Here is a 284,344-nt window from a genome sequence, read left to right as displayed (position 1 = left end):
CTAACTCCTTCTTGAAAGCATCCAGAGAATTGGCCTCCACCGTCTTCCAAGGCAGTGCATTCCACACCTCCACAACTCTCTGGGAGAAGAAGCTCTTCCTCAACTCTGTTTTAAATAACTGACCTCTTATTCTCAATCCATGCCCTCTGGTACTGGACTCTCCCAACATCTGGAACATATTACCTGCCTCAATCCTATCAAATCCTTTAATTATCTTAAACGTTTCAATCAGATCCCCTCTCAATCTCCTCAATTCCAGCGTGTACAAGCCCAATCTCTCCAATCTCTCTACGTAAGACAGCCCTGCCATCCCAGGAATCAACCTAGTGAATCTACGCTGCACTTCCTCAATTGCCAGAATGTCCTTCCTCAAACCTGGAGACCAAAACTGTACACAATATTCCAGGTGTGGTCTCACCAGGGCCCTGTACAAATGCAAAAGGACATCCTTGCTCTTGTACTCAATTCCCCTTGTAACAAGGGCCAACATTCCATTTGCCCTCTTCACTGCCTGTTGCACTTGCTCATTCACCTTCATTGACTGGTGAACTAGGACTCCTAGGTCTCTTTTCATTTCTCCCTTACCTAACTCTACACCGTTCAGACAATACTCTGCCCTCTTGTTCCTGCTTCCAAAGTGGATAACTTCACATTTATTCACATTGAATGACATCTGCCAAGTATCTGCCCACTCACCCAGCCTATCCAAGTCTCCCTGTATTCTCCTAACGTCCTCTTCGCATGTCACACTGCCACCCAGTTTAGTATCGTCAGCAATCTTGCTGATATAGTTTTCAATGCCCTCATCTAAATCGTTGACATAAATCGTAAAGAGCTGTGGTCCCAATACAGAGCCCTGTGGTACCCCACTAGTCACCTCCAGCCAGTCCGAGAAACACCCATTCACTGCTACCCTTTGCTTTCTATCTGCCAACCAGTTTTCTATCCATGTTGAAACCCTGCCCCCAATGCCATGAGCTCTGATTTTACTCACCAATCTCCTATGTGGCACCTTATCGAATGCCTTCTGAAAATCTAGGTACACAACATCCACTGGCTTACCCTCGTCTAACATCCTTGTTACACCCTCAAAAAACTCCAACAGATTAGTCAAGCATGATTTGCCCTTGGTAAATCCATGCTGGCTCAGCCTAATCCTATTTCTGCCATCTAGATGTGCCACTATTTCGTCCTTAATAATGGACTCAAGCATCTTCCCCACGACTGACGTTAGGCTAACAGGGCGATAGTTCTCCGTTTTCTCCTTCCCTCCCTTCTTGAAAAGTGGGATAACATTAGCCACTCTCCAATCTTCAGGAACTGATCCTGAATCTAAGGAACATTGGAAAATGATTACCAATACATCTGCAATTTCCTGAGCCACCTCTTTTAGAACCCTCGGATGCAGACCATCTGGACCCGGGGATTTATTAGCCTTCAGTCCTACCAGTCTACTCATCACAGTTTCTTTCCTAATGTCAATCTGTCTCAATTCCTCTGATATCTTATGACCCTGGCCCATCCATACACCTGGGAGATTGCTTGTGTCCTCCCTGGTGAAGACAGATCTAAAGTACGCATTAAATTCTGTTGCCATTTCCCTCTTTCCCATAACAATTTCTCCCAATTCATTCTTCAAAGGGCCAACATTGTTCTTAACTATCTTCTTTCTCTTCACATAGCTAAAAAAGCTTTTGCTATCCCCTTTTATATTCCTGGCTAGACTGAGCTCATACCTGATTTTTCTCTCCGTATTGCTTTTTTAGTTAAGATCTGCTGTTCCTTAAAACTTTCCCAATCATCTGTATTCCCACTCATCTTAGCCCTGTCATACTTCTTTTTCTTTAATGCTATACAATCTCTGACTTCCTTTGTCAACCACTGTGACCCCTTCCCCCTCTTTGAATCCTTCCTTCTCATTGGAATGAACTGCTTTTGCATCTTTTGTATCATCCCCAAGAATATCTGCCACTGCTGATCCACTGTCTTTCCTGCCAGGGCATCCGCCCATTTAACTTTGGCCAGCTCTTCCCTCATGGCTCCGTAGTCTCCTTTATTTAATTGCAACACTGACACCTCTGATCTGCCCCTATCCCTCTCAAATTGTAGATAAAAACTTATCATGTTATAATCACTACTTCCTAATGGCTCCTTTACTTCAAGATCACCTATCAATTCCTGTTCATTACACATCACCAAGTCCAAAATAGCCTCGTTCCTGGTTGGCTCAAGCACAAGCTGTTCCAAAAATACATCCCTTAGACACTCCACAAACTCCCTATCCTGGGGTCCAGCACCTACCTGATTCTCCCAGTTCACCTGCATGTTGAAATCTCCCATAACGACTGCATTACCTTTAGCACATGCCAATGTTAACTCCCTAATCAACTTGTACCCAATATCCACGCTACTGTTTGGGGGCCTATACACAACACCCATTAGGGTCTTTTTACCCTTACTGTTCCTCAGCTCAATCCACACAGACTCTACTTCCCCTGTTCCCAAGTCACCTCTTGCTAAGGACTGAATCTCATTCCTCACCAACAGGGCCACCCCACCCCCTCTTCCCATATTTCTGTCTCTACGATAGCACGTATACCCTGGTACACTCAATTCCCAGGCCTGATCCCCTTGCAGCCATGTCTCCATTATCCCAACAATATCGTAGTTCCCCATTTTCATCTGAGCTTCAAGCTCATCTGTCTTATTTCTGACACTACGTGCATTCAAGTATAGAATTCTGAGCCCATTCCTCCTCTCTTTGCTTAAAACACTGTCTACTGTACCCAACCCAGCTCCTTGAACTTCCATCAGGCTAATTGCACCCTGAATTTTGATGACCTTCTCAAGATCACCCAAACCTTCTACACATTTAATCCCATGCTCCTTCTGACCAACCCTCTGGATCTGGATCCCTGCCCCCTGCACATCTAGTTTAAACTCCCCCGAGCAGCACTAGCAAACACTCCTGCAAGAATGCTAGTACCCCTCCAGTTCAGATGTAGACCGTCCCTTCGAAACAGATCCCAATGTCCCTGGAACAAGACCAATTATCCAAAAACCTGAACCCTTCCTTCCTGCACCATGCTCTCAGCCTCGTATTGATGTGCATAATCATTCTATTCTTCACCTCACTCGCACGTGGCACAGATAGCAATCCCGAGATTGTCACCCTGGAGGTCCTGCCTTTCAGCTTCACTCCTAACTCCCTGAACTCTCTAAGCAGGACCCCCTCACTCACCTTACCTACATCGTTGGTCCCTACATGGACCACTACATCTGGGTTCATGCCCTCGTTCTCAAGAATAGCCTGCACCCGATCTGAGATGTCCCGGACCCTGGCACCAGGGAGGCAACATACCATCCGAGACTCCCGATCTGCCCCACAAAATCTCCTATCTCCCCCCCTGACTATAGAATCCCCTAAAACTATCGCTCTCTTCTCTTCCCTCCTCCCCTTTCTAGTTGAGAGTTCAACCTCTGTGCCAGAGGTTTTTTCACTGTAGATCTAAAACAGCCTTTTCCCTCATGAGAGCGGCCAATGTGCTACACCTGCACCCTCACCTTCATTCAGGGCTCCTTCCAGGTGAGGCAACACTTCACCTGTGAATCTGCTGGGGTCATCTATTATGTCCAGTGCTTCCAATGTGACCTCGTCAACGTTGGTGAAACCGGTTGTAGGTCTGGGGACCGCTTTGTCGAACACCTCCGCTTCATCTGCCAAAAGCAAAACTTTCCCATGGCCAAACATTTTAATTCAGATTCCCATTCCTGTTCCAACAGTTTGGTCCATGGCCTCTTATGCCATGATGAGGCCACCCTTGTAGAGCAGCAACACCTTGTATTCCATCTGGATAGCCTCCAAACTGATGGCATGGAAATCTATTTCTACTTCCGGTAAAAAAAAACTCATTCCCTCCTCCCTTCTTCTATTCCCTACTCTGACCCCTTACCTCTTGTCATCTGCCTATCAATTCCACCTGGGTCCCTTCCTCCTTTCCTTCCTCCTGTGGTCCATTCTCTTCTCCTATCAGATTCTTTCTTCTCCAGCCATTTACCTTTCCCACCCACCTGGCTTCACCGATCATCCTCTAGCTGTCCTCCTTCCCATCTCTCCACCTTTTTATTCTGTCATCATCCCCCCTTCCTTTCCAGTCCTGAAGATGGGTCTTGGCCTGAAATGTCAACAGCTTTTTCATTTCCATAGTTGCTGTCTGACCTGCTGAGTTCCTCCAGCATTTTGTGTGTTGCTTTAGATTTCCAGCATCTGCAGAACTTCTCATGTTTATGGTTTGTCCCTCATTAGTTTCTCAACATACTGATCTAGAACATCATCTCTCAGAGTCCACAAATTCATCCTCCATACTATTACCCCTAATTTGATTTACCAGTCTACATGTAGATATGTGAACTTCTTGAGCTCTAAAAATATTAGTACAAAATAGCAAAAAGTGAATTACCCATGTCCTCCAAACTGCAGCAGCAAAGATGGGAGAACACCATACACAAAATGCTGGAGAAATTCAACAGATCAGACAGCATCTAAGGAAATGAATAAACAGTTGACAATTCAAGCTGAGATCGTTCTTCAGGATTGAGATGGAAGAGGGAAGATGCCAGAATAAAAAGTGTGAAACCAGTTTGATGGAAAAGGTCAAGGGCTAGAGAAGAAGGAACCTGATCAGAGACGAGAGTGGACCATAGGAGAAAGGGAAGGGGGGGTGATCCAGGGGGAAGTCATTGGCAGGCAAGAAGAGGTAAAAGGTCAGAATGGGGAATAGAAGAGAAGGGGGAAAATATTTTTACTGAAGGAGAAATCAATATTCATGCCATCAGGTTAGAGGCTACCTGGATGGAATACAAGGTATTGCTCCTCCACCCTGAGGGCGGCCTCATGGCTCACCTTGGCACAAGAGGTGGCCGTGGACAGACATGTTGGAATGGGAATGATATTTGGAATTAAAATGTTTGGTGACTGGAAAGATCTGTTCTTGGTGAATTGAGCTGAGGTGCTTAACAAAGCAGTCCCCTAATTTACATGGTCTCACAATTGTAGAGGCCACATCGGGAGCATCAGACACAACAGATAATCTCAGCAGACCTGCAGCTGAACTGTCGCCTCACCTGGAAGGACTGTTTGGCGAGGGGGTTAGTGAATGGACAGGCGTAGCACTTAGGCCACTTGCAGGGATAAGTGCTGGGAGGGACGAATTGACAAAGGAATCATTGAGGGATTTATTTCAGTTATAAAGTTCAAAGTAAAATGTATTATCAGAGTACATACATGTCAGCACATACAACCCCGAGATTCTTTTTCTGCGGGCATACTTAGCAAATCTATAGGACAGTAACTGTAAACATCAGGAACTGTTAACTGTAAACAAGGTGAGATGCAAATATAAATAACAATAAATAATAAGCATGAAATAACAATATAACAGCGTTCTTAAGTGAGTGTAGCTATCCCCTTTTGTTCAAGGACCTGATGGTTGAGGTAACTGTTCTTGAACTTAGTGGTGCGAGGTGACATTCAGCAGTGCAGTGTATGTGAATAACTGAATGATGACGCATTTGTGTTTATAAAAAGAAATCCTGGACAATCATGGAACTGAAACAAAATTACGATCTTTAAAGGTTGTGTCATCTAGTGCAAGTTTTGTGAACCATCTCCAATATTTAACCAAGCAGCTAATTGTTTCAGTAAACAAAAACCAATTGCCAAGTCCATTTTCTGGCAGATTGCACAATAGTTTCACATCAACATTCAAGCATATTTGAATAAAGAGTCAGCAAATGGCAAAATCAACCTTCAAGGAGGATTTAGGCCTGCATGCATCACTACACCTTACACATATAATTCTACAATCAAAGAATAAAGACTTCTTGTAGCTTCTATAATCACTATACAAATGTACCACATCAGTCCATGTCTTTGATTTCTTTTAGAGCAACCTATTGACTAGGATTTTACTTTCTAAATATTTTATTTTAAAGCTAGTAAAACTAAAAGCTCACCACACTGAACGTCAATAAAGTTGAACACTGAAATGTTAACTATACAGAAAAAAGGTCAACATAGACCAAAAGAAAAACATGAGATTCCTATTGTAGGATTCCTTGCAGGTTGAATGGGTAGTGCAAGGAAGGCAAATATGATGCTAGCAGTCATTTTGAGGGGACGAGCTAGGCTCTATAAGGCATTGGTTGGGTTGCACTTGGAATATGGCGAGTAGTTTTGGGCCCTGTTTCTAAGAAAGAATGCACTAGCATTGGAGAAGTTACAGAGGAGTTGCTCGAGAATTATTCCGGAAATGAAAGGGTTAATATCCAAGGAGTGTTTTATGGCTCTGGGGCCTGTAATCAGAGGAGTTTAGCAGAATGAGGAGCGATCTCATTGAAGGTTCTACATAGAGTGGACATAGAGTGGCTGTTTCCTACAGTGGGGGAGTCTAGGACCAGAGGACACAGCCTCAGAAGACAAGGACAAAAGAGATGAGGAGGAATTTCTTTAACCAGAGGGTGCGAATCTGTGGAATTCATCGACATGGACAACTGTGGAAGGCAAATAATTTAAAGCAGAGGTAAATAGAAACAGAAAATAGGTGCAGGAGTAGGCCATTCAGCCCTTCGAGCCTGCAACGCCATTCAGTATGATCATGGCTAATCATCCAACTCAGAACCCTGTACCTGCTTTCTCTCCATACCCCCGATCCCTTTAGCCACAAGCACCATATCTAACTTCCTCTTAAATATAGCCAATGAACCAGCCTCAACTGTTTCCTGTGGCAGAGAATTCCACAGATTCACCACTCTCTGTCTGAAGAAGTTTTTCCTCATCTCGGTCCTAAAAGGCTTCCCCTTTATCCTTAAACTGTGACCCCTCGTTCTGGTCTTCCCCAACATCAGAAACAATCTTCCTGCATCGAGCCTTCCAATCCCTTTCAATAAGATCCCCCTCAATCTTCTAAATTCCAGTGAGTATAAGCCTAGCTGATCCAGTCTTTCTTCATATGAAAGTCCTGCCATCCCAGGAATCAATCTGGTGAATCTTCTCTGTACTCCCTCTATGGCAAGAATGTCTTTCCTCAGATTAGGGGACCAAAACTGCACACAATATTCTAGGTGCTGTCTCACCAAGGCCTTGTACAACTGCAGTAGAACCTCCCTGCTCCTGTACTCAAATCCTTTTGCTATGAATGTCAACATACCATTTGCCTTTTTCACCGCCTGCTGTACCTACATGCCCACCTTCAATGACTGGTGTACAATGACACCCAGGTCTCGTTGCATCTCCCCTTTTCCTAATCAGCCACCATTCAGATAATAATCTGTTTTCCTGTTCTTGCAACCAAAGTGGATAACCTCACATTTATCCATATTAAATTGCATCTGCCATGAATTTGCCCACTCACTCAGGATGCAAGTCACCCTGCATCCTCTTAGCATCCTCCTCACAGCTAACACCGCCGCCCAGCTTTGTGTCATCAGCAAACTTGGAGATGCTGCATTTAATTCCCTCGTCTAAATAATTAATATATATTGTAAACAACTGGAGTCCCAGCACTGAGCCTTGCGGTACCCCACTAGTCACTGCCTGCCATTCTGAAAAGGTCCTGTTTACTCCCACTCTTTGCTTCCTGTCAGCCAACCAGTTCTCTATCCACATCAATACCATACCCCCAATACCATGTGCTTTAAGTTTTCACACTAATCTCCTGTGTGGGACCTTGTCAAAAGCCTTTTGAAAATCTAAATATACCACATCCACTGGCTCTCCCCTATCCACTCTACTAGTTACATCTTCAAAACATTCTATAAGATTCATCAGATATGATTTTCCTTTCACAAATCCATGCTGACTTTGCCCGATGATTTCACCTCTTTCCAAATGTGCTGTTATCACATCTTTGATAACCGACTCTAGCATTTTCCCCACCACCGATGTCAGACTAACCGGTCTATAATTCCCCGGTTTCTCTCTCCCTCCTTTTTTAAAAAGTGGGGTTACATTAGCCACCCTCCAATCCTCAGGAACTAATCCAGAATCTAAGGAGTTTTGAAAAATTGTCACTAATGCATCCACTATTTCTTGGGATGCAGACCTTCTGGCCCTGGGGATTTATCTGCCTTTAATCCCTTCAATTTACCTAACACCACTTCCCTACTAACATGCATTTCCCTCAGTTCCTCCATCTCACTAGACCCTCGGTCCCTTACTAATTCCGGAAGATTATTTATGTCCTCCTTAGTGAAGGCAAAACCAAAGTAGTTATTCAATTGGTCTGCCATGTCTTTGTTCCCTATGATCAATTCACCTGTTTCTGACTGTAAAGGACCTACATTTGTCTTGACCAATCTTTGTCTTTTCACATATCTATAAAAGCTTTTACAGTCAGTTTTTATGTTCCCTGTCAGCTTTCTCTCAATCTTTTTTCCCTTTCCTAATTAAGCCCTTTGTTCTCCTCTGCTGGTCTCTGAATTTCTCCCAGTCCTCAGGTGTGCCGCTTTTTTTTTTGCTAATTTATATGTTTCTTCTTTGGACTTGATACTATCCCTAATTTCCCTCGTCAGCCATGGGTGCACTACCTTCCCTGGTTTATTCTTTTGCCAAACTGGGATGAACAATTGTTGTAGTTCATCCATGCGATCTTTAAATGCTTGCCATTGCATATCCACCGTCAACTCTTTAAGTATCATTTGCTAGTCTATCTTAGCTAATTCACGTCTCATACCTTCAAAGTTACCCTTCTTTAAGTTCAGAACCTTTGTTTCTGAATTAACTATGTCACTCTCCGTCTTAATGAAGAATTCCACCATATTATGGTCACTCTTACCCAAGGGGCCTTGCACGACAAGATTGCTAACTAGCCCTTCCTCATTGCTCAATACCCAATCTTGAAATGGCCTGCTCTCTAGTTGGTTTCTCGACATGTTGGTTCAGAAATAGGTTCCGGATTAATACAGGTGTCAAAGGTTATGGAGAGAAGGCAAGAGAATGGGGTTGAGGGAGAACAATAAATTAGTCATGATGGAATGGCAGAGCAGACTCAATGGGAGAAATGGCTTATTTCTGCAATATCTTATGGTGGTGGTATTTTGGGAACACTCCAAAAAGTTATAAACAAAAAGACAGCCTCTCAATTTGGAGCTAGACCACACTGTTAATGGTTCATGTCAAGATTAGAAATTCCTATTACGAACATTGACAACTACCAACAACTTTGCATAAAAGAACTGAATTAAATTTTGCAAATACTAGCACCATAGTCAATTCAACACTACAAAAGCAGGCAAGACTGCTGTTATTTCACATCATCTAGTGTAGGCTCACTCTAAATCTCATGATTAGAATCACAACTAATTGCTGGATTGTACCCCATTTATTTTCAATGCAATCTATTAAAACTACTCAGGACGAGGCCATGACTTAATTATAAGTGCAAAAATGTTGCTTTTTTAATAAATTTCATATATAGATTTTTTTTCTATATTTAACTTAATTGAAAACAATAAAAAGTACACAGCTCAGTAACTCATTTAATGACACATGTCAGTGATAATAAACGTGATTCTGATTAATGTTCAATTCAGGAAATCACTTCATTCAACCTGGCATTTAATTCTCTCTCTCTGAGCAGGTGCTGCCTGATTTGCTAAGAACTTCCAATAATATTCAACTGTTGGCACACAAAATTGTTACTGATTTCTAGTACCAATAGTATGCTGTTGTTAACTGCACTAATTTGGAGAAGTTGGAAACATTTTCACTCAATTAAAATAACACCAAGGTACAAGTTTATAACAATTTAAAAAAAAAACAGCATGTCTATATGTGGTTGGAGGAAGAGGGCAGAGGTTACCATAAAAGAAAATAAATTCCAGGCATGTTGAAAAGATAAGGCTTTCCTATAATTTCACTCCCACATTTGATCCCCAGAGGAGACAGCTGACCAAATTGGAGAGCAGTGAAAACACACAGTCCCTTTTCTGCCAGTTACAAATTAGGTTAGTCATAGTTTTATACATTGCAACAGGCCATTCAGCCCACCACATCTTTACCAATCATCAAGCTAACTTTTTATTAATTGAATAATACTCCATACCCTGTGCATTCTCAGAAGATACAATGGCATTTTTAAACTAATAAGCTTTGTGTATGACACGAACATAATAGGCAGGCACCCTTCTCACATTTTCCCCTCATTCCTGTTTGTAAACCAGTCACAACACGGTCTGTCCCTTCGCCCAAATGCATACAGGGCTGACTGAGATTTGTGAAGGACTGGGATGGTGTCACTCCAGTCAATGGGAAAACAACCTCCGTTTTAATATAAAGAAGCTTTCCTTTCCTGTGACTCTGTAGGAGGAAGTATCTTTTCGAGTTGTCGCTGAGCCATTAAACCAGCTATAGTACTGAACTGACCTTTTTCAAACTGACGACCGGGAGCGAGCAGCACGCGTGCACGCGAACTGGCGCGACCGTAAATAGCGCGCGGCCCGGATGACATCACCCTCGACGCAGCTTGTTTATATTAGAGAACAAAAGTTGGTACCTGGTTCAAATTTAATCATCGAAATTAAGACAAAGTTGTAGAAGCTTCGACAAAGAACCTAATGCGTACTACTGAGCATCGTTTTAGACTCCTTTAAAATACCATTGAGAGTTTAAGAGGCGGCCGTTGTTTTTACAACTAAGAACTGTAGGAGTGGAGATTTAATTTCAGTTATAAAGGGACAATTAAGTTTATCCTGTTTTCTTATGTACCTTTATGAATTTTGCTCATTTTAGTTGATCCAGTTACAAAATTAGAAAACTATATTTGTTATTGTTAGTCTAGTTGAAAAAGAGGCTCACTTGAGATAAATTCACACCTGCTCCGAGTTAGAAGGGGGGAAAAAATGGTATCTTTTTCCAAGGGTCAAAATATCTAATACTAGAGAGTATATATTTATGGTGAGAAAGGGAAAAATTCAAAGGAAATGTATTGAGCAAGCTATTTTTAGGGCATTGGTACCTGTAGCATGCTTCCAGGGGTGGTTGAGGGGGCACTCACTAGAGAGCTGTTTTGAGAGGTTCTGACGCAGGAAGTGAGTGGAGGAATATGGACACTGCAGGAAGAAGGAATTAGTTTAATTAGGTATTATCAGTTAATTAGTTTGATGCAGTATTATGGGCTGAAGTGACCCTGTTCCTGTGCTAAGGTACCTGGCTAATCTGAAACTTTTAAGGTATTAAGTAGTGTGTTTATCTTTTCAACACACTACTTAATACCTTGGATTATCAGAGATGTAGCTCAAATTTAAAATTAACAATGACCATTTTTGGATGAGTGTCAAATCTCCACCACTTTCTGCCTCTCATCTCACTCCACCTCATTCACCTCCTTGAACATTTATTCTCTCTTGTCGAGTAGTTGCACTCTGGGCCAGCTACATCTTATGTTCTCAAACAAGAGGTACATGTTTGCTACCTCTCCCTTCCATTCTCTTTAAATGTTGGAGAAAAATATTCAAATCCTCCTGGAGCTTATCATAACTTGCTAACCTTAACCCGTACATCTTTGGAACGTGGAAGGAAGGCCACACAGTCACAGAGAACATACAAACTCATTACAGACAGCAGCAGGAATTGAATCCTGATCATACATCTAGGGCTATAATAATGTTATGCTGACTGCTACATTGCCGTGTTTCAGCATTTTTCACAGATGCAATGAAAGAATGGTACAGATATCCATATTTTTGAAGGAAAAGCAGAAAAGGTAGATTTGGTGAAGCAACAACAATATGCTGTGCAAAATGTGCACAGTGATGTTATTTAAATGAAATGTCAGCAAGTGATTGAAAGCTACTATATCCAAGCTCAGAACCAGCATCGGTACTATCCGTAACATTACTCTCCGGGCCATAAGGTGCAGCATACTCAAGGTGAGGTTGACTGCATGGGCATGGCTTCTTCCAGCAACAGCAACTAGTGAACATTGAATACAACCTTTTACAAGAAGGAAGAAAACATGTTGATTGTATTCTTATCAAATGTTTAGTCAATGTGCCTGTAATTATGAAATAGTTTACATCTTTCTCACAATACATGATGTGTTTTATGTCAGGGATGCAATGGCAAGATACTAAGGCACTGGATCAAAACCTTGCTGAAGAGCTTTATGTTATATTTTAATAATGGGGAGATGCAGTAAAAGGGCAAGTGTTACTTCTGATCAGTAGGCCATGAAAGAATAAAGAAACCATGGTCATTGTCCTCTCCTGGTCCAATACCCCCAGTACTGAAGCCTTTGTTACACCAAGTCAGCTGTGTGAGGCAGAATATTTTGTTCATTTACAGGACTAAGTATGCCGAGAAGGCAGGTGTATGGGGTTGAGTGGGATCCGGGATTGGCCATGATGGAGCAGACTCGGGCTGAATGGCCTAATTCTGCTCCTATGTCTTATGGTCTTATGATGCCATTCTTAAAACAGAGCTCTGTCAAGAAAAAAGTTTCCCAGATTGATAAAGTAATGGATATACTCAAAACATCCTTGAAAAGAAATCTTTACTTTATTGTTGCCAAACAATTGATACTAGAGCATATAATCATCACAGCGATATTTGGTTCTACGCTTCACGCTCCCTGGAGTACAAAGCAGTAGTAAATATAATAAAAATTTAAATTATAAATCATAATAAAAAATAGAAAAGGTAGTGCAAAAAAAAAACCTAGAGACATGTCTGGATATTTGGAAGGTACGGCCCAGATCAGGGTTGGGATCCGTTCAGCAGTCTTATCACAGTTGGAAAGAAGCTCTTCCCAAATCTGGCCGTACGAATCTTCATGCTCCTGAAACTTGTCCCAGAACGAAGAGAGACAAAAAGTGTGTTGGCTGGGTGGGTCGTGTCCTTGATTATCCTGGCAGCACTGCTCCGACAGCGTGCGGTGTAAAGTGAGTCCAAGGATGGAAGATTGGTTTATGAGATGTGCTGGGCTGTGTTCACGATCTTCTACAGCTTCTTCTGGTCTTGGACAAGACAACTTTCATACCAGGTTGTGATGCACCCTAGAAGAATGCATCCTACGGTGCATCTATAAAAATTAGTGAGGGATTTAGGGGACAGGCCAAATTTCTTCAGCTTTCTCAGGAATTAAAGGCACTGGTGGGCCTTCTTGGCAGTAGACTCTGCTTGGTTAGACTAAGTCAGGTCATTTGTGATATTGACCCTAAGGAACTTAAAGCATTTGACCTGTTCCACCTGCACACCACCGATGTAGATGGGGTCGTGCAAAGGTCATACTCCTTCTGAAGTCAACAACCAATTCCTTCGTTTTGCTGACTGATCTGCACTGATTCTGGGAACTTCTGGCACAATACCAGTCAAAATGCAGAAGAGGCACTCAGTTTGAGAGGCTTGAGTCCATGCATCTTAACTCAGTTCTGTGTTAGCAGCAGGAGGAAACAATTTCACAATCTACGACCACTACAAAGATCTTACCTAACCTCTTCCTGTTAGACATTTCTTGCTCCATCGTGTGAGATCCTCATTTTGGTATCATTAGTCACCTCAGAAGCCACAAAACTAGAGTGGTAGGAAGTCATTCTTGATCTTGGGTGTCTTGGTTGAGAAAAAAGATGTTTGCAAAGTGAAATAATTGGTGAATGGCCCATGTAACTGAAGATTTGGATCAGATTTATATCACTAATCTATATGAAGTAAAGTTTGTTGTATTGTGGCACCAGTATGGCATTACTAACAGAAAATAAATTGTGCAGAAAAATGAATAACATGGTAATATTCATGGACCATTCATAAATCTGACAGCAGAAGGGAAGAAGCTGTTGAATGTGAATCTTAAGGCTCTGGTATCCCCTCTCTGAGATCTTGGAGGGACATATTTGGATAAACAGAGATGTTTTTATGGGGAACAAGATACAGGTTGACTACCATGAAAGAGAGAGGCTGTTGTGCTATTTTTCCCCAAAGAATAAGTTTTCATCTCTCACTTCAGTATTCCTCTAGTCAATGCCTGAATATTCTTTATTCTACCGCATCATCAGCTGTGGTCAAGACACATCAAATATGATCCATATTTGAAGCCTGATCAAGGCAAAATAAGGATTTGTCTTTACTTATCGAAATGCTGGCACTCATATTTAAATCCACATGTGCCTTTAATTTTTGAATGGTTAGCCAGAGATTCCTGTTGTTTTATTGGGCTGGTTTCCTGCGGAGAAGATGAGCAGAATTAATCAATTTCATTATGAAGGAGACAGATCAAAGGTTTAGAGACTGGCACTGTGCCAGCTAAAACCTTGACTGCAAATCCTCAGTTATCCTAAAATACCTTTATTCAGATGAAAAAATTATAATTAGTAGCTAATCTGGGTATTGTTTTGCTTGCATATACAGTATGATAAATATGTAAAAGGTCTAATGATAGTTTTAAAGTTGATTCCCTTGGGAAATTATAACTCTCATTTATTGTGGTTTACATAATTTAATACAGAAGTAGAAATGATCTATTAGAATGAAGCAGACCACTAAAATTATTTCCACATATTTGTTTTCTGGCCCTATTTAGCTCCTCACTTTCTGAGAATAAACATCCTCACCATATTAAAGTTGTCATTTATTCACAGTCTCTAAGCCTGTTTATGTGTTTCTATATTTTGGTCCAATTCACCCATATTATAGTCTTTTGGTTCCTTAAGGTTACTGAAAATGGGGTGGTAGAGGGGACAAGCTCCCATTACCTATAAAATGCTCCCAATGGCGTGTGTCTCAAATAGACTCTGACGACCAAGTCCAGCTCCTGGCCTTCACATATGGCTTAGCTACTAAGCCCAGTGGAACTGTTTCTACTGACAGGAGAAGGGGCAAAGGAAGGTTACTGGTGCCTTAAAAACCAGTCGCTTCAGCCAGATGGGGCTCATCAGGCATGCTTGGCAGCTCATTTAAGAGATGGAAAACTCTGATCTTAAATCTCTGTTACCTTGTGGCTATACCCACTCATGGGGAAGGCTTCAGGAGTAAACCCCAAGGAAAAATCCAGAGCTGGAGACCCTGAGGCAGTCCTATGTTGAGAACAATACTGGCTGGCTTTGAATCCTGTGACGCCACATGGTGCCGAACTTTATCAGTCTCTGCCCTTCCTTTGGATTCGTCAGCTGTGTGGAGAAGGGGGAGACTACTACATAGGCAACAGTTTGCTCTCCATATTGTACTGCCCTGGCTTGCATGTCATGTAGATAACCAGGATGCAATATCCATGGTCAACCCTAGCAAATGGAGGGCCTCAAGATTGACTATTCATCTCCAATTAGCAGATTATTTTTAGTGCCCTGGATACAGAAATATCCCATAAGGATACAGCCAATAGGAGAACTAAGTCTGCAGCCAGGGATTGGCATCACTGGTCTGTTTGAATCAAGTTGTGTGCCCGAGAATTTGAGTCAGATTTGGAAATGACATTAAACTGGGTTACAGGGAGGTAATTTAGATTTACAGCAGAAAAACTGCTGTTTCTGATATTGCACTAAAAATTCCTTATTGTAAGAATGACACGCTTGATTGAAATATTGCATCAAAATTTTGCAAGTATTTTTGGCTTGTGCAAATAAAAGTATAGAGAAATGTAGACCCCTGATTGAAAATCAAAAAAGGTCTGTGGCTGGGTGTAAGAAAGGAGTTAGATGTGATTTCTCCTTAGTATATACTAAACTAAAATGGAATTCTGTAAAACAAAATGGTGTTAGCCTGGAAGCCGGATTGTTTTGAGAAAGTTAAAAGTCTACAGCCTTGAGAGTAGATAATGATGAATATATGTTTGTCTAAGGATCATTGTGCAGGTGCAGGTACCGAATGATGCCTTATCATGAGGAAGTACTGACTGACGTAAGATTTATGTTAGAGTTTTGAAGGGATTGTGAAGGGTATAAAAAGGAGTACTTTCTTTGTGCTGGGGGGAAACTTTTCTTAGGTTGGGTCATGCCTAGTGTTAGTGCTAAGGGCAGGAGACAAGGAGAGAGGGAGAGTGAAGTTTGTTGGATCTGTGGTTTCCTGCGGCATTCTGCAGATCAGCTCATTTAGTGGATGATAAGTATTAGTTTGTTTTCTGTACTAGTACCTCATTAATCATTTGTTTTTCTTTCTGTGTTTTATATAACTCTAATTAAGTGATTGCTTCTGGTTTAACACGTGTACGGTGATTCCTTCTTTGGCAAACACATCTGCGAATGCACCTTGCTGAATTAGAAAAGAACACAGAATGAATTTTTTAAATAGTTTCATTACCCTGGGAGAAATGTGTAAAAGAGGGATTGAAAGAAACATGGGTATCATTACACTGGAGAGGGTGCAAAAGAGATTCACCGGAGGGCTGGGTGACAAGGAGAGGCTGGATCAACTGGAACTTTTGTCCCAGAAAAGACCCAAGGGTGAGGTTTATTAAAGTCTTTAGTTTCTGCTTTCTGCAGGGATCGCTTCCTATGCGACTCCCTTGTCCATTCATCCCTCCCCAGTGATCTCCCTCCTGGCACTTATCCTTGCAAGTGGAGCAACTGCTACACCTGCCCCTACACCTCCTCCCTCACTACCATTCAGGGCTCCAAACAGTCCTTCCAGGTGAGGCAACACTTCACCTGTGTGTCTACGGGGTGGGGGGGGGGGTCACATACTTTGTCCGGTGCCCCTGGTGTGGCCTCCTGTATATCGGTGAGACCCGACGTAGATTGAGAGATCGCTCAGTTGAGCACCTATTTCCCGTCCACCAGAAAGAGTGGGATCGTCCAGTGGCCAGCCATTTTAATTCCACTTCCCATTCCCATTCTGATATGTCTATCCATGGCCTCCTCTACTGTTGAGATGAGGCCACACTCAGCTTAGAGGAACAACACCTTATGTTTATGCCATTGGTCTGGGTAGCCTCCAAACTGATGGCATGAACATCGATTTCTTGAACTTCTGGTAATGCTGCTTCCACCTCCCCCACCACCATTCACCGTCCCCTTTTCTCAATCTCACCATAGCTACATCACCTCCCTCTGGTGCTCTTCCCCCCCTTTCTTCCACGGCCTTCTGTCCTCTCCTGTTAGATTTCCCCCTCTCTAGCCCTGTAATTCTTTCACCAATTGATTTCCCAGCTCTTTACTGCATCCCTCCCTCTCCCAGTTTCACATATCACCTTGTGCTTTTCTCTCCCCAACCCCCACCTTTTAACTTTACTCCTCATCTTTTTTTCTCCAGTCCTGCCGAAGGGTCTCGGCCCGAAACTCGACTGTGCTCTTTCCATAGATGCTGCCTGGCCTGCTGAGTTCCTCCAGCATTTTGTGTGTGTTGTTATTAGGGAGCATAGTAAGATTAATATCTAAAATCTTCCCTTGGGTAGGGTAGTCTAAAACCAGAAGGTTTAAAATAAAAGGGGAGAGATTTAAAAAGAACTTGAGGGACAACTTTTTTACTAGGGTGGTGAATATATGGAACAAGCTGCCAGAGGAAGTGGTAGAGATGAGTACAGTCATGACACTTAAAAAGCATTTGAACAGTTACATAGATAGGAAAGATTTCGAGGGATATGGCCCAAACAGTGATAAATGGGACTAGCTCAGTTAGTTTGTTCAGCACAGATGGGTTTCGCTACAGGGCCCATTTTCCATTCAGTGTAGCTCCATGACTAAATGATTTTTTTATGTCTGCTATGTATTCAGAGTAAGCTTGCCAAATAAATTGAATCTAAATCCCCAATCTGAAACTCTGCAATACTCTGGTAAGATCATATGGTATAAATGCCTTGAAAGAACCTGTTATTATTATTTTCAGTAATTCTGTCAAAAACCGCAAAATAGAGTTAATATTATGAACTCTGTATATTTGGAGCAAAGTGTGCACTGAGAAAAGGTGGAAAGGTAAAAGGTACAGAATAAAGTAGATGAACTTAAAACATAGAAACATAGAAAACCTACAGCACAATACAGGCCCTTTGGCCCACAAAGTTGTGCCAAACATGTCCCTACTATAGAAATTACTAGGCTTACCTACAGCCCTCTATTTTTCTAAGCTCCATGGACCTGTCTACAAGTCTCTTAAAAGACCCTTTCGTATTTGCCTCCACCATCATTGCTGGCAGCCCATTCCATGCACTCACCACTCTCTGAGTAAAAAACCTACTCCTGACATCTCCTCTGTACCTACTCCCCAGCACCTTAAACCTGTCTCCTCTTGAGGCAACCATTTCAGCCGCGGGAAAAAGCCTTTGTCTATCCACACGATCAATGCCTCTCATCATCTTATACAGCTCTGTCAAGTCACCTCTCATCCTCCTTCGCTCCAGGGAGAAAAGGCCGAGTTTACTCAACCTATTCTCATGAGGCATGCTCCCCAATTCAGGCAACATCCTTGTAAATCTGCTCTGCACCCTTTCTATGGCTTCCACATCCTTCCTGTAGTGAGGCGATCAGAACTGAGCACAGTACTCCAAGAGGGGTCTGACCAGGGTCCTATATAGCTGCAACATTACCTCTCGACTCCTAAATTCAATTCCACGATTGATGAAGGCCAATACACCATATGCCGCCTTAACCACAGTCAACCTGCACAGCTGCTTTGAGTGTCCTATGGACTCAGACCCCAAGATCCCTCCGATCCTCCACACTGCCAACTTATGGAATAAGGTAGATTAACTTGTAGCACAGTTACAGATTGGCATGTATGATGTTGTGGGCATCACTGAATCAAGGCTGAGAAAAGATTATATATACCTGGGAGCTTAACGTCCAAGGATACACATTATATTGAAAGGACAGGCAGGTAGGCAGAGGGGATGGCATGGCTCTGTTGGTAAAAAATGAAATCAAATCATTAGAAAGAGGTGACATAGGGTTGGAAGGTGTTGAAGCGTTTTGGGTAGAGCTAAGAAACTGCAAGGGTAAAAAGACCCTGATGGGATTTGAATACAGACCCTCAAACAGTAATAAGGATGTGGTCTACAAATTTCAATGGTAGATAGAAAATGCGTGTCAGAAGGGCAATGGTAATGGGGGATTTCAATATGCAGGTAAATTGGGAAAATCAGGTTGGTGCTGGATCCCGAGAGAGGTGATTTCTAGAAGGCGTAGAGACAGCTTTTTAGTGGTTGAGCCCTCTGAAGGACCAGCTATTCTGCATTGGGTGTTGTTCAATGAACTGCAATTGATCAGAGAGCTTAAGGTAAAAGAATCCTTAGGGGAAAGTGATAACAATATGATAGAATTCACCCTGAAATCTGAGGAGAAGCTAATATCAGATGTATCAGTATTACAATGGGAATTACAGAGGTGTGAGAGAGGAGATGGCCAGAATGGATTGGAAAAGAACACTGGCAGGGATGATGGCAGAGCAGCAATGGCTGGAATTTCTGGAAGCAATTTGGAAGGAACAGGATATATAAATCCCAAAGAGGAAGAAGTATTCAAAAGGGAAGATGCTATAACCATCGCTAACAAGAGCAGTCAAAGTGTACATAAAAGTGAAAGAGAAGGCATATAATAGAACAAAATTTAGTGGAAAATTAGAGGATTGGGAAGCTTTTAAAAACCAACAGAAGACATCTAAAAAACTCATTAAGAAAGTAAGAAAGACAGAGGAGCAGAATTAGATTATTCAGCCATTGAGTTTGCTCTGCCATTCCAAATTGCCTGATCCTGGATCTCACTCAACCCCATATACGTGTCTTCTAGCCATATCCTTTAATGCTCTGACTGATCAGGAAACAATCAAATTCTGGCTTAAATATACACACGGACTTGGCCTCCACCATAGTCTGTGGCAGAGCATTCTACAGATTTACTACTCTCTGGCTAAAAATTCCACCTTACCTCTGTTCTAAAGGGTCACCACTCAATTTTGAGACTGTGCCTTCTAGTTCTGGATACCCCCACCATAGGAAACATCCTCCCCACATCCACCCTACCTAGTCCTTTCAACATTCAGTAGATTTCAATGAGATCCCCCGCATTCCTCTAAATTCCAGTGAGTACAGGCCCAAAGCTGCCAAATGCTCCTCATATGTTAATCCCTTCATTCCCGGAATCATAAAGCTATTGGACCACTGGAAAGTGACGCTGGAGAGGTAGTAATGGGGGACAATGAAATGGCTGATGAAGTGAATAAGTATTTTGCATCAGTCTTCACTGTGGAAGACACTAGCAGTATACTGGAAGTTTGAGAGTCAGGGGTCAGAAGTGTGTGAAGGTGCCATAACTAGACAGAAGGTTCTTGGGAAACTGAAATGCCTGCAGGTAGATGTCACCTGGTGTACACCCCAAGGTTCTGAAAGAGCCAGCAGAAGAGACCCTGAAGGCATTAGTAATGATCTTTCAAGAATCAGTAGATTCTGGTTCCAGTAGACTGGAAAATGCAAATGTCATTCCACTCTTCAAGAAGGGAGAGAGGCAGAAGGGAGAAAATTATAGGCCAATTATTCTGACATTAATCTGACATTTATCTGTGGACTTCTTTGCCATAGGCAGCTGTGGAGGCAGGATTCAAGAACATTTGGAGAGGCATAATATGATTAGGAATAGTCAGCATGGCTTTGTGAAAGGCCATGTGCCTTATGAGCCTGATTGAATTTTTTGAGGATGTGACTAAACACATTGATGAAGGTAGAGTAGTAGATGTAGTGTATATAGATTTCAGCAAGGCATTTGATAAGGTACCCCATGCAAGGCTTATTAAGAAAGGAAGGAGGCATGAGATCCAAGGGGACATTGCTTTGTGGATCCAGAACTGGCTTGCCCACAGAAGGCAAAGAGTGGTTGTAGGCGGGTCATATTCTGCATGGAGGTTAGTTCTGGGACCCCTACTAATTCCCTAGATTAATATTAATCTAGATTAATATTTGTAAGATCGAAGATCTGAGGATTATGGAGAATCAGAACCACTGGCATATATTGTGGAAATTATTGTTTTGAAGCTGCAGTACTGTACAATTTGTAAAATATACTATAAACTACAATAAGAAACATAATTAAAAAAGTTAAGTAGAGCAAAAAGAGAGCACAGAGAGTGAGATAGTGTTTATGGGTTCATTGTTCCTTCTGAAATCTGATGGCAGAGGGGAAGAAGCTGTTCCTAAAATATTGAGGCTCCTGTACCTGCTCTCTGATGCTAGTTATGGGAAGCGGGCATGAACTAGATGGTGAGGGTTCTTATTGATGGATGCCGCCTTTTTTGAGGCATCAGTAAAGGTGAGGTGCTGAGGCCTGTATAGGTCAGCCACAATCAAACTGAAGGATGTGACAGGCTTGAGGATGGGTGGTCTTCTCCTGCTCCGGTGAGGAACTGCAGGTGAATTGCTACTTCCCCTGCAAAGGCAGTTCGGGTACTGGAATGATGGAAAGAGAAGAGGGTTAAAGTACAAGTCCTACAGCTGAAGGAGGACATCTAAATTGGACAGTGCTACTTGTGGCCCTTCTAGAGCCCTTAGAAGTATATAGTGTGTGGTTAGATACCGTGATGTCAACATAGCTTGGGGTGTCGGAGTTCGGAGTTCAGTTCTGGCGTCCTCTATAAGAAAACTTGTACATTCTTCCCTTGTGCATATGGGTTTCCTCCAGGTGCACCAGCTTCCTCCCACCATTCAAAAATGTACTAGTTACTAGGTTAATTGATCACTGTAAACTGTCCTATGATTAGGCCAAAGCAACATCCAGGGCCTGTTCAATGCTATCGCTTTAGGTAAACTAAATAAATAAATACCTTGATGTTGGTCATGGTAAGAGGAGGTGTCTGAGAGCCTTTATGTGATCAAGATGAGTTCACTGAACTTTCGTTGCACCGCCACACTTGCATATTGGTTTGATGATGATATTGGCAGAAAATGACCACAATGTCATGCCGGGCAGCAAATCATTAAGATGAAAACAGAGGAGGAGGATGCTGAGACCCTTGAGGAAGACTAATTACTGTATTTGGGAGTGTATGATCAGTAGGGATAGTGACAATGCTGTAGGAGTGGAATTGGAGATGGGATGGGGCAGTAAGGAAAGGTGAGAAAAGATGGAGGTCAGAGAAAAGTGAAAGAGAAAAAAGATCTGAAGGATATCTGTTGAAGTTTGAGATACTCGATTTCTGAAAAGAGGGAAAAAAAGTCTGCTGTAAGTTCTGCTTGTAACCGATTATTCAGGACTCATTGATTTCCTACATTGTCAAGATTAATTATGGAGTATATTTTTGTTAAAATGTCAAAATTGTTGATGTATCATAACTGATGTGCCCTATTATTTATAGATAATGGTTAATGTTTCGCTCATAACCAGAAATGTTTTTATAGCTACTTAAGACATGCAAAGGTCAGCATAATCTTGCAGTAAGATATATCACTCAGATCAACAAAAAAACTATATTGAAGGAAGTTTACTTGGAGCTCCTGAAGTTTGAACGATAATGCAGAAGCATAAATCTGAGCTTTGTGTGCTCTTTTCAAGTCTGAAGTTTGCTAGATGCCTTATTTGTGAAGGGTTTCACACTGAGGCCAGCAGCTAAAATGGCCCCTAGTTGAATGCCACCAGGAAATAAAGAAGTAAGTGCTTAACTGGTGGTTGTGCAGTGTATTCTGTGGCCACTTTATTATCTACCTCCTGTACCTAATAAAGTGGCCACTGAGTGTATGTTTGTGGTCTTCTGCTACTGCAGTCCATCCACTTCAAGGTATGATGTGGTGTTTGTTTAGAGGTGCTCTTCTGCACAGCCCTGTTGTAATGTGGGGTTATTTGAGTTACTGTCACCTTCCTGTCAGCTTGAACCAGTCTGGTTATTTTCCTCTGACCTCCCTCATTAACAAGCTGTTTTCTCCCACAGGACTGCTGCTCACGGGATGTTTTTTGTTTTTCGCACCATGATCTATAAACTCTGGAGATTGTTGTGCATCCCAGGAGATCAGCAGTTTCTGAGATACTCTATCCACTCTGTCTGGCAGTAACAATCCACAGCCAAAGGCACTTCTGTCACATTTCTTCCCAATTCTGATGTTTGGACTGAACTCCTTGACCTTGTCTGCATGCTTTTATGCATTGAGTTGCTGCCACGTGATTGGCTGATTAAATGTTTGCATTAACAAGGTGGTGTACAGGGTACTGTTTGAATGATGTTGAATAAATGCCAATGGTTGTAAACTCTAAGATTTATATCTCTGATTTAATTCATTGGTGGGATACTGATATTAATGGCAATAGTGGTATTTATTATCCTTTCCTAATAGTTTTAGAACTTGGAAGGCAGTAAGGTGTCAACCACAATGATAGGTTGTTGCTAAATGTCACACAGACTGGATAAAGAAGGCAGACTTCCTTTTCTGTAAAGGGATACTGAACTAAATAGTTTTTTTATGATGATCTGGTAGTTCAATGTTTACCAACATAGGGTTCGTGCAGTTCTGGCTGCCCCATTAATGGAAGTACTACATTTGTCAACGGAGAGCGGAGAGCGAATTTGTAAATCTGGTGGGAGCACAGGTTGTTGGGAATGGTGAGAGTGGAGCATCACAGGAGAGGTGTGGGACAGGTAGCAGAGAAGGAGTGCAGGGGCAGGGGTGGTGTGGGTACAGACACACCCAGTTCTGAGACAGGCAAGCTCATTTGATTCCGAACAGTTGGTATATTGATCATTACAGAATGTCTCTCTGGTGCTTCCCGCTCCCTCCCCTCTCCCCTCTCCCTTCCCCTTTTCCCAACCATGATTCCCCTCTCCCTGCTCCCTTCCCACTCTCAGTCCACAATACAGACCCATATCAGAGAAAAGGCTTATCATCACTCATATGTCATGAAATTTGGTTGTCTTTGATTGCAACAGCAGTACAGTGCAATACATAAAATTACCACAGTACTGTACAAAGGTCTTAGGCGCCCTAGCCTGAGATATTTGCAGAGTGCGGTATATTTAGTTCATTGAGTTGCATAATCACAGCAGACATCGTCTGCTGAAATGTCAGCTCCTGTGCCATGCTCTTCCAATTTCTGAGGCTTCCAACAGTGATAAATAAATTAAATAAAGCATGTGAATATCCTGTTTCATAAACGTTGGTGGTAGGCGATTTTTTTTCTATATAATGAGTTGAACAGTTGTTTTACTAGCAGTGTATTTATTGCAACTTTGCATTTATTGTAATTTTGCATCTTAGTGCTCAGTCTTTACATTGACAGCTCTTATCAGCAGTAAACTTCTTCCTGCACTGCAGTCAGGTTCTTGGCACTGCACTCCTGGGAGTGATCTGTCCCATATTCTCCTGAGCACATGCCCGGAAGGTCTCCAGTTCCCTTGTGAGTACAAGACATTGTCCTTTCTTTCTACCGCTGTGGTCTAGCCCTTCCAGTGCAACCTTTGAAATTCTATAAAGCACATTTTCTCCCTTGATCAGCCACTATTTGATCTTTCACGGCACAACGTTTAAATTGTTCTCCACACTACCAACAATCACAATGCATTACACTTGAAAAGATGCAAGATAATTATGTGCAGTTCACGCTAATTTTAAATCGTGTTAAGGGTTCCTGACTTTGGGTCCACCCTGTTACTTGATGCCAGTTAACAGTGCATGAAGCACGCATGATTAATGAAAATGAGCATGCGGCATGATTCTATGGAAGTACAAATTCAAGTTCAAAGTCAGTTTACTGTCATTCAGCTTTACACATGTATACCACCAATCAAAATAACATTCCTCCGGACTAAGATGCAAGCACAACACACAATGTAATATTACCACAAATAAATTAAGAAACACAATAAAAGACACAAGTTAAAAAGTAAACAGTATAGTGCTATTGGTGCTTCAAATGCGATGAGATCTGGATGGTGGTGGGAAGTTCAGTAGTCTTATGGCTTTATGAAGTAAGCTTTTTACTTATCATCATCTCTATTATAATTTTTGTGGGTATTCAATTTAATTTATCAATTTGTTGAAAATTTGTGGAAAAATTGAAAAGAATAATATTTTCTTGATTTGGATGAATATTACTGGAGCTGAGATAAATTCTATAAGTATCCTAATATCCAGAGATGCACAACTATTTGTATGGATTTTCTGAGATCAGAAGTGAGGTTTGTTTTGTTAAGAGAGATCATGTTTTAGATGATCTATAGCAATGACAAATATTCATTGTGCCAATGTCTTGGAGACTGCAAAAAGTATCTGAGAGGGAAAGATGATAATGCTGACTAACTCACTAAAGCAGTCAAAGATCCCTTCCACCCTGGACATTCTCTCCTTCTTGGGTAAACGATACAAAACCCTGAAAACATTTATCACCAGGTTCAAGGACAACTTCTATCCTGTTGTATCAAACCTGTTTTCCCAGTACAATTAGACTCTCGACCTCACAGCATATATTATTGTGAGCTTGCACCTTACTGTCTACCTGTGCTGTATTGTCTCTGTACTGTAACACTATTCTGCATTCTTATTGTTTTACCATGTACTACTGCATGTACCTTTGTAATGAATTTTCCACTGTAACAATTTACCAATTCCACTTTACATACTCTGAAGGATATCTATGTCTGAATTGTTATGAAATTACTGCAGAGCCCATTGATTTGCTATCTCTCCCCAAATTAACAATTTACCAATTCCACTTTACATACTCTGAAGGATATCTATGTCTGAATTGTTATGAAATTACTGCAGAGCCCATTGATTTGCTATCTCTCCCCAAATAATCACATATTTATGGTAGAACATAAAACATTACAGGCCTTTTGGCCCATGATACTGTGCCAACCTTTTAACCTACTCTAAAATCAATCTAACCTTCCCTGCTATGTAGCCAGCCCTCCATTTTTCTATCATCCATGTGCCTATTTAAGTTTCTTAAATGCCCCTAATGTTTCTGCCCCTACCACCAGCCCTGGCAGTGTGTTCCATACACCTACCACTCTGTTAAAAACCTATCTCTGATATCCCTCTATACTTTCCTTCTGTCGCCTTAAAATTATGTCCCTTTGTACTAGCCATTTCCACCTTGTGAAGAAGTCTCTGGCTGTCTGTTTGATCTATGCCTCCTATCATCTTGCACTCCTCTATCAAGTCACTTCATACCCCTCCTTAGCTTCAAAGAAAAGCATCCCAGCTCACTCAACCTGTCCTCATAAGACATGCTCTCTAATCCAAGCAGCATCCTGGTAAGTCTCCTCTGCATCCTCTCTAAAACTTTCACATCCTTCCTGTAGAGAGATGACCAGTACTGAGCAAAATATTTCAAATGTAGTCTAAACCAGTGTTTTATAGAGCTGCAACATTACCTCATGGATTTTTGAACTCAATCCCACGACCCATGAAGACCAATACATCATACACCTTCTTAACAACCCCATCAGTTTGCGTGGAAACTTTGAGGGATCTGTGGGCATAGACCTCAGATCCCCCTGTTCCTCCACACTGTTAAAAATTCAACCTTCTGAAGCAGGGGTTCCCAACCTTGCTTATGTCAGGGACCAGTACCATTAAGCAAAGGGTCCATGGACTCCAGGTTGGGAAACCCTGAACAAAAGTGAATCACTTCACACTTTTCTGGGTTTAACTCCATCTGCTACCATTTGATGTTAAAATCCTACTAACTTCATTAACATAAAAGACAAAATTTAGTTGTTTAAACTGAAATTTCTAAGGCTTTCAGCTCACATTTAGCCCAGAAACTTCTGGTATAATGTTGCAAGACTGCAAAAATGTTGTCAAGAAAGCTATTTTTAGGCATCAGTATCTGTTACATGTGAATAGTTAATCTGCAAATAGTTTATCGATGAGGAAATGAGGTGAAAGGGTTAAAGAATTCTCGTAGGCCTCTGATTAATATTCCTTATGAGATCTATAGTTTACCAACGCAGTGGTTGCTACAGCTGCATCCGTCTTCCATTTTCAAAAAGCAAAACATTGCACACACTGGGAATCTGCAATAAACACTTTAAATGTTGTAAAATGGTCAACTGATCAGGCAGCATTTGTAGAGAGAGAAAAGCAGTTAACCTATCAGCTGAATTGCCTTTTGTCTGAACTGTATAAACTTGTTTTGGTGACTTAAACAAGCAGCCTTTGAAGCAGAACTGAGAGCAACAAAAATAATTGTAGGGTCACAAAGAAAATATCAGTAAATCTTAATAAGTTTGGTATGTTCTGCCTCAAAATCAAGTTTTCATGGGAGCTTTTAGATCTGCCTGATACTTAAGAGGATGGAGAATGTAGGCTTAAAATAACACTTGTAGATAAAAGAATGTAGCAAAACAAGAAGTCTCAATTTCATATTATGAAGGCAGATTTGGGACTGTTGCTAAAAATGATTTACTTATGCACAATCTGATGAACAGCTGCAACAGTGATCAAAAGGATTTCTGAGACTGGAACATAATGAAGTAAACACAATATGATTATATTAGAGTTCACAGCATAGAAATGTGTAGCCCCCAGCCTGATGGCATGAATATCAATTTCTCCCTCCGGTTAAAAAAAAATTTCCCTCCCTCCTCCCGTCTTCCTCTATTCCCTAATTCTGGCCTCTTACCTCTTCTCTCATGCCTATTACTCCCCCCTGGGTCCCCTCCTCTTTCCTTTTCTCCTATGGTCCTCTCTTCTTTCCTATCAGATTCTTTCCTCTCCATTCCTTTACCATTCTGACCCACTTGGCTTCACCTATCTTCTTCCAGCTAGCCTCCTTCCCTTCCTCCCCACCTTTTAATTTTGGCACCTTTCCCCTTCCTTTCCAGTCCTGATGAAGTGTCTTTGGCCCGAAATGTCAACTGCTTATTCATTTCCGTAGATGCTGCCTGACCTTCTGAATTCCTCCAGCATTTTAGGTGCATTGCATGGAAATAGTCCCTTTGGCCTATTACGTCCATGCTGGTCATTGAGTTACTTATCTACACCAATTTGATTCACTATCATTTGGCCTTCCATGTCATGGCATTTGAACCGCAAACCTAAATTCTTCTTAAATGTTATGAGATCACCTGCTTCCATCAATCCCTCAGGAAATATATTTCAGTTTGCAGTCAGCTTGCTTGAGTACCTTTTAAGTCTCCTAACACTCAATAAAAAAAAGTTTTCTCTTTGATATAGACATCTCTGCTGAGGAGAAAAAAGTTTCTCATTATTTCTCCTATCTGTACCTTTCAAAACCCTGAATGGGCAGAGAGGAATAACTCTGCAATCTAAAACTAGATTTGGTTGTTAAAAAATAGAAGTAACTGAATTGTGTAAATAGTAAGATATAGGGAAATAGTTCAGATCTTTTCCGTATTTTTACCTGAACAGTTAAATATTGGGAAGAGTGAATCCATTGTCATTGAACTTTGTGATAATCCCATTCATCTCCAAAGTTTTTATTTCAGTCCATCCAAAAAACTGCGTCTTATTTTTGGTACCGAGGCATAGGAAATACATATTGGCCTTACATTCATCTGAAATTTATCAGATCTTAAAGAGTTAAATTAAGAAGGCAAGTTGAAAACTCTTGCTTTGTTTTCCCTTGTGCTTTAACGGTTGAGGGGGTGATGTAATTGAGGTATTTAAAATAATAAAGATTAAATAAGTATTTCCTCTGTTGGGGGAAATTCAGAACAAAAGATTATAATTTTAAAATTAGACCTAAGCCATTTAGGAATGAAATCAGGATGCACTCATTGCACAAATAATAGTATACTGTATACCTGGAGCTTTCAAACTGAAGCCTGTTGGCAAAGGATTCTTGACATCTTCAAAACTAAGACTGGTAATTGAATAAGACTATTAAAAGATGTGGGAAAGCAGCAGATAAATTGATTTGAGCCACAGATTGGTCATAATCTACTTGAATCTCTGAATTTGGTTAGAGAGGCTGTGTGATGCCCTCCTGCTTTCATTTTCCCATGCCTCATAGAGTCATAGACCATAGGACCATAAAACCAAAAGACACATGAACAGAATTAGTCTCTTCGGCTGATTTATTGTCCCTCTCAACCTGATTCTCTTGCCTCCTCCCCATAACCTTTGACACCCTGACTAATCAAGAACCTACCCGATAAATTCTGGATGAATATAAGGCCCATATATAATTCCTATGCCTCGGTGCCAAAAATAAGATACAGTATTTTGGGTGGACTGAAATAAGTCAGAAACCTCGGCCTTATATCCAAGGGCTTGGCCTCATCTGCGGCATCGAATCCCACAGATTCACTGCCCTCTTCCTGCAGAAACTCCTCCTCATCTCTGTTCTAAATGCATGTACTCTATTCTGAGGCTGTGCCCTCTGGTTCTAAATTCCCCTATGTCCTCTTCACATCCACTCTATGTAGGCCTTTCAAAATTCGATAGGTTTCGTAGAGCTGAACAGCATAGAAACAGACCCCCTGGTACACTACATCTAAGCTAGCCATCATGGCTACCGATGCTAATCCCACCTGTCTGAATTAATTCACATCCCTCTTAATACTCAACAGTGTGCAGCTTCATCATTGAAGTTTGATTCCAAGGCAGGGAGAGTCATAAAGTAAGCACAATGTGCATTATTCTCTCGTCACAAGTATTGGAAGTAAGAGTAGGACAATCAGCCTCTCAAGTAGCCTTCCCCCAATTTAGCACTTCAACTTGATAATCTTTTCCCATAAATATCTTGAAACTAATAAATTACGGCTACTGGTTTTAAAGTGTTCCCTGACTGACATAACAATGACTAAACTGTCCAGCTCTGTTCCCTAAGAGGAGGTCATTTAACCCCTTTTATAATAAGGGCATCAACATATTTCTTCCTGGGCATACTATGCAAATTCTGCCCCCTCTGATCTAAGGCAACCCTGACATTAGGGAATTTAAAAGCACCTATGTTCAACCCTATTATTCCTACAACTAATGGTGATTTCTCTATCCATGCCGCCACCTCTAATTCCTGCGGATTATTATAACGCCATGGGTGGCGAGGTGACGGAGATGTCTCTACCGATGGAGGTGTAAGGCACCCCTTCCCTCTGCTAGCCAGCAGGTCACCCTTGGGCAAGATGTAGTACCTACTTAGTCGCCCGATCAGGATCACGTGAAACCATGGGAATAGGTTGTATGAGCAGGTACTGCATATCACGTCCTAGTTATGGGACCACTGATGCCAGGCAGACAGCCTCTGAAGCAAGCAAGTTTAATTGTATAGTATTTTTCAAACACAAGGCAGTTCAAAGTGCTTTATATACAACAGGATATAAAGATCAAACTTCAAATTTCAGACAATATATAAGAACAAAACCACTCAAAAGATAGACATGATCAATTGAAGGTACAGTGCAGGAGATTCTAATTAAAAACTGTAGCAAAAGAAGTTTTAAGCCACTACTTAAAGGAGCTTAAAGTTGGGGCAGTCTTCATATTCTCTGGGAGTTTATTCCAAATATGTGGAGCATAGTAACGAAAAGCTGTTTCACCCTGTTTAGTTTTGACCCTGGGGACTTTAAGCAGACCCACCCCAGACAACCTGAGAGCTCAGAAAGGTTCAAAATGTAGCAAGAAATCAGAGATATGGTTTGGCCCCAGACCATACAGTCCTTTATAAACCAGGAGTAATATTTTAAAGTCTGTCCTCTGATGGACAGGAAACAGCATAAGGATCTGAGGACTGGAGTGATATGTGTTACTTTCTTGTTGTTAGTGAGGACTCTAGTAACAGTGTTCTGAATGAGCCTCAGCCAAATGAGGGATTTTTCACAGAGACCTGTGTGAAGAATATTGATAATGTCTGAGGTCAAACTTCTTGTAAAGACGCTAGCAAGAAGAAGGCAATGGGAAATGACTTCTGCAGAAAAAATTGCCAAGAACAATCATGGTTATGGAAAGACCATCCCGACGAAGGGTCTCAGCCCGAAACGTCGACAGCGCTTCTCCCTATAGATGCTGCCTGGCCTGCTGCGTTCCACCAGCATTTTGTGTGTGTTGCTTGAATTTCCAGCATCTGCAGATTTCCTCGTGCTTGGAAAGACCATGATCGCCCATGTCATGGTACATAACGAACAAACACGTATAATCCCACCAATGTGATCACCTATTCTTATTTCTAAGCTCTACCCAATGGCCTTACTGGACATTCCTCCAAGATATCTTCTCTAAGTGCAGCCAAGATGTTGTCCCTGATGTGGAGGTGCCAGTGCACACCATCAGAAAAAGCTGCAGAGGGTTGTAAATTCAACCAGCTCCATCACAGGCACAACCCTTCCCACCTTTGAGGACATATTCAACAGATGATGCCTCATGAAGCTGCATCCATCCCTAATAACCCTCGCCATCCAAGACATGCCTTCTTCTCATTACCACCCATTATGGAGGAGGTACAGGAGCCTGAAGACAAACACTCAATGCTTTAGGTACAGATTCTTCCCCTCCACCATCGTATTTCTGAATGGTCACTGAACCCATGAATACTACCTCACTATTTTTGCTCCCTTTGTGTGTGACATGGTTATTTTAAAAATTTCTTATTGTAACTTAGAGTAATTTTCTATGTTTTGCACTGTGCTGCTGCTGTAAAACAACAAATTTCATGACAAGCATCAGAGATAATAATCCTGATTCTAATTCTGATACTGATTCTAATCAACAGTGCAACACCCCTCTGTTACATCCGCCTCCATCACAGTGGAAGCATAGAAACCCGGGAACATTGAGCTTCCAGTCCCGTCTATCCTCAATTACAGTATGTTTCCATAGTAACTACAACATCAGAACCCCACGCTGCCAATCCTTGCCTTTGGTTCCTGGTAGTTAACCCTATCAGACTGTCCACATTCCCTCTCCTACTCATATCTGCCTCCATCACTGAACTTGCTTATTTTATTTTCCTCAACTCTCTCCTCTGTTATACAATTAATCCGGACCCCATTCCGCTGCCAGACTAGTTTAAACACTGCTGAATAATGCTAACGTATCTTCCCGCAAAGATGCTATTTCCCCTCAATTCAGGGACAACCCATTCCTCTAGTACAGGTCACCTCTGCCCTGAAAAAGATATTGTTTTTGGTTTATTATTGTCACATGTACCAAGACAGAAAGAACATACTGAACACAAGAGATTCTGCAGATGCTGGGAATCTGGAGCAACACATACAAAATTCTAGAAGAACTCAGCAAATCAGGCAGCATCTATGGAGGAGAATGAGCAGGCAACGTTATGGGCTGAGATCCTTCATCTGGACTGGAAAGTAAAGGGACAGAAGCTAGAATATGAAGCGAGGGGAGGGGGAAGTTTACAAGCTGACAGCTGATAGATGAAACCAGGTGAGGGGGAAGATGGGTGGGTGGGGGAGGGAGATGGACCATGAAACAAAGGGAAGAAGAAACAGCAGAGGGACGTGAGGGAACTAGAATGAGAACAGCAAAAGAGAAGTTGGGGGGGGGGGAGAAATTAACAGAATTTAGAGAAATTGATGTTCTTGCTGTCAGGTTGGCAACTACCCAGACGGAACGTGAGTGTGGTTTCATAGTGGAAGTAGAGGAAGCCATAATTTTTATCTTTCGTACTGTTTATACAGATGATATCATTGCACGGAGCATTGAGCTAGAATAAGGTAAGACTAGAAAAAGATAAAAGCTAGAATAAGTTAAGGTAGATCCAGGTCAAAAATTGAAGAAGCCTTCCCACCTGCACCAGCTCTTTAGCCACTCACACCTTTGCTCCATCTTCCTGTTCCTGCCCTTGCAAGCACATAGAGCAGGGCATAATCCTGTATTGACAATCCTGCTTTCTATGACCCTACCTCAGCCTGCAACCACAGCCACTTGTTTAGTAACACACTGGGTCTCATAAACTGCCATGAGTTTTGTGGTTTCCCTCATTCAAAAATAGGCACTCCCAAATACCTTGGTCCAATTTTAGTAACAAATAACGGATTAAATTAATGATAAACTTGCATTATTTTGGAGTAACTGCTGCGCTTGTAAATAATAACTACTGCATCACAGAGACGGTTAATTTGTACTTCTGTAGCGTGGAAGTACAGATCGACATCTGAGCATTTCTCAGCCCATCAGCTGTCACTGCTAAATTCAGCTGTTCAAAATCTGTTCTGATGGCTTGCCTTTCGTCACTTTGCAAAGTTCATCTTGATGTAAACGTTTGCTGACACACTCTATCCCCTGGACTCTCTATGTGAGATTCTAACCTTTTTGTTTAAAGAATTGTATGCCCTCCCTTTCTCCACCGTTATCACTAAACCTACCAGTGATGAGCTCGTCTGATGGTGAAGCGTCGCTGCCATTCATGCTATTGGGTTTCGCTTTGTAGGAAGTAATGTCCTGCAAACCCTGCCAGAGTTGCTATGCATCCGATGTCAACGCTATCTTCACTTGGAATTGTTTCCTTGCTCTTGAAGCAGCCTTTCACAAGTCATACCTGGTTTTCTTGTACAGACTTGGGTCACTAGACATAAATGCCACAGATCTAGACCTCAGCAGACGACAAACCTCCTGGTTCATCCACGGCTTTTGGTTTGGAATGTACAACAAGTTTTCGTAGGTATACATTCATCCACGCAGGTTTTAATTAAGTCTTTAATAACTGTGGCATTCTCATCTGGATTCAAAGATGTTAATGTTGGTTCCAAAGTTCCTGTTAGTTGGCCAGTGTTAGGATTAAGGACATCTCCTCAGGTTAGGAAAGGAAACATGTTTGAGAGGGGAATAATCCGGCTATCCCCTCCATGTGGGAAATACGATCGAAGATTGGACTGAGGAGGTGATTCAGCTGAAGCTTATGAGGAGCTAGGGTCCCAGTTTAAACCAAAACATAGAAATATTTATCACTGTAATACTCCTGAATCCTGATTGCAAGAATGTGGCAAGTGTGTATGTGACTGATTGATCGTGCAATGAATCGACTGGACCCCCTACATGTGAACAACGCTCTTTTTTTTTTTGTTCAGGCTTTCCAGTGTTCATGTTTTCGTCTTGACAGACCTGATTGGTTAATCCCACAAGACCAGAGGAGCAGAATTAGGCAGTTCAGCCCATCAAGTATGCACCAGCATTGAATCATGGTTGATTTACTATCTCTCTCAATCCCATTTTCTTGTTTCCCTTCTCAACCCTATTCCCTTGCCTTTTCCCCATAACCTTTGAAGTCCTTACTAATGAAGAACCTATAAGTCTCTGCTTTAAATATACTCAATGACCTGGCCTCCACAACTATCTATGGCAATGAATTCCACAGATTCACCACCCTCTGGCTAAAGAAGCACCTCCTAATCTCTGTTCTAAAGGGTTGTACTTCTATTCTAGACTCTGCCACTATAGGAAACATTCTCTCCATGTTCACTATATCTAGGCCTTTCAATATTGGATAGATTTTCATGATATTCTCCCCCTCCCATCCCCTTTCTTCTAAATTCCAGAGGCCCAGAGCCATCAAATGCTCCTCATAAAACCCTCTCATTCCCAGAATCCTTCTTGTGAACCTCCTCTGAACCCTCTCCAAACCCAGTACATCCTTTCTTAGACAAGGGGCCCAAAACTATCATCAAGGCTCCAAGCGAGGTCTGATCAATACCTTACAAAACGTAAGTATTGCAGCCTTGCTTTTATATTCTCTTGAAATGAATGCTAATATTGTATTTGCCCTTCGTATCACCATCTCAACTTGGAAGTTAACCATTAGGGAATCCTGCAGGAGGACTCCCAAGTCTCTTTGCACCTCTGATTTCTGAACTTTTACCCGTTTAGAAAATATACCCATATTCCTTCTATCAAAGTGCATGACCATACGCTTCCCGACACTATATTCCATCTGCCACTTTTTTAAATCCATTTTCCCAACCTGTCTAAGGACTTCTATAGACTCCCTGCTCTCTCAACACCATCTGCACCTCTACCTATCTTCGTACTGCTACAAAGCCATCAATTCCATCATCCAAATCATTGGCAAATAACGTGATAAGATGCCATCCCAACACCAACTCCTGCAGAACACCACTAGTCAATGGCTGCTAACTAGAAAAGGCCCCTTTTATTTCCTCTCTTTGCCTCCTGCCAGACAGCCAATCTTCTATCCATGCTAGTACCTTTCCTGGAATACCATGGGCTTTTCTCTTGTTTGGCAACCTCATGTGCAGCACCTTGTCAAAGGTCTTCTGAAAATTTAAATAAACAGCATCCACTGACTTTTATTTGTCCATCCAGTCTGCTATTTCCTCAAAGAATTCCAAAAGATTTGTCAGGCAAGAATTCCCCTTAAGGGAATCATGCTGGCTTTGGCCTATTTTGTCATATGCCCAAAACCTCATCCTTGATAATGGACACCAACATCTTCCCAACTGGCCTACAATTTCCTTTTCTTTTCCTCCTTCCCTTCTTCAAGAGAGAAGTGATGTCTGCAATTTTCCAGAAACATTCCGGAATGCAGTGATTCCTGAAAGGTCAATACTACTTCCTTCACAATCTCTTCAGCTACCTCTTTCAGAACCCTGGGGTGTACACCATCTGGTCCAGGTAACTTCTCTACATTCAGACATTTCAGCTTCTCCTTAGTAATAGCAACTATGCTCATTTCTGCCCCTTGATATTCTTGAATATCTGGCATGCTGCTGGTGTCAGACATAAAATACTTCTTAAGTTCTTCCAAACAACACACACAAAATGCTGGAGGAACTCAACAGGCTAGGCAGAATCTAGGAAAAGAGTAAACAATCGACATTTCAGGCTGAAACATTTCACCAGGACTGTCAAAGGGCTTCAGCCCAAAATGTCGACTGTACTCTTTTCTTAGATGCTGCCTGGCCTGCTGAGTTCCTCCACCATTTTGTGTGTGTTGCTCGGATTTCCAGCATCTGCAGATTTTCTCTTAAGTTCTTCCGCCATTTCTTTGTGTCTCATTACTACCTCTCTTGTGTCATTTTCCAGCAGTCCAATATCTAGACTTGATTCTCTTTTACTCTTTATATATTTGAAAAAAAAACTTTTGGTATCCTCTTTTATATTACTGGCTATCTTATCTGCATATTTTATCTTTTCTCCCCTTGTGGCTTTTCTCGTTGCCTTCTGTTGTTTTTAAAAGCTTGCCAATCTTCTGACTTCCCATTGAGGCTCTCCATTGGTCGAGGTTGACTATAGATGTCAGATCCCAGCTGTCCACATGAAATGCAAGCCAGTACAATATGGAGAGAAAGCTGTTGCCATGTAGCAAGCTCCCCCTCTCCATTCAGCTGATGAATCCAAAAGATCAGCAGAGACCAAAACAGTTCAGCATAAGCGGTGTCGCAAGAGAAGCCAGTCAGTGTGGAACTCAACATAGCACTGCCTTAGGGACTCCAACTCCAAGTATTTCCTCAGGGTTTACTCCCAAAGATCTTCCCTATGAGTGGGTATAGCTGCAGGGCAGTGGGGGTTCGAGATCAGAGTTTTCCTTCTCCTAGACGAGCTGCCAACCGCAGCTGATGAGCCCCATCTGCCCAAAAGCGACTGGTTTTGAGGTGCCTGTAACCTGCCTTTGCCCCTTCTGATATCAGTAGAAATGATTCCACGGGCTTAGTAGCTAAGCCATACATGAAGGCCAGGAGCTGGACATGGTTGTCAGAGGCTATTTGAGATGCACGCCATTGAGAATATTTAATAGGTAGTTGTATCTAACTTCCCACTAACCTTTGCTATATTATATGCCCTCTCTTTTGCTTTTATGCTGTCTCTGACCTCCCTTGTCAGTCACGATTGCCTCATCCTCTCATTAGAATACTTCTTGTTCTTTGGGATCTATCTATCCTGTGCCTTTCCAATTGCTCCCAGAAACTCCAGCCACTGCTGTTCTGCCATCATCCCTGCTAGTGTCCCTTTCCAATGAACTTTGGTCAGCTCCCCTCTCATGCTTCCATAATTGCTTTCTTCCACTGTAATACAAGTACATCTGATTTTATCTTCACCCTCTCAAACTGCAGAATGAAGTCCATGATATTATGATCATTGTCTCCAAAGACCTCAACCTTAAGCTTCCTAATCAAATTTGGATCATCACACATCATCCAATCCAGAATTGCCTTTTCCCTAGTGAACTCAAAGACAAGCTGCTCTAAAAAGCCATCTCATAGGCATTCTACAAATTCCTTCTCTTGGGATCCAGCACCAACCTGATTTTCCCTGTCTACCTGCATTTTGAAATCCACCATGATTATTGTAGTCTTTTTTACATGCACTTTCTACTTCCCATTGAAATTTATATCTCACATCTGGGTACTGTCCGGACGCCTGTATATAACTTTACCCACAAGGATTCTACATCTTCCAATCCTATGTCACCTCTTTCAAGGATCTGGGGTTTCATTTACCAGCAATGCTCCTGCATTATAAGTTCCCAGCATGTACTTTGGGTAACATGACTCAAGTTACATAAGTATGTTTAATTCTATTACTCCATTATCTATTATTATTACTCCATTATCATGCTTGCTCTGTGCATATGTAATAACTATCTGAGCCACTTACATTTTTGCTTATGATCATTTAGATTAGTCAATTACATAGCTGTCTGGAAGATTAGTCTGGGATAAATGGATTTTGAATCATGCCACTAGTACTGGGAAAAGAGGGAAATATTCCACTGAGACAAACTTCACTTAAATTCAAGTAGGACTAATGCCCTAGCAAATTGAATAACAAAGGCTGGCAATAAGGTTTGAGATGGAGGGCTTGGTTCTGGTGGGGGAGATTTGGAAAGCTGAATGAGAAAGGACATGGGTAATGAAAAGTGAAATATGTGATGAAAAAACAGATCATACAAACATAACAGTACACCTCCAGTTAGAGTCAGAGCCTGGAAAAGTGTTGTTACACAAGACCGAAGATTCGATCTAAATGCATGCTACATTCGGAATAGGACAGACAAATTAATGGTACAAGTAGGAATACAGTCTAATTATGGGCATGATAAAACAATCATTTTAAAAAAGTGGTTGCAAAGTCACCAAGGAATTAAATATTCCCAGATGCTTAAATTTGAGAAGAAATTAGAAAAGCATAAGTGGCATCAGTTTGGATAGAGCTAAGACTGAGTAAGATCTGGAGACATTGGTAAACGTTGTTTACGGGTCTCCTAAAACAGCATGGTAAAGCAGAGCAAGGTGTCAAACATAAACACAAGGAATTCTGCAGATGCTGGATATCCTGAACAACACATACAAAATACTGGAGGGACTCAGCTGGTCAAGCAGCATCTATGGAATGGAGTGAAGAATTGACAGTTTGAGCCAAAGTTCTTCATCAGGACTGGAGAGGAAGGGGGAAGGAGCTGGAATAAGAAGGTGGGGAGGGGAAGGAGTACAAGCTGGAAGGTGATGGGTGAAGCCAGGTGAGTGGGATGGTAGGTGGGTGTGAGTTGGGGGATGAAGTGAGAAGCGGGGAGGTGATAGACGGAAAAGGTAAAAGTCAGGAAATTAAAGGAGGATATAACAAAGGATGTACATCATGAGGTGTTCGGGGTGTCCAGGAGCGGTTGCACCTCTGGTGGCGGTTTCCCGTGCTCCGCCCAGGGTAGCACATCCTCCTCTGGTCCCCACCTGCTACCCAGCTCTCACCTGTGGCTCCAAGTAGCTGTTTGCATGAGATAGTGGCCATTCACCCCCGGTACATTGCTTCGATAGGTGGGCTAAACCAGGTGAGATAGCAATATGCCTACCCCAACATGTGGAGCCAGTTCTGGCGGACCGCATGGATGAGATCAACTACAAGACCAAATGGCCAGGAGGGGGGTGTTGCAACGCTCCGCGGATTGAAAAGGGCCTGGCAAGGTGTAGAAGGTGTCATGGCTATCGACTGCCGCCAAGGAAATCTCCAGTCGTGACAATTTTCCGTACAATTGGACCAAGGTATATGAGGCCAAGAGAGTGGAAATGCCCCAATGCAATGGCTTTTTCACTATAAAACTTCTCCCGCATTGTTGCAAACGATGTACAACCAACTCCACCAACACACGTTATGGAAGAATAATCTACATCTAAATTGGTAAATTAAGTAGAAGTAAGCGTGTGGAGAAAGAATTCATGGAATGCATACATGATGTTTCTTGCAGGTACAGTATGTTAGCGATTCTGGTGGGGGAGTGTAGGACCAGAGGCCAGACCCTCAGAATAGAGGAATGTCTGTTTAGAATGGAGATGAGGAGGAATTTCTTTAGCCACAGAGTGGTAAATCTGTGGAATTCGTTGCCACAAGTGGCTGTGAAGGCCAAGTCATTGAGTGTACTTAAGGCAGAGGTTGATAGATTCTTATTTAGTCAGAGCGTGAAAGGTTACGGGGAGAAGGCAGGACAATGGGGTTGAGAAGGAACTGGATTAGCCATGATGAAGTAGAGGAGCAGACTCAAGGAGCTGATTGACCTAATTCTGCTCCTATGTCTAATGGTCGTATGAATACAATTAATACAATTAATAATCAGAGAATCATAGAGTACAGTAATAGACCATTTGGCCCTTCTCATCCATATTATCCTATTGCTTAGCACTTCGTCCTGAGCCGTCTATGCTTAAGCAATTTAAGAGCTCTCAGGGACAATTGTTAAATTCTATCAACAACTAAGCTTCAACCACTCAGTCAAGCAGTATTTACCCCCCTCTGGTTGAAGAAGGCCCCCCACATTTCCCTTACCCTAATTCTCTAGTTTTATCTACCTTTGATATGGGGAAGGTTACCTAGTCGACACTCTCTACACAACTCACAATTTTATATATGTCAATCATGTCCCCTTATCATCTCATGCAAAATTCCAGTTATGAGGAGACACTGGAGAACAGGCCAAGCTTCTCCAGTCTCATCACAAACAAGACAAAATCTGCAGATGCTGGAAATCCAGGCAACACACACAAAACGCTGGAGGAATTCGGCAGGCCAGGTAGCATCTGAAAAAGTGTACAGTCAACATTTCAGGGCAAGGCCCAACAGCAGGACTGAAGAAAAAAGGTGAGGAGTAGAGTTAAAAGGTGGGGCGGCAGGGGGCTGGAGAAGGGAGAAACACAAGGTGAAACCAAGAGGGGAAGGGGTGAAGTAAAGAGCTGGGAAGTTGTTTGGTGAAAGAGATACAGGGCTGGAGAAGGGAAAATCTGATAGGAAGGGACAGAAGGCCGTGGAAGAAATAAAGAAATGGGGGGAGGAACACCAGACGGAGGCGATGGGCTGGCAAGGAGATAAGGTGAGAGAGGGAAAGGGGGATGGGGAATGGTGAAGTGGAGGGACATTACCAGGAGCTTGAGAAATCGATGTTCCTGCCATTAGGTTGGATGCTACCCAGATCAATGGCATGAACAAAATTTGTTGTTCCTCCAACCTGAGTGTGGCCTCATTGCAACAATAGGGGAGACTGTGGATAGACATATCTCCAGTCTCATGTATTGTAACTGCACTACTCCATCCCAGGCACCCTCCTGATGAATTTCCTCTCCTCTCCAACGCTATTATATCATTCCTATATTTTAATGCGCGGAATTGCATACAGCACTCCAAATAAGGTATTACCAAGGTTTCATGAAGTTCAGGCATAACGTCTCTTCTCAGTATTCAATACCATGAAGCCATAAGACCATAAGATATAGAAGCAGAATTATGCCTTTTCAGTCTCTCCAGTCTGCTCCACCATTCCATCATGGCTGATTCATTATCCCTTTCAATCCCATTGTCCTGCCTACTTTCTGTAACCTTTGACACCCTGGCTTTCAATATACACAATGACTTGGCTCCATAGCCATCTGTGGCAATGAATTCCATGGATTTACCACCCTCTGGCTAAAGAAATTTGCCCTTATCTGTGTTCAAAAAGAACGTCACTTTATTCTGAGGCCGTAACCTTGACTCCCCCACTTTCTCTCTATCTAGGCCCTTCAAAATATAATAGATTTCAATGATGATGAAACTTACTCTGACTTCTTGAAAATAAGTCAATAAATTAGCATGCAGGTACAGCTTACAATTAGAAAAGCAAACAATGTTAGAAGAGCATTTGTTAAAATGTTATAAGCATTGGTATGACCACAGTTTAAACACTGTGCACAAATATGGTCTCTCTACATAGTAAAGTGATTCTTAGAACAAAGAGAACGAACAATCACAAGGTTCCCAATTTGGGGGCATTTCATGACATTTCGGACTGAGACTGATGAAGGGTCTTTGGCCTGAAACATCACACAAAACTATTAGTTCTAGACTGGGTCATTTGAGGTCCAGGTACAGGAAAAAGATTACCAATGCACGAGGAAAGGCACATGGATCTTTATTCTCTAGTGCAGTGGTCCCCAACCACCGGGCCACAAAGTATGTGCTACGGGGCCACGAGGAAACGATATGAGTGAGCTGCACCTTTACTCATTCCCTGTCACGCCCACTGTTGAACTTGAATGCACATGAGGTCATTACCCACGCAAGGTCATCGGTCACCTAAACGCAGTGATACCCTAGCACCAGGGATCACTGGTTGGCCTCGGGTAACCGGCTGCCTTGCCCCGCCAGCGGGAAGTGCCGATGCTACCGGCCTGGAGCACGGACAGATGGATGCCACCTCTAAGCCTGTTTACCACACTGAATGTTTGTGGGGAACCCAGTGCTAAAATATTCGCAGATGACCTAATTCAGGCTCAGGGTGTTGTAAGTAGCAGAGCAGCTACCTTGCTGCAATCTACTGAAAGTCATCCTTTGAGCTAAACTTTTGTTGGCCAATAGATCCTACCTACCCACAAGGGGAGCGGGCACGCACCCTGTTGCACTCCTCGCTCAGTCGGCCGCTCTCTCCAGACTGCAACCACCCTGGCCCCAGAATGGGGACCTCCAGCCCTTACCTTGTCCTCTCACTGGTGTGTGGCAATGATCTTATACGTTCATACGAGGAAAATATGCGCTGTGTATTTAATATCAGAACATTACTTAAAATGTTATGATGCTATTGACTTATAAGTGAGTTATAATTGACTTATCACTATATTCATGCAAGGAAAATATGCGCTGTGTGCTTAATATTAAATTTGTTAGATAAACCCTTTTAGAAATGAAATTGAGTGTATTAACCATTTATAAGTGACTTATAGTTGACTTATCACCTATATTCCGGTCGTGATTAACACCCCCACACCCCTCCCCCTGTTGGCCGGTCCGCAAGAATACTGTCAATATTAAATCGGTCCACAGTGCCAAAAAGGTCGGTGACCCCTGCTCTAGTGCACAGTGTGACTTCATACAGGTTTATAAAATCATTAGGGGTATGGATAAAGTGGGCAGTCATAATCTTTTCACCAGTGCTGGGGAATACAAAACTAGAAAGTACAAACACAACATAAAATGGAAGAAGAAAAAATCCCGAGAGGTGACTTTACACAGTATGTTGTGTGAACCTACAATGAGCTGACAAAGGAAGTGGTTGAGGAGGGGACAAATGCAACATTTAAGAGGCATTTGGATAGGTACATGGAGTCCAGGGACTTGGATGGGCCAAACATAGGGAACGGATATTGGCTGACTGTGGTCAGCAAAGACTAGCTGGGCCGAAGGGCTTGTTTCTGGACTGTATTACTCTGACTCATTGACTCTACAGGACATGATGTTGTGATAGTATTCAGTTTGCTGACCATGAAGTTTTAAACACAAAGAAAGACCTTACGTCTTATCAGATATAAATAACCATGAGTACACTCATTAAAGGGAAATTATAATGTAACTACCCAATTTTCAAAGACTAGTTTATTCCCTGTTTATTCTCAATGGCAAGCTGCCAATACCCACAATTTGAGTGTTGGGTCCCCCATCCCTACCAAGGAGAAGATTGTTACTGCCAGCTAACAAAGTAGTTTAAACACAGTTAATGTATTTACAGTGATACATGTGTAAATCCAAACGATGTTCTTAAAAACATTTAAAACTCACTCCAAATTATAAACCATTTCTAAACACAAAGGATTTCCAAAACTTAAAACACATGCCAATAATGTGGACAAGCAAATTGTCCACTGCAGAAAACGGAACTAAAGTAATGGATTTTAGTCACCCCATCTTCCTATAATTCTTCTTCATGTTCTTCACTCCTCACAAGCCTAAACTGCTCTCTCTCTGTATATCTACCTTTTTTCTACCACGTGGGTGACTTCACTCGTATATTTCCTCACATACCCTTTTAATACAAATTATCTAAAAGCATTTTGGAGACATAGATCTCAGCTTAATGTTCACAGTTCACAATTAATGTTACAAGCTAACCTCCTTGTGAGGTTCTGAGGCAGAAGATGGTGCTCGGAGAGGCTGTGTTGGAGGGGATGGTCAGAGGCTCGGAGGTTCAACAGACTCGGAGTCCACTGCGGTCGGGCCACTTTCACTGTGTGCTGTGTCTGCGAGGCTGAGTCCAGTGGTGCCGTGGAAGTCCATAGCGGGGGGTATTCCCTTCTACTGCCTGCGTGGGATGACGAGTCTATAGGGACCCTGAGGACTTGTGGAAACTGTGTGGTGGTTTCTTTCGAACTTATAGTCTTTTAACATCTTTGGACTATTTTTACTGTGCCCATAGTCTGTTTTTTTATCAATTATGGTATTGTTTGCTCTGTTGTAACTATATGTTAACTATAACCACAGGTAACTGTGGGTTTGTGTGGGTCTTGTAGCGTTAGTTTTTGGTTTGTTGGGTGATAGAATTGGTCTCCTGATTTGGTGTGTCTGGGTACTCTTGTTTTGTCTGGTGGGTTTTGGAGCTCCTTTCGCGGGAACACGCTAAGATGATAGCGTGATATTAATATGCAGCAGCCTCTCCGGACTCTGGATTGAGGATTGCCAAACGTTATGTGGATTTTCTGGTGTAGTCTGTTTCGTCGTGTGCTTTTGTGATATCATTCTGGAGGAACGTTGTCTCATTTTTTAACTGCATTGCAGTTGTGGTTTCTAAATGACAATAAACTGAAATTCAATTCAATTCAATTCAATTCAATTCCTTGAGTACATAAACTTTCAAACTCTAAACACATCAATTATTTGATATGCTAAATGATTTTATCCATCTGGTTCTACATGCCTCCTTGGACTAAGCAACCCAGAGTCAGCTTGTCTGTTTGTAACAAGCGAAATTAAAGACCCATTACCTTATACAGCAGCTCAAGTAGCAATAAACCAGGTGTGGTGAGCTGAATCTTACTTCTCACAGACAGGGTGTCTACTATCTGAGGAGCTCATTTGCAAAGCTGTTTTATAGACAGTATTTGTTCTAACTTCAAGCTGATTACTTTTTGCCACTTACATTTTAAGAACTGAAGACTGACCTCCATTTATGACCTGAAGTCAAACAACTGTTAGTTGGAAGTTCACTTAAAATTATTCGTGATCTTGTAAGTGGTAGCTGCTGTGTTTAGAAAGCAAGAATAGCAAACAACCAAGAGGCCTACTGGCCTGGAGTAACTATCCATCACAGTGCTAAATAACGTGCTGTTCAAATGAATGTGTCCTCAATCCTGGTCCACTGTTTTGAACCAAGATGTTGACCATTCCCTTCCTCCCATGGATGTTGTTCGACTTGCCAGATATCTCTGATTCCTTGCAGTTAACTGCATTGAAAAAATGGAAAATGAACAGTGGATATGTTAAGACAATAATCAGATTCACTGATGGCTCACTGGATGTCATTTATATGGATGTTGAAACAAATAAAACAAAAAATGGAGAGAAAAGAGTTGAAATTAATTCTGATATTCATAGGAACAAATGTTTATACATGCATCAGAGTTTAATTTACTAATATTAGAGGAGTTTGTTCAATTAGAATTGTCTGTGGTTGACCCACCACAGGACAAGCAGATTTCCCTTCATATGCGGCTAACCATTGTGAGATGAGCAACTGCTGCATTCTTGTTCTTGCAGAAACATGGCTGCTCAACAACATCAATGCACCATCAATCTTCAGGCTATGCCACTCAGGGACTTAAGCTAATTTTTTTTGAGTGATTGTATGTGCTCCTGTAACGATATGCACTGTGAGCTGTGTGTGACTGCATGCACTGTGTTTTGCACCTTGGCTCTGGAGGGACATGTTTAGTTCTATACATGTCTATGGTTGAACAACAATTAAACTTGAACTTGATGTGGGGGTGTCCATAAATTGGCTGGTCATCACCAAGTTTGGCCGATACTCCCATAATTTTTAAGAATTAACCAGAAAAGCTGTGGAATTGCTAAGGCATAGAAAGCTACGGAGCAAGTGCTAGTCAATTGGATGTCTATAGATAGGTACAGTATCTGATTTTTCACATAGACATACTGGTCCTAAGAGCCTGCTTCCATGCTGTATGAGTTTCTGAAAGTGAAGAATGAGAAAGGTCCAGCTGAAGTACTGGAATATCAGCGCCTGAGTAAACAGTCAGTTACTGACTTTGTGATCAGTAATGCCTGAAAGAAAGGGTAAAGCGCTTGGATGTTGTAGAACTGGTTACATTTTGCTGGACGAGGTAAGTAGATTTTGCCATTCTGATTTCATCTCGTTGGATGAATGCTGGTCTGGAGACCGTATAATTAACTACACGGACGCATTTTATGGTCGCTCTGTATCTGTGTCCAGCAAACCTCTGTGCGTGCTCATTCTGACTAACCTCGCTGATGGTAAAGTTGTTGAATACACCAACTTCTGTAAAAAAATCGCATCTGTTACCAACTGAAACATTGATAAGCAGCTGGTGGGCTGAGAAACAGCTGACTGCAAAAAAACACAGAAGTCGAGAAAGGATCTCATATTGTAAGAATGATCACTTTCTGCGCCAGTTGGGGGGGGGGTGACTATAAAACAAAATTTGGCTGTATTTCTTAAAATAGTTGGCGTCATTTTTCCTATGTGCGTCAATGGACGGTAACCATCCCACAAGGGACTAACGTTGCATTGCATTTATGTTCCAGCAGATGGCAGATAAGCACCAGTGATTATGACCCTATACCTACCAGCACTAGTCCAATATCTCAGCTGCCTAGAGCAATATTGTTAGATTGCCCTGATTTGTCCAAACCACAAAATGACATCAATTGTGGGATGTGTTTTTCATCTAGCTTTTGTATAAAGAGCTGCTTACACTAAAACATAAATATAGGCTTAACAGCTGCAACCAGAACTCAAATTTCGCAACTGTTGGCAGGTAATGGATACCATAGAAATAAGTGGCAGCGATAAACTAGATTGTTCGGGAATTAATTCTATTTTTTAATGATGACGTACAGTTGTAATATTTGTTTTTTTTAGTCATGTAGGATTTTCAGTATTTTATGATTTGATATGTACCTGTATGCTGAGGTAACACTAATATTGTTAAGTGTTCCGTAATATTATTCAAGGTAAACTGTGTGGTGCTAAATGGATTGACAATTGTGGTAGTAATAATAATACTCAGAATTTTAGAGATCTTCTTTTAATTAGTAATTAGTAAATCACTCGGCTAACATTTTAAGGAAATTCTACAACGTAACGTGCACAGATTGAGAGTTATTATTCTCCAACACTTCAGAGAGTGGATTTGATGTGTTATCTGGGCTGATACGTTTTGCAGTGTGGTTTGGTCGCCCTTTCTACATTGTTTGTGTTAATTTACGAATCCTATCCGAAAATTCTTGCGATCCAAAACAGAGGCTTTTGTCAATGTGAACTTATTTCGCGGAGAAAGCTTGTTATTCAGCGTGAATCGTTTCCGAAGACTTCTAGGGTCCTGTGTCGTTTTGGCTTTTAAAATAAATATTTCCTTCAAGGGTGTTGTAGATATTTGTTTAATAACGCGTGATAGTTATTCAAGAATGCAGAAGTATTTGGCGCCAATCACTCAAAGCCAGGATTAAAAAGAGTTCAATCGCTGGCAGTTAGTGTTCATTTTAAATACTACCCAATAATTAACTGCACAAATAGGCAACAAACTTGAGATCATATTCCAGAAAGCAATGCGGGGCTTGAAGTATTTTGAATATTTTGGTGCACTTGGGGACCGCTGTCGCAACAACGAATTGCACGGATCAGCTAAATGTTCATCTCGTCAGGAGCGTGATACACAGCACGTGACTTCTGGATCCTTGCCTGGAATCGGAGTGATTGAACTGCGCTTTCCACTCAGGCTAGATCTCCAGCTCGCTTTCTTTTCTCTGCTTATGATAATATTTTCTCTGGTCACGCATACCTTATCAACTTGCACCTCCACTCAACGGAGCATGCGTTATATTTTTTTCACTGTATTATACACATCCCGTTCCTCTTTCTTTAACGGAAGGGGCCTCTTCCAATTTCAATAAACTGAGAGTTATGAGGTAATACTGAGTGCTACCTTTGAGCAGATATTGTTAAGCCCCGACCTGCACCTTCCCAATGTTTACACAATTCCAGAATATTCGGTCACGAATACAGCGTGGAAAACGGATGCCTCGACCCAATTGGTCCGTGCCGATCAAGATGCCCAGGCGAACAGTTGCCAGCGTTTGGACATAATTTCTAATCCTTTTACAGTATAGAACTTCTGTGTACAGCCTTGCATGCAATTACACTCTGTAGGTAATTAACTAGGCCTCATTTGCTCATTTGCCTCATTTTTAGTAAATACTTAGAACAGCGGGAACTTAGAAAAATGATAATAACCTGCACAGCCAATTGATAGAAAGGCGACCAATCTGTTACAGCAAGTCACAGTACATTGTTGGCTTAGTGGGGGAGGCGAGTAATGGGGCAATAGGGGCGGTTTTGAACTGCATTCCACTTTTTTAAACTATGAAAAAGTGGAATTTGTGTTCAGTTTTGACGGTGTAACCTTTCCCAATGAAGCCTTTACTTCCATTTATTTTAACTCAGGGCCCGTGATTCAGATTTAAATCAGAATTGTAAATAAATGTCGGCTGTTTACTCCTCACCATAGACATTGTCTGTGCTTCTGAGTCCCTCCAGCATTTTATGTGTGTGTTGCTCTGGATTTTCAGCATTTGCGGTATCTCTATTCCTTATTTGCTTTAAATAAAGATTTGTTTAAGTACCAACCCCGACGAGAAATGCCCAGATAGTGCACAAATACTCAGTCAGCAGGTAATTTCCACTATCACTTGATCAGGAGCGCGGAGAGTTTAAAAAGAGACGCAAAGGTACTTTGTAACAGTGCCGATCTCTCTCGGAACCCCCAGCGACAGAAGAAGCAGAGAACATAGAAGACGCGGGGTGGAGGCGGGACTAAACGCCAGATGAACATGAGATATAGTGTGCAGAAATCTGCAGAAAGAAAGATTTCTATTTATAAGCACCATGCATTATCCCAAGAGACTTTCATATATAAAGCATTGCAGTGTGGAAATGCAACAGTCCGTTTACGCTAAGAAAGCGCATGCAAGCTGCAAAGGGACGGTGCAGTGATTAGTCTGTTTTATAAATATTTTTCGAGGTGGAGGTGTAACTATTGGCCAGGATATTAAAGATAAATCACTTCCTTTTTGGAATGATAGCACGACATCAGGGGTTCCCAACCTTCTTTATGCCACGGACCCCTACCACTAACCGAGGGCCCGTGGACCCCAGCACGCCATGTTTTGAGTCCCACCTGAGAGGACCGGTGGTGATCCCTTTTGAAGTTGATTCCAACTGGTGATAGTGCAGTGCTTTGTCAGCACGACAGCATCAACACGTCGCGTCTTCTGATCTGAACACCGATAGCCGTTTTCTCCAAGTATTCAGAGTAAAAATCCTGAGCAACATGTCCTTCCAAGAGGCAATCTTTTTAAAAGAGATCAGCCCCCTTAACTAAAGACGATACTGACATAGATAGTTATTGTACAAGCCATTGGCAATCGTTGTAAAGGCGTCACTAAGTTTCAGTTGTCCGGATGTAGTCTCAAAAAGGGGTCAGCAATCTAGTATAGAAACACAGAAACATAGAAAACCTACAGTACAATACAGGTCAGTCGGCCCACAATGCTGCACCAAACATGTACTCACTTTAGAAATTACCTAGGGTTACCCATGCCCTTTATTTTTCTAAACTCCATGCACCTATCCAAGAGTCTCTTAAAAGACCCTGTTCTATCCGCCTTCACCACCGTCGCCGGCAGCCCATTCCACGCGCTCACCACTCTATGTGTAAAACAATTAAATCGATTACCCAGAATAGCATTTCCTCTATCTGGTCAGGTTATCAATATGGATTCAGAAGCAACATGCTTCATCTTAACAACCTTATTTTCAAAAGACATTCGTTGACGCGCTATAGAAATCTCTAAGACGTTATATACACGTATCTCCAAAATGCAATCAAACTGATGGATGCAAAAAAAACCAATTAGTTTATAGCACCATTCGAGAAAGTCAAGATAGTAGCATTGAAGAAACCTAAACGCAGAGTGGATTACAGGTGCTTGTTTTTGTTAAAAAAAAACTGAAAGGATGGGAAAGAAAAAAGAATTATTGTAAACACGAGAAAGTCTGCAGATGCTGGAAACCCAAGACAATGCACCCAAAATACTGAAGGAACTCAGTAGGTCAGGCAGCCTGTATGGCAATGAATAGTTTCCGTCCTGACGAAGGGTCTCGGTCCGAAACGTCGACTGCCTATTTACTTCCAAAGATGCTGCCTGACCTGCTGAGTTCCTTCAGCATTTTGTAAAGGGTATTGTGCTAGTTAGCCCAGCAGTCTTGATAAAGAAGCGCCAAATGTGAAGATGACTCCAAATGGATGTAGGGGTAAAATGAGAGCCGAGAGGTTTTAAATAAAGCAAATGTACTGAACAATGGGACTTAAAATATATTACTGACCAACAAGATTTCTCGTTCATTGCAGTAATTGACGTTCTCTAAAAAATGACGGCTCAATTTTCCCAACAGGGAATTTATTTGAAGTGCCTCAAACAGATGAAAATCTTCTATCAAAATTTAGCTAGCCTCATCTTAAAATGAGACAATTAGCGGTAAATTATTTCGCTGAATCTGACTCGTTTTGCTCCCAACCTGCAAAGATCTCGTCCCGATCTCTTTTGTGGTTAAAAAGTGTTAACGTACTTTAAACTATTTCCAAGTGCTCCTTCTTTCAGACCCAATAATAGCACGGTGTTGGTGCAACTTACTCGCTTACTTATCATTTCACTCCTTTTCGGAAATATCAAATTTGCAGGAGGGAAACCCCCTAGAGAACTGTCAAAAATATCAGTTTGTGAGCCGCATACGTCCGAATTTATTACCCCTGCTACAGAATGGGGCAACCTGTTCCATGGCAGAATAAGCGGTGGAATTTTCACTTGCCACACTTGTTTCAAAACATTGCTCCACCCTATCCTCGGGATAACTTTTCTCCCCTTCCTTACCTGCAAAAAGCCTACACCCTTCCCTGAAATTTGGGGCAAAATACTGAATTTCAAAGCTTTTAATTCCCGCTAAACGTGATCCTGTGTGACACCACAGCCCCGCGGCTCGTTTCCAACCCCTTGTCGATCTGCGCGCTCTCCCCGCCTCCGTGTGCAGGTCCACCCAATCAGACGTGTACCTGTGGGTGACGTAACGACATGAGGGGGGGGTGCGGGCGGAGCCGCGGGGCCGAGGCGCACGCGAATGGGGAGCATGCGCCCTGGCGGTTTTCGTGCCAGTCGCTGTCAGAACGAGACGAGTCAATTGGCGCGGCGTGAGGACGGCGGCGGCCGGGGAGCAACGAGCAGCCGGCGGTGTGTGTGTGTGTCCTCAGGAAAGCTGACGGTCGGAAGCTGCTCTCACCGACAGCGCTCTCCGATCCAGAGCCTTTTGCAAACTCAAGTGTGAGGTTTCAAACTCGGGCCTCCGTCAGTGTTTTTACGTTGCCCCGTTTTGACAGCTCGAGCAACTTGCGGGGATGTGATCCTTTTAACAGCTGAGGAGCAGACTTGATCCAAACCTGCCCACCGATCCTCCGGAGGAATAACCCCAAACCTCTCCTCTTCCCCCTTGCTCCTCGTTCCTGTTTCACGAACCGTGTGAAGTTTATTTTTTGGTGAGTTCCTTCCTTCACGTGGCTCGTTTGATAGCATCTGAAAGTCAACCGAATGAAAGCATATTTGTTATTTGCATGCATATGCTGCAGTATTTGTGAGTTAAGAGTTGCACGGTGTTGTAGATGTGCAAAATAATAACTTGCAGCTTGCATCTAGGCCTACATGTATGTGAATCTTACTAATGAATTTGTTTACCAGTAGGCAATTTCTGCAGTATCAGTACCAGTTAGAGGTGACTTTCAGCTTTAACGATTTTTTTGGATCAGTCGCAAAAGGGAAAGGGGATTGGAGGTGGGAAGAATCCTGTCTTTTAGCCAACATTCCAAAGTAAAATCTGTTGCCATATGGAAAAGTAATTTTTTTTTACCTTTGAACAGTTGATAGGATAAGCAGGTTCAATTGATTATTTTTTTGAGAAATGTTAATATTGCATATCTCCTGAAAAAGAAACTCATGTTATAAATCAGCCTGGGGATCCCGACATTAATGGGTGAATCCTTTGAATTCGTATAAATCTGAATTGATGGCACCAACTCCTGCGATCCCATGCTCAAGCTGCGGTGTTCGTTTTGAGCTTTATCGATGTTAGATGGCTCTTAGAATTAAACTCATCAATTAGAGTTGGTATTAATTTGTATTGATTGACAGGGATGTTATACTGGGAGGAAAGATCGATTTCTGTTTACTTAAATTGTAGCTTGAGTCTCCAAATTTCAAAGTTCAAAGTAAATTTAGTATCACAGTACATATATGTAATAATTTTCTTGCGGGCGTACTCAATAATTCCAATAACCATAATAAAATGAATGAAAGACTGCATTAATAGGGTGGAAAACCAGTGTGCAAAAGACAACAAACTGTGAAAATACAAAAGAAACAATAAAATAAATAATAATAATATAAATAAGCAATAATATTGAGAACATGAGATAAGGAGTCCTTGAAAATGACTCTTCACTTATTGTTCAAATAGCCCTAAGTATTATCTCATCCAGGCCAGATAGACAGCAATGATTGCAGAAAGCGTACCTTGGGCCATAAGTAGATACAGACTTCCAATTATTTTGTTTTCTTTATCTCTTTGACGTCAAAAAATATGTGAAGGTTGAAGCTGCAGTGTACTGCAGAGTCTAAAAGAAATTACTGTTTTTATTCAATATCTCAAGATGCCCCAAAGCTCTTCCAGGCCACTTATGTGGGAGAACAGCAAGGAAGGCAGTTTGAATGTTTCGTGTACTTCAAAAAAAGAGATAATGCCCATTTAATGTTTTAAATATATCTAGTTGAGGGAAAGATATTGGCAAGAGCATGGAAATAAAGTTTGCTCCCTATATTAAACAAAGAATTTAATATACATGTTTCTAAATTGGGTGGGATTGCTGTACTGTAAATGAAAAACTTTAGGAAAATAGTTTCCTATCTTGTAGATACAGGAATTTGCTTGGTGATATTTATAATCTTTGAAATATTTTTTAAAAAGTAATGTGCTGTGATTTTTTTAAAAATAAAAAAAAAATGTCAGCATTCAGAAGATATTAAGAAAGCATGCTTGGACAAGTTGTAAGCACAAGAAATTCAGCAGATGTTGGAAATTTGGAGTAACACACACAGTGCTGGAGGAACTCAGCAGGTGAGGCAGCATCTACGGAGAGCAATAAAGAGCTTGCGTATCGGCCGAGACCCTTCAAGTCCTGATGAAGGATCTCAGCTCGAAACATAGACAAGTTGTAATTGTACAAAGAGTTGACGTCAAAACACAGAGAAATCAGAATACAGTACTCTAATCCATGTGGTTTTGAGTTGTGACAAAGTGCTGATTTGATGCCATTTCCCTTTATTTCTATTATTCATTTTATGGTTTCTTGTAAGGCAGATTTTTTAAATCTAACCTACTTTATGTCCAAAGACCATTAAATTATTGTATCAGAGACACTGCTGTGAAGAGCAAGATTGTAAGAGTCCATTGAAAAATGTTAGGTTTAATTGGATCCAAATGTGTAACAAAATTTTAGAATCAGGTTTAATATCACTGGCATATGTCATGAAATTTGTTAACTTTGTGCCAGCAGTACACTGTACACACGATAATAGAGAGAAAACACTGAATTACAGTAAATATATATATTTTTTAAATAGTTAAGTCAAATAAGTAGTGCAAAAAATAGAGATTTTAAAAAAAGGAGTGCGATCATGCTCATGGGTTCAATGCCCATTCAGAAATCGGTTGGCAGAGGGGAAGAAACTGTTTCTGAATTGTTGAGTGTGTGCCTTCACACTTCTGTACCTCTTCCCTGATGGTGGCAATGAGAACAAGGCATGACCTGGGTGGTGGGGGTCCATAATGGTGGGTGCCGCTTGTTTGAGGCACCGCTCCTTGAAGGTATCCTAGATACTACGGAGGCTAATGCCTATGATGGAGCTGACTAATTTTACAACTCTCTGCAGTTTACTTCAATCCTGTACAGTAGCCCCCCTCCCCCCCGCCATACCAGACAGTGATGTAGCCAGTTAAAATGCTCTCTGTGGTACATCTGTAGAAATGTGTGATTTTTGGTGACATACCAAATCTCCTCAAACTCCTAATGAAATATAGCTGCTGTCTTGAAAGGAGAGTGGTAAAGTAAAGGTTTACACTTCACAGTATGTGCAGCTCTAGGGAACAAAACTACCTCTTATAATGGATCAAAATGGCTATGGATATTTGTTATGCTAATGCTTTGCAGTATTGAAAGTAACACTTCAAATGCCAAAGGCATATTGGAACTGCTTCATGTGGTAAAACAAATCAAATTGGTTATGGATTGCAGTTATACTGCATCCACTTGGACTGATAACTTTGAATTGTGAGGTGCAGCTAGAGGAACAATCATTGCCCTTCTTCACAACAGTGTGGATTAGTACTGAGGTCAGTGACAAAAAAATACACTTGGTTTGATGGAAAAACTGCCCAGGGAATTCAGTTATTTCTTATTGCAAGCTGGGAAAGTTTCACTGGGAGCCAGCTATTCTATTGTGCACCTAAACTTGCTTTGCATCAGTGTAGAATTGTATTGTGTAATAAATGACCTGCAAATCTTGTTAGATCTTTCAATCAACCTCAATTTACAGTGCTGTAGAAAACCGTACTGTGGATGTATTTTAAAAGAAGACAAGGCGAGTTCGGACTTTAGGTAATGAATATGTGAAAATAAGGAATGTGTCAGTATTGTATATCTTATGTTTGCCAATTTTCAGCCAGCTGTTCACTGGAATGTACATTGGATACCACTTGCTTGGCTCTGTGTGATGAGGTTCATAAAAGGGTGCAATTTCAACAGAAGCATTCAGCAAAGTTTTTTGGTTTACTATATTGATAAAATCATGATGCAGATTTAAATTACACACTCTAGCTCTGGCATGTCATGCCATTGTTGCTAACTTTTCCTGCTAGTCTTCCCATATCAACAACATCTCTTAAATTTGTCTTAAATACAAAGGCCCCGTGTAATACTATGGGTGCCATCTGCTGGTAAGTTTTTTTTTGAAAATGTTAACTAAAGCTGTAATATGCATGAACTATTGTGAGAATTTGCGGTTACCACAACAGCAAGTTGTATTCAACCTAAAAAGTTCCCTTTGAATTCACTCTTGTTGTCCAGTTTAAATTGTAACTTTAAATATTTTTTGTGGTAAATGCACAATTTATTTTTCAAGTTGATTGAACAATGAATAGCTTTAAACTTTAATAAATTCACATACAGAAAGTGAGTACAAAAAGGTATTCAGAAAATTTTGTTCAGTGAATCTCTTCTATTTTAAGAGATTGCTATTCACAGATTTAATCGTGATGTGATAGGACAACAGGGGTCCTGACCCATGTTTGTTCTTTTGGACATATGTTTTAGATTAGATCTGTGGCAGCTGTGGATTCATGTCAGATTTGGAGAAAATAACATTTTACACAGTTTTTGTTTATTTCTCATCTGTTTTTTTTTTAATTTTAAAAAACTTCCAATTCCTGTAACTAACAATTTATCAAGTTCAAGCTGCACACAGGAAGAAGATTTTTGAAATTGGTCTTGAGTAGTAAACAGTTTTAGTTGACAGTGTGATTGAAAGGTATGTAACAGTTCAAATGTTACATGGTGTTTGCTCTTTGATCCAAATGTTAACCTGACCCATTAGCTGGTGTAGATGAATTGATCACTCAAAAATATAACTTTGTGGTTACCAGATGTCACCACGTACCAAAGACTGTTTCGAAAGCAAGTGAAGAGGCTGACAAATATTACACAGAGTTTCATTACTGAATATAACTCAGGAGCATATTTCCCATTTTATCTATATACAACCAAATGGCAGTTGAGGATCATGTTTGTTATCACTGACTTATTTTTTGAAATTGTTTTGCTGTAGCTGGTAGTAGAAAGATTTATAATTATACATTACAATGTAAATAGTGCAAAAAGAATGGAATGACAAGGTAGTTTTCATGGGTTCATGGCCTGTTTAGAAACCTGATAGCGGGGGGGGGGGGAAGAAGATACAGTATTCCTAAATTATTGTGTGAGTATTCAGGCTCCTCTACCCCCCTCCCCCAGATGATTGTAATGAGAAGAGGGCCAGTTGTGGCTGGACAGGGTCCTTAGTCACAGATGCTGCTTCTTGAGGTACTACCTGTTGAAGGTGTTCTCAGTGGTGGGGAAGGTCATAGGGTTGTGCTCATTATGGAGCTGGTAGTGCTTACAACCCTTTGCATCTTTTTTTGATTCTGTGCATTGGAACTTCCATGTCAGTGAGAATGCTGTCCACTGTACATCTATAAGAATTGGTAAGGGTCTTTGGTTATTTACTGAATCTCCTCAAATATCTAATGAAGTGAGCTGCTAGCGTGCTTTCTTCATGATTGTATCAGTCTGTCGGACCCAGGATATGTCCTCTAAAATGTGATGCCCAAGAACTTCAAGCTGCTCAGCTTTTTACACAATTGACCCCCTCAGTGAGGATTGGCATGTGTTCTTCTGATTTTTATTCCCCTTTCTGAACTCCTTGACAGTTCCTTGGACTTGCTTACACCATTCAACCAATCAAACTGTTCACCTCTGTATATGTCTTCTTGTTGTCATCTGAGATTTTGGCAACAACAGCGGAATTTATAAATGGTGTTTGAGATATGTTCTGAGTGTAGATGCCCATCCTTGTTTATATTGGGGTTTATTGAAACAATGCCAGAGGCCCCAGATGTAGTGAGATGGAGAGTTGAAGTGACAGGTCTAACCCTTCATCCATTTGGGAGCACCGAATGCATTAAGCTAAATTAGAAGTGCAAATGGGTTGCTGCTTCACCTAGAAGGAATGTTTGGGCCCTTGGAGATGTGAAAGAATGCCAACACCATACATGTCTCCTGTTTCATAGAGTCATAGGATATTACAGCACAGAAATAGGCCCTTCAGCCCATCTAGTCTGTGCTGAAGCATTAATCTGCCCAGTCCCATTGACCTGTACCTGGACCATATTGACTTTCAGCTTTATGAAGGAGCTATTTTCTTTGACTCATTGATTCATTCTTCCATCTCCATGAGCACTTGCTTTCCTTCCAACAGTACCTTCCAGTGCCAGTGGCTGTAGGTACAACACCTGTCCTCTTGTCCCTTTACTTCCTGACATCTTTTGAGTGGGGTCATGGTCACAAAATGTGGTGTAAAGGAGAATATTTCTGCCTGTTGAAAGTTTATTTGTGTTTCAATACTTCTGCTAATTCAACAAAATCAGAGAACTTATTAGTGTGTTTGTGGTCTGTTGTTGGTTGCGGATGGGATTATGCTCCCATTTCAGCGCTCTTTAGTCATAATTGTGTGCTGTCGTTCAGCGTGAGGCCACAGGATTGTTAGCCTGAATCTATTGAGGGATCACATTACCTTCCCTGCTTCGTAATTCACGAAGTAATATGTTGTTTTCTTAAAGAAATTAAGCTAATCTTGCATTGGAAGATTGCTGTCAGTTCATGCAAAACCTGAAATTTCGACTGTAGCTTTTTGAATGTGAACAAATGAAAGTTTACTATTCTTTGACTTTGGATGATATTGGGTCGTTCTTGCAAAACAAATCCATTACTGTTTGAGGGTACATTGTTTCACAAATCTTACCCGCAATTTAAGCCATTCTGAAGGCTTCTGAATCAGATGGGATATACTGTATTTAGATAAAGACTGAATATTTACATTCTTATGATTTTGACTTAAATTTATTTGCAGAATATTATTTATGCCCCAAATATTTGGGGTGGGTGAGAAATTAAAACATGTATTTTACAATGCATTGGGCTGTTCCACTTTGTTCTCAAATGTGACAGTCTGTCAATGAGTGTAAAATTCTATTCAGAAGAATCAGAATCAGATTTAATATCTGAGGCATATGTCGTGAATTTGTTGTACAGTGCAGTACATAGCGTTAAGGAAAAAACTGAATTACAGTAAGTGTATGTAGATGGCAGAGGGAAAGAAGCTGTTCCTAAATCAGTGAGTGAGTACCTTCATGCTCCTCTAATTTCTTCCTGATGGTAGCGATGAGAAGAGGGCATGTCCTGGGTGATGGGGATCCTTAATGATGGATGCTGCCTTTTTGAGGTATTTCTCCTTGAAGATGTCCTGGATACTATGGAGGCTAGTGCCCACGATGGATCTAAGTTTACAACTCTCTACAGCTTACTTTGATCCTGCGTAATAGCGCCCCCCCCCCCCCCCCACCGTATCGGTTGTTGATGCTACCAGTTAGAATGCTCTCTCTCCATGGCACATCTATAGAAATTTGCAAGTGCCTTTGTTGACTTACCAAATCTCCTCAAACTCCTAATGAAGAAAAACGACTGCTGTGCCTCCTTTGCAGCTGCATCGCTGTGTTGGGCCCAGGATAGATTCTCAAAGACGTTGACACCCAGGAACTCCAAATTGCTCACACTTTCCACTCCTGATCCCCCTATGAGGACTGGTGTGTGATCCCTAGTCAAAATAAATAGTAATGCACTTAAAATTGAATCATCATCTATTTACTTACCTTTTCATTTTGTATATTTTTCCCTTAGGCTTACAAAGGAGAAAAGGAAGATCAGAATTTACATTCCATTTTATTTTGCTAAGAAGAAAAGCTACAGTGGTGTAAATCTTGCCCAGTACAGGAGGCAATTTTGGCCACATTAAAAGATAGACTTTCTCCACTGGAAAGCAAAGCTAATTACACAGCTTTGTATCTTAAACATGACGTCAAATGGAATTCAAGCAATACTACTCTTTTTGCTGATAAATGGTGGGTCTGCAGGTGAGTTCCTTTGAATAAGGTTCAAATCCTAAGCAAGTCTTTATTTATGCTGTTCATGGCTCATTGCAGACTGACATAGAATGTTTCAGTTATGAGGAAAGATTGGAAAAGCTATTTTGGACATGATTGAGATATATAACATTATGAAGAGTTTAGACATGACAGACTGCAGGAAACATTTCTCCTAATCAGTGATGAATAAAACTAGATGATATAGATTTGGGTTAAGAGTTTTAGAGGGCACCTGGGAGGGACTTTGAGTGTGGTGAGTACCTGCTGTACACTGGCTAAGAGGCTGTGGAAGCACAGTTGCTAAGAACATCTAAATGTTTAGGTGAGCACGTGAATAGACTGAGTGTAGAAAGCTAAGGTGCAAGTGCTGAAAGATGCTGATATTCAGTGTGTACATAGTGAACTGAATATTCTTTTTCTGTAGCCTGCAGAATCCTATTTTTACTTGTCCTTCTTTATCAAAATACTGGCTTTAAAATCCAAGCTTCCTGCCACAAGTAAACTCTTTGCCAATAGAAGCATGTACATTTCCAGCGCAGAAGGAGGTAATTTAGCCTTTGGTGTGTATGTTAGGATGTTTATAAAAGAGGTAATAATTCCTGCTATTGCAATCTTTCCATAGTTTTGTATCTTCTTCTTTAAATATTTATCACTTGTGTCTTTAAGCTGATTTAATTCACTTGGCTAAGCACAGTTCTAAACCTGCCTTTGTATATTATTAGACCAAAAGATCCAGGTATGGCTTCAAGATTCAAATGTTCATTTAGTAGTTTATTCGTGGTGGATTAAAATGGAGGGGGGAGTACTAAGCTAATAAAAAGGGAATGGCTAAAGAGTGAAGAATAAAAATGAATGTGTTTCGGGGGAAAAAGGCACACATTTTTTTTTTATGGTTGTTGCTGAATAAAATTGACTAAGTAATCGAAGGAATAGAAAGGAACTTGATGGGAAAAGAATAAAGAACCAAGGTGGATTTTTTTTTTTAAAAGTATTGAACTGTTAAAGGTGTGAAATGGATAAGTGTGTTTAGAAGCACATGTTTCTGAAAATTGGATTTTGCCATTTGATTAAAAAAAATCTTGGGTTTTGTTAACATTTTTAAAAGCTTGAAATCCAAATTACAGAAGGACATCTACAACCGATAGCTGGTATTTTTTATTTTACTTTACCAAAAAAAAGGTATTATTGTTTACTGGCACACCATAAACATAAGAGATCATATGGGTGCTGAAAATCTGGAGCAACACACAAAAAGTGCTGGAGGAATTCAGCAAGTCTGGCAGCATCTATGGAAGGGAATAAACCAGTTGATGCTTTGGGCTGATGAATGATCTTGGCCCGAAACATCGACTGTTTGTTTCCCTCTGTAGATGCTATCTGATTTGCTGAGTTCCTCCAGATTTTGTGTATTACTTATATTCACTGGAAACTTTTGTGATCTCACCCAACAGTTTTCTCACCATAACCTCTTGTTTGTGACTTCAATTTTTCCTAATTGCCAAAGTTATCCAGTACGTAGTTCCATAATTTTATTATGGATGGCTGCCTTACTTAGATCCTCACTGGATTTGGTTATTTTTGTGTATGAATTGAGGCATTCGTTTTGTATAGCAAGTTAATAGAGCTTGCTTAAGTGCTGACTTTTATTTATTTTAATAATTCCTCCTACCCACTTCTTTCCGTTCTAGGCACAAGGCGTTTTGGTACTGTTCTGGCAGTGGTGCCAAGATAATCAAGCATATGCTAGCAAAGGCTTGGATTTGAGTTCTGATGACCTACAGTGTAGCTTGAAGCACATTGATATGGTTTGCTGATATTTCTTTGCTCATTGTGCTATCTGTGTGGTTAACTAAACTTTTTTTTCCCAGCATGATTTGTGGTGGAACAAGATTTCTATTTGTGTGGTCTGATGTTGAATTCATTTAAAAAATCATACCAGAGCAGTAACCTTTACTTTTTTAAAAAAAAGTTTAAATATCCAAATCACAAGTTTAAGCTTGAATTGGGAAAATTATAGGTCAATGTACTTTCACCTTTTGATGGTGGACTTTGACTTAGTGTGATAATAAGGGCATGTGGTTGCATTGAAAATAAGTTAGATCATTTGTAAGGAAGTCAGTAAAAAGCGGATTGAAATTCTCTCGAAGTGACTAAAGGATTTTAACAGTAAAAGTTTAAGATACTGTAGAGGTGGCAAATGAGTACCAAAAAACTGTAATTCTGTATCTATTTATTGATGTTTACTGACTGGACTTTAGAAGAATAAGGGGCATTTCATTGAAACCAATCAAAAATTAGGAGGCCTAAATAGAGTAGACATGCCGAGGATATTTCCAGTAGTGGATCCGTCTAGGACCTGAGGGCACAGCTTCAGAACACAAGGACATCCCTTTGGAACAGAGCTGAGGAGGAATTTCTTTGGTCAAAAGTTGGAAAATTAGTGGAATTTATTGCCACAGAGGCCTGTGCAGGTCAAATTTTGGGTATATTTAAAGTGGATTTTAATGGGTTCTTGATTAGTAAGGGCATCAAAGCTTATGGGGAAAAGGCAAGGGAATAGGGTTGAGCAGGGAAGTAATCAGCCTTGATGGAATATTCGAGCAGACTTGAGGGGCTGAATGGGCAAGTTCTGCTCCTTTCTCTTTCCGAAACTCACGTCAAGGTGGGATGTGACTTCAATGATGAGGAACGTGGTCTCAGCCCAAGCAACCCGGGATGGATGAAATTTCTGTCGAGGTGGCAGAGCTTCTTGAAGAGCGGAGAATGAAATTAAAGCTTGGTTATTCTAGATTTGAACAGGATGTGAATGTAGGTGATGTAATTGGTAAGTTGGCGGATGTCACAAAATTTCACGATGGTGTTGAAAGTGAGGGTGGGTAGACTTTTGTTACAGAAAATTAATGAGTTTGTAAAATAGACAGCAATAGGAGATGAAATTTAACCCTGAATTAGGAATTAGGACATTTCCATCTTGTCCAAATGACTTGTCTATCTTCAGACCTTTCAGCTTCCCAAGCACCATATTAACAAGAGTAAATACACTCCCTTCTGCACCTGAAACTCTTGAATTTCTGGCGTAACACAAGTTTCTTCCACGGTGAAGACTAATACAAAATATATCTGTCTTATCTGCCATTTCTTTACCCCCAATTACTAATTCTCCAGGATCATTTTCCAGTGGTCTGATATCCACTCTCGCCTCTCTTTTACTCTTTGTATATCTGAGAAAAAATCTTTTAGAAACATAGAAAACCTACAGCACTATACAGGCCCTTCAGCCCACAATGCTATGCCAAACATGTACTTACTTTAGAAATTACCTAGGGTTACCCATAGCCCTCTATGTTTCTAAGCTCCATGTACCTATCCAGGAGTCTCTCAAAAGACCCTATTGTTTCTGCCTTCACCATAGTCGCCAGTAGCCCATTCCACGCACTCACCATTCTCTGTGTAAAAAAAAACTTGACCTGACCTGCCCCCTGTACCTACTTCCAAGCACCTTAAAACTGTGCCCTCTCGTGTTCGCCATTTCAGCCCTGGGAAAAAGCCCCTGAATATCCACATGATCAATGCCTCTCATCATCTTATACACCTCTATCAGGTTACCTCTCATCCTCTGTCGCTCCAAGGAGAAAAGGCCAAGTTCACTCAACCTATTCTTGTAAGGCATGCTCCCCAATCCAGGCAACATCCTTGTAAATCTCCTCTGCACCCTTTCTATAGTTCCCACATCCTTCCTATAGTGAGGTGACCAGGACTGAGCACATTACACCAAATGGGGTCTGACCAGGGTCCTGTATAGCTATAACATTACCTCTCAGCTCTTGAACTCAATCCCATGGTTGATGAAGGCCAATACACCGTACCCGTACATCTTCTTAACCACACAGTTAACCTGCGCAGCAGCTTTGAGTGTCCCATGGACTCGGACCCCAAGATCCCTCTGATCCTCCACACTGCCAAAAGTCTTACTATTAAGACTATATTCTGCCATCATATTTGACCGACCAAAATGAACCACGTCACACTTATCTGGGCTGAACTCTATCTGCCACTTCTCAGCCCAGTTTTGCATCCTATCGATGTCCCGCTATAACCTCTGAAAGCCCTCCACACTGTCCACATCCCCAATCTTTGTGTCATCAGCAAATTTACTAAACCATCCCTCCACTTCCTCATCCAGATCATTTATAAAAATCACGAAGAGAAGGGGTCCCAGAACAGATCCCTGAGGCACACCACTGGTCACCGTCCTCCATGCAGAATATGAGCTGTCTACAGCCATTCTTTGCCTTCTGTGGGCAAGCCAATTCTGGATCTACATAGCAAGGTCCACATGGATCCCATGCCTCCTTATTTTCTCAATAACCCTTGCAGAGGGTACCTTATCAAATGCCTTGCTGAAATCCATATACACTACTTTTGTTGTCCTGTTTTATTGGCTCTCTTACTTTCATAATTCATCTTTTTTCTTCTTATAGCTCTATTCATTACCTTCTATTGGTTTTTAAAAGCTTTCAGATCTGCTAACTTCCCACTGATTGTTGCTGTACTATATGCCCTCTCTTTTGCTGTTATGCTGACTTTGACTTCCCTTGTTAGCCACAGTTGCCTTATCCTCCCTTTTAAAATACTTCAAGTATTATAAGTAGTTGTAGTGAGTTAAGAAAACATATGGGATGCTTGCCATCATTAGCCAAGGCATAGGTTAAAAGGAAGTAAGTTCATGGAATAAGTTTATAAATATTAGCAAGGCCACAACTGGAGCAGAGAAAGTGAAAGAAGATTTTGGAGAGGTTAGCTGAATCTTACTGCCTCTGACAATAATATATCTCAGAGGGGCCAGGTAACTGAGGTATAGGAAAGAACTGTATGGTAATTTCAGATATGATACTCTAAATGATTTTTTTAAAAAACATTGTTGGAGATGTTGTGACTCTGGTGGCTTTCAAAACAATTTGCATTGTTGATGGAGCCATTGAATATGTCAACTAGCATGAGATCCAGGAGAGTCTAAGAACTGTAAAAATGAAATTCCATTTACCAAATTTGAAATTATTTGTGTTTTGTAATATAGCACGGGTATCCATGGCACTTTCTGATGTTCTCTATAGTAATATATTCTTTTGTTAACTGTTGGTTAATTGCAGTGTGCAGGTCAGGCCTTTTGCAATTGGGAACTGAAGACCTGAAGGTCAGATAATCTCCCAGCACAGACCTGTTCACTTGAATGGGATTGCTAACTTTCATTAGAAAGATATTTTTTCTTCTTTGTTCTACTTCTTACTGTTTGCTTAATTTTTGTTAGACGTTATAGAGTGGGATTAGGTGTAGTGTCATTCACAAATATCTCCACTTTGTGAGGCAAACATGGCAATTTAACATTATTCTTGTGACAATGTAGAGAGCTGGGTCAATATTAATGACTCCCCAGGGATATATGTACTATTGTGTCACCATCTTCATTCTGCACAAAAAGCCAATGGAACCTGAGAATCCCAGTGATGAAATGTTGACTGAAATTTGTTTCTGTGATCATGATGGCCCAATGCTATTGACTGGAATCAGCAGAACAGCTCTTACAATTTTGGCATAGCTCCCCAGATGTAGTTGAGGATGTTACAGTGTTGATTAGACATGGTGTGCCTTTGCTATGGCCGAATCTGGTGCTCGGTTTAATGGCAGTTGAACAGCAGGCACGTTCCTGAGAATCTGTAGTTGTATTTAGGCAAGGCCAGATATTCATGGCCCATTTCCTTCCTTAAAGGTTGTTAGTAAAGAAGGATGTTAAAGGATGAACAGCTTTCTGTGATGAATTTATTGCATATTTAGCTGTTATTTTTGCTCTCTTTAGAATTTGTTTACCCAGCTTTGATCTCCTCTGTCAGGTTGTTATTTGAACCAACTTACTGAGCACTGAGAGTACTGAAATAGACCAGAATATCTTTGGACTTGAATGGCTAGCATTTAGAGAGGATTCTGCATATACCTTGTTCTCATATGACCCTTGTAGGAAAATTTAAGTTGTTGGTTATGAACAGAATTAAACATAATCTGAGGTGTGTTCCAACTAAGTATCTCATCCAAGTTACTGTTGCCATGAGACCATAAGACATAGGTGTGGGATTAGGTCATTTGGCCCATTGAATCTCCTCTGCCATTCACTCATGGGTGACTTATTTCCCCTCTCAACCCCATTCTCCCTGTAACTTTTGCCACCCTTACTAATCAAGAACTTATCAACCTCCACTTTAAATATACCAAGTTACTTGGCCTCTGTGTCATTCAATTCCACAGATTCATCACCTTCTGGCTATATAAAAAAAAATTCCTCCTCATCTCTGTTGTAAAGGAACCTCCTTCTATTCTGATTCTGTGTCCTCTGGTCTTGGACACTCCCACTATTGGAAACATCCTCCACGTGCACTCCAGGCCTTTTCAATATTCAGTAGGTTTCAGTGAGATCCCCCGCTCATTCTTCCAAATTCTAGCAAATAGAGGCTCAGAGCCAACAAACACTCCTCACATGTTAACCCTTTCATTCCTAGGATCATTCTTCTGAACCTCCTCTGAACCCCCTCCAATGCCATCACATCCTTCCTCAGACGTGGGGCCCAGAGTGGCTCACAATACTCCAAATGTGGTTTGACCGATGCCTTAGAAAGCCTCAGCATTACACCCTTGCCTTTGTATTCTAGTTATCTCAAAATTAATGTTACCATTTGTAGTTGCCTTCCTTACTACCCTGCAAGTTAACCTTTAGGGAATCCTGCATTAGAACTCCCAACATTCCTTTGCACTTCCAATTTCTGAATTTGCGCACTGTTCTGACCATACACTTGCCTGCACTCTATTCCATTTGCCACTTCTTTGCCCATTCTCTGAATCTGTCCATCCTTCAGTAGACTCTCTGCTACCTGTCTTTAAGCCTATCTTTGTATCATCTGCAAACATGGCCATTAAACCATTAATTTGGTCATCCAGATCATTATCATATAACATGAAGAGTAGTGCACCCACCACTGACCACTGCAGAACACACTAGTCACCACAGCCAACCAGAAAAGGTCCCATTTATTCCCATATTTTGCCTTCTGCCATTAAGCTAATTTTTTATCCACACTAGTAAATTTTTGCTGTAGCACCACAGGCTCCTATCTTGTTTAACTTCCAAATCTGTTACCTGGCAACCACTTAGAACAAACTTTTTACATGTGACAACTGAAAAAGCAGTGTTCCTTGGTGGGCTGTTCACTCAAAATATCCTGGTTTATTTGTCAATTTGAATGTGCATTGTTCTGTGTATTGTTTTTCATGCAGCTTGTATCATGGTGTTGCAATACTGTTAGCCTTATTAAAATGTTTTTCACTTCTAAATAACCAGTACAGAAGAGCTTGTTCTTGCCTTTTAATCACTCCTTTGATAGGTTAAAAATTACAGTGCAGAAAGAAGCACTAACTCTGGCTCCTTATCCAATTACTTATAAATGATGTAGATATGCTTCAGTAATTACTTGTGGAAAGCTTTTCATGTTCCAACAGCCACTGATTGCAAACACTGTTTATGATATCTCTTCTTTCTTCTCTTCATGGTAATCCTAGATCAGTGTGCTTTGTTAGGAGTTTTCAACCAGTAGAAACATGTTTTAACCATTTGCACTCTCAAGATCTTCCATAATCTTATTTATAGATTTGCTCATTTTTCCCCAGTGAAATTTCCTAACAGGCACCTGTGAATTTTAAACCTTTCTTCATAACTTTAATTTATTTATGATATGCTAATTATGTATATTCCTTTACTGTAGCTTAATAGCCATATGTTTGGGTGCTTAGAATTGCAAATTATGTTCCAACCATGTCCTAACCAGCAGCTAGTTGGGTTGAGTTGTTCTCCGATCTTGGCAATCCATTTGCCAATGTTTTGTCACCATAGAGGTTCATTATCAGTACGCTGTTCACTTGTGGTGTGTACTCCAAATGCTTGGCTTGTATGTATTTATCAATCAGTTGATTGGTTGTCATTACAGAAACTCATTTGTGAAGTAGGAAGCTACATATTTTCTGAGATTTCTAACCAGTTTCTTTTTTATATACATTTATCTTGCTTTTGTTTTATAAACAGGCATGGCAGGGCAGTCAAACTGGGAGATGGAACATGGGAGTTTATGGAAACCATTGGGACATTGAAGTACGTCAGGGAAGAGAAACTTGGCCTGGATCCAGCCACAGCCTTTAGAGTTACTCAGTTAAGAGGGACAGGAGAGTGTGATTTTGAGTGAGTCAGTAATAGAATCCAGAAATTGGCATTGGTTGCCATAATCCAAATTCAATAGATTTGAGAATGTTACCACAAACTGAAAAATAGAAAACACAGCCCAACTGTTTAAGAATGTTTAGAGAGAGAGAGAAAAACAGTGAGAATACTCTCCTTGGCTGCACTGTCAAAACAAGGGATTAAAATAAGAGGTTGGCCAATCATTTGGAAATGAGAAGAAAAATTTATGCACTTCAGAATTCTCCACCTAAGAGATGCTGTACGGTTTCAGTCACTGAACATATCTTGGAGTGAGGTTGATAGATTTCAATATTAAAGAAATCAAGAATATAGGGTTAAGGAAGAAAATAGTGCTGAGATAAAAGATTGGTTGTGAACTTACTGAATGGCACAAAAGGCCAAATGACTATTGCTTTCATTTATATTCTTGTGTTCTTTCATGTTGGATTCCTCTTTCTTCATCCCATTTGGCTCTTTCCAGTCTCTTTCGCCTGTATGCCCAAGAGCCAGTTCTATGCATCTGTAACCTTGGCTATCTTTATTCTCTGTTTAAAAACTTGATTATCACATTTCTTCGCAGGATGAATTACAACACATTTCTGTCATGGAATTGCTTTGGCTGTCCAATTTGTCACTAACAAACTTATCCTGTGGAAGTCTGCATTTTACTTTGTTGACTTTCTCTTTACTTCACTTCAGGGTATTGACATTTTTGCAGCCTTGTTGCATGGATTCATACTGCGAAGCAATTTTTCTTGGATCTCCACTGCTTCTGGCTTTCCAACATTTACAAACTATTGTGTTCTGTCCTTTTTTTATATCGGACAAAAACAATCTCAATGAACATTGATCCTGTTATGACCACATCTCAAAAATGGAAAAAAATTGCCAACTCAAATTTCCACAATTGGTTCACTTCCAGTCTTTAAGTCTTTGCTATTTAAAACTATCTATTTACTTTGATCATATTATCACTTAAATCAATAAACTTGTATGATGGGATAGACAATCTCAACTTTGTGCAACATTTGTCATTACCGAATAATTTTATAAACATCAAAAATACTGTAAAAACTTTATTACTTTGGGATGATTCTGCTTGTATAGGCTATCACTATTTTTGTGATTTATTTGAGACTTGGTTTTTTTTTCATGCTGCACATAATTTTGGTCTAAATTTTGCACCATAACTAATAATTTTGAAGCTATCTGAACTAAATATTAGCATAGATTTTTGGCGTTCATGCATAGACAACAAAATGTAAAAGTGGAGAAGTTACTGTTGGATTTGTGATGCAAATTTGGTCTTCAGACACTTGGCATAAAAATGTATGAAATCTGTGATGAAATTAGATACCTAACAAACAAATAAACAAAAAGTTGTAACTTGTTCATTCAAATGACTACAAAATCTGGGTTGATATATTTATTAATGTTTCTCTGTCTGATTCTGTAATGTACTCTCAGGGTGTATCAGAGCTCACTTTGCATACGAGTTTTTCCACATCAAAAATCCTGAATCTTCTGCCAACAATGACATGAAGCAAATTTGCTTGTTTCCTACTTCTTTTTTCAGTGTTCCTTCTTTTGTTTCACAGTCAATAGGAAGTGTCCAGATATGATGCCTCTCCCAACTTTCCTTGGGCACTTTTCATCCTGCCTTTCAGGTCATCCCAAACAATTTCTTTAACAATACTTTTATTATTTCCTTTCATTTTTATGTTAGCTTGGCTTGTTTCTCTTCAAGATGGATTTGTTAGACCTATTTAAATGCAAACTGTCTGAAAGGACTAACCATATGGAACCAGTTCACTTGTTAAAAACTGTATCAACTCCACAAAAAGTGGATATAATTAATATAGGGACAATATGTGAAAACTCAGTTTTTCTTTTGGGAGGTGCAGTTGTAGCTCTGTCTTTTGTAGCTAAGAACAGTGCTAGAATAGTCCCTTCAGTCCACTTTTTTTGCAGAGCATTTTGCCAATATAACTCATCTCATTTGTGTACATATGGTTTTTTTCCTTTAGTTTCTGTCTGTTCATGTGTTTGTCTAAATACCTACTATATATTTCTATCTAGTCTTTTCTACCACCTCCTCTGGCAGTGTATTCCAGCACCTACTTCCAGTACTCGATTTATTAAAAAAATTATTTTGTAAATCTCTTTTAAGCTTTTCCCATCTTGTGTTAAACTTGATCTGTACCTAATACTCCAAATGTGGCCTAACCAAATTTTTATACAACTGCAACATGACTTTCCAACTTTTATACTCAATAACTTGAGTGATGAAGGCAAACATTCCTCATGTCTTTTTTTAATCATCCTATCCACTTGTATTGCCACTTACATGGATATATAGATATGCATCCTAAGATCCCTCCGAACATCAGTGTCCCTAAGGGTCCTGCCATATACTGTATACTTTTGCGCTTGACCTCACTAAATGTAACTACACACTTTTCCAGCTAAACTCCATCTATTTCTCAGCCCAGATTTTCAATTAAACCAACAAAAGTTGTTGGTGTAGGATTATGCATACACCCAAGCTAACAATTTATCAATAGATTTATTTAGTTATCAGAAAGAAGTGAGCAAACTTTAAATTTTGATGGAATGCTCAAGGTTATCTTGAAAAACCTACCATGATAAATGAATATAGAGTCTGATCACATGCCTAAAAATTGGATCATTTCCAAGGTTGTTATCAAATTGTTCAGAGCTGAAAACATTATTCATTAAAGTGGAAAAACTGCTTGCTCTCTTTATTTTAAAGTGACATTGATGCTTTGTTATAAAGACAAAAGATTTTGCAATGAAGCAACAAATTGTCCTGATGAAGGGCTAGGTCTAAAATGTCAACTGTTTATTCCTCATGAAGCAAATTTACTTGTTTCCTACCTCTTTTCTCAGTGTTCTTTCTTTTGTTTCATAGTCAGATGCAGAGCATTTGTTTCAATTTGCAGGGAAGTCTAGTGCTGGCCATCGAGAACACCTGATTATGGATGCTCTAACATACCCATAATAAACTCAATAGTCACATACATGTATCAGTATCTGCCTATGTCAGAACTAATTTGGTCTCGGTCTCCATGTTTAGTAGATGCTGCTTCTTATCAGTCTTGTGTGCTTTTGATGCCTCACATTTCACAGCACAATGGAGGTATGTTGAGTGATTATGAACAAAATTGACTTATTGGCATCTTTAAAGACAATCCCTTCATTACCCTGCGATGGCCAGAATCATGTTATAAATTTGGAATTACCAGTAACAGATCAAACAAAATACTTGGGAGGAATTATTTCTTTGCACTGAGTTGGAAAAATGTGGGACTTTGCCCTGAAGCATGCTAATGGTAGATATCAAAGGCAACTCTGATTCTGGAAATCCAAAACAAACAGAAAATGCTGAAAGCACTCAGCAGGTCATGCAGAATCAGAGAGGAGAAAAACTCTCACGTCAAGAAAGCCATCACCAGAACCGGAAAGATGAGAAAACAAGGATGTTACAAAGGGAGGAGGGGTGGAGAGAACAGAGGAAATGTCTGTGGTGGTGTGCACATTAAAGTTTTTCAGATAATCATTACTTTCAACTGTTGGAGACACGTAAACAGAAACTATCTAAAAGACTGTTAATACTATAGACAGTGTTTCAGATTGTTGTAGATGCAAGGAAGAATCAAGTTTTTATTTCTAATGAGCATCTTTGCACACATGAATTGGTAAATTAGTTTATTAACATAGAACACTACAGCACAGTACAGGTCCTTCAGCCCTCCATATTGTTCTGACCCATATAATCCTTTAAAAAGGTACTAAACCCACATTACCCCATAACCCTCCATTTTTCTTTCATCCATGTGCCTGTCCAAGAGGCTCTTAAATGCCTCTAATGTTTTGGCCTCCACCACCATCCCTGGTAAGTCATTCCAGGCACTCACAACCCTCTGTGTAAAAAAACTTACCCCTGATGTCTCCCCTAAACTTTCCTCCCTTAATTTTGTATTATTATTTTCCCTTATTATTGTCACATAGTCTGTAGTATGGTGAAACGCTCATCTTGCATACTATTCATACAGATCAATTCATTCCAGCAGTACATTAAGGTTGAACAAGGTAAAACAATTAACATAGTAGGGAACCATTCAAGCTGGCAGCAGAGTAAGAGATAGCAGAGTGGTAGGGCTTTGGCTCAAAGGGCTTAGGCGGTAATGAGGTGAGGTAGGTTTACCTGTGTTAATTGTGGAAAGGAAGTAGTTTGTGTGTGAGGCTGGTTTTCTGTGCTCGGTGTCAGGATGTGGGAGGTCCTGGAGTCTCCCAGCCTCCTGAATGGCTATATCTGCACCCAGTGTGTCGAGCTGCAGCTCCTAAGGGACTGAGTTAGGGAACTAGAGATGCAGCTTGATGACCTTCGTCTAGTCAGGGAGAGCAAGGAGGTGATAGAAAGAAGTTATGGGTAGGTGGTCACACCGGGGCCACGGGAGACAGACAAGTGGGTAACAGTCAGGAGGGCAAAGGGGAAGAGTAAGGTACTAGAGAGTTCCCCTGTGGCTGTACCCCTTGACAATAAGTACTCGTGTTTGAGCACTGTTGGGGGGACAGCCTACCTGGGAGAAGCGACAGTGGTTGTGCCTCTGGTACAGAGTCTGGCCCTGTGGCTCAGAAGGGTATGGAAAAGAAGAGGAAGGCAGTAGTGATAGGGGACTCTATAGTCAGGGGGTCAAACAAGCGGTTCTGTGGACGCAGGAAAGAAACTCAGATGGTAGTTTTCCTCCCAGGTGCCAGGGTCCGGGATGTTTCAGATCATGTCCAAGATACCCTGCAGTGTACAGAAGAAGCCAGAGGTCATGGTACATATTAGTACCAATGACATAGGTTGGAAAAGGGAAGAGGTCCTGAAAAAAGACTTTAGGGAGTTAGGAAGGAAGTTGAGAAGCAGGACCGCAAAGGTAGTAATCACGGCCTGTGCCACGTGACAGTGAGTATAGGAATAGAATGAGATGGAGGATAAATGGGTGGATGAGGGATTGGAGCAGGGGGAAGGGATTTAGATTTCTGGATCATTGGGACCTTTTTTGGGGCAGGTGTGACCTGTACAAAAAGGACAGGTTGCACTTGAATCCCAGGGGGAACCAATATCCAGGTGGGGAGGTTTGCTAAGGCTACTGGGGAGTGTTTTAACTAGAATTATTGGGGGGTGGAAACTGAACTGAAGAGACTGGGGAAGAGGTGGTTGGCTCACAAATGGAGAAAGCTTGGAGACAATGTGTGAGGGAGAATAGGCAGGTGATAGAGAAGGGACGTGCTCAGATGGATGGTTTGAGATGAGTCTAACGTAAGGATTATTGTGAACAAAGCGGATGAGCTTAGAGCGTGGATCTGTACTTGGAGTTATGATGTGGTGGCTATTACAGAGACTTAGATGGCTCAGGGACAGGAATGGTTACTTCAAGTGCCGGGTTTTAGATGCTCAGAAAGGATAGGGAGGGAGGCAAAAAAGGTGGGAGCGCGGCACTGTTGATCAGAGATAGTCTCATGGCTGCAGAAAAGATAGAAGTCATGGAGGGATTGTCTATGGAGTCTCTGTGGGTGGAGGTTAGGAACAGGAAGGGGTCAATAACTTTACTGGGTGTTTTTTTAATAGACCACCCAATAGTAACAGGGATATCAAGGAGCATTTAGGGAAACAGATCCTGGAAATGTGTAATAATAACAGAGTTGTCGTGATGGGAGATTTTAATTTCCCAATTATCAATTGGCATCTTCCTAGAGTAAGGGGTTTAGATGGGGTGGAGTTTGTTAGGTGTGTTCAGGAAGGTTTCTTGACACAATATGTAGATACACCTACAAGAGAAGAGACTGTACTTGATTTGGTATTGAGAAATGAATCTGGTTAGGTGTCAGATCTCACAGTGGGAGAACATTTTGGAGATAGTGACCATAATTCTATCTCCTTTACAATAGCATTGGAGAGAGATAGGAACAGACAAGTTAGAAAGACGTTTAATTGGAGTAAGGGGAATTGGAGTAAGGCTATCAAGCAGGAAATTGGAAGCTTAAATTGGAAACAGATGTTCTTGGGAAAAGTACGGAAGAAATGTGGCAAATATTCAGGGGATATTTGTGTGGAGTTCTGCATAGGTATGTTCCAATGAGACAGAGAAGTTATGTTAGGGTACAGGAACCGTGGTGTACAAAGGCTGTAATAAATCTAGTCAAGAAGAAAAGAAAAGCTTACAAAAGGTTCACAGAGTTATATAATGTTAGAGATCTAGAAGATTATAAGCCTAACAGGAAGGAGCTTAAAAAGGAAATTAGGAGAGCCAGAAGGGGCCATGAGAAGGCCTTGGCAGGCAGGATTAAGGAAAACCCCAAGGTGTTCTACAAGTATGTGAAGAGCAAGAGGATAAGACGTGAAAGAATAGGACCTATTAAGTGTGACAGAGGAAAAGTGTGTATGGAATCGGAGGAAATAGCGGGGGTACTTATTGAATACTTGAGTATTCACTGTGGAAAAAGATCTAGGTGATTGTAGTGCAGATGCAGCAGACTGAAAAGCTTGGGCATGTAGATATTAAGAAAGAGAATGTGCTGGAGCTTTTGGAAAGCGTCAGGTTGGACCGGATGAGATGTACCCCAGGCTACTGTGGGAGGAGAGGGAGGAGATTGCTGACCCTCTGGCAATGATCATTGAATCATCAATGGGGACGGGGGAGGTTCTGGAGGATTGGAGGGTTGCGGATGTTGTTCCTTTATTCAACAAAGGCAGAAAAGATAGCCCAGGAAATTATAGACCAGTGAGTCTTAACTCAGTGGTTGGTAAATTGATGGAGAAGATCCTGAGAGGCAGGATTTATGAACATTTGGAGAGGTATAATATGATTAGGAATAGTCAGCATGGCTTTGTCAAGGGCAGGTCGTGCCTAAGGAGCCTGATTGAATTTTTTGAGGATATGACTAAACTCATTGATGAAGGAACAGCAGTAGATGTAGTGTATATGGATTTCAGCAAGGCATTTGATAAGGTACCTCATGCAAGGCTTATTGAGAAAGTAAAGAGGCAAGGGATCCAAGGGGACATTGCTTTGTGGATCCAGAACTGGCTTGCCCACAGAAGGCCAAGAGTGGTTGTAGATGGGTCATATTCTGCATGGAGGTCGGTGACCAGTGGTGTGCCTCAGGGATCTGTTCTTGGACGCTTACTCTTAGTGATTTTTATAAATGACCTGTATGAGGAAGTGGAGAGATGGGTGTGGAGGGCTGTCAGAGGTTACAGTGGGACATTGATAGGATGCAAAACTGGGCTGAGAAGTGGCAGATGGAGTTCAACCCAGATAAGTGTGAAGTGATTCATTTTGGTAGGTCAAATACAATGGCAGAAGATAGTATTAATGGTAAGACTCTTGGCAGTGTGGAGGATCAGAGAGATCTTGGGGTCCGAGTCCATCAGACACTCAAAGCTGCTGAGCAGGTTGATGCTGTGGTTAAGAAGACATACGATATATTGGCCTTCATTCATCATGGAATTGAATTAGGAGCCTAGAGGTAATATTGCAGCTATATAGGACCCTGGTCAGACCCCACTTGGAGTACTGTGCTCAGTTCTGGTCGCCTCACTACAGGAAGGATGTGGAAGCCATAGAAAGGGTGCAGAGGAGATTTACAAGGATGTTGCCTGGTTTGGGGAGCATGCTTTATGAAAACAGGTTGAGTGAACTCGGCCTTTTCTTCTTGAAGCGACGAAGGATGAGAGGTGACCTGATAGAGGTGCATAAGATGATGAGAGGCATTGATTGTGTGGATAGTCAGAGGCTTTCTCCCAGGGCTGAAATGGTTGCCACAAGAGGACACAGGTTTAAGGTGCTGGGGAGTAGGTACAGAGGAGATGTCAGGGGTAAGTTTTTTTACTTAGAGAATGGTGAGTGCGTGGAATGGGCTGCCAGTGGAGGCAGATACGATAAGGTCTTTTAAGAGACTTTTGGATAGGTACATGAAGCTTAGAAAATTAGAGGGCTATGGGGAAGTCTAGTAATTTCTAAGGTAGGGACACGTTTGGCACAACTTTGTGGGTGGAAGGGCCTGTATTGTGCTGTAGGTTTTCTATGTTTCTATGTAATCTTATAACTGTGGGACAGAGGCTGACCTTGAGTTTGGTGATACGTGGTTTGAGGCTTTTGTTTCTCTTTCCTGTTTGTGGTGGGTGGGGTCTTTGATTATGCTGGATGTGAGAAGCATAAACAAAGTCTGTGAGAGGAGGCTGGTTTCTGTGATGTTCTGAACTCTGTCCACATCTGTCTGCAATTTCTTGCCATCACAGGCAGAGCAGTTGCCATACCAAGCCATAATGCGGCCAGATAGGACATTTTCCAGGGTGCATTGATAAAAATTGGTTACGGTCCAAGGGGACTTGTCAATTATCTTTAGTATACTGAGATAGCTGAGGCACTGGTGGGCTTTGTAGGCCATGTTGTTAATGGTTTGCAAGGACAGGCTTACTGTTAGGAAGCTGTAACTCTCAACCCTCTTGACCTCAGCATTTTTGATGCATGTGCACTGTCCTCCTTCCTGAAGTCATTGACAACTGTTTTGCTTTGCTGACAGTGAGGAAAATGTTTTTGTCGTGACACCACATCTTCACGCTCTCTCTTTCCCTCCTGTACTCTGACTCATTGTTATTTGAGATGCTGCCCAAAACTTTGGTATCATCTGCACACTAGTAGATGAAGTTAGAGCAGATTGTGCCATGCAGTCATGAGTAATGGGGCATAGAATAGGAGGCTGAGGATGTGGCCTTGTGAAGTGCCAATGTTGAGAATAATCATAGCAGACTGTTCATTAGAAAGCTAAGGATCCAGTTGCAAAGGGTGGTGTTGAATCCATTGACTAGGAGCTTGGAAATGAGTTTGCTTGGAATTATAGTATTGAAGGTGGAACTGTGGAAAATGAACAATCTCTAATTTTGTTTCAGTCAGATCTTTTAGGATTAGACCCTATTCTAGTATTTCCCAACCGTTTTAGTCCAATGCACTCCTAAAGCACTTTCATACTTGCTAAGGTCTCCCTAAAGCACCTTCATATTTGCCAATACCCCTCTTAGGCACATTATACTTTCTGGCACCGCCATAGTGTAAAAACATGTCTACCATATGCTAACATGAGATAAATGATTCTGCTTTAAATTTTTATTTGTCTTTAAATCTAGTTTACCCAGTACCTGTGTGCTGTAGAGCAGCTTTGATATTAGTGTGATCCGTGAGCAAGAGTTGAAATATCTAGTTCAAGTTGAGTCTTCAAAAGCCTTAAGTCCCCACAAGTAACAATGTCCAAGCAGTTCCTGTTTTTTGTGAGTATGTGGTTCACTGCTCTGAAGCTTCTTTCAACAACAGCAGTTTGGCTCTTCTCCAAAGACCAGGAAACTTTTTATGACAGTTCAGCCACATACCACAAAAGTCAACATTTTTGAAAAGCACTTTTGCTGCAACATTCTGAACTTCAATAATTTCTTCTTGCAAGCTCTCTTCCTGTTCTTCAACCTTGCATAGAAATGGGTTAATTACCCAGTCTGGAATTTCCAGATCGTTCAAATCCATGAATTGATTCTGAAAATCCTTCAGTTACTGCAGGTGTAAGTAGTACTCTTGCAAATCACCATCTGTGAAAGACAGTAACTTATTTTCCATGCCGAGAAACTGTGAGAACATTCTTCTCCCAATGTTTTGCTTATATATTTACAATTTTCTTATAAAAGTGGACAATGCACTTTTAGCCTGGATTTAATTGAAATTCTCGCCCTGCATTTTCACATTAGAATGTTCATTTTGTCATACAGTTTGGCTAGTGATGGCACATCTCCACATTGAAGTTCAATCTTATTTCCAAAGCTCTTGTTGACTTTGAGCATAAATTCAACAAAAGTGTCAAAAAAATTACAGAAACATTTTATGCTGCCGCCCTTTTGACAGCCAACTCACTTCAGTGTGAAAAAGCAAACGTTCAAACTTCATCATTACCTTGGCATAACTGGAAAATTATTCTGCTATTTAATGGATGCTTTAATTTCATTGATAGCAGATATTACAAGAGTCATGCTTGAAAAAAGTCGCTGGCTGAGGTTTTTGGCTGTGAGATGTTTAGGATGAATTATACAATGGATTGCAAACAGATTTGGAATTTCTTTTCTCATAAGTGCCACTAAACCAGCATGGCAGTCTGTCATATATGGAACTCCATCTGTTGCAGAAGAAATCATGTACCTATTCGGACTACATTTATCCTCTATATAGACTTTGAGCTAGCCGTAGATTGATTCTCCATTGATACTTGATTTTAACTTTTTGCAAAAGAGAATCCCTCCATAAACGTTTCCATTTTTGATCGTCTTGCACAGTTGTATCCCAAATTATCTTTTTGCAACTCTGTGCATAGTTGATTCTTAATGTCTTCACTCATTTTATCAATACGACAAGCTACAGAGTTATTACTCAGAGGAATTGATTTTAAAATGGTGGTATCCATTTTGAGAACAGTGGTAACAGTGATACAGCAGGCATTATTAATAATACCAATCGTATGAGATTTTCCACACTTTGCCATCATTTTGGAAATGTTATAAGAAGCAATGAGGCCACCATCAAGGTCATTCTTAGCAAATGACTTGAATGTGCAATGCTTTTCAAATGCTTCTTTTATCTTCCTGGAACTGAGTCATACCTTAGTTGTCTTCTCAGGATGTCTTTTATGGAAGTGTTCCTGTAATCTTGATGGTTTCATGGCTTTATTAGACAGTATTACAAATAATAGATGGGGCATTGCTGATCTGACAGGAATGGAATAAAACCATACTCCCAGTATGTAACATTGTATTGATGTATTTCTGTAGTTTCTGTTTCATAGCAGGATTAGAATTCAAGGCTTCACTCCCTTCAGACTCATATTTATCCATCATTAATGGGTTAAATTAAAATTTTTAAATTAACAGAGACTGGGAATGCCAATCGGATGATGACGGCAGCAGCAAATTGACATGGTTGGTCAGGTCTCATGCCTTGAGTTAGGATATTGGTTATGCCACCACCACCACCCCCCCCCCCCCCCAAGAACCGTGAATGCCCTCTGACGACTTCTATTTCCCCTAACACCTCCTAAGACTATCACTGCCCTATTAATTTAATTGGGAATTCTCAGCCTGGGAAATAGTGAAGTGGTTTTCTTTAAGTTTGGCTTTAATGATTTTATTCATTTGTAAATATTTTAAAATGTTTATTTTATAAAGATTGGATATTTTCTATTTAACTCTTCTCAGAGATATTTAAAAATGGGTTTTGACAACAGATGAAGTCCTGATTCTGAGCCAGGCATCAAGAGCCTTACCAGAGGCCTTGTTGCTGTTTAATTCTAACTCTGGACACCTCCCAAGTGCTGAGAATCATCACTAATTCTGAGCAGTGGGCCAGATCCTTCCTGTTTGGGAACGTTGTTACATGTATTATTTTTTTCGTTGTAGAGGGGCAGCTTGGACTTCAGCAGTGTAAGACAATATGAAGTACCCATTGCACTGTTCACCATTCTTTACATACCCTTACATAATGACTCAATGCCTCCTGAATGATTTTCTTTATTGTGCATGGCTCACTTTAAAAGATTATACTTACTGGGGGCCTTGAAAGGAGTGACTTGAAATACTAGTATCCTGGGTATGAAATATCACAAATCATAAAAGGTGAATAGTAGTGCCAGTACAATCCAGGCAGGCCACATTGTGCTGGCCTAAGAGATGGCAATGTCTGCTGCCTCAATGCCAGTGGTTTGCTGCCAGCTCCAGACTTACAAATACACTGAAATTTGTTTTCATATTATCAAAATTTCCTGCATAAACAAACTTCCCATTACGCTTGAGGTGCCACTAATTTGATACAGCTTCTAGTTCATAGTCTGGGTAGTGGTAATGTCTGGAACCTTACCTTTGACTGAAAATGAACTGCGTATGCTGTTTTCTGGAAATTAATATGTATTACTGAATGTCAGGATGTGTCTTTTTGAAGGTAATTGGTTCTTTGCCCTTTGAAGTTACTCAATATTTGCATAAGAGTTGAATCTGATTTTATTATGCTCAGAACTCTGAGCTATTATTCTCCTCGAGAGGCCGATACTGTGAAGTGAATGAACTTTTCAGATAAACAAAGCTGAACAGTTGCCATAGCAAATTTTGAACTCTGCCTGATGATAAAAGTTTTCACTAGTTGAATGCAAAACAGAGTAAGGTTACCTAGCTGGTTTGTTTTTTACTTTGATAATCAAATGTTACTGCATCATTTCACAGCTGTTTGTATTTGTACACTTTTTCATGTTGCATGAAGAATTTTAGTAAAATTATGGCCTTGTAAATCATGTTAATTATTGGCTTGTCTTTATGTTATTGTGATAGCATTTGTTTATAATTCTATTAAATTTAGTTTTTAATTCAATATGCATCATGTTGTGCAAGCCTTTGCTAATGATAATGTTTTGGTAACTTCTTTAAAGTTATTTTGGCTTGGTAACCATAGCACTAAATTATTGAATTCTAATTGACTTTCAATCTCTCAGTTTTCACACTTGTCTTACAGACAAGTTGGGGCAGTCCTAACTAAGTCTGTAAAGCATTTTATGTGAAGAGGAGAAAAAGTTGACAGGACTAGGCATGTCTGGTAATTGAAAACCTTTTGTTTAAGAAGCTGGATTGAGCTTTGGAAACATTCATGCTGGAGGGGTAAATATGACAGGTGCGGGAACATGAAAAGACAGGAGATGGAACCTAATTGAGCCTTGAAGTCAGCTATATTGTTTAACTGTGAGGAGCCATATCCCATGATATTTTTAGTGAATGGAAATTTTTTGATATTTAGCTTGAAGAGTTCAATTAAAACAACATCTTATGTGGAAGGATTTTCCAGTATTGCTATTTTTTGGAAAAGTGCTGCTTGCTTTCACTGCTTAATAGTGTAGCTCTAATTCCTTCTGTAACTAAAAGATTAAATTCTTCTAAATTCTGACCTGTAATGAAATATGGAGCAATTCTCTGCTAGCCTTGTTTTTTGGTTTCTCTCATTTTTTGCAAACCTTAGAATAAATGCTTTTTTCCTACTCTCTCTCTTTTGGTTCCCGATCTACTCCACAATATACGTCCCAAGGATATCTTCTGTTACTCAGTTTTTGATTTGTATTATTTATCTCTGTGTGCAAACTTAGTTAATGACATTTGCAAGATCAGGAGAAGTTCACTTTGTACCATGCTAACAATTTCTTTAGAAGTTTAAAAGAGATTAGTTAGAAGTCTTTGCTGGTTCAACAAATTAAAATTTGTTGAAATTCTCATTAACGTCAAATGATATCAAACTGATAGATCTGTAATTATCATGTTTCTCTCTCTTTCTTTCTAAAGTAGTGGAGTATTACACAGTTTTCCAGTCCAATGGTATTATTCAGGAATCTAGTTGCATGTTGACAGTGACGGTTAATTACCTCAGCTATTTCTGTCAGTTTCTCTATGGAGATCTGTTTATCCTAAGTTCTGTTATTATCTCTATTAATTCAAGTATGAATACATTGATTATATTTCTGTTCTTCACTCGTTTTGGTGTTCTTTTATACCACTGGTACTTTGCATTTATTTTCACATGAGAAGAACTAAACGAAGTGTTCATTTAACAAGTCTACAATTACCATCTTATCCATTGGAGTCTTAAGCTCATCCACCTTGAATATGTGTACATATTTTTAAAGCATTTTGTTGTTAGTGTTGAAATAGCATCCACGCTAGGACTATCAGGCTCCAAAACAGTTACTTTCCCCTAAGGCGTGTCAACATCTCCAGCCACTTACCCACCTCTCCACACCCTCAACCCACTATTTTATCATTTCCTGTCAGTCACCTCATGTACAGACAGTCTTGTGCCCAACATCACTTTAAGTCTACGATTCTACATTACCTTGTGTATTTACATTTGTTGTGTTTTTTATTATTGTGTTCTTTATCTTATTGTGTTTTTATGTTGTGATGCATCAGATCCGGAGTAACAACTATTTCAAACATGAGGAAATCTGCAGATGCTGGAAATTCAAGCAACACACATAGAATGCTGGTGGAATGCAGCAGGCTAGGTAGCATCTATAGGAAGAAGCACAGTCGACGTTTTGGGCCGAGATCCTTCGTCAGTCCTGACGAAGGATCTCGGCCCGAAATGTCGACTGTGCTTCTTCCTATCGATGCTGCCTGGCCTGCTGCGTTCCACCAGCATTTTGTGTGTCTAACAACTATCTCATTCTCCTTTATACTTGTGCTCTAGAATTGACCATTAAAGAATCTTGAATCTTAAATTATCCATGTCAAATTTTCTCATACTCAGTTTTTGCATTTAGGTCTACATTTGCTTTGTTTTAATTGTTTTTTATTTATAGATCTTGCAGTGGATTGAACTTCAAGACATGTGAGAAAACAAGAACAATTAGCAAGTAGATGAATGTATTTATTTTTATTTCTTGACACACTGTGTGAAGAAGACCCTTCTGGCCCTTTGAGCCACACTGCCTGGCAATCCCCCAATTTAACACTAGCCTAATCACGGGATAATTTACAATGACCTATTAACCTACCAACTGATACATCAATGGACCATGGGAGGAAATCAGACCACTCGGAGGAAACCAACACAGACACAGGGAGAACTTACAAGCTCCTTACAGGCAGCAGCGGGAACTTCATAGTTATTTCATTATTTTTAGAAGAGCAAACTTTCTTTGTGGATTTGAATTATAAGGGTAAAGTAATAGTAGGGGAGGGATGGAATCTAAATGCTTTTTGACCTGGACATCAATTCTACCAGACTTTTGGTAAAGCTGTTTGCTAGATTGTATGTGGAAACAGAATGAGGGTATTTAGGACAAAGGCAGTTTTTTTGGTATAAGTATATTATTGTTTAAATTATTTAATTTTTTAAAAAACTCCGGCCTAGGTTACTAGTGAAGAAGAAAGACTATTCAGTACATCATTTCCATTCCTTATTATGAGAAAGCTGTGTGCAGTCATGAGTCTTTTTGTTGCTTTTAAAGTAATCAAAAGTTTTATGCAAAACCAATTTCTACCCTTCATGCCCTTTATCCTAAAATAGAACAATGGGATGTATAATCCACGCATTCAGTAGTTCCAATACTCAATACCATTTTGGGTGCCTTTCATACTGCTTTCCCCAACCTAATTGGTTAGATAATTTTCAAGTATTAACTATTTTATTTGTCTCTCCATAGATGTGTAGGCCCAGGGGTCTCTTTCTATGTTGTGCATCTCTGACTCTGACTTAGCTTGATGCCATTCGGTTTATTTTCAACTGGATTTTTTATCCAGGTTTATTTTTAATGGAACAAATTCACATAATATGAATTAGATTTGTATCTCCTGTCCTTGCTTTAGAACAGGGGTTCCCAACCATTTTTATGCGATTTTAATGCGATTAAGGAGGGGGTTCATGGACCCCAAGTTAGGAACCTTTGTTCTAGAATAAAGGGGATATTATAAGCAAGTTCCCTACCCAGTAGGAAATATCCAACAGCATTATCTGAATTTAAGGCTCAATTAATCATCAGTGTTGAAACACAAAGTTATAGAACCTTTGGGCACAGAAGAAAATCATTTGAGCTATCAATTCTGGACTTTTTTTGCAGTGGAACCTAGTAAGTCCTATTCTTTCCTCTTTCCATCTTCTACTCCTATCCTTGCAAATTACATCTTTCAAGAAGACCCTGATTGTCTCTAGTTAATAAAAAGATTTTCCCTCGCATCTCCTGTTAGTTTATTGCCCTTCATTTTACTTCTATTTTCTCGTCTTTAATCCATCTACTTTTGAGAAGTGTTTACTAAATTTAAATCTAAAAGTACCTTACACACCTCTATAAAATATGCTCTGAACTATCTTTGCTACATGGAGGATGTTCCAGCTTTTTCTGCCAAGCCCTGCAGCTGAAATCACTCATTCCTAAAATCAATCCAATAAATAACATTTTTCATACCTGGAACTATTCTTGCCTTCTAATCTATTACTTGCACCAGTTAACACATGAAAGACCTGAATCTGGTTTGTCTTTCTTTTGTTCTCCTATTCAACTTTTTCTTCACTGAATATTGCATTGGTTCCTTGTATGGACCTTTATTTTTCAGCTATGACCTTCTGAAGGGTCGACACTGTGCTGTATTGTATGTTGTAAATCAGAAGATTTGCTTTAAACCTGTGCCTTCTCTGCTAAAGGGATATGTTTCTTATTATCTATCCCCCATGATTTTGTATACTTCAGTCAAGTTCCTCCTCCTTTTCTCTCTCCAAGGAAAACAAATCCAACTCAGTCCTGATAAAGGGTCTCGGCCCAAAATGTCAACAGTGCTTCTCCCTATAGATGCTGCCTGGCCTGCTGCATGCCACCAGCATTTTGTGTGTGTTGATCCAACCTATGCTCTCTCTTTGTTGTAGCTGTATCCCAGGCAACATATTTATGAACACAAAGTACACTGCAGATGCTGTGTTCAAATCAACACGTACAACACGCTGGAGGAACTCAGCAGGTCGGGCAGCTAAGGAAATGAGCTGTCGACATTTCCATGGATGCTGCCCGACCTGTTGAGTTCCTCCGGCATGTTGTATGTGTTAACATATTTATGAATTTCTTCTGCATTTAAAGATAAAGTAATATATGAGTTTTGCTAGGTCAAAGCTGTAAACTTGGATCATATAACCAAGCACAAAATCTTAGAATCGCTTGGGCTTATTCTCCTTTTATTCACATATGCACTAAAAATCATGAAAGTTTTTTCTTTTCTTGCAGTGTGGAATATTCTAGCAATGCTGTGCATTTATTGTATTTATCAACAGCTTGAAGTTATTCATTCAGTTTATGACCTGCAAAACAATTGGTGGTTGCTGGAGGCCTTGTCTGTGAGATTAGGGGAAATGTTGGACATGTTTAAGAGGTTTCTTAGTTGTAAAACTGAAGTAATTTTCCAAGATGTGCAGGACAACAGATCACCACAGAAGAAAGATACCATTAATCAAAAAGTATAGGTCGTGTTTTTCAATCTTGAGTGCTATGTTTCATTGCCATTTCAAATATCAACTGTCTGGTACACTTAGTTGTTTAATTTGTACCTTTTGGCTTGAAGGTGTTGTCAAGAAGGACAAAATACTAATATCAACTTATGTCATGAAATAAAACTCCTGTTCATGTCTCTAAAAATACCCTGCCAACTTGGCAAATGAGCAGATTGCTGGGGGAAAAATGGTTGTGATTAATGAATGTTCCATCCACATATGGATTTAACAAGTAGTTTGAAAGTTAACAATTTCAGTTCTCCTTCTCTGAAAACAGAACACTTACTTCAGCTTATTTTGGTCTTAGATGAATGGTTTCTATTGCAGTAAGTTTAATTCTTTGACATCAGATCTAGTGGGGGATAAAAGCACAATGTAAAATGCACATTGCAATTTTAATTGTTACAAAACAAAGAATTTGAAGTCATTAACTTATTGTCAGTTTTCTGATTAGGTCTCGATTAAATAGATACTGAAGTTGTCGGGGTAACCTTGACTTCAAGCACAGGGCACAGAAATGGAAATTTAATTCATAATAATTGATTCCTTACTTTTGGATTTTTGTTTACTTTTGTAGAAATTCAAATCTTCAGATCCTAAGTTAGTGTTCAGTGTCTGGATAAACCCATTCAGCTTGTGCTGACGTATTTTGAATTGTAGTATTTCAGTACTGTGTAAGTTATTTGAATATTTTGAACCGATTTCTTTTAAGTTAAAGAACGCATTAAGTTTTCCAAGTGGCTCTTTAGAATTGGCGCCTTTAATCTGTGAAAATGTGTATTGATAACTTTGTTCATTGTTGGACTGTTCAAAGTAAGTTTATTATCAAAGTACAAATATATTACCACATACTACATTGAGATTTGTTTTCTTGCAGGCATTTGCAGGAAAATAAAGAAATGTAATAGAATTTATGAAAAACAAAGACTGACAAACAAGCAATGTGCAAACTAAACCAAATCATGCAAATAATTAAAAGTTTTTTTTGCTGTTTGGGCCAGTGTATCACCTGCTCATTCTGTACAGCTATGTGAGCAGAAAGTCATGATTTATTCCAGCATTTTAACCTGTCAGGAAATGGACTATGTCGGTTTCTATGTCTTGCTTATGCAAATGGATCTAACATGTTAGATCTAACATCTAACAGCTATTTGTAATTAGAAGTGATCAAGTTTTTTTGGAGTAATCTTTCCAGTAAGCTTTGATTTTATGTTTTATTATCTGCAGGTCCTTTGGCAAGAAATGATTGTGTTCTTGCACCAGTAGATGAATCCCACCCAGTGAAGACATTGCTGGAGAGCTTTACTGTCTCATCAGGCTGTGCAAGTGGAGGAACTGCAGGCCTCCCTCACGAGGTGCACATTATCAACTTAAAAAGTACTGGAAAAGACCCCGACCACCAAGGCAAAGGAAAAAATGCAGAAACAGATGCCAACCATAAAGATAAGGCAAGCCAAAGTATCGACAATCTTACTGAGGGAGAAATGAAAAGTGTCTAGTCTAGCACTTTTTTTCATTTAAGTTTCTACCCCAGCATCTGTTTATTCGATAGATGTATGAAAAAGGATGTGGTTGCTACTAGTCTTATTGTATGCTTATGTTAAATGCCAGATAAGTTTCCTCTGTTTATCTCCTGCTGAATCTCCCAAGCCTTTTGATGCCTCTAGTTTTTAACTATTTGACTCATCCTTTGCACCATCCAAATTTAACAGTCCATATGTTAAATCACTTCTAATTCCATTCATCGTTATCTGAGCTCTAATTTAACTCCCATATTTGGCAATTTCAATATTCGAAAGTTCTCACCCTTGTGTTTGACCTCCCATATTCTTATTCTTTATCTGTGTAACTTCCTAACAGCAGTGTATACCTTCAAGTCTCTTGCATTCTTGCTACTTATGGTCGTTTTAATTTCATCATCATTGCCAGTAGTACCTTCTGCCAGCTGTGGATTTTCCTTATCTTTTTCTGGCTCTATTTCTTTTCCTCTAAAAAACACTTTAAATTCTACTCTTTCAAATTCGTCTTGGGCATTCATCTTGTCATCTCTGGGACTGGGTGTTTATTTTTAACCATCACTGTGTAATGGGACATCATGTAGTGCTTATGCTTTAAGGAGCTATATAAATGCAGGTAGTGTTACGGATATGGTAGTAAAGGACCATTTGAAGTGGTAGGACATTTAATGCCATCTGGCATCTCTGTAACGACTGGATGCTTGAACATTTACAACCAAGTATTGCTGAAGGTATAATGCAGTAGCATCCCAGCTGAGGAATCTGAGTGAACTGGGCAGGCAAAAGTGGTCCATATCTTACAGCAGAATGCTGACAGGGCCCCTGGTTTGAACCACTAAGTTCAGGATTTCCATGTGAGCACGTTGGGAAACTTGCCCCTAAGACCTGTGGTAACTGAGGAGACACAAGAAACTTCAGATGTTGTAATCTGGAACAAATCCTGATGTAGGGTCTCAAAATGAAACATCGACTATCCCTCTGCTTCTACAGTTGCAGCCAAAACTTACCTCTGAGATCTCTGCATATCTTTCACTGTAAAATTTAAGGTAATTTTGAAGTATCTGTGAGGTAACCCACACGAAAATTATAGCACAGGAAATGGTCATTTGACTTAATTTACCAATTCTGCTATTTATGCATGAAGTATCTTGTACAATATGATGGACTATTTATCTCAGTGCAATTCCTCATGACCCTGCACCTTATTGACTTCCTGCACTGCCCTCTCTCTGTAACTAATACTGTATTCTGCATTTTGTTATTGCTTTTCCCTTGTATAACTTCTATGTACTAATGTGATAAAATAATCTCTATTGATGGCATGCAAGATAGTTTTTCACTGTGCACTATACAGTGCATATATTTACCGCTCTGCTAGTAAATGATTTTCTATGAATCCATATTGGATGTTTAGTGACTGATGGCTCTATTGTTAAAGCATACTTGGTGTGTCAATTTTAAATTGTCTTCAACATAATTGAAATTGTTTTTACCTCTTCTAAATTTAGCAGGATTATAAACTTAGACCTTCTCTCCTAACGATGTTTATAAACTACACAATTGTGTTCAAAGATTTGGCAGTGCCATGTTGTAATACGGTTTTCTTCTTCTTTGTAGCAGATTTTGATGCTAGGCGTCACTTGTCTGCTGCCTTTGTTCCACCACTATAATAACAATTTGTAATGGCTAATGTTCCTCTCCTAAGCTTCACAGTTTCCTGTTCATTCTAGTTGCTGGCAGCTGAATACAGTGAAGTATACACAGAGATCAGGTTGTGCTTGATGACTTGCATGATAAATAGTATTCTAACTTTTTTATGATTTGCAATTTTCAATATTTACCCTACAGTTTCAAACTTCAGATTTATGTACATTTTCTCCTTTTGTTCAATTGTATCATGCCACTTACATCATTTATTTTGAATGTCTTTTTGTAGTTCCAAAAACCCATTATCCTGGTTTTATTTTTATTCAGTGTGTGAAATAACTAGATATTTACTGTAAAAAATACTTTAAATCCCATGAGTAATGATTTTTAAAAATACCTTCTTACAAGATAACTGGTTTTTGCAGGCAGACCCAGCATTTAATTGTTTATCCCTTATCGGTGGTGGTATGCTGCCACCCTGAATCTCTGCAGTCTTTGAATGTGTGTGTACTCACAATACTGTTAGGAACATAACTGACAGCTTTCTAACAACACCTCTGCCACAATTATTCGCAATACATGTGCCTCACAAGGCTGCATCCTCAGCCTCCAACTCTACTCCCTATACAGTACTGCCTGGCCAGATTCTGCCCCAACTCAAGTTCAAGTTTGTCATCTGGCTGTACATACTCTGTATACACCAAGCTAAATAGCAATCCTCTGGACCATGGTGCACTCACAAAACATATATCACACACAGCACATAAACCAAAATATTGCCGCAAGTAAGTTAGTAAAATATAATTAAAAATGCCTGTAGTGTGCAGCACAGGTAATCAGTAAACAGCTCACTGTCCTAGTGATGAGACCTCGGTGGAGAACTACATCTACAAGTTTATAGTGGGCAGCATCTCAAATAAAGATGAGTCAGAGTATAAGAAGGAGATAGAGAGCCTAGTGACTTGGTGTCATGCCAACAACCTTGCCTTCAATCTCTGCAAAACAAAAGAGCTGGTCATTTGAAGTACTTTTTTTTAAGCTGGTTTTTAATGCTGAGATTGTTGCACACCTCAATGCATTCTAAAAAATTGTCCCAATTAGAAGCTTTTAATAGCAACTTAATATGCTAACATTTGTGGCATCATAAGCTATAGGAGAAGAGCAGCAGCCATTTATATCTTCATCAGGAGACTGCGCCAGTACGTTCAGCTTAATTCAGGAGCATAGCAGTCTTTGTTCCATCATAATTCTATCTTGATATTCACACTGAATATCTTTAGTATCTGTAGGAGTCTTCTCTGGATGATTGGGAAGGAACAGAATTCTGGTTGATTGAATTAACCTGCATATGGAGCAAAACAGTGATCAGCACTTGTAAAGGAAGAAACCTGCTTGAATTCAAAACTTTGCTAATATAAGGACGTGCAGCATGCTCCAGAGCAGGAGTTCCCAACCTAGGGTCCGCAGACCCCTTGGTTAATGCTAGGTGTTCATGGTATCCATAAAATTTGGGAACCCTGGCTTGAGAGTTATCATGTCATTAATGCAGGATAAATTAGCAATAATGGTAGATTGAAAGATTGAAATGCTTTTAGGAATGCCTTCAGATCCCTATAGAGCATAATTCTCCATTTCACATATATATGGTAAAGTATAAAACCTGTGTTTATTCTACACATGTATAAGAAAAATAGCTGAAGCTACTTTAGGATTAATGTATTTAAATGAAGTTACTTTACATACCCAAGTCTAATACAATGCCTGAGTTTTTGTACCTAGTCATTAAATGACTAGACCATTAATACTGATTTTCAGTTGCTGATTTTCTCCTTTCTCCAATGCTGGCATCCGTTTATTATAAAAGTTACATTTATACTGCAATTCTATCAAAGCCTAATGAAGGATGTCAGATTTTTTAAAGACCAAGTTAGGGATGCCAATTTTGTTATGTTACTTTGCAATATTTGCCATATTTGTTGTACATCTGCATAAACTAAGGCATTTGAATTCAGTTTTGTTATGATTGAAGTGAATTAGTTAAAACCAAATTGGAATTTATTTTGTTATGCAGAGGATGTTTAATTCTACTGAATGCAAACTTTGGAATCAAATACTGAAAGCGAGTTGAATTTGATCATCACACAGCCTAATTTGTACTCCAAATCTTGTAATGTTACAGCACTAAAGTCAATTCTTGCATCCCTTTCTAAATGTGATACATATTGTGGAATTTTTCTCATCTAAGATGGTTATTGAAAATGACTGATACAAAGAAGTGAATGGATATTATTAAGCATTTTAGAAACCCATGCCAAAGACAAGATTTTATTATCAAAAAGAGCAAAGGGATATTATTTGGTGTTTTCTTTAGTGTAATTGGAGCAATCTTTTCATTTATTATAGCAGCAGAATAAGAAATGTGTTGGGGAAGGGAGAATAGAGCAATGACAAATGACAGCAGAGAGTCAATAATAGCAAATATATCAATATGACCAGTACATAAAACAAAAGAAATATAATTACCAGTACAAACTACAATAGCATTAATATGCCTTTAAATTGCTCAGAGGTATGACTATACCGAAGTATTACTCAGCTCATCTTTATGGCCAGTCACAAGGTTGAAACAGTTCCTTTTTGTTGGCTTGATCCCAAAAAAGAAACTTGCTCTTGGACTCTGGCCAATGTTCTCTATTCTGATTCTCACCACCCCTCCTAGTTTGAGTGCAGCAGAGTATTGATGTTGAGTGAGTGAACATGTTATCTGTGTGGGTCTTTTGGGGAATCCATCGGATGATTGTGGGTGGAGGAGGGAATGGAGAAAGGAAACTTAGAAAAGAGAAAAATGCCTGACAAGTTTCAAATTAGTAACTGAAATACACTACAAAGTGGACTAAACAGCTTTTTTAAACTTTTGAAACAGAACTTGAGAGTAAAGTGATGATTTTAGCCCTGCCTTTCTCTCTGCCGTCTGGATTATTTGTGTTTGCACACACAACAACCACTCTATTTTGGTGTTTGAAAGTAGCTCATTGTCTATAGAGCTTTCAAAGATATTCAAAAATGATATCAGATACAAACGTAATGTTATTTTGCAAATATAAACTTTTGTTTGGCGCAAAAGTAGATAATTTACAAGTTTGAACTTTCTGGAACTCTTGTGTTGTTGAATTGGGAGAACAAGCCAAGAACATAACCGATTCAGTCTCACATGTACTTAGAACTGTTTCCCATGAGAGTGTGCATTTTCTGGGACTCCAGGGATTTGAGTGCTGAAAGGCTGCCTCTCTTAAACATCATGGTATTCTTTTGGCTTTTTTTCTTTCCAATGTGATTACAATAGAAATACTTGTTTGGATTACATTTTGTTAGGTGAACAATATGTCCAGGTCTCTCCTGATGTTTTGTGGGTTATTGAGTCTCAAGGTAATAGTACAAGTACAATCACTCAGACTTGGGTATGATGTTCTCCTAAGGCAGGAATTTCCTACCTGGGGTCCATAGACCCTTCCATTAATGGTAAAGCTCCATGGCATAAAAAACGTTGGGAACCCTGTTTTGCAAGTCTTGGCTATCCTTTGCCCTCAAGCTTTTTCCTAAGAATTGACTATATATTCTTTAAAATTGGGTGCAGGGAGAAGAGAGAGATATAATAAAATTAATACTATGCTTCTACAAGTCTTTTTGAGCTTTTGCACAGTGGTTATCCCTTTCATCTAATATGAGACATTACAATTATAAAAACACACAGTCCTGTCCTAGGGGTTTCAAATGTTTGCTTTTTCAGAATTCAAACAGCAAAAGGCATCTGACATAATTCCCAAGGACAAAGTTCAAATGCTAAAGGCAAGTGATTTTATTGTAAAATGTACAGTCTTTCAAGGGAAAAAGTGTGATGTAATATTGTAGGTACCTAGAGGAAGCTAGAGATCTAAAATTCTTGTGTACATCTTAAGATCTGTTAGCTCCAGTTTAAAACTTGTATTACAGGACTTCCTTTCTTTTACCTATTGTTGTCAAGTTTGGTTAGTGTAATGTAATTTAAGATACCTTTGTCTTCAGAGGATTTGTTTTGTGAAAGCTGCTTCCTTTTGAGGTTGTTTTATTGAAGTGTTTTCATCAAAACTTGCTGTCCGTACTTTATCGCCTTACAACTTCAGGCTCCTTAAAACATTATTTTTTGTCTTGTCTCTGGATCTTCTTCACAATTGAATTGAATTGACTTTATTTCTTTCATATCCTTCATGTCATGAGGAGTAAAAACCTTTGGTTATGTCTCTGTCTAAATGTGCAATGTGCAATTTATAGTAATTTGTAATAAATAGTATGCACAACAGGACAGTCAGTATAGTATAGAAATACAATTGTATCAGCATGAGTTAATGCATAATCAGCATGATGGCCTGGTGGAAGAAGCTGTCCCGGAACCTGTTGGTCCTGGCTTTTATGCTACGGTACCGTTTTCCAAATGGTAACAATTGGAACTGTTTGTGTTTGGGGTGTCTCAGGTCCCCAATGATCCTTCGGGCCTTTTTTATACACCTTTCTCTGTAAACGTCCTGAATAGTGTGAAGTTCACATCTACAGATGCACTGGGCTGTCTGCTCCACTCTCTGCAGGGTTCTGCGTTTGAGGAAAGTACAGTTCCCATACCAGTCAGTGATGCAGCCTGTCAAGATGCTCTCAATTGTGCCCTTGTAGAAAGTTCTTAGGATTTGGGGAACATTGCCAAACATTTTCAACTGTCTGAGGTGAAAGAGGTTCTGTTGTGCTTTTTTCATCACACAGCCAGTATGTACAAACTACGTGAGATCCTCGGTGATGTGTATGCCAAGGAATTTAAAGCTGTTCACCCTCTCAACCCCAGATCCATTGATGTCAATAGGGGTTAGCCTGTCTCCATTCCTCCTGTAGTCCACAACCAGCTCCTTTGTTTTTTGTGACGGTGAAGGAGAGAGAGTTTTCTTGACACCACTGCGTCAGGGTGATGACTTTTTCTCTGTAGGCTGCCTCACTATTATTTGAGATTAAGTCAATCAATGTAGTATAGTCAGCAAATTTAATTAGCAGATTGGAGCTGTGGGTGGCGACACATTCATGGGTAGACAGAGAGTAAAGGAGGGGGCTTAGGACACAGCCCTGAGGGGCACCTGTGTTGAGGATCAGAGGGGCAGAGCTGAGGGAGCCCACTCTTACCACCTGCTGGTGATCTGACAGGAAGTCCAGAATCCAGCTGCACAAGGCTGGTTGAAGGCTGAGGTCTCTGAGCTTCTTGTCAAGCCTGGAGGGAATTATGATGTTGAATGCTGAACTGTAGTCCAAGAACAGCATTCTCACATAAGCATCCTTCTTCTCCAGATGTGTAAGATGATATTATTCTTCCAAATTTACACATCCCTGTGCAGTGAGTTTATATCTTACTGAAATCGTCACTGATGTTAAAACTAACAAAAAACACTAATTTAGGACTAATGTCATAGATTGTCAGGCAAAATAGTGATTAATATAGACAAACAGTGGTAAGCCAAATACCAAAGGTATTTTAGAAAAATATTTTATATTTGCGAGCTATTCCTTCTAACACAAAATACAATTATACTAGGAAAGGATTATGAATTAAAATTGACATGTTTATCTGGTGTCTTTATTTTAGATATCTGTGCATGGGTGGGAGATGTGGAGAAATAGCCAGACTATTTGTCCTTTGGCACTTGGCGGTACTCAAAAGCCCATGTTTTTTGCCATTCTTAATCTCAGAGGTCAGTTAGGAACCTACATTGTTGAGTCTGGGGTACCATCAATGCAGGGAGAGGCTGGGAAGGCTGGTACTTTATTCCTTCAAATGTAGGAGATTTTTGTATATCAGTGTATAACATCATGAGGGCCATAGATAGGATGAATACACACAATCTTTTTCCCCAGGGAATAAGACTCAAAAAGTAGAAGGTTAAATTGTCAGGTGAAAGATTTAAAAGGGACTTGAAGGACAACCTCAAAGAGGGTAGTGTGTATGTGGGATGAGTTGCCAGAAGAAGTCGTTTAGGCAAGTACAATAACAATATTTAAAATAGAAATCTGTAATTGTTGCTGTTACAAGTGTGAGTGTTCCAATTTCACGTTTAAATATGGATTTAAATAGTCTTGTAGCCATGCTCAGATTTTAATTGTTATCTTACTGTTACCTTACCCAATTACTTTAAAACTAGATAAAAAGCAATTCTAATTCCTGTACCTTAAAAAGAACTATGTATTTCCTACAGTTTATTTGTATCGGCGTTCCCGATAAATGCCTAATAATGACGCATCCTGAGACAATACAGTACCTTTAATGGAGTTTGGCAAACTAAGCCAAGAGTACCCATTTGACATGACTTCCAACAGGTCATTCATATGCATAATCATCCTCCTGGAAATTTATATTTTGTGTGCCTGTGCATAAACCAAAACAATAGAAGTTAATTACAAAACACATGAAGGTGCCTGTGGCAGTAATAAACAGAATGAAAGCATTGTAAAGTTTTCCCTAAATTCCAGGCTTATTTTTCACATTATCTGCCTCTGCAGTTATGTGCATATGTTTTATTTTCTTCCATATCATATAACTGGATTTCATCTGTGATGTAATTCTAGCAGATGGTGATATCAGGTAACATGTTTCAGCTTGTCTGGCACCCTTGCAGACTTTCATCATTCCAATGGTGTTATTTTTTTTGAGGATTACCAACTCTATTTCCTCTCCCATACTCCTTTAAATCTTCATTGGATTTTCAAACTAAAAGTACATCCGCCTCAATATCAAAATGTGGTGAGCATTTGAAAGAGCAGTGGTTGCAAAACTTCAGGTAGAGGAAAGGTGTTATTACTAATCTTTTAAGTGTTGTTACTCATAAAACTGAAGTATATCCACACACTTAGGCTGTTGCCGGGTCTGGAGGACCTGAGTTATATGGAAAGATTAAATAGGCTAGGATTATAATCCTTGAAATGCAGAAGATTGAGAGGAGATTTGATAGAGGTATGCAAAATTATGAGGGGTATAGATAGGGCAAATGTAAGCAGGCCTTTTCCACTGAGGTTGGGTGGAATTACAACTAGAAATCATGAGTTAAGGGTGAAAGGTGTTAAGTTTAAGAGAGATGTGAGGGGGAACTTCTTCACTCAGAGGGTCATGAGAGTGTGGGTGAGCTGTCAGTACAACTGGTGCAAGCAAGCTTGATTTCAAAGTTTAAGAGAAGTTTGGATAGCTACATGGATGGTAGGGGTACTGAGGGCTATGGTTCCAGAGCAGGTTGATGGGAGTAGGCAGTTTAAATGGTTTGGCATTGTCTAGATGGGCCAAAGGGCCTGTTTGTGTGCTGTACTTGTATATGACTCAGTGGCTACTTTATTAGCTATACCTATACACCTCATTAATACAAATATCAAATCAGATAATCATGTGGCACAACTCAGTGCATAAAAACATGCAAGCAGTATGGTCAAGAAGTTCAATTCAAACCAAACATCAGAATGGGGATGAAATGTAATCTAAGGGACTTTGACTGTGGAATGATTGTTGTCAGACTGGGTGGTTTGAATATCTCAGAAACTGCTGATCTCTTGGGATTTTCATGCACAAGTCTCCAGAGTTTACAGAGAATGGTGTGAAAAACCAAAACAAACATCCAGTCCTGTGGGTGAAAACACCTTGTTAATGAGAGAGGACAGAGGAGCATGGTCAGACTGGTTCAAGCTGACAGGAAGGCAACAGTCACTCAAGTACCCACACATTAGTATGGTGTAGTGGTGTGCAGAAGAGCATCTCTGAACACACAACTCATTAAACCTTGAAATGTATGGGCTACAGCAATAGAAGACTCGGGTACCTAATAAAGTGGCCACTGAGTGTATATGTAAAGTATGAGTGAAAGTACAAGATGGATAATGTGCCAGATTGAGACTAGTTGTAACTTTTCAGCCTTAAGGCACCTCCCTCACTTATGATTTCAGAACCAAGGGCCTGATGTCCTGATTCTGTGGTCTCCCAAGCCTCTGATTGTTGGCATACATTTCTAATTCTCCTTCAAACCCTGCATTGCATCACGGGATTTTAATACCTTTTTTCATTCCAGGCCTTTATGCATGTTACACTCCATAGCCACAGGACATGTTTATTGTCTTGGCTTAATAACCCTACTTAACGCAGCCTACAGTAGATTCTTGACTAGGGAATTTAGAATGTATTTACAGCTAGTTGCATCACATGAAAATTTTTATTTTAAAGAAGTCTCCCAATGATCACCAAAATTAATAATATAAATAGTGGGGCACCTTAGTATGTCACTTACATGTAAGGCATGTGACAAAAATATGAAATAGAGTTTTGGTTCACAAAATCTTTTATTTAAGGAATGTGATATCCTTTTGATTTGTTGTCATATCTATTATTGGTTTGCATGAGTTTGCTTTTTATGCAACTTATACTAACACTGACCATTTCATAATTTAGAAATTTTATAAAATGAAATCCCTAGGAATGTATCCACTTGCATTATCTGTTAATAAAACTTTGGTGACTTAAAACTAATGAGGAAAACTCAATGGATCTATTGATGATATGCCAGGTTAGGCTCAGTCTATTCATTCGTAGTATCAACAAATTAAATAATTTACAGTTATCTGTTTACAGCATGGAAGGTTCTAGACTTGGTTTATCTGAATATAACTTTGATTTAAGACTGGTTTTCTTCCTCTCCAATTGCCCTTTTTGTGATCTGACATCTTCGTAGAAAATCACATAATTAAAGTTAGTCTGACAAGAATAACAACAAATGAAGTAATAAAACCAGTTAAATTATATTAGAAAGAAAGTGATAGCTGGCATTACTGATCTGCTTTACAAATGGTTTGAGGTACTGATGGTGAAATGGTGACAATTATGGAAGAAATGCATTTTCTTTTAGAAGTTCTTTATTCGACATAAAGACATTCTTTACATATCACAACACAGAAAGACACCATTAAGCCCAACATATTTTAGATATTTCAAGATATTAAAGTATCAGTTAATATATTTTTCAAAGTGACTCTGCCTTAAAGATGACTTCTGTTAACATTTCTGTACAATTTCTTAAATTGGTCCCAGTGACTCCCTTCTCTTTTCCTTGCAACTTTTGTGTATGTTATTTTTCCTTTCTATCATGGTACAAATATATTTATTGATTCAAATGCACTGTTGCTCAGGCACCGTCACTTCATCAATATTATCTGTGAATGTATTCATTGGTGTTCCTTTTGCCATCTCCAAGGAAGTTTGAAGAAAGGTGAGTGAGGAGCCACCTATTCAGAAAGAAAGAAAAAGCTGTTGTTACAGTTTCAACGGAGAAACCTAGTTCAGGGAAGAGATAAGTCTTTTTCAGTGCACAATTTTACAGATGCTGATCTATATTTAAATTTCTGTTAGAATTATGAGCTTGTGTATAAAATGAAATTTTACTGAAACGAGTTCTCTTTTGTGGTGCAGTTAGTATATTTTAGTTCCACTTTGAAGTCACAACTTTTTGCTTAGCATCACTTTTTGCCTCAATTTATTTGAGGATTTTAAGCACAATTGAAAGTATATAAAAATTAATATAGTAAATGCACCTGCCCTGTCTTAATATAGAACTGGATTCACTTCCAACACTGGGCATGGTAAACATGATTGTTTCCCTGCCAGATATGTAAAATTCTGTAGTATTGCTTGTAGCACAGTCTCTGCTTAAATCTCAAGTCAGAGATTGAACAAATGCTTTCCTAGTCGTTGTAGTACTAATACTTGCCAGACAGATATCTAAAACCATTGGGAAGTCCAAAATTTGGACAAGTAATTTGAGATTAGTGAATACAGATTCTTGCTGAACTTAATGTAAAAGTGCATCTTGAATCCATCATACAGCTTTAAAAATCTGTGATCTTGTGCAAGTTTGCTTTGCAAGGAGTGAACAATTAGAATGTAAATGATTGAGTCATTGTTTGTGATTAAAATCGAAATCAGGCCGAATAATAATGAATGTTGTCGAATTGGATGTCACAACCATCCCTCATCTTGGGCCTTGGTTAAGACGAGCTGGGTCCTGATGACCACTTCCGAGTCTATTCTGCATAGAAAGTTGGTGGGTTCATTTTTAACAATCAATGTCTTTAAAATTATTGGAGGAAAGAAAACATAGAGTGGTGGATTATATAGATTTACAAACTTGATAGCCTTGACTAGGAATGACTTGGTCCACCATGCATTTCTAATGAGTTTGTGTAAATATGAAGTTCCATAAAGAACTATGCACATCTCAAAAATTATCTTTATAAACCTGCTGTTCAAAACAAAGGCAAATACTGGTTTCATTAAAATTTTTCTAGAAAAACATGTTACATGTATTTTTGAGTAGTTCTTATTAAAAAGTGAACAATTGTTAGAAAATACAATTGTCTATCTAAAAATAAAGGTTTGAGAATTCTGGGGAAAAGGAACTTCAAGTCATCATAAGTTTGAGGTGTAACAGTTTCATTTGAGGGATAAATTGCTATTGTTTTTCTAAAAACTCAACATGCATAGAAAATTTCAAGTTTAAAAAGTTCTACTGCAAAGTTCAAGTTTTAGGCTAAGGCATTAATTTGAAAGCTTACTTCAGTCTGTGAAGGCACAAGATATCTTAATGTGGTTAAATATATAGCTGTAAAGTGTATTTTAATTTTTTTTATTTTTGTATAAAACCAGATTGAAACAAAGTGTAATTTGCAGTTTTATCTTAAAGACATTCCTTAGTGTTGTTCAGAATAGAGTATAAAAACTTGGAACAGTGATAAGCTTATCAGTTGAACCTGAAGAATTACTGTCATTAATTAATTTGAAGGTCATATTAATCAACATTCTGTTTACTTTTACAAATTTGCAAGGTATCTGAGTACATTGCAAATAAAATGACTTCATTCACAGTACAGCTAAACATTTAAGGCAGCTTAGTTACATCTAGATCCAGTTGCTCTGAATATGTCAGTATTTGCTCTGGAGCAGAGTCATAAAGAACTTATTTTCAAAGTCCTTGCAGAATTTGCCAATAACTAGGTTTGACTTAGTTTGGCAACTTCTTGAGATTTAAACACTACATTTTCAGAGGAAATAGTCATATTTTGGTCAGACAGAATTTCCTGCAGTCCTATTTACCAGGTGGGGAATCTTGGGTGCAAGCATATTGCATGGTGCAATTTGATCGTCTGCCACGGTCACTTTAAAATTCCTCTTTCAGGAAAGGTTTACTTCAAAGATGTTTTAGTAGTAATGTTCCTACTGTATTAGAAGTCATTTTCAAAAAATTAGACTGAGCATTTCAAATATCTTGGAGACAGGAATTTTGTTTAATTAATTGGTTTTTGTGGAATGGGCTCTCGTATCCTTTTATAGTTGCAAATAGAGGAATTGGATGGAACCACTGTAAGGAATGTCATGGAGTCAGAGTGCTACAGTATTATAAACAGGTCATTCAGTCCATCTAGTCATGTCCAACTGTTTATTGTCTAGTCCTATGGACCTGCACCTAGACAGACCATAGCCCCCAGTACCACTCCCATGAGTATATGCATCCAAACTCCTCTTAGGCATTGCAAATGAATTCACATCTACCACTTCTGCTGTCAATTCATTACACACTAGCATCACCCTCTGAGTGAATAAGTTCTTCCTCAGGTTACACTTAAAATACTGTAGTTCACCTTAACCCATAATCTCATCCAATCTCAATAGAAAAAGCATGCTTGCACTTACCCAATCTTTATCCTTCATTTTGTATCAAATCTTCGCTCATTCTGCTATGCTTCAGGGATAAGGTCTTAACCTATACATTCCTTTCCCTCTAATTCGGGCCCTCAAGTCTTGGCAAAATCCTGGTAAATTTTCTCTGTACTCTTTCAATCTTATTGATACTTTTCCTGTAAGTAGGTAACCAGAACTGCACACAGTATTCCAAATTGGGCCTCACCAATGTCTTGTACAACTTCAACATCCCAACTTCTCTGCACAATACTTTGATTTATGAAGGCTAATGTGTCAAAAACTCTCTTTATGAGCCCATCTATTCATGATCTCACTTTCAAGGAATTATGGATCTGTCTTCCCTGATCCATATGTTACACTACACTCCTCAGTGCCCTACCATTCACTGTGCAAGTCCTACTGTGGTTTGTCCTCCCAAAGTGCAACCCTCATACTTACTCTGCATTAAGTCCCTTCTGCCGTTTTTCAGCCCATTTTTCCAACTGATCCAGATCAACACGGGTGATGCCAACAGGCTGAATAAACTGATTAGAAAGGCTGTCTGTTATGGGAGTCAAACTGGATACAGTGGAGGCTGTGGTAGAATAAAGGACCCTGCGGAAAATCCTGGCAATCTGGACAATGTTTCTCACCCTCTGCATGTCACCTTGGAGCACTTTCAGTAATAAACTAAGACAACAGCACTGCTCCAAAGAGCGCCATATGAGGTCTTTCTTACCCTTGGGCACTAGGCTCTAAAATGAGTTAAACTATAGCCAGGGAAGCCAGGGAACCCCTCCTGTTAGACTGTTTGAGGTAACTTATTTTTTATTCTTTCTTACTTCTCTTCTAATATTTATAAATTTGTGTACTTGTAATGCTACTGTGACACCGTAGTTTCCTTTGGGATCAATAAAGTATCTATCTATCTCACTGCAAGCTTTGATAGTTTTCCTGTCTGTCCACTATGCCCTCAATCTTGGTGTTATCTGCAAATTTGCTGATCCACTTTACCATATTATCATCCAGATCATTAATAATAGATGACAAACAACAATGGACACAGTACTGATCCATGTGGTGCACCGCTAGTCACCAGCCTCCAGTCAGAGAGGAAATGATCTACTACCACTCTGGCTTCTGCCTCTAAATCCAGTGTTAGACTCAATTTACTATTTCATCATGAATGTCAAGCGGTTGAACCTTCTTGACCAACCTTCCACATGAGACCTTGTCGAAGGCCTCTCTAAGGTCCACTGCCTTTCCTTCATCAGCTTTCTGGGTACCCTTGAAAAAAATCATAGGATTGGGCAGACACGGTCTCCCATGCACATTGACTAATCCAAATCAAGCGCTGTCTATCCATTTACTTGTATATCTTGTCCCTTAGAATACCTTCCAATAACTTATCCACAACTGACACCAGGCACACTGGCCCATAATTTCCTGGCTTGGCTGTGGAGACTTTCTTGAACAGTGAAACAACAGTAATGATCCTTCAGTCTTCCAGCACCTCAAGGCGCCTGGAATTTCTGCACTAGTTCCCCAGAATGTCCAAGAGGACATTTTGTCAGGCCCTAGAGATTGTTCACTTTAATTTGCCTCAAGACAGCAAGCATATTCATCACATTGTCATGAAACCACTTCTCGACAGCAGTCAGCTAATCTCACCTAATGCTACCTATATACCAAGACATAATATTATATAAGATTAGTCTGTTTGAGCCTTTGCCATTGTCAAGATTTAGCAGATTTTCCTACTCACAACTTCTTCCAGTATACTTACATTTCCTCATTGTCCTAAGTACCCAAAGACCTTTCAATCATTGATTTGAATGAACTCAGTGACTGAGCCCCCACAGTGATCTGGAATAGAGAATTACAAGTGTTCATCACCCAGAAAGAAATTTCTTCTCAACTTCATTCTAAATTGTCCAACTCTTATTTTCTGAAATGGTGACTCTTGGCTCCACTATCAGAGGACACATTCTCCCTGTATCTAATCTTAGCCCTATAAGCATTTTGTAAATTTAGTTGAAATCTATAATTCAAAAATCTAGAGAATACAGGCCTGCTCTACTTGGTCTCACCTCTCAGGGCACCCTTGGAGCCCATCTAGTAAATAGCATTTCCTCAGTGATAAGTGTAGCACAGTAATGCAACAATTACTTGTAATGCTTTACAGCTCCAAGGATTCTAGTTTGATCAAAAGGGCAGATAATGGGCACTTGAGAAAGAATAACCTGAAAGGCCAGAGAAATTAAACAGTTGGATTGATCTTTTGGGAGCTAGCATAGCTTCCTCCAATGTTGCAGTTGGTAAAGAGACCTAAAGAGCACACACAGAATTGCTGTAAGATGTCTTTACTGCTGTACTCAAATCTTCTTGTAATACAGGCCAAGTTATCATTTGCCTTCATGGTTGCTGTTCTTGCACACTAGCATTCAATGACACGTGGGACCCATTAATACCCAGTCTCTCAGTGCTTTAAGAAAAAATGCTATTCTTTTCTATTTTGTAGACAATTTCAAAATTTGCAGGCAGGGACCAACAAAAATTGGTGCTATTGTAGATAGCGAGGCAGATTTATTAAGACACGGCTAGATCCGCTAAGAAGTTGTGCAGACTTTTTGGAAGTCTGGAAAAAGTATGGAAGTCAATTTTAACAGATGTGAGTTGATGCAGAATCAGAATCAGGCTTATTATCACAGATATGTTGTGAAACTTGTTGATTTGATGCAGCAGTATAGTGCAATATAACTTATAATAAGAAATAAATATACTATATATATCGTATATTCTGAATAACATATATATTCATTCAGAAGAATGAAGGGTGACCTCATTGAAACCTATTGATTGTTGAAAGGCCTCGATAGAGTGGGTGAGTCTCAGATGAGAGGACACAGCCTCACGATAGAGGGGCATCCTTTTAGATCAGAGATGAGGAATTTCTTCAGCCAGAGACTCATGAATCTGTGGAATTTGTTGCCACAGGTGGCTGTTATATTTAAGGTAGAAGTTAATAGATTCTTGATTAGTCATGGCATGAAGGGATATGAGGAGAAGTCAGGAGTCTGGGGCTGAGAGGAAAAATGGATTACCCAGAATGGAATTGTGGAGCAGACTCAATGGGCCAAATGGTCAAACTCTGCCCGTAGATTATAGTCTTATAAGTAGTGCAAAAAAATGATAACAAAATATTGAGGTGGTGTTACTGGGTTAATGAACTGTTTAGAATTCTGATGGCAGAGGGGATGAAGTTTGGTAGAAAAGACTGTCAAGGATAGGATGGATACATTAAATGTTAGAACCTTGGGAAATGTTGATAAGCAAGGGGGACCTTGAGGTAGAAGACTATAGATGCTTGAAAGCTGTAGCACACATGAATATACTGGTGAAGAAGACATGGGAAGCTTACTATCATTGGCTGTGGTGTATAATGAAGAGCTTGGGGCATCATGCTCCAGATTTCTGAAACATTGGTTAGGCCATACTGGAGGTATTATCTGCATTTCTGGTCACACCATATGGAAGAATGTGTTTGTTCTGGATAAGTTATAGAGGAGTTTCACCAGCATGTTGCCTGGCCCACTGCTGTTAGAAAGAGGGGTGGAAAGACTGACTTTGTTTTCCTTGGAGCAGAGGATGCTGAAGGATGACTGGATGGAGGTGCAGTGCCTATGAAAAGTATTCACTACACTTTCATATTTTATTGCTTTGTGACATTGAATCACAGTGGATTTAATTTGGCCTTTTTGACACTGATCAACAGAAAAGACTTTCATGTCAAAGTGAAAACAAATCTCTACAAATTGGTCTAAATTTATTACAATCACTAAATTGCTTTATTACTCACCCCCTTTAAGTCAGTATTTAGTAGATGCAGCTTTGCACATCTGGACATTGCAATCCTCCCCCCCCCCCCTCCATTCAGAGCTCTGTCAGGTTGCATGGAGATCATGAGTGAACAGCCCCTTTTCAAGTCCAACCACAAATTCTCAATTAGAGTGATTTCTGGACTCTGACTTGGCCATTCCAGGACATTAACTTTGTTACTTTTAAGCCATTCCTCTGTAGCTTTGCCTTTATGCTTGGGTTCATTGGAAAACAAATCTCCTAAGTCGCAGTTCTCTTGCAGACTGTATTAAGGTTTCCCTGTATTTTGCTGCATCCATTTTACCTTCTACCTTCACAAGCCTTCCAGGACCTGCTGCAGTGAAGCATCCCCACAGTATGATGCAGCCACTACCATGCTTCATGGTAGGAGTGGTGTGTTTTTGATTATGTACAGTGTTTAGGCATAGCATTTAGTCTGATGCTTAAAAAGTTCAATTTTGGTTTCATCAGACCATACAACCTTCTTCCAGCTTTCCTCCCACATGCCTTCTGGCAGACTCTAGCCAAAATCACATGTGAGGTTTTTTCAACAGTGGCTTTCTCTTTGCCACTCTCCCAGCTGTAAATCCATTAGATCTTGGAAAAATTGGCTGTTGAATATCCTTGCCATTGAATTTTATCATCTTCCCAGATACCAAATCTCTCAGCAGCATTTTGTACGGTTTGCATTCACCACAACACCTCACCAAGTTGATTTCCCTGTACCTACACCATTGGCCCAATACCCAAGCACTAGATCCCTTACCACTTCCCACCTGACTACTCCACTTCCCTTATTTGATTCTATGCTCCACCTTCCTCATATGAGATTCCATCATTTTTCTCCTCTTTTGCCTTGACTTATCATCTCTTAGCCCTTGTTGCTGTTTCCATCCTTTAGTTTATCAGCCTATCACCTCTCCACTTCAGTCAATCAGCTCCACTTCAGCACCATTGATAAAGGCAAGGGCATACTCTGTATCCACTTCCTGAAGGGATGGAAGGAAAGCTTGTTGTCTTGACACCATGCCACTAAGCTCTCTGTCTGTACTTTTTCTTACTGTTGCTGGAGATCTGGCCCACCACAGTGGTGTCATCTGCAAAGACTGATCTATCATTTATTGCCATTGCTATGCTACACATTGGTAAAGTGTGCATTTTTGGTGCATATTTAAATATTAATTGAATGACCATTTGGCTTAGCGCTTAATGAAAGTTCTTCCTTGGATCTAATATAAGCATTTAATTTATGTATCTTTGAACAAGTTGTGTTGACAGATTCCTTTCCACAGTTCTGTTTCCCACATGTAATACATTGATTTTTTTTTTTGTATCTCTCCTTCTATTAGTACAAGTCAGGAAATAGCAACGATTAGTTTTAACAGTAGCCTTTCACTGGTCAGTTGGCTTCCTCTGCTGTGGATTGATGTACTCAGGGAAAAAATGTTTAAGTTTTGCTTTTATATATTAAGTGATAAAAAGGATAGCTTAATGTGCAATAAATTCAGGAAAGTAGATTTTCCTGAGAATATATAAATTGTATACAGGCTGATAGATTTGCTCTGCTTAAATGGTGGTAAAAGTGAGCAAATGGCAGTTGACTGAAGCATTGTTTATTATTGGTAAGATTTAATTTCAAAGTATTGATTAAACCTTTGTTAATTGAAAGTTCTAGTTCAAAATTTGTATAATTAGACAAATTGAGTCCTGTTTCTGAAAAATCAATTTGATTCACTGAGAAGCTGCCTGCAAGGCCAACATTTATTCCCTATTCACAGATATTGATGAGACAGCTTTATTGAGCTCTTTGCAGTCCTTTTATTTTAGGTTACTAAAGATAGTGTGACACCTGGGTAATCTGCAACTGTTGGTAGTGCCGTGATATTCTTGATGGTCTTGGGCATGAGTTTTATTGGATATATTTAAGGCAGTTAGTAAGGGCGTCAAAGTTTATGGGGAGAATGGGTTTGAGAGGGATAATAAATCAGTCATTATGGATTGGAAGAGCAGGCTCGATGTGCCGAATGTCCTCCTTCTGCTCCTATGTCTTATGGTCTAACTCAGAGCAAGTTATGCTATACTGATGGAAGAGAGAAATTGCTTATGGTGGTGGATGACATCTGCTGAATATGGGATAGAAGATAAGGGTGAGTGGTGTGGTGAACTACATATACCTGTCTGGACACGCCCCCCCCGCTAACTGCTCCTGTGGCTCCTCCCACGGACCCCGGTATAAAAGCGATTGGAGCCTGAGCCCTGCCCTCAGTCTCCAGGATGTAGCATGGTGGTCAATTACTGCTTGTTCTTTCTTTCAGTCAATAAAAGCCGATATCTCGCCTCCCGTCTCAGAGAATTATTGATGTGCATCAAGTGGTACCCTGCCTTTGTTCTGGGTGAGAGGAGAGTGGATAAGATTAGGAAATGATACCGACATGATTCAGAATTCCAACTATAGTGGATGAGAAATCAAAATTAATGCAAAATGTAGGTGCCTCAAAAGCACTGGTGTTGGATGAAGGCAGAGAAACTGAAAAGAGATGGTATCAGAATAGCTGTGGGAGACTGTGTTCTCAAGGAAATAGTTTTATTCAAAACGCAGATGTGGGAAATATGAAGTAAAAACAGGAAATGCTGAAACCGTTTAGAGCTGAAAAATAAAATCTCTTTTCCACTCTTCACAGATGCTTCCTGACTTGTTGCATATTTCCAACAGCTTGGGTTGATAGAATATTCACAAAAAAATTATTTTAGCTGAGCTTATTTCTAGTAGATCCAAAGCAGTGGAGTGCATTTGATTAAACTTGAGAGGTTTAATACATCTTTATCAGGTGAAGAAAAAATTATATGTTCAGTTAATGTAGAAAATATATAACTATTAAATGTACAATTCATGATTAAAATTACATAACAATGCAATGGTGTTTCATGATCAATTTTTGTCATTGATCACAATCAACTACATAACATCTATGCAGGAAAACTCTTTGAATATTGAATTGAATAATATGCTTCATATTTAAAGTCATGGGTTGTACAGCACATTAAAGGGGCTCTTAGACCATTACATCCATGCCAACTATGTGCCTGCCAATATTAATCTAATTTACCTTCATTAGATCTGTAGCCTTCTTGGTCTTGACTATCAAATACCTGTCCTGTTGCCTTTAAATATTGTGATTACATCTGCCTTCACTGCTTGCCCTGGAAATGTTCCAGATATCAGCCACACCCTCTGAATCACTCTAAAATTCTTCCCTCTCACCTTAAACCTATCTGCTTACTTAGTTCTGGGGAACATAAACACTATCTGATCTCTCCTTTTCCAGGTGAAGGTGTTCCAGTCCAGGCAACATTTGGTAAATCTGCTCTGCATCCTCTACAGTGCAGTTACATCCCTCCTTGAGTGTGGTGACCAGAGCTGCACCCCATTTTCCTTGTGTGGCTTAACCAGTGTTCTGTAGAGTTGTAACGTGACATTAATATTTGCATTCTATGCTACATTCATTGAAGTCAAGTATTGCCATATGCTGTCTTCACCGCCCTATCGAACTGTTGCCACTTTCAAGAAACTATGTACTTGTACCTTCGGGATCTCTGTTCATCAACACTCCGTTAGGCACTGCATAAGTCTTGCCTTTGTTTGACTTTCGAAAAAGAATCATCTAGCACTTGTTGGGATTAAATTCCCTTTGCCATTGCTCTACCCAACATTCTATATCCTGATTTATAGCATTTGACAACCACCTTTGTCTCTGTCATGCCACTAATTTTTGAGTTATTTGATAATTTACTAATCATGCTTCCTACATTCATGTCCCAGTTGTTAATATACAGTATATATTAACACAAAACTCAAAGATCCTTGTTGTACACCCTCGGCCAAAGATAACCAATCTGAAAAGCAACCACTCACTATCATTCTTGTCCTTCAATTACCAGGCCAACTTAGGATCGAGTTTACCAGTCTTCCTTGAATCCTCTGCATTCTACCTAGTAACTTTGTGCTCCTCAGAAAACATCAGTAGTAAATACTAATTATTCACATTTCAGTATTAAATAACATATTACCTTACAGATACAATAGTTACACTCAATAATAAAATATTCTTGTACTTTTTTAAATGCATTTGATTATCAAAGGAATTATTTCCTATAGCTTTGTGTGGTTTTAATTAATATTTCAGCTATGACAAGCACTGAGTGCTAAGATGGTGTTTCATTGAACTTAACATGAATTTAACATGAATTTTCATGTTGAACCTTTAATAATACCATGAATTTCTGTCAGAAATGTCAAGTTAAGGGACTTGCAAATAATTTTGCCATGGAAATTACCAGAGGCATCAGCAGTTAAATGAATAATCAGTTGATAAGATGGCTGTCTACATTTTTTAAAGCAAGCATTGACCTGTTTATTTTAAATGGGTTACTATCTCAGAGAAGGAATCAGAGCAGTGAATTGCTTGTGAGTATGTTAAGTATTTGTCTGATACTGAGCCAAAAATAATTATTAGAGTTGAAAGTGATGTTTCAGAGAGAATTAAGTATGTTTTGGTATTTTGAATTGGCCAGAGAAAAGTTACTTTGTGATGCAAGGACACATTCAAATACGTAGTGTTATGAAGGTTGACAGCAAGATGGAGGCTACCATTCATTTTTCTTTGTAACTGTAGATTCAGCATTGAATTTGTAATACATATAGTGAAAATTATAGTATCTTTCAGACTTATGAAGTGAATTTTTAAAAACTGCCAAAGTGCCTTCTTATTGGAAGCAATGTTAATCAAGAATGTACCTCAGAAAATAGTTATAAAAATAAATTCATTAACACTGCATTTAACACAGAAGAAAAATATGAAGTGAATTCTTTTAAGCTTAAATGGCTACTGTGAAGTACCCATCAAAATAAATGAGAGAAGAAATTATAGGTACCTGAGAGACAGTAAGTTGCAAGGCTAGAAGTGGGGGTGCTAAGTTGGACTGGCATGAGGTAGGATGGACCCAATGGAACAAACAGCCAAATACTTGTAATAATTTGCATATATTTTCCATTTGTTTTCTTCAAAACATATTTCTTTTAATTTTTGTGCCTCTGATGGGGATTCATGCTCAGTGGGACCAGGGAATAGAAAACTTCGGTGCAAATGACATTTATTGTGTTAGAATTTCCAGCATTCATTCTTGCCTGGTTAGCCTTATGCACTTTAAAGCAAAGCCAGAGGGGAAATCCCTGGAAGTTTCAGCTTTTTAGAATGAATTTCCTTCTCATCCAATTGACTATGTCAAATGAGTTTCATTTAATTGTGACTCTGTACTAGCCTGCCTCTGTCCCCATTTCTACATTGACCCTAGAAATGCTTGTTGATCCCAAGGATGTGTAAAGCATGACCTGACAACATTAGGAAGTGATTAAGGTTTATTTCCTTAACACACAATTTAGATTAATTTATTAGTTTTAAAAAGATTATTAATGGGGAAATTCTCCAGTTGACTGACAGTCAAGCTTCACCCAGTTCTTTAAGAGTTAATTCACTATCCAGTAACTTTGATAAGCCTACAGGCACAAGCATGAAAATCTCAGTGGCCATTGGTGAGAATATAAGGGGGTGTAGGTAGATGCAGATGTTTATGCTTTGGAATTTCCATCTATGTCTCTGCCTATTCAGCACTGTCAACGCTATTAGGAACGAATTATAAGTGTCATCACTGAACAAGATTGATGGATTGTTTGGTAGGAAACCTTAAGTTTTCAGAAGTGCAAATTTAATTCATATTAATAATTTATTTCTATAAATGATAGGTAGTTGTTTGAACAAAGCCAATTAAAAAGGGATTGGTAGTCTATGCTTATTATCAGATCAGGGTCATTTTTATACATTTAGCATAGATTTGAACATAAATTGTGACACAAGTAGGAAAGTTAAGAATATTGGAAAGCTTATTATATACAATATTTTAAAAGTGGTCACAAGGTGGCAAGAAACCATACTAAGGATGAAAATTTAATCAATTATTAATATAACCTTAAACATGAGAAGTTCTGCAGATAGTGAAAATCCAAAGCAACATACACAAAATGCTGGAGAAACTTAGCAGATCAGGCAGCATTTATAGAAAAGAATAAACAGTCGATGTTTCAGGCTGAGACCTTTCTTCAGAACTGAGAAGGAAGGGGGAAGAAGCCAGAATAAGAAGGTGGGGGGAGGGAGGGTTTCTAGAGGGTGAAAAGTGAAGCCACGTGGGTGGGAAGGGTCAAGGGCCTGAGAAGAAGCAATCTGATAGAAAGTGAGGTGGACTATAGGAGAAAGGGAAGAAGGAGAGGACCCAGGGGGAAGTAATGGGCGGGTGAGATGAAGCAAAAGGTCTGAGTGAGGAATGGGGGGGGGGGCGTGGGATTTGTTTATCGTAGGAAAAAATCTATATTAATGCCATCAAGTTGGAGGGTACTCAGACGGGATCTAAGGTGTAACATACACAAAATGCTGGAGCAACTCAGCAGACCAGGCAGCATCTATGGGGGGGAGAAAAGTACAGTCAGCTTTTTGGGCTGCTGCAGGTTCTCTCTTGTTTGGAATCTAAGGTGTTGCTCCTCCACCCTGAGAGTGGCACCATCTTGCATTTACTCTTTGAACTAGAAATGCCAAGCTCCTGCAAGAAGAGAAGAAGCAAATTCATGCTAGTAAGTATAGTTTTGAAAGATCAAAATTATCAGAAAATGTTAAAAGTTGAAATAGTTGACTAAATTAAATATCAATGATTAAATATTTGAGCAGCAGGCTGCTAAAGAGAGAGGCTGAATAAAGCTAAAAGTGGAAACATGGAAAAGCAAAATAAAAATTTTACTCGCAATTGTAGTGGTCATATTAAAAAGAATAAAGATGGAGAAATAATGAATAGCCTAAAGCAAATTCTACTGACATAAGTGTTAATCATTTCACTCCAGCTCCAGAGTAGAGAGATACATAAGAAACAGCAGAAAACTAAGACTTAAGCTGTATGCTGTTGTTCATCAAGAATTTTAAATCTACACAATTTCTTTACCACTCTCCAATTCTTAAGTGAACTGATATTGCAACCATTTTCAACCCATGAGCTAAATGGCTCCTTATAAACTTTATTGTATTCATGTTTTCCTCTTTTTTTCATTCCTTTGTGCTCATTCTTCTATCTGCTTATATCACTGACAATTTTGTTGCTTTATTTTTTCAAAACACTGTCCATCTACAGTCCAACATTTTGAAGCAAAGCCTAATTTTGGCACATATAAGGAGATGGCTGGAGAGGATTAACCTCAGCAGCATGCTGGAAAAGGAAGGAGAGCATTGGCATAATACTGGTAGATGATAAACTGTAAGCAGAATCAGAATCAGGTTTAATACCACCAGCATACGTCGTGAAATTTGTTTTTATGCGGTGGAAATTCATTGCAATACATAATAAAAAGCTGTAAATTACAATAAGTATTTATATATTTTAAAAGTTAAATTAAATAAATAGTGCAAAAAGAGGGGGGAAAAGTAGTGAGGTAGTGTTCACGAGTTCAATGTCCATTCAGAAATCTGATGGCAGAAGGAAGAAGCTATTCCTGAATCATTGAGTGTGTGCTTTCAGGCTTATGATGGAAGCAGTGAGAAGAGGGCATGTCTTGGATCATGGGGCCCTTAATGATGGATGGTGCCTTTTTGAGGCATCTCTCACAGAAGATGTCTTGGATCCTGGGGAGGCCACTGCCCATGATGGAGCTGACTGAGTTCACAACTTTCTCTAGCTAACTTCGATCCTCTGCAGTAATGCAGCCAGTAGAAAGCTCTCTACGGTACATCTGCAGAAATTTATGAGTGCCTTTGGTGATACACCAAATCTCCTCAAATTCCTAATGAAATATGCTGCTGTCTTGCCTTCTTTGTAATTGCATTGATATGCTGGACCCAGGATAGACAGGATAGATTCTCAGAGATATTGACACCTTGGAACTTGAATTTGCTCATCCTTTCCACTGCTGATCCCTCGATGAGGACTGGTGTGTATGCCCTCGTCTTACCCTTTCTGAAATCTGTGATCAATTCTTTGGTCCTACTAACTTTGAGCGCAAGGCTGTTGCTACGACACCATCCAACCGGCTGATCTTTCTCAATCCTGTACGTCTTCTGTGCGATTCTGCAGATGCTGGAAATCCAAAATGGTACACCCAAAATGCTGAAGGAACCAAGCATGTCAGGCAGCATCTATGGAGAGGAATCGGGGGTGTACATTTTGGTCCAAGACCCATCAACAGGACTTGGCTAACTGTAGTAGGCAATTTCTGTTTGTATTCCTGTAGGTGTTATCAACTGACATTTGTCAGAGGATCTTTAAAAAGTGATATTTATTTTGCTAGAACAAAGCATGTTTTAATATTTTTGCCACACTTTTCACCAATCTGGTGCAAGTTCCAATACCTTACTACTTTCACTTGCCAACTATTTTGTATCATTACCACATAGCTGAAACATTTTACTTCCATATAACTTCTGAGGAATATTTGTCTGAAAATAAGTTTTTGTAGTTCAGCTTACAACAGCTGTTGAAGTGTAGACAGCTTATGTTGCAGTGAAATCTGATATAACTCAGAATATGCTTCCAAGCCCTTCGATTAATGTAAATTTGGAGTAGTTGTTGTGAATGGTCAATCAAGTGGTTTATTGCTGGACTCATACAATATTAACTGTTCAATCAGTTTACAGATTGATTGCACACATTTTCATCTGTTGTAACTCAATTCCAGGTTGTGACTTGTCACCCTTGTGGGAGAAACAAAATGGCATTTTAAAGACCCTGGGTACTTTGATCATTTTCAACATTTCTTTCTGGTCTTGCTATACAATTTAAATTGTTTTAGCAGAAGCTGAAGGCCTGAATCAGGGAATTGTTTTTATAGTCGGTTGCTGTGGCAATTCTCAGCCTTGCATGAAACTATCGTCTCCTGGGAAACAAAACTTGTGCAGCTGTCTTTGGCCTATTGACATCAAGTATGTCTATTATGGGGCCTCAGTTGAAAAGTTTCTTCTGACTTTGTTGCTATTGTCTGAGTAGAATAGACAAACAGAATACATATGGAGTTTACAGAAAATTGTCACATAGCCTTTTGTGAATGACACTAAGGTTAAGTCTTCTGTAGATTTGAGTAATTCACTACATCAGATAAGGTCAGTAATGCTGTTTTCCTTCTGTCAAATACTGTGAAATAAATATTTTCAATGATAATTGAAATGTTTAAAATAGGTTTAAATTTCTTTCTTCTGATAGATTGTTTACTGAAAGTATGTGATAGAATTGAAAGTATTGCAAAATCTGGTATCACTGTAACCCCGAATTTTCAGAGCACTATGCTTTCTCTGATTATCTAATTGGCAGTGAGTGTGGTTATCTGAGAAGATGGACCTTGTCTGGATGAATGGGGCCTTTCAGGCAGTTCCCATTGGAGCACTAAAAGCAGCAGAGCAATAGAGCCTGTGCCAGATGACCAGCACCATATTTTATATTGACTACTCAGCTTGGCTGAATGAAATTACAAGTTCTAAAACTTGGACCTTTGTCTCTGACACTCATAATAATTTCTGCAAATAACTAAAATTGGTAATTATTAATAAATTGTTGCACGATAGCTGTGAAATAACTGATCGTTCTGTGTTAGGAGTAGATCCTCAGTAAGACAACTTTACTTTTACGGTGTGCTGCAATACCACAAAGTAGTAGAATATACTTCACAGTTTAGCCAAGTGTACCTTTTTCAGCAGAAAGCAGAGTCTTGTAAAAGTGAAATCAAATGAGAGATTAGGAAAGTAAAGAGAGTGTACAAAGCAAAATGAGCAACACACAAAATGCTGGAGGAACTCAGCAGATCAGGTAGCTTCTATGGAGGGAAATAAACAATTGGTGTTTCATGTCGAACCCCTACATCAGGGCTAGAAAGGAAAAGAGAAGCCAGAAGGGGGCTTCTACCTACCGAAAGGTGAAAGAGTGGATGTGCAGAGGAGTGTCTAAGACCAGAGGACACAGTCTCAGAATAGAGGGGTTTGTTTTTAGATCAGAGATGAGGAGGAATTTCTTCAACCGGCGGGTGGTGAATCTGTGGAATTTGTTGCCATGGGCAGCTGTGGAGGCCTAGTTTTTTTGTATATTTAAGGCAGAGAATGATAGATTCTTGATTGGTCTGGGCATGAAGGGATATGGGGAGAAGACAGGAGATTGGGGCTGAGTGGAAGATTGGAAATGGCAGAGCAGACTCAATGGGCCAGATGGCCTAATTTTGTTCCTACGTCTTATGGTCTTCCCCCTTCCTTTCCAGTCCTGATCATCCTAAAATGTCGATTGTATATCCCCTGTGTAGATGCTAAATGACTTGCTGAGTTCCTCCAGCATTTTGTGTGTTGCTCTGGATTTCCATCGGCTGTAGAATCTCTAGTGTTTATGAAGCAATAGCACAGAAATCTAAATCCAAAGACTTTAAACAAGTTTGAAAAAACTAACAAAAGGATGACTAAGGAATGAGTAGGGCCTCTTGGAGAGCAAAAATGTAACCCATCTGTGGAAGCAGAGGATGTGGGTAGCATTCCTGTGAAAATCTTGCAATTATATTCACAAAAAAGTGCATAGTTAAGAAAGACAAGTGTGAAAATACTGGCTAGGATTTATGTAATAAAAAGAGGGATGTTTGAAAATGAATAAATTGCTTGGCTCAGATTAAATATACCCCAGAAACCAGGAAAGAAATCATGGAGACTCTGACATATTTTTCAATTCCACTGGCTACTGGAGATGCACCAGTAAGTTTGAGGGCTGTTAGCAGTTTACTAATGTTTAAAAAAGAGAGGAAGAGATAAATTAGCTTTTATTTTGAGGAAGTAACAGCGATTGAGGGCAGTATATTTGATGATGTCTACATTGATTTTATCAATTCCTTTGACAGTGTCTCACAGGGATCCATAAGAGCATGGAAATTTTGTTTTAAAATTGTATTAGTGGCAGCATACAAAGTGTGATGGTGTTTTTATGACTGCAAGCATGTTACCCATGATCTGTCCCTATTATCATGACTTAGTCTTTAATGCACTTCCGGTCAAGATGGCACCAAGCTGTGATGTGCGTCGAGGTAGTGGCTCAGACTTAGTTGTATTTTTAGGTTCATAAGGATGATTCTGGGGAGAGAGTGGAGAGTTAATGGTCAGGTGTCCTGTTCCTGTCATGGCACAGGACACAATCAAAGGTAGTGATAAATGAGTTTTGGGTGTTAGGTGATTGATATGTTCCTGTGACTGCTTAATCAGGCTGTGTGAGGATGTTCTCAATTTTGACTCTTATCACCACAGGTTAGTGAAAAACACTTTGCAGTACTGACTGAGATATACTATTTTAAATCACTATGGCTGTGTTAATACTTAAAAAATAAGTTACAAAAATGATTGCCATTCTTTTAAATGGTTTCTGCTAACTTTTCTGAGTTTCTGATTCCATCTACTCTAAACTAGGCAACACGAGTGAATCTGCAGATGCTGGAAATAAATAAAAACACAAAATGCTGGCAGAACTCAGCAGGCCAGACAGCATCTATGGGAGGAGGTAGTGACGACGTTCTGGGCTGAAACCCTTCATCAGGAGTGAAATAACATGGGATGGTCAAGGGGGGATAAGAAGTGGGGGGGAGGGAAAAAGTAGAGAGCTAAGAAGTGATAGGTTAGAGGGAAATGGGCTGGGGGAAGGTGGAGAATTATGGGAAATAAAAGAGAAAGAAAGGTAGGGCTGGGGGGAGATTATAGTGAGGGGGGAAAAAGAGAGAGAAAGAGAACCAGACTGAAATAATGGATAGGGATGGGGGTAAGGGGGGGCAGGGGTATCAACGGAGGTCTGTGAGTTGGATGTTCATGCCGGCAGGTAGGAGGCTACCTAGGCGGGAGATAAGGTATTGCTCCATCAGCCTGCGTGCGGCCTCATCTTGACGGTAGAGGAGGCCATGAACAGACATGTCGGAGTGGGAGTGATAAGGCATTGCTCCATCGACCTGCGCGTGGCCTCCTCTTGACTCCTAGTTGAAGTAGTTATGCTGGGGATATCTTCTTCACTAATGAGCCCTTTTAACAGATATACACTTTTAAAAAAAGAGACAACACTTGTTTTATTATTTCTTAAAAATGTAGGGCTGTGTATTTATTAACCTTTCACAAAGATAGTAGATAGTTTGAAGACTAACATCAGCAAAGACAATCATAAAAACTTTGCAACAAATGAACTTGTATCATCATTTTAAGGCTACTTTAGCTATAATAAATGACAATTGTTCTCTTTCACTCTTTTCAAAAGGTAACACTGAACTTGAGACCCATTTCCTCAGTTGAAGTCCATCAGAAGTCTTTGGTATTTGTGTTGAATTCCCCAAGACCTGTGGCTTGGATTATAAAGGCAAAGCAACTGGCACCAGAAGTAAAACGTTTGTTCCATGTAAGTTGATAAGACTCAGTTAACAAGACACAGAAAGAAAGTAGATGGTGTGCAATGTAAAGTAAGTTGATAGAAAAAGATATTAAAACTGTTCTAAATATTTTTGGGCATTGTTTTAAATAAATCGTTTTTTTAAAGAAATGGCCTTTGTTGTTTTCCATGATTAAGGTGGTGGAAAATATTTACCGTTATTCAGATTAACTTTTGTATCTGGTCATAACTTTTGTATCTAGTCATAACTTTTGTCATTTTGTAATGACAAGAAACTTGCCCACTCTCTGCTTAATTTGACATCGTTGGGCAGTTAGACTCTGATTTTTAAAAATTCTCCAATGCAAAATTACAAGCTAATGATCTCAATCTAAGGTGGTGATAGAGTCTGATGCAATTTAAAAGACTGTTAGGCACATGTATATATGAAAAAATGGTGGGTTATAGGCTGCATTAGGGAAGGGTTAGATCAATCATTGAGCAAGTTAATATAGGGTTAGTATCAAATCTTGGACTGAAAAATCTTTTGCTGTACTGCTTTATGTTCTAAACATAAAAGAAATCGTACCTATGCTTTTCAGAATACAATGAAGGTTGGCCTCCTATTTTTTACCTCCGTATTTTACCTCCATAATGTTTTAGTGTTCTTTATTTCAATATTAACTGAAACCTTAAAGGTTTCAAAATAAAAGGCTGAGGTGTAGCTTGGTTATAATAATGTTTGTCAGTTGAACAAAGAAAAAATACTTGCTAAAATCCAATCCTGTAATCTGTTTATCAATCTAAAGTTTGGTTTAAGATTTTCTAGTGTTCAAACAGAATTAATAGATATTCAGAGAAGAAAGGCTTTCGACAGTATAGCTGGAAGAATTAGAGTCCTTCCATTTCATGATTCTGGACCCAATAAAGACGAATAAAATAATTTGTCAGATGCAAAATTTTAAATTGATACAAATTTTGAAGACAAAATTATTCACCAATTGAATTATTAAAACTAAAGGTAGATACTTAGTTAATTTAAGAGTCTAATTAACGTAGAACCTTTTAACTCTTCTCACTTTGTGTCAATGAATGTGCCTTGAAATGTGTTTACTGACCTTGTAAGTTTCTACTCAGTAAACAAAAATAGAGAGGTGACCATTTAAAACAGGTGCAGAGAAATTTCTCTAGCAGAGGGTGGTGAATTTATGGAATTTATTACCACAGGCAGCTGTGGAGGCCAGGTCGTTGGGTGTATTTAAGCAGAGCTTGATGGGTTCTTGATTGGACACGGCATCAAAGGTTACGAGGAGAAGGCTGGGGAGTGGGGCTGAGGAGGAGGAAAAAGGATCAGCCATGGTTAAATGGCGGAGCAGACTTGATGGGCCAAATGGCCTAATTCCACTCCTATGTCTTATGGTTTTATGATCTAAAAATGTATTATATAGAGTAATGAAATCATTGACTAGTCAATCTGTTCTTGTTGATGGTGCCTAAGTGGAAAACATTATCCAAATAATCTACTTTTTATGTAAGAACATAAAATTACGTTTTAGGATTTGCAATGTCTGAGCAAATTGGTATTGAATTGAAGTGTACGTCTAGACTATGTCCAGAACCAAGTCCGGATGCTACAACTTTATGACTTCAAGAATGAAAAATTCTACCAACTTAGCCAAATTGAAAAGGTGCTCTTCCAGATGTTTGGGAGACTGTAGTAAGCTTCGTTCTCTGTCTAGCAATGATAGATGCTGAACTTGGATGCCAAGAGTATAAAAAGTGATTTTTCAGTATCCAGGGCTTCACTTAACTCAGACAAACGTCCAGACAAACAAATTCTGCAGATCTTTGTTCAATTTAGCAGCTTTACCAAGTACATTTTAATTGGCATTAGTAGTTGAAGTATCTAAGTTTCCTCCAATTGATATTGAAGTGTAGCTATCTGGCTTTCAATCCTTCTTTTTGACAGGAGGTTATTTGGTGATCAAGAAGAAAAAATATTCACAGAATACAAATGAGTCGGTATTATGCATGAGGCTGTTTAGGATCAAATGTCATGCACTATAAACTTAATAAAACAAATCTAATTAATAAGGAACATTATTAACACCATTCAGTCACTCTGGGTTGACATACATACCCTATTTTACCTTTAGCAGTTTATTTACCACTTTGGCAACAATATATCATAGCTGGTCATCTCCTCAACTCTTTCCCTCACCACACAAACACAGACACAGACATACACGGACATAGACACTCCCACACCTCTGCACCTGAATGGAATTTGAATCAGGTGCAGTTTATTCTTTTTTTTAATATATATACAAAATACTACGTTCTTTGAATCTGGATGTAGTCCCATTAAGCAAATACTGGAAACATCCCCATTAATAGTAAATTGTGTGCACATGATGAAGGTTCTCGGAAAGGAAAATTAATGCAGACACACTACCCACAATCTTTTAGGCAGTATGCCCGAAGGACTGGCGTGGAATCACAGAAACAAAAAATTAGTTATTTTAGCTGAGCATATGGAAGAACCACAAGTTAAGTTTCCAGATAGTACACATGTTTATACAAGTACAGGATAATAGCTTAAGTTTTCAGTCTCTCTTTAGTTTTCTTTGAATAGTGCACCTAAATCTGAAGAACTGTATCTCTTCCCCTTCCATGCAGCAGCCGATGAGAACACAGAAAGCAGCCAGAAAAACTCTGTAATAGACTTTGTTTTCAGACTTTTGAGCCTTTTGGTAAACATGGAAAATATCCAAATAGAACCTTCCTCACTACATCAATTCAGTAAGAGTCATGATCCAGACAGTTCCAGAATTTGTTTCCTCGCCAACTAAATAGTTACTTGGCATTCAAAAAACAGCTGGCATCCTTACTGTCATAATACTGGCAGAGCTTATATTAGTTCTTGGGCTGCTGGTGACTGATCAACACTTTTGCCCATTAGCCCACTCCAGCAGTCCCCACCACCACTACATTCACATCAGCCACTCCTCTCCACAACCCCTCAGCACCCTTCATCCCTCCCCCCCATAAACTGCCACTTTACCTTTACACTTGAAGCTAATCTTGTGTATATGTGGCTACACAGTTACTTGAACATTGTGCTTTATAGGATTGTTTATTTGTTGTGTTTTATGCTTTTTTTTATGCTGCATTGTATCTGGAGAAACAAACATTTTGTTCGTCTTTATCCTTGTGTACTAAAAAATAAAAATGAACAGTCTTGAATCCTTTATTTTCCTTGTAAATAACCACCTTATCCCTAACCTGCCATTTCTCCTAAAACCTGAATAATAGATTACTTAGCTATCTATTCCCTGTCCAAGTAGAGTTTCTTACTCTTGTTTAGCAGTAGGGTTACTGATCAAAGGTTCAGTTAAAAACATCTAAAAGGGCAAAAAAAAACAAACACTGTCTCTTATGTATCTTTACTTTAAACTGTCTGATCCTCTATTGTAAATTGTGTTTGATGTGAAGGGTGTTGACGATGTGGAATAGACTCTTCAGGTAAGTTGTGTAGGAAAAGCAGTAGGGGGAAAGTTAAATAGATTTTGAATTTGTGGCCGAACGGCGCCAGAATGCAAATGTACCTGATCAAGTAGATTGAATATTTTTTGGCAGTTCTGCTAGTTGCTGTGCTGCTACTGCACCCTTTGGTGTATTTTCCTTTCATCCCCTAATTATTATTTACACCACCTCAAAAGATACTATCGATAATCATACTTGCTTCTTACTTGTAAGGAGTTCTACTTGACACCATTCTATATCTTTCACTATTTACTCTGCTCCAAAGATGCTACCTGATGTGCTGAGTTCATCCAGCATTTTGAAAATATTGCTTATGATTTCCTAGCTTCTGCAGAATCTCTTGTGTTTATAATCCCTACCTTTCTCTGTTTATTTTCTGGAATTATAGTCAGTTTGCTGTTTTACATTGTACATACCAAACTGAAGTTGAGATGAGTTCAAACAACTTGTAGTGACTTTTTTTTAATATAAGTTGAAACAAAATAGTGCTCAGCTTTTGGCCTAGTCATAGACAATGACCTATCAAGTTCTACACATCCTAGTCAGGCTGAACCTGGTTTGCTTTACAAGCGAACTTAACTCTAGACATTATATCAAGGCTATTGTGTGAAAATAACTATTTGATTAAGGTTATTAAATCAGCACCACGAAAATGTAAATGAACAATTATGAAAAAGGCAGAGAAAATATTAAAGGATTTTTTAAAAGTCTATCTGATATGGCAATTCAAGAGACAAATCTTATAAATGGTTCCTCTGAAGGATTGTTGAAGTATCATAACAATGCTTTCACATAAGAGATTCTGCAGATGCTGGAAATATTGAGTAACACACAAAATGCTGGAGGAACTTGGCAGGTCAGGCAGCATCTATGGAGGAAAATGAGCAGTCCATGTTGTGGGCCAATACACTTAAACAGGGCTATCAATGTTTATTATGTCAATATTTATTACTTTCTGTTGCATTTTCCCCTTTGTAGTGAAACTTTTGCTGCTTGGTTAGGATCACAAAATGGGTCTAGAAGTAGCTTAATCCAGCATTCTGATGTCACTGCAGCAGCACTTGTGATTATTGGTGAACACAATAGACAGCAGCTTTAATATGAAAATGACTCAACTTTCATTTTAGTATGTCAAATTAGAAATAAGTTTTTGCAACAACTTACTAGTGTACTATTTGCATTTTTAAAAGAAATTTACGTATATTTTTTTTAAAATGGCGGTACTGTCAGAGAATCCTCGACAAGTTGATGCTTTGCATCCCATAGATGATGCACTCTGCAGCCACATCACTCTGATGATAGAGGAAATGAATTTTAAAGTGATAGAATTGCCAATCAAGAGTACTCTGTCCTGGTCCAGTATTTTTCCATCCAAAACTGCTCTCATCCAAGCCTTTAGACATCATTAAGATACTTTGCAGATAGTAGAAAGACTTTACAGAGTCTGATCATGTCCAGTCCACCATGGAGTGTCTAACTTACAGTAAGAGCTGTGCTCAAGGACCTGGTTGAGTTTGTTTGTATTGGTAGTTGAGTGGGGGGGGGGGGGGGGGGGAGGGGATGGGGTGGTGTGGGCGATCCTTGAGTATGATCAAGAATAATAAGTTCATGGATATAAATTCCTTTCTTTTGTCATTAACTGGGGCTTGCATGATTTGAAAGTTACTTGCTGCTTATCAGCCTAAGTTTGGATTTTGTCCATGTCTTGCTGTGTTCAGCATGGACTTTTCATTACCCACAGCTTAAAAGTATTCCCATGTTCTTTTCAGTTAGCCAGATTCTAGTTTTTTTTACTGTAAGACTGCATAATGTCGGCCTTCATTAGACTAGGACTAAAACCGTTAAACCATTGAGCATTGATGCTTCACACTAGACATTTGGCTGGGTGACAAACCTGCTGGAACTCCAGTGTTGTTTGTTTCCTTCACCAAATTATTTATCTGTAAATCAAAGGTGGACCTTTCAGTTGTGTTTTAAACAGATCCAGAATTGAATTCCACGATAAAACATTATATTATAGAAACAATTACAGAGGATACCTGAATAAAGTTTTACCATTCTCAATTTTATCTGAGAAGTACCACTTTGTTAAACTCATAAACTTGTGCTCCATACTGGTCGGAGGGAGCTGGAATCATTTCAACTTCTTAGAATGAATAACAGATTTGTTTAGCTGAGTCAAAATTTATATTAAATGTATTATATTTCAGACATGCAATCTAGTTATGCAAAAGCCCCACACAAACAAATTTGTCTGCTTTGCACATGCCAGGTATGAGCTAATGATACCACTTAAACTAAGTAATCATTATACATGGTATTCTTTAAGCTGCAAACTATTATGCACAGAGTGCAGAAGCTAATGAGATAAAATTAATCCTGTATTATGAAGAAGAAAATAGATTGCTTGTTACAATCACTTAATTATAAGTATTTACAAATTTGGCCTGGTGTCTTTTGTCTTGCTCAACAAATGTTTAGTTCTGAAGGTTGAATAACATATACTTTTTGATTTAGAAGGTCACGTCTGAATTGGCATTTAAGGAAGACTTTCTTCTGCTCTGCTAAGTTGGAGTCGCCACCTTCAACAAGTTTTCTGTCCCATGGCATACTCTTAAGCCAAAAAGTGTAGCTAACTAGCAGGTTGTATTTGTCATACAGGTCATTGAAGCAGCAATGTGACCAGTAATTGGAACAGGTATCACCTATCTCTTAGGCACAAACCCCACAGATTTTTTACCCAGAGTTGATTAAACCATGTCAGTCATTACCTTTGACAAGACAGTTCTACATGTGATCCACATTACCAATCCTGAATCCCTGTGTCAGATGTCATCAAATGACATTGCAAGTCACATCACAGAATTTTTTCAGGAATGCATAACTTTTATAAATTGAGGAATAGCTGTACGTTTTGCCAGAAATATTGAAGAGAGTGATGCAAACAAAATAGCACAGCTCTAAATTAACTGCAGGAATGGCAGTGCCTCGGTGTAAGCTTGCATTACTTATTAAAAGTTATAGGACATGTTGATGAGGTATTTACTAAAGCACATTGTTTCTGGGCTTCTGAAATACATGCATAGAGTATTAAAGTAGGGCGTTTTTATTAATTCTTTATAAAACTGGTGAAGTCACCAGTGGAATATTACATTCAATTCGAGTCACCACACTTTAGGAAAAGTATGTAATTTAAAAGAGGGAGTGAAAAGATATAACCAGTATTTTTTCTAGAGAAGAAGGACTTTGCCCATTAAACTTGAGTGCTCGAGCTGTTCTTGCAGCAGAGAATGTTTGGAGTCAATTTGATAGCAATGTACAACATGATCATGGGTTTGAACAAGGTAGATAAGCAGATGCTGTTCCAATTAAATCGTGCAAGGTCTGGAAACCACAAATTTAAAGTGATGGGGTAAAAATACTGCAGGAATGTGTAGCAATCTTCATTATTTATGGAGTGCTTGTGACTAAAACTCATGGTGGAAATAAAGTTCGTCAAAGCTTTTAGAGGAGAATTGGACAGGTCTATGAAGAACAGGATTGTTCTACAAACAGCTGATATGCTAGTGGGCTTAATGACTTCATTCTGTGCTGTAATGATTCTCAGCATGTTTACTTAATTTACCCAATAGCCTATTTTACGCATGTGTCCATTGTTCTCTACTTTGACACCATCTGTGCCCTAAATTCATATTATTAAATGATTTGCAACTGCTCATATGTTATTACGTCTCTCACCGAACAATGAATTGTTCTTTATTCAGTAATTTTATTATAATGTTAAAGTTGGTAATCATGCCAAATCTGTAATTTAAAATTGGGCATTATTTACCCACATATTTTGCCAAAATCCTAGTATTAACAAAGTGGTTTGCTCTGAAGGCAGACATATTGGCAATGTACTTGAACATAAAAAAGCTATCTCCACAATCTGAATGAAGTAACAAAGACTTTCCCCACATATTCAGTGGTCACTTTATTAGGTAAATCTGCACACCTAATTTATTCAAATATCTAATCCACCAATCATGTGGTGGCAACTTAGTGCATAAAAGCATGCAGACATTGTCAAATGTTTTAGTTGTTGTTCAAACCAAGCATCAGAATGGGGAAGAAATGTAATCGAAATGACTTTGACCCTGGAACCAGGTGGGGTGGTTTGAGTATCTCAGGAACTGTTGATCTCCTGGGATTTTCACACACAACAGTCTCTAGAGTTTATGGAGAATGGTATAAAAAGCAAAAGAACATCCTTTGAGCAGTAGTTATATAGACAAAATTGTCTTGTTAATGAGGGAGGTCAGAGAAGAATGGCCAGACTGGTTCAAGCTGACAGGACGGCAACAGCAACTCAAATAACCACGTGTTGCAACAGTGGTGTGCAGAAGAGCATCTCTGAATCCACAACACATTGAACCTTGAAGTGGATGGGCTACAGCAGCAATAGACCACACTGGGTTCCACTCCTGCACCTAATAAAGTGGCCACTGGGTATATAATGCAACAGGAGAACCAAACATAAGAATCATTCATTTTCTATGCAAATGCCATAAAAATATTAAGATATATATTAAATCAGAAATCTAAACATTGTAAAATTTTCCATCTTTGCCAAAAAATTGTTTTCTTCCAAAAAGATTAAGGATAATTAAAACAGTCGCAGTCCTAGTATTGCTTAAGCTATAAAAACCAAATAAACTAGATGTCTTTGTTTTCAAAGAAATATTTTGAGGCATAATTTCAATTATCTATAACCAAGTACCATAGCAGTAATGGTGAGATCATGTTTTTTTTTACTGTAAATTGGCCATTAATTGGTCAACAGCACCAGTGACACCCACAATTGATGTTCATAGGCATAGATGTGATATTGTGAAGTTATCTGTAGTGGACACAAATTGAAGGATAGACAATACCTCAAGATTCAAGGTTCATTGTATGAAAGAAATTACTCATCCATATTAATTATCCAGAGACAAACACAATAGTTGCCCACACTAACAGCTTTTCTTTATCTGCCCCTGTTATTTCAAATGTTATGTAGTTATTCCATAATTTTGCTTCCGTTGACCTGCCCAGAAATTTATTTCCTATTCTAGTAAGAAGCTGTGGCTGTGGTGTGATTGTATTGGGTTTGCTGACCACAAAGTCTAAACTCAAATGAAGGTCTTAAGCCCTATCCAATACAGAGAACTATGGTAGTACTCACTTAAAGGACAATTAGTGTAACCACCTACTCTTCAAAGACAAGTTCACTTCCCTATTTTTCCTCCACGGTGAGTTTAGCTGCAAGTACTCACTATTTGAGTGGTAGGTTAACCTCCCCCCCTCCCCACATACCAGGGAGGAGATACTTCCACCTAACAAAATAGCTTAAACACAGTTCATTCATCTTTTGGTGATGCATGCTTAAATTTTCATAAAATTTTTAGAACATTTAAAACTCACAGGATTTCTATCTTATAAAAGATTTCCAAATGACTTAACTATTTCTAAAACACCAACTATTTCCAAAATTAGGTACAATTCTCATAAACTAAAAAGACATACCATTGAGTTGTAGACAAACATAGTGTCTGTAATCATAGGTAGAGGAATGGATTCTAGTTCACCTTGTTTCTTCGTCATTCTTCTTGATGTTCCTGGACCGTTCCAAATAAGCTGGACTGCTCTCTTACATTTACTTTTTCTACCTTTCTGCCACTTGGGTGACTTCTCACAAATGTGATATTTCTTCAGATAACTTTTCACATAGGTGTTCTAAAAACTTTTGGGGTTAGAGCTCCCAGATACCCACAACTTGTGCTGTGAGAGGAGACCTTCTGAGTACACACATCTTTCAACTATTAATAGATCAGCTATTTGATGTGCTAAGTGATATTATTAATCTGGTCTCTGCTGAGACTCATAGAGTTAGAATTTAAGGAACATTCTAAAGGAAAACAGATGTAAAGAGGAGCCTAACTAAATTCATGTCTACATGTTAAATGTGGTGATGCCTTAAAGATCTGAATTGGAGAAGCATTGGTATCTTGGAGGGTTTAGGGCTATGACAGACAGCAAAGATAGGGATAAACTATATTGAATAGGGGCAGGGCAATCAATTTTTTTTAAAACTAGGTTAAAATGTTAAAAGTAAACCATTGCTTAACTCTGAGTTGGTGAATCTGAGTGTTGGGGTAATAGGCAAGCTACAGCTGCTGAATGTTTGGGTTAGGGTTAAGACGGACAACTCTAATACTTAGTAGTTTAAAAAAATGACCTTCAGTTAACAGAGGGCAGAACAAGGGGCCCCAGTCAGAAGTACATTGAAATGATCAAGTCTAGTGATAACAAAGGAAAAGTTGTAAGTTTCAGTAGTAGATGTGCTCATTGTTAACAGCACTTGAATACTTCCCATTAGATAATGTACTTGCTGAGTTTGCGAATGGCTCATATGGATTTAATTTACAATTATTGATGGGGTATTCTAGAACGTACAGGGTAACTCTAGGTGATTTCATTCAAGCCTCTTTTTTATTTATTCATGAAGTTTTTGGCGTATGGGTGTCAGTGTCAAGGAAGCATTTATTTCTCATCTCTAATTGTCCTTGAAGGTGGTGTTGAGCTATGTTCTTGAACTGCCACAGTCATTTTGGTGAAAGAATCCTGCTGTTTTGTTGGATAGTAGCCTAGAGGTGATGCGTTGCCAGCAGTACATTATTGTATACAGGGTTGTATTATCTATTCCAATTATACACAGCTTGGAGGGGTGCCTGCTGGTGTTGGTGCTCATGTACATTTGCTGCCTCTTCTCTTTTGGAGTAATCATGAGCACCTGGAGTGAACGTTGTAGATGGTGCACTTGGCAGCTATTGCGTACTGGCAATGAATCTCTGAAGTGGGTAAGATACCAGCCAAGTGGACTCATTGGCTCTCCTTTCTAAGAGGTGCTAGTGCAGTTGTCACCCAGGGAAATGGAGAGCATTCCAGGTTGTACTTTGCAGATATTGGAAAGGATCTGGGGTGTCAGGAGACAAATCAGTTGCCACAGAAAACCCAGCCTCTGACTCACTTTGATAGCCATGATATATATGTATGCTTGGTCTAGTTGAGTTTTTTGATCAGTGGTGATCCAAAGGTTGTTGATGGTGGGAGACTTGGTGAGAGTGAGGCTATTGAATATTGAGGATAAGCCCTTAAACACTGTCTTGTTAGATATTGTCCCATTGCCCGTCACTCTTACGGAGCATATGTTAGTTGTCAATTAGATCTTGTCTGAATGTTGTCAAGGTGTTGCTGCATGAAGGCAAGGGCAAATCCATTGGCTGAGGTGTTGCATGTGGAATTTACACCCTATCCCTGACATGATGATTGGAAATGGTCAATGATGAAGCAAGTGAAGAAGTTGAGCTTTACACTTTGTCCGGAGTGATGCCTTGGGGTTGACATGATCAACATTCAACACCAATACCAGTTTCCTTTGTGTGAGGTCTGACTCCAGCCAGCAGAGAGTTTTCACTTGATTCTGTTTTACCAGGGCTCCTTAATACTGAGGGCAGTTGTGCCATCTTCACTCTTTAATTCAGCCATTTGGATTATGTAAAAGGTCTGGGGCCAAATTGTCTACACAAAACCAAAATTGGGTAAGGAAACATTTATCCCTGTAAGCAATTGGGTTGTTTTATGGTCAAATTTTCTTTAGGCTTATGAGTTTTCCTGAAGAACAGGTGGCAATTGAAGCTGAAAAGATTCACTGAAGATATATTAATCTTACATAAGTTTGAAATTTATATTTGTATTAATGCAGGCAGCTCAAAGATATTTGTGTCAATTCCCCATTTTTTTGGAAAATGCATACACCAGTTCTGCTGAATTTATAATTTATGTTTATAATCTCAGAGCAAGCCAATTAAACATTCCAGATGTTTAAACAAGTGACTGTCTTGTTTCTTCTTAAAACCCAATTACAAATTTGAATGGCATGTTGGCTTAAACAGTTACTTTAACAATTAAACTGTCATCATCCACTGTTTTCAATTTTGTTTTAATCTAATCCTGAAACATGGAATTTGGCCTTCATCCTTTTGCTTATTATTTTCAAAGTTATCTCTTGGTTATGCATCACGAATACTTTCAGAAGTTATGCAAATATAATTAATATTATTTACTTGAACCCATCTATGTGGCCATCAAGCATGATAAATTAATCATTTATATTGACATACAGTGAAGAAGTAAACTTTTAATCAAGCCATAAGAATCCTTTGAAATTTCTTTCTTGACTCTTTCCATAAGATTTATTAACAGATTGGTGTTTTCATATAAATCAGTTTTAAATGTCATTCATTTTAATGTTTTTCTTTGTTCCAGGTTAAATAGAACAATATAGCACAGTTCAGGCCCTTTGGCTCATAACATTGCCAACCCTTTAACATGCTCCATGATTAACCTAAGCTTCCCACCCACAAAACCCTCCATTTTTCTTTCATCCACATGCCTATATAAGAGTCTCTTAAACGTTCCTGATGTATCTGCCTCTACCACCACCCTGGCAGCGAGTTCCAAACAGCTACCTGTTTTAAAAAAAAACTACCTCTGACATTCTCTCCCCCCCCCCCCCAAACATCTTAAAATTATCCCCCTTGCATTAGCCATCTCTCCCCTGGGGCAAGGTCTCTGGCTGTTCTCGGGATCTATGCCTCTTAGGTTATTGATCTAACCATTATCTTTCAACTTTGCAGACCTACTTCTGAATTTCAAAGGAAGAATTTAAAATTAGCTGACAAAAGTAAATTAACAACATAGTGTAGTGCTAAATTTGACAGATTGTCACACTGAACAACATATTACCTTATCCATGAAATATTGAGTAAATAAATTGCCAAATACCTTCATTCATAGATATTTTGAATAGTTAACTTGGTTTTTGCAAATACCTTGCTTTTTAATGCCTATATCACGAATGTCTTTCACACCATAGAATTATATTTTGTTTTAACTTTTAATCAACTAATTTGAATATGACAAAAGCTCACTTTAGTCTGATTTCATCAATACTCCCATATATTTTTATTCATAACTTGTCAAAAGAAAGACTAATTGAATATTTAAGACCTTTGTTAACTTGTTTCAAGTAATAATTCAGTGTTTACAGCACTCTGCAAACATCCGAGACAAATAAAGCTAGAGTGCCTAAGATTTTAGTACAGTACTGTATTTGCCTACGTGAAGCAAAGAGTGAATTTGTGAATCTGGCGGGAGCAAAGGACGTTGGGAATGGCATGGAAATAGAGTACCATGGGAAGGGTGTGGGACAGATGGCAGAGAAAGTGGGACAGGAGGTGGCATGGGTGCAGACACACTCAGCCCTGTGATACCAAGCAAGGTAATTTAATTCCAAACAATTGCTTCATTGATCACTATAGAAAGTCTCTCTGCTGCTACTCGACACCCCCCCCCCTTTCCCCTGCCCCCTTCCCAATCTCAGTCCACAATATAGACCCATGTCAGAATCAGGTTTATCATCACTCACACGTCATGAAAAATTTTTTCATTTTGCAGCAACAGTACAGTGCAGTACATAAAATGACTACAGTACTGTGCAAGTCTTTGGCACCCTGGCCATCCATATGCTCTTCAGACTTTTGCACCGTACTGTATACGCCATTTGTGAAATAACTATTGTTCACTATTTTTAAAAGAAAATAAGTAGAAAATTCTGGAAATATTCAGCAAATCAAACATCTAAGGGGGATGTTTCTTTTACCATAGTTGCTTTCATTCATTTCTATTTTACTACATGTTTTTAGTATTTATCAAAAATAGATCTATGTTGGTCTCCATCTTCTTAAGAACGTTCTGTTTTGGTCTGTCTGCCATTCTCCACTGACTCTGCAACTTCAGAATATTTCATTTCAAACTTTATTCAGTTTTCACTTCAGGCCGTTGACCTAAAGGATGAACTGTGTATTCAAGTTCTAAGCTTCAATTTAGTGTTGACTTTTAAGATGGATTTTAGATTATTTATTTGAATTGCTCAGAAGTCACTAAAAGCAGATCAGTAAAAGTGAGTAACACACAGAAAATGCTGGAGGAACTTAGCAGGCCAGGCTGCATCAATGGAAGAGAGTGCAGCTGACATTTTGGGTTGAGACCCTTTGGCAGGAATGCTGCCTGGCCTGCTGAGTTCCTCCAGCATTTTGTGTCTGTTGCTTGGATTTCCAGCATTTACAGATTTTCTCTTGTTTGCAGTAAAAGTGAGTAACACATTACTCTTGTACCTAAGGCCCTGACCAATTAATGTGCCCAACCAGCAACATTTAAAAATATTTTTAAATAATCTGATTAATGCTTGTGATAAATTGCAGCACGCAACAAAAGTACCATTGATGGTAATGTTTTTTCATATGCCCTGAGGATGTCAAAACAGGCAAACAAACATGTTGTTTTTCTTTTTTTAACTCTTGCAAACTGATTATAGAAAAGTAGCTGCTATAAATACTGCTTTTTTTTTAAACAAATCCTGATCCAAATGTAGGAATTTATACAACAGAGAATGAGAAAAAGATCTGTAGGGGTTGGAGGGGCATAGAGTTAATCAAACTAAAGGCTTAATTGAAAATACCTTATTGTACATGATTCGAAAACAAAAACTTTAAAAAAATTACATCAATAACTTCCACCATTCAGGAGGCATGAGAAAGATTCCATTATTTTAGATGACCTAATCAACCTTATCTAGGTTCACGTTCAACAAGAGTTGTTTTATCATCATTCTCCTGTTTTATACTTTAAAAGAAATAACGTGGAATGGCCAAGCTTGGGAGAAAGTAATTATACAACGAAATCTGAAGATTTGCATATTTTATTAAGCATAGAATAGTAAGATGGTACCTCTGCCTGGACTTAGACGCACACATCATGGAAATAGCCCTTTGACCCACCAAGTCTGCATCGACCAACCACCACCTATTTATATTAATCCTACATTAATTTCATACATTCTCATTGAATTGGCCTGGAAGCAATTATCACTCACCTAGAGGCGATTTCAAGTGGCCAATTAATCTACCACCACACTTTTGAAAAGTGGGAAGAAACTGGATCATTTGGAGAAAACCCACACTGTCAGAGGGAGATTGTGCAATCTCCACACAAGCAGCACCTGAGGCCAGAATTGAGACAGGTCATGGGTGTTGTAAGACTGTGGCTCCAATAGCCGCACAACTGTGCCAAATAGTTTTTGGAAATATATCATCCATATTATAAGAATTCAAATTTTCATTGCGTAAATTTAAACTTAAGCACCAAGGATTAAAGTATGCTGCATAATGCTTTTCTGTACTATGTACCTTCAGTCAATGCCATTAATAGTAATTTACATTGTTTACAATGCTGTGGCAGACGTAATTATTTAAAATAAGATAGCCATCAAATTGGTATTGTCATTGAAAATTTAATTTTGAATTTCCAAATTCCTTCCAGTTCCCTCAGTGTATGGCATGTGCTTTTTTGTTGTTACTGTCTTTGCATCCCCTCCCCCCCCACTCCCCACTAAGTGACATTTCTTGGTTCTGTTCACAACTTCCTCAAGTTCAATATAAGTGTCCAGTTATGCAGAATTGGAGAAGATTTCACTCATCAGTCTACGACTTTCCACAAGTAACCCTGAGCTGCGTATTACTACTATGGAAAAGTCCTACTTAAGTGTCTTACTGGAGAGTATTTGATGGTTGTATTGGTGTAGGCTCTGTCTTGAATTGATACAGTACAAAAACAAATTTACTTTTCTGGACCTGGTGAGTTCATTAAAAGTCTTTTCTGAATTGTATCCAGGGGTTCAATACCAACATGGTTATGTCTACACATGTTTTTAATAAGAATAGCAGCTTTTCCCTCTTGCTGTGGAAAAATAGGTCTTTTCTGCTCCCTATTGCACTCACAAATAATTATAGTGATGCACCTCATTGAATGTTACTATTACCATTGTTAAGGCACCATTCATTTACTGATACATTGACACTTTAAAATGTAGCTGAGATTATGAATTGAGAGTCACACTTGCAGTGACTCATAAATGAATTTTAATCAACATTGTCTGGTCTTTCTAGCTGTGATTCACAGCTCTTAAGAACCCATTGTTCAGGGCTGAATTTAAAATTTAATCTACAGTCTATATTCAGATTTGAAGGTTGGAAGCTGAAGTTAGTTGCTATATGCTCTAACTCCAAATACACCCTAACCGTTTTAGTCACACTAGGGGATGACCTACAATAATTAGGTCATAATTAATAAAAGCACATTTTGTCTTCCATTGTAATCTATGTTGGATGATAAATTTCATAAATTCACATACCTAGTGATCCAAAAGAAAAAAAATAATATACGTATTGGATGCAAGAAGTGCTGGAAAGGTGTACGTCAGGGACCAGCTCTCCCAATCCCTATCCCAACTGTGACCTCTCTGTACTTGACTATATACAACTGTTCCAATGAAGTTCAGCTTAAGCTTTAAAGTCTTCTCATAATTTTGTCTTCCACATTAAATAATCAGTTCAGCAATTACAAATAATCTACAATTTCAGGATTTAAATGTAATGTTTTAACCATTCAGTTTTTTCTGCTCTTGGTTTTAAGTAATTGTTCTGTCTACATTTCCTTGAGACTGACCAATTACTATTCACTAATGTCTTTACTGTCCATATTTTCCCTGCATTATGATCTTTGCTTTCTTTTTCCTCACAGGCCTGCCCATGTGTTTTCTCTTCCCCTCCCAACTTTCTCTACATTTGGAAATTTTGTTGTATCTGCCTAAATGTCTCATTGCTTTAGTAAAGCTGCTAACATAATTAAAGACACCACCCATCCCCCATCCCGGACAATCTCTCTTCTCCCCAAAATAAATCAGGCCGAAGGTTTAAAAAAACCTGAAAGCACATACCACCAGGCTTAAGGACAGTCCTAATCCGCTGTTATAAGACTATTGAGCAGTCAAAAAGATGGACTCCTGACCTCACAGTCTACCTCGTCATGCCTTGCACCTTATTGTCTGCCTGCATTGCACTTTCTTTGTACTGCATTCTACTTTATTCTGCATTCTATTATTTTTTCTAACCTCTTACTAACTCAAAGCACTGTTGCAATAAATTGATCTACATGAATGATATGCAAGACTGCTTCTTCACTGCAGCCTGGTGCATGTGACAATGATAAACCAATTCAGAAATGTATTTATTGACTTCCCCTGTTCACATGACAATCTCAAATTTCAATTCTTCCTCCCCACAGATGCATGCAGGTGTCCATCCATCAAGCTTCTTTATCCCCCAGCCCTGCATCCCTGTCAAATCTGCATATTTCCATTTGTTTTCAGCCAACTGTGGGTGGCTATTTGGTGCCTTGAAATTGGATTTTCTTAAATTGCACTAGTTCAGAATTGGGTTTTAATATCATTGGCTCAAGTCATGAAATTTGTTGTTTTATGGCAGCAGTACAGTGCAAGGCATAATTTTAAAAGTATATATAAATCACAATAAGAAATTTATTTATTTATTTATTTAAATTAAGTAAGTAGAGCAAAGAAAGAGGGGTAGTGTATATGGATTCCTTGCCCATTTAGAAATTTGATGGAGGGTAAGAAGCTGTTCCTAAAATGATGAGCGTGCATCTTCAGGCTCCTGTGCCACCTCCTTGATGGTAGCAATACGAGGGCATATCCTGAGTGACGGGGGTTCTTAATGATGGACGCTGTCTTCTTGAGGCACTGCCTTTTGAAGGTGTCCTCAGTGCTTGTTGAGGCTAGTGCCCATGATGGAGCTGGCTGAGTTTACAATTTTCTGCAGCTTCTTCTGGTCCTGTGCAGTGGCCCCTCCATACCTGCTGGTGATGTAACAAGTTAGAATGCTCTCCATGTTGCATCTGTAGAAACTTGCGAGTGTCCTTGGTGACATTGAATTGATTTGACTTTATTACTTACATACTTTATTTACATGATGAGTAAAAATCTTTACATTGCATCTCTGTCTAAATGTGCAATGTGCAATTTATAGTAATTTATAGTAAATAGTATGTACAACAAGACTTAGAAATACAATTGTGATACCATGAATTAATCAGTCTGATGGTCTGGTGGAAGAAGCTGTCCTGGAACCTGTTGGTCCTGGCTTTTATGCTGTGGTGCCGTTTCCCGGATGGTAGCAGCTAGAACAAGTTGTGGTTGGGGTGACTCTGGTTCCCAATGATCCTTTGAGCCCTTTTCACACACATGTCTTTGTAAATGTCCTGAATAGTGGGAAGTTTACATCTACAGATGCACTGGGCTGTCTGCACCACTCTCAGCAGAGTCCTATGATTGAGGGAAGTACAGTTCCCATACCAGACAGTGATGCAGCCAGTCAGGATGCTCTCCATTGTGCCCCTGTAGAAAGGATTTGGGGACCCATTCCAAACTTCTTCTACCGTCTGAGTTGAAAGAGGTGCTGTTGTGCCTTTTTCACCACACAGCTGGTATGTGCAGACCACGTGAGACCACATACAAAGGCTCCTCAAACTCCTAATAAAATATAGCCACTGGCGTGCCTTCTTTCTAATTGCATCAGTTTTTTTTTGGGTGCAAAATAGATATTTAGAGATGTTGACACACAGAACTTGAACCTCATCACTGCTGATCCCTCAGTGAGAACTGGTGAGTATTCCCTTGACTTCCTCGTTCTGAAGTTCACAGTCAGTTCCTTGGTCTTACTGACATTGAGTGCAAGGTTGTTGTTGCGACATTACCTGATCAGTGATTATCTCACTACTGTACACCACCTCATTACCATTTTTCTGCTCCAAGTTTTTGGTTGCCTGTGCCATACTGTTCTGTGAAGCACCCTGGGACACTTTTAACTAAAGGTACTAAATAAATATACGTTGTTGTTGATACCATGACAGGCCTTAATTATGGTTCTTTTGGTTTGTACCAAACTAAATCTTGCATTTATTACTTTGTTTAATTGCACAAAAAAAATTCCAAAGGCTTATTTCTAAAGGTTGAACAGCTGGCTGTATCTGTAACTTCTTACCAATCAATGGAATGTCAGAGTCCAATCCATCTGCATTAAATTTGTGCTGCAGCATGTAGCTATCAGGGAACTAGAAGGGAAAATATACAGTCCTGGGAAAGTAGCCCTTACGAAGAAACTTGAGGTGGAAAAGTGTACAACTTCCATTATAATGGAGTGTTGGTAGTGGAAATAATAATAATAAATTAAACAAATCCTATTGTAAGTTATTCTCCACCTTATACAAACAGCATGTTTGTTTTTTGCAGAAAACTGATTTCACAGAGACTGTCTAGACCAGAGGTAGGCGTATCAAAATGCAAATTGCTGGGCAGGGCACATGTTATTTATCACTGAAACATGAAGTGTATTGGACTGGCTACAATAAAGCCAGTTGCTCTGGGTCTGTAGCTGCCAAATTTTACTCAATGTTATGCTTAAACGTTAGTAAACTTTGTAGTGTCTTCATTCATTCCGGCACAACTATTATTCCCAAATTATTTTCAAGTTTTAAAGGCTAAGTTTGAATAAATTCATGTTTCCAATTTATGAAGGTAATAATCATGGCTAAGAAACAGCTATCAAAATTTGAGCTTGGACTTAGTAAGCCATTGTCTATTGCACAGGCACTCAGTAGGACTTCCTGTGGACCCTTGCAGTGATGTTTATAGTAATTGGAAATGGCACACTACCTCCTAGACTCCTACATTAATTAAAATCTGGAGGAATGAGACATCATAACAGTACCAGTTAATGTCTAATACCAGGGAGATTATTTAAGACTTAAGATTTATTGGACTCAAAATTTGTTCACACAACTAAAATAAAAAATTTTAACTGCCTCTCTGGATGCACTAGCGACAAATTTTGTCCCTCTTTTTTAGAATCACTTTTTTTCTGGCATAAAGCTGTCCCAGGTGACTTAAAAAATAGTACAACTTGCAAAATTTGTGGACTACTTCTTCAGTGGTCTGAAAAATGTATTTATTTACTCTCAAAACATCCTGTTTTTACTACATCCATTTTGCTTAAAACTGTGTCAACAGTGAAATTGTGTCTTTTCCTTCTGAGATAAGGAACCTTCAGTGACTTCAGATAAAATCTTGACTGCATTGCCCCTCAGAATTGCTGTCACTCTTTTTCCTCATCCTAGCTGATTGCTGCCATAGCTCACATTTAGATGATTATTTCTGAATTTGAGAGGTCGCCAAAGCTCCATAGCCAAAGACAGGAGTAGTAATGTACTATGCCTTCAGTTCACAGGGTATCTTCCTGCCCTGCAGGTTTCCTCAACAATTAGGCATTCAAAGACTGCGTTAGTGTCCTTACAGGGAATACCCTGCTGACTTCATTCCAGGAGTGTCTGGCTGTGACCTTGGACTTTTTTTAAATCCCTGTGCATAAAATATCATGCCTCATGTTATCAGTGTTTTCTTCAAAGCCATCCAGTTCCCTTTGAACCCCTAGGAACATTGTCCCCCACCATAACCATATTGAAGCACTCTTTCATTCAGTATCTATACTAGGTAGCTGGAAAAGTGTTGTTCAACTCAAAGACTGCCTGAAGCATCTATAAAAGTTTGTGGCATGTCAAAAGGGAAACATTTCAATACAGCATTACATAGGGAAAACCAAAAATGCTCATCTGCGAACTTTGGAAGTGCAGTTTTCACTCTATGCAATTGTCACAAACAGTATGAGAAGAACTCTGATACACTGATTTAATGGCAAAAAATAAACTGTGTTGATGTTTAACAAATTTCATGACATATGCAGTTGATGTTAAATCAGATTCTGATTCTCTCTCAACAGATGTTGACTGATCATCTGTTATTTCCAGTGTACTTAACTTTAATTTTCCAGCAACTGCTATTTATTTTGCTTTTTGATTTCCAAGTCTAATATCAGATATAATATTTAAGGCATAACATAAAACAAGAAATTTCTGAAGTTTTAAATTTTCTTTGGAGGCCAGCACAGTATTTTCTGTTTCTAAGTCTATATTTTATTCTACAATGACAGTACATACTATTTATTATAAATTTACTATATATTGCACATTTAGACAGAGACCTGATGTAAAGATTTTTACTCCTCGTGTACATGAAGGATGTAAGTAATAAAGTCAATTCAATTCAGACCTTGAAGTTCACAAGGATGACTAAATGAAAACTTAGTTTTCATGTTATAAGAAAAATGAACTCACCATGAACCACTAGAATATTTACAAATCTTACCCGTTACCTATTTATACTAAACATTTGTCCTGATTTATCAAGAAGTTTTCAAGAATATAATTATACTCTTTTTTTAACGTGATACTGTTGTATTTGTTTTTTTAAAAAATCCCATGCTAGATTATATAATTCAGAAAGATAATCCAGGGCAAAGTAATGGAGGCCACATCTTTATGCCATCTGCATTAGTTTGCACAGGTTGAAGCTCAGCTTCAACTATGTCCAGCAGTCAACTTTAAGTAACCTGTTCAAAAAAATAAGAACTACTGAATACTAGCAATCTAGACTGTGTTAAATATTAAGCAATTTTTAAGTTTATAAACATGAATAGGTTTAACAAAATGCTTTCATTCTTCCTAATTTCAGGTGACTACGAATTCTACTGTCCAGTTTCCAACAGTAAATTTTACCTTATCAAAATCATTGGAAGAGCATTCAATGCCTCAAGATAGTAAACATTTACTGCAGTGGACTCAGAAAAAATATGGATCTGTGACATCTTTCACTGAATTGAACAAGGTTAATAATATTTACATCAAAGTAGGTGAAGGTAAGTCTATCTTATTCTATGGCTTCAATCTGAAATGATTTTTGTTTTAACTTTTGGCAGTGATACAACTGTTTGTAAGTAATAGTTGTTCTTGTATAATTCCTTGTGATTAGTCCTAATAGGTAAATGAGAGGTTTGATTTTTTTTAATCAACTGTTTGTTTAGCTTTTAATACCTCTATATAGTTTTTCCATAATGTTTGGTAAAATTAGCATTTAAGATTTTTGTTAGCCACAGTTATACTGAATAGATCATAAAACAATAATTATAACTTTTTTAGATCCTTCATTGTTACCCACATGCATTATAGAGAAGAACTTTCTGTCTCAGAATTATCTCGGAGCTTATTTGACAATGCAACCTGCACAGGGTTGTACATCCTCAAACCCAATAGGTGAAAAGGAGGTTCATGTTATTGACTTGGAATCCCCAAGTTCGAGTCCTTACAGGTAAGTGAGAATTTTGGTCTGATTTGAATCTTTGATTCTTTTTAAAATGCTGATTTCTTCTTAAAATGTTGAACTGCAGTGTGATGAAGCTAAACATTATCATGATACCTAGAAGTAGCTAATTATTTTAATAGGTGATTTAATGATTAAAATTTATTAGTTCTAAATGTAATACACATTTTTAAATCACTTTTTCTTTGTTACGGCAAGTTGTAATCTAGTTTATAAGGTACTTGTCTGAGCCTGCCACTGAGGTGATCAGCGGCCCCAGATATGACCAGAGCTAATTTTTGGGACAGTGCTTGCAGAGGCATAGTTCTGATAGGAGGTGATGACTGAAGGAAACTTCCAATGCCACCTCTTTTGTGAAATGACTGACAGTATCTTGACTCATTTTACATCAGATGAACCTGGAACCATTTCCCATTTCATTGCATATTTTCTAACATTTTTGCTCACTAAATCTTGAGGGACTCGCGCTAAAAGCACCTAGGTATAGCGACAGCTTCAAGTTTGTCCTCCAGAGAGTTACACAGTCACTGCCCTTGACTGCATTTTAAATATGTTTGGCTGAACCTTCATTGTTATGAAAACCTTCTTCCTTTGGGAGTGAACAATGCCAGGTAGTGTAAAGACCAAAATGGTGCAAAACCTGTGCTCTGAGTAGAAATTAGTTTTGGGTATTGTACTGTCAGTAATTTAAGCAAGCTGGATACTAGAAATTCAGTTCCAGGGTTCTCTAACATCTTTTCCACTATGTCCAGAACTTATTTACGACTAGCAGTAAGTCTCCAGCAATCTGCACAAAATTGGTTAATGTTACATTTTTCTGGCTTCCCAAGGATGAATTTCTAGGCTAATGTCTAGTTGCATCGTGTTAAACTTCCATTACTTGACACAACTAACTACTTCCAGATGACTCCCTGGTGACTGTTTTAATGGAGCAGCGGTGTTTCACATTGCAGGATTCTCGGAATGCTCCATCTAACCTCAGGAAATAGTTCATGATGACGCTTTGTGTCATAGTAACTGGATGCAATAGTTTCCATAATTACCTCCCCCTACTAATTCCTAAGTTTACCAAAAGAAACTTCAGTTTGTTAAGCTTTAAGTTTGATGTTAGCAAATTCACATTGTGTTTTAATATTATGTTTCTAAAAAATTAAGTGGTACTAAAAAGCATTTATATATTTCAAATTTAAAACATTTATTTTCAGTAAAGTGTCTTGCAAATGTTATCTTAACCTGAAAACTTTAGTTCAGTTACTAATTGTGGTCACTTCTGATGGAAATACTGCCTCTGTTGGCCCTCTGAGGTATTATTTCTATTTCATTGTATTTTCCATGGAATGATCCTTTAATCCCTGGTGATGACATCAGTACAATTAAATTTCCTGGACATAACATTTGACCATAGCACCCTATATTGCACAATTAAACTTCAACAACAAGGAGGCCAAATATGACTTTCAATCACTTGATAAAAGCAATTCAAAGGATAATATACCCATCTGCTACAACGATGTTGTCTAGCTATCACTGAAGACTTAGTCAGCTCAGCTTTTAACAAACTTAGTAACTCTTTTTATAAACACACATAACAGACCTTTAAAACATTCCTCTTGTGGATTCCCATTTTAACAATCATTTTTTTCTGTCCTCTCACAAATGTAACAATGTAATAAATACAAAATATTGGACATAGCACTTTTTGTTTTGTCCTCTTTTTCTTAGTATATGGTCTAAAATGTCTATTCCAGCATTTAATATACAGCTGTGCCCTGACTTGGAAAGTTGTCTGGATACATTTGACACACAAAATGCTGGTGGACCACAGCAGGCCATGCAGCATCTATAGGGAGAAGTGCTGTCGATGTTTCAAGCCGAGACCCTTCATCCTGATGAAGGGTCTCGGCCCGAAACGTCGACAGCGCTTCTCCCTATAGATGCTGCCTGGCCTGCTGTGTTCCATCAGCATTTTGTGTGTGTTTTGTTGCTTGAATTTCCAGCATCTGCAGATTTCCTCGTGTTTGCTGGATACATTTGAGATGTGCCAAGCAAATATCAGAGAATTGCTTGTACTTGCCCTTGCTCCACCTAACGGGAGCAATGAAGAAGGTTCACTTTGGTCATACTCGATGCATGGACCATATTATCTAAGTATAAGAGAAAACAGTGAAAAGAATTATCAACTGTAACAATGATGTATCATGGATGGTCATAGAACAGCTTTTGGCCCATTAAGCCCATGCCAAACTAAGATTCTGCCTAATCACAGCGTCCTAACCTAGACCATAGCCCTCCACACCCTTTCTATCCATGTATTATCCAAATTTCTCTTGTGTTGAAATTGAACCCATATCCATCACTTCCACTGGCAACTCATTTCACACTCTAACCACACTCTGAGTAAAGAAGTTCCCCCTCATTATCCCCTTAAACATTCCACCTTTCATAATCCATGACCTCTAATTCTACTCTCACCAACCTCAGTGGAAAAAGCCTGCTTGCATTTGCCCTATCTATACCCTTCATAATTTTGTATACCTCAGTCAAATCTTCCCTCATTCTCCTACATTCCAGGGAATAAAGTCTGAACCTATTCAATCTTTCCCTGTAACTCAGGTCCTCAGGTCCCGGCAGCATCCTTGTAAATTTTCTGTGTACATGATGGTATTTAGTTCAACAAAAACCAAAGTTGATTTATTTGTCTGTGCAAGTTAAACTATATTTAAGAGAGTTGGATTAATGGTTTAAATGCAGCCTCAAAAATCTGACCCTTCAACTACTTCTGGAAAAAGTGTGTAGTATTGTTTTGAGTGAGTATTATTATGAATCATCTTAAAATGCATATTGCATTGTAGCGTATTTTGCACATGTTCTATCGTCTGGGGTTAATTCCAACATTTTAATCAACTGGCCAGACACTAGAGACATATTCAGCTGGAAAAGGTTGAACATAAGTAAAAATTCTGGCACGTATACAAACTTTTTTATGCTATTCCACAGCAGGATTTTCAAAGTGGACGTAGTTGTCGACATACGGCCAATGCATGCAGATACTGTGCTCTCCAGAAATATTTTGCTGATCCTCAAGTGCGAAAAAGCAGTCAACTGGGTAATCAAGTCACATGATATCAGTGGAAAGCTAGAAGTGATTGTAAGTATTTATGCATTAAGCCCTGTTAATGACTAAGTAATTATTAACCAGAAATCTAACTACTATAATCAGGTTTGTTATTTTATTAGTCATTGCAACTCTCCAGATGAATTAGCAAGTAAGTGGTTTTTAAAATGCGGAAATCTTCTAAAGAAGTGTACCTCTAAAAGCTACAGAAAACTTCAATCTATAAATATGTTATTTTCATACGTGTAAGAATTATTGAAATAAAATTGTTTTTATTGAGGATCACAGTTCATCCAAAAAAAATTGATTCTTTGCAAAAGTTTGACTCCTTGTCTTTGCATAGTAGTACAGGTTAGGGGCCCTTGCAGAGTGCACTTTGAGGTACATCCTTAGAATGCATTTTTCTGCTGGCTCCCTCGAGGTGTTGGCTGTCAAGTTCAGTATTTGCACAAAATATTCTCAGAGTAACTCTACAGCTTCACATGCCATGCTCTCAAGAGCAGATGATATTCTTTTATGATTTCAACCCAGTTCTCCATTTGTATCGCTGTAAGTTTCCAGGATTTTCTTCCTCGAGATTTCGGTAACACAAGCCAGGAGCAATTTAAGATTGGAAACATTTCAGCACTCCTTTATGATATGATCAGAAAAAATATTTTAAAAATGTGATTATATTCTCCAGTTGGGCAAAACATAGAGCCGAAACACACATTGATGCACTCATCGGGTATGGAGGTATGACAGGAATGGAGCTGAGGAGCCAAATGTATAGCATGTCCACCCATTCAGAACATTATGGAGCACCTCTGGACTTGAAGATGAGTCCTCACAGGAGTCCACTGTTGCTATTTCTATAATGCTACATAATCAGCAGATTATGTAAAATAGATTATACAAAATAGAGTTGTTTCATTAAAAAGGTATAACTGGGTTAAAATCAAAGAACCAATTTTGAGATAGAATCACATCCCTGTTATTCAGAATTGTTTTGTGAGTGAAATGTTCAGTTTATTTTGTACTCTTTATTGATTCATGAGAATCATGGGCAAGTATAGATTTATAGCATTATCTTACTGAGCTTAAGCGAGTGTTGCGAGCTTCCTTCATGAACTGCAGCAGTCTTTGGGATAAATATATTTGCAGCATGCTGCTTAGCTAGGTAGTTTCAGGATTTTGGTCATGCAGCATTGGATATGGCAATGTATTTCTGTGTTGGCATTTCTCTGAAGGTGTGACTGCTGGGGAATGTGCAAATGTGGCTTTGTCATTGGGCAACTGTCCTTAGGTGTTGTGGGTTTTGGGAGGTGATATTGGAGAACCCTTGGTAAATTGATAAATATAATGCACACTCTAGCTATGTGGTACCATGTTGAAGAGGATAAATGTTAAGGTGGCATTTAGGTAGGCTGCTTCTCTTTGACTGTACTAAACTTGCTGAACATTGTTTGAACAAGGGATTCAGTTAGTACACTGCTTAACTTAAGAAATGGACCATAGGTTAAGTTGGTCCATTTCAGATCAGTGGAGTTTTCAAAATGTGTATGGTGGAGGATTGCCTAGGATAATGCCACTAAATGTCAAGTATAAATGGTTGGTGTTTCCCTTCATAAACTGGTCACTTCTTGGCCATTGTGCAAATATCACTGAATCAGGACTGGTTCCATGGTCTGATGGTAATGATAAAGAAGATTATATAGAAACATAGAAAACATACAGCACAATACAGGCCCTTTGGCCCACAAAGCTGTGCCAAACATGTCCCTACTTTAGAACTACCTAGGCTTTACCCATAGCCCCCTAATATGTTAGGCATTCAGGTTGCAAGTGGTGCCGAAGAGCAAATCTACCCATGGAACCTCGAAGGTGCCTGAATTTGTACCTCTCCATTAAAAAAAATATTCATTTATGGGATGTGGGTGTCAACTGCTGAGCCCATCCCTAGTTGCCCTTGAGAAGGTGGTGATGAGCGCCTTCTTGAACCACTGCGGTCCCTGAGGTGTAGGTACACCCACAGTGCTGTTAGGAAGGGAATTCCATGATTTTGATCCAGCAACAATGAAGGAACAGCGATATGTTTCTAAGTCAGGATGGTGAGTGACTTGGAGGTGAATTTCCAAGTGGTGGTGTTCCCGGGAATCTGCTGTTCTCATTGTTCTAGATATGGTAGTAGTTGTGGGTCTGGACGGTGCTGCCTTAGGAGCTTTGGTGTGTTGTTGCAGTGCATCTTATAGATAGTACACACTGCTGCAACTGTTTGTCGATGGTGGAGGGATTGGATGCTTGTGGAAGGGATACCAATCAAGTGGGCTGCCTTGTACAGGGTGATGTCAAGCTTCCTGAGTGTGTTGATGGAGCTACACTCATCCAGGTGAGTTGTGAGTATTCCGTTACTCTCCTGACCTGAGCCTTGTAGATGGTGGACAGGCTTTGGGGAATCAGGTGAATTACACACCACAGGATTCCTAGCCTTTGACCTGCTCCATTTTATTCTTCCTATATTACCATCAACTCCCCCCAGATTCTACACCTTAATGTTAGGGGCATTTACAGTGACCAATTTACCTACCACACACATGTCCTTGGGAAGTGGGAGGAGACCCATGTGTCCACGAGGAGAATGTAAATATTTGGAGGTAAAAGATTGCATGATATCCAGGCCAGTATTTAGCCCTGCATCAAATATATATTTTTTTAATTATCAGACCATAATTATGAGCCTGGTGTGCACAAATTGGCTGCCAACATTACAAAAGTGGCAGCACTTCTGAAGTAGATCACCAGCAAGAAAGCATGAAGGTCAGGGTGTGATCTATATTAATGCCATATTTTCCCCCAAAGATAAAATTACATTTTTTAAAGTAGAACTTCAGTTATTTTGTAAAACCGAAGGTGCTGTTGTCTACATCTTGTCAAAATGAATGTACTGAACTTTGTTTAGCTGTAAAATAAATAGGATGTGCGTGTGTTAAGATAGCGCATTTACGTACTGGCAGTGCATATAAATTTGGTGTAAACATTGGCATAAACAAATAAGATACTCTGTAGCAAGCCATCAGATGTAGTTAATTTCAGATGCAGATTTAATGTTTGAGGGTGCACTCATTCAACACTCCATTGAATGATTATGTGTGGCCTTTTTTTCCATAAGGTCAGTGAAGTATAACAAAAAAATTAAATGTTCCTAAAAGCAATGTAACTGTAGTGGACCTCAGTTGAGCATTGGTGAATTCGTGGGAATTTTCAGTGGGAAAGGATTAAAATTTGGTCACAATAAGGGCAAGTAGAATGAGGAACAAATGGGGAATTTAGCAGAGATACACTGCATTACGCCTGTAAAGTGATCAGACATTTCAATGGAAAACATCATTTAGACCATGAAATTAATTTAATGTGTGTATTCCAGCCTCATAATGGATTGTCTACTAAAAGCTTAAGAGGATTTGCTAGATGTTCCCTTTGGACAAGTTTATTTTACTAAATGCTGTCAACAGGTGATAGTTTCAGAATATAGTTAGCTTAACTTGAACTCCTTGTCTTCAAACAGAGAACAATACACAAATCATTTGCATTGCAAAACAGATTTAAAAATGTAACCTTACCATGCTTCCACCCTGTTCACGTGCGGTGAGTGTGAATTTCCTTGTAACTCAAGTTAACTTATGAAGCCAATTTTAATTTTTTTTTAAGACATGGCAACATAAATTACTTTTACTGTTGATTGAGAAATGTGATATCTTTAATCATGAGAGCTTTCCCAATTTTTAGAAGATCTGCATCCAGATAATAACAAATAAAGCTGTATGCGAGTCTGTAAGGCTAACAATAGATAGAACACTAAAAGATAAGTAAAAGCTTGTTTCATATTCTATTTTGCCAGGATTGGAGAATTTTTAGATGTGAGTAAAGGTTAGTCAGGTTGTGTGTGTTTAACACAGAAGAGGTTGAGCAAAGATTTAATTAAGATGCATTATACTGCAAGGCCCAGAAATGTCTTATAGAAACATATAAAATTATGAAAGGGATAGATTAGATAGAGGCAGGAAAGCTGTCTCCACTTGTAGGTGACACTAGAACTAGGGGACATAGCCTCAAGATTCAGGGGAGTAGATTTAGGACTGAGATTAGGAGGAACTGCTTTTCCCAATGAGTGGTGAACCTGTGAAATTCTCTGCCCAATGAAGCAGTGGAGGCTACCTCAGTAAATGTCTTCAAGACAAGGTTGGATACATTTTTGCATATTATGAAAATATGAGGGTTATGGGGAAAAGGCAGGTAGGTGGAGATGAGTCCATGGTCAAATCAGCCATGATCTTATTGAATGGTGGAAGGAGATGGCCTACCACAGCTCCTATTTCTTATGTTCTTGTGAGAGAATGGAAAGGAAGGAACCTATTTTCCTTGGCAAAGAGAAAACTAAATGAATAGATTGAAGGTAATTGTTGAAAAGGTTAGATACAAATGGATTTCTTTTTCACCAAGATGGAGTCAGGAACTTAGTCTGAATGCATGGTTTTAAGAACAAACATAAGAACAGAAGAAAGTAGGAGCAGGTGTAGGCCATTCAGCATCTCAAACATAGTTCGCTATTCAGGATGATTATGGCTGATCTGCACTCTCATTTCCTCTATTGTGCCATTTCCCTGATCTTTCAAAAATTTACCTACTTCTCTAAACAGTCACAATGATCTAGCCTTCACAACCTTCTGAGGTAGGGGATTCTAGAGGTGTACTATTCTCAGTGAGACGAAGATCTATGCAACACACAGAAAATGCGAGAGGACATTTTGGGCCGAAATCCTTTGGCAGGACTGGAGAAAAAACATTGGGGAGTAGGTTTAAAGGGTGGGGGGAGGGCAAAGAGAAATACGAGCTAATAGTGAAACCTGGAGGGGAAAGGGATGAAGTAAAGAGCTGGGAAGTTGATTGGTGAAAGAGACAGAAGGCCATGATAGAAAGAAAAGGGGGAGGAGCACCAGAGGGTTGGCAAGGAGATAAGATGAGAGAGGGAAAAGGGGGTGGGAAATGGTGAAGGGGGGGTGTGTGGGGAGCATTACTGGAAGTTTGAGAAATCTATGTTCATGCCATCAGGTTGGAGGCTACCAAAATGGAATGAATATAAGGTGTTGTTCGTGCAACCTGAGTGTGGCCTCATCACAACAGTAGAGGAAGCCATGAATGGAGATATTGGAATGGGAATGGGAACTAGAATTAAAATGGGTGGCCACTGGGAGATCCCGCTTTTTCAGGCGGACAGAGCGTAGATGCTTGGCGAAGCAGTCTTCCAGTCTACGTCAGGTCTCACTAATATACAGGAGGCCACATTGGGAGCACCGCACACTGCATATGACCCCAACAGACTCACAGGTGAAGTGTCATCTCACCTGGAAGAACTGTTTAGGTACCTGAATGGTAGTGAGGGAGGAGGTGTAGGGGCAGGGGTAGCACTTGTCCCACTTGCAAGGATAAGTGCCAGGAAGGAGATCGATGGGGAGGGATGAATGGACAAGGGAGTTGCGTAGGGAGTGATCCCTGCAGAAAGCAGAATTTGGGGGGGGGGGGTGCGGGAGAAGAGGGAAAGACGTGCATGGTGATGGGATTCTGCTGGGGGTGGTGGAAGTTCCAGAGAATTATGTGTTGGACATGGAGGTGGTAGGTGAGGACAAGAGGAACCCTATCCCGGGTGGGGTGGTGAGAGGATGGGGTAAGAGCAGACGTATGTGAAATGGAAGAAGATCTATGCACCTCAGTTTCACATGATGCGTCCTATTTGTGCGACATTGTACCCTCTTTTGAGACCCTTCTACTGGTGGAAATATCTTGATATCTATCCTGAATAAATCTGCTGCACACACATGTTTTCATACATAAGAAGCCCCAAATACAATCAAAATATGTTTGAATGTGCACTTGAGGTGCCATGGCTTTGGACCCATAACTGGCTTTTTTCCCACTGCAAGTGGACAATAAGCCAGATGGCTCTCCATGCTGTATTTTGCACGCTTCACTTTTATAATCTCTGATTTTATTTAATGTTTATGATATCCTCTATCTTAAGAGCCATTTCATCTCTTTTGATTGCTGAGAGATGGAGCACCTTCAGTCATTAGGAGATATCATTCCAACTCGTAGTCATGAAGTATCATTTGATTTTTCCATTATGATCTTACCTTTATCAACCCTAAGATAGGACAGGTTTAGAGTGGGGATTCCCAACCTGGGGCCCATGACGCCTTGCTTATTGGTTTAGGTCCATGGCATAAAAAAGGTCAAGAATCCCTGGTTAAGAGGGATGTGAGCAAATGCGACTAGATTAGATGGGTATCTTGGTCAGCATGGGTGAGTTGGGCTGAAGGACTTGTTTTTGTGCTGCAATTTGATATGACTCTATAACTATGCACTCTGAATTTCAATTAAATTTTACTATAAAATAGTACAGATGCACAGCATCATTTTCAAGAAGAGAGAACCAAAGAGATTTCCAGTATAGGGACAAGTAGAACAGTTTGTTTCTATGCCCCTGTTCATATTCTCTCATGTCACATACTGTGCCCCAGCTATGAGGTTTAAGGCTCAGTGTCTTTCCCCTTTCCTATCTAAAGTGCCCGGCGGCTTCGGTTTCAGTTCTGTTAGAATTGAATTACGGTTGTGTTTGTTCTATTACGAAATGTGTTTCAATACCATTTCAAATCTGTTAGCAGCTAGTAGAATTATGTCTAATAATTCTTCGAAGTTGCCTTGATCTCTATTCTTTTATGAAAACATAAAATCTCCCCTCTAGTTGTTAAATCGTGTTACTAACTTCCACCACTGAATTATGCAGCATGTGACTTGCCAAGAGATAAATCTATGACCCCCAGGAAACTTACTCTTTTTGCAAAAAACAAATACATTATAAGTATCAGAGCAGTAGTCTTTCATTCAGTCTCCTGCACTTCAGAATGGAGCTAGTTAAGGAATTCACTTGGGCAACAGGGAGTGGTGTGGAGCAGAGGAGCAAATTGCTATGAGAAGCAACCTAGCTTAAAGAAGATGGTTAATTTCAGCTCAGAGCCAGTGGTCTGGTTGGGCTCTGGGCCCCTATTAAGTACACATTACATTTAGAAATGATTATGAATATGTAATTTTAATTGCATAGATTTCTGGAGAAATTAATTAGGATTTTTAAAAAAATGAATGAAGTAATTCATTTGAATATTGTTGTTAACATCTATTTCTACCTCATCAAGATTTCTGACAGGGACAGTCTCAAATTTAGCCGAGAGACAGAAGCAGCCATGATAGTGGTGAAGAAAACATCATCTAATCTGACATCTGCCAGGATCGACCTTATGCACTGGGTTCGAGAACGTGGTCACAGCATAATCACTTCTTATACAAAGGCTTCAGTTGCTAATCAAATACATTTAAGGCTTCAAGAAACTGGTAAGCGTTAAAGAATAGGTATACCTTTAGCAAAAGTTAAAGCTCAATTGTAATCTGAACATCTCAAATTCCACCACCAATGAATATTCATTATATGTGAACAATGTATCCAGTTGGCGGTGGGTGGTGTAATGGCATGTGCACTGGTCTTCGAGGTGAGTGGTCCCGGGTTTGAATCCGGCCAGCTCCTTGCATGCTTTCAATCTGTGCTGGGTTGAGAGTCGAGCTAGCAACTCTGCCTCGTAAAAAATCGAGAGAAAAATGCTAAAGAAATGGCAAGGTTGCGGCCCGATGTGCATGCAAAGGAATAACAATGTATCAAAGCATATTGTAAGGAATGAGATGTTACACCATTATCAGAACAGACTGCAGTAATTTCATCTAATGGATGTCCTGTTTGTATGAAATACCTGTAAGTTTTTTTGCGTCACTTATAAGTAGTCAAGACATTGAGTTATACAGCACAGAAAACTCGCTATTTAACTTTACCTTAAACCTATCTGCATTGATTAGGCAAACACGAGGAAATCTGCAGATGCTGGAAATTCAAGCAACACACACAAAATGCTGATGGAACGCAGCAGGCCAGGCCTGCTGCTTCCACCAGCATTTTGTGTGTGGTGCATTGATTAGGACCATTTGTCTTTATATGAGCAGTGAAACAGCATGGACCAACCAAACACAAATAGGTAGAATTGGTATCATTTTCTTGATCCCCAAAAGTTCATTGTTCAGCAGCATAAGCATTAATGAAGTGTTGGGATAAACATCCTTTAAATATTATTGTGCATCAACTCCTTATGAATACGTAAAGGGATGCCACAGTAGCTTAACAAAAGAGTGACGCTATTACAGCTTGGGGCATCGGAGTTTGGAGATTTCTGATGCTATCTGTAAGAAGTTTGTATCTTTCCCATGAGCACATGGGTTTCAAAAACATACTTTCCAAAGTTTCACAATCCAAAGACATACTAGTTAGTAGATTAATTGTTCATTGTAAAATGTTCTGTTGTTCAGCTATGGTTAAATAGGTGGGTTAGTAGGTAGTGTGGCTCAATGGGCTGTAAGGGCCTGATTCGTGTTGTATCTCTAAATAAATAAGAAGGAGACCAGAATCACATTTACAAAGACCCAGGCCATGCTTAGCATTATCCACAATTTTGGTAGCAACAGCTTAAAGCACAAGTTTGGGCTACTGAGATACTTTTGAGGATGATGATGGTGGGGAATGCAGTGTGGGTATCATTGAAAGTAGTATAGTTGCCTGAGCACTTTACTGAGAGGCAACCTGGCACGCGCTACAAATTTCTGGATGTTATCCAAGTCCCATTTCGCTGTTGGAGCAGCTGTGAGTAGTACTGGAATCTGCATACTTCTCCAAATTGTGAAATGTGTTGGAGGTACTGAGTGGAAAATAAAGCATTCCCACACAGGGATACATGAGCTGACAAAGTAACTTCTGACCCATGGTTTTCTGCTGCTGACAAAAGCCAGGCATTAGCAAGCTTCCAAGTATTAATTCAAGATTCAAGTTTATTTATCATGTGTACATCGAAACATAGAGTGAAATGAGTCATTTGGATTAACAACCAACACGACCGAGGGTGTGCTGGAGGCAGCCTGCAAGTTTTGCCTCACATTCCAGCACCAGTGTAGCACGCCCACAATACTCAGTAGAACAGCACAGAATCTGAATGAAATAAAATCTTTAAATTTCTGAACAGGACTATAAGATAAATTAAGAAAATGGCTTCAACTGAGGTGGACTTGTGCCACCATCTGTTAGTGGATCGAAGTTAGTTGAATGTTCAATAGTTTATCATTATCCATTTAAGGAGTTATAAATTACTTCTTCGTGTTTTGAAGTTGAAGATCCGTAAAATTTGTGGTCTTTTTTGAAATTGAAATGCTGGAAGTAATTCAGAAATTCTTAAGGGAGACAAGAGATTTGCTGCAGCTGCTATGGGGGGGGATGTTTGCCATCTAAATCTCTGTGCAACAAATGGTGAAGTAACAGGTGCAGGAGCTACAAGAGGAAGAAAAGTCACTTCTAATGTGACAAAGTGAAAATATATCTTTGCATCTCATCGGGGAATGAACATTACAGTGGTATGCAAAAGTTTGGGCACCCCTGGTCAAAATTTCTGTTACTGTGAATAGCAAAGCGAGCAAAAGATGACCTGATTTCCAAAAGGCATAAAGTTAAAGATGACACATTTCTTTACTATTTTAAGCAACATTACTTTTTTTTATTTCCATCTTTTACGGTTTCAAAATAACAAAAAAGGAAAAGGGCCCGAAGCAAAAGTTTGGGCACCCTGCATGGTCAGTACTTAGTAAAAACCCCTTTGGCAAGTATCACAGCTTGTAAGCACTTTCTGCAGCCATCGAAGTGTCTTTCAATTCTTGTTTGGAGGATTTTCGCCCATTCTTCCTTGTAAAAGGCTTCTAGTTCTGTGAGATTCTTGGGTTGTCTTTGAGGTCTATCCACAGATTTTTGATGATGTTTAGGTTGGGGGACTGTGAGGGCCATGGCAAAACCTTCAATTTGACCCTCTTGAGGTAGTCCATTGTGGATTTTGAGGTGTGTTTAGAATCATTATCCTGTTGTAGAAGCCATCCTCTTTTCATCTTCAGCTTCTTTACAGATGCTGTGATGTTTGCTTCCAGAATTTGCTGGTATTTAATTGAATTTATTCTTCCCTCTACCAGTGAAATGTTACCTGTTCCACTGGCTGCAACACAAACCCAAAGCATGATCGATCCACCCCTGTGCTTAACAGTTGGAGAGGTGTTCCTTTCATGAAATTCTGCACCCTTTTTTCTCCAAACATACCTTTGCTCATTCGGCCGAGAAGTTCTATTTTAACTTCATCAGTCCACGGGACTTGTTTCCAAAATGCATCAGGATTGTTTAGATGTTCCTTTGCAAACTTCTGACACTGAATTTTGTGGTGAGGACACCAGAAAGGTTTTCTTCTGATGACTCTTCCATGAAGGTCATATTTTTGCAGGTGTCGCTGCACAGTAGAACAGTGCACCACCACTCCAGAGTCTGCTAAATCTTCCTGAAGGTCTTTTGCAGTCAAACAGGGTTTTGATTTGCCTTTCTAGCAATCCTACAAGCAGTTCTCTCGGAAAGTTTTCTTGGTCTTCCAGACCTCAACTTGACCTCCATCATTCCTGTTAACTGCCATTTCTTAATTACATTACGGACTGAGGAAATGGCTACCTGAAAATGCTTTGCTATCTTCTTATAGCCTTCTCCTACTTTGTGGGCATCATTTATTTTCATTTTCAAAGTGCTAGGCAGCTGCTTAGAGGAGCCCATGGCTGCTGATTGTTGAGACAAGGTTTGAGGAGTCACGCTTAGAAATTTGCATCACCTGGCCTTTCCTAATGATGACTGTAAACAAGCCATAGCCCTAACAAGCTAATTAAGTTCTGAGACCTTGGTAAAAGTTATCTGAGAGCTCAAATCTCTTGAGGTGCCCAAACTTTTGCATGATGCTCCTTTCCTTTTTTTCACTCTAAAAATTGTACAAAACAAAAATAATACACTAATCTTGCTTAAAATAATGAAAAGAATGTTTCATCTTTAACTTTATGACTTTTGGAGATCAGTTCTTCTTCTACTCACTTAACTATTCAGAGTAACAGAAATTTTGACCAGGGGTGCCCAAACTTATGCATGCCACTGTAAATTGACAAGAGGCAATGATGTGCTGTAACAAGTGTTGGACTGAATATAAGCGGCTGCTGTAAATGCTCAAAATTCTGTTGCCTATAAACTAAAATTATGGGTCAACATGCTGTAGTGCTGTGTTAATTTGTATGTTAAAAAAGTAGAGCCAAATGGTATATTACCACTTTTTTAAAAAAAATATGTTCTTGTTTGTCACTTTTCACTTATTTGTTCCAAAAATGTTTGCCTTTCAGAAACTGGCTTACCTATGCCATTTGTATGTGTGTACATTACCAAATGACACTTAGCAGATAAACCAGAGGATGAAATTTTATTCCTGTGTTTTATTTCACCACTTTTGCTTTCATTTTTCTTAACATGTTACCGAGGTTTACAGTTTTATTTCCTGTTGCTATTTTATCTCCATCAATAACTTTCCTTCACATTGCTATCTTTTGAAATGTGCATTCCTTCTTTTTCTATTTAGTTTTGTTAAAGGCACGGCACAAATATAACGTGGATGGTGGGAAGTGTGCCTTTTCTCTATGTCAAAAATGAAGTAACACAGCAAGCACATTTCTTCGGAACTCTACTATGAGTTAAGCTGTCAAATGAAGCAGATGAGTAGAGGAAGGAATTGTAACTTAAGAACAGAAGGAACAAGCACAACTCCTGACAAACAGTTTTCTTATGAAGGGAAAAGGTAGCATTGAACACTTTCTCATTGCTGGAAGGGAGGACATTGGCTCCCCCACTGTAGCTCTCAGGTGAATCATTGCAATAAGTGATGAGGCTGCTCAAGCCACAGTATACTGTTAGATTGTGATAATCACAATTTTGACCCAGTAATGAAGGAAGACTGACAATACAGATCAAGATCAGACCTGCCAAGGGTCTCGGCCTGAAACATCGACTGTACTTTTTTTCCATAGGTGCTGTCTCGCCTGCTGAGTTCCTCCAGCACTTTGTGTGTGTTGCTTGGATTTCCAACATCTGCAGATTTTCTCTTGTCCAGGATCAGACCACATATGCTTTGGAAAGCATTTGGAAGTGATAATGTTGCAATACCCATGCACTTTTGATCTAAACAGTAGAAGCCCCAGCTTCAAAAGGCTTTATCAAACAAACCTTGATGAAAGCATTCAAAGGCTTATAAAAAAAATGTACTCCACCATAAAATGTAAATTTTAGTAGCAGATGATCCATAAGGGACCAATAAGACTAGCTAACTCAAGGCAATTCTGCTTGTAAATATTTCCAATTTTCAAGGTATGATTCACTATTAACAGAATTGGTTTCCTCAGCACCATATACCTTGCACAGTATTTTGACCCAAAGGAATTGCTCATAGGGATCATGTCATCTTGTGGTCCAGATACTGGAGCAGTTTGCACCAACCACAGATTCTCTGAACAAAAATAGTCCAGTTGCCCCATTGATGTTAACCAACAGAATATATTGTAACAGAAAATAAAAGTTTAAATACCAGATTATACATGTTATTCATTTGAAAGCTATCATAACATTAAGGCATTGTGTTTATTAAATGATCTTACAGATTGTCTTTTGTCTCGTTATTCCTGGATGGTTCTAATGATACACAGAACTTGCAATTTCTTACCTTCTTTTTAAGGGAATGGCAGTAAATATTATTATGGATGCAATATCAATCTTCAAAAGTAGTATTAAGTTATAGATGTGGTTAAAGTAGTAATATTGACATTTTTACATTTGAGTTTCTATCCCCCCCTTTTTAATCAACTCAACTGCTTGGCCTTTCTCTGGAGACTGAGTCAGTCAGTTTGGCCAAACAATATAGGGAGAAGAACTAGTAAATCCTCGTTGCAACTGATAAGTTCCTGAAATCACTGTTGGTCTTGTTCATGGAAAATTCCTTGTATTCAATCTAAGGGTCGGATGGTGAAGGGCTAATTTAAAAAAAGGAGAAAGAATAAAGAGAAAATTCACAACTCCAATTTGAAAATACCTAATTATTCATGGAATGTTTGGAAGCTGATGTGGACTGTGTTATGATGTAAAGTAATTTAAATGTTGAATTTTTTTCAATCTCAATCTGAATATTGTTGTTGAGGCAAGCCCACATAGATTCATTCAGTCTACCAGAAAACCCAATGCTGGAGAATGTTGTTATTGTTCAGATTGCACTTTTGCAGTATGTAATACATTGTAATAGTACAGTAATGCTATTGTTTCTTTTTCAGACCATGATATTAAATAGTATAATAGTGTTGTGTTCAACTGTTCAGAGTTTTTGACATTAGGATTTGAGAGCCTTTTGAAAATTTGAATTCAAGCTGTTGAAGACAGAAGAGCTGAAACTAATCCTGACCTATAGAACAGTCTATACATCACCAAACTGTTTGATAGTTTGCAATAAAATTAAATACAACAAAGCAGTATTAGTATAATTGTAACTCTGGAGTAGACCTGATCTAAGGGAAACACACACACAAAATGCTAGAGTCAGGCAACAGGTCAGGCAGCATCTATGGAGAGGAATACACTCCTCTTCCCCACCATTTTCTAGCTTCCTTCCCTTCCTTTCCACTCCTCATGAAGGGACCTACCTGAAACGGTGACTGCTTATTCTTCTTCATAGATGCTGCCCGACCTGATAGATTCCTCCAGTATTTTGTGTGTGTGTTACTCTGGATTTCCAGTTTCTGCAGAGTACCTTGCATTTTATTGACTTCGAAGTGAAAACTTGTTTTAAGTCTTGTACTCTTTAAAACAAAAGTATTGACAGTTTCCTGTTTTTCCATCATCCTTAGATGAAGAAGAGATGGATTCCTTCCTTCCACCAGAGCTTTCTATTCTGAGAGAGCCGTTATGGTCACCTGAACAGGCCTTGCCTGGTATGAAAGAAAAGCTTCGGTTTCCATTTCCCTTTGACCAAGGCAGATTGGATACAACTCACAAGCTGCCACAGATACCATCAGAGAGTACTCTTGTAAATCTAATGAGAAATGGATTCCCTGAACCACAAGAAATTCAAACCATTGATAATGTGGCCCTGTTTGTTCAATGTGAGGATGAAAAAATGATAGCTGCAATTGAAAAGAGCAGCTTGCAGGTTTGTTTAATTCCATTATGTGCTTCAACAACTCTAATAATTTGTGATGTGTTTGTGAATTAATATATTTGCAATGCTAATGATGCAAAACCTAAAAGCCCTTATTAGTTGTAAATAAATTGGTTTATTACATGTACGAAGGTACAATGAAAAACCTGTCTTGCATGCTGTCCATGCAGGTCGTTTTCATTACAACAGTGCATTGAGGTAGTATAAGATTATATTTACAGAGTAAGTGCAGTGCAGGTAGACTATAAGGTGAAAGGCCATAACAAGCTAGACTGTTATAGTATAGGTCTGACTCAGTTCATTTCTGGCTAAAGACACAGCAGTACTTGAGTTTTCTGTGGCCATAAAGGAGATTTGAAGGAAATTGTAACAGGCCACTTAGAAAGTTAAAATGGGCAGAATCAACATGGATTTATGAAAAGAAAAGGTGTTTGAAAAATCTGTTCTTCTTTTCAGGTTGTAATTTGCAATTAAGGTTATCCACTTTGATCCTTTGGTTGAGGTTGTAGGACTAAGCAAACAGCTTTGTACTCTCTTAAGTTCCGGAAAATTAGTATTTAGAATTCTTGTATAGTCTGATGCAGGGATGATGCTTTTGCCACTTAAGATGTCCAGAATATGGAGTCACAATTTCAAACTAAAGCTCAACTATTCTAACATGAGAAGAAATTGATGAAGGTCAGCCGTGATTTTATTGAATGGTGGAGAAGGTGTAAAGTGTTGAACAAGCTTTACTTGTATTCTTAATCTGAAGGTAATTCAACAAAAGAACTACACTTTCAAATAAAATGCTCAGTGTATTTGCAATGCATGGATAGTATTTGGAAGAATCACTGTTGCTTTCCATGACATTGTGATTGAAAGATATTTGGCCTTTGTTTGAAAGAAAATGATTGCATTTTTTCTAATTTAAGGGGACAAGTTAGTTTTAGGAACGATCATTTAAAAAATAATTTGAATTAATTTAGTTGACGCTTGGAATGCGTTGCCTGGGCTGGTGGTAGAGGTCAATACATTAGGTACTTTTAAGAGACTTTTAGATGGCTATAGAAAATGGAAGGGTATGCATAAAGGATTAGTTTAGTTGGCCATTTGATTATTTATTTGGTTCAGCGCAACGTAGTGGACCATAGGGCCTGTTCCTGTGTTGTACTGTTCTCTTCTGAATGACACAGTTTATTCTGCCATTTACAGATCTTGTATGTGGCTATGAATGAACCAAAATCAACAACCTGCAGTCACATTAGTATTACACTAGACTCCTGCCATTGCTATTAAAATCTGTTTTAATTGTATCGCTGTAAGAACGTAACTTGTACTGAATAGATGTGTTACATTTTACTATCCCTATACAGGATGACATATCTGCAGTAATGCAGATTTCTCTACTAGATCCAAATTGTAAAGCAAAAGTAAATGCCACACATTACATTTTGGAATCTTCACTCACTGGCTGTGAGACGACCATGTATCCATCTATGGATGGTTCCATCATCTATTTGAATTCGGTACGTAAAACAATTGATAAGTTGCCTTTTTTAACTAGCTGTAAATGATCAAAGCAGATTTTTTTGTCCTGTCCACCAGCTGATTGTTAGCTCTTGTCAATGGTTTTTGAAGATGAAAGTAATGCTTTGATCAAGATTATTGCTTGAAAATTGAATAGCGCCATTTAGGCATGCCATTGTCAACAGATCTTAGAAATAACAGATCTACAGTCAAGGAATGATACAAAAATGAGTCTATAAATTAAAAGAAGGCTTGAGCTAGAATATTAATTAGAGGGTTTAGCATTTGGAGATTGGAAGGAAGTCAGTCTGACAAGTGAAAGATTGAGGACGTAGTTAGCAGTCATTTTTGGTAATTGGAGGTCATTGAAAAGCCCATGGGAAAGACTAGGAAAGCATATTCTTCAAAGAAGGCCCATCTAAGGCAAAATCTCTGTACTAGACTCCATAGGCCCCAGCCAGTTACTTTATAACTGGTGCTGTACCAGGCATTGTAAATATTATGTAGGCCTGTTCCTGCATGTACAACTTTGGCTGTTAACAGGTGATGCACACATGGAGGAGAGGCTAGTAAATCTGTATATCATTGTATGCTGTTGTGGCAGCCTGTGCTCTTCCATAAAAGACAGAGAGAAAAAGAGGAAAATTATACTTTTATAAAATTCTGCACAAACAGTGGTATCTGAGATTTCTCTTTGTAGTGGAGAAGGAATGTAAGCTGAAAATAGGAGGTAAAATGAAGATCTATTCACATGGAGGTGTGGATAGAAACAAAGGAATCTTCCAAAAATGCAATGTTCCAGTGAGTGGTAAGGCTAGGCTGTTAAAGGAGAAAGTTACTAAGGATGGCAGAGGAGAGATTATGTGTAGCTGCTGATGGAGAGAGCATGGAATAGTGATAGGTAGCACTGTGCAAGAGAGCTAATTAGAGATTAGGAAATATTATTCCTGTTGTTTTAATCATGACCAATGACCTTTGCAGATCAAGTATTTCAAAAAAATTATTTAAATTTAATTATTTTTAAATGTTTCCCTCACTGATAGGTTGTGATGCAGTTAGAGTCCTCTGTTGAAGGAAGTGGATGGCAGAGTGATAATGAAGAGTCAGGAGACAACGGCTACCCTGGAGATGGTGATGACCTAGTTGGAAGCAGACAGAGAACCATTCCGGTATGCTATGCAGCTTGCATATTGTTTTTCCATTCACATTTGTGTATGTAGAATGGGTTAGACTTCATAAAAGAGATGATACAAAGGTTGAAAGTTCAGTAGAATGGTGTCAGAGACAAGTGTGTAATGATACACCTTGGAAGACCAAACTTGAAGACTGAGTACAAGGTTAATGGCAGGGTTCTTAGCAGCGTGGAGGAACAGAGAGATGTTGGGATGCAAGTCCATACATTGCTCTAAGTTGACATGCAAGTTGATAGGGTGATAAAGGAAGTGTATGATTTAATCCTCCTTCTTTGGTAGGAGGATTAAGTTCAAGAAGTGTGAGGTAAGATTGCAGCTCAATAACACTCTAACTAGACCACACTTGGAATGTTGTTTTCCTCTTCTACCACAGTCTGTGACCATACACTTCCCAACACTGTATTCCATCTGCCACTTCTTTGCCCATTCTTCTAATCTGCCTAAGTCCTTCTGTAGCCTGTTTACTTCTTTAAAACTACCTGTCTCTCCACCTATCTTCATATCAACAAACTTTGCAACAAAGCCATCAATTCCATCATCCAAGACATTGATATATAAAGTAAAAACAAGTTTTAATGTTCTCGGATTAGATTTCACTGTACATGTGATAAATACATCTGAATTGGGAATGAGAATAGTAATAGATTCAGCACTGAAAGGGATTGTGTCACAATATATGTAGAGAGTTGCATTAGTGACAAGGACCCTGCCCTCCCCACATTGCCTATGGAAACTGGGTGATGATGCAGCAATTGCGACCAGCACTTGGTGGAGTGAGCCAGCAGGAGAATGTGCAGAAGATGGTCTTGAGAGCTGGTGTCAGGTTGAGGTGTACAGCCTCTCAACATCAGAAAGCAGGGCTCAGGGTTGCTCTTGCCCTACCAAGATAGTGCAGGTGTTACTGGGAACTGGGAGTATCAGCTGCTGTTATCATTGTGCAACTCTCCCCAACCTGTGGATTTCTTTAAAAGCCAGTGTGCATTGTTGAGTTTGTTATTGTGGCGGAGTCTCAAGGCTGAAGAGAGCCGTGTTTGCCAGCAAAGAGTGGATGTTACACCCTTTTATCATATCCAGCATACTACAAAAGATGGTGGGAGAAAGTGTGGAATCTAGACTGTCTAGAAATCTGTGTAACAATGGCCTACATTCACTACAGTTCTGCACCCCATACCTCTACATTGAGTGGAAGCAACGCTGGTCTCTTCCTGCCCAACACTAGCTCTTGCAGGCAGCCACAGACCATTGCTTCCATGGTTCACTCCACACCAAGCCATGCAGTGATGAAATACCATTTCAATGGTGTGGAAACACCATTTTCTAAGCACATCAGCAGCCTGCTTATGGGTGTATTTTTCCATGTACAGAGGGGTACACATTGTGTACTCTTCCAAGCCTACCACAAAACTCCCTACTAAGTGCAGAGGTTGTCATGGATGCTTGAGACCCCACATCACCGGTGTACTGTCCTAGGCAACGAACGTATAATCCACTCTACACAGACAGCCACCTTCTTTGACTTTCTTTCTGAGGTAGGAAGCCTTAACAAGAAGAGCCCACTTGCTAAATGGAATCCATTCACAGGTAGAGATGGCATTCTCAGAGTTAAAGGAAGATTAAAGAAGGCACTGAGTGTTAGGGCTCCAGGACCAAGGCTGCAATAATAAATCAGCATTCTGTTGGGAAGTACTAAGCAGAGAGCCCGTGCCCTAGAATTCTCAGGAAGAGTTTAATAGATGTTTGCAACCACAACAGTTCTCTTAATAATAATTTACTTCTTGTTTCAGTTTAACTGCACGTACATGACAGCAAGCAAGAAATCAGAACTGCCTTCACGTCCTCGTTTCCCTTCTGTGACACAAGTCAACAATGCAACTTTGAATATGGAGCTGTATAACACAGACTTGTTCCGCACTCCCTCGCAAGGAGTGCACACCGTTTCAGAAAATCGCCCATTATATGTTGAGGTAATGGCTTGGCCAGCTTGCAAATGATGAATTGTGTAGTCTGTGCTTTTAGCAGAATTACTTTTTGGCAGTTGTTAATGCAAAAGAACATGTGGTTAGCTTGTGGTTTATCAGTCTTTGGTTTGACCGGGGAAATTTCAGCCCAAAAGTGATACTGAGGTTTGACCAAAGTGATTATTCTCATGACGCAATGACCAAAATTTCATTCTGGTGAATAATACTACTTATAAAACCAGGAACTTTAATAATGTTACAACGGTCTCTCTAAGTACTCACTTTATGTATGAATTATATTCATATTTATTTAAGTTCCTGTTAATTGGTGTGAGATTCACATTTTAATAAACAGCATTGGAATGCACTGTGATCATCTTCAGCAGGCTTTTATGCATGCAATCTCCGGAGTAGGCTGGTATTTTGCAACACACACAAAATGCTGGAGGAACTCAGCAGGCCAGGCAGCATCTATGAAAAAGAGTATTGTTGACATTCTGGGCAGAAATGTTGACTGTGTACTCTTTTCCATAGATGCTGCCTGGCCTGCTGAGTTCCTCCAGCATTTTGTGTGTGTTGCATGGATCTCCAGCATCTGCAGATTTTCTCTTGGTTGTGATTGGTATTTTGCACCAGTGTTCATGTCCTCAAAAACAAACACAAGTTGCTGAGTTTCCTGGTGCTAAATGATCTGTTGAAGATGTTGTGTTAAAGCGTCTACCTCATTCTCACTCACTGTTGTCTACAATATTCCACACAAAAGTAACTAAGAGTTAATTTAATCCAAGAAATTTAAACCACAAACCAGCCAGGTGTTCACTCAGATCCTTGTAGTCCTGACAAGAATTAATGGGAATTTAATTGTAATTGCCTACTTCTTTCTGTGTGATTTTATAGATAAATTGCAAGTTACTTTTAAAAAGTTGAAGTAAATGAAACAAAAACAGATTGACGGAAACATTAATTAGGGCATACAGTATCTGTGGGAAGAGTTAATATTTCAGGTCAAACACCTTTTTGTAATTTATTTTTTATTGAAGACATGTTCATTCTAAGTTGCAGGAAAGGTGGGGTAGAGGTGGATAGGCCAAGTGGAATACCTCTGATGGGTGCTTGGGGATAAGTAGTTGAGGTCATCTGGTTGGTGGGTGTTAGATCAGTTCAAAAGTGAGAAGCAATGGAATGTAAAAAGAAATTCAGGGCTGTAGGACATGCTCAGAAGGTCAGCCTGTACTCATGGGGGGTGGGGGGGGGAGAGAGAAAGAGAGAGAAACTCTTTCTATTTCCTATTCTAGTTGCTCTCTCACCCATTCTTTTCTCCTTTATGCCATCATGATCTGCATATCAACACCTATTGGTTCCCACCTCCTTCTATTTCTTCCATAATCCATTGTCTTCTCCTATTGTATTCCTTCTTCTTCTTCAACCCTTTACCTCATCTGCCAGTCACCTCCCAGCTTCTTATTTCATTTCCCCCCTCCCCATCCACCCACCTTTTCCTTCACTTGATCTCACTTATCGCCTGTCAGCTTGTATTCCTTCTCCCCCACCTTCTTATTCTGGCTTCCTCCCTCTTCTTTCCTTTCATGATGAAGGGTTTTGGCCCGAAACGTTGACTTTTTATTCTCCTCTATAGATGCTGCTTGGCCTGCTGAGTTTCTCCATTTTGGGTCTGGTACATAAAACTGAGGCAGTTTTATAGATGGATAATTTTACAACTGAAATGCTCAGTTCTGATGCAAGCAGAAAAACAGAGTAACCAGAAGTTATAGAGTTCAGTATTGAGCCTGGAAGGCTGCAACTTGCCCAGGTGGAAGATGAGGTGCTATTTCTCGAACTTGTTTAGGCTGTGCAGTGGTCGAATTAAAGTGGCAGGCGACTGGAAGATCAGGGTCACATCCACAGATTGAAATCAGATATCCCACAAAATGGTCACCCAGTCTGCATTTCCTTTATCCAAAGTTGAAGAGATACATTGGGCTCCAAAACACTTTCTTGTATTGTACAAACTGTATATAAGTCAGGTGTTGGTAAACTGGGGAGGGCTTGTACTCTCATTACATAATTCTCATAAGCTTCTTCCCCCGTGGATGCTGCCAGACCTGCTGTGTGACCAGCATTTTGTGTGTGTTGTTCTGGATTTTCAGCATCTGCAGAATCTCTTGTGTTTAGCTTCTTTCTCAAGTTAGATAATAGTATTAATAGGTTCTCCTCATTCAAGTTACAAATAGAAATTCCTTGGTTGTCTGTTGAGCCACTTGATCCCTACTTATAGTGAAAACTAAATTAATTCAAAATAATTTCATGATTCAGCAAGATCACATACAGCATCTTATCAAAATCACCCAGGCAATAATACCAAATCAATGTCTAAGTGCACCTCTGCCCAACCAGAGGCATCTCTTGAAGCAACACACACAAAATGCTGGAGGAATTCTGCAGGCCAGGCGGCATCTATAGAAAAGAGTACAGTTGATGTTTCGGGCCAAGACCCTTCAGCAGGACTGGAGAAAAAAGATGAGGGGTAAAGTTAAAAGGTGGAGTGGAGGGGAAGGAGAAACACAGGGTAATAGGTGAAACCAGGGGGGGAGTGGTGAACTAAAGAGCTGGGAAATTGATTGGTGAAAAAGATACAGGGCTGGAGAAGGGGGAGTCTGATAAGAGAGGACAAAGGCCATGGAAGAAAGAAAAGTGGGGGAGGAACACCGGAGGGAGGCAAAGGGCAGGCAAGGAAATAAGGTGAGAAAGGGAAAAGGGGATGGGGAATGGTGAAGGATGTTGTTCCTCCAACCTGAATGTGGTCTCTGCACAATAGTGGAGGAGATCATGGCTAGACATATCTCTTGGTCAGTTTGGTTATCAGTTCTCTAGTTGCAATTTCAGGTGGGAGCTTCACATCAGCCGCATTATTCTTCCAAGCTAAAAATAGATACAAAAAATAATGCAGAAGCAATTTTCCAAACTACACTTGATACAAATCTGTTTCCATTCCACACATGTTGGTTCTTTGCATAGTGTTATATTTTTTTTGTGTTTCTATGGTGTGAAAGACTAATTTAACCTGTATTCCATTACAAAGACACTCAGAGTATTCACTTGATGAAAATAAATTTGTACTGCAATAAAGTAAAACATAATTAATGGTGAAAAAACTTTTTCATATGATTTTTCTTTCCCCTTTACAGCTGATTTAGTTGTGATGTTGTATATTTTAATGAGCATTTTAATGATTTTTCTTCTTCTTGCTCCTTGGATTTAGGTCTCTATAACTAAATCTAACCCAGATGTAAGTTTTGTCATCCAAACCTGTTACATTTCTCCATCATCAGACCCTGCTGCTGCTTCAGACTATGTCATTATTGAAAACATTTGTCCAAAGGAAGAGTCTGTGGCCTTCTACAGTTCTCAGAAGCTCAATTTCCTACACGCAGAGATGGAAAAAAAGAGATTCAGCTTTATCTTTAAGCCGGTCTATAACATGTCCTTGGTTTTCCTTCATTGTGAAATTATGTTATGCAATAAAAATGACGATGGTAGCCAAGGATTTCCTAATCTTCCCAAGGTTTGTTTTTATAATCAATAGAACATAATCTGAGTTTAGGATGTTAAAAAGTAATAAATACCGGAACGTTGCATTGAAAGAATTATTTTTTATAAGCTGTATGTTTCTTTAATGTGTTATAATAGTTATATTTCCTCATCCATGATAAAAGTTGTTAGAACATAATCCAGTTATGAATAACACAACATACAGACTTTGCCTAAACAAAAAAAATGCTATAGATTTCCCAAAGGCTGAAATATTTAATTTGAATCACCAGAGTGATTTATCTATCTCCTGATAATTCCAAACATGTATCTTAAGTTCTGCAGTGTCATAATTAAGCTTGGGTATATGTGTGTGTGTTACCTTTTGAGAAATATTATCAGACTTGTTTTATACAATTGTGATCTAATGGGTTATTTATTCTACCACCATGTGTGCAGTTCGTCTATTGGTAAACATGAATACAAATTTAAATTTGTGGCATGTAAACATTTGAGATTGATCATTGGCATATCCTGTTATCCATTGGCAGCAAATATACTTGTGCAAAAATTCCAGTGATAAAAGCATTCAAATCATTGGTTACTAAAATGTAATCAGTATTTGCCATTGCTGATAACATGAGACATGATAACCATCAAGCTTGCTTATTTTTGACTATGTATTGTTATTTATCTCTTGCTGCAGTGTGTTCCTCCTGATGAAGCTTGCACTGATGTGAATTTCCAATTAATAATGGCTATGGCAAGAAACAGGCAATCATTTACAAAGCCACTGGCAGTTGTTTCTGGAAGAATAATTCTGCCCGACCCACAAGGTTAGTCACCATAAAAAGCCTGGCCATGGTTTATGTGTGCCTTGGTTTGCATAATTGATAATCCAATTGAGATTAGCGATGGATTTCTCCAGTTTAGGCTAACTGACATCCCCGACTCCCTTTGGGCAATTTGGTCAGCAAGGACATGTTGGACCAAAGGGCCTGGTACTGTGCCACATGACTCTCCCTCCATAAACTATGAAATTCCTGCCCTCAACCCTCCAATCTCTCCATATCCCCTTTCGTTCCTTAAATCAATCTCTAGTCGGATTTAGCTTGATTTTGATCCTGATGTTAAAGGGGCTGCGTAAGTTCTAGTTGTTGTTGTGGTAGGCATTTTCCAGCATATTGCAGAGGATAAAAGGTTCAGAACTATAAAAATTGCAATGTTCAGGAAATGCTATGTTTCAAATATGTTTGTGTTTAGACTGATGGTAACATTTTTACATTATGTAGTCAGCGTTAACCTACAGCAATCTTCCTTTGGTCAAAGACATCAATGTGGCTGAATAATTTGTAGTTTGTTTATAAATATAAGTTGTTCTTCAAATTATCTAAGTTTATGTGAATATAGAGTATAAAACATAGAACAGTACAGCACAGGAACGGGCCACTTGTCCCACAATATTGTGCTGAAGCAGCTAAAAAGCAAATCAGAAAGTCAAACACCAATCCCTCCTACCCACACAACGTCCATATCCCTCCCATCTTCCTTACATCCATTTGCCTATCTAAATGTCTCTTAAAAGCCTCTAATGTATTTGCCTTTATCACCATACCAGGCAACTTATTCCATCCATCCGTGACTCTCTGAATAAAAACTTATCCCTCCCATCCCCCTTAAACTTACCCCCTTTCACCTTCAATGCATGCCTTCTGGTATTAGGCATTTCATCTCTGGGAAACAGATACTCCCTGTTCACTCTATCTATGCCTCTCATAATCTTACAAACCTCTTATCAGATCTCTCCTCAGCCTCTGGCACTCCAGAGAAAACAGCCCAAGTTTATCCAGCCTCTCATGATAGTGCATGTCCTCTAAACCAGGCAGCATCCTGGTAAACCTATTCTGCACCCTCTCCAAAGCCTCAACATCCTTCCTATGTGGGGCGACCAATACTCCAGATGCAGCCTAACCAGAGTTTTATAAAATTACAACATAAGCTCTTGACTTTTGAACTCCATGTCTCATTTAATAAAATAAAGCATTCTATACGCCTTCTTAACCACCTTATTGACCTATGTAGCCACTTTCAAGGAGCTATGAAGTGGGATCCCCAGATCTCTCTGCTCAGCAACACTGTTAAGGATCTTGCCCTTAACAGTGTACTGTCTCCTTGCATTTGCTTACCAAGGTGCACTTATTGAGGTTAAACTCCATCTGCCACTTCTCTGCCCTTATCTGCAATTGATCTTTATTGCACTGTCAATCTTCTACACTGTCCACAACTCCACTAATCTTGCTAACCCACAAAGTTACTAACCCACCCATCTACATTTTCATCCAGGTCATTTGTATGCATCGCAAACAGCAAAGGTCCCAGCACAGATCCCTGCTGAACACTGCTAATTACAGACCTACAGCTCAAATATGCCCCTTCAACCACTACCCTCTGTCCTCCATGCGCAAGCCAGTTCTGAATCCAAACAGCCAATTTGCTGCAGAATTTAGATTGTCTGAACTTTGAAATTACTTCATTTATTTTCTGACTACATTAACAGAAACAACTTTTATGCTGTAACATCCAAAGCAATAGCATATTCCAAGAGCAAGAAGAAAGCAGTCCAAAACTTCTGAGGATTTTAGAAGATGGCAGAGAATTAGAAAAGCATAAGGGCTTTAGGATAAGGTTCCAGGTATGAATGCTAAAGTGACTGAAGAGAACAGGAAAGTCAAAGGCAAAAGGTTCAGGCACAGAGCTGTGCTGGAGAAGATTGTAGAAAGTGGTAGACTGGAGAAAGTGCAGAGATTTCTGAAGAAATTATAAGTTTTACAGTGGATATAAACGGGCAGTTTGGGTTTTGATACTATAGATAAGAAATCAGATAATTTGGATATCAAAGAGCAATACTTAACAGTAAAGTCATTTGGGTGTGTGTTTCATAAGACAATGGAGCAGAATTAGGCCATTTGGCCCATCGAGTCTGCTACACCATTCAATCATGGCCGATCCCTTTTCTTCCCCCCTCCTCCGCTCACTCCCTGGCCTTCTCCCCATAACCTTTGATTCTGTGGCCAATCGAAAACCTATCAATCTCCGCTTTTAAAATGATGTGAACTACTTTGTCTCAAAAAAGGTGCTTAATGTTCCTATCTTTAATATGTAATTCCATAGAAATATTTTCTTACACCCAAACTTTAAAACTCAAAAATATAACTAACTACTAAAAGAGTATTTAATCACCTGACATCTTTATACTTACAGGGAATCAAAGCACAATGTACTTTGGGTTTAAGAGATTCTTCACAAGGTTAGGACAAGGGTGTTGGTTATTAAACTATTTAGAAGTATATAAGACTAAAAGATATTGAATAATGGAAGGCCACCAAGGAAACCATTAATTTAATTGATGTAGAATGACAAGGTTTCACTGATAGTGTGGCTTTTGACCTGGAACACAGGTTTGAAATTTGGGTCAGAGTACATCAAGCCATCAAGGTTACATTGTTTACATTGAGTCAGTTTTCAGGGAGAGCATTGGAATTATGGGCAGATGAACAGGGCTCCCTGCATGTTGCTATAAATAATGCCTTTATCTGGAAGGATTAAATATAATTGTGACATATCCTTGATTTGAATACAGGAAGTCAGTGTAGTTAAGGGTTGGCACAGAAGCTGAGTTGGGTGGCACCAGTTTGGCACATGCATGGAAGATAATCCTGTTTGGAAAAAGAGTGCTATAATGGGAGTCAGTGATAAATAATTGTCTTTAGTTAATGGTACAGCCTCAGAATACAATGACGACCCTTTAGAACAGAGAAGAGGAAGAATTTCTTTAGCCAAGTGAATCTGTGGAATTCAATGTCACAGATGGTTGTGGAGGCCAAATCATTGAGTGTATTTAAAGCAGAGGTTGATCAGTTCTGGATTAGTTAAGGCATCAAAAATTATGGGGAGAAGGCAGGGGAATGGGATTGAGAGGGAAAATAAACCAGCAATGATTGAATGGAGGAGCAGACTCGATAGGCTGAATGGCCTAATTCTGCTCCTATGTCTTATGCTGTGTGTAAAGAAGGCTTATCGTTAGTCGAAATTGATGACTACATCAATGTAGTAAAATGCAACTTATAGATCTAAAGCTGGGGTATTTGCGAAGGAGATTTATATGATCAGCCATTGCAGGTACTCTGGAGGGGTTGAAGATGGTCAAGGGGTTATGACGTACCATGTAATTTGTTAAGGGTTTGGCACATGGTCACTGGTGACCACTGTTGAACTTGTTACTACAGAGAAGTTTCTGAGCTGGGGAGAGTTGTGCAGGCAAAGAAAGGAAAAGAACAGGGAGTATCAAGAAAAACAGTAGGATCTGGATGGTCTGTCAACACAGAGAACTGTTGCCAGTCCCTGATGATACCTCCTCTTGTGTTCATCAGGCTTTTATTGTGCTCCACCCTTGTCATTGTACCAATCTCCATTCTGAGTAGCCTCATCGCTCACCAAGATAATAGCTTCCTCCCCTGACCAATTTGTGGCTGAGGTGGCATAGGGCAGCAACTATGGGTTCACACCTGGTCCTGGATATTCACCTTCCCAGGGAGGGGGTGGTGGATTCAGTACGTTGCTGGCACAACAAGACACTGCCTGAGCAGATGTCTTTATTAAAGTTCTGGGGAGAAATACAGAGTGACCAAAAGCACTGTAACAGATCAGCAGTCTGCAGGCTAGAACTAAGCAGAGCACTAGTATGGCATTGTTCACAAGGAAAGTGAATGAACCATTGTTTTATGCCTTGGCAGAAATTTGAAGTTTGCTTTCTAGTGTAGATTTGTTTATTAAATTGCATTTGGATCCTATTAAAATGCGGTAGCTCAGCATATTTTACTTAAAAGGATCATTGAATAGAAGAAGAAGGATAATCTAACCATATATACATATGCATGCTATTATTTAAATCTGCTCCCTAAAAATAGTGTTTTAGATAACTAAGAACAGTTGTTTAGAGAAAAATCTACAAAAGTTATGAACTGGATATTTATCTTGGTGGCAAAGCCATAAATTGACTGATTGGAGGTCTAATTTAGAATAATGCATATTGTTTTTGCTTGATTCTAACCTGGTCACTCTGATCACAGAGCAAGACCACTTCCATCAGTGATTTTCTCTTTCCAACCTTTGGTCAGCCACAGATCCATTCGTGATGTTTCCTATCCCTGCTATGTCCTGTGTGATTATTCATAAGACCAGGAGATGTAGGAGTAGGATCAGGTCATTTCTTCATGGTTGATCTAATTTCCCTCTCAGCCCTAATCTCCTGACTTCTCATATCCCTTAACTCCTGACTAATATAGAATCTATCAACCTCTGCCTAAATATAACCAGTGACTTGGCTTCCACAGTCACCTGTGGCAACAAATTCCACAGATTCACCACATTCTGGCTAAAGAAATTCCTCCTCATCTCCATTCTGAAAGGATGTCCCTCTGTTCTGAGGTTGAGTCCTTTGGTCAGAGTCCCCGACCAGAGGAAACAAGCTGACACAAAGCACCACACCACCCCTTCCCTTGTCCCCACATCTCTTAATACCTTACTGCCTCTACATTGGTTGGTACCTATTATAGATTATATGCAGTTTTATCAAAATAAGCAATAGGAAGGACAATGCAATTTTCTTTGCTTCTGCCACAAACTCTGTAACTATGCACTATCAGCACTCCCTAACAGTCTGATGCAGACTATTCACAACATTGGCATCATCTCAGGAGAAAGCAACTGATGAGGCCTACTTGGCACTCACTTTTCAAATCTTTCCTCACTTGCCTTCCACATCCAATCCTCCAAAACTCTGAAGATGTTGATGTGGCCTGGGAAAAACAAAATGGTCATCTGGATTAAATAACCACACCCCTTTATAAACAACATGTTTTCATAGCATATGGACTTTGTTTATCTGCTCTTTTATGAGAGAAACAAGCTGTACTTATATGGGAAGAATTTACTAAATTATTTACTTGTGTTTGGTCTACTTAGACAGTAAGAAGGAGGCAGAAATGGAAGTCTTAAGTTCATTTTGCTCTCTTTTGATTGTACAGTGTGTGACAGCGTATGTTTTTAAACTCCACTGTTAATAGATATATGTGCCTAAGACTTTTGCACAATACTGTACATTGAAAGCCATGTCTTTTTTTAAAAATTTATTTGAGATACTGCAAGGACAATTTAAAATGAGCAATGAACCTACCGATTGTTAAGTCTTTGGACTGGTGGAGGAAACTGGAACATCCAGAAGAACCCCACACAGTCACAGGGAGAACATACAAACTCCTCACAGATAGTGATGGGAATTGAACCTGGGTAACTGGTACTGTAAAGCATTGTGCTAAAAACTACACGGTTGTGCCACCCTGTTTTGCATACTGTTTTTACAGATCAAATCATTGTACAGTTCACTGAGGCAGAATAAAGTGTAAAAGCTACCAGAAAAGTTCAGTGAGGTAACTGATAAAGTACAAGATCATAACGAAGTAAGTTATGAGGCCGAGAGTCCATCTCATTCTACAAGAAGTTCATTCAGTAGTCTAGTGGGATAGAAGCTGACCTTGAGCCTGGTACATACTTTCTGGCTTTTATATATCAGCTGAGATGATCACCGGGGTCTCTCTTCCTGCCATCACGGACATTTACACTACACGCTGCATCCGCAAAGCAAACAGCATTATGAAGGACCCCATGCACCCCTCATACAAACTCTTCTCCCTCCTGCCATCTGGGAAAAGGCACCGAAGCATTCGGGCTCTCACGACTAGACTATGTAAAGTTTCTTCCCCCAAACTATAATACTCCTCAATACCCGAAGCCTGGACTGACACCTTGCTCTACTGTCCTATTTATTATTTATTGTAATGCTTGCACTGTTTTTGTGCACTTTATGCAGTCCAGTGTAGGTCTGTAGTCTAGTGTAGCTTTCTCTGTGTTTTTTTTCTATTATGTAGTTCAGTCTAGTCTTTTGTACTGTGTCATGTAACACCACAGTCCTGAAAAACGTTATCTCATTTTTACTATGCACTGTACCAGCAGTTATGGTCGAAATGACAATAAAAGTTGACTTGACTTGATCTCCTGCCCGATGGGAGAGAATGTCCGGGGTAGGTGAAGTCTTTGATTATGCCAGCTGCCACTATTGACAGAGTGGACCAGAGGAGCATTAAGATTTTGATAACTTTGGATAAATTTCCTTCTTGAGGATGCAAGAGGAGTGGGGAAAATATTTAATACAAACCTTGTTCTACAACACACACAAAATGCTGGAGGAACTCAGCAGGTCAGGCAGCATCTATGGAGAAGAGCTGATATTTTGGGCTAAAACCCTTTTTTGCTCTGCACAAATGATAAATGATGTTAAAAAAACCAAGGAGGAGCAACAAGAGCCAAAACACACTACATTACTTAAAATGCAATGAAGAATTATGGTTAACTGCAGAGTTGAATCAAAACCACTTTTACCACCCCCATTGCTCCAATTTTTCTCCAGCCAAGAGAGAAAATGGATAGCTTCTTCCAAGCATCGATCAAAGCCATCCTGTAAGTGAGTGATATATTTAGGCAATAGAAATGTAGAACTGCTAGGGAGCACCATATATGCACCAGTATGTAACTGAGTCACGTTCTTCACTGATTATAGAAATATATGTTCTAATATTTTATTACATCTCATTATGTTGTCTTGTATGATGTCAGGCCAAATACAAATAACGTAATGCATATTTTTGCCTTTGTTTTCTTTGTAGTAAAATTTGAAGACCTGACTATTGCAGAGAAACCACGGTCTTGTAAGTTAAATTATTAAATATTAGCTGTACAACTGTCATGCTTATTAATATTTTTAGTGATAGGAGAATCAAGCAGATAATGCACAAAAATAGTTCTGGAGTAAGTGATCAGCCATAATCTTAGTGGATAATGGAACAAGCATAATGACTGATTCAGCTTCTATATTTCATGCACTTAGTGGCTTCCAAGCATTGTTAACATTCACTCCAACTGCCACAAGCGGGACTTCTCAGTGGCCAAATTTTAATTCTGATTCCCATTTCCATTACGAGATGAGGCCACCCTCAGGGTGGAGGAGCAACACCTTATATTCTGTCTGGGTACCCTCCAACCTGATTATATGAACATTGATTTCTTCTTCTGGTAAACAAATTCAACCCTGCACCCCCCTATTCCCCTTTCTGACCTTTTACTTCTCACCTGGCTGTTTCAAGCTGACAGGAAGGCAACAGTAACTAAAATAACCATGCATTAGAATGGTGGTGTGCAGAAGAGCATCTCTGAACCTTGAAGTGGACGGGGCTGCAGCAGCAGAAGACCATGGCAGGTTCCACTCCAGTACCTAACACAGTGGCCACAGAGTGTATTTTCACTGCTTGGGATTCTTGGACAAAACTGGCTAATGACAAGTTTATTGTCCTTTGCACAAATACATATATACAGAGGCACAACGAAAAACTTTGTTCTAGCAGCTTCGCTCACTCAGAGTTGCCTTCATACATTCTTTCTGATCCATCCTCTTTTTAAGAGTGATTTTGTATATAATTGTATTTGGTTTAGAAACTAGGAAACAGTTGAATACTGTGGATTAATTCCTCTTTCTATTCAGTCTCACCCTGTCTCTAGACTGAGAAATACGAAAGTGTGTGCAAATGAAAGCATTAATTCACAACCATTTCTTTGTTTTGCTAATTAATGTAGCAGCTGTATTTCAAGCCACAACTTTGCATGTACTCAGCAGCCAAGATTAGTTAATGTTGTCAGCAGAAGTATTGTGGCAGGTTTATATCAAAGTGAAATCCATCCCCAAAAGCTCACCAAAGTTTTGTACGTGAAGGAAGAGCAGAAAGAGTGTGGTAATTATATGTGAACACTGACCTGTTTGTCTGGGACTAACATCCGAAGCTACTTTCCTGTGGCTGTCCAGCTTCTCAACAAAACTAACTCAGGTGTAATATTCTAATTATCCCACACAGCATCCTTTAAATTGTTTGACCTGCTGTCCTTGTTCTGTTGATAATTATTGACTCTGTTCATACATTCACATTTATTTGTCTGATTATTGACATTTGCACATGTAATCATTCTGCTAAGAGTTGATTGTTCATGGCTGTGTGTAGTACTGTCTTGGAAATTATAAGTTGCTATTGTGTTGTCTGTCTTGGTATTGTCCTATGTTTCATGCTTGGCACTGAACCACAATATTTTCTGGTTTGTTTCACATACTGGCAATTAAGTGATTCTGATTTTCTTAACTAATATAGTAATGCTGTTTTAGACAGAATTAACACTAAGTACTAAACTTGCAAGACTATTCTTTTAAGTCCCTTAATGAGATGATTATTATTAAAAAATGAAAATAATTGAGGCACAAATAATACCCCAAAAGATACCAGCAGTAGAAGCCAACAGTGTATTTCTTAGTCTAACAATAAGGATAGACTCATTGTTTGAAGTCAAATCTCTGTGAAACGATAATGGATAATGTTGTAAAAGTAGTTGTTTAATTGAACACTTTTGAGTTCATCAAGTGGATGTGAATTGGTATTTTTAATTACTTTAGGTAAATACAATTTCTACTACCTTCTGAGCTGTTTAAATTCTTGCTCACTTGGTGTCAACATTATTGAGATTGCACTTTGTACTCCATTCTAAATCATGGTTTCAAACCTTTAATTAGGACAAAATAGATGGCAGTGAACTGAACCAGACACAAACCAGCACACACAAATAAGCCTTTATGCACTCAATGTCTATAGGTCTTATTGTCTCCCTAGAAACAGCTTGTGTTTAAAAAAGATACTGTATTACTAGAGACAAGGAGGCAATCAAAGTTGTGGACAAGTTAATTGCTCAGTTATTGGCATGTGCTTGTTTCACTACACACCATATCAATTATCATTATTATACTACTTATAAATAAATCTGCTCCTCTTAAAATGAAATTTTAAATTATTATTCTAACCAAATAATATACATCATATCTTAAGCAATTAAGTTAACTGCTTAACTACTTAAATATAAATATTAATTAAACACTAGATCAACTGTCATTATGGTGCTATGTATAACTAAATCTGTACAATGTAAGATAACATTTCTTTGTGAAGTATCTCAACCAAAGAGTTATTTATGCATTAAATATAATTTTTATTAAGTAGTAATTCCAGCTAGATTTGTAATGCATATGAACCTGTAATATATTTCTTTCTTATTTCAGATATAATTTATGGTCTGGATACCCCCACAGTTGTGGGAATTGCATTTGCAGCATTTGTGATTGGTGCACTTCTGACAGGAGCTTTGTGGTACATTTACTCTCATACAGGTTTGTATCTTGTTAATTATTTTAATTATCTGTAGCCATGGAGTAATTTTATCCTCTTTCTGTTTGGGTACAGTATAACAATTAAATTTTTTTTGGAAGGTTAGGGAGGGGAAGGATTCAGTTTTCTCATTGAAATCTATGGAATTTAGAAAGGCCTAGATAGAGTTGACTTGGAGAGGAAATTTCCTGAAGTTGGGGGACTCTAGGACCAGAGAGCACAGCCTCAGAATAGAAGGACATCCCTTCAGAACAGAGGTGTAGAGGAATTTCTTTAGCAAGAGGATGGTGAATCTGTGGAATTCATTGCCACAGATGGATGAGGCTAAGTCGTTGACTATGTTTAAGTGGAGGTTAATAGGTTCTTGATTGGCAAGGGCGTCAAAGATTACAGGGGGAAGGCAGGGGAATGGGGTTGAGAGGGATAATAAATCAGCCATGATGGAATAGTGTAGCAGACTTGATGGACTGAATGGCCTAATTCTGCTGCTGTGTCTCATGGTCTTAATATAGTGATGAAGATGCAGATCCTTGTCTGCGTTTGCAAAATATTATATACATTTCCAGTTTGATTGATTCCAAATCATGGTGTTGTGTTTCTTTTTAAACTTGCTGAATGTTTAGGAATGTTTTCAAAATAATATTTTAACAGGAGGAAAAAGGGCATTGATAACGTTATTCACATTTTAAATTGTTGACTATTCCCTTAAAGTACATACAAGTAGATGCAGTTAGGCTCTGGAATACTGAATATAGGCAGCACGGTGGTGAAATGGTTAGCATAACACTTTACTGTAGCAGTGACCCAGGTTCAATTCCTGGAGTTCGTACGTTCTGCCATAATCACAAGGGTTTCCTCCGGGTGCTCCAGTTTCCTCCCACAGTCCAAAGATGTACCAGTTGGTAGGTTATTTGGTCATTGTGAATTGTCCCATTGATTAGGCTTGAGTTAAATCGAGGGGGTTGCTGGGTGATGCAACTTGAAGGGCCTGAATGGCCTATTCAATAAAAACAAAATCTCAATATAAATTTACATTTAAATTTAAATATAAATTTAAATTTTTTATACCTCAATAAAAAAAGTCCCTCGTTTGCATCTTTTTGGGTGTTTTTGATTTGCTTTTCAGCTGGTTCAGCATAACATTGTGGGCTGAAAGGCCTGTTCCTTTGTTGTATTTTTCCATGTTCTATTAAAGAGTAGTTAGGATACGATAATTGATTCATGAAAAATATTGTCAAAAAAATTACCTGAACGTAGTCAAGGGAAAATTAGTTATAAATTAAGTTACATACAAGGCTGAAGAATATAAATAGAACAAATACTGCAGTGTATAATTTGTAAGACGAGTGACATATTTTGCAAGTTGGTGAACTAGAGCTAATATTAATTCACCTCTGTTGTATGATAGAATATTGTTATAACTGCATGAATTCTATCAGCATTTTATGAAAATATGTTAGCTTGGTGTTAGAATGTTAATATCCACATGAAATGTTTAGAACTGGTATGTTAATGTACAAAATAAACTGAACTGTTAGTTCTCACAACAGGTATAAGACAGACACATTACTATTTCATAGTAATGCCTGAGTAATCAGGGATAGAAATAGTTCAGAAGTATTTTTACTAAATCTCAGTAATTTACCAGGCAAATGCATTGCTCCATTGCAGGTTTAATCATATAGTGCAAATATTCACATAATCAACATTTTTAATCATATAACTTATGTCAGTAGCTGAAGTTAAATTGATGGTTTTTTTAATGGCATTGTATGTCTGACTCAGCAAGTAAAATAGCCATTCTTTTTTCTCTCAGCTTCTCTTCAAGGAAGGCAGATTTGTTTTTTTTATTTTTATAAATCTCTTTATTCTTTATTACAGTGAAATTTATATATATATATATATATATGTATTCACTATCTTTGTGAGGTCTTATGTCATTTTCCATTTAGAAATGTATAAGTTATTTCACTGGAGATTTACTTGATCCTTGACATTTGGGTTTGAGCTGAGTGACTGGGTTTCATTTTTTTTGTATTAGCAAATGTAGACTTTCTTATCTGATGTACTCTGGACTTTCTACCATTATTTCAACTGTAGGCCCACCACACAAAGCCAAATTAGTGATCTTATTTCACAGATAGTTTCAGTACAGTGTTTAAAAACAGAATATTCACGTGTATCAGGCAGTGCATTGAGATCTGCCTGCCCCTCTCTGTGTGCTACTGGACAATTGATGGAGAGCCCAGAACTTCCTTGTGCTCAATGTTAAAGTGCCCCATCTTGCTGAACACAGAAAACATCTCACAGAAGAAAAGTACAGATTGGAATTAGGAGGAAAAGGAGAAATGAGAGCAACGCCAATCAAAAATTCAGCTACCTGTGTCTGATCACAGAATATAATTGATAGTGTTTATGGAGAAGCCCCCCCCCCCCATGTCATTGACATTCCCATGTGGTGATAGGTCACAGCAATAAAAAGAATTACTTATGGAAAAGTAACACTAAAAATTAAATATATAGTTCAAAGATAGCTCCAAGACTTTTCTTTGTGTTATTGCACATTCTATTGACAGAGCCCTTTGCTGCAGTATACTCCCCTCTGGGCAATGTAAATTCTCCAGGAAATGGCAAGATCTTTATCATGACCTGTTTCAATTTGTAAGAGAAATGGTTCATCGTATCTGAATCCAGCATTGACCTAATGACATTATTTCTCAGCAGAAAGTGTTGGGGAAACAGTGTAGCTGAACAAAACATGTTTAAAAAAAACAGTTTTAGGATTCATCATATAACTATGCACTGTCATCATTTTATTATTCTCCTTTTTGTAACTGGAGGAGTAATTCAGATTTTAAAGGAATTAAGGCATGTAGGATTAGTGCAGGAAAGTGGCATGAAATCAATCGTTATCTTAATTGAATGGCAAAGCAAGTACAAGGAGATGGGCTGCATACCCCTGCTTCATTTTCTTGTGTCCTTGTATATCCCTTGGGTAAATTTAAATGAGAATTAGAGAGAATGTCTTATGAGGATAGGTTGAACAACCTAGGCTTTTCTCTTTGGGGTGAAGAAGGATAAATGGTGACTTGATAGAGGTGTGTAAGATGATAAAAGACACTGAGCAGACAGATAGCACTTTTCTTTCAGCACAGAAATGGCTACCATGAGGGAGCACAATTTTAAGGTGATTGGAGGAGAGTACAGGGGTAATATCAGGTTATGTTTTTTTTACGCACATTGGATTAAAGTGCATGGAATGCACTGGTAGGGATGGTGGTAGAAGCAAATACATTAAGGACATTAAAGTGACTCTTAGATAGGCATATAGATGAAATAAAAATGGAGGGCTATACTCAGTAAATTTATTATCAAAGTATGTATGTCACTGAGATTCATTTTCTTGGCATTCACAGAAGAACAAAGAAATACAATACAATCACTGAAATGCTGCATACAAAGACTGACAAACTGTAAATACCAAATAAAGTAATAAATAAAGAAACTGACCAAAACAAACAAAAAACTGAGAACATGAGTTGTAGAGCCCTTGAAACTGAGTTCATTGGTTGTGGAATCATTTCAGAGTCGAGGTGAGTGAAGTTATCCATGCTGGTTCAGGAACTTGATGGTTAGCAAAGCATCAGATTGGTTAAAAGGTTGGCACAACATCATGGGCCAAATGGCCTGTACTGTGCTGTACTGTTCCATGACTGGGAGCACCCCCTTATGAGATTTGATCAATTTAAGTAAATCTCCAAGATCACCTGTATCAGTATCACAGTGGTATAAAGAGAGTTACAGAGGCATGAAAGAGGAGCTTGCCCAGGTGGATTGGAGGAGGCTACTGGTGGGATGACAGCAGAGCAGAGATGGCTGAAGTTTGTGGGAATAGTTCACAAGGCGCAGGATAGATATGTCCCACAGAAACAGAAGTTTTCAAATGGCAGACGTAGGCAATTGTGGCTGACAAGGGAAATTAAGAACTGCATAAAAGCCAAGGAAAGGACATACAGTATAAGGTGGCAAAAGTAAGTGGAAAGTTGGATGATTGAGAAGCTTTTAAAATCCAACAAAAGACAACTAAAAAAGCTATAAGAAGGGAAAAGATGAAATACGAGAGCAAGCTAGCCAATAATATAAAGCATGATACCAAAAGTTTTTGCAGTTATATGAAGAGTTAGAGAGAGATGAGAATTGATATTAGACCCCTGGAAAATGATGCTGGTGAGATAGTAATTAGACACAAAGAAATGGCACATGAATTTGACAGGTACTTGGCATCATTCTTCACTGTAGAAGACACTAGCAGTGTGCTAGAGGACCATGAGTGTCAGGGAACAGGAGTTAGTGCCATCAGTATTACAAAGGGGAAAAGTGCTAGGCAAAGTCAAAGGTCTCAAGGTGAATAAGTTACCTGGACCAGATGGACTACATCCCAGAGTCCTGAGAGAAGTTTCTGAAGAGATAATATGTGCAATGGTCATGATCTTTCAAGAATCACTGGATTCTGGCATTGTCCTAGAGGACTGGAAGATTGCAAATGTCACTACACTCTTAAAGAAGGGAAATTATAGGCCAGTTAGCCTAACCTCAATGATTGGGAAAGTGTAGGAGTCTGTTATTAAAGATGGGGCTTCAAAGTACTTGGAGGCAAATGATAAAATAAGTCAAAGTCAGCATGGTTTCTGTAAAGGGAAATCTTGCCTGACAAATCTGTTAAGAGTTCTTTGAGGAAGTAACCAGCAGGGTGGACAAAGGAGAGGCAGTGGATGTCTTTTACTTGGATTTTCAGAAGGCATTTGATAAGGTGCCACACGTGACGCTGCTAAATAAGGTAAAATCCTATGGTATTACAGGGAAGATACTGGCATGGATAGTGGAATGGCTGACAGGCAGAAGGCAGTGTGTGCAAATAAAAGGGGCCTTTTCTGGTTGGCTGCCGGCAACTCCTGGTGTTTCTCAGGGATCTGTGTTGGGACCTCTGTTTTTCACATTGTTTGTCAATGATTTAAATAATGGAATTGATGGCTTTATGGCAAAGTTTGCAGATGATATGAAGATAGGTGGAGGGGTATGTAGTGCTGAGGAAGCAATGCAATTGCAGCAGGACTTAGACAAATTGAAAAAATAGACAAAATGGATTACAGCATTAGGGAATGTATGATAATACAATTTGGAAACAGGAACAAGAGTGTGGACTATTATCTAAATGAGGAGAAGGTTTAAACATCAGAGGTGCAGAGGGACTTTGGAGACTTCGTGCAAGACTCCCAAAAGGTTAATTTACAGGTTGAGTCTGTGGTAAAGAAGGCAAATGCAATGCTGGCATTTATTTCAAGGGTAATAGAATATAAAAGCAAGGAGATAATGCTGAGCCGTTATAAGACACTGGTCAGGCCGCACTTGGAGCATTGTTATCAGATTTGGGCCCCATCTCACAGAAAGAATATGTTGTCATTGGAGAGAGTCCAGAGGAGGTTCACATGGATGATTCTGGGAATGAATGGGTTAACATATGAGGAGCATTTGACAGCTTTGGGCTTGTACTCACTGGAATTTAGAAGAAGGCGGTGGGATCTCATTGAAACCTATCAAATGTTGAAAGGACAAGATTGAGTAGATGTGGAGAGGATGTTTCCTATGATGGGGGTATCCAGAACTAGAGGCCACAGCCTCAAAATTGAGAACAGAAGTAAGGAGGATTTTTTTTTAGCGAGAGAGCAGTGAATCTGTGTAATGCTCTGCCACAGACTGTGGTGGAGGCCAAGTCTGTGCGTATATTTAAGGAGGAAGTTGTTTGTTTCCTGATTGGTCAGGGCATCAAAGGTTATGGCGAGGGGGCAGGTGTATGGGGTTAAGTGGGATCTGGGATCAGTCATGATGGAGCAGATTCGATGGGCTGAATGGCTGAATTCTGCTCCAATGTATTGTGGTCTTATCTTTAATACTTGGTCATATTCATCAAAACTGTTAGTCTTCAGCATTATTTCCTTACTTTCAGAGGTCCCAAAATGAGAAAAGTTTGGGTAAAGGTACAAACGTTTGTAATTTAAAAATACTATTTTAGCTGAAGACTGAAAGAGGAGGTACTTCCAAAATATTTATTAATACCAAAACAACAAAGAGTGGTCAGGGGAGGCTTTTTTTTATTATACTGATCTTTGTTGAGAAAGCAAAATTCACAATAGCAATTAAGAGTTTTAAAAAGGAATAAGGAAAAGCATAATGTGGAACAAAGTTGATCATAATCAGACTCTTAGACCAGATTATATTATGTGAAAACATACAAGTGTTGACTGTCCATTTCCTGCAAGTTTGCTCTGCCATTCACAAAGATGATCTTTGGCCTCAACTCCGTTTTTGTTCCCACCCACAATCTGCCTGTGCCTTAATAATATTTATTGATTTCCATGGCTCTCTGAGGAGGAGAATTACAATGATTCACGATCCACTAAAGAAATTTCTCTACTCTCAGAATCGGAATTAGGTTTAATATCGCTGGCATAGGTCATGAAATTCCTTTCAGCTGTTCCTGAACCATTTAGTGTGTGGCTTTAGGCTCCTGTACCTCCTTCCAGATGGTAGTAATAAGAACAAGGCATAACCTGGCTGATGGGGATCCTTAATGATGGACAACGCCTTTTTGAGGCATTGTTCCTTGAAGATGTCCTGGATACTATGATGACTAGTGCCTGGTGATGGAGCTGACTAAGTTTACAACTCTCTGCAGTAGCCCCATCCCTACCCATACCAGATGGTGGTGTAGCCAGTTAGAATGCTCTCAACAGTACGCCTATGGAAATTTGTAAGTGTTTTCAGCTTTAAGTGACTGATATCTTATTTGGAAACAATACTAACTAGATCTTGACTCCTCAATCTGCCCTGTTGCACCACTCAATAACTGTATGTTTCATCTCATTCTTCAGAACTCCAGAGAGCATTGACCCTTCTGCTCAATGGGTATAATGTCCATCTCAGAAATTAATCTGGAGAACATTTGATGGAAGACAAGTATACCTTTCATATTTCATTCATTTACTTAATGAGCGATGTGCAATTAATTCACTCCCTTTAGGGTGGAGTGGAGATAAATATTTGAATGTTGTTTTCCACCATCATCTGTCTGATGAGTAGGAATGCTTACATTGCCACAGTGAAAAATTATTTTGCTTTGCTCTTACTGCATAGCGCCAAAGATTTAATAGTATAATTAGTTTAATAGTTTTCTGAAAAAAGATTAAGTATTTGTTTACTGACATGGAAGAAACTGTTTCACTCCTGTACATAAGATGCTTGGCAGCGTGGAGATGCGTCTCTATCAAAGGAGGTCTAAGGCACTCCTTCTCACCACTAGCCTGCAGGTCACCCTTGGACATAGTGTAGCACCTGCTTAGTACCCCCACCCCCGATCAGGGTCATGTGAAGATGTGGGAGCAGTTGGTGGGTGGTCGTATGAGCAGCTGGTGCATATTGTAAGCCCTGGTTGTGTGATAATTGATACCAGGCAGACAATCTCTGAAGAATATTGATAATGGCTGGGGTCACCTGTCTTATAAAGACACTGCCCAGAAGAAGGCAATGGCAAAGCACTTCTACAGGAAAAATTGCCAGGAACAATCATGGTCATGGAAAGACCATGATCACCACGTCGTATGATACGGCTCATAATGACCACGACAACATAAGATGCTGTTGGTAAAACTTGATTGCTCAGCAAAATGATATTGCTGCTAATAAGTTTTTCTTCGCTCCAGATTTAATAGATCAGCTTTGTTTGTCACGTGTACTTCGAAACATAGAGTGAAATGTGTTGCCTGTGTCAAATCTTAATCAGCAAGGATCGTGCTGGGGGTGTCACCACACTACTGGTGCCAATATAGCATGCTCACAACTCACTAACCCTACTGAACATCTCTGAAATGTGGGAGGAAACCGTAGCATCCAGAGGTCACGGAGTAAAAACACAAACTCATTACAGACATCAGTGGGAATTGAAGTGGAGCTGTAAAGCATTGTGCTGATTAGTGCATATGACCATAAATTTGACTTTGACTTTTAACTAAGGAGCTAGACTGATGCATTTCATGAGGACCAACAGATGAATTCAGAGGTTTCTTTGAATATGACACAAGTACAATCTTGCATTTATCAAGGATGACAGATCTGAAACAGTGAACTCCTCGTTAATTTGTGTACTGGGAAATGATAAAGCAGTTGGCAGGTCACATTGTTGACCTTGCTGTTACAAGCCTATGGGAATAAACTCAGGTTTTTCTTCAACTGGACAACAAATTTAAGTTGCTTTTTCTTAGAATTAAGACTTGTAGCATCCGTCTTGACATTAATTTTACAAAGCAGCTAAACAATTCTAATTCAGAAATATTCCATAAATTCTAGGAACCAGTCAACCTCCATGAGAGGAAAGCTATTTATTTCTCTCTAAGGGAAAGTGACAAAGCTGGTTATCAGGTCTTTTACTTACAAAGCTCAAAGTACCAGAGGTGGCAAATAGCAAAATATGTTACTGTGATGAAGTTGTACTGAACATACCCTATTTCCTTGAAAACATCCATTGTAATTCAGCGAAAGATACAACAGCTGTCTGAATCACTATTATTCATCCCTTGTGGTGGAAACTCACTTCATTGTCATCCTTTATAATTCACTGAATCCACGTTTCATTTAACTTGTTTTCCTCCGTCTCTCAATGCATGTTATAAATTCTGACCAAAGTTCCAAGTGTGTTCATCTCAAAAAATGGACATATCCAGCTGTTAAGTATTCAGGTTTACAGTACAGTTTCCATTTATTATTTAGAACCATATTTGAGAATTGCAGCTGATTCAATCTATTAATCATCATGTTAGGTGATAAATACATCAATTGTCTGCATTTAGCTTAAGGCTCTTGTAGTTGTTTTTCATCTGTTTATAATTGTCAGAATCAGTTATTCATTATTCCCTAGAGTTTAAAAAATAAAATAACTATCATGATTGCAGACCTTGATATTTTCAACTTCCCCGATTAAAGTTATCTGACAAAACAAACTCAGATTAGACACAAGCAAATGGAAAAGTATGTCGGAGTTTCTTGGCAGCCAGTTCCAATACTGCACAGCTATCTACTGTGACCTATATTTGTTTTAGTTTGAAAGTTGCAAATTATATCTACAGAACATCATTTGTGTTACACCCCACCACATTCGATCTGATAAACCTGGCTCTTTCTGAAACTTTTAGTGGAGCAACGCACACAAAATGCCAGAGAAATTCAGCAGGCCAGGCAGCATCAATGGAAAAGAGTGGAGTCGACATTTTGGGCTGAGACCCCTCAACAAGACTTTTAGTGGAGTGGCTCAGAAATGCATATTCCTGCAGTTATTTGGCAATTTGGAGGACACTTATAGTCTTACTTAAACTTCCATGCAAGTCATAACTTTATCCCTTTATTGAATGCTACACTGATTTTCATTTCACCAAATATCATTAATATTTAAAACAATAATATTCCTAAATAAAATGCTTATCATAATATTGTATGGGAAAGGGTTGAATTAAGCTACTAATCTGGGATAACAGTAGGGGATTGGGGCCCTGTTCTGATTTTTGCATGAATCTGTGACAAATTATTTTTTTTAACTTGGCAGTGATACTCAGAGCTAGGAGGCCTTGAAAAGGGATTCTGATATTTTTGAAAAAAAGACATCTCAAGCAGTGGGGTCGAAAACAAGAGCTTCTAGGGTTTTGAAAATTAGTTTTATTCTGGAAGGTTTTAATATATACTTAAAAATGAAGAATTTATTTACATCAGGTTGCGTGATTCACAAAACTTGATAATCTTTCACAGAAGAATATTGATAAATGAATGTGCATAACAAAAGAGGAAGTTCACTGGTCAGTCTTCTCACAAATGGAGACTAAATTTGTGTGGCAGGACTTTGCTTTGTGTGGTGATTTAGCCAGCTAATTGACAATTGTTTATCTCTGCAGGTGAAACAGCTGGAAGGCAGCAGGTCCCTACATCTCCGCCAGCATCAGAAAATAGCAGCACAGCTCATAGCATTGGCAGCACACAAAGCACTCCCTGTTCGAGCAGCAGCACGCCCTAACCCTGAGGGAAGTAGCTACAAGGAAATGGAGTAGAGAGGCAAAGTTCAAAGTGGCTAATTGTTGGTTGGTATCCTGAGGATAGAAGGAAGATCTTCAGTTGCCTCTTGAAAGCTGATACGTACTTTCAAGACAAAAGAAAATCATCTAAGTTGCTGTATACTTTAGGCAAACTGACTTCCCTCGAGCGCATAGTTACAAAATACACATATGTGACAAAACTACTAATTACCCTGAATTGGAACTTCCTAATGATTTGAGTTCCTTATGTGAAATTTGTACCAGATTTTTTTTCAGTGCTGCTTAATTTCTAGAATGCGGCCATTTAATTATAGATATATTTTGTTTAAACACCAGCAACTTTCTGAATGAGAATGAAAGCACCATGTTCTGATTAACCAAAGATGACAGTTTTAAACATTCAGTGTTTCCATCACACATCAGATTTTTTTTTACCAGTTAGATAGATTCCATAGAAACATTGTTTAAAAGCTGTACAAACAAAACCCTCCCTCTGGGCAATCTGCATTTAAATATGCTGTTAAATATGTTATCCAGTTTTTAAGAATATTTACAGCTTTGTTAAGAAATCAGTGTTTTAAGCTAATTGATATAACAGTGAAAACATAGACCAAAGCAGAACTTTCTGCTGTTTGCTCAAATTATCTGGACAGGTGGGTTTTGAAGATTCATTTTTGTTCATTTTCAAGGGTCTTGACAGCAGTTGGTATTACTTTAAGATGGGACTTAAAAGCACACTCTGAATTCCTTTTTTTTAAACTTTTTTTTAAAAAAAATATTTTTTAAGAGCAGTTGTCCATCATTGTGATACAAGTTGTCCCACATCGTGAATGTTGTATTTTTTAGCAGTTCAGCAGGCTGTGTTGTTCACAGTACTGACTGTTGCATACTGTACAGTTGAATGTATTTTAGGACATTAATTAATAATGTATACCTTGTATATAAACATTTATAGAGCTCTCCAGAGCAGAGTACAGAGTATATTAGTAACATATAAGCTATATTTTTATTGTATTCTGGATTTTGGTGTAAATGTTGCAAGGGTAGACTTGGTCATCGAATGATAATAGGGATCTAGGCTCAGGTGAGGTCAGATGGAACAGACTGCACTGGGGTATGGATATTGTTGGTAATACCAGCATTTATTATCAACCTCTGATTGCCTGTGAAATGAGGAGGCAGATATGGCCCAATTGGATTGGTTTGACAGCAGTGAGAATGTCGGATTTCCTTCCTTGTACGACATTAGTTTGCCTCACACTCCCTCTGAAACTAGCTTTCCCATTTAAAATTATAGGATTACTGAATTTACCCTTTATTGTTAAATTTATAAAAATGAAATTCAATTTTATAAAATATATTAACTTTGCTAACTGTGAATTTTTCATTGAATTTTATAATAGATTTCTGCTACTTTGCTTTTTACTCATTCCCTCAGAATGTCTGTTTGGGTAATAGAAATTGTTCATTCAGAATCCATACTAATGGACAGAATTGGAATCACATTAATTAAGATCCTAGGTGCAAATCTTAACTTCATTTTTAAGATGGTCATTGTCAGCTGAAGATATTGTATCAAATATATGCACTTTTCCAAAGCTTGTAATTGAGCTTGGAAGTATTTTATTGTAGATACAGCTCTAAAATTAATATTAAAAAATGTTAATTAGTAAAAGCTAATGGGCATTCAGTAACATGTCCTTGTAATGACGCAGGAAAAGAACAAATGATAAAGTTCATCATAACTGAGGCATTTGTTGCTGTCAGGATTTTTATTAATAAAAAGAGAAAATGATGAAGCAGGTTAGACATCATATCCAGAAAGAGAAATGAAATTAATGTTTCAGGTCAAAAAACCTCCATTAGAATGTTAACTTTGTTTTTCCACAAATGTCTTTATTTGTTTCAGATTTCCAGCAACTGCAGTGTTTTTGATTTTCAGTTAATTTTTATTTCCCTATTCAGAACATTTCTGAGAGAGCAGTGATGAATGGATCTAATGAGCAAATTAGCACTTTATTCTCTTCTTTCTACAAACCAGGGCAATTTCACAATTTTATAAATTTTTGAAAGTTTGTGTTAAATGATAGAGGCAAATAAATAATGTAAAGCTGTGGGTCCTAATCACGACCTCTAGAATTCTGCAAGGTTTTAATAATGTTGAGGTTAACAGTTGTAAAGTTCCCAAAAGTGAGGATATGCTCAGCATATCAGCTGTTCCACCTATGGGGTTGTGAGCAGGTCCTGGGATAGTCCCAGTTCTTTAAAAAGGTGTAGCTTGGGACATCCTCAGATTTTCTGTGTGTGTGCGTGTTGGGAGGGGTAGTATTTGCATTTTACTGAGTATAGATGCAGGACTTTTGTTGAGAAAGGTTAGGAGTCACTGATGTAAAGTAAACAACGACATCACCCATTAATCTTTTTACATAAAATAAAGTTTTCCCTGGCATGACCTACTGACTACTTTGTAATATTACAGATTATCTGGTGGCTTGTTGGGTGGTAATTAAAGTTAGCATCTTTCAGGCTGCTGTCACTGTAGTACTATTTTTTCTTGTTTTTTCCATGATTGGATAAATACCCTACAGGAATGTTTCTTTTGCCACAATATAAGTTGAAAATATTTGGAAGTTAGCTCACTGCCTGGGAAAAAAATGCCCTCCACTTTGCTTCAAACTGCACATTAATCTGCTTTTTAAATTGTATGTAAAATATTTTGTATAATGGAATTAAATGCAGATATAAGAATGCATTTGGGCTAACATTGCAATGATGCATAAAAATGAATGTAATTTCCTACATCTTCTTGCCTTTGTTTTCTCTTTGACTTTTGATCTGTTTTTGGAGAGGATTACTGAAACAATTGGGAGTAATTGGATTGCTTTAAACATTATGGTAGGTTCACTCTATGATTCAGTGTGAATTTTGGCAGCTCTGTACTTAGAAATTTCAGAGGATATGTACCTTTTGCAAATTTGGATGTTTGTATAATATATTACTGTTGGAGAGACAATTCAATTGAGATTGTAAATTTTTTCTGTTCTTCATACTTCATTTTTCTTTCCCTTTAAAAATATATCTACCTCACTGTTTTACTTAAAGGAACAAGGCCAGTCCTGCTGGTTGTACTATTTGATTTTGTAAGTATTAGCAGGTGGTGTCTGTACCTACTTAATAGGGCTGCGTTCTGCTCATGTCTATTTTTCATATGCTGTTGGAAAGGGATTTATGTGAAAATTTAAAAATGTTGATCTTTTGTCATACTATATAGTTATGTTAAATAAAGGTGTATATCAATTAATTGAATGTGGAAATTGTCTTTATTAAATAAAGGTGCCGGATCCAACAAGGTAATATTTGGATTTTCCAAGAAGTGAACTGCTGTTTGCTCCAGTCATGACAGTTGCAGTTTCACTTGTATCTCAAGCTATGATGTGCATGCAACTGGTCATCTAATTACAGGACCCATACTGATGGAGAGACTTTAATTAACTCATTCAGTCAGTCCTCCTCACCAAAACAGCATCCAACCATTCTTTAGACGACTGCAAGACTATTCTTCCCCTCTCTTGATATATATAAATGGGGAATTACATCGAGTTGGAAAGCAATTGGCCTAATTTGACCATGCACGTCATAGTTAATGCCAATTGATATAATGCCAAATTATATAACCTTGAGATTTGCTTGCTCACAGGCAGCCACAAAGCAAGAAACCCAAAATAAACCAATTTTAGAAAAAAAAGACCAACACCCAATGTGCAAGAGAAAGAAAATGAACACAAATCGTGCAAACAACATTCCGAACCAAAACTGTCTCCTCAGAAATCAGCTCCTGCCTCAGATCCCGACACCCTGGCTCTTCAGCTTGTCTGGGCTGGCATCTAAATTGACCAATCCCGCTAAACTTGCCTATTTGTGTCCCTGTCTAAGTGTCTCTTAAATGGTGTTTAGATTTAGATCAACTTTATTTGTCAACTGTACATTGAAATGTGTCACTTGCCCCAGTGACCATCGATGTGCGGTGCATCTGGGGTCAACATAACATGCCCGCTGTTTACTGAACCTAATCCGTACACTTTTGGAATGTGGAAGGAAACCAGAACACCCGGTAGAAAGCCACACGATCACAGGGAGGACATCCAAGCTCTTTAAGGACAACAATGGGAATTGGACCCCAATCTTCCAAATGCTTTTGCTGTAAAGCATTATGCTAACGGTTACACTGACATGCCATGTTATTGTACCTGCTGCAACAACTTCCTCTGGCAGCTCATTCCATATACTCACATTCTGTGTGAAGAGGTTGCCCTTCCTGTCCTATTTAAATATTTCCCCTCACCTTAACTTTCTGTCATTCCCTTTCCCTGGGGGGAAAAGACAGTATATAATATGCATCCATCTGTGATCCTCGTGCTTGTACACATCTCTGTAGAGGTACTTGATACAACCTTTAGCCTGAATATTAAGTTGCTTAAACTGTACAAAACAGAATGTGAGAAATACGAACAGCTGCAGTTCATTTTCATTATATGGCATTTAGGGGCCCGTATAAATCTGACACAGCGGGAAGTTTCAGTGTGGTCAGCAGCAAGTTTACACCCGTGGTTCCTTAAATGGTAAATTACTGATCCTGGCAATCCTGCAGCCAAAAGGTGTTGAGTATAGCATAGGATCTACTCCACGGGGAGGAAGAAAAACACAAAAAGGGAGAGTCCCTGTGAGTTGCTTTTGAGCACCTTCCAGCAGATGGTCAGAGTACTGGCACAGAGCTGGAAGCTTTGTTTCCTTCCTGCCCCCTCACTGTGGAATGCAACACATTGTAAAGTACCCATAGAAAGAGAATGGGGAATAAATTAGCACAGCATTTTAAAACTTTTGTATAGCTCCTCTGTTAATTTGGAGCCATGAAAATTCTTTGTTAATATGGAGTGACAAATGAAGGGTAATATACAATGTGCAGAGGCATATAACAAATAACATTAACGCTGACACAAAAAACATAGACAAAAAGCAAAGGAGAAAGCCATAAACACAAGAGATTCTGCAGATGCTGGAAATCCAGGGCATCACACACAAAATGCTAGAGGAACAGGCCAGGCCAGGCAGCATCTATTCAAATGAACAAACAGTGGACGTTTCAGGCCGAGACCCTTCATCTCAATTGAAGGTCTCAGACTGAAAAGTGGGAAGCCCAAGCACTTGACTATAAAGCATATGAAATGCATTCAGAGAACTTTACACTTTCTGCATTGAAACACTGTACAATTGTGAATTGGACCAAATTTTAGATGGTTGATAAGTAAACTAGAATAGAAATTTTCATTTTACTCATAAACAATTTGCAGATCTTGAGATGTTACTAATATTTCATTGGGAATTAAATTTGAAACACCATCATCGATTGTTCATGAAGAGGAGAGGCAGAGGACAGGCAAATCACTGCACTTGTGCAACTGTTCAGAAATACCAATCACAAGAGAATCCGCAGATGTCGGAAATCCAGAGGAGCACACAAAGTGTTGGAGGGACTCGGCAGGTCAGGCAACATCCATGAAGAGGAATAAATAGTCTTGCCCTGATGGCCTAAAACATTGTCTGTTCATTCCTCTCCGTGGAGGCTGCCTGACCTGCTTAGCTCCCCCAGCACTTTGTACATGTGATGTTCAGAACTGCTGCACATTAGAGGTCAGTTGTTTGGGTATCTTCCTTTACCAGAAAATGATCCTGTGCATTTATCATAAAATAGTTAGCGAAGGAAATATTTTTCCAGAAGTATTTTTATATGAATTTTCCTGTTCTTGCCACAAAGCACATGATTGTTGTTTATAACCTACTTTTGTTTTGATTGCTCTGTTTTCATTTTGATCCAGCACACTTCTCTGCAAATCCAATTAACGCATGTTGGCTTGCCGTACTCTACTGATCCCAGAGGCGATTGTCTGAGAAAATGAGCAACAACTTGTTTGTGTTAATGGATATTGAGAGACTGATGTAGATATGATGATTGGAACATTGCTTCAAGTCACAAGACTAAAAGACATAGGAGCGGAATTAGACAATTTTGCCGTTGAGCCTGTTCCACCATTCCATCATGGCTGATTTAACATCCCCGTCAACTCCATTCTCCTGCCTTTTCCCCAAAACCTTTAACACCTTTACTAATCAAGAACCTATTGACCTCTGCTTTAAATACGCCCAATGATTAGGCCTCCACAGCAATGAATTCTACAGATTCACCACTCTAGCTGAAGAAATTACTCCTCATCACTGTTCTAAAGGGACATCCTTGTACTGTGCATCCGTGCTCTTTGGTCTTAGACTCCCCCTCATATAGGAAACACTTCCATCTAGGCTTTTTGATAGGTTTCAATGTGATTTACTCCCCCCACCCCAATTCTTCTAAGCTCCAGCGAAAACAGACACAGAGCCATCAAACGGTCCTCACACATTAACCCTTTCATTCCCAGAATTGTTCTCATAAAGCTCCTCTGGACCCTATCCAATGACAACACATCCAATCTTAGGTATAAGGCCCAAAACTGCTCACAATATTCCAAGTGTGGTCTGACCAATGCCCCATAAAGCCTCAGCATTACACCCTTGCTATATTCTGGTCATGACAGGAATGCAATGTGGTCTAGACTAGTGCTGAAATGGGAAACAGCTTTTCATTAGTTCTGCAGCTCCCTGCTCAGAACCTTCAATTTGCATTGTATGGGTGACGATCAGAAGTTCTCTGATGTTAGTGATTAAAGACTCTGTATCACAATGGGTATTTAGTGTTAGATTAAAGTTCATTATCAAAGTACATATATGTCACTATATACAACCCTAAGGTTGATTTTATTGTGGGCATTCATTCACAGAAGGAATCAACAGAATTAATGAAAAACTACACACAAAGACAGACAACTAATGTGCAAAAGAAGATGAACTATGCAATTATGAAATAAAACAACTAATTAATTAATTAATTAATTAATTATATTGAGAACATGGGTTGTAGAATCCTTGAGAGTGAGTCCACAGGTTGTGGAATCAGTTCGGTATTGAGGTGAGTGAAGTGATCCATGTTGGTTCATGAACCTGATGGTTGAAGGATAATAATTGTTCCAGAACCAGATGGTGGGGGTCCTGATGCTCCTGTACTTTCTCCCTAATTTCAGCAGTGAGAAGAGAACACGGCCTGGGTGGTGGGGCGTCATTGGTAATGGACAGTCATGAAAAGTCATGTAGAAGTTTAACAATGCTGTCTCATGTCTGGATAAAAAAAATCCTGTTAGTAAAAATTAGGTATGGCTTTCATTTATTAATTTGATACATTATTAATAGCAATAATGTTCTATTTAATGAAAATAAACCACTGGATCAATATCTGCCTTTTGGAAATGTGATACCTATTAGTTGTGTCAAGTAGACCATTGGAGTTGGAAGTTTTCCAGGTCTTTAATCTTCTGCTGCCATTGAGATTTCTTTTAATTGCTTTTGACATTTCATTGCCGAGAAATCAAACCTTCACAAACCAGAGCTCAGTTTGATGTGAAACATTATGCATCAAGATTAATCCAACCAAGATCGGTTATGACTAATATGTTAGTACCAAGGCTGAATAAGATCCAGAAATAAAATCATTGCACCATGAGTAATCCTGATATTCATCTTTTATGAACTTTACAATAGAAAACTAATTATTTCTGCAGTTATCCTTAAAACTGGAACCTCATGGCAAATGTGACAATCCATCTAAGCAAGCTGTTTGATATTTATCAGCACATATGGGGCTCTTTAAATCATATTCTTTATCCAGATGCCAAATTATGAGGCAGCATCTGTTTTCTGACCTGTCATTTCCAGTCCACACCCTGCTTGGCGATTACGTTCTGTGGCACTGCTGGAGACCTGCAATATCTTTGTCCTTCCAGACCTTGTCCAAGATTATGTCCAGCCATCCTGGATTTCTGACAATTAGTCCCAATTTCAGGATCCATTCCTCCTGAAAGCAGGGGCATTTGATGGCTCTGGGACTGGACTCGTTGGAGGTCAGAAGAATGGGGCGAGATTTCACTAATGCCCACTGAAAGAACTAGATAGAGTGGAAATGGAGAGGATGCTTCCTATAGTGGGAGAGTCTGGGAGCAGAGGAAACAGCTTCAGAATAGAAGGATGTACCTTTAGAACAGAGATGAGGAAGAATCTGTGAATTTGCGGAATCCATTGCTACAGACGGCTGTGGAGGCCAAGTCATAGGGTATATTTAAAACAGATGTTAATAGGTTCTTCTTTCATAAGGATGTCAAAGGTTAACAGGGAGAAGGCAGGAGAATTGGGTTAAGAGGGATAATGATGGCAGAGCAGACTCAATGGGCCGAGTGGCCTATTTCTACTCCTGTGTCCTATGGTCTTCCAACATACAAAGTTCAAGCACTTACTTACCCCCTCCCCTGCCACTAGCCCTAACCTCTTCACCTCAGCTTCTCTCCTGCTGTCCAAAAGGGCTGCCTCCTCATGGTCCACCTTGAGCAGGATATTGCTTAATAGACAACTCTCCCCACTCTCCGTGTTAAATGGTGAACACCTGGCCTTGTTTCAACATGTAGCTATAGTTTCTGGAGTGGGTGACCAGCACACGGTACTAAAAACAATGATGCAAGGTTGAATTCCAGTGGCAGGACACAAGCTTCCTGACCTGATGGGATCCTTCAACATCGACTGGATCAGCAGGATGGTGCCGGGGGACAGCCCACAACAGTCAGCATGCCTCCAGTGCCACCAGAACATGCCCACAATGTACTAAGCCTACTAACACTTTGGAACATGGGAGGAAACCAGACCAACCCGAGGAAACCCTGCAATCACGGTTAGAACGCATAACCTCCTTCTTCTCCACTTGTACCCTAAGTTCTTGCTGTTCAGTTTCAATCCTGTGGTCCCTGCCTTTTCCTAGCCTGGTTTAACTTCCCAAAATACATCATTTTACACTTGGCTGAGTTAAATGCCATTCTCTTGCCCACTTTCTCTGCTGGCTTAGATTCTGCTGTAACATTAGACAAATGTCTTCACTGTCTACCACACTGCCAACGTGCGTGGTCACAGAGGAGATGTCAGCTGTAAGTTTTTCACGCAGAGAGTGGTGGGTGTGTGGAATGCACTGCCAGTGACGGTGGTAGAGGTGGATACAACAGGGTCTTTTAAGAGACTCTTAGATAGGTACATGGAGCTAAAAAAATAGAGGGCTATATAGTAAGATAATTCTAAACAGTTTCTAGAATAGGTTTCATGGTCAGCACAACAGTGTGGGCTGAAGGGCCTGTAATGGGCTGTAGATTTCCATGTTCTATGTTCAATGTTAATCTAGATTATTAACATACATAATAAACTATGAAAGACAGTACCAGTTCTACTTTGGATTTTTATTCTGTAGGCAATATAACTCCTATATTTTATGTAAATACCAATCTCATTAGCGAGTCCTGTAACAAAAGACTGATGATTTCATTTGGATCTATAATTTTTTTTCTTAAACAGTTTTCCTCCTTTTTTAGCTGTCATCATGATAGCCTGCAACCCATTCCCTGACCACTGTTCACGTGTGTCCTCTCTATAAAACTCTGAACTGTACTGGATCAATTGCACGAATGTGACAAGTGTGCACCTGGCCAATTGATCACGCGGTGAATTGATTGTGCCCTCTACGCGCAGAGGCCCTCTCTTTTCACACAGGCTTTCCTGAATGCACACGTTTTCATCTCAGCAGGCCCAGTTTGTTGCTCCTGCACTACAAGTTGCCCAGCGTTTACCGTGGCTAACGGGACCCAGTAAAAACGTTTATCCCTACCTACCACATTGCTGTTCTTGCTCCGCGGATACATTAACAAACCCTGCAACCCACTTCCTCACCACTGCTCGTATGTTGTGCAATCTGTTCCTTCACCATTGCTCACCTCACTCCATCAGTATCCACGAGGGACTTCAAGGCAGCATTGCCCCTTTTAATCACTTCCATTACCCCAGCCACTGCAGGGCAGTACCTGTCTGCCACCCTCAGGATGCAAGGAGAATCAGGCCTTCACGTTCCCCACAGAGCCTTTCTGCTCTTGGAAGGAAAACATTTGATTATTAGTAAATACACACTCCTTGTGGACTGGCAAATCAACCAGATGACTTCAGATAATGGTGAAGTGACACTGATTCACTGATCAAAACTTTCCTTGTTCCTGCGAGGGTCCACCAGATTCCTGAAGCAGTACTGTTAGACTGTGCAGATTGTGAATATTGTTTTCATCAGTGGGACATTTAAGGGTTTATAAGTGAAGACTTTGTTACGAGCAGCAGATTTAAAGCCACTTACTTGGCACTTAACAGGACTGGGGAATGAATACCCCACGTTTAATGAAAAATTCCACTGTCACAGCCTTTGCTCTGGGGGATTGGAAGAATATCCTGCCAGATAGAAAATAATTAAATATCACTGGTTTTACTTGTCGTAAAGGAAGCACATCAAAGTTCAAGTGAATTTATCATGCGTCACCATAACTACTTTGAGATTCATTTTCTTGCAGGCATTCATAGCGGAACACAGAAATACAACAGTATCAATGAAAAAGAATGTCCAAGGACTGGTAACCAATGCGCAGAAGAGGGCAAACTGCGCAAATAAAATCCGAGACTATCATAATAGTAATAAGTAAATAGTAAATAAATAATACTGAGAAAACAAGAATCACAGAGTCCTTGAAAGTGAGTCTATAGGTTGTGGAATCAGTTCGGTGCTGAGGTGAGTGCAGTTACCTAGGCTTGTTCAGAATCCAGATGGTTGAGGGGTGGTAACTGTTCCTGAACTTGGTGGTGTGGGATCTTCTCCCGATTCTCACTAAACAGAAACATCTAATGTCTCAGCACTTTGTATGAAAGGAATACATGAGTATTACTGACGAAGGGTCTCAGCCCGAAATGTCGACAGTGCTTCTCCCTATAGATGCTGCCTGGCCTGCTGTGTCCCACCAGCATTTTGTTTGTGTTGCATGAGTATTAATTGTTCTTTTTGGGCTTATTCTGCTTTGGAATGCTATACTTTATTCTTATATATGATCATTCTGTCCTGTGGGGTGAGGAAGAGTTGAGGGGTAACTTTTATGTTGATACTGTTAACATTTCATGCAAAAATGGGAAAAAACAGAACAATTTTTTTGTTCAGCTTGGAGCTATTTTTTATATTAATACGCAGCTGGTGTGAAGGCACAAAGAAAAAATTGCCTTGCATACTATCCAAACAGATCAATTTATTATAACAGTGCATTGAGGTAGTACAAGGTAAAAAACCGATACAGTGCAGATTAAAGTGGGTAGAGAAGGTGCGGTGCAGGAAGACAGTGAAGTGCAAGGTCAAAACAAGAAAGATTTTCAGTTACAATAGTGCCACACTGCTATTCTTTTACATCCTCTCCCTTAATGTCTAAAGCTTCTACATCACAGAACATTAAGCAATCAGTCCTGTCCTCAATGGGTCAATAGGTACATTTAATGTCAGAGAAATGTATACAATATACATCCTGAAATGCTTTTTCTTCACTGCCATCCACGAAAACAGAGGAGTGCCCCAAAGAATGACAGTTAAACGTTAGAACTCCAAAGTCCCCCCCCCAAGCTCCCACCACCCCCACCAGCAAAAAATCATCAGCACCCTCCACTGTGCACTCAAGTGTGCAACAAAGCATCAATAAAGACACAGACTTACAGTACCCCAAACACTACTCGTTCACCTAGTAATTCGACACACCACAGGCTCTAATAAGGGAAAAAGAGGTGTCCCCGTTTCACAGTGAGAGGGGAGACATAACAAACAACTCACTGAGTTACAACGTTAAAAGCATTGCATTTCCGAGCTCTGTGCCCAGAAAGTCGGTCCCAGAAAGGTGCAGCTCTCTGGACGCACAACACCCGGCAGCTAACCCAATGTTCCATGCTCTCCCGCGATGCTTCAGTCAGGGGCATCAGCCTAGAATCAGCACATCCCCAGAGCCATGAAGATCTGAAACCCTGAAGGTACAATCGCTTTCCAAGCTATGTCCATGGAATATCAAAAAGCGGCTGGTCATGAGGCCCTGAGAGTGGGTCCCATTCCCACAAAGAACCAAAGTGAGACTGTAACTCCAGGTCAGGGTCTTCAAAAGAAACTTGAAAAGGAAAAAAGAGACGTCAAAGATGGAAATAGATCTGTTTCTGCAGATACAAGCAAAGGAGTTGCCATTTAGCGCCATCATGACTTGGTCTTTCCTCAACCATGCTTCTGTAATTGTAATAATATTATAATTACAAGTACTGATTCATGTACTTAGCTCAACTGCCTTACCTCTGAGTCTCCATACATGAAATAATCTGCCCTCTTCTCATTGTTACTTCATAGAGGAGGTGCAGGAGCTGGAAGACACACACTCAATGTTTTAAGAACAGCTTCTTCCCCTCCACCGTCAGATATCTGAGTGGACAATGAGCCCATGTGCGCTATCTCACTATTCCTCATTAATGCTTTCTCTTGTGCATTTGCCCCTCACCATTAATCTCCCTCATGCCACTAAATCCCGCAAGCGGAAGAAGTGCGCCACCTCCTCCCTCACTTCCATTCGGGGCCACAAACAGTCCTCTCACTGGAGGCAGTGCTTTATCTGTGAACCTGTTGGGCATCCTGATGCAGCTTCCTCCACATTGGTAAGACCCAACACAGACTGAGGGACCACTCTGTCGAGCAGGATGATGTAATGTTCTTGTGAGTGGGGTGATGTAATTGTCTCGTGATGGCATGTTCCAAACAGTATTTAAGCCAAGCCCACGGTCTATGACGCAGTTCTCATTTTTATTTTTGTGCAATGCTGTTGCCAGTCGGAGGTGTGGAGGCTCCACCGGTTTTGTTTGTTGCACGTTTATTTTTCCCTTACAGTCCAGTATCGGAGAGTGAAGGCATTACCGGAGTTATGAGTTTAAAGGATTGGATAAAGTCAATGTCGTTCAGCGTTTTAGGGAATGATAGACCTTCGTGACTTCATTCAGGAATTGTGGCATGCACATTTGAGTTAAACCCCTGCGAGGTGGGGAAGGTGACCACCCTCCAGTCAAAAGGTCAGTTCCTTTTATTTCCCCGTGATTTCTGCGAACAAAGCATCTCCCGGCTGTGGGATTGGCAGATTTGTTGTTACTTCGAAGGAACCGTTGTTTCAGGGAAGTCTCCTTACTGACTGTATAAATCACATGGACTTTTGAATTTATCACTTTAAGTCTGTGCTGGGATGAGAACTCATTAAGAACAGTTTCTAAGTTTGACTGTTTGTTAGATATTGCCGCCTAACTTTTAACTTCCGGTTAAGTTAATCATTTGTTTACTTTTCTAAGTTTTGAGCAGACATTAATAATTCTCGGGATTTGTTTTAAATCCTGTCTCAATTTCATTTCATTGCTGCTGCATTCGTAACACCTCCCCTAGAGCCCCTCCTCTTCCATCCCCCTCCCCCACCCACATGGCTTCACCTGTCACTTTCTAACTTGTACACCTTCCCCTCCACCCACCCTCGTCTTCTGGCTTCTTTCCCCTTCTTTTCCAGTCCTGATGAAGGTTCTTGGCCCGAAACATTAACTGATGATTCCTTTCCATAGATGCTGCCTGACCTGCTGAGCTCCTCCGGCATCTTGTATGTGTTACTCTCTGAAGAACCCTTCCAAGTACCTTGGAATATCTTTATGATGGCCTCCCAATGATGAGACATCTTCTGCCAGGGAAGTTAGGCCACAGCCATAGTGAGGCCTCTGTTCCTGAACTATCAGAGGCAGAATCAAAAACAGCAAAAGGTCACTGAGCAATCTCTTTATTCCTCACATGACGCTATTGCTCCTTTCCCTGCTGAAACCACCTGTGCAAGATGGATGGCCAGGGTGGAATGTGTCGGCTGTACAATTGACTGTTTTCACTAAGCCTGCTCCCACCGCAGACAGATCACAGCGTAGAGAAAGGGGTAATGACAGAACTCAGAAGCAGAGATTGTGGACTGCGTATGCAGAGAGTGCATTAGATACTGGAGTACTGAGTGAGACTTAAGTCATACCCAAGGTTCCCTCTAATTATTTTTACAGCTGCTTGGACCAACGAATCTTGGAGCAGGGAATTTCTACACGGCCTGAAAACTGAACAGCACTTTGTTTTTGTAATATTCACGCTTGGGCGTCACGGTAGAATGGCGGTTAGCACAACGCTTTGGGCGTCCGACTTCAGAGTTCAGTTCCGATGTCATCTGCAAGGGGTCTGCACGTCGTCCCTGTGGAACACGTGTGTTTCCTCCAGGTGCACAGGCCAATGACACACAAGTTAATTGGTCTTTGCAAATTGTCCTGTGATTAGGCTATGGTTAAACTGGGGGTTGCTGGGTGTATGCAAGACAAGTTTAGACTCAGTACATGCACTGATAATAAACCAATTTACCATTTATGGTTTGGTAATTCGAATGTTTAGGAATGTAATTTACATTTAATTTCTGTTTTATTTATCCTGTGAATATTTTGTACCTGATACTGTTTACTTGTAATATTGCTGCGGTTATGTTTTTCATTGCACCCATGCATCCATGACATGTATCAGTGCATAAGGTAATAAGCTTGGTTTTTAACTTTCAAAAAGGATTAGAGGAGATTCAAAAGAAAGTTAAATGCTATATCAGTTTTCTACCACCATGCGGTTTGACTGCATAAAGCCATAACTAGCATTAACACAGCCTTTCGACAAAGAAACAGATGTCAAAATCATTTGCAGATGTTCCACTTATAACACATCAGCCAAAATGTGCATGAGGCCAGGATATCTGTGATTATTAATTGAACAGAGTTGCACCAAGATAGAAAAATTTTGACTTGGCTCCATAAAGAAGCAACCCACTTGATGGGGTTGGCAATCAGTGCTCCTGCCCAGAGTAACATCGGTAGAAATAACCACAGCTCAATCCTCATGAAGGCAACATCATGAACTTAGAGAGCATCTTCAACTTAATCAAAAGTGCTAAGATGATTCATAGATGTGGTATTAGATACAAAGTTGGCATGCTAAAGAGATTAGATATGATGACTAAAATTCTGTCCAAAGAGGGTTTAATTATTTTTTATAAAAGTTATTGTGAAGGAGGAGAGATTTGCAGAGGAAATTGTAGAGCTGTGGTCCAAGATGGCTGAAGATATGGCTCTCATTGCCCAGATGAAGAGATTGAGTGATGAGTAAAAGGCCAGACTTGGAGAAACATGAGATTAGAGTCATAGAACATAGAGCCCTACAGACCTGAAACAGTTCTGTCAGCCCATCTATACCTTGCTGAGCTGTTATTCTGCCTAGTTCATGGACCATAGCCCTCCATATCCCTCCCACCCATGAACCTAGCTAAACTTCTCTCAAAAATGTTGCAATCAAACCCTCATTCACCCCCTTCTGAATGGAAAAGTTCCCCCTCAGGTTCTCCTTAAATACTTTACCTTTCACCCTTCACCCATGACCCCAGTTCTATTCTCACCCATGCTCAGTGGAAAAAAAGTCTGCTTGCATTTACTCTATCTATATTCCTTGTAATTTTGTATACCTCTTTATCAAGTCTGCTCTCATTCCCCTATGCTCCAGGGAATAATGTCCTAACTGATGGAAAATTGGAAGGCTATGTAGCTTAGAAGGTTGGCAAAACATTGTGGGCTGAAGGGCCTCTACTGTGCTGTAATGTTCTACGTTCTATATTCCGTTTAATCTTTCCCTATAACTTAAGTTCTGGCCTAAGTAAATTTCCACCGTGCTCTTTCTATCCCATTGATACCTTTCCTGTAGGTAGCTGAATAGAACTGCACACAATGACGGGTTGTATGAGCTTACAGAGAGGGAGAGGAAAGCAGTGAAGAGACGTGCATGTAATTGTGAAGATATTGATTCGGAATCGATGGAGAAGTTAAGGTTGGACATCAAGAGTGCAGATGGGGGAGCAGGACAATGGTGTCTGAGAACGAGGGTGTGCTTGTTTTAGAAGTAACACTGGAGTGGAGGTGTGGGAGACTGATGAAGCTGCAGAGGGACCGAGAAGCCTGAGGAGTGCTCATCCATCTTGGCGTTTAGAAATGCCTTGGTTTGTAAATGCGTTGCAGGGCAGCAAGGAGAGTTGGTCTATGAACGATGATTCAGCTGCTGATGGTCACATACAAGGAAGGAAGTTGGAATGATGCTGAAACATGACCTTTTGCATCCTGGGACAAAGTAACCTTTGACTTCTGCAGATTTCAAAATGAGGGAGGTGGTACCCAGTGTCGGATACTGGTGCTTTTGCAATCTAAAGGTTCTTGGGAAGTCAAGAATGAGGCATAAAACTTGCTGCTACATGACTTCATAAAGCATTACAAGAACAAACTACGAAGAAAGGATCTGAGAGAACAAAGATAAAGGAAAATAACTGTCACGCCCGTCTCACACACAGAGCAAAAATAACACAAATTCCAGTGATGATCTATAAAATAACCACATTCAAGAGGTGTGACACCTACATTTGAAAACTTAGAAGGTTCCAGGAAAAAAACAGAAGCAAACTGTATTGTAACTACTGGAAAATTCCCTGAAGAATTACATGTATATAAGTGATTGTCTAAAAATACAAGCAAGCGTAGGACAGTTAAACTAAGAAAAGAGCAAAGAGGACAATAATTCTACGTCTTAACCAACACCAGTGACTAGGAGCTTTCGATGATATCATCTCATTTGGGTCCTAGAGGGAAAGTTACATGGGAGTAAGATCGAGAGAACAGAGGCATGGCTAGAGAGCCAGGGAGGTTGGATGGAGGAGTTGGAATGGAGGTTGTGGAAGGGGAGACTAGAGGCCGGGGGCAGGTGGGGGAGGGGGATGTGTTTGAAAAGTAGCCAACTCAAGGAAGGGAAGGTATTGGAATTGGAACTGGTTTAGTGTCACTTTACTGAGATACGGTGAAAAGCCTGTCTTGCACACAGATCAATTCATCTCACAATCCATGAGGCCAAACAAGCTAAAAAAATAACAACGCAGAATAAAATGTAGCAGCCACAGAGGAAGTGCAGTGCAGGCAATAAGGTGCACAATCGTAGCATGTTAGATTGTGAGGTCAAGAGTCCATTTTATCAGACAAGAGGTCTGTTTAAGAGCCTGATAACAGTGGAATTGAAGTAGCCCTTGAGCCTGGTGGTACATGCTTTCGAGCTTTTGTAGCATCTACCTGAAGGGAGGGGGTAAGATTGGTGGGGTCTTTGATTATGCTGGCTGCTTTACTGAGGCAGCGAGATACGTAGGCATCATCAATGGAGGGGAGGCTGGTTTCTGTGATGCATCCACAACTCTCTGCAGTTTCTTATGGTCCCATACAGAGCAGTTGCTGTACCAAGCCTTTATGCACTCAGATATAAGGCTTTCTGTAGTGCATCGATAAAAGAAAGCTGTCCACTACACCAACAATATTGGCGCATTCCGCAAACATACTAACTATGCTACCTACATTTTCAATTATACATATGACAACGAGCAGAGTACACTATACTGATCCCTGCACCACACCACTGATTGCAGGCCCTCACAACAACCATCCGCCCCCTACCACCAAGACAATTTTGTGTCCACTTTGGATGGTCCCCATGTGTTCCAGCTTTCCAGAGCAGCCTACCACAAGCCCCTTTGTCGTTTCTTCATAAGAACTCAGTGAAATTAGTGAGACAAGATTTCCCACGAGCAAAGCCACATTGACTACAGGCCACACATTTTAATTCCACGTCCCATTCCCATTCTGATATGTCTATCCATGGCGGCCTCTATTGTTAAAATGAATTCAAACTCAGGTTGGAGGAACAACACCTTATATATCGGCTGGGCAGCCTCCAACCTGATGGCATGAACATTGACTTCTCTAACTTCCGTTAATGCCCCTTCTCCCCTTCTTACCCCATCCCTGACATATTTAGTTGTTTGCCTGTTCTCCATCTCCCTCTGGTGCTCCCCCCCCCACCTTTCTTTCTCCTGAGGCCTCCTGTCCCTTGATCCTTTCCCTTCTCGAGCTCTGTATCACTTTCGCCAATCACCTTTCCAGCTCTTAGCTTCATTCCACCCCCTCTGGTCTTCTCCTATCATTTCGCATTTCCCCCTCCCCCCACTACTTTCTAATCTCTTACTATCTTTCCTTTCAGTTAGTCCCGACGAAGGGTCTCGGCCCGAAACATAGACAGCGCTTCTCCCTATAGATCCTGCCTGGCCTGCTGTGTTCCACCAGCATTTTGTGTGTGTTGATGATTGACTACCCCTGATCATTTCTCGCCTTTCAAAATGTAAATAAGTCCTGTCCCTCAGAATCACTTCCAGTAACTTTCTCACCACTGATGTAAGGTTCACTGTAGCTCACTACTGCCCTTATTAAAAAAAAGACAGTTAGCTACCCTCTAGTCTTCTGATACCTCACCTCCAGGTGATAAAGATATAAAAATCTAGGATAACATGGTAGCTTAGTGGTTAGCGTTATGCTATTACAGTGTTAGTGATTTGGGTTGAATTCTGCTGCTTTCTATAAAGAGTTTGAATGCTCTCCCAGTGACCACATGTGTTTCCTCTGCGGGCTCTGGATTCCCTCCACATGCCACAGATGCCTGAGTTAGCAGCTTAATCGGTCACCCGCTGTGTGGGCCTATTCCGATGCTATATCGCGAGATGAATAAAAAGAACATCTCTTCCGAGGCTCCAACATTGCCATAACGTTCTGGAGAAGAAGCATTCGGGATGGTAGGAAGAACCCCGAGTCCGTGCGATGGGAGTTTACAAAACCTGCAACCTCTCCTACAAGCTGCCTGCCTGCCCGGTGATCTCTTCTCCCTCCAGTGGCAGGGTCTACGAGTTCCGACCCCAGAGCCTACAGAACCGGAGCTAGGCAGCTCCTGAGACCGAGGGGCTGCCTCGGGAAAAAGGACAAGAACTGAACCGAGTTGCAGGAAACTGTCTATTGCAAACAACTTGATTGACCTGCTCTTTGCGTGTGACATTTGGGAATCCTGATTTATTTAAGATACTGGAAGTGTGTGGAGGAGCTCCCTGTTTTCTTGTGGCAGACGAAGTGCATCTGTGGAATTGTAGAAAGCGTATGCCACTTAGTATTACATAATTATTGTAATTTTGCAGAAAAATTGCTGCCAAAATATGAACATCAATTTGTCATTTACAAACAAGTTAATTTTAATGTGCTTCTCACAGCAGCAATTTAAGCCTTTAGAGTTAACCATAGGGTGACCCTAATTACTCGGACTTCCTTACAAATAGTTCATGAAGATGTCTGCTGGGTATTTGTAAAATGTAAATATACGCCAATTTATCATTTCAATCATTTCAAGAAAGAGCAAACTTTATTTTATTGTGGCGACGCTTGTAGACTGACCCCAGAACACCCTTAAGCGTGTCAATCCAATGAACTGCCCCGCCCAGCAGCTCACCTATTTAACACCAGCTTAATCACAGGACAATTTACAATGACCAACTAACCTACCAACCGGGACGTCTTCGGACCGCGGGGGGAAACCCACGTGGTCATCGGGAGAACGTACAAACATCTTACAGACGTCGCTGGAATTGAACTCTGAACTCTGACATGAACTTCTTTGGGCAGCAGTGAAGGTCCTCCATCTCCGTGAAACCATTGCACACAGATATAGATGGGATCCTCATTGTTGCTTCTGTAACAACTTTTTTGACCAGGCGGGGTCGTCAGCCCCGAGCTGAATCCCTGAATCTGGAGGACCGGTGGACCACTCTTAGTCTGGCCTCTGCCCTTTGACCTGTTTGGCATGGGTGACCCCTTCAAGAGCCAAAGCACAAGGCCTTGACTCCAGCCGACATAGTCCTGTGGGTCAAACCTCCAAACGACGACAAGGTTGTGGTCCCCTTGGATGAATCCCGACATCCCAAGCTGCAATGGTATCATGCAAGCTGCCACACTCCCAGAGTGTTCATTTCACTGAAATGACATGTTTTGCTGTACGTATCGATGTACATGGGATAAATGAATCAAACACCTTTCACGGCGACAGGATGTCAGAAAGGGTTTTGCTGCAGGCAGTGCTTCTAAAGTGTAGCATTTGTTATGAGAAGAGGGAGTGGAGTGACATGCTCTCACAAACAGCAGTGACTGTAAACCACCATTTAGATAAAATGATAAATTTTATCAATGGAAAGAACAAACCGTGTTGGCTGAAACTAATACTAAGGCTTGTGATGTTAACACAAGAATAGGACTTACTAACTCCAGCACTAATCCTCTGACATTAAAAGCTTCTTTCTTCAGGTTTCTTACTGCAATAGCCTTACCCGCATGGGAAATGATTCCCATCTGATTCCTCCTTCTTCGCCTCTTTACCTTTTCCAACCTATCATTCCCAGTTTCCCACTTCATCCCTCCCACCTGGTTCCATTGATTACTTTCCAGCTCGTACTCCTTCCTCTCCCCCCGCCTTCTCATTCTGGCTTCATCCCCCTTCCTTTCCAGTCCCGATGAAGGGTCTCAGCCCGAAACATCATCTGTTCATTCCTTTCTGCAGATGCTGCCTGACCTGTTGAGTTCTGCCAGCAATGTGTGTGCATTGATTACACCTTGCATTGTTGACACAAGAACAGGAATTAATAACTCCAGCGCTAATCCTCAATCCTCTGACATCAGAAGCCTCACACTTCAGGTTCCTGACCGTTCCCTCTGTGATAGTCATTGGGTATATTTAACACAAAGGTTGATAGGTTCTTGTTTAGTTAGGATGTCAAAGGTTACAGAGAGAAGGAAGGAGAATAAGGTTGAGAGGGATAATAAATTGCCATGGTGAAATGGTGGAGCAGACTCAATGGGCCAAAAGGCCTAATTCTGCTCCTGTGTCTTACGGTCTTATATTACAGATAAAGGAAAGGTTGCATGAATTGCTAAGTGTGTGTCCTTCATATTAAACTTTATTTAGTTCTGTAGCTAGCTGCAACGTCAGAGGTGATTAACTGTTGCCAGAAGGACCCGACTTTGGAAAAAGTGATATTGGTTTATCAGGGTTTAGCATGCTATCTATATAGGGCATCCTTGAAGTTCCCTTTTCTACCAAGGTAAGAAGCAGTGTACTTTCCACTCAGTGCAATGGAATACATTTTCACCCTGAGCCTATTCATATCCAGTTGAAACACAGAAATCTACACCTTCAGCTCACAATGTTGAGCCAACCATGTAACCTACTCTAGAAGACGCTTGATATTTCCCTACTGCATAGCCCTCTATTTTTCTAAGCTCCATGTACTTATCCAAGAGTTTCTTAAAAGACCACCTTTATTGTATCCACCTTTATCTGCAGTTCATTCCACGCACCCACCACTCTCTGTGTGAAAAACTTACCTCTGACATCCCCCTTGTACCTGCTTCCAAGGACCTTAAAACTGTGTCCTCTTGTGTTAGCCATTTCAGCCCTGGGAAAAAGCCTCTGACTATCCACATGATCAATGCCTCTCATCATCTTATACATCTCTATCGGGTCACCTCATCCTCTGTTGCTCCAAGGAGTAAAGGACAAGTTTATGCAATCATTGTTGGTAGAATCTCAGATGGCAACGAGGGTGTACAGGAGTGAGATAAGCCAGCTAGTGGAGTGGTGCCGCAGCAACAACTTGGCACTTAACGTCAGTAAGACTGAAGAGCTGACTGTGGACTTCAGGAAGGGTAAGATGAAGGAACTCATACCAATCATCATAGAGGGATCAGAAGTGGAGAGAGTGAGCAGTTTCAAGTTCCTGGGTGTCAAGATCTCTGAGGATTTAACCTGGTCTCAACATATTGATGTAGTTGTACAGAAGGCAAGACAGTGATTATACTTTATTAAGAGTATGAAGAGATTTGGCATGACAAAAAAAACACTCAATATAGTTGTACCATGGAGACCATTCTGACAGGCTGCATCACTGTCTGGTATGGAGGGGCTACTGCACAGGACCGAATGAAGCTGCAGACGATTGTAAACCTATTCAGCTCCATGTTGGGTACTAGCCTACAAAGTACCCAGGATATCTTCAGGGAGCGGTGTCTCAGAAAGGCAGCTTCCATTATTAAGGACTTCCAGCACCAAGGCATGTCCTTTTCTCACTGTTACCATCAGGTAGGAGATACAGAGGCCTAAAGGCACACACTCAGTGATTCAGGAACAGCTTCTTCCCCTCTGCCATTCAATTCCTAAATAGACATTGAATCTTTGGACACTACCTCACTTCTTCTTTAGTATACAGTATTTCTGTTTTTGCACATTAAAAAAAATCTATTTAATATACGTAATTGATTTACTTGTTTATTAATTATTATTATTTTGACGTTATTTATTATTTTTCTGTCTGCTAGATTATGTATTGCATTGAACTGCTGCTGCTAAGTTAACAAATTTCATGTCATACGCCAGTGATAATAAACCTGATTCTGATTCATATTCTGACCTTTTCTCATAAGGCATGCACTCCAATCCAGGCAACATCTTTGTAAATCTCCTCTGAATCCACATGCATCCACATCCTTCCTGGAATAAGGTGACCAGAACTCAACACAGTCCTCCAAGTAGGGTCTAACTAAGGTCTTATATACAGTAGCTGTAATATTACCTCACAGCTCTTGAACCCAATTCCATGCTTGATGAATGCCAACACACCATATGTCTTCGAACAATACAGTCAACCTGCATAGTAGCTTTGAGTGTCTTATGAATATGAGTAAGATCTCGCTGATCCTCCACACTGCCAAGAGTCTTTGCCATTAATATTATATTCTGTCTTCATATTTGACCTACCAAAATGAACCACTTTACTCTTATCTGGGTTGAACTCGATCTGCCAATTCTCAACCCAATTCTGCATCCTATCGATGTCCCGCTGTAACCTTTGACAAACCTACAGACTATCCACAACACCCCCAACTTTTGAGTCATCAGCAAACTTACTAACCCGCTCTTCTACTTCCTCATTCAGGTCATTTATAAAAATGACAAAGAGGAGGTGTTCCAGAACAAATCCCTGCAGATCATCACTGGTCATCGTCCTTCATGCAGAATACAAACCATCTACAACCACACTTTGCCTTCTGTGGGCAAGCCAATTCTAGATCCGCAAAACAAGGTCTCCTTGGATCCCATGCCTCATTACTTTCTGAATGAGTCTCCCATGGGGAACCTTATCAAAAGCCTTACTGAAATCCATATACACTACATCCACTGCTCTACCTTTATCAGTGTGTTTTGTTACATCCTCAAAGAATTCAATCAGGTTCATAAGGCATGACCTGCCCTTGACAAAGCCATGCTGACTATCCATAATCAAATTATGTCTCTCCAAGTGCTCATATATCCTACCTCTCAGAATCTTCCCCAACAACTCGCCCACCACTGAAGCATTTGTGAAGTTGATCCAGGAACTCGTCACTTATGACCATACATTTGGCCCATGGGGGTGAGGGGGCAGGCTGAATCCCAGCACAACAATCCAATCTATCCCAGTCTCCCCATTTCCTTACAGCCTTGCTGTTTATTCTTTCTTATTTCCATGCTAACTCACCCGATCTTCTCCTGGTATCCGTCATAACATCATCGGACATGTAGTGCAAGTCCCCAACCTTGTGGGAGGCTTCACAGCATAACTTTCCTTGGAGACTAGATCTAGGAGCACAACCAGAAGCTTCAGAGGGTTGTAGACCCAGCCAGTCCATCATGGGTATTAGTCTCCCCACCATCAGGGGCTTCTTCAAAAAGCAATGCCTCAAGAAGGTGGCAACCATCACGAAGGACCCTCACCATCCAGAACGTACCCTCTTCTCTTTACTTCCGTTAGGGAGAAGGTACAGGAGCTGAAGAAACACACTCAATGTTTTAGTAACAGCTCCTTCTGCTCCGCCATCAGATTTATGACTGGGCAACAAGCTCATGAATGATACTTCCCTCTTCATCTTTTGCACTACGTATTTTTTTAAAATAGTAACATATAATAATTTGTTATGCCTGCTCTGTACTGCTGTCAGAAAACAACAAATTCCTTGACTTGTGTCAGTGACGATAAACTCTGTCATGAGCTGCTGGGCCTCTGCACTTGCCATAGAGCGCTGGGCACCCGGGTTTCTCAAGCACCTGTATTTAGTAATTGTTACCTTCACTAGAGTCATTAAGCCTTTGAACTTTCTGTTTAACCTTGTCAGGGTAATTATTACTGGCATGAGGTTTCTGCATTCTGTGATTTTTTAATGTGGACCCTCCTCCCCCCCCACCCAGTTAACCCTTACAGCAGGGTCCTTGTACGTGTGTGTGCTTTGAGAATGATTCACCTCGTGGCATTACTCAGTCAAACTGCCAAAGTCCAGTTGGCGTTCGATGAATAAATTCTTGTTTCTGTCTCAACATGGGAGCTTGTTGTTGTTCCGCACCTGGGATCAGTTGTCTGTCAGTGCACACCGTGACAACCTGATGCTGATTCTGGCTCTCGGCCTTTCACCACAGGATCTTCCCCAGATACCTACCCCAACTCTCCGGCACTAACTCCTCCCCGGGTCAAGGCTGGGCTCTGGACCGTTCGCGAGTGCGGATGTGAACTGAATTCCCAGCTGGCAGAGAATGTTTGGGAGTCTAGCAGCTGGATTTGCCATGCAGCAGCCACAAAGTCCTTCTTGCCAGTCTTCCAAATACTCGATCATCTGTACAAGCAGCACGTGAGTCCGTGTTTGTAACCAGAAGAGGACCTGTAAGGAACTTACTCTACTGTGAATTCCATGTGTAGCTGGTGGAATTGAAATTTCTTTATTATTGTCACATGTACCAAGATACAGTGAAAAGCTTAACTTGCGTACTCCTCATACAGATCAATTAATTAAATACTGAACAAACTGTAACAGTAACAGATTCAGAGAAAGTACAGTGCAGGTAACCAATAACCTGCAAGATCATGACGAGGTAGACTGTGAGGCTGGAAGTACGGATTATTGCATACGAGGAACGTTCAGGAGCCTGATAACAGAGGGACAGGATCTGTCCTTGAGACTGCAGGCACGTGCTTTCAGGCCTTTTTAACCTGCCCAATGGAGAGGGGCGAAGGGAGTGTGTCTGGGGTGGGTGGGGGTCTTTCATTACGCTGCCTGCTTTACTGAGGTGGTGAGTAATATAGATGGTGTCCAGGGAGGGGCAGCTGGTTTCTGTGGTGAGCTGAGCTGTGTCCACCACTCTCTACAGTTTGCTGTGGTCCGACCGCAGTGGGAATTGAACACAAGTCGCTTATGCTAACTGTGCTGATCAGCTAGATCCCAGCAGATGGGATCTAATTCCCCACATCCATCTGTGGATGCACTGCAGATCTACACATCCTTTTGAGTGATCTTGAGAGCTCTCCCCCTCCCGTGCCTGAAACCTCCACGGCAGGCCACGTGCGCCTCACAATGCGGCTGCTGCAGGGCATGTTCCTTTAAGAACCAGTGCGCATCACTGGTTTCTTCATAGCAAAATGCTGGATGATGTGTGAAATTTAGCAAGGTCCCAATGGAAATAATGCAAATCCTGTTTTAACACCAGCTTCTCTGTATATTGCAGCCGAACTCCACCTTAAACTGGATTTTAGCCATCTTCGCAGTCTTATGCACAGAACCAGATTACACATTGGCACAGAACTTACACGCACGTCTTAAATACTGACAGCACTTAAGAAGTATCTAGACCAGTGATTAAATCGAGAGGAAAACACAAGATGCCGAGTCAGGCAGCATCTAGGGAAGGGAAAAGACAGTCGAAATGTGGGTCCAGACTGAAGGATAGAGTGGAGATAGCCAGTAAAGAGGGATGGAGGGACAAGTGGAGGAGCAGGGTAGGGGAGTCGTAAGTAGATGGAAGAGGGGAAAGTGGGTATAGTGCCAGAATCTGGGAGGTGATAGGTGGAGGCAACAAAGGGCTGAAGGTGATGAAACACGCACTCACACATACACAGACATACAGTACATCACACACACACATATACACAATACATCACACACACACACACACATACTATACATCACACACACACATATACACAATACATCACACACACACATACATACACACACACATACACACACACATACATACACACATACATACACACACACACACACACACACACACACACACACATATACACATACATCACACACACACACATACATACACACATACACACACACATACAATCTTCTTCTTCTTCTTTGGTTGTCCATTGGAATCCGATGACGACGTCCACTCCTTTAACGGTGAGATCTTTGATGACTGTACAGTCCTATCCTGGACCCATGAGTTCTACTGCAGGTGGGACGTGTATATGTGGTAGTGATGATGGTAGTGATGGCAACCATGGCTGCATTTCTCCTGGTTCTCTTCTGCTGTCTTCTGGTTGTTCTTTCCATCTCCAGAACACGAACCCCGCCCCTACACAGCTGTTCCCAAGTGTTACGGTCAGCAGCAACATCCTCCAGGTCCTCAGGTCTGATCTTGCACTTCCTTAAAGCATTCTTCATTTGATCCTTCTAGCACTTCTTCAGACCTCCAGCTGAGCGTTGACCATGATGTAGCTGGCCGTGTAACACTCTGCGGGGTAGCCGACTTGGGGGCATCCTTACTACGTGCCCCAGCCACTGCAGCTGACACTGGGTGATCATGGCCTCAATACTTCTGCAGTTGGTCTTTACCAGTATTTCAGTGTGAGGCACCTGCTCACGTCAGGTAACTCCCAGGATGTGCTGAAGGCAGCTTATGTGGAAGCGCTCCAAGGACTTGATGTGACGGCTGTAGGTTACCCAAGCTTCACAGCCATAAAGGAGGGTGGTGACACAGACCGCTTGGTATACGGCGACCTTTGTGGAGGGACGAAGGCTCCTGTTCTGAAAGACTCTACGCCGAAGTCTCCCAAAGGCAGCTGATGCCTGTTTAATGTGGCTCTGGATGTCGTTGTCAATGCCGCCATCCTCGGAGAGAATGCTCCCCTGATATTTGAAAGATGGCACCACTGACAGCTTTCTGTCACTACTGGCAGAAAAGTGCCGGGAGCAACATCAGAACCCTAACACAATACATCATACACATACAAACATACAATACTTTTCACACACACACACACTCACACACACACACACACAAACATACAATACATCTCACACACACATACACACACACACACACACACACACACACACACACACAGAGGTACACAGACACACATCTGTGTGCACACTTGCGACGAAACAAATGGCTTTACCTCAGTTCCAGCTCATGTCAACTTTATTGTGATGATCTCCAGCTTAAACAACACAGATTGCAAACACTGGTTGCTTCCTCCCACATGTCCTGAGCTGACATGTACCAGCATTTCATCTTGAGACGTTCACTAACAGACTGCTCAGAGCTGAGGAAAACAGCAAAAAAAAATCCAAGCAAGATTGAACCAAGCTCTCTCTTATTAATTACTGACAGATTGAAATGTAGAAGGTATAACCCCTCATTCTGAATGAGCCACACACAACTTGAGCAGTTTTAAAGAAGGTTCAATTGCCCGCCATCACTGGACCCCCATCTGTGCCTCAGGTTCCCAAGAAAGGTCATTGTGGTCTGTCATTTTTATTGTTACCACAAAATGTTTAAGAGCATGCAATTTCCACCAATCCCAAAGTGCAGCTCAGAATTCTCAGCCCCACCATATCAGGCCTGCCAAAACATAAGATTATGTATTGGGCCATCTGTCTATGCTTCCTGTACTTAATAGGCTGGTCACTGAATGTGTGTTCATGGTCTGAATGTATATTCATTTGAATGAAGATGAGGAAGAATTTCTTGAGCCAGAGAATGGTGAATCTGTGGAATTTGCTGCCACAGACGGCTGTGGAGGCCAAGTCAATGGTTGTATTTAAAGCAGAGGTTGATAGATTCTTTATTAGACAAGGCAAGAAGGGATTCAGGGAGAAGGCAAGAGATTGGGGCTGAGAGGGAAAATGGATCAGCCATAAATAAATGGCAGAGCAGACTCGATGGGCCAAATTCACCTTCTATATCTTACAGCCTCATGATCTTCTGCTGTTGTAGCCCATCTCCTTCAAGGTTGGATGTGTTGTGCATTCAGAGACGCTGTTCTGCACACCACTGTGTAATGAGTGGTTATTTGATTACTGTCACCTTCCTGTCAGCCTGAACCAGTCCAGCCATTCTCTGCTGACCTCTCTCATTAACAAAGCATTTTCACCCACTGAACTGCCGATCACTGGATGCTGTTTTTGTTTCGTTTCTTGCTCTATTCTCTGAAAACCCTAGAGACTGTTGTGCAAGAAAATCTCAAACCACCCTGTCTGGCATTAATAATCATTCCGCAGTCAAAGTCACTTTGATCATATTTCTTCCTCATTCTGATGCTTGGTTAGAACGAGTGAACCTCTTGACCTTTTGTGCATTGAGTTGCTGCCACATAATTAGATATTTGCATTAACAAGCAGGTGTACAAGTGTACCTAATAAAGTGGCTACTTTATAGCATGAAGCAAGAGCTTCCATTAGCTAATTTGTCCATTAGCTTCATGCCTCTTGCACAGCAAGCCCATTTGTCACACATCTCCTTTACCTGAAGCTTTTTTCTCTCTTGCATTATTTCAAAGTTCAAAGTAATTTTACAAGTACATATATGTCACCATATACTACAAGCAATTACTGGCGAAAAAGAAATTCAATAGAATTTAACGAAAAACTGCAAATACAGACAAAGACTGACAAACAGTAATGAAGACAAACTGCAAATGAAAATAACACTGCGAACAAGAATTATAAGGAGTCCTTGAAAGTGAGTTGAAAATGCCGCATGCCCTCACTGAAAGGTTATTTATAGAACAGAACAAACCACTATCACATCATCAGGGCTGGAAAGGAAAGGGGAAGAAGTTAAAGCTTTTGGTAATCCGCCCACCCCATTCTCTCTTTTTCCATTCCCCATATGATTTCCCCCTTACCCCTTCTCTTTTTCTCTCCTGCCCATTAGCTCCCTCGGGTTCCCCTTCTCCTTCTCTATTTTTGGTAGCCCACCTTCCCATCTTATCAAATTCCTTATTTTTCAGCCCTTTACCTTTTCCGCGTTACCTGCCTCTGTGTACTCCTTCTCCTCTCCCCCCACCCTTCTTATTCTGGCTTCTTCCCACTTCCTTTCCAGTCCTGTTGAAGGGTCTTGACCCGAAATGTCAACTCCTCCACAGCTGCTGCCTGACTTGCTGGTGTTCCCGCAGTACTTTGTGTGTGTTGCTCAAATTGTGTGGGGCTGATTTGTTGTTTTTAAATATCTAGTATCAGAGACACTTCAAAAGGCATTAGAATTGCTATAGAATGATATTGCATGGAAACAGGCCTTTTAGCCCAACAAGTAGATATTAATAAGGTTGAAAGGGTGAAGGGTGAAAAGTTTAAAGGGAACATGGGGGGGGGGGGCTTCTTCACACAGAGAGTGGCGGGAGTGTGGAATGAGCTGCCAGATGAAGTGGTAAATGAGGGCTCACTTTTAACATTTGAGAAAAACTTGGACAGGTACATGGATGAGAGGTGTATGGAGGGATATGGTCCAGGTGCAGGTCAGTGGGACGAGGCAGAAAAATGGTTCGGCACAGCCAAGAAGGGCCAAAAGGCCTGCTTCTGTGCTGTACTGTAATGTTCTATGGTTCTAAGGCTGCACTGTCCTTTAGGCACCCATTTACTAATCTTACATTAATCCCATGTAATTCCCCACGTTTTCATCACTTTTCATTGATTCCACCAGTTGCCAACACACTGGGGGCAATTTACAGTGGCCAATTAAACTACCAGTTGGCAAGGTTTTGGGATGTGGGAGGAAACCTGAGTAGCCTGGGTAAGTCCATGCAAATGAAGGGAGAACTTGCAAACTCCACACAGACAGGACCGAGGTCATGATGGATCCCGAGTCTCTGGGGCTGTAACGCAGCAATTCTCCTAGCTGTCCTCCTCTGTTACAAGTGGTGGAAATAATTAAATAATTTGAGACATTTCGCTTTGCGGTTACTTAAATAAATTGAAAAGTAACTTTGATTCAGATGTACAAGAAGATTTGTAGGAGGTATATATCTGTTCTGTCTTCATTGTATTCTGTGTTGTGCCTTTATTATGCTCATTATGGTAACTAGCTGCATGAGTGGAGGCGTGGAAAAAGCCAAGGGAATAAATTGCTTATTCCTGCTTATTTTGTGGCTTGGGACCAGCGGGTCATATCTTTGCTCGCCATTTACCATCACTTCAGGATTGTATGTTTGCTAATTGCTAATAAAGGATCAAATTAAGGATTCAGCTCTTTGGAACCATCATTTCGTCGGAGCTGAGGGTGTGTCATGCAAGCATAACGTTGCCGTGGTGGTCGCAGGCTGGTGGTAATTGCTTTGTTTTGATTTTGGATTAGTTTTGCTGCTACGACATTCACAAATCTACAAAAACACTGAATCAAAATAAATTCAAGAGGGAACGTTTATTTTCCCTGTTCTCCAGGATGAGGGCCCCTGGTGAAGTGAACTAGTCTTTGACCTTACGCTCAGGCTGACTGGGGTAGCATCAGAGAGAAGATCATGTTCTTTTATTTAGAGATACAAGTCTTTCAAGCCCAACAAGCCCCTGCTGCACACTGCTGAGTATTCACAAGGTCACAAGACAAAGGAGCAGAAGTAGGCCATTCAGCCCATCGAGTCTGCTCCGCCACTCCACCATGAGCGAAACTATTCTCCCATCTGGTTCCAATTTCCGGCTTTTTCCCCATGTCCCTTGTAAAAGTAATAAAAATAATTCCAGTTAATGAACTTAATCATAAAAATAATTCCAGTTAACAAACTTAAGTGTGAAAATGAATCTTAACTCTACAGTGATAAGATGCATCTATGATAAATATATATTTAGGTTACAACAAGACTGATATGATGCAAGGCTGGGCTAGGAAGTGGTGGATGGAGTTCAATCTGGAACAGTGTGAAGTGATTCAATTTGGAAGGTCGAATGAAGGCTAAGAACAGGGTTGATGGCAGGATTCTTAGCAGAATGGAGGAGCAGAGGGATCTTGGGACCACATCCATAGATCATTCAAAGTTACTGCACAAGTTGATAGAATGGTTAAGAAGGCATATGGTGTGTTGAATTTATCAGGATGCTACATGGATTAGACAGCAAGTCTTATGAGGAAAGTTTGAAAAAGCTAAGTCTTTTCTCCTTGGAGTGAAGGAGGATGGGAGGTGACTTGAGAGAGGTGTATAAGATTGCTCTGTGACCTCACCGGTGCCAAGCTGTATCAGCCCTTGCCCTTCCCTTGGACAACATCGGTGGCGTGGAGAGGGGAGACTTGCAGCATGGGCAACTGCCAGTCTCCCATACAATCCTGCCCAGGCCTACGCCCTGGAAACTTTCCAAGGCGCAAATCCGTGGACTCTCAAGACTAACGGATGCCTATTTTTAAATATGGTAATGAGAGGCAGAGATAGAGAGGACTGTCGGCACTTTTTTCCCAGGGTCGAAACAACTAATACGAAAGAGCATGATTTTAAGGAGACTAGAAGAGAGTACCAGGCCTTTTGCACACAGTGTGGTAGGTGTACGTAATGCACTGCCAGGGTGGTGGTAGAGGCAGATGCATTAGGAACATTTTAAGAGACTTTTAGAAAGGCACATGGATGATAAAAAAAATAGAGGGCTATGCTGGAGAAACTCAGCAGCCAGGCAGCATCTATAGGAAAGAATACAGTTGATGTTTTGGGCTGAGACTGTTCAGCAGGACTGGAGAGAAAAGGATGAGGAGTCCATGTTAGAAGGGAAGGGATGAAGAAACACAGGGCAATAGGGTGACACTGAGAGGGGAGAGGGGTGATGTAAAGAGCTGGGACTTTGACTGGTGAGAGAGATACAGGGCTGGAGAAGGGGGGAGTCTGATAGGAGAGGACAGAAGGCCGTGGAAGAAAAAGGGGGAGGAACACCAGAAGGAGGCGATGGGCAGACAAGGAGATAAGATGAGACAAGGTAAAGGGGATAGGGAATAGAGAAAGTGGGGGGGGGGGGGTCATTACCAGAACTTTGAGAAATCAAAGTCCATGCCATCAGGTTGGAGGCTACCCAGACAGAACATAAGGTATTTGTGGTAAACTATGCATACCTGTCTGGACACACTCCTCTGCTGACTGCTCCTGTGGCTCCTCCCACAGACCCCGGTATAAAGGCGATTGGAGGCACTGCTCCCCCCTCAGTCTCTGAGATGCTGTGCTCCGTTTTGTTGCAAATAAAAGCCTATCGTTTGCCTCCCGTCTCCGAGAGTTATTGATGGTGCATCAGTATTTCTCCTCCAACCTGAGTGTGACTTCACTGCAACAGTGGACGAGACCATGGATGAAGCTATGGGAATGGGAAGTGGAATTAAAATGGGTGGCCACTGAGGGATCCCGCGTGTTCTGGTGAACGGAGCATAGATGTTCGGCAAAGCAGTCTCCCAATCTATGTCAGGTCTCACCGACATACAGGGAGCACCAGATACAGTAGATATGTATAATACAATACATAATAGATACAATAGACTGTCATGGTCCGGTCTGAAGTCCGCATTCTGGTTCACGTACTCCGGACTCCGGGTCCTCCGACTGTCCCTTGTATCGGTTGGATTCAAGCATTTGCACCTGATGCACATCTTGCTGGCTGGGAATATAAGTGGCTCTGGGATTAAGTGTAAATGCACTGAGAGGGAGAGGGAGAGGGAGAGGGAGAGGGAGAGGGAGAGGGAGAGGGAGAGGGAGAGGGAGAGGGAGCGGGAGAGGGAGAGGGAGAGGGAGAGGGAGAGGGAGAGGGAGCGGGAGAGGGAGAGGGAGAGGGAGAGGGAGAGGGAGAGGGAGAGGGAGAGGGAGAGGGAGAGGGAGAGGGAGCGGGAGAGGGAGAGGGAGAGGGAGAGGGAGAGGGAGAGGTCAGTCGTCAGTCTCTGCTTGGAGTAGCCCACCAGTGGAAGGCTGGTTCATTCACTGAGTTATGGATTTGGCTGTTCTGTAGCCCGCCGGGGTTACCAGCCACCTTGAGTCTTGGAGCCACCCCAGACCGAGCTCCCTTCCGTTCCCTCGCCTCTGTTGGGTAAGCCAGACTGATTGCCATTGCCCTGTGGTTGGTTCTGTCCCTTCCTGTTCCTTGCCTCTGTCGGGTTGTGTCCTGTGTCCTGCACAGGAGGCTAGCTTGAGCTACCCAAGAACTCCAAGCCTCCAAGAACACCAGGAATCCAAGTCTCCAACTCCTAGAACCCAGGCCTTATCACGTCTTTGCCTGGTTTGGGGGTCCGAGCCTGAGTCAAGGCCTAGGCTCTGGGTCCGTATCTAGTCTGGAGCTCGGAGTCCACCCCAGACTCCTTGTCCCCAGTCCCTCGTCCCGGTCCTGCTTCCCCAGCCTTGTCTGTGACCTGTCCCGTTCTTTGGTTTTGCCCAGTCCTGTTCCCAGTACTTCAGTGTCTGCGTTCTGCATTTGGGTCCAGTCCCAATGCCCCCCTGTATGACATAGACATGTAGGAGGTGGAGATATATCTCTACCTAAGGAGGTGTAAGGTGCTCCTTCCCTCTGCTAGCCTGCAGGTCACTCTCGGGCAAGGTGTAGGAGTGTGTAGCCCCGATCAGGGTCATGTGAAGCCACGGGAGCAGGTGGTGGATGGTCATATGAGCAGCTGATGCATATCACAAGTCCTGGTTATGTGACCACTGATGTCAGATGGACAATCTCTGAAGAGTGTTGATAATGGCCGGGGTTATCCATCTTGTAAAGACACTGCCCAGAAGAAGGTAATGGCCATCCACTTCCAGAGGAAAACTTGCCAAGAACAATCGTGGTCAAAAAGACCACAATGGCCCACGTCATACGACACAGCACATAACAAACGAACAATGTAGGAGGGATGGATTGGATTGATTTTGGAGTAGATTAAAAGGCTGGCACACTATCATGTGTTAAAGGGCCTGTAACGTGCTTTACTGCTCTATATTTTATGTTCTAAATTATTTACCAATTATTTAAAATGAAAATACCGAGCTTTAGGTCTGCCCGTTTTCCATTAATTACTCTGTTCAACATTTAGTTATTTATAGTTAGCCTTTAGATTCAGTGGTCGTCAACAAGGCCAGTATTTATTACTCATCCTTACTTGTCCTTGAGAAAGTAATGATGAGCCAGCTTCTTGGACTGCTGTAGTCCTTCTGATGTCAGGTCACCCTCAGTGCAGTAGAACAATCAAGGAACAAGGGTCAATTTTATTCCCCATATACATTTAAATGTATTCAGAATTTGCTGTGGCTTGTTGGTCAGGAAGTGGCATGCAACAAAAAAAAGGATCCCTTTCAACAACTATAAAGAACAAAGAATTATATAAAAAGTGAAGTTAGATGTTAAAGTATGAATATAGAATAAATATGCATAAATACATTAACACCAGCATGCATTTATAATGTAAACAGCATTGTAAAAAGAGTTTTAAAGTGTTTTCACAGTGCAGTGCAGTAACTGAGGTAATAGATGGGGGGCATAGGACTAACTAGAATGGTTGATCAGATTAAACACATAGGGGAAGAAACTTTTCAGATGGTATTAACTTTTTGTTGTATAGCCCTCTCCAGGAGGGAGCTTTAGGAAAAGTCAGATTTGCCGACCAGTGTCTGCAATTGTTCAAAGTACAAAGTTCAAAGTAAATTTATTATCAAAGTACATGTACAACCCTGAGGTTCAATTGCTTGTGGGAGGGTGTTTTGGGATGTAGACTCGGTGACCATGGGGAAATAGTGATACGTTTCCAAGTTAGAGTGTTTTGTGATTAGTGTGGAACCTGCTGTCCTTGTCCTTCCTAATGGCAGAGGTCAGGGGTTAGCTGTCAGAGGTAAATCTGGGTGAGTAACTTCAGTGTGTCTTGTAAGCAGAATAAGAGGGAAAGTCGGGAAGCCTGGAACAATCACCGAGATTTCTATGATGCTACATTCTTAGTGTTATGGAATCATATTGTTGGATTCTGCAAAATCACCTCGAGTGTTTCAACCATTTATTAGGTGTTATAAGAACATCTCATTTTTGGTTGATTGGCTTTGGTCATTTATTATGTGCTTATTATTAAAAACAAAGAAAAAAGCAAAATGACCAAAGAAGTTGTGATTGTCCTGCACTAAAAGTGAGCTCAGACTTGACCAAACCATTACATTTTTAGTGATTTTAGTGATTTCTTTACTCAGAGTGGTAGCTGTGAGGAACGAGCTTCCAGTAGAAGTGGTAGAGGCAGGTTCGGTATTGTCATTTAGAGTAAAATTGGGTATGTATATGGACAGGAAAGGAATGGAGGGTTATGGGCTGTGCAGGTTGGTGGGACTAGGTGAGAGTGAGCGTTTGGCACGGACTAGAAGGGCCAAGATGGCCTGTTTCCGTGCTGTAATTGTTATATGGTTATAAGAATAACCTATAAAATAGCCAGATTCAGTGGCTTGACATCTGCTGCACAGGAACTTCTGGAAAAATACCAAATCATCAGTACTACAATTATTGAAAAATTCAATGAACAGTTACATGTATAGCGGTGAAAAATACTGAAAAGTTAAACTACAAGACAAGTCACACTTTTATACTCCAATTCAACAATGGATGATATGAAGAACAGGTGCTTTGGCCCAAATCACCATGCCACAGGTTAAACTAGCAATGATATTTGGAAAGCTGTATCAACCCCTCCAAAAATCTCTGATGGCTCAACCAGATTAGTCATACCAGCCCAGTAGCCACGTTAGCAGTGTGAGAGGTTCGAATCAAATGGTTTAATTTAATATCAGGGAATGTTTACAGTATTCTTACTTTTCACAGACATCCATGAAACAAGAAGCCACATAGGATGAATGATAGAAACATCAGAACCCCAAAGCACCCCTCCCATGCACAACCAACGGCAGAAACATCAACCCTCTCCCCACTTGCACCAGCACAAACACTGACTCCCACCCTCCCCATAATACAACTAATAACAAAAGCCACCCACCCCCCCAAAAGAGACCTAGGTGAATGCCAACACCCCTTTGCTTGGTTACTGTCGTAAGCTTTATTGTCAAAGGTGACTTGAATTGTTTCAAGGTTCAAGATTCAACATGCAAGTTCATTTGTCAAGTGTACACACAGTGAATTGCGTCATTTGCGTTAACAGCCAGTTCACCCGAGGGATGCGTGGTGTCACAGGGTCCCCGCATATTCCGACACTAACATGACATGCCCACAATGCTCAGCAGAACAACACAGAACACTACAAGCAACAAAACAACAACAGCAAAAAAACACCCTGTTCCCCTATCCCATACACGCACATACACAGTCCTATAATCCCACAGTCAAACCTCAGGGTTTGGCAGCCCCAGGGAGCAATGAACCTACTGGAATGTGGCCAGTGAAGGCAAGTGGGATCATTGGGAAAGGGGACAGGGGAGAAAGTAAATTCCCCTTTAAGAGACATGCTAATGTGTGCAAGCACAGGTTGATGGGAAAATATTGGATTCAGGGTTTGGATGCAAGTAGGCTTTATTCAGAGCCAATATTGTAACTGTTTATACAGCTGTGCCCATCAAAGTGAAGATACAGCCAGCGATTGTTAACACAGCCAGGCTTGCAAACTTCAAATACATGTACAATAATTAAAACAAACAGCAAAAAAAGTTCCTCTTTATTGATCTAACTCTGCCATTCACGAGATGAATCAACATGCAAGTTTTCTATGGAAAAGTTAACCAAGTCCAACTCCAAAATAATGAACGACGGTGGTAGCATGTATGATTACATCATCATTGCTGGCTCACAGAGAGAAAGGACGGTTGCAGATTAAGGACTTCTAGCAGAAATTGGGTACTCACTACCCATTATATATATGTATATATTTATTTATTTAGTGATACAGTGTAGAACAGGCCCTTCGAGCTGTGCTACCCAGCAACCCCCAACTTAACTCAAGCCTAAACACAGAACAAATTACAATGTCCATTAACCTTCCAACCGGTACATCTTTGGACTGCGGAAGGAAACTGGATCACCCAGAGGAAACCCGCACAGTTCACAGGGAAAACGTACAAATTCCTAATAGACAGCTTTGTGATTGGACTTTGAAATGCCCCAAGCTGTAATAGCATCACACTAACTGCTAGTTATCTCTATTCTCTGCGGATAAGGTTTCTGTTTTACCGAGGACATTCTCTAAGACTTCATAAATTTGACTTTTGGAAATGAATATTGGCCCAAAATTTCTGCAAGATTACATATCCTGGTACCTGCCCCTGTACCAGTGGAAAAGCCTGGCATCGCCTCTCTGTCCCATACAAGCTGGGAGCTCCTGAATTTCCATACAGCTGACAGCTGCTGTCAGTATCCCTGCACGCTTAAGCTAGGCATTGTGGATTCCAGTCGCGGAGAGTCATTCTCCACAGTTCCCCATCAGCAATGTCAGGATATCTGCCTGCTGAACCTGCGACAGACCCAACCTGTGCATGTCAGTGGAATCACTCTCTTCAATCAAGAAGGAGGTACATTTCTGGTCATTTGTCTTTTTAATAAAGCACATGTTAATTTCAATGTAATACATTTTTTTTTAAGTATTTACTTTTTTTATCATTTAGAATGTTTCAATGTGAATCTCCTTTTCAGGTTTTTGAATCTGTTCCAAGTCAGATACATTCATAAGCAATCAAACCTTTTAAGAGCTGAGCCGCACAAGTTGACAGGGATGTTAAGAAGGGGTTTGGTGTGTTGGCCTCTATTAGTCAGGGGATTGAGTTCAAGAGCTGTGGGGTAATGTTACAGCTCTATAAGACTCTGATATGACCGTGCTTGGAATCTGGTTGCCTTATATGAAGGATGTGGAAGCTTTAGAGAGGGTACGGAGGAGATTTACCTGGATTGGAGAGCATGTCTTATGAGGATAGGTTGAGTGAGTTAGGTCATTTCCCTTTGGAGTGAATGAGGATGAGCGGTAGCTTGTCTGAGGTGTATAAAATAACAAAAGAAAATGTCTCTGTGTGGACAGGCGGAGATATTTTCTCAGGACAGACATAGTTAAAAGGAGGAGACATAATTTTATGGTGATTGGTGGAAAGTACATTCAGTGGCCACTTATTAAGTCCACCAGTACACCTGCTCGTTAATGCAAATATCCAATCAGCCAATCATGTGGCAGCAACTCAATGCATAAAAGCATGCAGACATGGTCAAGAACTTCAGTTGTTGTCAGACCAAACAACAGAATGTGATCTAAGTGACTTTGACTGTGGAATGGTTGTTGGTGCCAGACAGGGTGGTTTGAGTGTCTCTGATTTCCTGGGACTGTCACGCACACCAGTCTCTAGGCTTTATAGAGAATGGTGCGAGAAACAAAAATAAAACATCCAGTGAGTGGCAGTTCTATGAGCAAAAGCACCTTGTTAATGAAGGGAGGTCTGAGGAGGCAGAAAGGCAACAATAACACAAGTAACGACGCATTACAGCAGTAATGTGCAGAAGAGCATCTCTGAATGCATAACACGTTGAACTTTGAAGTGAATGGGCTACAGCAGCAGACGACCACGGACATGCACTCAGTGGCCACATTATTAGGTGTGCTGTGTGATTAGGGATGGTGTCAGCGGTAGATTTATTTACACAGAATGTCGTGGTTGTGTGGAATGCTCACCAGAGGTGCTGGTAGAGGTGGATATATTAGGGACATTTAAGAAACTGTTAGATAGGCACATGGATGATAGAAAAATGGAGAGCGGCTGCGTGTGGAATTAGATTAATCTTAGATAGAGTAGGTTAAAATGTTGGCACAACACCATAGGCTGAAGTGTCTGTAATTTGCTGTAGTGTTCTATGTTCTCTCTTGGTAATATAGCTTTACCGGGTGTGTTATTTGACATCTGCAGTCCATACAGATGCACTGTATGGGTAATTTGAGCATCAGCAGTATCCTTATCAAAATTTGCTGCCATTATGTTTGGAAATGACTATTTTTTGTATCCACAGATAAACAAAGCAAGATCCATTTGTTCCCTCCACTATTTGGAAACGGAAGGAGGCCTGTAGCTATTAAAATAACAATAATAAATGCAGAGCAGACCAACATGACTATATCTAGTCATTAAGGTTATAAACAGGAACACAGGCAATACTGAAATGGAAAATTTCCTCCCTGTAACAGTAAGATAGATAGCTCCCTCCATGAACTTTCAGCAGTGAGATTTATTGCATATCTTTGATAAGTCTCCCAATAATATTTCTTTGCATGTTTTATGAAGGTGCATCTTTATTAAAGTTCAAAGTTCAAAGTGCATATATGTTACCATATACTACGTGGAGAGCGTTCAGAGGAGGTTCACAATGATGATTCCGGGAATGAAAGGGTTATCATACAATGACCATCTGGTCTGTACTCACTGGAATTTAGAAGGATGAGGTGGGATCTCGTTGAAATCTTTCGAATGTTGAAAGGCCTAGACAGATTATATGTGAGCAGGGTGTTTCCCATGGTGGGGGAATCTAGGACAAGCGGGCACAGCCTCAGGATAGAGGGTGTCCATTTAAAACAGAGATGCGGAGAAATTTCTTTAGCCAGATGGATTTGTGGAATTTGTTACCACAGGCAGCTGTGGAGGTCAGGTCATTTGGTGTATTTAAGGCAGAGCTTGTTATGTTCTTGATTAGGCATGGCATCAGAGGTTACGGGGAGTGGGACTGAGGAGGGGAAAACAGGATCAACCATGATTGAATGGCGGAGCAGACTCGATGGGCCAAATAGCCTAATTCTGCTCTTATTTCTTATGGTCTTATAGTCGAAATGACTTAGATGAAGGGGTGATGTCTACCATAGCTAGATTTACTGATCCACTTACAAAGGTAAGTTCAGCTTATTCTCGTTTCAAGGTAGAAAATGACAGAAAATGCAATATGTAATTTTTACCAACAGTATAACTAAATTTAACTTAGAGGGATCTATAGGAAAGGACCCCAAGGTCCTCTGTTCTTCCACACTGGAAAGAATCCTGCCATTAACTTTGTACTCCGTCTTCAAGTTCAATCTTCTGAAGTGAATCTCTTCAGAATTTTCTGGATTGAACCCCACTGGCCGCTTCTCTGCCTAGCTCTGCATCATATCAAAGTCCTGTTGTAACCTACGGCAACCTTCTACGCTATTCACAATACCACCAACCTTTATGACATGATGGGCTGAAGGGCATGTTTCCACTCTAAATCAGAGATGAATCCTGTCAGTAGATACTGAGTTATTCAGTAATACTCTCAGTCTTACTCCTTGGGGAAGATGGGTAATCTCCCAGATGAGGCCAAATTTGGAGTATTGTGTACAGTTCTGGTCACCGAATTATACGAGAGATGTCAACAAAATAGAGAGAGTACAGAAGAGATTTACTAGAATGCTACCTGGGTTTCAGCAACTAAGTTACAGAGAAAGGTTGAACAAGTTAGGTCTTTATTATTTGGGGGGTAGAAGGTTGAGGGATGACTTGGTAGAGGTATTTAAAATTATGAGGGGGATAAATAGAGTTGACGTGAATAGGCTTTTTCCATTGAGAGTAGGGGAGATTCAAACAAGAGGACATGAGTTGAGAGTTAGGGGGGCAAAAGTTTAGGGGAACTTCTTTACTCAGAGAATGGTAGCTGTGTGGAACAAGCTTCCAATAGAAGTGGTAGAGGCAGGTTCGATATTGTCATTTAAAAAAAAGATTGGGTAGGTATATGGACAGGAAAGGAATGGAGAGTTATGGGCTGAGTGCAGTTCGGTGGGACTAGGTGAGAGTAAGCGTTCGGCATGGACTAGAAGGGCCGAGATGGGCTGTTTTCCATGCTGCAGTTGTTATATGGTTATTTAGTGAGATGCACATCTACCAATCACTGAAGTATGTACCAGGAGAGAATGTAACACGGCTGGGTACCTTATGGGCTAACCTGGCTGTGCAGCAAATGGTTCTTGCAGGGTGAAAGCCTTTTGAAAACAGCAAGTCTGATCAGGAGTGAGTCATTGTTTGAAGTAGCAAGTGAGAGAGTGACAACTTGCAGGGCGGGAGTCTTTCTGAAATTGCAAGTCTCATCGGCAGTGAGCATCATTTGAGCCAATAAAAAGAAAGGAGTTGTAAGCGGAGCTGCCATTGTTGGAGTGGGGCAGTGTTAGAGCGTCCAGGCTTTGGCTCAACAGGTTTGGACGAGAAAAAGCTTGGGCGAGCATAGGTGGCGGTTCCAGGTAAGCTTCTTGTAAGTTTTTCTTTTCTGTTATTGCATAGCAAGTGCACTGAGAATGGGTCCAGAGTTAGGGGTGCAGTAAGTTTCTTGTGTGAGATGAGTAAACTTTGGGAGACCTCCAGCCTCCCTAATAACTAAATCTGTACAAAGTACACCAAGCTGCAGCTCAAACCGGAGAACGAGGAGGTGATAGATAGGGGCAACAGGGAGGTACTCAGTCCTAAATTGCAGAAGGCATGTACCTGGGTGACATTCGGGAGAGGGAAAGGGATTAGGCAGCCAGTGCAGTGTACCCCTGTGGCCATTCCCCTCAACAATAACTGCACTGAATACTGTTGGGAGGGCCAACCTACCAAGGAGAAGCCACAGTAAGTGGCTTGCTGGTACTGAGTCTGCCACTGTGGCTCGGAGGGAAGGTGGGAGAAGAGGGGTGCAATAGTAATAGAGGATTCCATAGTTAGGGGGGTATACAGCAGATTCTGTGGACGTGATAAAAACACCCAGATGGTATTTTGCTTCCCAGGTGCCAGGATCAGGGATGCCTTGGATCAGGTCCACGTCATTCTGAAGGGGAAGGGTGAGCAGCCAGAAGTCATGGTACATATTGGTACCAATGACATAGGTAGGAAACAGGAGGAGGTGCTGAAGACAGAATATAGGGAGTTATGTAGAAAAATGAAACATGGGACTTCCAGGGTAGTGTTCTCTAGATTGCAGCTGTGCCACGTGCTGGTGAGGGTAAGAATATGACGATGGATATTATTGGCTTTGTGGCCAAGTTTGTGGACAATACAATGATAGGTGGAGGGGTAGATAGCATTGAGGAAACAGAGGGGCTGCAGAAGGACTTGGACAGATTAGAATGGACAAAGAAGTGGCAGATGGAATACAGTGTCAGGAAGTGTGGGGTCATTCATTTTAGCAGAAGGAGTGAAAGCATAGACTGTTTTTGAAACAGAGAGAAAATTCAGAAAATCCAACGTGCAAAGGGACTTGACAGTACTTGTACAGGAGCCCCTGAAGGTTAACTTGCAGGTTGAGTCAGTGGTGAAGAAAGCAAATGTTAGCATTCCCTTTGACAGGACTAGAAATATAAAAACAAGGGTGTGATGCTGAGGCTTTCAAAGGCACTGGTGAGGTCTCACTCGTGAGCTGTTTTGGGCCCCCTGGGTCTGTCCTTGCAGGAGTTTAGAAGCATGTGGGGTGGGGTGACCCATCAAATATTGAAAAGTCTAGATAAACTGCACGTAGCGAGGATGTTTCCTATAGTGGGTGAGTCTAGGGCCAGAGGGCGCAGTATCAGACTAGAGGGATGTCCATTTATAGTAAATGTAAATGTGTGGAATTCATTGTCACAGGTGACGGTGGGGACCAAGTCTTTGGGTATTATTAAAGCAGAAGTTGATAGGTTCTTGATTAATAAGGGTGTAAAAGGTTATGGGGACAAGGCAGGAGAATGGGGTTGAGAGGGAACGGGAATGTTAGGTCAAACTCAATGGGCTGAATGGTCTGACTAAAATCACATGTACTTGGAGCTTTGTAATAATGACTGTGGTAGACCCATTTCATTAGTGTGGTGAGAACCCAGACGGATGGCAAGATCAAATGGATCATTTAGTTGTGGAGGAAGATAGGGTTTTGGTTTAAGATCTGATCCAAAGGAAAGCCAGAATCACAATATGCACTCACCCATTACTGACCCTGAACCTCAGCCAAGATTAAGCTCAAGTATCTGGGATGGGATTAGAACCCAGAGGTTTCTGACTCGGAGCCCAGACTGTTAGTCACTAACCTAAGGCAGTTCCAGCTCTCCCTGAGGAGCGGCATTGTTAATCAAGGAAAGCCACGGTGGTGTCTATGCAAGTTTCTATCTCAACTATGTTGTGTTCTGCACAAGTTTATATCAGACTATCTAAGCAAAGGAACTTATCTGTCCACATAATGTCAGCACCATTTCACCAAATTACAGAAATTCCCTTTGTTAGAATCATTGCCTTCCCAACCTTTTCTGCTTCATCGTCTAACTTACTTTCTTTTCTCATTTCTGATTAAAAGTCTTCAGCCTAAAGCATTACGTCTGTTTCTCTTTCCACAGATGCTGCCCAATCTGCCGTGTGTTTCCAGAATTTTGTGATTTTATTAAGTTTTGCACCATTTGCCAGATTATGACTTTTTTTTCTCCCTCAGAGAGGTGGCAGGTTTAAAAGTGACTCTTTTGACCACGGGCCCATGATGGGGAGAACAGGAACACCCTGAGGTACAACATCCACTATCAGGAAGAGGTTAAATTGCAACACCACCGCCACAGGCAAAATCCCTGAGCTGAGAGCACAGAACATAGAACATTAAATAGCAAGCCCAGAAACAGGCCCTTTGGCCCATCATGTCTCTGCTAGCTATGTCAATTTTTACCAACTTTCTCTGCCTGCCCAAGATCTACATTCCTCAATTTCCTGTCTGTTAATCTGCCTGCCTGTTTAAATGCAGTTATGGTGTTTCTGTTTCCACCACCTCTTAGACAGCTTCATCCATATATCTACCACTCAACATAAAAAACTTACCTCACAAATATCCTTTAAAATGTTACCTTTCACCTTAAATCTTTGCTCTCTAGCATTGAATTGAATTTAGCATTTGACATTTCCACCCTGGGAAAAAAAGATTCTGACTATCTACCCTACCTATGTTCCTCATAATTTTCTATACATCTTTCCGATTGCCCCTCAGCCTCCCACATGAATCCTGATGAAGGGTCAAGCTTGAAATGTCAAATGTTCCTTTCCCTCCATCGATCCCTCCTGACCCACTGAGCTCCTCCATGCTTTGTGTGTGTGCGTTGCTCAAGATTTCCACCATCTGTAGAATGTCTTACGTCTCCTATTCTTTATATGTACTGAATGTCACAGACAACAGAGGTCCCAGCACTGTTCCCTGTAGCACCTACCTGTTCACAGACCTCCTGTCAGAATAAAACCCTTCCACCACTACCTTCCATCTTCTGTTTTTGATCCTATTTAGAATCCAATCGACCAGTTCTCCATGTCCCTTATGTGCTTTATCTTCTGGACTGTCTTCCAGGAAGGATCTTGGCTAAGATCTTACTGAAGTCTATGTATATAACATTCACTTCCCTACCCTCTTCAATCATCTTTGCCTTTTCTGCAACAAGCTCAACTATATTTGCAAGCCATGACTTCCTGCACCCAAAGCCATGCTGATAATCCCTAATAAGTATGCACCTTTTCTGATTTGAGTGGATCCTATCCCTAAGGATCATCTCCAATAATTTCCCCACCACTGATGTAAGGCTGACTGGCCTGTAGTTTACTGGATTTTCTCATTGCCTTTTTTAATCAGAGGAGCAGTACTCCGTTTAAGGACAATTCTCTAGTCCTTTGTATTGAACAGTAGCTTGAGTTTATATTAAGAAAAACAAAGAGGGCACAAATGTATTCAAACTCCTTATTCATGAGGGTCTTGAATAGGTAAATACAGTGTTATGTCACATCTCCACGACCATGGTCCCAGAAACGGGAGAAGAATGATAGACTCTTCTGTCTCATCAGGGACAATAATTAAATTCTGTTCAAGTAGAAAAGTGACTAGTTGCTATGAACATGAAACATTGAGTAAGACAGCGTAGTACAGGCCATTCAGCCCACAACGGTGTGCCATCCCTTTATCCTACTCTGAGAACAATCTAATCCTTCCCTTCGACAAGCCCTCCATTTTGTTTTCATCCATGTATCTATCTAAGAGTCTCTTACATGTCCCTAATGTATCTTCCTTTACCACTTCCTCTGACAGCGCGTTACATGCATTTACCACACTCTCAGTGTGAGAAGCCTTCTTCTGACATCCCCTCTATACTTCCTCCAAACATCTTAAAGTTGCATCCCCTCAGATTAACCACTTCTGCCCTGGGAAAATGTCTCTGGGTGTCTACTGTATCTGCGCCTGATAAGTCTATCACTAGCATTTTACCATAGGCTCAGGAAGTCTTAAGGAGTTTTGAACTCAACCAGCTGTATTGTCTTGGCAAATGATGTAAACGAGCAGAGTGACTCGATAATTTTCAAAGCATGCTCTCTAATCCTGTGTAACCAGACTGGCGGAGCGTCTCGGATCAAATGGAGTTAGACTCCATTCAGACTGGGGCTTTGGCACTGACCATCAAGCAGCATTGCAGCTAATGTTTATCATTTCTTCTTTATCATTTGCCTGGACTGCACTTTTTCAGTAGCTTTTGCACTTTATTCTGCATTGTTGTTGCTTTACCTTACTCTAGCTCAAAGCACTGTGTATTGATTTGATCTGTATGAACAGTATGCAAGACAAGCTTTTCACTACATATCGGCACATGTGACATTAAAAAAACAAAACCAACTGCACCATTATGATTTTGCAGTTGGTACTTTTGTCGTCACGTTATGTGTTACTGAGGGAACATTAGGCATTATCTTCGTGGTTGAAAAGCACAAATTGCTGGAAGTAGTGGGTTTATACGCTCAATGGCCACTTCATTTAGTGCACCTGTACACCTGCTCATGAATCCAAATGTTTAATCTTTGATGTAGCAACTCAGTGCATAAAAACATGCAGACAAGGTCAAGATGTTCAGTTGTAGTTCAGACCAGACATCAGAATGGGGAGGAAATGTGATCTAGGTGATTTTGACTGTAGAATGATTGTTGGTGCCAGAGGGAGTGGTTTGAGTATCTCGGACACTGCTGATCTCCTAGGATTTTTCACGTATAATGATCTCTCAAATTTACAGAGAATAGTGCAAAAAACAAAAAAAAAAATCCAGAGAGTAGTAGTTCTGTGGACAAAATGTCTGGTAATGAGAGAAGTCAGAGGAGAATGGTCAGACTGGTTTAAGCAGACAGGAAGGTGACAGCAACTCAAGTAACCGTGTGTTACAACACTGGTGTGCAGAAGAGTGTGTCTGACTGCACAAAATGCCGAACTTGGAAGGGAATGGGCTACAGCAGCAGAAGACCATGAACATAAACTCAAGGGGTCTCTTTATTAAGTACAGGACATAACTAATAAAGTGGCCACTGTGTATATTTGCTATCTGTTGTCAAGTTTGGGACCCACTGGCGAAAGCTTTCACGGCGACGTAGAGTGAAACCATCCCTTCGCCCCATTGAGTCTGAGTCTATTATCAGCCAACGTTCAGACTAATCATACCATAATTCCATTTTGAGCTTTCATAAAACAAGGAACAAGATTCCTATTAATGTGACTATCATTGTATTACTTACTAATGATAGCAAGAATGTACTAATATTCTTGAGGGGTGCATTTGCACTGAAGTGTGGTGAGAAGCTGACGAGCCTTAGATATGTAACATAAGTTCATTACGTAGCGTGCGCGCTCTCTCTCTCTCTCTCATCGTCTCTGTCTCTCTCTCATGGTGATAAACTCACTTTCATTCTGAATGCTTTTTGCTTGCTTTTATTGTTTGCAGAATTTGTTTCTCTCTCTCTCTCTCTCTCTCTCTCTGCATATTGAGTGCTTTTAAGACTTTTTAATGGGTTCTTTAGCGTTTCTTGTTTTGCAACTGCCTGTACAGAGATGAATCGCAAGGTTGTATAATGAATACATACTTTGATAATAAATGTACTTTTGAATGTTTGAACTTTTGAACCACTTTGTGAATCCAGAGCCAAGATCACCCTGTTATCAGAATCAGGACTGCCTGGAGAATGGAAGTGTTTCAGAGTCATATCTGGACTTCATACAAAGTTTATTTGACACAAGTTTAGGGTTAGTACACAGATAAATTCACTTGCTCTGAAGTTAATGTAAATGCCCTATAACAAGCAAAACAATGTTGCTGGATAATGTCATGACAATGGCTATATTCCAATTCACAATCTGCTGATTGCAACTTCAAACACTGGGTAATTCTGTCCATGTTCTCCCATCTACATTGTCCTGCTCTACACCAACCAACATCCTGGAATCTCTTGGAAAAATGGAAATCCATGGATACATATTCCTTCTTTGGTGCACATGAATGCTCAGCTCCTCAATTACTCTAAAAAGTAGCCTATTCTGGAAAATGTTTATTAATAAAGGTTTATGCTCCCTGAACCAAATTAAAGCAAATAAACTCCAAGTGCCAATCAAAACCCCATTTGAAACTAAAACTGTGTCATAAAGGTTTTGAGTAAGTTTGATTCGTGACCTGTGGTTTAAGTCCATCTGGAAGTTGACTTGAGTGAATTAATGGGTAAGACTCAGACAGCATCTGAGTTGTAGAAAGATGTTCACAAATCTGAAGAGAATATATTTTGGAAACCCTGGGGAATCAATGAGAAGTGAAAGGAGATATGTCACTGACGTTGATTTATTGCAATGGAAAAGCATTTGGCAAAAAATTAATTTGGCAGGATCTGAAGCTAGCTCTCTGCTCATACAATGCTGTAGTGTACAATATGTCTCTCTCCTGCACAAATCAAATTATGCGATGAACAGGAATACTGGAGATCTTATAAATACACAGAGTAGATTGCAATAGTTTTGGTACAATAGTCAAATAATTGTCTCTAAGGCCTGTGATCCTGTTCTGAATCTGAATCTCAACTAAAGTAAAGTTTCTAAAGTGAGAACAGGTTACACTCTATTGTTTTCTTTCTTTTAAAATAATATTTTATCTTATTTGTTCATTCATAGGATTCTGGTCATCAGTGGTAAGGACAGCATTCACTAATTGCCCCTGAAAAGGCAGTAGCAATCAACCTTTCTGAAAGGTGGTGATCCTGGTGAGGTAGCTCCACACAATATTGCTGGGAAGAGATGGTTTAGACCATAAAGGAATAACAATATGGTCCAAGTTCATACATACACTCAGTGGTTACTTCATTAGTAACCTGTACACCTACTCTTTAATATAAGTATCTCATCAGCCATAAAAGCATGCCAACATAGTCAAGAGGTTCAGTTGTGCCCGATGAGAATAGGTTGAGTGAATGTGGCCTTTTCTCCTTAGAGCGGCAGAAGATGAGAGGTGACTTGATGATGAGAATCATTGATCATGTAGATAGTCAGAGGCTTTTTCCCCAAGGCAGAGATGGCTAACACGAGGGGTATAGTTTTAAGGTGCTTGGAACTAGGTACGGAGAGGATGTCAGAGGTAAGTTTTTCACACAGAGAGTGGCATGGAATGCACTGCCGGTGACAGTCGTGGAGGAGAATACAATAGGGTCTTTTAAGAGACTCTTAGATAAGTACAAGGAGCTTAGTAAAATAGAGGGCTATGCAGTAGGGTAACTCTAAGCAGTTTCTGTATTAGGTTACATGGTTGGCACAACATTGTGGGCCGAAGGGCCTGTAACGTGCTGTAGATTTCTATATTCTAGGTTCAGACCAAACATCAGAATGGGGAAGAAGTGTAATCTATGTAAGGGACATTGACTGTGGAATGATGGTGCAGGATGAAGTAGTCTGAGGATTTAGAAGCTGTGGATCTCCTGGAATTTTCATGCACAACAGTCTCTAGAGTTTATAGAGAAAAACAAAAAAAAAATCCAGTGCGTAGCCGTTCTGTGAGGGGAAAAAACACTTTGTTAATTCGAGAAATATGGGGAGAATGGCCAGACTGGCTCAAGCTGACAAGAAGGCGACAGTAACTCAAATAACCACAAGTTACAGCAGTGGTGTGCAGAAGAGCATCTATGAATGCACAACACATCAAACCTTGAAGGGGATGGGCTACAGCAGCAGATGGCCAAAGTGGCTTCTGGGTGTATAGGTGAACTTGCTGGTAGTGAAGCAAAAACAGAAAATACGGGCAACCCTCCACAAGTTAGTCAGCATCTGTAGAAGAGGAAACAGTCAGTTTTTGTGGTCCTTGACCATTCATTTGAACTGGGAAAGAGAGAAAGCAAGCAAATTTCTGGAGAAACTCAGTGGGTCAGGCAGTCAACGTGGAGGGAAACGGACAGTCGAGATTTCAAGTTGAGACTGTTCCTCTGGATTGAAGGATACATGGGAGATAGGCAGTAGGAGAAGGAGTGGAGCTGGAAGTTTAGGTAGAAGAAAAGATGTGGGAGAAGGGTTATGTACGAACCTCTGGTCCCTTTTCTTGTGGTGGTGTTCCCATCAAACTAATATCCATTTCTTCCAGGTGATAAGGTCCGCATGTTTGGGAGATGCTGCCCGGGTGGCCTAGGTCAGTAACTGACATGTCAATGGTCGAGAAACCTAATGTTTGGATGCTTAAGGACCCCATTATCCAAGACATGCCTTCTTCCCATTGCCACCATCAAGGAGGAGGTACAGGAACCTGAAGACATACACGCAATGTTTTAGGAACAGCTTCTTTCCCTCGATCATCAGATTTCTGAATGGACAATGAAACCGTTTAAGCGCCCTCACTACTTCTTTTATTCGCTCTCTTTTTGCACTAATAATTTATTTTGTTTTTTATATACACAGATTTCTTACTGTGATTTATAGCTTTTTATTATTGTATGGCCACATCCTGCCGGTGCAAAACAACATATTTCACGACATGTGCCAGTGATATTAAACCTGACTCAGATTCTCTGGTTGATAGGTGACCAACCCAGTGGACATCTCTGCTGAGCTTTTTGAGCGTTGTCAGAGATTCAGTCAACCTCATAAATTGGGAGTATTTCAGATCCTAGCTTGTGCCTTGTTGATGTTGGAGTTTGCAGAGAAGGACTGACTGCTACCCTGCCTCTGAGGAGTTCTTGAAGTTACAGGAAAAATGGTGACTCTCAGATTTTGATGGGGACCTTGTTGAAGCTTATAGAATATCACAAATCTTGTAAATGAATATCTGTATTTGGCATAATATATGTGTGTATAATTACTCATAATAAATACTTCTATGGTATCCTTAAGTCTGTTACAGCTGTGGAGGAGGGGTGGCAATGGGGACAAGTTCCCACTACCTATTAAATGCTCCCAACGGTGTGCACCTCAAATAGCCTTTGACAATCAAGTCCAGTTTTTGGTTTTCACATGTGGCTTAGCTACGAGCCTAGCAGAACCGTTTCTACTGACAGGAGAAGGAGCAAAGGTAGTGAATCTGTGGACTCTACTTCTGCATATTTAAAGCAGACATTGATAGGTTCTTAATTAGTAAGGTAATCAAATATTATATTGGAAAAGGTGGGATAATGGTGTTGAAAGGGTTAATAAGTCAGCCATGATGGAACGGCAGAGCAGACTCGATGGACCAAGTGGCCTAATTCTGCTTCTATGTTTTATGATCTTGTGGTCTTATCTGGGTGTTTATCAGGTAAAGTGTCAGCCTTTAAGAAAGGTTTTCTGGGTTTCCACTGATCTATTCCTGGCTTGACTCTTGTACAGTTTAGTTGTAATGTTAATTGTGCCCCCATGTTCTGGATGGGCCCACCCGTGGGAATAGTATCTGCCTCATATACCTGTCGTACTTATAGTGGAATGCCACAAACTGTCTGTCCTGACAATAGTGAAGAAAGGACTGCAAAGAATGGAATCTACTTTATAATAGATCAAAATTGCCAAAGAAAATATCTGCTGACAAATTGCCATAAGGTTTGTTATAGTGAGCACACTTCCAAGTAGACCAAGTCAGGAAATATTGAAACCACGCTTCCTGGCTCATGTTGATTCCAGCAAATTACTTGAAATCATTTTGTACATTTTTATTCTAAACCTACCTTCATATATCCTTGAAAAATTCAATTCTTCCATCATTACATTCAGTGATATATCCTCTTCTCCTTCAAATTCGCCAACAAATTGTTCTCATCCTTTTCCTTTTAATTATTTCACACCTCTCCCTCTCTCTGTCAAAGCCTCCAATTCAACACATTGAAAATTTCCCCTCACTGGAAGAGAATAAGCAGTCAATGTTTTGGGCCAACACCCTTCATCAGGACTGGAAAGGAAGGGGAAGATCATAAAGTAAGAAGGTGGGGGAGAGGAAGGAATACATGCTGGCAGGTGACTGGTGAGACCAGGTGAGCGGGGAAGGTGTTTAGATGAGGTGAAATGAACTGAGAAGCTGGGAAGATGACAGGTGGAAGAGGTAAATGGCTGGAGAATAACAAATCTGATAGGAGAGGAGACTGAACCATAGGAGAAATAGGAAGGAGGAGTGGCACCAGAGGGAGTAGATGGAGATGAAGCCTCCAACTCCTCTCTTCTTGCCTGCACTTTGCTCTTCACTCTCTCTTCACACTTCCTTCAAATGGAAAATAAGCTTTGTGAATAGGAGTCAGCAGTTTTCCTTCACTGAGCATCACCTCCTGCTCCTTTGACTTTTACAATTGTCTGCTTTGTTTCCGAGGCTTTCACTTTCAACTTCACGTGAGGTAGCATTATAAATAAAACCATGCTTCAGATGGTGTCAGGAAAATCAGGGAAGGATCCCACTGCCAAAAGCAAGTATTTCAATCATCTCATTACAGTAAAAGTTTCGCAAAATGGGAACTGGATTGTAGCCGGCCACATTGTGGTTTTTGTCTCCTTTCACAGAAAAATGCAAAATTAGCCCCAACATGCATGGAGATCAGTGTGTATCAGCAAATAGAAAAAGGCAGATTGAGTTCCTGAGGTTTAATAAAGAGTGTAAGATTTCCAGTTGCAGGTTGTATCAACAGAATGGAACAATTTCCGTCACATAACTCAATTCCCATTTCTTTGAATGCCGTAACCACGTCAATTTCAAATCCAGTTGGCTATATTATCCTGGATTCCATGGGCTCTTACCTTTCAAATTCCCAGTTGGAACTCCGTCATAGTCATTAGAAGCACACCCTACATTACAGAGGAATGGTTGCATTCCTAGAAAGTCACAATTTGTCATAATGACAAGTCACTTCGTCGGTTCCTTTGTCAAAAACAAACATGAGCTGTAAAATATTTAATTATGTGTTGATATATTTATTTATTTTGCATACAGGTTCTGTAAGAACGGATTTAATCTATATCTCAAGGTTTGGGGTAGTGCTTTGTGAATTCTGAAAAGGTAAATTTCCATTTCCCAGATAGTTGTAACACATTGGCTTTGAAGTCCACACTGTTGACATTGACGGTGCCACCCCCACACCTGGTCACTTCCTCAAGACCAGTCACATTGGGCAGGCAGGATCTCTTATTAATAAAGGCAACTTGACTGTCACCCATCACTCTCTGCCAACCAAGTGCAGATTAACTTTGTCTCTCATTACTTACAGAAATGATTTTGCTCGCATTGGTGTCGGACTCACCGGTTAGTAACCAGCTCGACTTTCTCTGTTGCCCTTATGAACAAAGGCATCTGACCGATTGTTCTCCACTAACTCAGCACCTCCTACGGCCTGAGAATATTTGAAAATTTCCGTCAGAGTGGGGTTTATCCATTCTACTCCTATGGTTATCGTGTGGCGGACAGGTGAGCACTTTTTGCAGAAGTAGCTGACAGGTTAGACAGCTGCAAGGCAGATCCAAAAAGCTCCATAAAAAACAATCAGCCTTGATTCTTGATTCGCAGGCGCGAGTGACGTCAGCGTCGAGCGCGCACTTTAAAAGGCAGGACTTCTTTTCAGAGCGGGCAGCAGAGTCCGTGGAAGCAGAGTCCTGGGCTTTGGCTAAGTGGACTTCGGCGTAAGGGGACTTCGGTAAGCCTGTGTGATTGCTCGCTGAGGGGAAGAAGGTCAGGTCGCTAGGTGCTTTTTAGACTTATTCTATTAATCCAGTTCAGGTATGGGGGAGACTGTCAGAGCAGTGGTGTGCTCCGTATGCGGTATGTGGGAGGTCAGGGTCAACACAGTTGTCCCTGATGACCACACCTGCAAAAGGTCCGTCCAGCTGCAGCTCCTATCAGACCGAGTTAGGGAGTTGGAGCAGGAGCTGGATGAACTACGGATCATTCGGGAGGTGGAGGCAGAGATAGATAAGAGTTATCAGGAGGTAGTCACACCAAAAAACCAAGAAGTAGGCAGATGGGTGATGGTCCAGAGAGGCACGGGGAGCAGGCAGAGAGAGCAGAGCACCCCTGCGGCCATTCCCATTAACAATAAGTATACCGTACTGGATACTGTTGATAGGGATGACCTACCAGGAATGAGTTGTAGTGGTCCTGCCTCTGGCACAGAGGTTGAACCCTCAACTAGAAAGGGGAGGAGGGAAGAGAAGAGAGCGATAGTTTTAGGGGACTCTATAGTTAGGGGGGCAGATAGGAGATTTTGTGGGGCAGATCGGGAGTCTCGGATGGTATGTTGCCTCCCTGGTGCCAGGGTCCGGGACATCTCAGATCAGGTGCAGGCTATTCTTGAGAGTGAGGGCATGAACCCAGATGTAGTGGTCCATGTAGGGACCAATGATGTAGGTAAGGTGAGTGAGGGGGTCCTGCTTAGAGAGTTCAGGGAGTTAGGAGTGAAGCTGAAAGGCAGGACCTCCAGGGTGACAATCTCGGGATTGCTACCTGTGTCACGTACGAGTGAGGTGAAGAATAGAATGATTATGCACATTAATACGAGGCTCAGAGCATGGTGCAGGAAGGAAGGGTTCAGGTTTTTGGATAATTGGTCTTTGTTCCAGGGACATTGGGATCTGTTTCGAAGGGATGGTCTACATCTGAACCGGAGGGGTACTAACATTCTTGCAGGAGTATTTGCCAGTGCTGCTCGGGGGGGTTTAAACTAGATGTGCAGGGGGCAGGGATCCAGATCCAGAGGGTTGGTCAGAAGGTGCATGGGGTTAAATGTGTACAAGGTTTGGGTGATCTTGAGAAGGTCATCAAAATTCAGGGTGCAATTTGCCCGATGGAAGTTCAAGGAGCTGGGTTAGGTACAGTAGACAGTGTTTTAAGCAAAGAGAGGAGGAATGGGCTAAGAATTCTATACTTGAATGCACGTAGTGTCAGAAATAAGACAGATGAGCTTGAAGCTCAAATGAAAATGGGGAACTACGATATTGTTGGGATAACGGAGACATGGCTGCAAGGGGATCAGGCCTGGGAATTGAGTGTACCAGGGTATACGTGCTATCGTAGAGACAGAAATTTGGGAAGAGGGGGTGGGGTGGCCCTGTTGGTGAGGAATGAGATTCAGTCCTTAGCAAGAGGTGACTTGGGAACAGGCGAACTAGAGTCTGTGTGGATTGAGCTGAGGAACAGTAAGGATAAAAAGACCCTAATAGGTGTTGTGTACAGGCCCCCAAACAGTAGCGTGGATATTGGGTACAAGTTGATTAGGGAGTTAACATTGGCATGTGCTAAAGGTAATGCAGTCGTAATGGGAGATTTCAACATGCAGGTGGACTGGGAGAATCAGGTAGGTGCTGGACCCCAGGATAGGGAGTTTGTGGAGTGTCAAAGGGATGTATTTTTGGAACAGCTTGTGCTTGAGCCAACCAGGAACGAGGCTATTTTGGACTTGGTGATGTGTAATGAACAGGAATTGATAGGTGATCTTGAAGTAAAGGAGCCATTAGGAAGTAGTGATCATAACATGATAAGTTTTTATCTACAATTTGAGAGGGATAGGGGCAGATCAGAGGTGTCAGTGTTGCAATTAAATAAAGGAGACTACGGAGCCATGAGGGAAGAGCTGGCCAAAGTTAAGTGGGCGGATGCCCTGGCAGGAAAGACAGTGGATCAGCAGTGGCAGATATTCTTGGGCATAAAACAAAAGATGCAAATGCAGTTCATTCCAATGAGAAGGAAGGATTCAAAGAGGGGGAAGGGGCCACAATGGTTGACAAAGGAAGTCAGAGATTGTATAGCATTAAAGAAAAAGAAGTATGACAGGGCTAAGATGAGTGGGAATACAGATGATTGGGAAAGTTTTAAGGAACAGCAGATCTTAACTAAAAAAGCAATACGGAGAGAAAAAATCAGGTATGAGCTCAGTCTAGCCAGGAATATAAAAGGGGATAGCAAAAGCTTTTTTAGCTATGTGAAGAGAAAGAAGATAGTTAAGAACAATGTTGGCCCCTTGAAGAATGAATTGGGAGAAATTGTTATGGGAAACAGGGAAATGGCAACAGAATTTAATGCGTACTTTAGATCTGTCTTCACCAGGGAGGACACAAGCAATCTCCCAGATGTATGGATGGGCCAGGGTCATAAGATATCAGAGGAATTGAGACAGATTGACATTAGGAAAGAAACTGTGATGAGTAGACTGGTAGGACTGAAGGCTAATAAATCCCCGGGTCCAGATGGTCTGCATCCGAGGGTTCTAAAAGAGGTGGCTCAGGAAATTGCGGATGCATTGGTAATCATTTTCCAATGTTCCTTAGATTCAGGATCAGTTCCTGAAGATTGGAGAGTGGCTAATGTTGTCCCACTTTTCAAGAAGGGAGGGAAGGAGAAAACGGAGAACTATCGCCCTGTTAGCCTAACGTCAGTCGTGGGGAAGATGCTTGAGTCCATTATTAAGGACGAAATAGTGGCACATCTTGATGGCAGAAATAGGATTAGGCCAAGCCAGCATGGATTTACCAAGGGCAAATCATGCTTGACTAATCTGTTGGAGTTTTTTGAGGGTGTAACAAGGATGTTAGACGAGGGTAAGCCAGTGGATGTTGTGTACCTAGATTTTCAGAAGGCATTCGATAAGGTGCCACATAGGAGATTGGTGAGTAAAATCAGAGCTCATGGCATTGGGGGCAGGGTTTCAACATGGATAGAAAACTGGTTGGCAGATAGAAAGCAAAGGGTAGCAGTGAATGGGTGTTTCTCAGACTGGCTGGAGGTGACTAGTGGGGTACCACAGGGCTCTGTATTTGGACCACAGCTCTTTACGATTTATGTCAATGATTTAGATGAGGGCATTGAAAACTATATCAGCAAGTTTGCTGACGATACTAAACTGGGTGGCAGTGTGACATGCGAAGAGGACGTTGGGAGAATACAGGGAGACTTGGATAGGCTGAGTGAGTGGGCAGATACTTGGCAGATGTCATTCAATGTGAATAAATGTGAAGTTATCCACTTTGGAAGCTGGAACAAGAGGGCAGAGTATCGTCTGAACGGTGTCGAGTTAGGTAAGGGAGAAATGCAAAGAGACCTAGGAGTCCTAGTTCACCAGTCAATGAAGGTGAATGAGCAAGTGCAACAGGCAGTGAAGAGGGCAAATGGAATGTTGGCCTTTGTTACAAGGGGAATTGAATACAAGAGCAAGGATGTTCTTTTGCATTTGTACAGGGCCCTGGTGAGACCACACCTGGAATATTGTGTACAGTTTTGGTCTCCAGGTTTAAGGAAGGACATTCTGGCAATTGAGGAAGTGCAGCGTAGATTCACTAGGTTGATTCCTGGGATGGCAGGGCTGTCTTACGCAGAGAGATTGGAGAGATTGGGCTTGTACACGCTGGAATTGAGGAGATTGAGAGGGGATCTGATTGAAACGTTTAAGATAATTAAAGGATTTGATAGGATTGAGGCAGGAAATATGTTCCAGATGTTGGGAGAGTCCAGTACCAGAGGGCATGGATTGAGAATAAGAGGTCAGTTATTTAAAACAGAGTTGAGGAAGAGCTTCTTCTCCCAGAGAGTTGTGGAGGTGTGGAATGCACTGCCTCGGAAGACGGTGGAGGCCAATTCTCTGGATGCTTTCAAGAAGGACCTGGATAGATATCTGATGGATAGGGGAATCAAGGGATATGGGGACAAGGCAGGGACTGGGTATTGATAGTGAATGATCAGCCATGATCTCAGAATGGCGGTGCAGACTCGAGGGGCCGAATGGTCTACTTCTGCACCTATTGTCTATTGTCTATTGATTGAATAGCAGAGCAGACTTGATGGGCCAAATGGCCTAATTCTACTCCTATGTCTTATGGTTGTATAACAGAGACCTTTTAGCAGCCCCGCTATTCAAGAGTGGAGATTATTTCAGTTTTCGGTATAATTAGATCTGAACATTCGGGCTGCCTCCAATCAAGAAAAAGAATATACCAACGCCACAAGAGTTAAGTGGTGAACATCAATTACCAGCCCACTTTGTCAATAATGGCTGTAAACTGGAAGTGCCTGTTATATTTTTGTGTCAGCATGTGTATCATTTATACACATCTCAAGTAAAGCTAGCCTTCATTATCACATTAACTGCAGCTGAGATTATTTTTGTTTACAAGTCATGTTCAGACTGTATACTTCAAATGAACCCTAAATCAAATTGTGAAGGGACCTCATTACTGCCTTTGTGCATTTGTTTAATTTAATTTGCCTAAGCTAGCAATGACCACAGGCACTGCATCTACCCTCTAATTTGATTTTGATTCCTCATCTATGCTGTGAGCACTTTGTCCCTGCAATGTTTAAAAACCTTCTCCCTTTTCTTACGGTTATGTTTCTTTGCGTTTAAGTTGTCCAGTTAACTTTCTCTGCATCACAGCTGTGGAACAAAGATGACGAGAGCCTGCAGGTCTCGCTCATCACAAATGTCAAATACTAGAGGGCATTGATTTAACTTGAGGCTTGGGGGATGTTTAAAAGATATGTGCAAGGCAAGTTTTTTTTAAAACACAGAAATAATGGGTGCTGGGAACACACTGGCAGGGGAAGTGTGGGTAGTAGATATAATATCAATGTTTCAGAGAAATTTAGAACAGAATTAGAAATCACCAGCATATGTTGTGATATTTGTCATCTTTTCAGCAGCAGTACAATCCAATGCACAATACAAAGAAAAAAACTGTGAATTACTGCAAGTGTATTGGATAAGTAATCAGGTACTACTGCAGGTAATGGTGGCATAAAGACCACCAGGCAAGCAGAATCAGAATCAGGTTTATTATAACTGACATATATAAGACTAGAAGACCATAGGGTATATGAGCACAATTAGGCCATTTGGCCCATCACTGCTCTACCATTTCATCATGGCTGAGCTAATTTTCCTCTCTGACCCAGTCTCCTGCCTTCTCCCCCGTATCCCTTCATGCCCAAACTAATCAAGAGTCTATCAAACTCTGCCTTAAGTATTCACAAGAACGGCCTCCACAGCAGCCTGGGGCAAAGAATTCCACAGATTCACCATTCTCTGGAAAATTAAATTCCTCCACATCTCCATTCTTAAAGAATGCTCCTCCATTCTGAGTCCTCTGGTCTTAGACTCTCCCACCATAGAAAACACCCTCTCCACATCTACTCTATCAAAGCCTTTCACCATTCAATAGGTTTCAATGAGGTCACCCACCCCTCGTTCCTAATTCTAGTGAATACAGGCCCAGAGCAATCAAACACTCTTCATATGACAAGACATTCAATCCTGGAATCACTTCTGTGAATCTCCTTTGAACCCTCTTCAGTTTCAGCACATAATTCTAAGATAAGGGCCCAAACCTGCTCACAATACTCTAAGTGAGGCCTCACCAGTGCTTTATAAAGTTTCAACATCATAACATCATAAGTTGCAGGAAGTGGTGTGTGTGTGGAATGGGCTGCTGGCGACAGTGGTGGAGGCGGATACGATAGGGTCTTTTAAGAGAGTCCTGGACAGAAAAATAGAGGGCTATGGGTAATCCTAGGTAATTTCTCAGGTAAGAACATGTTCAGAGCTTTGTGGGCCAAAGGGCCTGTATTGTGCTGTAGTTTTTCTATGTTTGTGTTTCTACTCTATGTTTCTATTATACCCTTGTTTTTATATTCTAGTCCTCTTGAAATGAATGCTAACATCACATTTGCCTTCCTCACCACTGACTCATCCTGCTTACTTTCATATTCCATCTTTATCTTGTTAGCCACAGTTGTGTCATCTTTCCTTTAGAATCTATCTTCCTCTTTGAGATGTATGCATCCTTTCAAATTGCTTCCACAAATTCCAGCCATTGCTGCTCTGCTGTCATCCCTGCCAGTGTTCTTTTCCAATCAGTTCTGGCCAACTCCTCTCTCATGCCTCTGTAATTCCCTGTACTTGACTGTAATACTGATACATCTGACGTTAGCTTCTCAAATTTCAGGGTGAATTCAATCATATTATGTCCACTTTCCCCTAAGAGTTCTTTTACCTTAAGCTCGGTATCATCAAAGTTGTGTCTTGTACAGTGTTATACATAAAAAAGTTACTATAAGTTACAATAATATATAAAAAAGTGAATTACAAGTGGAAAAAGAGAGCAAAACAATGAGGTAGTGTTCAGGGTTCATGGATCGTTTAGATGACAGAGGGGAGGAACCGATTCCTAAAATGGTGAGTGTGCGTCTTCGCGTTCCTGTACCTCCGCTCTGTTGGTAGTAACGAGAAGAGGGCATGTCAGGGATAGTAAGGGTCCTTCATGAAGGACCCTTTATCACAGTCCCAAATGAACAGCAGCAGAACCCAAGCTTCAGCACTTAGTTCACTGGAGGATGCATAGATGCTGCTGTCTGTTTAACACTCAGACTGTCAACTATCACCTGCCACAGTCCTTCATGGAAAGCCTCATTCTGAGCAGTGAGTGTTCAAATCATAGGAGTTCTATTTCTATTTCTAATGATTTCACCTTGGGATTTTGTTCGTGCTGTCTTGTTTATTTCGTGACTGAGTCAACTCTAGACCTTGCTCTGCACTGGGGCCATCCACAGCTCTCTTTAAATGAGAGTAGCAAGGGATGGGAACCGGAGTGCCAGAACAGATAGTGGAGCGGCTGCGGAGAAAGATGTTGCTAAGCCTACATAGAAAGTCAGGAATCAAAAGGTTGAGCCTGGTGGGACTAATGTTCTGAGCTGTATATATTTCAGTGCAAGGAGGATTGTAGAAAAGGTGGATGAACTTAGAGCTTGGATACGGGACAGTCTGAAGAGCTCGTCTACTGAAGTTAAATGGGTGGAACTCAGGAATAAGAAAGGATGATCAAGTTAATGATTTTATATGATAAACTACCCAACAGTCCACAGGATTTAGATCCACAGGATCCTGCGCTTTGGTGCTGCCATACCAGGCGGTGACACAACCAGTCAGAATACTCTGCATGACACATCCGCTGATGCAGATGTACGTCTGTAGATGAGATTAGTTTGGATTGGCATCGCGGTTAGCACAGAAAACATGGGCCAGAGGGCTTGCTCCTGTGTGGCACTATTCCTTGTAGACCCATTTTATTTCCCCTCCCAGCCACACCCTGGATTCTTGTGGTGCGCAAGGGTTAACACACAGCGGTCAAGTTACTTAACAACTTGCAGCTCTCTGGGACCGGGAGGAAACTTGAGCACGTTGGAGAAACTCACGCAAACACTGTAAAAATGTACAAGGTCTCCACAGTCAGCACCGGAGGTCAGGGTAGAAACTGGGTCTCTGGAGCTGTTCCACAGTGTTGCCCCTGTACAACCCTAAAAATGGGTCCTTCAGCACTCCACAGTTTACAGTATCTTGCTGCCTTCAGAATGGCTGCTGTATCCAAGTCAATCACAACAGAACTGGAACTTCAAAGCTATTCACCACTGGCATGTCTCGGGGAAGATCAGTGAGATGTGATGAGGTATTAGACAAATCCAGGTTGATGTTTGAAATATAAGTTCAAAGAGCTCTGATCAATAATTAGAGAGTGTTGAAAAGCTGAATAATTACAATAGTCACAATATCTTGGCAGGAACTAGGTGTTAAAAGAACAGAAGGGACAAAAAACTAGTTTCAGAAAGCAGATTAGCACACACAAAATGCTGGAGGGTCTCAGCAGGTCAGGCAAAGCCAATATTTTGGGCCAAGACACTTCATCAGGACTGGAAAGGAAGGGGAAAGAAGCCAGAAGAAGAGGGTGGAGGGAGGAGACGGAGGTGACAGGTGGAGAAGGTAAAAGCTGAAGAAGAATGAATCTGATAGGACAGGAGAGTAGGACATGGGGGAAAGGGAAGGAGGAGGGTCACCAGAGGGAGGTGAGGAGGAGAGAAAGGGGAAGAGGGGAGCCAGAATGGGGAATGGAAAAAGAAGGGATTGGGGGGGCAGGTAGGAAGAAATTACCAGAGGTTAAAGAAACCGTTTGAGAAAGCAGATAAAAGGTGGAAAAGACCAAATGAGTGAATTAAGAAAGCAAGCAAGAAAACAAATAGAAGGGGGTGGTAAATGTCTCAATGTGTTAAATTGCTGGAATAGCACTGCTGGTGCCCACTTGGAGCTGGCTGGAACGCTGAACGAGATGGGTTGGGATCAGATGAGTCAGGGGAAGTGGGAGTTGGAGCCGCAGTCAGAGTAATGTATCTCAGATGGAACAGGATCAAAATGTTACTGCTGGACAAAGCAATAGCCCAGCCTAATCAGAGAGCTAGTGCACATACTTGCAGACAGCAGTTGTCTGGGGCTTCCTACGGTGGGTCAGGGAGACTTGCTGAGTAGACCATGATACAACAAGAAGGTGCCAAGGAGGTAGGTCAGGTGATAGAACTTTTCACGATCTCAGGAGCTTCACAGCCAGGAGTACTGTCTGAAGTATTTTCACTGCAGTAGACCATAGGACAGCAGGACCAGAAAGAGGCCTATCGAATCTCATTCAATCCTGACTGATTTTTTTATAACCCCATTATGCTGCTTTCTCCCTGTAGCTCTTAAACCCACCAAGATCCTATGAATCCTGGGCCTAAAACATCGACAATTCATTCCTCTCCACAGGTCTTGCCTGACCTGCTGAATTCCTCCAACATTTTGTGTGCTTTACTCCTGACTTCCTTCATCTGCTGAATCTTTTGTGTTTACGTACCTATGAATCTCTGCCTTAAATACACACAATAACTTGGCCTCCACAGCACTTGTGACTGCGAATTCCACAGATCACCACCCTGTGGCTGAAAAAAAACTCTTCTTCATCTCAGGTTTCAAGGGACCTCCTTTAATTCTAGATCAACAGTATGCTCTCAAATCGTAGACTCTCCTACTAATGGAATAGTCTCTCCATGTCCTTTCTATCCAGGCCTTTCATTATCCAGTAGGTTTCTATGAGATCTCCCCCACCCTCCCCCTTCCAGCACAGGCCAGGAGGCAGTGACCCTGGGGCAGCCAATCTACACGCAGTGCCCACAAACAGCATGTGATACTGACCAGACTCTCCACAACAGTGACATTGAATGAATGTTAATCACCGGCCAGGATACTGGGGAAAACATCACTGTTCTTTCCAGTGATTGTCACCTGAGGGACCCAGCCCTCCTCTGGGCTGGCATTCCCTGGCAGTGCACTGGAGTGTTCACCTGGAGTGTTGAGTCTGGCCTCTGGAATGGGCCAGAGCCTTGTGATCCAGGAGGGCCTCCGACCAAGCAGGGTTAACAGGGTTAGTAAAAGTATCAGGGGTGGGGTGGGAAAAGAGAGGATGTACTCTGTGGGAGGGGAAACATATCTTAAAATACCAGATGAGATGGAAAATGATCAGCCTGTTGCCAAGTCTGCTAACTGACTAATTCTGATGAATAATCTACACAGAAATGTCACTGAATCTTTGCTCCTGACCAATGTCAGCTTTGGCCCAGATGAAATCTGCACAAATGAGATCTACAGCACATTTAACTGAAAATATTTCCAGTATTTTCTGCTGTTTCATGCTAACAGGACCAGCTGCATGTCCAATTAGATGTGGGAGTCAAGCACAGAAAAATACTAGCAATTTTTGTTTTCAATTTCGGAGAAAGCTCTCTCATTAAAACAACACAGTTAAAAAGAATATGATGGATATGAGTTAATTACTGGAAAAGGACTTAATTCATTTTTCAATATAATAAAAATAATTGTCCCCCACAAGAATTTACTTCAGCTGAAGAGTTACAAATGGCATTGGCAATGGCTGTCAAGTATTCAATATTATTAACACCAAACAAGCCAAATAAACTAATGTCAACTTGTTTAATCTTGCAGGATTCCTGTGACAGTTTGATAAAAAGTGCTGCATTATTTTAGTCCTGAAAAATTACTTTTTCTCTGTTAACTTCACACTAAGACTTGAATGGGGACAGCAAGCAAAGTTGCTCAACATTATAATTAAACTTATTGGTTTCTGCTGCCATTTGGTTCCTGTACAGGGCTATCTTTTAAAATTCTGGTTCAGTTAAAGAAGCATCGTCATGTGTCATACAGCCCAAGTACAATTTGTATGTTAATTATAACCTTCTCATAAACGCGTAGTAACAAGCTGTCCTCAAGCAAGGTTTGGCTTTATTCAACAACTGCACTGAATTTTCCTTAGCTTCAGGCTGCAGAAGCCCTGCCCAGATCTACAACAGTTAAATGGAAAATAACAAAACAGCATCCTTTAAAGGACTGCCTATGATGAAGAAACTGACTAACAGCCAGCATTCCAGATCATTAAATAAAGAACACAAGCTCATATGGTCCACTAATGAATGTCCACCAGGGAACATCTGCTGACCTTACTCAGTCAGGCCCGTATCAGATCCCAAACCCAAGGCAGCCATCCACTTGCTGGTATTTTTCAGCGTTAAGGACACCGGAAGTCCAGCCAGCAGTGTGGTGGCATCCGCACCGGACACGGAGGCGAGTGGTCCCAGGTTCGAATCCAGCAGGCTCACTGCATGCTTTCCATCTGCGCTGGGCTGAGCATTGAGCTTCCTAGTTTACAGGAGAATGAATCTCGGAGTAGTATATGGAGACATATATTTACTTCAGTTATAACTTTGAGCTATTTCTCTGTTTCTAAACCTCATCATGCAAACTGAAGAATTTAAATAAACGTGATGAGACGGCTCTGGGTTCTTTTTCCCTTGGCGGGAAGGGATGTGGGGTGGGACCAGTGCAAAGAGTCAGCAGGGATTTGACAGGTCTAATTCGTTCCTTCTGCACTCGGTGATCTGCCATCCCGAAGACGAACCTGTGGCAGTGCAACAGAAATTGAGTCCTGATTCCGTTGATACTGTAAGTGGACGTAGGTATTTCTGATGCAAGAAAGAAGTTTGTATGTTCTCTCCGTGACTGCATGGGTTTCCTCTGGGTGCTCTGGTTTCCTCCCACAGTCCAAAGATGTACAGGTTGGTAGATTAATTGTTCACAGGGATGCAATTAGACAGAGTGGGTTTGTTGGGCCAGAATGGCCTGCTATCATGCTGTATCTCTTAAGATTAAAAATGTCCAAAACTGGTTAAATTAAAATTAAAAACATCTCAGTGTGTGTGTGACAATAATAAACCAATTCCAACTCACTAAGCTGAGAAATCAGTTGGACATGCTGATGCTGTTGCCTGGGCCAGGGAGGCGATCCCTGGTTACGACAGGATTCTGTTCCCTAGAACAGTGTGGGAGAGGAGCTCAGAAACAGCGGTGCTGGGATAGCGAGCGGGGACAGGAAGAGCAGCCGCCTGCCAGACTCACTAACCTACTGAATGAGCAGGGGAGTCTGCTCGGCCCTCCTTCTTGGCCTGGCTCTCCCCAGCTGCTGATTGCTGTGACTTCAGCCGTGGGGCTGGGAGAGCTGGCAACTGTGGGTGACAGGGAATGTGCAAGTGCCCTTTTCCCACCCAGCAGAAGCGCAGTGGTGAGCGTAACAGGCTCAGCACCCCGGGTTCAACTCTCACCGCTGTCTATAGAGAGTTTGTACATTCTCCCCGTGACTCTGGTTTCCTCCCAGATTCCAATCTCATACAGGTCACATGGGTGGGGACAGGGGTGATGCAGGCTTAACGAGTTGGAAAGTCCTGTTACCAAGCTGTATTGCCTTTAAATAAAACTGGATAAATAGTATTCTGACAACCTAATCTATCTATGCCTCTCTTTATTCTATAAACCTCTGTCAGCTCTCCCTTCAACTACTGATGCTCCAGAGAAAACAATCTAGATTTGACCAACTATCCTTTATATCTCCCACTCTCTAATCCAGGCAGCATCTGGGTGATCCGCTATGGCACCCTCTCCAAAGACTCCACAACTTTCCTGTAATGAGCTCCAGGCAATGCTCCAAGTGCGGCCGTGGCCTCATCAGAGTTCTATACAGCTGCAACATGATTTCTTGAGTCATACTGAAATCCCCGACTGAGCAAGGCGAGTGTTCCCCGCTCCGACTTGCGTTGTCGTTTTCAGGGAATTCTGAACTCGAAGTGAGTTGCTGTGGCATCAAGGTCCTCACAGGAGTTAAATGGCTGGCATGAACACAATGGGCTGAATGACCTCCTCCCTCCTAAATTGTTAGAGAATTTATAGAGAAGAGGACTAGCCCCTTCGGTCCACTATTTTGCTGCAAACCATTTAAATTGGTAATCAAGTGGTCAACAAAATTAATCCCTTATGCCTACACAATGGCCATATCCTTCCATTTCCCTCACCTTCATGTGCATATCTATGTGCCTCCAATGTATCTGCCTCTAACAGCACCACAGGCAGTGCATTCCAGGCATCAACTAACCTCTGTGTAAAAAAAGGTTGCACCACACCTCCCCCTCCCCACATCTCCTTCTCTCACCTTAAACGCATGCTTTCTGGTTTTAGATAATTCAACCCTAGGAATATGGAACTGTCTGTGTATACTATCTATGCCCCTCATAATCTTATTAACCTCCCTCAGGTCTCTCCTCAGCCTTCGCCGCTCCTGAGAAAGCAGCCCACGTTTGTCCAACCTTTCACTGTAGCACGTGCCCTCTAATCCAGGCAGCATATCAGTAAACCTTTTCTGCCCCCTCTCCAAAACCTCAACATCCTTCCTATAATGAGGCAACCAGAACTGTGTGTAATACTTCGGATGCAGCCTACTTACCTACTTCCTGTGGTATTTTTGGCAGCAATGAAGGTCCTCCATCGCTTGTGCTGTTCAGGGCTTCCTTCATCATGTCAGTAGCTTCCTCTTGGTTTTCCTTACTGTCAGTCACGCATCTCCTGAGTGGAGGCCCAGTATTACCATCGCACTCAGATGTAGAAGGATTCTTCATTGCTGCTTATGTAACCATCTTGTTTTACCAATCAGAGTTGTTAGCCCTGAGCTGACCCACAACTTGGGGGACCGATGGACCACTCTTATTCTGGCCTTTACCCTTTGACCTGTTAGGTGCGGGTAACCAAAGCATAAAGCCTCAACTCTAGCCAACAGAGCTCTCCGGGTCAATGAGGCACACAAGCCTCTAATTCCTGCAACAAAGTTGTGGTCCTCTTACAGGAGATGCAGCCTAATTAGTGTTTTATAAAGCTGTTAGTTTTGTGAATGATTTTGATTGCAGACCAAAAGATTTTAAAGTACTTAATGATTTTTTTTGATGGGCTGAACAGTTTTCCTCATCTCTTTTTATCTTGTGACCTTCTGAATTGATTTGTGTTGTTCTGAAAATGAACTATAAAGCTATTTTGTTTAACACTCCGTGGTCTACCAACTTAACTTGAGGGGAGTTACATGTATCAGCTGAAGTCAAGGATGACCTATACCAGAAAACAGATGGGATGCAAAATCATTACTCATTACATGAGGGGCTTCACAGAAAATGTTACAACCATATCCCAAACCTCAGGAGGCTGCCACTTCTCAAGGTACACCCTTACAATGGTAAGCAATATAATAGTGAATGTTTAGCCAGAGACTTGTGCCCAGGGTGGAAATGGCTAACACACACAAAATGCAGCTGGTCAAGCAGCACCTAGGGAAAGGCATAAACAGTCAACATTTCAAGCTGAGACCCTCCATTGGGACTGGAAAGTAAGGGGAAAGAAGCCAGAATAAGAAGGTGGGGGGAGGGGAAGGAGTACAAGCTAGATGGTGATTGGTGAAGCCGGATTGGTGGGGGAGGATTGATAAAGTGAGAAGCTAGGAGGTGATAGGTGGAGATGAAAAGACTGAGGAATGAAGTATCTGATAGGAAAAGAGAGTTGACCAATGGAGAAAGGGAAAGAGGAGAGGCCACAGGAGAAAGTGATAGGCAGCTGACAAGAGAAGAGGTAAGAGAGGAGCCAGAGTGGTGTATAGGAGAAGAGGGAAGGGGAAAGAGGAGGAGGAGGGAGAGAAAGAAATTACCAGAAGTTAGAGAAATCTTATGTTCATGCATTTGGTTGAAGAATGGAAGTTAGAGAAATTGATGTCATTGAAGTCAACTGCTGATTCCTTTCCATAGGTTCTGCTTGACCTGCTGAATTCCTCCAACATTTTGTGGCCTAAAATGTCAACTGTTCATTCATTTCCATAGATGCTGCCTGACCTGCCGAGTCCTTCCAGCATTTTGTGTGCGTTGCTCTGGATTTCCAGCATTTTCAGAATCTCTTATGTTTTTGAAATGGCTAAAACAAAGGGATTACAGGAAAGCATGGGGAGGTGGGGGGGAATGGCAGAGGTAAGTTTTTACACGGAGTCTGGTGGGTGTCTGGAATGGCCTGCTGTGGGCAGAGGCAGATATATTAAGATCCTCGACATTCACATCACCGAGGATCTCACATGGTCTGTACATACCGGCTAAGTGGTGAAGAAAGCACAACAGCACCTCTTTCATCTCAGACAGTTGAAGAAATTTGGCATGAGACCCCAAATCCTAAGGACTTTCTACAGGGGCACAATTGAGAGCATCCTGCCTGGCTGCATCACTGCCTGGTATGGGAACCGTACTTCCCTCAGTCGCAGGACTCTGCAGAGAGTGATGCCAGCAGCCCAGCGCATCTGTGGTTTTGAACTTCCCACTATTACAGACATTTACAGAGACAAGTGCGTAAAAAGGATCTGAAGGATCATTGGGGACCCGAATCACTCCAACCACAAATTGTTCCAGCTGCTAACATTTGGGAAACGGTACCGCAGCATAAAAGACAGGACCAACAGGCTCTGGGATAGCTTCTTCCACCAGGCTATCAGACTGATTAATTCATGCTAATACAACTGTATTTCTATGTTAAATTGAATGTCCTGTTGTACATTCTATTTATTACAAATTACTATAAATTGCACAATGCACATTTAGCTGGAGATGTAACATAAAGATTTTTACTCCTCATGTATGTGAAGGATGTAAGAAATAGTCAATTCAATTCAATTAGGGACATTTAAGGAACTCTTAGATAGGCACATGGATGATTGAAAACTGAAGGGTTATGTAGGGGGGAAGATTTAGATTGGTCTTGGAGTAGGTTAGAAGATCAGCACACATTGTGGGCCAAAGGACCCACACTGTGTTGTAATGATCTAGGTTCTATGTTCTAAATCTTCCTGGTGTTTATACTGGCACTTTTTCTACTTCAACCATTTCTGATTCATTTAGTGATTGCCCAATAATCTTGGCTAATACCTGATTGTTTTACTTCTTTCTCCAACTTGGTGATTAAAAGAGCACAAACGCTGGGAGTGTGTAATGTTCAGTGAAGACACATGGAGGAGAGGCGGCCATTGCTACAAGGACACATGCTTACTGCAGCTGCCATGTTTAGTTCACACATTATATTTCCATTAATCCAATAGCAAACGTGTAGGGGAGTCTGGGACCGGGGGCACAGCGTCAGAATAGAAAAACGTCCCTTTAGAGCAGAGATGAGGAGGAATTTCTTTAGTCAGGGGTGGTGAATCTCTGGAATTCATTGCCACAGATGGCTGTGGAGGTCAAGTCATTGGGCATACATAAAGTGGAGGTTGATAGGTTCTTAATTAGTCAGGGCATCAATGGTTATGATAAGGAGGCAGGAGGATGGGGCTGAGAGGGATAATAAATCACCAGTAATAGAATGGCGAAGGAAACTCAATGGGCCAAATTCGGCTCCCAAGTCTGATGGTCTTGAGTGTGAACATGGAGAAATGGTACAAGAGTTGGCCATTCTGCCCTCTGGGTAACATAGAGGGGTCACTAATAGGGCTGCTGCCTCATAGTGTGAGAGACCTGGCTCAATCCTTTCCTCTGATGTTATCCATGTGGAGTTGGCATGCTCCCCTTGTTTCTATGGGTTTCCATAGATGCTGAGGTTTCATAGAGTCATACAGCATGGAAACAGGCCCTTAGGCCCATCTAGTCCATGCTGATCAAGTTGTCTAACTGAACTAGTGCCATTTGCAAGTCTTTGGTCTATTTTCCTCTAAACTTCTCCTATCTGTGTACAATGTCCACATACCTTTTGTATATTGTTAATATGCCTCACTCAACCATTTCCTCTGGCAGCACATTCCATATACTGACAACCCTGAAAAAAGTTACCTCTCAGATTTCTATTAAATCTCTCCCCTCTCGCTTTAAACCTGTGCCCTCCAGTTCTTGATTCCCCATCGTCAAGTTCCTAGTAAATCTCCCCTCTCTCACCTTAAACCTATTCCCCATGCTGGGAATGTTCTTGATTTCCCAGGGCTGGAAAAAAGGCTGAATGCATTGATCCTACCTACACCCCTCGTGATTTTATACACTCTCCTCAATCTCCTATGCTCCAATTAAACCTGCCCAACCTCTCTCTATAAACTCTGCCCCACAAGTCCCAGCACTGTCTTCACAAATCTCCTCAGCACTCTTTCCAGCTTAATGACATCTTTCCCATGGCAGGGCAGGCACAACTGATTACAATATGGCAAATTTCCATAGACCCTGCAAATTAATCAGATGCTGTAGATTGCTTCCAGAGAGTAGCAGAACCTTGTGTAGGTGGTGGGAATGTGTGCGGGATAAACTGGGGTTTGTATATGACTGGTAGAGATGGATGTTTGATGTTCAGTACAGACCAGTGAACTGAAGATTAGCTTTATTTATCACCTATGCATCGAAGCATTGAAACACACAGTGAAAGGTGGTGTTTTGTTTGCATCAATGACAAGGATATGCTAGGGGCTGCCTGCAAGTGTCACCGCACTTCCAACGCCAACATAGCATGGCCTCACTCACTATACCTAACCCGTATGTCTTTGGAATGTGGGAGGAAACTGGAGCACCCGGATGAAACCCATTTGGTCACTGGGAGAATGCACAAACTCCTTACAGACAGCGATGGGAATTGAACCCCGATATTCCAGAGGCACTGTAAAGCATTGCACTAAACACTATGTTACTGTGCTGTATATCCCCTTGTCTTCTCTGCCAATGTCTCACCATGGCCCAGTGTAACTGCTGGAAGACTTTCCTGCTGCACTCACAGTCCCTTGCCCTAAAAAGCCGACGTACCAATTTCCTTCTTAACTGCTTTCCATCCTGTCTGGCACCAACAATCACTCTGCTGTCAAAGTCACATTTCCTCCCCATTCCGACGTTTGATGTGAACAACAACTCACCCCTTTGACATTGTCTGCATGCTTTTGCGCATTGAGTTGCTGCCACATGACTGGCTGATTAGATATTTGCATTAACGAGCAGGTGTGCAGGTGTACCTAATGGAGTGGCCCCTGAGTGTAAATTGTACATTTGTGACTTCTGTGCCACAGCCGTCTATGATTGCAATGTTTACCATTACTGAAAGCCTGCATACAGCAATAACTACGAGAGTCTGTTGTTGCATAATTACAATCGTATGGAGCATTTTTATGATGACTGGCCCGTGTGGGATGATCTACAACGTGGCACTAGAATACTCCCAACCATGGCTGCTGCAAACTATGTCCATCTGTTACACACAGTACAAATCCCAGCAAGCTGTGAGAGTAGTAAAATTGGAAGGGCATTTACTGGCCTGTCGCACCTGGTGATGTTAACAAATGAACCAATTCCATCACGTAGAGCTCGACAGCACAATACACAACCAACCCACGATGTGTAAACTTTTAACCTGCTATAAGATCAATGTAACCTTTCTCCCCTACATAACTCTCCATTTTTCTATCATCCACATGCTTTTCTGAGCGTCTCTGAAATGTCCCGAATGCATCTGTCTCGACCACCACCGCTGGTGGCACGTTCCACGCACCCACCACTCTTTGTGCACAAAACTTATCTCTGACATTCCCCGTTTGCTTTGCTCCAATCACCTCAAAACTATGCCCCCTCATAGCCACTGCTGCCCTGGGAAAAGGTGCCGGTCGTCCACTCAATCTATGCCTCTTATTATTTTGTACACTTCTATCAAATCACCTCTCATTCTCCTTCCCTCCAAAGAGAAACGACCCAGCTCGCTCAGCCTATCCTTATAAGACATGCTCTCTAATCCAAGCTGCATCAATAGACAATAGACAGTAGGTGCAGGAGTAGGCCATTTGGCCCTTCTAGCCAGCACCGCCATTCACTGTGATCATGGCTGATCATACACAATCAGTACCCTGTTCCTGTTCCTGCCTTTCCCCCATATCCCTTGACCCCGCTATCTATAAGAGCTCTATCTAACTCTCTCTTGAATGCATCCAGAGACTTGGCCTCCACTGCCTTCTGGGGCAGAGCATTCCACATATCCACCACTCTCTGGGTGAAAAAGTTTTCCCGCATCTCCATTCTAAATGGCCTACCCCTTATTCTTAAACTGTGGCCTCTAGTTCTGGACTCGCCCATCAGCGGGAACATGCTTCCTGCCTCCAGTGTGTCCAATCCCTTAATAATCTTATATGTTTCAATCAGATCCCCTCTCATCCTTCTAAATTCCAGAGTATACAAGCCCAGTCGCTCCAATCTTTCAACATATGACAGACCCACCATTCCGGGAATTAACCTTGTGAACCTACGCTGCACTCCCTCAATAGCAAGAATGTCCTTCCTCAAATTTGGAGACCAAAACTGCACACAATACTCCAGGTGGGGTCTCACCAGGGCCCTGTACAGCTGCAAAAGGACCTCTTTACTCCTATACTCAATTCCTCTTGTTATAAAAGCCAGCATGCCATTAGCTTTCTTCACTGCCTGCTGTACCTGCATGCTTGCTTTCATTGACTGATGTACAAGGACACCTAGATTTCGTTGTACTTCCCCTTTTCCTAACTTGACTCCATTTAGATAGTAATCTACCTTCCTGTTCTTGCCACCAAAGTGGATAACCTCACATTTATCCACATTAAACTGCATCTGCCAAACATTTGCCCATTCACCCAACCTGTCCAAGTCACCCTGCATTCTCATAACATCTTCCTGACATTTCACACTGCCACCCAGTTTTGTGTCATCAGCAAATTTGCTAATGTTACTTTTAATCCCTTCATCTAAATCATTAATGTATATTGTAAACAGCTGCGGTCCCAGCACCGAACCTTGCGGTACCCCACTGGTCACAGCCTGCCATTCCGAAAGGGACCTGTTAATCACTACTCTTTGTTTCCTGTCAGCTGGCCAATTTTCAATCCATGTCAGTACTCTGCCCCCAGTACCATGTGCCCTAATTTTGCCCACTAATCTCCTATGTGGGACTTTATCAAAAGCTTTCTGGAAGTCCAGGTACACTTCATCCACTGGCTCTCCCTTGTCCATTTTCATAGTTACATCCTCAAAAAACTCCAGAAGATTAGTCAAGCATGATTTTCCCTTCATAAATCCATGCTGACTCAGACTGATCCTTCTACTGCTATCCAAATGTATTGTAATTTCCTCTTTTATAATTGACTCCAGTATCTTTCCCATCACTGACGTCAGGCTAACAGGTCTATAATTCCCTGTTTTCTCTCTCCCTCCTTTCTTGAAAAGTGGGATAACATTAGCCACCTTCCAATCAGCAGGAACTGTTCCTGAGTCTGTAGAACATTGGAAAATGATTACCAATGCATCCACGATTTCTAGAGCCACCTCTTTAAGTACCCTGGGATGCAGACCATCAGGTCCCGGGGACTTATCAGCCTTCAGACTCAACAGTCTATCCAACACCATTTCTTGCCTAATTTAAATTTCCTTCAGTTCATCCTTTACCCTAGTTCTTTTGGCCACTATTACATCTGGGAGATTGTTTGTGTCTTCCCTAGTGAAGACAGATCCAAAGTACCTGTTCAACTCATCTGCCATTTCCTTGTTCCCCATAATAAATTCACCCGTTTCTGTCTTCAATGGCCCTGTTTTGGTCTTAACTATTTTTTTGCTATTCACATACCTAAAGAAGCTTTTACTATCCTCCTTTATATTCTTGGCTAGTTTACCTTCGTACCTCATTTTTTAGACAATAGACAATAGGTGCAGGAGTAGGCTATTCAGCCCTTCAAGCCAGCACTGCCATTCAATGTGATCATGGATGATCATCCGTCATCAGTAACCCGTTCCAGCCTTCGCCCCATATCCTTTGACTCTGCTATCTTTAAGAGCTCTATCTAACTCTTTCTTGAAAGCATCCAGAGAATTGGCCTCCACTGCCTTCTGAGGCAGAGCATTCCATAGATCCACAACTCTCTGGGTGAAACAGTTTTACCTGAAAAAGTTTTTCCTTAGACAGGGAGAGAATTCAAAATGCAGAGATGCAAAGGGACTTGGGAGTCCTTGTGCAAGATACCCTAAAGGTTAACCTCCAGGTTGAGTCGGTGGTGAAGAAGGCGAATACAATATTGGCATTCATTTTGTTGCGAAGGATGAACAGCTCTGATGGGCAGAAGGGTACAGAGTTGCCCATGTCTCCCTTCCCTTTTCTTGGCGTATTGTCTTTTTTGTTATCTTCTGTTGCTCTTTAAAAGCTTCCCAGTCCTCCGGTTTCCCTCTCATCTTTGCTATGTTATACTTCTTCTCTTTTACTTTTATACTGCCCTTTACTTCCCTCGTCAGCCACGGCCACCCCTTACTCCCCTTAGGATCTTTCTTCCTCTGGAACGAACCGATCCTGCACCTTCATTATTATTCCCAGAAATACCTGCCATTGTTGTTCCACTGTCTTCCCTACTAGGGTAATTTTCCATTGAACTTTGGCCAGCTCCTCCCTCATAGCTCCATAGTTCCCTTTGTTCAACTGTAATACTGACACATCCGATTTTCCCTTCTCCTTCTCAAATTGTAGGTTAAAACATATCATATTATGGTCACTACCTCCTAATGGTTCCTTTACCTCGAGGTCCCTGATCAAATCCGGTTCATTGCACAACACTAAATCTAGAATTGCCTTCTCCCGGGTAGGCTTCAGTACAAGCTGTTCTAAGAACCCATCTCGGAGGCACTCCACAAACTCCCTTTCTTGGGGTCCAGTACCATTCTGATTCTCCCAGTCTACCTGCATGTTGAAATCCCCCATGACAACTGTATCATTACCTTTGCGACATGCCAATTTTAACTCTTCATTCAACTTACACCCTACATCCAGACTGCTGTTTGGGGGCCTTTAGATAACTCCCATTAGGGTCTTTCTACCCTTAGAATTTCTCAGTTTTATCCATACTGACTCTACATCCGCAGATTCTATGTCCCCTCCTCGCAAGGGACTGAATATCATTCCTCACCAACAGAGCCACCCCACCCCCTCTGCCAGTCAGTCTGTCCTTTCGATAAGACGTATATCCTTGAATATTCATTTCCCAGGCCCTGTCCGCTTGAAGCCATGTCTCTGTTATTCCCACAACATCGTACTTGCCTATTTCCACTGAGCCTCAAGCTCATCTACTTTATTCCTTATACTTCGTGCATTCATATATAATACTTTTAATTCGGTACTCCCCTCTTCTTTCATATCAACTATTTCACTTGGCCGTACTGTATGATCTCTTCTTGAGCTTTCTACTCCATTGATCATGTTGTCCTTTTTAACTTTTCTTATTTTCACTTTCCCTTTAACTCCATCCTTATATTTCCAGTTCATCCCCTCCCCCCCACTACTTAGTTTAAACACTTCCGTGTTGCAGTGGAAACCTGTCTGCCAGAATGCTGGTCCCCCGCCTATTAAGGTGCAACCTGTCCCTTTTGTACAATTCATCCATACCCCAAAACAGATCCCAGAGGTCCAAGAATGTAAATCCTTGCTTCCTGCACCAGTTCCTCAGCCACACATTCAGATCCACTATCTCCCTGTTCCTGCCCTCTCCAGCACGAGGAACTGGAAGCAAACCAGAGATAACCACCCTGGAGGTCCTGCTTTTCAGCTTTCTTCCGAGTTCTCTGAAGTCCAGCTGCAGAATGTCCTTCCTCTTCTTCCTGATGTCATTTGTGCCGACATGCACTACCACTTCCGGCTGTTCACCTTCACCCTCGAGGATTCCCTGCAATCAGTCCGTGATGTCCTGGATCCTAGCACCAGGGAGGCAACACACCATCCTTAAATCTCGCCTGTTGCTGCAGAAACCCCTTTCCGTACCTCTTACTATGGAGTCCCCTACTACCACGGCTCTTCCTGTCTATGCAGACACCACTCTATGTTTTAAAAAACAAATCACCTCTGATATTCCCCTTATGCTTTCCTCCAATCATTTTAAAATTATGCCCCCTCGTACTAGCCATTTCCACCTGGAGAAAGAAAAAAAAGTTTCTGGTTGTCCACTTGATTTATGATTCTTATCATCTTGTACACCTTTATCAAGTCATCCCTCATCCTCCCTCACTCCAAAGAGCATGATTATCAGGATTATCTAACTCAGCATGTTTATCAGGATTATTTCAAATCTGCTTATTAGGGATAGGCCACGGAAGCAATTAAATCAAGAAGTTGATTGTGCTAAAACCCACATTCTTGAGGGATGGATGAGAACCTGGCCAGCAGAGGGAAGGAGCGCCTTACACCTCCTTTGGTAGAGATGTATCTGCACTCTACCACCCTGGTGTATATAGTTTTTTTCATAAATTCTATTGTATTTCTTTATTTTCCTGTAACTGCCTGCAAGAAAAGGAATCTCAAGGTAATATAAAGTGACATATATGTACTTTGATAATAAATTTACTTTGGCCTTCTTTGACCTTTTGTTTACTAAGACACAGTGGAAAACTTTGGAAGGCAACAGTGAAACATGCAGTGAACTCAATCATCAGATAATGTGACCATTTTACCTGTTATTATTATTATTGTTGGCTGCAACGCTTCCCATGCAATCTCAGCCCTTCCTTGAAGCAGCGCAGTGGCATCCTATACACCCAGGGGTGCAGATAGGCCTTGAACTGACACCTCTTCTGAAGGACAACACCACCAGCAATGCAGGACTCCTGTAGTACGGCACTGCACTGTCCAAAGTTCAAAAAAATATTCAAAGTAAATTTATTTTCTAAGTACGTGCATGTTACCATATATTACTTTGACATTCATTTTCGTGCAGACATTTTGCAGGGAAATAAAGAAATGCAATAAATTTTATGAATAACTATGCATTACAAAAACTGACAAATATCAGATGTTCAAAAGAAGACAAATAATAAATTTAAAAAGTAAATAAATAGTATTGAGAACACGAGTTGTAGAATCCTTGAAAGTGCGCCCATAGATTGTGGAGTCAGCTCATTGTTGAGGTGAGTGACATCATCCGTACTGGCTCAAAAGCTTGATGGTTGAAGGGTAATAACTGCTCCTGAACATGCTCGTATGGGACCTAAAACTCCTGTACCTCCTTCCTGATGGCAGAAGTGAGAAGAGAGTACGACTTAGATGGTGGAAGTCCTTGATGATGGGTACTGCTTTCTTGCGTCAGCACTGCCTGTAAGTGTGTTCGAGCATGGGCAGGGCTTTACCTTTGATGGATTGGGCTTTATCCACTTCTTTATGTTGGCTTTTCCATACCTGGCCATGATACAACCAGTCTCCACTGTGCATCTATGGAAATTTGTCAGAGTTTTAGATGGACATGTTAGATTCCCTTTCCTTTCTCCCACCATGATGCCTCTCCTAAGGAAATTTTATATTCACTTGAGAGGTTTAATGGTCTGATGCAAAGTGCACACTCCTGACAGTGTTCCACACCATTAGTGGTACACCAAGGTGGGGGTCCAGATTATGCACCTTGGACTCTGAAGTGGGTTTGAACAAGACAGAGACAAGACTCCTCTCAACCTTGTGATAGCTGAACTGTGCCTTGGTTCAGAAAATTAGTCTCAGAGAAGTCTAATGGTCAACTGCAAGGCGGGGAGGATCCAACCACGAAAGAATTTATGGGGATGAATGATTTGCAACGTTCTTGAAAACCAAAGCGCACTGTGACATGATATAGCAGATAATCTCAGCAAGGCAGTGAGAAAATAAACAGAAGAGTGCGTGAAGAGCAGGCGAGGATGAGAGGCCCACCCAAGGAAAAGGAGGAGAGGGAGGAAGCTGTGGGAAAGGAACTCTGAGGAACTGCAGATGGGGATCTAAATGAAAACAGAAATGCTGGAGAAACATAAGGGGTCAGAGAGAGAAAGAGACAAAGCCAAGATTTGTTATAATTATGCAATTAGATCATTTTAAATGTAGAAAGCTGAAATTGCTCCCATGGATATTGTTAAGAAACATGCCTTCCTGTGAACCATGTAGTCTTCATACTGACCAGGGAAATGCACACGGATGTAGTTCCTGGCACTGAAATTCTCTTTAGTTGTGAGCAATCTTCTTTTTCTTGTCTTCCTTCGCCAAAGACACAAGTGGGTACAGTGGATTTGGTCTTGATAGTGCATGGTTCGAGTAGGATTGGCATTCAGAAAGACCATCCTGGGGACTCAGCATAGATGGTCCCAATCCAGCAAAATCTGGAGGATAGAGGATCTGTTGCAGACCCATTCTCAGCCTCAGATGTTCAACACTGAAGGACAAAGATTCGCTACCTGCCTCTTGCCTTTAAACAATATGCTTCTTCTTCTCAAGTCCATCACCCCTATTGGGACATGGACCACCGACAGCAGCTCTCCAGAGTCCTCTATCCTGGGCCAGTCTTTCAAGTTGTTCTTTGGTGTAGCCCATATTCTAGTCCCTTCCTCACCCAGGGATGAGGACTTTAGATCTTTTGTTGGCATTTCTGTAGAACTGGGTTTATACAGGATGGGTTACTAGCCCCATGCCCAACCCTCCTTGTCTAGCAGCTGGGCTTGGGTCATTCATGCTGGCATTGTGCAATATATTTGTTAGCTATTTATTTTACATAGAACATAGTGCAATACAGGTCTTTGGCCCACAAAGCCTATGCTGAACATGATGCCAAATTAAACTCAGCCTCTTTTAGACCACAAGACCATAAGACACAGGAGCCATGCGGGCCATTGTCAATTAGGCCATGCAGCCCATCAAGTCTGCTCTGCCATTCCATCATGGCTGATTAATTATTCTTCTCAACCCCATTCCCACTGTAAGCTTTGGCGCCTTGATTAATAACAGCCTATCAACCTCAGCTTTAAATGTACCCAATGACTTGACCTCCAAAGATTCACCACCCTCTGGCTCAAGAAATACCTCCTCATCTCGGTTCTAAATGGACGTCCCTCTATTCCGAGGCTGTGCTCTCTGGTCCTAGACTCACCCATTATAGGAAACATCCTCTCCACATCCACTCTGTCCAGGCCTTTCAATATTTGATAAGTTTCAATGAGATTCTCCCCGCCCCACACCCCATTCTTTTAAATTCCAGTGAGTACAGGCCCAGAGTCATCAAATGCTCCTCTTTCATTCCTGGAATTACAAACTTTGTATTTTGATGAACCTTCTCTGGACCCTCTCTGACGCCTGCACATCTTTTCTTAGATTAGAAGTCCAAAACTGCTCATAATACTCCAAGTGCAGCCTGACTAATGCCTTATAAAGCTTCAGAATTACATCCTTGCTCTTATACTCTAGTCCTCTTGAAATGAGTGCTAACGTTCCATTTGCCTTCACAAACAAGAGAAAATCTGCAGATGCTGGAAATCTGAGCAACACACACAAAGTGGTGGAGGAACTCAGCAGGCCAGGCAGAATCTAGGAAAACAGCACAGTCAATATTTCATGCTGAAGCCCTTTGGCAGGCCATTTGCCTTCCTTACCATCAACTCAACCTGCATGTTAACCTTTAGGGAATCCTGCACAAAGACAACCAAGTCCCTTTGCACTTCTGCTTTTTGAATTATCTCCCTTTTTAGAAAATATTCTATGCCTCTATTCCTTCTACCAAAGTGCATGGCCATACACTTCCCTACACAACATTCCATCTGCTACTTCTTTTCTCATTCTCACAATCTGTCCAGGTCCTTCTGCAGGCTCCCTCCTTCCTCAGCCCTACTTACCCCTCCACCTATCTTTGTATCATCCACATATTTGGCGACAAAGCCATCAATTCCATCATCCAAATTATTGACATATAATGTGGAAAGAAGCAGTCCAAATGCTGACCCCTCCGGATCACACTAATCACCGGCAGCCAACCAGAATAGGTCCCTTTTATTTTGACTCTTTGCCTCCTGTCAATCAGCCAATCTTCTATCCATGCTAGTATCCTTCCATGGTTGCTTATCTTGTTAAGCAGCACCATGCATGGACCCTTGTCAAAGGCCTTCTGAAAATCCAAGTAAACAATATCCACTGACTGTCCTTTGTCTATCCTGCCTGTTATTTCCTTAAAAGAATTCAAACAGATTTGTCAGACAAGATTCTCCCTTAAGGAAACCATGCTGACTTTGGCCTACTTTATCATGTGCCTCCAAATACCTCAAAACCCCATCCTTAATCATGGACTCCAACATTTTCCCAGCCACTGAAGTCAAGCTAACTGGCCTATAATTTCCTTTCTTTTGCCTTCCTCCCTTTTTGGAGTGGAGTGACATTTACAATTTTTCAGTCCTCTGGAACCATTCCAGAATCTAGTGATTCTTGAAAGATCGTTTCTAATGCCTCCATAATCTTTTCAGCAATGGCCTTGAATCCTAGGGTGTAATCCATCTGTTCCAGGTGATTAAACTAACCTCAGACCTTTCAACCTCCCAAGCACCTTCTCCTTAGTAACAGCAACCACACCCACTTTTGCCCCCCTTGAATTTCTGGCATACTTGTAGTGTCTTCCACAGTGAAAACTGACACGATCAAATTTGTCTGCCATTTCTTTGTCCCCCATTACTACTACAGCATCATTTTCCAGCGGTCCAATATCCAATCTCAACTCTCTTTTACTCTTTATATACCTGAAAAATATTTGCTATCCCCTTTGATATTTTTGGCTAGCTTACCTTCATATTACATCTTTTCCTTCATTATGGTATTTTTAATTGTCTTCTGTGGTGTTTAAAAGTTTCCCAATCCTCTAACTTCCCACTAATTTTTGCTCTATTATATTCCCTCTCTTTTGTTTTTATGCTGTCTTTGACTTCCCTTGTCACCCATGGTTGCCTTATCCTCCCTTTAGAATACATCTTCATCTGTAAGACATATCTATCCTGTGACTCCAGCTAATGCTGTTCTGCTATCATCCCCCTCCAATCAACTCTGGCCAGCTCCTATCTCATGCCTCTGTAATTCCCTTTACTCCACTGTAATACTGATACAACTGAATTTAGCTTCGCCCTCTCAAAATGTAGGGTGAATTCTATCATATTATGATCACTGTTTTCCCAAGGGTTCTTTTACCTTCATCTCCCTAAACAAATCTGGTTCATTGTACAACACCCTATTCAGACTTGCCTTTCCCCTCATGGGCTCAACCACAAGCTGCTCTAAAATGCCACCTTGTAGACATTCTACAAATTCCCTCTCTTTGGATCCAGCACCAACCTGATATTTCCAATCTACCTGCATATTGAAATTTGCCATGACCTTGCACTTATTACATGCCATTTCCATTCCTCATTGACATTTATATGCCACATCCTGGCTACTGTTTGGGGTCCTGTAGTTAACTCCCAATAGGGTCTTTTTACTCTTGCAGTTTCTTAACTCTACCCACAATGATTCTACATCTTCCGAACTTATGTTACCTCTTCCTAAGGTTTTGATTTCAATTTTTACCAGCAGAGCCTCCACATCCCCTTTGCCTATCTGTCTGTCCTTTTGATCCAAGAATGTTAAGCTCCCAACTATGTTCTTCTTTCAGCCACATCTCAGAGATGCCCACAACATCCTACCTGCCAATCTCTAACTGTGCTACAAGATCATCTTATTCTGTATACTGCGTGCATTCAATCCTGTATTCATCACCCTTTTCAATTTTGCCCCCACATTACACTTCACCTCATCCCACTAACGCAATTTTGCTCTATCATCACCCCCTCACAGTCTCGCTACACACTGCATTGACTTGCATACCAACTGCCCCATCCTCAGCCCTATCACTCCAGTTTCTATTCCCCTGCTAAATAAGTTTAAACTCTCCCCAACAGCTTTAGGGAACCTGCCTGCAAGGCATTTGGTCCCCCTTGGGTTCAGGTGTAAGCCATCTTTTTTGTACAGGCCATATTTTCCCCAGAAGAAATCCCAAAGATCCACATAATCACTATCCCACCATTTCTTGCATGTTTATATGTCTATATGACAGTCCCTTAATGGCTATGAACATATCTGTCTCTTCCAGTGCCATGGTCCAGGCACCTACCACTCTCTGCGTAAAAATGATCTCCTTTAAACGTTTCCTTCTCACCTTAAATGCATGTGCTTTCATAGGATCAGAATCAGAATTAGGCTTATTATCACTGACATGTTGTGAAATGTGTTGTTTTGGTAGCTGTACCACGTTTTACATGAAATATATTATAAATTACAGTAAGAAATATATGTTAAAAAGGTAGTGCAAAAATGAGAACAAATGGAGTCAGGTAGTGTTCTTGGGTTCCTAGACCATTCGGAGATCGGATGGCAGAGGGGAAGAAGCTGTTCCTAAAACATTGAGTGTATGTCTTCAGGCATGTGTACCTCCTCCTTGATGAGCAATGAGAAGAGGGCATGGTGAGGGTCCTTAATGATGGAAGCTGCCTTTTTGAGGCATCACTTTTTGAAGATGTCCTCGATGTTGGGGAGGCTTTTGCCTCTGATGGAGGCGAATAAGTTTACAACCCTCTGCAGCTTTTTTTTTTCCCGATCCTGTGCAACGGCCCCTTCATATCAGGTGGTGATATAACCAGTTAGATTGCTGTCCACGGTACTCCTGTAGAGATTCGCTAGAGTTTCTGGTGACATACCAAATCTCCTCTAATTCCCAATGAAACATAGCTGATGGTGTGCTTGCTTCATATCTGTATTCTGTACATAGGGCCCAAGATATTTAACACCAGGAATTTAAACCTGCTCACCCTTTCCACCCAAGATTAGGACTGGTGTATGACGCCTTGACTTCCCCCTTCTGATGTCTACAGTCAATTCCATGGTCTTACTGGTGCTGAATGCAGGGTTGTGTTACAAACCACTCAACCAGCCAAACTATCTCACTCCTGTACGCATCTTCATCACCATCTGAGATTTCACTAATGAGAGTTGTGTCAGGAGCAAATTTATAGATGGATTTGCGTGGGGCTTAGCAATGCATGCACTTACTCGAATGTTCATTGTACCAGCAATAATGGTGGTCGCTCTGGCTCAGTGGAAGAGATCTCGTTTCTTGGATGAGACATTTACCTGCGGCCTTGTTTCCTCATCAGGTGAATGTAACAGAAAGTTCAAGTTCAGTTTTACTATCATGGGTATAAGTGCCATGAAAAATTAGCATTGTTAGCTCATGGCGGGAGGCAAGGTGGACATACGCCTCCATCAAAGGGGGGGGGGGGTAAGCCCCTCCTTCTCTCCGCTAACCAGCTCACCCTTGGCTAAGGTGTAGTACCTGCTTAGACCTCCAGTCAGGGTCACATGAATTCACGGGAGTAGGTGGTGGATGGCCGGATGAGCAGTTTGTGTACATCGCAAGTCCTGGTTATGTGACTACTGACACCAGGCAGACAATCTCTGAAGAGTATTGATAATGGCTGGGGTCACACTGTCTTGCAAAGACACTGCCCAGAAGGCAAAGGCAAACCAATTCTGCAGAAACATTTGCTAAGAACAATCATGTTCATGGGACCATGGTCGCTCATGTCACATAACATGTCACATGATGCTGATGTCATACGACATAGCACATAATGATGACGATGACCTTGTGGCACTGTTTCAAACGGGACAGAAGGCTTTTGCCCCCAGTGTCCCAGCTGCCATCATGAAAAGCAACAGATTATCGTACTGCAGGTTGGGGGCATTTCCGACAAGGCACCAGGAGAGACTTCCTAACAGGCTGTATAGTGTTTCAGTGCACCCAGAGACTGGGAGGCTGGGGTGGTGATGATATGGGGTGGTGGTCTGAAGAAATACAAATGCTTTTGTTTTCTTTTACAAGGGCTGCAAAGTTCTGCACAGGAAAAGTCTGCATTGTGTCATAGCAATTCCTTGTGGGCACACATTGTCTGAAATTGGCACAGCTCCACAATTTCGTTCAGCGAGACCTAGAGATGGTCAGTGCAAGAAGTCACATTTAAAACAAAGAGTTTGCACCATTTTACTAAAGCTGCTTTCAGATTCAGGTAGAAGAATGGCCATCAGATCAGAGAACAGTGAGACCTTAGTTTTTTTTTGGAAATGATTAAGTTAATGAGGAAAGTAACCAAGGGATGACTGGTGAATTATTATACACGCCCTGAGCTGTTTTGGGCCTAATTCCATTTTAATTACACAAATTTAAGCCACTCTCTGCAGGGGGTGGCGGTTTGCCTGGACCACAGGATGAACCTTGTTCAGCACACAGGCTGGTTGTGTGTTTAGAGTTAGTCCATGCTAACTGGACACCTGAGATGTAACTTAATTCTTACAATGAACTGAATGTCAATTTGAAAAAAACAGAGCAGTATTTATTTTGTTAACACTGAGAGTAATCTGGAAAACTGCCTGACAATGCTGGAGAGACCCCAGTGGCTTTGGAGGCACTTACGACTTGCAGAATAACAGATTGTTTTTATTTTGAAGTTAAGCTGACTTGCTCCCCCACCATGTTCACTGGGTTCCCCCTCCCCCTTCATCTGGGGCCCCAGGTCATCATCCTCCCTCTCCCAAAAGAAAAATCTGCTTCCAAAGTCCTTGGCAAGAACCCATGTGGAACCCACCCATTGAAAGAAACAGGAAGTAAAGGCAGTCAGTTGCAGAGGGGACAGAGTATCTCCGGCAGAGAAGAGGCAGGTAATCGGTTGGGTCACCCAACCAATCACTCAAGACCAGATCGGTTCTCAGCTGCTAACCTCTCGGACTGTGGGACAACTCATTGGGCTTCTAGCTCTTTTCATTTTTGTTTTCCATTTCCAGCACTTACTTTTTAAACCAGCAACACAGGTCCAGACAATTTATTGCCTGACCTTCACCATCGACCTCCTGTTAATGATTTGCCCAAAGGAGCATACTGATTGAAAGTGAAAAATTAAAGTTCAACGTGGCTCAGAGTATTTCTGGCCACTACTAGTCTTTTTAAACAAATCTACGCGGGATTCTCTGAATAACTTTAAGAAACCTGCTTTTCATCTTAATAGCCTGAGCTTGAGGCTCATAAAATACAATTCTTTGGAGGAATTGCCACATATAGAAATCTATCTGTTAGTTTTATTTGATGTTAATTATTCTCCCATAAGCATACAATGTGTTTAACTCATTTGTGGTATACTCGATATACTTACAAGCATATCTTCGAAATGTGCATTTGTTTGATAAGTGGGGTAAAGCAAACGCGGAGCTTATAATGCAAGGTGCTTTGTGGTAATGAAACTTCCAGATATGGTGTTTATGAAGAAGTTATTCAAGCAAGGTTCGGACAGAATAGGGCTGGGTGTCATCCAGTGTCTTATTAAAAAAAACCACAGACAGCATGACTGTGTGGGGAGGATATGATGGATCACCAGACATTGGCAGACAGTGCTGCCTGCCAACTTTGGCCACAGTTCTACCAGATAAATAACTTTTCAGTGATGTGCTGAGCTGAAATTACATAAACAGCAGAAATTACAAGACTCGGGGCCTCAGGGCTTTCGGGGTTTGAAACGCTCAGCAATCAATGCAGAAAGACATCTGCAACTATTTTGCTTTTGCAGATGATGCCAGAGAGCAAAAGAGATTAACGTCACAAAGAGTGTTGCAGAAAACCTTTGTTAAATAATGGCCCTGCTTATTTAGAAGGAAAGATCTGTAAACGACAGGCCTGTTTTCCACAAGTTGCTCAAGGGCTGTGTTTGCTAGTACAAATCACACCTTATATGGGAAGGTTTAATGAAAAGGTAAGGGATTCGGCCTTTAGAATTTATTACGGCATGGTACAGTTTATATTAAACTTTTCTTTCTTTGGCCATTTTCAAATATTTATGAAAAAAAAATGGGACCTCCAATCCATTAAAACATTTATAACACCAAAGTGATGACTGACAGTTTAAAAAAATAAACTATTGAAATCAAACCTTACAATAACTGCTCAAAAATTACTTGCATTTCGCCATTAATCTCTTCCACTTAATAGTTTATATCTTTTGGCAACAATCAATTTAAACACAGTTTTTCAAATTTATGCTCATGTTTAAAAACTTGAAGTGTGGCAACATTTGATAAGAGAGGTATAAAACTCTGGTTAAACCACATTATTGGGTTCAATTCTGTTTGCCTCATTATACGAAGGATATGGAAGCTTTAGAGAGTCTGCAGAGGATATTTACCAGGATACCGCCTGGATTGGATTAGGGATTAAGGACCCCTGTCACCCAGGATGTACCCTCTTCTCATTGCTACCATCAGCAGCCTGAAGTCACTGTGGTGAACTACATATACCTGTCTGGACATGCCCCCCCCACCCCCGCTGACTGCTCCTGTGGCTCCTCCCACAGACCCCTGGATAAAGACTATTGGAGGCACGGCTCCTCCCTCAGTCTCCAGGATGTCGTATGAGGATCTCTTGCTGCTGACTGCTCTCTTCCAGCCAATAAAAGCCGATATCTCGCCTCACGTCTCCGAGAGTTATTGATGGTGCATCAGTCACATACTCAATGATTCAGGAATGGCTACCCAGACAGAATGTAAGGCTTTGCTCCTTCACCCTGAGGGTGGCCTTATCATGGCCCAAGAGGAGTCCATGGTGAAAAACACGTTGGAATGGGAATGGGAATTAAAATGTTTGGCCACTGGGAAGTTTTGCTATTTGTGGATGGAGCGGGGGGTGCTCGGCAAAACATCCTCCAATTTACGATGGTTCCCGCCAGTGCAGAGGGGCCACATCAGGAGCACTGGACGCAATAGGCAACCCCAGCAGGACTCTGGCAGGGCTATTTGGGGCTCTGTCAGGAGTTGAGGGAGGAGGTGAATTGGCCACTTGCAGGGATAAGTGCTGGGAGGAAGATGGAGGGGGGAGGTGAAGATATGTTTAGTGGTAGGATCCTTTTGGAAATGATGGAAGTTGTGGAGAATGATGTGTTGGATGCAGAGGCTCATGGGATAGTAGGGTGTGTGTGTGTAACTCCTGGTGGAGTTGTCGGGACTCCGTCATGACGAGCTTTTTGCACCAATCCTTTTGGTGATTGCTCATTGCTTGGCATGTCTTGGGCACCTGAAACCTGGCGGAGCCGGATTTTGGAGCCAGCTGGATTTGAACTCTGGAGCCTTCGCTCCGAAGTCCGGCGCTGATGCCACTACGCCACCAGCCAGCCTAGGGATAGTAGGTTAGGATGAGAAAAATTCTATCATTGATAAGGAAGTGGGTGAGCATGGGCATTCAGGAAATGGAGGAGATGTAGGTGAGGGCAACATTGATCATGGAGGAAAGGAAACCCCATTTTTTGAAGAAGGTGGGCATCTCTGAGGTCCTGGATAGGAAATCCACATCCTGAGAACTGATGCAGTGGAGACAAAGGAACTACGAAAAGGGAGGCAGGATCGGAAGAGGTAACCATGGCAACTGGAATGTTTATAAAAAATGTTGGTTGACAGTTTGTCTCCCAAGATGGAGACAAAGAGATTGAAAAAGGGGAAGGTGGTGTCAGAAATGGACTAAGTGAATTTAAGGGCAGGATGTAAATTTGAGGCAAAGTTGATGAACTTGACAAGCTCATCATGGGTGCCTAAGCACAGGACAAAGCCTCACCAAACAAAGATGTCCCTTTAGAACAGCACTCAAAAGGGATTTCTTTGGCCGAACAGTGGTGGAATTCATTGCCTTAGATGTCCATGGAGGCCAAGTCATTGGATATATTTAAAGCATTGATTTGTTTTTGATTAGTAAGGGTGTTGAAGGTTAGGGGAAGCAGGCAGGAGAGTATGGTTAGAAGAATAATATATCAGCCATGAAGAAATGGCTCATTGAACCCAACGGTCTAATTCTTCTCCTATGTCTCATGGTCTTATTGTCTATGGTTTATTTTTACACATCTCATTACATTATTTAGTTTGTATAAAATTACTAATTTGAAATAGCAGATGAACTTCATGTCAGAAACATTTTAAAAAATTCCATCTTCTCTCTTACAATCAGCAGATGGAGAATTTCACCTGAAGGCAAGGCATCAGCTGAAGATGAGAAACTGCCCTTTCATCTAACGAAGTATCTCAAGGTGCTTTACAAAGGAGAGGAGGTCATGAGAACAAAGCAGAAATGGAACTTGGGCGATGCTACTGGAAGTATTGATCAAAGAGATCAGTTTTGAAATGCCTCTTAAAGGTGGAAAGACATTTAGTAAGCCAAGGAGGTTAAGGATTTTGATCTTGGAGCACAGGAGTTTTGGGACCGAAGAATCAAAGTGAGGATATTCTTTTGATCAGTCTTCATGGTAAGGGGGTGGAGGTGGGAGTGTGTGAATAGCCACGGTAGGAAGTGGGGAAGGCAAAGAGGTCAAAGTAAAATTGTTATCACAAAATTTAGAAAAACTGCAAATACTGGAAATCCAAAGCAACACACACAAAATGCTGGAGGAACTCAGCAGGCCAGGCAGAAACCCTTTATCAGGACTGGAAAGACTTCACCCCTTCCTTTCCTGTCCTGATGAAGTGTCTTGGCCCAACAGATTGACTGTTTCCTCTTTTCCATAGATGCTGCCTGGTCTGCTGAGTTCCTCCAGCACTTAGTGTGTGTTGCAAAGAAAAACTGGTATTGATATTGCTTTAATATTGTCATATGTGGCAAGATACAGTGAAAAGCTTATCTTGCATACTATTAGTACAGATCAAATGATGGAGCATTGAGACAGAATAAGGTCGACAATAACTATTTAAGATTCAAGATTCAAAATTGTTTATTGTCATTCTTCAGTACACCAGTGTAAAGGAGAACAAAATGATTGATATTCCTGATCTGATACAGCATAAAATAGTACAATAAGCATAAACACAATAAATATAAATACATAAGATTAGTGTGTGTGTGTGTGTATGTATATATATCGATAGACAGATACACAGATCGTAAGTACATAAAGGTACAGGAGTATTTGTACATACTAAAGTGTAAAATGTAGAATAAAGTGTAAAAACTACCAAAAAAGTGCAATGCAGGTTAATAGTGCAAGATCATAATATTATAAATATTAACCAGTCTGCTATTACTAATGGACAGTGAAATATCCCACAAAGAGCGGGATCTCCCATTGGCCACCCATTTCAACTCTACTTCCCATTCCCATTCTGACACATTAGACCATGGGCTCCTCTACTGCCACGATGAGGCCACACTCAAGTTTGAGGAGCAAAACTTTATATTCTGTCAGTGTAGCCTCCAACCTGATGGCATGAACATCAATTACTTGAACTTCTGGTTCAACATTTCCCATTCTTGTTTCCCTCTCAGAACTTCTCACCTGCCCATAATTTCCTTCTTGTACTCCTCCCCTTCCCATAGTCTTAGAACATAGGACATAGAAATCTACAGCACATTACAGGCCCTTTGGCCCACAATGTTATACCAACCATGTAACCTACTATAGAATTTCCCTATTGCATAACTATTTTTCTGAGCTCCATGTACCTATCTAAGAGTCTCTACTGCCATTGCTGGTAATGCATTCCACACACCCACCACTGTATGAAAAACTTACTTCTGACATCCCCCTTGTACCCACTTCCAAGCACCTTAAAACTATGCCCCCTCATGTTAGCTATTTCAGCCCTGGGAAATAGTCTCTGGCTATCCACATGATCAATGCCTCTCATCATCTTATACACTTCTATCAGGTCGCCTCTCATCCCTGTAGAACACCACAGGTCATGGACCACATGGACCTCCGTGCAGAATACAAACCATCTACAACCAGCCTTTGCCTTCTGTGGTCAAGCCAATTCTGGATCCACAAAGCAAGGTCTCCTTGGATTCCAAGCCTTCTTACTTTCTGAATGAGCCTTGTATAATATACCTTACTGAAATCCATATACACTACATCTATTGCTCTACCTTCATCAATGTGTTTTGTTACATCCTCCAAGAATTCAATCAGGCTCATAAGGCAAAGTCATGCTGACTATCCCTCATTAGTCTCTCCAAATGCTCATAAAACTTGCCTCTCAGGATCTTCTCCAACAACTTGCTCACTACTGAAGAAAGACTCACTGGACTATAATTTCCTGGGTTATCTCTACTCCCTTTCTTGAACAAGGGAACAACATTTGCAACCCGCCAATCTGCTGGTACTTCTCCCATCCCTATTGATGATGCAACGATCATTGGCAGAGGCTCAACAATCTCCTCCCTCACTTCCCACAATAGCCTGGGATATGTCTTGTCCAGACCTGGTGACTTACCTAACTTAATGCTTTTCAAAAACTCCAGCACATCCTCTTTTTTAATGTCTATATGCTCAAGCTTTTCAATCCAATGCAAATCATCCCCACAATTGCCAAGGTCCTTTTTCCTGGTGAATACTGAAGCAAATTATTTATTAAGTACCTCTGCTACCTTCTCTGACTCCACGATCGTACCTGATTGTTCCTATTCTCTCACGGCTCATCCTCTTGCTCTTCACTTACTTATAGAATTCCTTGGGCTTTTCCTTAATCCTGCTCACCAAGGCCTTCCAGCTCTTCTAATTTTATTCTTAAGCTCTATCCTGGTTAGCTTTTGTTTTCTTCTTAACTAGATTTTCTACACAGTTTTCTACACCATGGTTCTTTTACCCTACCATCAATGGAACGTGCCTACGTAGAATTCTGCCACCTTTCTTCCGTGCATTTCCCTGAGAATGTCTGTTCCCAATTTATGCTCCCAAGTTTCTACCTAATAGCATCATATTTCCCCCTACCCCAATTAAATGTTTCCCAAATTGTCTGCTCCTATGCCGCTCCAGCGCTATGGTGAAGGAGATAGAGTTTTGGTCACTCCCTCCAAAATGTTTTCCCATCAAGAGATCTGACACCTGACCAGGTTTATTTCCAAACACAGCCTCTCCTCTAGTTGTCTTATCTATAGACTGTGTCAGGAAACCTTCCTGAATACACCTAACAAACTCCACCCCATCCAAACTCCTTGCTCTAAGAAAATGCCAGTCAATATGAGGAAAGTTAAAATCGCCCATCACAACAACCTTATTATTATTGCACCGTTCCAAAATCTGCATCCCTATCTGCTCCTCAATGTCTCTGTTACTATTGGGGGGCCTATAAAAAACATCCAATAGAGTTATTGACCCTCCCTGTTTCTGACTTCTACCCATATTGATTCAGTAGAAAATTCCTCCATGACTTCCTCCTTTTCTGCAGCCGTGATACTACCCCTGATTAACAAAGTCACACCCCCACGTCTTTTGCCTCCCTCCCTGTCCTTTTTGGAACATCTAAAGCCCGGCACACTCAGCAGCCATTCCTGCCCCGAGACATCCAAGTCTACGTAATGGCTACAACATCATAGTTCCACGTATTCATCCACGCTCTTAAGTTTATCTGCCTTGTTTATGATACTCCTTGCATTAAAATAGACACATCTCAAACCATCAGGCTGAGTGCATCTTTGATCTATTATCTCCATAGCCTTCCCCACAAACTCCCTACAAACTGTCTCTACTTGTGCGCTAACTGCCCCATCCTCTGTCTCTTCAGATTGATTCCCACCCCACTGAAAATCTAGTTAAACTTTCCCGAATAGCATTAGCAAACCTCCCTCCCAGGATATTGGCTCCCCTCCAGTTCCGGTGCAACCTGTCCCACTTGTACACGTCAGCCCTTCCCCAGAAAAGGTTCCAATGATCCAAGAACTTGAAGCCCAGCTCCCTGCACCATCTCCCCAGCCACTCACTTGTCCACGCTATCTTCCTGTTCTAATCTTCCCTAGCTTGTTGCACTGGGTGTAATCTGGAGATTACCATATTGACGGTCCTTACAGTGCAGGACCTCTACCCCTCTCTTCTGCCTATGTCATTGGTACCAACTTGTACCACAACCTCTGGCTGTTCACCCTCCCCTTGAAAAACATTCTGCAACTGCTCAGAGACATCCTAGACTCTAGCACCCAGGAGGCAACAAACTATCCTGGTGTCTCTTTTGCTGCTGCAGAATCTCCTAGCTGTCCCCCTAACTATCGAGTCCACTATGACAATTGCTCCACATGACTTCACCCTACCCTGCTGAGGCTCAGAGCCGACCCCAAGTGCTATTTGTCTGTCTGCTGCTGCCTTGTCCAGATAGGTCATCCCCTTCATCAATATCCAAAGGGATACTGTTGCTGAGGGGAATGGCCACAGGGAACTCTGCACTGACTTCTCTCTCCCTCTCTCTCTCTCCCATCTACTCCCTGAATTCTGCCCTCTGGGTGTATCCACCTGCCCTAAAGTCTTATCTATCAATTACACTGCCTCCTGGATGACCCTTAGTTCATCCAACTCTAGCTCCAGCTCCTTAATGTGGTCTTTTAGGACTGGGAGTTGGCTGAACTTCCTGCAGGTGTAGTCATCAGGAAGACTATCTGGTTCCACGAATTCCCACATCCTACAGGAGGTGCATTCCACTGCCGTATGTGCACTGTTACTAGAAACATAGTTACTATGGGCAGCCAAGACCAAATCAGCAATAATGAAAGGAAAAAACCTACCCTTCTTGCCTGTTTCTTTGGCCTGATCCTCTTCTCATCAAAGCCGCTAAGTTCTCACTCTGAGTCTCGCCCCCACTCCCACAATGGCTGCTCCAACGATGGCCGCTCTGCTTGACCCTACCTCTCTTTATGGTTGAAAAAATAAGAAAAACCCCAAGCAGGCAGAAAGAACGCACTGCGTTTGGTGGTACTTCGCCTGCCTTCCGCTGTCCTGTCCTGTCAGATACCTCCTTCTCCAGCCCTTTATCTCTTTCACCAAATTCCTAGCTCTTTACTTTACGTCCCTCTCCGTTTCATCTGTCACCTGCCCTTTGTACTTCTTCCTTCCTTCTCCCCATCCTTCTTTTCAGTCCTGATGAAGGGTCTCAGACTGAAATGTCGACTGCTTATTCATTTCCATAAATGCTGCCAGACCTGCTGAGTTCCTCCAGCACCTAGTGTGTGTTTTGCTTTGGATTTCCAGTATCTGCAGATTTTCTCATGTTTGAGATATCTATGTGTTGGTATTGCCCAAGAAACTGAGATGGTGATGGGTCACGCTGAATTTGGTATTTTAGAGTTAACAGGACCATGAAGTTAGCATGCGTGGGGGTAGCAAGGATTCTCAGCATTAGATCAGGGATAGGACCAGAAGATTTGGAGGTGGAGTGGATTCCTGGCACATGAAGCTGAGTGCTTTCTATGTAGGGATTTGAAACTGAGAAGGAGGAATCTTCAAGCCGCGACATCATTTCTCCATAGACCACTGGAGGGTGTTGGGAAGTATTCAAAATCACCAGCACACCGTGCTCTCCTGTCTGTGTTTGTCCATTGTTTTCTGGAACAGATGATGGATACATTTTCATGGAATGTAGGTTAGAACCTTTATTGCAGCCCTTCGGGAGAGAATGAGTATTGTCATTTACAACCACCTGGAGAAACGTTTTGCTTAATTTCATTTTTATATTTCTGCGTAAGTGCAGGAACAAACCTGTGCTTCTTTTCATCATATTGCAACTGGGGTATAAGTTATTGAGATTTAAACTGAACTTTTGCTTTTATTCCAACACACCTAAGGCACTTGAGTCCTGCCATTCCAGGTATCATGGCGCATCAGAGGCGTAATAATCCTTTGACAGGTTTTTGCCCGGCTGTCAGATTTAAAAGCTTGCAATCCGAGTCTCAGGGTGGATTACATGTCCAGGGTAGGGTAGCACCTCCGGGGAAGGGCAGCCCACTTGCCTTTGGTGCCCACTGGACAGTCAGCTCTCACTTGTGGCTCCTGGTTGCTGTTGGCATGAGACAGTGGCGGGGTAAGCCAGAGAGGGTGCCTGGCAGACCCCATACCCCTGTGAGATAGGACCTTGCCTGTACTAGCATGTGACATCAGCTCCAGCGGTCTGGGCGGTTGAGATCCAAGGCGGATCTGCAAGACCGTGGACAGTAAAGGGCATGACAAGGTACAGGAGAGGCTGTGGTTATCCACTTCAACAAAGGACGACTCCAGTTTGAGACGGGAGCTTCCGAGATCAAGAGGGAGGAACTGCTCCAGTGCAACAGCTTTTCCACTTCAAAACAATTTCCAGACAAGTTTCCTGTTGTTGTCAGGAAAACCAATGATAATTATAATTCAGGTTCCATCTCACACTGAGTTATTTGTGAAATAATGGACACATAATAACATCTGAAACTCTACCATGGACGCTCCCAAACTCGGCTGCGAAAGGAGGAGGCTTGGGTACAGGGCTGGTAACCGTATCTCATAAAAACCCGGAGCAGAAATACCAACAGAAGCCCTGAAGATCTCATCCCTGGGAGAGGGGGCATCCTCGCCTAGAAGACATAAGAACGGCCGTACCTGGAGACAATCTGAAAGCCCAGACCAGGGTGGAGATTTCTAGTGAGCTGCTGTCGGCAGCCCATGCCTTGGTACGGGTGATGGGCTTAAGAAGAACAAGAGTCAGATCTGAGTGCAACAGTTTCATGTTCCTTTTGGGAGACTGGAAGGAAATAAGGGCCGACACTTCAGAGCCACTGTGTAGAATTCAGATACACCTTAGCCAAACAACAGCATGAGTTAGGATTTTCTAACATAGTTTAGCAAACAGAGCATGATAAACACAAGAGATTCTGCAGATGCTGGACTTCACATTCCCATTTCGTCATGTTCCATTTCCTCCCCTATTGTCAAAATGAGGAGCAACCTCTGGGAGAAGGTTCAGGAGCATGAAGATTCCTACAGCCAGATTTGGGAACAGCTTCTTTCCAACTGTGATAAGACTGCTGAACAGATCCTGACCAGGATCTGGGCCGTACCGTCCAAATATCCGGACCTGACTACCGTACTTCCCCTTTTCTAGTTTCTAATTATGATTTATAATTTAAATTTTTATTATATTTAATTCAATTTGTACTTCAGGGAGCGTGAAAAGCAGAAACAAATATCACTGTGATGATTGTACGCTCTAGTATCAATTGTTTGGTGACAATAAAGTAAAGTAACATCTCAAAATCCATCGGGGTAGTCTCTAACCTGATGACATGAACATAATTTTTTCTACCTTCTGGTAAATACTACCCCTCCCCCTTCTCGCTTTTGCAATTACCCCTTCTGGCTCCCCTCTTACCCCTTCTCCTCCTCACTTGCCCATCATCTCTCTTTGGTTCCCCTCCTCCATCCCTTTCTCCTACAGTCCACTGCTTCTCCTATCAGATTCTTTCTTCTTCAGCCTTTTACCTTTTCCACCTATCACCTCCCAGCTTTTCATTTCAACCCTCCCTCCCGCCCTCCTACCTACCCCCTCACCTGGTCTCACTTGTCACTGGTACTCCTTGGCTTCCCCCACCCCCTCCACCTTCTTCTGGCTTCTCCCCTCTTTCTTCCCAGTCCTGATGAAGGATCTCAGCTCGAAATATCAACTGCTTATTTTCCTTCATGGATGCTGCCCATCCCGCTGAGTTCCTCCAGCAGTCTGTGTGTGTTCCTTAGCCCAGACTTATCCATAGCAGAGAGCCTCTCACTGTGCTACTCTGGGCCAAATGAGTTAACTAACCAGGATAATCTGCTCTTTATAATCTGTTTTACTGTGCAGCATTTAGAGCAGGGGTTCCTAACCTCGGATCCACAGGCCCCTCTAAATCAGGGGTTCCCGACATTTTTATGTCATGGACTCCTCTGTTAGTGGTAGGGGTCCAAGGTGTAAAAAATGGTTGGAAACACCTGATTTAGAGTAAGCTTTGAAGAGATGGTCACATATTGTTCAAAAAAGTTATATTTCTATAGGGCCTTTCATTCATAGGTCTATTGGCACAACTCTTTATCAATTGACAACTTTGGAAGTGTAATCCTTGCAATATTCTGCATGGAAAGAATTTGATTGCAGAGAGCTTCTATAAAGAGATTAGCTTTATTTCTCACATGTACATTGAAACTTTAAAACATACAGTTGAATGTGTCGTTTGTGTCAAATGAAAGCATCGAGGATTGCGTTGGGGTCAGCCTGCAGCAGTCACCATGCTTCTGACGTCAACATTACATGCACACAACCTATTAACCTATGTCTTTGGAATGTGGGAGGAAATTTACGCAGTCATGCAAACTTCTTATAGACAGTGCTGATCACTGGTACCGTAAAGCATTTCCGTAATCTAGTTCAGGCTTTGCTGAACAGAGGTGAAGACTGGAGATAGATTTTTAAAATTTAACTTTTCTTTCTTTCTTTCCTTATTGCACAGTTAGAGAAGTGAGGATGCCGGAAAGGATAAAAGAAGATTCCTCTTGTGGGATGATGATGTGTTTAATGGATCAGCAAATTTGTGGATGACACCAAGATTGGAGGTGTATTGGACAGTAAGGAAAACTGCTATCAGCTAGAAAAATGGGCTGAAAAATGGCAGACGGGATTTAATGCAGACAAGTACGAGGTTTTTCACTCTGGTAAGACCAACCAGGTTTGGTATTACAAAATGAATGATAAGGCATTGAAGAGTGTGGTAGAACACAGATCCATAGTTCATTGAAAATGGCGTCACAGTTAGATGGGGTCATAAAGAAGGCTTTTGGCACAATGGCCTTCATAAATCAATGTACAAGGGATGGGATGTCATGTTGAAGTTGTATAAGAATTGTTGAGGCCTAATTTGGAGCATTGTATCATCACCTACCTACAGGAAAGATGTAAATAAGGTTGATAGAATACAGAGAAAATTTACAAGGATGTTGCCAGGTCTGGAGGACCTGAGTTATAACAGAAGATTGAATAGGTTAGGACAATATTTATTAGAATGTAGAAGATTGAGAGGACATTTGATAGAGATATAGAAAATTATGAGGGGTATTAATAGGATAAATGCAAGCAGGCTTTCTCTACTGAGGCTGGGTGGAACTATAACCAGAGGTCGTGGCTTAAGGGTGAACAGTGAGGTTTAAGGGGAACATGAGGGGTAACTTCTTCACTCAGAGGGTCGTGAGAGTGTGGAACGAGCTGTCTGCATAAGTGGTGCACGTGAGCTCGATTTCAACATTTAAGAGGTTTGGATAGGTACATGGATAGTAGGGATATGGAGAGCTATTGTCCCGGTGCAGATTGATGGGAGTAGGCAGTTTTAATGGTTTTGGCATGGACTAAACCATTCTGTGTTGTACTTTTATCTGACTCTATGACCAAGTTACGGAATTGGAGCTGGAGCTGGATGAACTCCAGATCATTCTGTTGGCTGAGGGGTTGATCATACAGTCAGGTAGTTACAGCCGAGGTGCCCCATTTGGATACTAATGTGGGGGAGGTAGAGTGGATGACAGCCACAGCGGTCAGGTCACTGGCACTGAGTCTGGCTTTGTGGTTCAGAAGAATAAAGGGGAGAAGAAGAGAGCTGTACGATAAGGGTTTTGTTGGTTGGAGAAAGGAGATTCTGTTGATGAGAACAAGATTCCTTGATGGTTTGTTGCCTTCTGGTACCAGGGGCAGGGATGCCACTGATCAAGTCCACAACATTCCTAAGAGGGAGGGTGAGCAGCTACAGGTTGTGATCCATGCTGGTACCAGTGACATAGGTAGAAAGGATGGTGGGGTCCTGCAAAGTGAGTTCAGGGAGCTAGGACAGGACCTCCAAGGTTGTGATCTCAGGATAGCTACCCATGCCATGTGCTAGTGAGGCCAGAAGCAGGAAGATCAGACAGTTTAACACATGGCTAAGGAGTTGATATAGGAGGGAGGGCTTCAGACTTTTGGATCATTGGGCTTACTTCTGGTGAAGATAGGACCTGTACAGAGAAACAGTTTGCACCTGAACTGGAGGGGGACTAATCTCCTAGCAGGAAGGTTTCCTAGTGCTGCCGGTGAAGTTGGGGGTGGGGGGGGGTGGAGTTAAAACTAGAATTACAGGGGATGGGAACAGGAGCAGATAGTGGACTGGTTGTGGAGAAAGATGCTGTTAAGCCTACGTACAAGTTAGCAATCAAAAGACTGAGGATGGTGGGATTAATATTCTGAGGTTTGTATATTTCATTGCAAGGAGTATTGTAGGAAAGCTGGAGGAGTTTAGGGCTTGGATCAGCACATGGAATTATTGTAGCATTAGTGAGACATTGCAGGAGGGGCAGGACTGGCAGCTCAGTGCTCCAAGATACCATTGTTTTAAAGACAGAGTGGGAGGGATTAAAAGGGGAGGGTAGTACTACTAGTCCACAAGACCATAAGACATAGGAGTGGAATTAGGCCATTCAGCCCATTGAGTCTGCTCCATCATGGCTGATCCCGGATCCCTCTCAACCCCACACTTGCCTTCTCGCCATCTCCTTTGATGTTCTGACCGATCAGGAAACGACTAACTTCTGCCTTAAATATACCCATGGACTTGACCTCCACTGCAGTCTGTGGCAGAGCATTACACAGATTTACTACTCTCTGGCTAAAAAAGTTCCTCCTTACTTCTGTTTTAAAGGATCTTCCCTCAATTTTGAGGTTGTGCCCTCTAGTTCTGGATACCTCTATCATAGAAACATCCTCTCCATATCCACCCTATCTAGTCCTTTCAACATTGGGTAGGTTTCAATGAGATCCTCCCGCATTCTTCTAAATTCCAGTAAGTCTAGGCCCAAAGCTGCCAATGCTTCTCATATGTCAACCCCTTCTTTCCCAGAATCATCCCTGTGAACCTTCTCTAGGCTCTTTCCAATGACAACACATCCTTTCTGAGATATGGGGCCCAAAACAATAGCCCACGTGCGGACTTCTGGTGAAGATAGGACCTGTACAGAGAAACAGTTTGCACCTGAACTGGAGGGGGACTAATCTCCTAGCAGGAAGGTTTCCTAGTGCTGCCGGTGAAGTTGGGGGGGGGGGTGGAGTTAAAACTAGAATTACAGGGGATGGGAACAGGAGCAGATAGTGGACTGGTTGTGGAGAAAGATGCTGTTAAGCCTACGTACAAGCCCACGTGCGGACTGACTAGTGTTTTATAAAGGCTCAGCATTATCTCCTTGTTTTTATATTCTCTTCCCCTTGAAGTCAATGCCAACATTGCATTTGCCTTCTTGGCCACAGACTCAACCTGTAAATTAACCTTCTGGGAGTCTTGCATGAGGACTCCTAAGTCCCTCTGCACCTCCCTTGTTTGAACCTTCTCTCCACTTAGATAATAGTCCACACTATTGTTCTTTTTCCCAAAATGCATTATCATACATTTCCGAACATTATATCCTATGTGTCAGTTTTTTGGACATTCTTCCAATTTGACTAAGTCCTGCTGCAGTCACATTGCTCCCTCACCACTACCTACCCCTCCACCTATCTTCGTATCATCCACAAACTTTGCCACAAAGCCATCAATTCCATTATCTAAATCATTGACAAACAAAGTGAAAAGTAGCGGTCCCAATACTGACCCCTGAGGAACACCACTAGTCACTGGTAACCAAACAGAAAAAGCCCTTTTTACTCCCACTTGCTACCTCCTGCCTGTCAGCCATTCTGCTAGCTGTACCAGTATCTTTACTGTAACACCATAGCAGCCTCACGTATGGCACCTTAGTCAAGAAAAATGTTGTGACTGTGCTCAGGCAGGGCGGACCGGAGAACTCATCTGTTGAGGGAACATATGTGGAACTGAGGAATAAGAAAGGTACGACCACGTTAATGGGATTATATTACAGATCACCCAATGATCCATGGGATTTAGAGGTGCAAATTTGTAGAGAGATCGTAGACTGTTGCAAGAAACATATGGCCGTGACAGTAGGCAATTTTAACTTTCCACATTGACTGGGACTCCCATACTGTAAAAGGGCTGGATGGGAAAGAGTTTGTTAGATGTGTTCAGGAAAGTTTCCTTAATCCCAACTGGAAAAAGTGTGATATTAGATCTCCTATCAGGGAATGAGACAGGGCAGGTGACAGATGTTTGTGTAGGGGAACACTTTGAATTTGTGATTATAATACCATTAATTTCAAGATAATTATGGAGAAGAATAGGTCTGGTCCTTGGTTTGAGATTTTAAATTGGAGAAAGGCCAATTATGATGGTTTCAGAAAGGATCTAGCAAGGGTGCATTGGGATAGGCTGTTTTCTGGCAAAGGTGTACTTGGTAAGTGGAGGCCTTTAAAAGTGAAATTTTGAGAATACAGTTTGCACGTTCCTATCAGAATAAAAGCAAGGATAACAGGATTAGGGAACCTTGGCTTTTGAGAGAATATTGAGGCCCTGGTTAAGAAAAAATAGGAGGTGCACAAGAGTTATGAGCAAGAAGTAGCAAATGAGGTGCTTGAGCAGTGTTATAAATGCAAGAGAACACTTAAGAAGGAAATCAGGAGGCCTAAAAGAAGAAACAAGAGAAAATCTGCAGATGCTGGAAATCCGAGCAACACACACAAAATGTTGGAGGAACTCAGCAGGCCAGGCAGCGTCTGTGGAAAAAGAAGTACAGTCGATGTTTTGGGCCAAGACCCTGCAGTCCTGCCGAAGGGTCTTGGCCCGAAACATCAACAGTACTTTTTTCCATAGATGCTGCCTGGCCTACTGAGTTCCTCCAGGATTTTGTGTGTTGGGCTAAAAGAAGACTTGAGGTTGTTCTAGTAGCCAATAGGACGGAGAATTCCAAGGGCTTCTACAAACATATTAAGAGCAAAAGAATAGCAAGGGACAAAATTGGCCCTTCGGAAGATCAGAGAGATCATCTAGGTATGGAGCCAAATGAGATGGGGAGATCTTAAATAGTTTTCTTTTTGCATCCATATTGACACAGACAACAGACAACGAGTCTTTAGCAGCAGCAAAGTCATAGGTCCTATACAGATTACAGAAAAGGACATGTATGCTGTCTTGAGGAAAATTAATGTGGATAAATCTTCAGCACCTGACAAGACCCTGTGGGAGGTTAGTGCAGAAGTTGTTGGGGCTCTAGCAGAGATATTTAAAATATCCTTAGCCAATATAGCTAATGTTGTCCCATTGTTTAAGAAAGGTCAGGAAATTATAGGCTGGTGAATATGATATCAGTAGTGGGGAAGTTATTGGAATGTATTTGAAGGGATGGAATATGTAAGTACTTGGATAGACAGGGACTGACTAGAAATAGTCAACGTGGCTTTGTTGTGGTAGGCTGTGTCTAACAATTTTATAGGGATTTTAAAGAAGTTATCGAGAAAGTTGATGAAAGCAAGGCAGTGGATGTTGTTTACTTTGACATTAGCAAAGTCTTTGACAATGTCCTGGAGGCTGGTCAAGAAGATTTAGTGGCATGGCATTCAAAATGACTAGTAAATTGGATTAGACATTGACTTTGTGGGAATGGTAGTAGACAGTTGCCTCTCTGACTGGAGACCTGTGACTAGTAGTGTGCCATTGGGATTGGTGCTAGGTTGATAGTTGTTTATCATCTATATCAAGGGTCTGGACGATAACGTGGTTAAAAAGTTCAGCAAATTTGTGGATGACACTAAGATTGAGGGTGTAACTGAACAGCAAGGCAGACTATTGAAGCTTCAGTGGGACCTGGATCAGGTGGAAAAATGGGCTGAAAAATGGCAGATGGAATTTAATGCAAATAAGTGAGAGGTGTTGCACTTTGGGAGGGCCAACCAGGGTAGGGTAGGTAAGGCCCTGAGGAGTTCAGTAGAACAGAGGGATCTGGGAATACAGATCCATAATTCCTTGTAAGTGGCATCACAGGTGGATAGGGTCATGAAGAAAGCCTGTGGTACACTGGCCTTCATAAATCAACGTACTGAGTACAGAAGATGGGACGTTATGTGGAAGTTGTATAAGATGTTGGTGAGGCCTAATTTGGAGTATTGTGTGCAGTTTTGGTCACCTACCTACAGGAAAGATTTAAATAAGATTGAAAGAGTGCAGAGAAAATTTACAAGGATCTTGCCAGGACTTGAGGACCTGAGTTATCGGGAAAGTTGAATTGGTTAGGACTTTATTCCCTAGAGTGTAGAAGCTTGAGAGAAGACTTGATAGAAGTATACAAAATTATGAGGGGTGTATAACGGTAAATGCAAGCAGGCTTTCTCTACTGAGGTTGGGTGAAACTAGAACTCGAGGTCATGGGTTAAGGGTGTAAGTTGAAGTATTTAAGGGAACATGAGAGGGAACTTTTTCACTCAGAGGGTGGTGAGAATATGGAATGAGCTGCCAGTGGAAGTGGTGCATGTGAGCTCGATTTCAATGTTTATGAGGAGTCTAGATAGATACATGAATGGTAGGGGTATGGAGGGCTATGGTCCTGATGTAGGTCGATGGGACTAAGCAGATAAATAGTTCAGCATGGGACAGATGGGTCAAAGGGCCTGTTTCTGTGTTGTAGTGTTCTAAGACTCTACATTTCCATGCT

At 40.7% G+C, this 284,344-nt stretch overlaps 1 protein-coding gene across 3 annotated transcripts; it reads left to right on the top strand.

The window, feature by feature from the left end:
- The first annotated feature begins 46,000 nt into the window (after nt 1–46,000).
- tgfbr3 (transforming growth factor, beta receptor III) lies at nt 46,001–185,979 on the top strand. Of its 3 annotated transcripts, none has more exons than XM_059983880.1 (17): nt 46,001–46,072; nt 57,962–58,194; nt 84,817–85,037; nt 114,736–114,873; nt 136,016–136,199; nt 136,480–136,648; nt 139,658–139,808; nt 147,002–147,197; nt 153,675–153,976; nt 155,341–155,493; nt 156,538–156,663; nt 158,472–158,651; nt 161,905–162,207; nt 162,880–163,009; nt 169,955–169,996; nt 172,438–172,545; nt 182,536–185,979. In XM_059983880.1, exons 2-17 carry the CDS (start codon nt 58,134–58,136, stop codon nt 182,652–182,654), a joined length of 2,583 nt encoding a protein of 860 aa, XP_059839863.1. In that variant the 5' UTR covers nt 46,001–46,072; nt 57,962–58,133; the 3' UTR covers nt 182,655–185,979. The 3 variants fall into 3 exon arrangements, with proteins under 3 accessions (XP_059839863.1, XP_059839866.1, XP_059839862.1); XM_059983883.1 differs by lacking the exon at nt 46,001–46,072 and adding an exon at nt 50,517–50,899 and having other exon boundaries at nt 139,661–139,808; XM_059983879.1 differs by lacking the exon at nt 46,001–46,072 and adding an exon at nt 50,518–50,899.
- The last annotated feature ends 98,365 nt before the right edge of the window (nt 185,980–284,344 follow it).

Source organism: Hypanus sabinus, chromosome 11 (assembly GCF_030144855.1).
Source record: "Hypanus sabinus isolate sHypSab1 chromosome 11, sHypSab1.hap1, whole genome shotgun sequence".
Classification (NCBI taxonomy): Eukaryota; Metazoa; Chordata; class Chondrichthyes; order Myliobatiformes; family Dasyatidae; genus Hypanus; species Hypanus sabinus.
This window is presented reverse-complemented; position numbering and strand designations above follow the sequence as displayed.

What these genes read in the sequence shown, in the direction of transcription:
- tgfbr3 (XM_059983880.1), top strand. Translation starts at nt 58,134, where the DNA reads ATGACGTCAAATGGAATTCAAGCAATACTACTCTTTTTGCTGATAAAT. An exon ending in GTGGAAAGCTAGAAGTGATT is followed by an intron (nt 139,809 to 147,001) that starts GTAAGTATTTAT and finishes TACCTCATCAAG; the next exon opens with ATTTCTGACAGGGACAGTCT. An exon ending in ATCGCCCATTATATGTTGAG is followed by an intron (nt 158,652 to 161,904) that starts GTAATGGCTTGG and finishes CCTTGGATTTAG; the next exon opens with GTCTCTATAACTAAATCTAA.